General features: G+C 42.4%; 2 protein-coding genes, 1 long non-coding RNA gene and 1 pseudogene across 4 annotated transcripts; 1 reads left to right on the forward strand and 3 right to left on the reverse strand.

The window, feature by feature from the left end:
- Positions 1-61,875: 61,875 nt before the first annotated feature.
- On the reverse strand, positions 61,876-89,929 carry Selenof (selenoprotein F). The gene is made up of 5 exons (XM_021661671.2): positions 89,619-89,929; positions 83,806-83,973; positions 68,361-68,424; positions 64,472-64,521; positions 61,876-62,739 (listed from the first exon to the last, which is right to left on the reverse strand). The coding sequence occupies exons 1-5, from the start codon at positions 89,706-89,708 to the stop codon at positions 62,608-62,610; spliced, it is 504 nt and encodes a 167-aa protein (XP_021517346.1). The 5' UTR covers positions 89,709-89,929; the 3' UTR covers positions 61,876-62,607.
- Positions 89,930-90,191: 262 nt separating this feature from the next.
- Hs2st1 (heparan sulfate 2-O-sulfotransferase 1) lies at positions 90,192-226,722 on the forward strand. 2 transcript variants are annotated; one of them, XM_060392590.1, is made up of 7 exons: positions 90,192-90,649; positions 197,948-198,186; positions 211,375-211,460; positions 218,029-218,167; positions 222,757-222,854; positions 224,037-224,194; positions 224,959-226,722. In XM_060392590.1, exons 1-7 carry the CDS (start codon positions 90,526-90,528, stop codon positions 225,186-225,188), a joined length of 1,074 nt encoding a protein of 357 aa, XP_060248573.1. In that variant the 5' UTR covers positions 90,192-90,525; the 3' UTR covers positions 225,189-226,722. The 2 variants fall into 2 exon arrangements, with proteins under 2 accessions (XP_060248573.1, XP_060248574.1); XM_060392591.1 differs by having other exon boundaries at positions 90,194-90,649; positions 224,962-226,722.
- LOC110560988 (sarcosine dehydrogenase, mitochondrial-like) lies at positions 196,161-197,617 on the reverse strand (annotated as a pseudogene).
- An 18,077-nt stretch (positions 226,723-244,799) lies between the features above and the next one.
- On the reverse strand, positions 244,800-265,978 carry LOC132656870 (uncharacterized). The gene is made up of 4 exons (XR_009594652.1): positions 265,846-265,978; positions 248,488-248,640; positions 248,247-248,359; positions 244,800-244,989 (listed from the first exon to the last, which is right to left on the reverse strand). It is a non-coding gene; the product is annotated as an uncharacterized LOC132656870 (long non-coding RNA).
- Between the last annotated feature and the right edge of the window lie 22,380 nt (positions 265,979-288,358).

The raw sequence follows: 288,358 nt of genomic DNA on the forward strand, positions 1-288,358 counted from the left end.
ACATTCATAAACTGCAAATGCTGATGAGGTTCCCAGGTGAGTACATCAAAGTCCTTTATAATGCGCCTAAAAATTGATAGTGCAGCCGAATAAAAACAGTGCCGCATTCTGGAAGACCCTTTCAACTCCTCCAAACCCTTTCACACTCTTTGAATCTATGCAATGACAATATAGAAGGAAAGATAACATTTTTGTCATTTTTATTCAACGTTTCCCCCAGTTTCATCCATATATATAGCTTATTCTGATTGCTGTCACCTCCATATTATCCGTCTCCCTCCTAACCTTATTACCCTCCCACATAAACACACAGATCTTTTCACATTCAGGTCTTTTGAGCTGTTTTGTCACCCAGTGGATTTAACAGGGCCATCTGTGCGAACACAGGTTTGGAGCTATTAGACCCTGGTGAATTCAGATAGATGAGACTTAATGAACGCTTAACAAACACTCGACAGCACGCCACACACACACTGTTGCAGCTAGGTAGGCGGATGCTGGCCAGCACCTAGGCACGCACCAGCATAAAATGGGCTGCACACAGGTAGGCCAAGGTACACACGCAGGCTGGCACATAGACAGAAGGAAGCACACTCAGACTGGCAAAGGAAAAACATGAGAGTGAAGGCACACCCACCCGACCTTGAGGCCATATTTACACAGAATCGCACAAAGGTAGCACTTTGCCAGGAACGGTTATATAAGGATTACATTGCTGTTTGCTTTTGGGGCCCCAGACATCCGACGTGAGTCACTGCGCACTGACTCATAACCCTACGGTGTCTAGCGTCTGCCATAGCGGCCCATTCCAGATATCCGTATCAGCGCCACACTGTCTAAACTACAGTGTCTTAGACAGCCCTCTCCTCCCTTCAGATGGCGAACAGGGTGATGCTCTCCACACCAGCCCCTGTGCCCTCAGGAGAGGAAGGCCAGTGCGCACGAAGAGCCAGTGGGATCACCCCAAGGGATGATGGGCTCCTTCCGCTAGAGAGCAAGCTTCCTCCGTGGGGCATCTCCTGCTCCCCTGGCAGGACTAAACAAGGATTACACAAATCTCCCTCCCCCTGCCCACTCCCTTGTCCCCCACCTGGCAACCCTCCCCCATCTTCATCCCCACCGACTACTTGTGGGGATGAAAGTACTTTGCCCTGTCTGGTACCTCAACCCCAACCCCAGAACACATGTGCTTTTATGACTATCATTACTATAATTATGCTACTTCCTTAAAAAAAAAAGCCAAAAAACCGTGGGAAAACCCTTCTCAGATGACATGACTCCAGTGAGCTGGAGGAAAGAAAATTTATACTTTTGCTTCTGAACTTTGTGGTACAATTTCCCTGGCCTCTGTTAGTCCCAAAGATGGGAGGAGACAGGCCAGCATCATGGCCAAATTAACTAAAGCAAGCTTCCAGAAGTCAGCCTTGGATGTGAGGAAGACAAGGCTTTTGTAGAGTTCAGGGATAGGTGGCTTCCAAACAGGGGAAATGGGGGGGAGGAGTGTACAGGAGCAGGCATCAAAACAAAGTAATCACAACAGGCAGTCATAATAAGGTAGTCATAGAGGGTCATATAAGCTTTTGAAACAAAGGTAGGCTTGAAGATGGTTTTTAAAAATCTTTTTTTTGAGACAGGGTTTCTCTGTGTAGTCCTGACAGCCCTAGAACTCACTCTGTAGACCAAGCTGGCTTCGAATTCACAGAGATTCACCTGCCTCTGCCTCCCAAGTGCTGAGATTAAAGGTGTGCACCACCACCCCGCGGCCATGAATAACTTTTGAAACAAAGACATGCCTGCCGTTCCTGAAACAGCAGCGCACAACCATTTGTAGGAAGGTTACAGGCACAGCCCAATCCCTGAGAAACAGAGCTTTGACCACAAACAGGAATGGTCCTAGTTTGTTTTTACTACTATCTGGCTTTTAAGCCTAAACTGGAAGCCGCCGGTTCTTCTAGCCTAAACTGGAAGCCAGCTGGTTCTTCACATCCATTAAGGAAAAACATAATTCCAGGCCCCTTCCCGGCAGCCCTTTCTCCAGCATCACCAGTGAGAGGCATAACAAACAGCTCGGCCCCTCCTCTTGTCTCTGCTTTGGAATACACAGAAGTTAAGGCTAGGAAAATGAGAAATGAAAGAAAGCAGTTGGCCTAGGGAGGGAGGGGAGGCTGCCAACCCAAGCAGGCCCAGAGTGATTAGAATTGAGTGCCGGCCAGAGACAGTCTCTAATGGGGGTGGAGGGAGGGGCCAGGACAAAACCAAAACAAAACAGAAGAGCTAAAACAGAAGCCTTTCCGGGTTCTCACCCAAAACCTACTGGTCCGTACTCTGTGGACGCGATGGTGTTTTACACACTAAACTGCAATGCTTTATGACGTCCAGCCCCCGCGCCTCTTTTCCATCCCACAGCCAAGAGAAGCCACCACCACTGTTCTTTGATCGGTGCTTTTTGGTTTTTGTTTCTCTTTTTAAAGTAGATCCAAGAGGAATGGACCCTAAGCTTAACATTTGGTTTAATCCTCCCCTGCTGTGGAAGACACAACAGAGAGATTATATGTAAATCAATAACAATTTTTCTTTTTGTGCTCAAACCATGAATACCAACTAGCTAGGTTTCATGACATCCCAATAAGATAAGTGAGTTTTATGACCCTGTTCCAATTCAATTATGCTTCAGTGTTTTAATTAGCCTAAATGATTTTACTTTTTCTCCACAGAATTTTTTTTTCGCCAGATCCTTACATTTTCATCGAATTGTCTTGTCACAGCTGAGTACAAACAGCAGCAACAGCTGAGCACTGTGGCATGAGGCAGACAAAATGGAGAATTAGATCAGGATAGGACCGACGAGGGTTAACAGGCTAAGCTGGAAGGGTAGGTGAGGGGATCCAGGCCAGGGGGAAGTGGGGAAATCATACAACATAAAAAGGCAACAAACAGGTAAAACATGAGCCCCGGGTAACAGTTACAGCAGCTGAGGACACACTGAATTCAGTCCCCCAAAGGAAATATGTGCAATATGTCCCCACAGAGGCGCGTCCGGGAAAAGGAGTAGCTAAAATCTCCAGGGACAATTCCTAATCCAAGGTAAATGAGAACCACTGGACAAAGGCCCTATGAAACGATTACTCTGGAAACCATCACGGAAGACTGACTGAGTGGCACCAGCGGGCGAAAGCCAGATAGTCCAAGTGGTGGCCCAACATTTGCACTGAGTAGCTTCTTCCTTCTCTCTGCTCTTTCCCTGTTCTTTCACACACTTCGGACCACCGTACAAATAAAGGCATCTTTCATACATCCTTGTCTTGAATGCTGCTTTTGGAGAAACTTAAACTAAGAGATTAAAGTATTGGTTAGGTAACAAAATTCTGAAATCACCACTAGGTGTAGGTTCAGAAGTCAGGCTAAGGACGATACATATAAATCTGCCTAGCCGAACGCCTAACCATCATAGATGCCTAAAAGTTATCATAGTGTATCCATTCTGAGACACACCTGGCCTTTCCTATTGTAACTTTTCTGGAAATAAGAAAAAGTACAGCCAAGTATTCAGACTACTAACTTAAAGTGAACATTGGTAGACTTGTCATTTTGTTTGTGGTTGGAGCCTCATAAGGAGGAGGAGGAAGTGTCTTTATCTTCTGGGGGAAGGAAGTCTCACACAGACGCAACCAACCTGTGCATGACTCCCACCATGACAAAAAGAGAGATGGTGGGGGACCCGAAGTTCTTCCCAATACGTGCGGGGACACCCAGCTCATAAAAGAGACCCTTTTTTCACATGTCCGTAGCATTTGCATTCTAGGCTCAAGACAGAGCTCAGTCAAGCTTTATTCATACAGTGTGTGAGATCCGAACGGGATCTGTCCTGGAAGTAAAACAACTATCGCAAAGACAGAGGGCAGGGGTGAACGGCGTTAGAATTTCTAGAACATGAGCACGCTCTGTCACCTGAGGAGACTGAGCGAGCCCTTCAGTGCACTGCCGGCGTCAGACGTGAGGAGACAGGTAAGCGAGTAAACACTGTCCTGCCATCCTCTTCCTCCATCCTCTTCCTTCACTTCCGGGGGCAGTGGGGAAGGGCTTTAGCAGGGCTCCATACCTTCCTCTTTCCCCTCACGGTCTGGCTCACCCCTGCCATACTTTAAAACGTGCCCATCATCTTGTTTCCCTCCAAAACTTAATCTCTGTACTTTCCAGCTCTTTAGGCTTAGCCCACTCTCCAGCAAGCCAGATGGATGCAGCTGGCATTCAGGGCTGATGATAAGTTACCCCTGTTAAGGACCATTTGTATTGTAAAAGCACTCTCTCTGCCTCGAGCCTGTGAGAACAAGCAGACGCTAAGCATTTGACAGTGAACTCGCAGGCCTACTTTGGGGTATTTTTAAATTCCAAGGGAAACACAGAGGCATCTGTCAGATTGTGTACAAATTACTACTTATTAAGTTATTTGGATTCACCTACTTAATAAACACAACTGTTAGAAATTTCCTTTGGCTTAGAGGAGCCGTGGGGGCGGAAGTAAATATTCTGTGAGCAGAAAGTTTGGAAACTTAAACCTCAAGCCTACACGGAGGGCTGGCTTGTGAAGTGACTTAAAGGCTCTGGGGAAAGAGACTGCAGAACAAAGGACCCCTTCCAGTGTCCCAGATCCAAGCCTGCTGAGTCCATCCTTCCAACAGGTCAAGATCCCTAGCCTTGTCACCGAGCTCCCAGTAGCTTCCTAGGTAATGATTTCAAGACTATCTATTCTGAGGCACTTCCTGATCAAGACCTCAGGGACAGAGAGGTGTGCTCTGGGTCGGGAGACCCTGTGGTAGAACTGAGAACAGCCTGCCTTGTTTCAGGCTTTTCTATGTGGGAAAGAGCAGAAAGCAGCTAGGTCCCAGGTCCGTTTCCTCCTCAGTCATGTTGGTTTTCCCTTCCGGTAGGTTGGTCCATCTTTTCTTCAGTATCTATGGATAGAGAAGTTTAAAAACTATGTATACTAAATTCTTCATTAGAATGTAAGTTCCATTAAAGCGTGACTTCACATGTGCAGTACTGTATAAGCAGCACCTGTAAGAGTATCTGTTATATAATAAGGACACAATAAATATACTGAATAAATTAACATTCCATGGAAGATCTAAGCCCCACTACCCTGCCATACACCGTACGGATCATCTTCTCTTTTATACATCAAGAAATGGTGCTGACTCTGCTCCTTAGAGGAACACAAAACATGGTCATGCAAAGCCATGTCTGTGCACTTTGGCTCAGAGAAGGAAAGGCCGAGTCCATGAGCAAACAAACTCCTGGAGAATCCTACTCCTCAAAGCAACATACCCTGACCACCCAATCCCATCTTCCTGCCTTACTAAATGCCTGGGCTGGAAATGGTTAAGAGCCAAAAGCTCCAGTTCTGGAGGTGAGCACGTAGGAGAGATGCTCCGCCACCCCTGGAAGGTGGCCTGTGGAACCCCACAGCTAATGGCCCTGTAAGCAGATCCAGCCTTTTACAGGTCTCGAAAAACACAGACATGCACAGTTGAGGCTGCAGTCTGAGTACTGTCTGGTACTGATAAGGCGGCCTGGGAACACCCTGTCCTATCCCTGCCCCAAACCAAAGGCTCTTTGAGAGGCGGCCAAGCATGTGAGACCAGCCAAGCACTGCTAAGTGCATTATCTCGTCTAAGTAAAGCATAAGAAGTAAATTAAGGTCCCCATTTTGACCTCAATGACTTCACATTAAGACAAAAAGAAAGAGAGAGAGAGAAAGAGAAAAAGAAAGAGAGAGAGAGAAAGAACAAAAACAACCCCTCTGCTTTTACCTAATGCATGACCACTGCCCTAAAGAGAACTCCCTCCCTTCCCTTCAAATTGTATTTAGCCTTAAAAAAAAAAAAAATCTGGCTGGCTGCTTCTACCATCTCATTCTGTAAAGAGCCTTCTAGTTCATCTTTCCCTGGTCATTTCTAAAGCAATCACTAGAAAAGGGAATGGGATCGCCATAATTAACTTAGACCCATGATCTCTCCCACTCCTAGAAGCTGAGAGTGCAGACTAGGTCTATGAGGAAACACAGGTAACAGAAAAGAAAATTGGGACTCTTTAAGATTAAAAAAAAAAAAATAAGAAGAGGCCCTGGTGTGCAGCCAGTGGTGCCCATGGCAAAATTCTTCATGGCTCTCTCGGACATTCACAGAGATAATAACTGCCTAAATGTCACTATTGTTGGATTGATGTTTCAAATGTCCTCCGGCAGCTGCAATGGTCAAGTGGTTTAAAGAAAATAGAAAGACACCACACAAATAGCTCTTTCCTGAAAGTGCTGCCTTGTCGTTTCTGCATACCATTTGTGTGTGAGTCACACAGATGAGGCGTGCTGGGAACCACCTAAGGACAGGTGGAAATCCATGGAAAGGCCCGCACCAGGGTGAGAATGAGAAGCCGAAAGTGAGGCTTAAGAGGCTGGCAAGGGAATGGGTGTTCCTCCAGCTTCGGGCACTTAAGTGTCGCCACAGAGCGGCACTGGGACTGAGCTTTGAAAACAAGCCCATCAGCAGGACTGGGAAGCATTCAGACCGAGGGGGTGAAAGGAACAAGACACACAAAGAAGACAGAGTGATGGGTGTTACGGAGGGGCGGAGCATTATGCTGGTCTCCTCTTTCTCTGTAACGAGTGATCACAAACTTGGTGGCTTGAAAATTACAAAATGTGCGATAGTTCGGTAGGTCAGAAGTCTGACCTGCACCTCGCTGGGCTAAAACCAAGGACTAGCAGGGCCAGGGCCATTTCTGAAAACTAAAGAGGAAATGATTGCCTCTTCCCATTGGTTTACGTTTGCATCACTGGCATCCTCTCTTCCTTCATCCAAACTGCAAGAGTGGGTTGGATCCTTTTCACGCTGTCATCTCTGGTTCCAGCTCAAAAGATTCAAGTGGCTAGACCAGACCCTGGACAGTCTGGTATGATTTTCCCATCTCAGATCCTTAGCCTTAATATCTGCACAATGCCTCTGCAGTGGAAAGAGATCCTGTTCTCGGGTAGATTAGAGATGGCCATGGGAGTGGGCAGGCAGTACTACCTGCCGGAAAGAAGGCAGACGGCTCACGGTGAGAGGAGTGTGAGGGAGACAGGAGTAAACCCCGAGGTTTGGGACAATTCTAGGTCTAATGATACTGAATAATGGATTTTTTTTTCTGTGTCCTCAGTTCACAGTCACTACCCCCCATAGACCTTTCTCACTAGCCAAGAGCTCCTTCCAAAACTGAGAACAGTGTCTTCCCCTTTCTAGTTTGGTGAGAGTGCTACCATCTCGGTTAGGCTAAGATACATTTTGCTACAACGATCAGTACTCTCCAACTCTCAGATGCTTAAGACAGTTCCTCTCCTGCTCATCCTACATGTTCACCAGAGGCTGGTTAAGGAGCCCTGACCCAAATCCCCTCCCTTGAGAGATCAGACTCGCAGATACTTTAAACCTTTCTGGATTCCACACAGGAGGAATGAGAAATTTAAAAGGTCTCACACCAGACATTACACGCTCCAGCCTAAAAGAGATGCCCATAGTCCACTGGCCCAAGCTCTTCCCATACGCCCACTGGCGCAGAACACCAGGCGGAGAGGCCCACCCGTGACCACAGCAAACAGACAGAAGTGTGTGAGCAGACTGGCAAAAGGCTACTTCAGTTTTGTAGAGTTGTGCGGATCTGCTTCAGTATCTTCTGTGCTGAGCCATGGGGATCTCCTGAGTTTGGCCAATCGGATGTTCCGTGCCTCTCACGCTTGCTTCATACTGTCCTGCTGCTCTCAGCTGACCTTGCTTGCCAGGCCATCATCTCAACTGCTGCCAGGCAACAAAATGTGCTCCAGTGCTTCTAGCACCTGCTTCACTGTGACCCACAGTTAGGAATCCATTTTTCACTCACAACAAATACAAAGGCACGTGTAGAAGCACATGTGCACGTTAACTGAAAACAAAAGTCTATCTCATTTACGTGTCTACTCTCGCTTCGCAGTGATGGTTAGAGCCCAATGAGCTGACTTCATGAACGACTTTGCTCGATGACCAACCGTCCCTAGTACCTAGGAAGACGCAGCACTGGTTTTCTTATACCATCCCTCATCATTTTTCCTTTTGGATTTCTTTTGTTCATCCCTTCATCATTAATCAAAACTTTATTAAGATCTTGTCACCAGAGGCAAGATGTGCCAGAGACTGAAATTACGAAGATGGATAAGACAGGGCCTCTGCCCTTAAAGAGGTTATAGATTGGAAGAGACTGACAGATAAGCGAATAGTTGTCACGGCATGGGAGACATCCTATAATTACAGAATGGAAATAGTTTCGTGAGAATTCAGAAGAAGACCAACATATTCTACGTAGAAACACGGAGAGAAGTTGACATTGAATCCAGATTACTTCCTGGGGTTTCAAAAGCTTTTTTAGCCTCCTCACCACCCATTCGGCTGTCCAGCTTGCCCGCCCTCAGCTTCCAAACAAATGGCACGTTAACTCTTGCCAGGCTTAGACAGGTGCCACGTTAATGCCCTTGACATTCTATCTCTTCTTGTCCCAAGCTGAGGCTGGTAGTCACATGGTCACCTCAACGGGCAGGGCTGGTCCAACCTTCAGCTATTGCACATGCTGTTGACATTGCGCCCAGCAGCCTCCCTCCCCCACCGCCTTCTAGTATTATAAGCCAATCCTATTATTCTTTAATATGAAGCTCAGTCCTATTACGTCAAGAACCTTCCTCGGGTTGTTTCAGCATACATAGCTTATATAGCTTATTCCCTTATGAGGCCTAGAGCAGTGTTCTTCAACTGTTTGGTTTTTTTTTTTTTGTTTTTTTTTTTTTTTTTGCAGACTCTTTAATTTACGTGCACTGTACCAAATTTCTAATGTACATCCAAAAGTGTTCGTTCTCAGTCTAATTTTCGACATATTTCAGAGTCTCTATTGGCTCAGAATGTTTTTTTTAAGTTAGACATATATACTTAGATATTCAATTTATACAGGATAGCAACTTGGCAAATCCATGTTTCATTGAAAGTCAATCATCAAAACCAGACTTATTTTCTGTCAAGAAGTTTGACTTCATTTTTAAATTGAGATGAGCATGAGAATGATCATCCTGGAGGCAATGATGTCACTTTCCAATATAATTCAAGGATGGGTGGATGGGTGGGTGAGTGGGTGAGTCCTCACTCCAACTCACTAAGACTTTACTTTTGGAATGACAAAGGGAAGGTTCCCATCTGTGCTTCCTGCTGGCACTGGTCCAGCCTTGGGAGCAAGGCACCCTGTAATTGCCCCTATGTTTGCTGCCCTGGAGCAATCTACACTAATCAACTTCTAAGGTGGGAGAGAGATAGTTCTTCACCAAAGGGAATTTAAGAGACAGTGGGAAGAATGAGATAACCACTTGCTTGACATCTCAGCTTTAGGAAAAAGGCCAGATGGAACTGACAATCTCTGTTTAATTCCCTTAAATTTAACTAAGGGCTTCATAGAACCCCATTTGTTTCCTCCAAGGGGCCAGCATTCCATTTGTGTTGAAAAGACTGTTGGGGTCCATGGGAACCAGACATCTACCTGCACATGTAGATGGCTGCTGGAACAGTACAGCTTACCAGATCTCTGGTACACATTTCAGTTTTCAGAGATTCCCTCCAGATCATAAACTCAGTTCCTGTCAGTTCCACAGCATAAGGACCTGAGTTTGATCCCCAGACCTCACATGAAACTCTGACATTGGTGGCCCACGCTTCTAATTCCCACGCTGGGGACTCAGGGACAAGGAGGATCCTTGTGGCTCACTAGCCAAGTTGCCTAGTCTAATATGTAACGTTCAGGTCCCAGTAAGAGAATGAGAGATCCTGTCTCAAAAGCACATTCAGGATGGCTGTTATGAGTAACAAAACCCCAAGGCTGATCTCTGGTCTCCATACGCACATGTTTATGTATATGTGTATGTATGTGTATATGTATAAATCGAGACAGAAAGAGAGAGAGAGGATGCACATGCAATGTAAAGAAAAGAATGAATAAACCAACTTCTGTTTCTATCAAAATACACATTTTTAGGGTATAGCTCAGCGGTAGACATTTGACTGGAAATACATGTTTTTAAATGTACTACAGTTATAGTGCAAATATTAACACATCAGCCTATATGAGCATAAATATCATGTTTGTACCCGGAAGGTCTGACATCAGATGACTTGGCACTTTGGCTTTTCTTTTCTTGAGCTTATTATTGTTTAACTTTTGATAGACATCTTAAGATAAATCTTATATGATTCAAAACAAAATAAACCAAAACCATGTGCTTTCTAGCAAAGATACCAGCTTTCATCCAAATTCAGTCTAAAAGGAGAAATAAGGCTTTGCTTATTCTTTGAAAACAAATACGAATGCAAGGAAAAGACTTTAAAACATTTTCTTGTCCAGCCCAGCAGGCTGAGAAAGAGCCAGGTATGAGCTCCACTTCCCTCCTCCTCCATGGCCATCCTCCCCGACCCTCTGTGCCTGTCCCGGAGCCTCTCCCCTCCCATCCCCACTGACAATACACAAAAATTTTGCTATTATTAATGGCTACAGAAAAAGGGCAGATATGTAATTTATACATTTGAGGTGCAGACCAGATTGACTTTCTAACTATTCCTCCTTTATGGCCACGCTCCTACCAACCACTTGCTTCTTCCATTTCCCTTCTGAGGCATCTAGAAAACTCCCGACAGCTAAGGACTCAGGCATGTGGTCTCTCAGGGATCCCTAGCTAGGGAACCATGCCTGACTTCCTGTAGAGGAAACTGATGCCCAGCAGCTTCTATGAGAGCAGCTGCTGAGCCTGATGCCCTCCCTTACCAAGTCACATTCTGTTGCACATTCCTGGGCAATAGTTCAGAAGCTTACTCATCCTGCCACTCACTCCCCCCACCCCTGATCCCAAACAAGACATTAGGAAGGAAACATGAGAGATTGTATTTTAACCTAATTGAACAATGGCCCTTATTTCATCTTGAGTAAGATAAATGGGCTGTCCAACTTCACTTCTCACTTTATCTGTAATGAGGTTTCTCTCTCAACTGTTTACTAAAGTATTAAAAAGCACTTTGCAGGGCCTGCTGGTATATTCCATCAAAGAGAGTCAATAGAACAGATGAAGACATATGAGAAAGGCAGGGAGATAAGGTGCCTTTTACAAAAGTTCAGATTCTAAAGTCATTAGAAAGAGCAACCTCCCCGTGATGAATTCAGAGAGAAAAAACAGACACTCCCCCTCCACCTGTTTTTTCCCCTCTGGCAGGACAACACCTGACAGGCTTTCTCAGGGTCAGTCCAAGTTGGGGAACTAATTGCGGCCATTAACAAGGTAAGCCGCTGCCAGAACTGTGGAGTCCTAATAGCCATTAGTGTCTCCATGGAGCACACACTTCTTTGGACCATTAGCATCTCTGAGTAGAAGCTCTTCTGCGGACTCCTCTCCCACAGTGATGCAATGTGTGTCTGTTCTTGCTCAGGCTCTATGGCTGTTCTTGGGCCACGTTCAGATGTTGGATGCTACAAGAGTGAGCACAGGGCACAGACCTTGCTCCGGATTTTGGCACAGGATGTGCTAAACTTGCACAAGTCACTCACCTTTACTGCAGTCCAATATCGTCCCTTAAAAAGTGGGAAGAAGATAATTTATACTGACAATTATCATAATATAAGCACCCTTCTGTTTAATGGATTGGAATTTTACATATGAATTAGGCATGGATTCTTTTGCACTGTGTTACATAGCAGTGTCTCCCAGGACTAAAACTTTCCATCCTGCAGAGACGCTCCTTATGCAGAAAAGTAAACAACTCAAAATAGCTTCAGGAAGTCCCTGAAATTGACCAGATTCACTAGGCCCCTCCCTACCAAAGTAAGCAATAAGAGCTGAGAGTCTCAGACTGGTGTCAGAGTTTCCAAGAAGTCTCTCAGAGAAGAGCCATGAAGACTCTGAAACCAGTTCAGAAGAAGCAGAAACCAGCTGAGCTGCCTTGAAGAGGTTTAGAGCATAATCAGCTGGTAAGGACACTCTCCAGCCTGTTGAGCTGCCTGCAGACTGTGCAGCGGGCTCCAGACTTCCCAGCTTTTATGAGCTGTCACCCCTCCTGCTGTGGGCTTTGGTGATACAGCTGTCTTCGGGTCATTTCTGCTCCTGTAAGTAACTCCTCACCCATACTTCTATAAGTAACCCCAATAAACTCACGGATTTACCAAGTTGGACTTTGGTGGTATCTGTACTTGGGACTGTCATGGGTTCCCTCTCTGGGGTAAGCACATGTGTTATGTCTTCCCAGGAAAAGTTTTGTCAGACAGTACACTATAGTAGGTACTTAGAAACTGCTGTTGCTAAAGAGCGTTGAATCCTCTCTTGGGCTCCTGAGATAACTGGAAAGCAAGATACAAGCTTGAAATTTCTGTTTCCATCTTAAGTGCCTTCACTTCTATTGCAGGATCTCTGCTGCCTGACTCAGCATAGGCATGTTAATCACACAAGGTGTGTCTGCCTAACCTTATCTCTCCCTCGAGGCTGAAGACACAAAACAGATAAGCCACTGACTGTGGGCAGTCACGTAGGACTCCAGCATGAGCATTGTGGGGCATGGCCGACTTCCTCCCAGGTGAGGTGAATTACTCAAGATGTTGAAGTTGCTGGAGCAAGAGTGGGCAGCTTCCCAGAAGCAGAGCATCTCCCTGAACAATAGGGACTACTGCATAATACCTTGCGGAACCAGAACTGAGACCAGGATCACAGCTTGACCAGGGTGGCTTTCTCATGCACACCCCTTGCCCTTTGCCCCTTGCTCCTTGTCCCTTGCATCTTGCTCTCTCTAAACCTAAAGCTCATGCCAGCATTCCAAAGGTAACTGAGCCCCTTTTCTTCTCAGCATGGCCACAGTGGGTGAGCCTCCTAGCTTGGTTTTCCAGCTTTCCTTGACTCTGTAATTGGTATGTTGAGGTGGGTGGCGAGGCCTGCTGTGTTGGGGCTGCCAGAGCCCAGGCTTTGGTCTGGCAATTCTGGGTACAGCACCACAGCCCTGGTTCTATACAAAGTTTTCATTCAACTGTCTGTGTTTATTCATGGAGTGGAGAGACAAGACCTATCAAATGAAGTGAAAATACAGGTGTGGTCCCATTAGGAAAAGTCAGGACCACTCTGAATATTTCTTCCTGCCTGCTTCCACAGTGTCATACATAAACCTTTCTGTGGCAGATTAGAGCAGTTACCACCTTGTCCTATCATCTGCTTTTCAGTCTGGCCTCTTGGACTGTTAGTGTCTGAAACATGGGGCTGGGTTCTGTTCATTTCTTTGTGTTCTTTCCCTGGTATGTCTCCTGAGATATGGTTGCTATAATGGAACATTAATGTTCAGCAAATTAAATGAGTTAGTAAATAAATACAAAATATATACAATAATCTAGAAAGTAGATGCTATGATAAGAATAGCCCAAGATTAAAGGTCATAATACCAAGGTCCAAACATCTAACCTATTCTATACAGGTCTGACTTTATAGTGAGAACCATCTGTTCACTCACTTTGGGGGTTGGGTTCATGTTGGCAGCATAATGCTCTAGTTTCAAATTGAGTCTGTTATATGGACTAAAATAACCCTACCTAAGAAGCTATTTAACAGCATGCAAATCTAATGAATTATTTTAAGCCTAGATTAAGCTAAGTTGACGCTGATCTGTCAAAACCTGTTTCTGATTGAGACCTCCAATCTTTTTAGTTAGGGTTCCCAGACCTTGTCACCTAAAAACATGATTGTTTTCCTTGTGTCCCTGTGGTGGTTTGAATGAAAATGACTCCCGTAGGCTTATAGGGAATGGCACTATTGGAAGGTATGGCCTTGTTGGAAAAAGTATCACAGTGTGGAGGCAGGGACCTCTGGACGAACAGCTAGTGCTCTGAACTGCTGAGTCATCTCTCCAGCTGGAGAATAAATCTCAGTAATAACCCACTAAATCAGGAACTCCCTGAGGGCTAGAACTGGGCTTGTCTATCTTTGGCTTTATTACCCAAGGAGGACCTTCGAGATGGATCCATCCCACATTTCTCTCACCCTGTTCTTTTTTGTATTTTTTTTTTTTTTTTAAAGAATAGACTGTGTTCTTTTTTTGTTTTGTTTTTTGCTTTTTTGAGACAGGGTTCTCTGTCTAGCTCTGTCTATCCTGGAATTCGATCTGTAGACTAGGCTGGGAACTCATAGAGATCTGCCTGCCTCTGCCTCCCAAACGCTGGGATTAAAGGTGTGTGCCACCACCACCCGGCCTCTCGCCGTATTCTTCAGGAAGTCATTTTACAGCTTTCTAAAGGTGACCAACCAGGCTGCAACTGAGCATGGACTCTGATTTTACAACCTATCTTTTTAGGAATGAGTCATTCCTTACTATCATGTTCCTTTGCTCTCAGGGAAGCATTACTTTTTACTTTTTTTCCTTAGTTTTCATACATCATCTGCTTAATAATCATTCCAGAATGCTGCACTTAAGTCACTTTTCCTGAAGAATCTTGAAAAAAATCTACTCACCCCACATAGGACACCAATGACAGACCAAAGTAATGACTGTCCTCGAGTCTAGTTTGGCAAATCCATGCGTGCACTTGGGGTTATTTATAAGCTCGTGAGTAAGGTGGTATTCACAGAAGCATGGGAAGTTTATGGACAACTCCACTTTCCAAGAGCGCCTACCCCAAACCTCACAGTTATCAACCGCTTACACATCCTAGAGACGGAGAATGGCCTCATGACTTACTGGTGGGCTGCCTAGTACCCTGCTGGTAAGCTGTACTCCACCTAACAAGGAAATGTTAGTGGGCCTAAACCTGTGAGGGTATCAGATATTATGTTGATTATTATCGCAGCTGTTCTGAGTTCAGGACGGAAGCGGTGACGTAAGGCCTTAAGGAAGAGCTCAAGGTCAGTCAGCTTCATCCTGCTCTTACATTCTTTCCAGTCTCCCACATTCTCGGAGTCTTGGACACGGATGTATAATTATTTTTCCTAGTCTCAGCATTTTGACAGCCTATGAGTCTCTACAATAACTTTATCCCTAAGGGAGAAGAAGCCTCCCTGACCAAGGCCAAATGTAGCAATAAGAGATGAGCGTAAACATAAATGTTTAAAAGTCAAATTTGGAGACATATCATATCCATTTGACAAATAACAGCAGTAGCAAAATCGTCCCACCTCCACGGTTTTGTCTTACAGTAATATACATAGACTCTGCCTGTGCAGCTGGCCGTAAATTTGATCAGAGGTCAGCTGGTTGTGTAAGACCTGGGGTCTCACAGCTCAGGAGTTCAAGATCGTGCCCTTCCCAGAAACTCCCCCAGACCAAGACTCGTTGCAAAAGCAAGAGGTTTATTAACCATTGCACAGTGGGGTCACCCCTGCCGGTCAGCAAAGAGTGGCACCGGGAGACAAAGGCCTTTAGGTTTTTAAAAGAAAAATTGCGGGAGATTTGAAGTTGCAGTCTTGGCAATTTAGGATTGGATGAGGAAGCTATAAAGTAAGATAATTGGTTAGTCTTAGGTGCTGAAGCTTGGCTGGCCAGTCCTGCCAAGTGTGGATGCAGCTGCAATTGAAGGTGGGGGGTGGTTAGCTCATCCTTGAAGATTAGGGGCTGCAGACTTTTGGCTGGAGGTCAAAAGCTACTCAGAAGAAGTCTAGGTTTGTTGCTAAGAAACATTATCTCTGGTTCTTCTTTTGCTGAGTGAAGGTCATTGCTTGCTTGCCTTTTTTTTTATATCTGTCCTCATAGATAGGTTCACATTCCTCCATTCTCTGGAAAGGTACTAAGAGGCTTTAGCTTAATCTGGACCTAAAACTCAAAACTATAGGCTTTAGAAGACATATAGGTTACAAAGTTAGCCTAACCCTTTCAGTTGCACCCAGAACAGTAGTGTCACTATTGCACGGGTGGGCACACCTGGAGTGTTGATAGCGTAGTCTGCAGGAGCTATAAGTAAGCAGCACGTTGCTGTCTTCAGCAGCGGGGCTTTACCATCTAGCTCCAACTTGAGTACAATAGTGAAAATAGCCGTTATAATTTACAGAACTTCAGGGGCCTCCTTGGTCAACCAGTTGGCAAGGAGTTAACCTACCCACAGCACTGGGATTTTATTTAATCACCTATGACTTCTGGCCTTTTCCTACATATGAAATGTACCTTCTATGTCTAAACTCTTTGTCTTAGTTAGGGTTACTGTTGCTATGATGAAACACTATGACCAAAAATGGTTTATTTGGATCATATTCCATATCACTGTTCATCATCAGAAAGAGTCAGGACAAGAATTTGAGCAGGACAGGAACCTAGAGGCAGGAGCTGACTGATGCAGAGCCCATGGAGAGTGCTGCTTACTGTCTTGTTTCCCATGGCTTGCTCAGCCTGCTTTCTTATAGAACCAGGACCACCAGCCCAGGGATGGCACTACCCACAATATGCTAGACCCTTCTCTAAAGTGGGAATTTTGTTTTATTTTAAAAAAACAGAAATACTATAAGAATGTGTTTTGGTTTTAATCCCAGGTGGGGCTTTGCAGCAGCTGGCTGTGATTTGCCTCCTGCCCTGGTGGGGTATGATTTTGCCAGCTGCAGATAGATTCTGTGATTGTGTGACATTTGGAATTCTGGGGCATTTTCAGAGAATATATGAATGTGAGGGCCTCAAGAAGTGGGGACGGGTGGGGGGGTCTTGGTCAGTTGTTGGTTGCTGTTGGTCTCAGTTTATTAAGTAGTCATTCTTAAAGAAGAAGAAATTAGATATCCTGCTACCGAAGATCAAACTTGCCCCAAGGAACTTGATGACTCCTAATCACCAGGAAGTAGTCCAAGGATAACACAACCCCTTTCAAACCCCTGACTTTATTCAGGGCTCTCTTTCATCTCTATTATTTTTTGTCTCTTATCTAGTGTTATGGGGTTGAAAGGGGAAAAAAGAACAGGTGTAGAAAAGTGGAAGAAAGAAGACCCCACAAAGCAGCTAATGCCAGTTACACTCCCCGTCAAAAAGCAACTGTCTTACAGCAGGGTCTCACAGAGGCTTCTCAACCGAGGTTCCCTCCTTTCATCTGACTCCAGTTTGTATGTGAGGTTGACATAAGACTAGGCAGCACATTCCTTAACTGATGTTTTCCTATTTACAGGTATGGGCTCTTGGAAGATTTTATCTTGTTAGGCATCATCTGTGCCTTTCTCAAGCACAAAACTCCCAGCATTCATAGCAATGGCTGGCCCTGCGCTCTATCCAGACTCATTTCCCATCACCGATCTCTGATGCCTTTCCAACTATGTAAATCATCGCCATAATGGAACCTCTTATGGGAGATAGACAGGATCTATGAAGACCTGCCACCAAGCGTTCCAAGAAAATGCTAACTGGCTAAGGATTCAGCTAAACAGATACAGATGGAAAGAGCAATTTCCACACAGAATGGGAATATCCCATCAATTGTTGCCTAAAAATAGCAATTTTGGTTCAGCCATGTGGATGGGAATCACCCCATTATTTAACTCTTTAGTCATTCTCTGTTGCTGTTGCACCCCATCCTGGAACACTGCTGCTGTGGCGTGTGCACACAGACACACACACACACACACACACACACACACACGTGCAACTAGCAGGCCTGGTTCCAGCTACACTGTCTAGCCTGAAGCTGAGGGGAGGTACGGTTTTCATAACTATATTTCTGCCTACCACACATTTCTGGCTTCTGGTTTGAAAGGATGTAGGGCAGGACTGTAGCTGACTACTGCTTTTCCATTGGCCACAGCAACTGCTGAAAAGGCCAGGAGTTGAGAGCCATCTCTTCCTTTGTTGCTTGTTCCTTCTTGAGTGGAAATATTTGCTCAGTATCATTGAAAGTATGCAAGTTGATCTTAATTCTAAGGGGCTCATAGATAAAGGTTTGCCTTTAGACTTAGAGGACTTTTGAATAATCTTGGAGTTGTTAAGACTCTTAGAAACAGAATGCAGTATGCATTATGAGAAGACTTGGGAGCTGGGGCTGAGGAAGTGAACTTAGGAGTCAGGTTGATGAAGGTGGACTTGTAAATGGCTACTGTTGTTGCCTTTGCTTTCCTCCCAGACCTTGGAGAAGGTGTTGCTGAACACACCACATGCTCGGGACATGGGACTTGGAAAATTCGAGCTGGCACTGACCCGGAAGCCTCCTCCCGAGGACTCTCACAGTCTCTGAAGGTGCCATGCAAGCTGCCAAGAAACAAATAGCAATCAACAGTCTTTCCCAGCCCTAACGTTTATGAACCACAGTAATAACCAGTGTGGCAGGATAACCACCCCCAGCCACACCAGGGTACAATGGTGGTACTTAAATTTTGGTGACAACAACAGCTGTCTAAAAAGACTTGGGGCCTGCTCGATAGGAGGAAATCCATGCCTATTTCTATAAGCATAATCAACTACCCATGACCGTGAGGTCATGGACCCTAAAGAAGAACCTACTACTGCCACCTTTCAAACCAGTGTAATTCCCAACTTCCTTCTAACTACCAAAGCCAGTAAGTGCAGCTCTCAGCCCTCATCAAAGACACTCCTTTTGCATCAGATGGATACCATCAATACACAACTGGTCAAAATACAGAGAACAACACATACAGTTACCATACAACCTCAGACCCAGAAACAGCCTGGGAAAGGTAGAAGATTGCTGAATCACACAGACTGTGAAACTCACTGCGGTGGACTAATGTATAAGTCAGCACCTTAGCATTTCACCATGCCCAGCACCTCCAAACATCTGGATTAACCGAGAGAACAGATGGTACCACGGACACCAACTGCAAAATTAACTAAAGCGTGGCCATTAGCTCTTCTAAATGTAAGACACCGTGTCTGTAAAGCATCACACTCCTTTTAAAATAATTACTAGGTTCTACAAAGACAGAGAAGGGGCTGTATGAGACATCCCTTGCTAAAAAGAGACCATTCACACTAATATAAAGAATTTTTAAACTAACGAAAAGTAAAATTGGCCACAGAGCTTTTCCACAGTGAGCTCCTGGGTGTTTTCACCAATTTAACAGACACACATCAGAGGGACCCTGTGGGGTACTTCCAACCACCTCCTATGCTCTAAAATTTCAGAAGATACACTTTTGGATTTGCGTTTCTCATCTCAAACTAGTGCCCCCTTCTGCAGAAGACATATTCATGAGGACTTGTGGAAAGCTGGCACCCCAGTGTCACCTACATCAGCAACTGAGTGCTCCCAACCCACTAAACTCAAACCCCTCTGACAGCTATACCTCTCACTATTTTATATTTCTTGAATCCTTTGTATATCTTGATCTTTTGAAATTTGTCTAAAGTATCTGTGATTTGTATTTTTCAATCAAAGCTAATGCTGATCTTGGTTTTACTGAGTTGCACGTGAGGCTGCTGAGTGAGCTGTCTCCTTAACCAGGCTCTCCTATGACTGCTTGCTGCCTCCCACGCTCTTTAAACCAGGCCTCTGTGCCTCAGAAGATTCAGCTTTTTCATGACCCTTGAAAAACAAACAACGAAAACAATAACAACAAAACAACCTCTTTTCTTATTCAATAGAATTTGGATAAAGGAAAATTCCAGACTATCGACTATTAGAACGTTATTTTAAATCTTCCTTTAAAAAAGATGTAATGCTTAGTTTTAATTAGTGTGTGTGTGTGTGTGTGTGCGCGCGCGCGCACACATGTGGATTTGTGTACTCAAGTGCAGTGCCCATGGAGGTCAGAAGAGGGCGTTGGATCCGCTGGAACTGGGCTTACAGGCTGCCCCGTGTGGTGGCTGGAGATGTAACTTGACATTTCTACACCCTAACAATATGCACCCTAACCTGTAAGTCATCTCTTCAGCCCCTGATTTCTCATTTTGGTGGAAATCACCAAATTATGAAGAGATTATTTCATTTTAGATGCAAACTTTTGGAGCCAAAGCTAATACATCTTTTTTTTTCCCTTGAGAAAAAGTCAAGAACACCAACTATATTTAACCAATTAGGTTGTTGTATTCCTGCTGATAAGATAACTATTAAGATGTACATGCTGGCTTAGAGCTAAAAGACTTTGGGAAGCTCTACAGTATCCCCAGACCTCTGCCTACTGAAGTTAACCCTGACTCTCTTAAGCAAAACGCCAAAATTGGGGTTTGGCTTTTTTAATTAAAATTACATAAGAACAATTTCCAGTGAAAATAACATGCACGGTGGGTTTTTGTTGTTGTTGTTGTTTTGTTTTATTCTGTTTTTAATCAAGATTGGTGAAGTGGGGCTGGTGAGGTGCTCAGTGGTTAAAGATGCTTGCCATCAAGCCTGACAACCTAGGTTTGATTCCCGGGACCCACGTGATAGAAGAAGAGAACCAGATCCCACAGGTTATCCTCTGACCCACAAACACATTCCATGGCACGTGCATACCCCCACATAGAATAAATTAACTAACAAGTGTAATTTAAAATTTTGGGTAATTGGCCAAGTGCTAGAGCCAAAAAAGACCTCTCCGATGGTGTATGTATAGATTAGGAATTTTAACACAGACTACATTTGCTAAAAATAATGTTTAAGGCATATCTTAATTTAAAAAGACTTCATATTCAAAAGCAGGACATGTAAAATAGTGTTATTTCAAAAAGATGGAATTTTCGGCCTAAAAGACTATATACCTCAGAAGCCCATGTTTACTGACTAAATGAGCCTTCAGGGTATCCCAAACTACAGCTACCTTGAATTACAAAAATACCAAACACTCTATTTTGCCTGCTCCTCTGGAATCTAGGAGCTGGGGAGATGGCTCAGTCTGTAATTCATTTGGTGTGTGAGTGTGAGGATCTGAGCATGAATCCCCAGATTCAAGGAGTTGGATCCTAGGAGCAGAAGTGCATGTGTGTGGCCCCAGAGCTCCTGTGGTGAGATGGGAAGTGGAGGCAGGAGATTCCCCAAAAGCTTGAGAGCTGGCTGCCCTGGCCTTTGGAGTATAACCCTTAGAGAGAGTATAACCAAAGAGAGAGACCCTGCCTCAAACAAGGTGGAAAGTGAAGGGCGACACCCTCCAGGCTGTCCCCTGACTATCACACCAGTATGGTGGTCCCAATCTATGGACTCTTTCTCACAGGTGTGACATTGTTCCTATCCCAGCCATGAGTAGCATATGGCATAAGAGGAAAAGACAGTTTTGTTGGGAAAGATTTTTAAATGGTACTGTGTTAGTGCTTGTTTTCCTTCATACTGTGACTTTGTTTCTTCAAACTGAAATCTGATGTAATACTAAAACAATAGGCCAAAAGAAATTAATGCTAAGTAAGAGTTAAACTAGCTTAGATATTAAAACAATTTTTTAAAAAACATTACAGATAGTCCCTCCATATGAGGTGATAAGCTATGGAACACACCCGGCCAAAAGAAAATGTAAACTTAAAGTAACAATAAAATATTTCAAATAGTCCAAACATCAAATAAAATATTTCATAGAATACAAAGACAGTAGACATAAGGAGAAAACATGCAATCAGTCTGGCCAAGAAGCCTGTTATCACACATGTGATTTCTTGGTTGGCTAGGGTGCCCTCTTTCCTCATCTTTTACCTTACTTTCCTAGGTCATACTGTGTTCTCCCTCATTTTAAGTATGATGCTCCTATTATATTAATGTTCCTGTTACATGCAGCAGGCAGGAATTAGACCTGGGTCACAAGGGCTAATGATAATGATATGACCCAGGAACTTTTCCTTTCCTGGTACCAGAGAGTAAAACATTTGGACCCTACCTGAACAAATGTAAGGCTGAGACATGAAGATTTACAAGCTAAACTTCCTGAGGAAAGGCTATGCCTGTGTGGAAAATTTCTACAAGGCTGAATGATGGATTAAAACTTCATGATCCTCAAGAGCTGCTTGCATAGGGCTGGTACGATGGCTCCATGGGTAAAGGAGCCTGCCACCACTCTTAAAAGACCAGAGTTCAACCCTTGGGTTCCACATGGTGAAAAAAAAAAAAAGAGAGAACCAATTCTTGCACATTGTCTTCTGACGTATAGGCATGCACCATGGCATATGAGTTCCCACGCAAATGCACATACACAAGATAAATAAAAATTTACTTTAAAAAATTTAAAAGAGTTGTTTGCAGATCCCAAACCAAGTTACCCTAGGTGATTCTAGTTGCCTTCACTGACAATAGTGGCCTTTTCATGTCCAGCCTATCATCCTTTGGCTATTGGGTATAAGACTTGAAATGCATTCATGTGGGGCTAGGCAGAAGGCTCGGTGACTAAAAGCACTTACAGCCTGGTCTACAGTGAGTTCCGGGACAGCCACGACTGTACAGAGAAACCCTGTCTCACTAACCGCTCTCAAGGAGAAACCTGGTTCAGTTCCCATCAGCCACGTGTGGCTCACCACCATCTGTAATTCCAGTTCCAGGGGTGTTGGAGGTCCTATTCTGGCCTGTCTGGGCACCAGGCACGCAGGTGGCACATAAAAAAATACATATATATGAATGTATATGTAAATGGATATGTAGGTTAATACTCATGCACATAAAAATAAACAAATACATCTTAAATAAATTAACAAAATCTATTCTTCTCAGACACTCCCTTCCACAGGTCCATGTCACAAATATTCTTGTCAAACCTGCAAGAGTATTTCCTGTTTCACTGCTATCTACCTGCTTGTGATCACCAGTAGTGATTTGATAAATTCTTTGATTAATGACTTTCTGTATTTTGAAACTAATAAAATACCATGTAACTGCTCTCACGGTGTGTTTTGTAACTAATAAAATATTTTATAACTGTTTGCACAGTGGAACATATCTCCCCCGGTAATCTGAATCTCTGTTCTCAGGCCATGGAATTCACGTTTGGCTCAAGATTGAAGTCTCTCTTCTTCCATTCGAGATGAGGACAGTGCTCTGCTTTAGCAGCGTTGCCTGGGTTGGGGAGAGGTATGCTCCAGCAATGGCCATGCCTCTTGCACTAGGGATTACAAAGCACCAGAAGGAAGCTTTGGGGAGTTGTAATCCTGACTGAGTTAATGCCACATCTTTATTAGACCTTAAAAAAAAAACAAAGACAAAACCAAACAAACAAACAAACAAATACAAAACCCCAGGCTTTATATTTAGCACAGTTTCAGGTTCTCATAAAAATCAAGAATGTCCAAAGATTTCTACAAGCACAAGCATGTGTCTCCCATTAACCATATACCCGCCAGAAAGGCACATTTGTTACTACTCATGAACATGTATCAGACGTGATTCTGGTGTCTAATTCATCACAAGTGTATGCATCAGAACTTCACAAACTGTCCTCTTTCACTGTATGCAGCTCAGGGGCCAGATACAAAGATGTTTTTTAAAAAAGAAAAAGACTCAGGGGTAGTACACCATTTCAAAAGGAGAACAGACCTCACTATGTTTTCAACACCCTGAAGGTGCCTGAAAGCTGGCTCACTGTCCACCCTGGGTAGAGGTCAGCCCTCTGTGTTACATTCCTGGTGTTGACCTCCGTGGCCAGTAACCAGTATTCTAGACATCTGTTTCTACCCTGAGGCTACAGCCAACAGCTGTTAGTAGGTGGAGCCCATCCGGGGCCATCAGCAACTGTTCGAACAGCTGAGGAAGGCTGGAGCAGTGGCCAAAAGTCTGTGAGAGCTGTGGGCCAGAGGGTGGCACACACCTGCCACAGGAAACCTCAACTCTCACTTGGGGGTCAGAAAATGATGGTTTAACCAGGATAATAATGTCTGGTGGTATCTCTGCTCCTCTCCAGTGTACTGACCTCCCAGGCTATAGAGCCTTTGGGAAGCGGGCCATATTGTGTGTCGGTCATTATCTTACGTTATACTTACAGACATGGGCTATTCATCAAGCCCAGGCCTTTGTTCCTCAGAGCCAGGAGAATCTTTGACCCAGGCTTCTGAGCACAGTCAGCCAGGGCTCCCTTGGCTGCAAGCAAGCTCAAAGTGCTCATTAAGTAAGAAGGTTTCTGGCCAGTAGCTGGAATGACATCATGCTTCCTCTGGAATCCAACTAGAGATAAAAATCAGGTCATTCCATTTACAAGGAGACAATGCTCCCTTCCACTGCCTGCTTTCAAGCTTTCTGGTCTTGCAAGGAGATCAGTGACAGGCAGCTATTTGAACATGTACTTTGAGAACATCTTTTAAACCCCTGTCTTAGTTCCCGGACGGCATGCTATGTCATCTCTCTCCGAACAGCTGTGGCAGAAAGCAAGGGTGCTCCCCACTTACCAATCCTGACTTTTCAAACTGTGTGCTTAGCAAGACATGACAGCAGCAGATAGGCCTTATTAGTTAAGACTGAGACAGCCCCTGATGTTCATTAACATAGTACAAGAGGAAGAAAAGAAATGTTCTTTTTCATCTCTTAACACCATTGATCCCAATTTGATGAGAGGGGGAAAAAGATACTAGACTCTTAAGGAGGTCCATTCAAATTTCTTTAAGATGAAACAAAAAATGAACAATTTTCAGAAACTACTGATCTTCAAGTCTGTGCTCTTTTTTCTTTTCTTCCTAAAGTTCTCTACAGGATTCTTTAGGGTTTAACATTATTTGACTTCTGACTACTAATGATCAGAGACCTAGAAATTTTCTGAGTCTATAAAATTTTAGTTTATGTGATGGTATTTGTTCCTGTAAGTGATAATATAATTTAAAAATTATGACTGTGTTTGTCAGGTTTGCATTTCTGTAACAAACAACCTGAGCTGAGCAGCTTTTAAAAGAGTAAAGTTCTGTAGTTTCCTCCCCATGGTTGGTTGGTCCTTTGCATCAGGGACTGTAGAGGGAGCACATATCCACCTATTGTGACTAGGAAGCAAAGGGAAAAAGAGGAAAGGGGTGTTTTAGGGGACATTCCGAGTATCAAAGACCTCAGTGACGGTTAATCTAGTCAGCTTTACTGAATCTGTAATGAACTAAGAGAAACATCTCTGGGTGTGTATGTGGGGCTGTTTTCACAAAGGTTTAACCAAGAGGAGCTGTCTCACCGTCAGCTTGGGCGGCTGCCGTGCCAGATTGAACTAAAGAGAACAGAGCTGAAGGCCAAGGTTTGTCTCTCTCTGCTTCCTGACTGCGGACACATGATCAGCTGCCCCATATTCCTATCACTGGGCCTTCCCTACCAGCCAGACCGTATCCCCTCAAACTGTAAGCCAGGTAAAACTATTCTTCCCTTAAGGCACTGCTCAAAAGGTGTTTGGCCAAAGCAATGAGAAAAAGTACCTACTACAAGCTCCCGCTCCAGCCACCACTTCCCAATAGCCCCTGGTACAGAAGGTAAGCCTTCCATGTACTTTTGGGGGTACATTCAGATCCAAGCCATAGCAATGATGCTATCACTGGTAGAGTATTGACTAGTTTTCCATGTGATTTAATGATCTTACCTCAACATTCCTTTGCCCACAAACTGGATACATTGAGTCAGCTCTGTCATTTCCTAATTCTCTCATAAATGATTTGAATAAGACCTTGGCATGTGCTGTCTATTTATCTATGAACTACAGATAATAGTTTGGACATTGTGTGTTAACATTCCAGCAGCATTTAACCAAACTTGAAATAGCAGATGATCCCCAATTTGAACAGATGGACCAATTATTAGTTTGGTTTCCCTAGAAGTCAATCCTAGGAGAGAGATTTGAGAAGACTGTCGTGTTGTAGAGGTCCAGAGACTCCTGGAAAGCATATAAGAAAGTGGCACGGGAATGAGAGGCAGCCAACACAAGCCTACTGACATTGTAGGTGACTATGGAGTTCAGTTCCACAGCTAAACTGTAAGTATAAAACATGCAGGAAACCAGAATACTTAGATGCTGTATAAAAAGATGACATGACCAAAGGTAAGGCTGAGGGGAAGGTCTTTATTGTAGATATGAAGGAGAGCACAGCCAGAGGCATCCGGAAGAGTCTCGAGCAGGGACAGAGAGCAGTAGACTACACCTGTCCAGCAGACTGAACCAGGCCATGAGGGCAGGGAGGGAGAATTAGAGAGGAAAAGAAGAGAGCACAGACAAAGGGGACCAAGAGAGAGGAGCAAGAGAGGGGGACAAGAGCCAATAAAAGCAGAGGGGGAGAGGCAAAGAAAGTGGGAGCAAAGAGGAACAGGAGGGCACATGGCCACAATGGTAGGGCTATAGAGTGAATGAAAAGCTGGCAGAAGGGAAGCCCACGTGCTGGAGAAGTTGAGAGCATGGGGTGGGGTGAGAAGAGTCCAGAAGACCAGGATGCCAGCAGGGACTCTGTAACAGGTACTTGTGGTGCTGAGAGAGCTGGAAGCCAGCATGCACTTTGGCATGCTAATAGCCTCCACAGTCAGCCATTTGTCCTGACACATACCAATTGTGCAGTCACTCTTTGAGAGCTGCTCCTGGGTGGTTCAAATCTTCCAGCATTTCCTGTCGGGTAAATGCTAGCTCTTCCCAGGGCTAGAGTGCCTTCTAAAACAGCAAGACTAGGTACCGAGGGCTCTTTTGTGGGCAGGGTGTTCAACGTCTATTTAAAACTCAAACAAAACGAAATGTTCCCATTTATTAGGACATGACATCATCCTTAAGGCAGCAGAATGCAACTCGAATGCGCTGACTTCCACATAGAACAGAGATATTTTTCTGTGCAGCAAAATACATAGATTCCAACATTTTCACCAAAGGTTTTCTTCTAAAGTAGTCTCAGATGTACCGAAAGTACAATAAAGTTAGCTTTCTAAAAGAAACCTCTATCTGCTGACTTTAGGAGGTTCCTGCCAGCACACTTGCCATCAGAAACAAGCTTACCAACTACAGGTGCTGGTAAATGGCCTTCTGCAACATGAGTAGAAATTTACGGTCAAATTCCTCAACATCAGGTTTTTCTAATGAAGCAATTATAATTTGTCTTTTATGACATTACAAATATTCCTAAGCTACCACAAGACTGCACAATCTCTCCAATTTATTAAACAGAAAATCTAACTTTCCTGGCTCTTACAAAACCCTACTGTGAGCCTGGGGGAGCTTCCTCAGGGACTCCGATCTTACAGGGTACTCTGAGTCATGTAGGGCCACTCTGGGGATGCAACAGAATGATTCTATGATGTCTTGTGGACACAGAGAATGAGCACAAATACGGGTGGGAAAAGTGTTTGCTTAATGCATTCTCTTCTGTTCTCTCGACACAGATTACTCTAGAGAGTGGCCCTTCACCCTAGAACTAGAATGAGAGTGTTGTGAGTGTTGTTTGCAAGTGTCCAAAGTTCAATGGCATAGATTTTTATGAATTTTTATCCAACACCTCCTGCTCATGTACACACACCACACATACATACCACACACACTACACCCACACACATCACATCACATCACATCACACACACACACAGAAATTCAGTATTCTCCCTTAATTTTCTTTCTTTCGACTCCAGGTATTTCTAAAAGAGAATAATTGCCAATGGGCTGGTGAAACACTACCAGCTACAGGCACCCACACGGCTACCCTGACCCTCCCTTCCCACTGAGCTCCCTCCCACGCAGGCCTTCTCCTGTGGGCAGCTGTCAGCCACCTTCTCCTCTTCTCCAAGTCTCAGACACACTAGAAAATAATGCCTTAAGTTTCTTTCCAGTAAGGAGCAACTAGGAAGTCTGCACCATCCCTCACTCACCCTTCTCCTACCTTCCTTCAATGTGCTCCCCGCCATAACGCTTCTCTTTTCTTGAGTTACCAAGTGAACGTTCCCTGACACATCAAGAGCTGCAAACAGCCGCAAGCAGCCATGGGAGAAAACATCTTCAGCATGTTTCAAAGGGACTGACCTGCAGCTAGAATTTATCGATCTGTCCTCTGTGCTAACACACTCTTCAGCAAAGCAGCAAGAAACACAACAGTTAGTACCTGGGCTAGATACCAGCACATACACACACACACACACACACACACACACACACACACACTCACACCACACACACACTCACACCACACACACACACACACACCAAAAATGTACTATCTGCTCATCTGTCTAGGCTCATCTCTTGCCACTAGCTTCCCTAACATCTCAAAAAATGCCATACTCTGTACCCCTCTTACATGACTTCTCCCTTCCCCACCCATCCCTTCCACCTGATCATTCTCATTCCTCTTCAGAATTTCAACCAGAGGTGATGTCTGGGGCATGTCCTCTGGCTTCCAGCAAGGCAAGATATTTTGCCTCAAAAATCTAATGTTCCCTCTCCTTTGGGTTCTCTAGTGAGCGCATGAGAAATGCTGTTTGGCGGGACTGGGCCTCCTTTCTCACAGTTCAGTCACTACACCCCACCAGAAATCACATGTCTGCTATGGCCGTGTCAAGCTGAGCAGGGACATACCAAGGAGCTCATTGCTCAGGGAGCTAAGTTGCCTCCTTCACCCAGAAGCCTGGCATAAGAAGTTTAAGACAGCCACCTCGCCTCTTGTTCAATGAAGAAACTAGGGATTGTGGTCGTATTCCCCTGGGGGTGGCAGGGCCTAGTTCACAGAGAGCAAAAGAAATCGCAGGCAAGGAGCAAAGGAAGGATTTCTGAGGCTCTCAGGAGTGTTCCAGTTCTCGGTCTTAGCCACAGTCCAACATGTCTATCTCCTTATTTTTCTAAATCTTTTCCCTTAAGGGATCTCAATTATCTTGTTTCTAGTCATCGAAGGCCAGAGGAGGACACTTGTTATCTTACTCTGTCACCACATTCCTTTAGGACAGGGCCCCTCACTGAACCTGGAAAAGGCCAGTGGCCAGCATGCCCCAGTCCACCCTCTTCCATATAGCACCCAGGTTACAGATGCTCACACAGTCAGGCCGCTTTTCTTATATGGGTGCTAAGGATTTGAACTCAGGGCCTCAAGCTTGTGCCATATACATCCTTTCCCAGGGAGCCACCTCCCCAACCCACAATGTTATTATTATTATTATTATTATTATTATTATTATTATTATTATTATTATTTTGTTGTTGCAAAAGCAAGAGGTTTATTAACCATTGCACAATGGGGTCACCCCTGCCGGTCAGCAAAGAGTGGCACTGGGAGACAAAGGCTTTAGGTTTTTAAAAGAAAAAGTGCGGGTAAATTTGAAGTTGCAGTTTTCGCAATTTAGAATTGGATGAGGAAGCTATAAAGTAAGATAATTGGTTAGTCTTAGGTGCTCAAGCTTGGCCAGTCCTGACAAGTGTGGATGCAGCTGCAATTGAAGGTGGGGGGTGGTTAGCTCATCCTTGAAGATTAGGGCTGCGGGCTCTTGGCTGGAGGTCAGAAGCTACTCAGAAGAAGTCTGGGTTGGTTGCTAAGAAACGCTATCTCGAAGACAAGGGTCTGGTCCTTTTTGCTGAGTGAAGGTCATTGCTTGCTCGCTTTTTTTCTATCTGTCCTCACAGATAGGGTCACATTTCCCCATTCTCTGGAAAGGTACTAAGAGGCTTTAGCTTAACCTGAACCTAAAACTCAAAACTATAGGCTTTAAAAGACATACAGGTTACAAAGTTAATCTAACCCTTTCATTTCCATCTTCCCCTTCTTTCATAAAATCTCATGCATTCTGCCCAAAGTTTGGCTATAAGTCTCAGCCTCTGCTTTGATACCTCGATCAGTAGAGCCTTATGCTGAAAGGTCCAGAGGTTCCAGGTAAGACTTGATTCATGACTCAACAATGTCACAAGAGTTCCCGTCTTTTTCCTTTTCACATCTGTCTTTCTCCTAAGGATGGCATTTGTAGAAGCAGGCCTGAAATGTCTGCCAAGAGAATTCCACACTCTTCTTCCTCAGTGGTTTCTAGCAGAATAGAGGGCACATTTCTGCTTTATTAACAAATTCCTGTGGCTCGCTGTGGGTCAATTGCTCTCTCTCTCTTTGTGTGTGTGTGTGTATGGTGTGTCTCTGTGTGATAGAAGTGCTAGGTTTCCTACTGGGTCACGTGGATGAGCTCTTAAAATCATGTGAGGTGTCTATCTCTAAAAGGGGGTTATTGACAAAGAGTCAGAAAAATCTCAGGATTGGAAGAAACTTTGGGAAATGGCTTTGCTTAGGATGTCTCCACCGCCTTGCCTTCCTGTTGTGAGAAGACACAGACCAAAAGCAACGGAGGGGAGGGGAAGGGTTTATCTGGCTTGTCCTTTACAAAAGAAGCCAAGGTAGGAACTTCATAGAACCTGGAGGCAGGAACCGAAGCGGAGACCATGGAGGAATTCTACTTACTGGCTAGTTCCCATGCTCACTTTCAGCTACCTTTCCTATGTGGCCCAGACTCCGCTCTGCTCACAGTGAGCCGGGCCCACTTACATTAACAAAACGTAGCAGTTAAGCAAATGTCCTACAGACAAGCCCACAGCCAATCAAAAGGAGCCAGTTCTTCAACTGAGACTCCCTCTACTCAAGTGTGTCAAATGGGTGACCAGATTCACCCCTAAATAAGACATTTCTTCAGGCAGCTCAGCTTTTTAAAGTACCCAACATCTGACGCTCAATCTCAGCCCGAGCAGGACCTTCCAACGCTTGGTACAAGTTTACTGAGCCAGCACTTCCTCTTCTCCTTAAGAACTCATTTCACTTTGGACACTGCTGTCCTGCTGTCCCTTAGTGGCTCTGAGTAATAGCATTACAGTTTGGAACTAAGATGTCCCCTACAGGCTCATGATTTGAACAGCTGTGTCCTACGTGCTTTTGCTACTCTGGAGGACTGTGTGGGTACAGTCTGGGTGACAGAAGTACGGCACTAAGGATTGGGCTTTGGAAGAGTATAGCCTGGCCTGCAGTCTCTGACATGCTACGCTTCCTGATCTGCACCAGGTAAGTTGTCTTTGCAACAAACTCCTGCTGCCAAGAGCTGAAATCCCTCTGAAACCATGAGCCAAAATAAATCTTCCCCTGTTCTGCTGCTTCTGGCAGGTGCTTTGGTCCCTGTGGTGCACAAATAACCAACTCACAAGGTTTCCTGGGCCTTTCCCTCCTTGCTGCTCAGAAGCCCCTAGGAAGGCAAGATGTCTGGCTCATGGCTGTCTCTCCTGCTTGCTAAGTGAGGTGTGGAGACACATTTACTGTGGCTGGATGAAAGCTGACTTGTTATTAACTAAGTGTTTGTGAATGGACACTGAGGAGTGCCTCTCACAGTGATGGTCATATGTCAGGCTGCAGTAATGGAACATAGACTAGTAACATAAACAGCAAACATTTACTTCTCACGGTTCTACAGGCTGCAAGTCCAAGACCAAGGGACTGCCATAAACATGGTAGGGCCCACTTCTGGCTTGTAGACAGGGCCTGTCCTTGTAGCTTCACACAAGAGGTAGATGATACAAATTCTCATGTCTCTTAATATTGTTATTATTATGTTTTAAAATTATTATTATTATTATTATTATTTACTTTTTGAGCATGGCTGGCCTTAAACTCACAGTCGTACAGCTTCAGCTTCCCAAGTACCATCATGTGTAACTGCCATGTCTCCTCTTCCAAAGAGACGGATCTCAGTCAATGTGATTCCTCCATAAACACACAGTCTATAATACTGTCTAATGCTATCTTGTAACTCATTTCATTATCTACCCAACTTGACAAGCTTTTATGCTTTTATATAACTCCCATGCTTCCTACCAGTCTATCCTATGTCTGAACCCATAGGTGAAGATAACAAATCTTGGAGACTTTCATCTCCAACCTCTGCCTTCTCAATTGACGGTGTAATAGAAATGGCTCTCCAGTCACACAAATAAAGCGTGTGCATGTGTGTAGTGTGTGTGCACATGCATGAAGGTACAATTTAAGAAATAGTTACCACCGGGCCTGATGGCACAAGCCTTTAATCCCAGAACTTCAGAGGCAAAAGCAGGTGGATCTCTGTGAGTTCGACGACGCCAGCCTGGTCTACAAAGTGAGTCCAAGACAGCCAGGGCTACACAGAGAGAAACTCTGTCTGGGGGGTGGGGAGGAGTGGTTACCATGGGTCACACCTGTGGCCTTAAGCTGATGTCTGTCCCTGAGGTAGATATCTGTCTTGGAGGTAGACGTCATTGCTCCCTTTAGCTGGAGTAGAACCAGAGGCTCAGGAGTATTCTCTTGTGCAAGGTGACTCAGCCTAACTGGATAGAAACCATCCTGTCAGACAGACTCAGAACTGTCTGCTTCCAAAGCCAGGCTCCTGACCCTTGCATGTTACCATTGCGCAGGAGGCAGGGACTAGCACATCAGATGCAAGTGTGACAAGAACCAATGCTAAAAGAAAGCTTATCAGACACAAAGGGCTGACAGACAGCATACTGAAGACCAGTTCATGGAGGAAACATTTCTCCCATGCAAAACTGAAGCATGACCTTCTGAATATCAAGCCTTGTGCAAATAGTTTTGTGACACTGGTGACTAATAGAAAATGCATTTACACAGGGAACAGGTAGTCAGTTATTAATCAGAATTTTAATTTTTTTATTTATTACAATTTTTCACTTTGTATCCCAGCTGTAGCCCTCTCCCTCATTCCCTCCCAATCCTGCCCTTCCTCCCTCATTTCCTCCCATGCCCCTTTCCCAGTCCAATGATAGGGGAGGTCCTTCTGCTCTTCCCTCTGACCCTAGCCTATCAGGTCTCATCAGAACTGGCTGCATTGTCTTCCCCTATGGCCTGGTAAGACTGCTTCCACCTCAGGGGGAGATGAGTAGTATTCCATTGTGTAAATGTACCATAATTTTTGTATCCATTCCTCAATTGAGAGACATCTGGGTTGTTTCCAGATTCTGGCTATTACTAATAAAGCTGCTACGAACATGGTTGAGTAAATAAATGTCCTTGTTGTATACTTGAGCATCTTTTGGGTATATGCCTGGGGGTGGTATGGCTGGATCTTGAGGTAGCACTATTCCTAGTTGTCTGAAAAAGTGACAGACTGATTTCCAGAGTGGTTGTACAAGTGTACTCCTCCCACCCAATGGAGGGGGGCTCCCCTTTCTCCATATGCTCTCTGGCATGTGTTGTCACGTGAGTGTTGATCTTAGCCATTCTGATGGGTGTAAGGTGAAATCTCAAAAATCGTTTTGATTTGCATTTCCTTGATGACTAATGATGTTGAACATTTCTTTAAATGTTTCTCTGCCATTTAATATTCCTCTATCAGGAATTCTCTGTTTAGCTCTGTACCCTATTTTTTAATTGGATTACTTGATTTGTTGCTTTTTAACTTCTTGAGCTCTTTATATATTCTGGAATAATCAGAATTTTAAAGAGTTTTTCTGACAGTTCAGAATTGTTTTATAAATTTTAAAGGAATATGTCTCATTTGACCAATTAAAAGGAAACCAGTACTGAAAAAAAAAAAAGAAAAGAAAAAGAAAACCCAAGGTTTTACAATATCCACACAGTTATGAGTAGTAGAAAAACTACTAAAAGTGGAATGATGAAAGGGAAATTATCACTTTAGAAAAGGAAAGATCTAGAAACTAGACTTCTAGAAATAAAATGCTCTTCACCGAAACGAGTCTGGGAAGCATTTTAAATGTCAGGAGTTGGTGTTTGGGAAGCCTCGAAGCCATGCGCACTGCGTTTTGTACTGGACATGGGAATGCTGTTTAACCAGGACTGTGGCTCTGTATTCTCCTCCTCCTCAGCTCTCTTCTTTCTGTATGTGCAATATTCATTACCTCCCACAGGCAATGAGGGCTTCTCACCATTCATATGTACTGTTTCCCAAGACTGTTCCCTCCAAGGTGTGAGCTTTTGAATCCTAGAGCTCCACTGAAACAGACTGATAGCAATGCATCCTGGGTGATAAGGCATCAGATGAAGTCAGCCTAGAAAATGGTCTAACCCAGTCTCTGTCTGCTTAATTTTTTCCCCCAATTTGTTACAAACCTAGAGAAACCTGGAAAGAGGGAATTCAGTCAAGAAACCATCTCCATCAGGGCAGCCTATAGGCATGTCTGCAGGTTATTTTCTTGATTGCTAATTAATGCAGCTGGACCCACTGTGGGTGATACCATACCTGGCAGTGGGCCTGGGCCATATAGCAAGGTGGCTGAGCAAGCCAGAGGAAGCAGGCCAGTAAGCAGCATTCCTCTGTGGTCTCTGCTTTGGCTCCTGTCTCTAGGCTGCCATCCTGAGCTCCTGCCCTGGCCTCCCTGAGTGATGAACCATAACCTATAAGCTGAAGTAAACCCTTCACCTCCAAATTGCTTGCTATTGGCCGTGGTGATTATCGTAAGAACAGCAAACTTGGACAATATCCACCTTCTTGGTCTGTAGCTAAGCTCACCCTGAATAAATACCAATGGTACCAAGAATTTCATTCTGGAAAAAAAAAATCATTTTGTATAGAACAGAAAAACAAAACAACAACAACAATAAAACCTACCTCCAAATATTTGTGTTTCACAGGAATACATCTAGGGTTCAAACACAGTCCTAAACTCAGGGAGGAGCAAAGTGCCACAGGCATTCATTAAGTGTCTTTGTTTCCTCCCGTCAAACACTTACTCATCATGAAAGTGCATTCCCTCAAGTGTTTGAGGAAACGGAAGGGGAGGTGTTACAGTACTGACCACATGAAGGCCATTCAGAGAGCTGGCACACTGGCCTCTAAGTGTACCAAGTTAAATGCTGGAGTGGTTCGCTGGGGCAGATTCCCTCAGATTGGCGGCTTTTATTGTCCTCAACTGGCTATGTCTCTGAATACAGGCCCTGTGCAGTTTTAGGTGAATGTTTTGCAAGATATGATCTATCAATATACCATTACCCTATTAAAAATAGGGCATAGTTTTATGCCTTTTACAGCATGGTTTAGAATGCTTAAAATCTCATTAAGAACACAACATTGTAGAGGGCAGGCCTTGAAGGTCTGGTGTAATCCAAGAGGGGTGTTTGGGTGGCTGTGTTTATGTTCCCTTGGGTGCTGTAGACTAGATCTGTCCATATCACAGTCTCTGAACCTAGTAAAAAACTATATCATACATCAAAATGCAACTAATACTTCATCATAGGCAGTGAGGTTAAAGTTATTTTTATTTCTGGAATATTTTTTCTCTTTTTAAACTGTCCACAATTCTTTTTAAATGAAGAGAGCAAAATATTTAATTTGCAAAAACTGACAAGGAAATTTCTTATTTCAAAAGAAATAAAGCACAGGTTTCTGACACTTATTGGAGAACAAAGAAGCGACAAAGAATTCATCACTTTGGGGCTAATTAGGAATGAGGAGAGAAGAACAAGAGAGAGAAATCTGATCTTTCTGTGTTCGAGGGCCTGCGATTTCATTCCCATCACCCAGAGATGCCTATGTAAATGGACGTGTATTTTCATTCTTACCTGGCCAGCTAGCAAGAACTCCCAGTAAATGCATCAGTACTTACTCTCTGAAATCCTGGAATGAGTTTAATTCCCTTTGGGAGCTCTGGAGCTCTTGTTAGCTGGCCTTGGGCACCAGGTGTTGGGTATCTCTCTTTGGCGTGTGGTATAAACTGCCAGAAACATCCCGTACTTCAGCCCATGTTTGCCTCCTAAATTCTGACTCTCCTTCAGCTGCTGTGTCCAGGAAAAACTGTCTAAATCCTTGTGCTATTTCTAGACTGGTTTCACTCCATCCTTATTTCCCAGCCATGACATGTATCACTTTAAATTTACAGTGAGCTCAGAATCAAGAGTTGACAGGGACATTCCATATTTACCTAGGAGTTATCAAGAATAGTTAGTTGCCCAGCAACTATGGATGAAGCTGGTGGTGCGAAGGTGGACAAAATCAGGCTCAGTAATGGACCTACCTGTAAAGACATATAAAGAGCTTTCCCACCTGAATACATACATACAGGTTCCCTGAATAAAGCGCCCACACTTCTTTTGCTCTGAAAGGACGCTGTTTTGGGAGTCTCTCATACTCTCCCTATGGGCTGAAGACAATGGCTCTTTGTCACTTCTGTAGGGTTATGCTTATTCTGGCTTTGTACTCACTGAGATGGACCCCCTGTATTCAGTGTCATGGATACATTACACCCCTCAAAACTGTGCATAGTGGACAAATCTGTAATCTCAGTTCAGGGGACTGAGGCAGAAGGATTATAGCTTAAGTATATCCTGGATCATACAGTGGATTCAAGGCCAGCCTAGGCTACACAGTAGAATCCTGTATTTTTCTGTTTAATGTAAAATCTTGATTTAACTTTTGAATAGCAATCATATTCTTCAAACGTATTTGGGAGCCAGTGAGACACTGTCTGCACTTACTTGCTGCCTCACTTCTGCCAGATTATTGGCTTTCTAAGTGCTGTGTTTGTCTATGCATTTGTTTTAAGATATAGTCTGGCCGCTTAGTCTAGGCTAGCCTCAAGAACTCATGGTTCTACTGTCTCTACCTTCTGAGCGTTGGGATCACAGGCATGAGCCACCATGCCTGACAAGTATTTTATCGTTTTTAAAGATTTAAAAATTTAAAACCTATGTGCACATGTGTGCCTGTGTGTATATGCCACACATATGTGGGTACTCTTATGGCCCAGGAGAGGGTATTAGATCCCCTGGAGCTGGAGTCACAGGGCACTGTGAGCTGTTCCCTGTGGGTTCTGGAAACCACACTGCAAGTGCTCTTTGTGACCAAGCTACCTTTCCAGGCCCCACTTTTTTTTTTTTTTAATGAGAATAACAAATAAAACCCATGTAAAAGGGTTCCCTCACAAGCTTGCTATAAAAGTTAACCGAAACTAAGTTGATAGAACACAGAACAACATTCATTGTGTGAAATCATCAAACAGTAGCTTACATTATTATTATCATTATGTGTTTGACATTTGGATTCTTGAGGAAGTAAATATACTTCCTTTAGAGGCAGTGAAGGTAGGATAGTGAACCCAGAATAAGGAGAGCAGGGAAATTCCAGGGCTATTGCTCAATTTTCGCCTTGTGAAAAGAAGGCACCTTACTAGACAGGATTCCCACCCAGCAAGACAGGTGGTACGCTCTCCTCAAAGAGCAAATTTAAAAGTGCTTGGTCAGGAGATGACTTGCAGAGGGGAAGTGTCCATCTCCGTGAGACTTCTGCTGGAGAAGAAGAAAGGCTATTTTCTTCTAAAGGCTAAAATCTCTACTGCCAGAGATTTTCGTTGTGGAGAAGAGGCGGGTCATCATGATGTGAAAGCTGTTCACCTCATGGCAACCAGGAATCAAAGGAGATCAGGAAGGAGCTAGGGTTCCCGTATCTCCTTTAAGGACACAGCCCCATAACCTAACTTCCTCCAGCTAAGTCCTCACCTCTTCAGAGTTCTCCCTCCGTATCATGGCCTGGATACAAAGCCTTCAGCATATGGGCTTTGGCGGAACATTTATGCTTCAACCAACATGCAGACAGGACTAAGGGAGTCATCAACAGACATTGAGGCATCAGGGACTTGTGACTGCAAGCAACTGTCACCCACCACCCCTGCCTATGATGGGAAAAGGCAGGGAATGATGTTGTTACAACCCAGTAGTGGCTGGAATCCAGGAAGAGAAGGCAGCCCACAGGAACAGAGAATTCAGGCAACACCCAGAACCCCAGCCTAGTGAGAGGAAGAAGGCAATAGTTTGTGGGGTCTTCTCTTAAAAGAGAGAAACCTTCTCAAAAGAGTCATCTTCCCATTCGAGTCCCAAAGCCAAATCACAACACTGAGCCTCAGCAACAATAGCATAGGTTTGATTAGTAGCAGAAGAAAGAATGGGGAGACCTGGCTCAAAGTCAACTTCTCAGCCCATGAGGTAGAGACAAGATATAGGCAAAGGGCAGGCTAGTGAAGGGGAGGAATATTTATACCCTTTCCTGAAATAAGCAGGTGTTTCCCAGAACACTTTCACGGTCTGGGGCTTCCTGTGATGGTGGCTAATGGGCATGCCACTTAGGATGAAATTAGATAATGATGAATGAAGTCTGAGGTCTTCTGGACGTCATTTGAGCGGCCATTTTGGTTCTGGGTGGTTTCACTGTGTGATTGTGACGAGCACCTACTGACCTCCAGGCATCCTGTTCTCGATGATAAACCCAGTAGGGGTGGGTCAGCAGCCAGGCAGGCTGTGCAGATAGCAGACTGGGTGCTGCTTCTCCCCTCTCCTCCTGACCACCGATTTCCTGCTGGTGTGTTGCGTGCTAAATCTAACCAGAAATGCTCCTGCACGGAAGCCAGCGTACCACACAGGGCAGTGGAGAATGAGAGGGGCAGAGTAACCAGCCCAGGAAATGTACAACCACAAATGTTTCAGAAGCCCTGCCTCTTCAATGGACAGGTCCATCTGGATGGAAGTTGTGTTAGGAAAATGCAGTCATTTGATGATAGCACCCTAATTCCTTTTGGGAAAAAAAGGAATGGATGAAAAGAAGAAGTAAAGAGGAAAGACATGACTGCTCCTAGGTACGGGGGAAGAGAAAGTTTATTGCAGATAAAGGGAGAGCATAACCAGAGGCAGGGACATCTGAGAGGGTATAGACTGAACATGACCTTGAGCAAGCCATGAGAGGAAAGAGAAGTAAAGAGAGAGGGGGGAAGGGAGATGTCAGGAGGGTAAAGGGTAGACTGAAAGGCAAAAGAAATGGGTAACCAAAATGGCTGGATTATATAGTGAGGGGAAGCTGGGGGAAGGACAGCCCAGCCCCTGTGCTTGAGAAGTGTAGGCTAGAGGGTGAGGTATGCCAGGCATATCCTGTAACAAGGAGCAACTGGGAGATGCTGGAGGAACCTGGTGGACAGGTCCACTTTGACATGTTAAATAGGCACCTCAGCCTCGTGTTCCAGGTTTGAGACCTAACAGGGAAGCTGAATTATGGGCAAGAGGCATGCCCAGGTGGGACGTGACTGCTTCCAAGAATTGGAGAAGCAGATTTCAGAGGGCAAGAGCCAGCCAAACACAATGGTGTGCTCCTGTAAATGCAGTTGGGAGGCTGTTCTGGGAGGTTCACTTTGCTTCAAAAGCTTTCCAAAACACAAAAGAAGAAACACCCGCCCCCTCCCCCCGTCCTAGTTAGGGGGTCTATTGCTGCAACAAAACATCATGACCAAAAAGTAAGTTGAGGAGGAAAGGCTTCATTTGGTTATACTTCCACATCTCTGCTCATCACCAAAGGCAGTCAGGACAGGAACTCAAACAGGACAGGATCCTGAAGACAGGAGCTGATGCAGAGGCCATGGAGGGTTGTTGCTTACTGCTTTGCTCTACATGGCTTGCTCAGCCTGCTTTCTTATAGAAGCCAGAACCACCAGCCCAGGCGGGGGGGGGGGGGTCCCAACTCACAACAGGCTGGGTTCTTCCCCATCGATCACTAATTAAGAAAATGCCCAACAGCTGGGTCTTATGGAGGCATTTTCTCAATTGAGGCTCCATCTTCTCTGAGGACCCTAGCTTGTGTCAAGTTGACATAGAACCAAGCACTGCACCCCCAAACTACAAACCAGGCAGATGGCCAATGGAGGACGCAGGCTGAAGGAACTGAGTGCAGCAGAGTCAGAATTCTGGAAGAAGAACATGGAGAGATCTTGGTGATCAGGGTGATGATGAAGCATGGAGTGAAGGCTTGCACGGAAATGGGGCTATCTGGGATACTGGAACGCTCTCCAAGAGCTCTGTGCTCAAGGCCACTGTGTTACAGGTATGCAATGGTATGTTATAATTTTCTTATTCAATCATTCATCCATCCATTCATTCATTCATTCATTCATTCATTCAGTTTGTTCTTATCTGTGCTGAGTACTAAGGACAGAACAAGCAATCAGACTGCAGAGACGTGTCTTGCTGATTGTTGAGTGCTTCATGAGACTGAAAATTAACTGCTAAATAGATTACACTTTATAGAAGTGTCAATAGGATTTCAGGGGAGGGAGATGTCACTCTCTTACAAAACTGAAAAATAGCGAGCTGAATGGAGCTAAGCATTTAATTCAGAGGTTCTTACAGTCCGTAAGAGCCTAGAAGCTTTTACCTACCTGAGACTTCATTCAACGGTATTTTTTGAATCAGTTTGACATCCCACACCAACACAGCAACAGCACACATGGATTTGTATTTCGCATACAAGTGTTTCTCAGAGCAGGATTATTCCAAGAGGAAGCCATACAGCAACAGGTGTTCACAAACTGACAGCAAGTCCAGTGAGGTGTGACAAAACTTTTCCTGGGGAAACACAAAAGCATCTACTCACTCTAGATAGGAAAACCCACCACAGGCCAAATACAGATACCACCGAAGTGCTTCTTGGTGAACCAGTGGGTTTATTGGGTGAGGAGTTACTTACAGGAGCAGAAATGAGCCAAAGACAGCTGTATCACCAAAGCCCATAGCAGGATTGGTGACAGGATTGGTTTTTGAGACAGGTTTTCTCTGTGTAGCCCTGGCTGTCCTGGAACTCACTTTGTAAACCAGGCTGGCCTCAAACTCACAGACGTCCTCTTGCCTCTGCCTCCCCGAGTGCTGGAATTACTGGCATGTGCCACAGTACGGGGAGTGGTTTCTGCTTCTTCCGGTCAGCGGATCTGGTCTCAGAGTCTTTGTAGCTCTCCTCCTCTGAGTGTCTTCTTGTCAGCTCTGTTCCACTAGTTTAGCATATGCTGGCAGGGAGGGACCTGGTGAATCTAGTCGAAGCTATTTTGGGTTGTTTACCTTTTTGCTTAAGGAGCTTCCTTGTAGGATGGACTGTTTCAATTTCGGAGGAAACTGTCATACAATACGTAGAAACTGAGACTTGGAATTTCTCATAGCACTCTTGTGTCTTTGAATCTACTAATGAAAATATCTAGATTTGTATTTTGCAGGTCTGCATTGTAATTGCATTTTCCTGGTAACTTTAATTGCATTTTACAAATATCCTGGTGAAGAAATGATGAGTTGTTAAAAAGAACATTCAGAACTTTGCCCTTCACTATGAGGAGTTTTTTTTTTAAATATATTTATTTATTATTTATACAGTATTCTGCCTGCATGTGTGCCTGTGAACCAGAAGAGGGCACCAGATTGCACTATAGATGATTATGAGCCACCATGTGGTTGCTGGGAATTGAATTCAGAACCTTTAGAAGAACAGCCAGTGTTCTTAACCGCTGAGCCATCTCTTCAGCCCCACTACAAGGAGTCTGAGATGCACCACCTGGAAGATGCTATGGAAATGTGATAGTTCATTGCTCCAAGAGGGCTGCCAAGTCATTCATTCATTCATTCATTCATTCATTCATTCATTCGTGTTGTTGACAGAAGGTCTTACTGTGTAGCTAAGACCAGTCCTCAAACTCATAATCTTTTTTGCCTCAGCCTAAATGACCCCTTTACAAATCAGCTGAAGAGCTTTTGTTTTGTTTTGTTTTGTTTTTTAAAAAGCTCCGTGTAACACCCCAGGTAGTGAGGATACTTCTTCTCTGGTGAGCAGCCTGGCAGTAAGATTTGAGAAGATCCATAAGTGGTTCTGGTGTGACCCTGTATGAGACCAAGGGATACAGGTGCAAAGAGAGTGGGGATGGTGGGCCCTGGATGCATAGAGGTGTCACCAAGACTCCTTTGAATGAACCACCTGACCCCCAATGATAGTTTTTATTGAAACAGTTCTAGATTATTCCAAAGGTTTGGAAAGGCTGGCTGCAGATGGTACGGATAAGAGAGGAGGACCAACAGCTCACCGGCTTTTTCCAGGAGCAGGAAACAGCTCTTGAGACCCCTTCTGGGGTCTACAGAAGTATGTAGCCCTGGCTGTAGCTGGGGGTTCAGGTTAGGAAAGCAGGGTGCAGTAGCAAGCACCCGGGGCCTCTCCACAGGGGCTAGTGAAGCAGAGAGGCTCTGGCCACTGCTGTGTGTGGATGCTTGGCCAGCCAGGTGCCCTGACTCCCCCAGGCAGAAGAAGGAGCACCACTTTGACTTGCATAGAACCGCTGCGACTCCCCAGACAGGGCTTCTGAGGGAGGGGAAGGCTGGCGCTTTGTGCTTGGAGCCCTTTGTGCTGAGCAAACACTTTCATCCTTGCGGCAGCTGCGCTTCCCAGCGCTCCATCCCTTCTTAATGCAGCCTCTGAAAGGGTCCAGCTGCTCCTTTCCATCAGGTCCTGAAAAGCATGTCTTTCATTTGAAAAAAGCACACACGCATTAGGACTGGATGATTTGGGGTGGGGCTGTTCAAAGGTTGATGTTGACATTCGCTGCTAGGAATTGGGGCAAAATAATTATACCTATTAGAGAAAAACGCTAGCGCAGGAGTGTGGAGGCAGGTCAGGAAGCACACTGCTGGAAAAAACGGCAGCAGTTCTTTTTCACTGCAAAGCTCAAAACACTCCATTTTCTTGCCGATGCGCCTGCTAGAGTCTGAGTACTTATTCTCCAGATGAAGATGCACACCCACCTGTAACTCCAGCTCCAGAGGATCTTATGCCCTTTCTGCCTTCCATGGGTTCCTGCTAGCAACTGGTGTACACATATATAAACACTCAAGCACACACACACAATAAAATAAAATAATTTTTAAACATTTAAATGTCTTTGCTCTCATGAAGAGAATCAGTTCTATCACAGGAGGACTGGAAGGGCCTGCTTGACCCGTTCATTATATGAGGAGACCCCTAGAAAGTGCTTCTACAGAGCAGGGAGCCCACATCAGACACAGAATCTGTTGGAGCATTGATCTGACTTTCCAGTTTCTAAATCACAAAATAAACAAATTCCCCGACACACACACACAGCTCTGTAAATGATTATAAATAAGCTCCGAGTGGGGCATGGTGACGTACTCCTGTAATTCCAGTACTCTGGGAGGCAGAGGCAGGTGGACCTCTGTGACTTCTAGGCCAGCCTGGTCTACAGAGCAAATTCAGGCAACCAAGGCTACACAGAGAAACCCTGTCTCAAGGAAACAAACAAACAAACAAACAAACAAAACACAACACAACTCTGGGCTGGGGTGATTGCTTGTTGCTGTGAGGGTCTCAGTTCAGATTCGAGAACCCAAATAAGCCAGGCTCCCTAGTCTGTCTCTGTAGTCCCGGTGTTCTGGTGGGAAGACAGAAAGTGGGGCAGACCATTGCCTTAGGCCCTGGAGCTACAACCCACAATGAACAAGACAGACATGGTCATCTTCTTGAAGTGTAAATTTCCATGGAGGACATACCTTAGGTAATTTATGCAATAGTGTAAGAATGGATATCTTTTTCTTTTCTTAAAAAACAGTATTTCTTTCCTTCTTCTCTTCCCTTTTACCTCTATCCTAACCTTCTGAAAAAGGCATCAGGTGAGGCCAAGCAGAAGAGGCAGTGGTCCAGTAGAACCATGAGCTATGGGAAGGCTAGTGTCCTAGCTAACATCAATTACCAATTTGACACAGCCTAGGGTCAGCTGAGAAGGAACTCTCACCTGAGGCTCTGGGGGACTGCCTGGATTACACAGACTGGCCCGTGGGCACCTCTGTGGACTGTTAGTTGATGTTGGAGAGCCCACTGTTTGAGACACCATTCCCCTGGCAGGTAGCCTTGGGCTGAATTTTAAAAAGCAAGCTGATAGGACCAGGGGATGGCTCCGTGGTTAAGAGCACTGACTGCTCTTCCGGATGACCCAGGGTCAACCCCCAGCACCCACATAGTGGCTCACACCCATCTGTAGCTCCAGTTCCTGGGGATCTGACAACCTCCTCTGACCTCCCAGGGTACCAGGCTTTCAAGTGGCATTCACAGACATACACGCAGACAATCGTTAAAGCGATCCAAAGCCATATCGCTGGAAACACAGTGTGTGTCACCAGAGTCAGTGCGGTGAAACGACCCCATGCCTGCTACATTTTAGCCAGAAATGCACAAAATGGCTAGACAACATCAGACAGGCTGAAGGCATTCTACTGCATGGCCTGCACCACTTGCTTACAATGTTAACATCTAGCTGGAAGTTTAGAATAGACGCAGAAGTCGGGAATGCGGGAGGCCCCGCGACCAGCAGGAGAAGCAGAAGAGCGCGTGACCCTGGCTTGAATCCGACGCTTATGAAAAGCTGCCGATTCCACTGGAAAAACTTAAGCGGGCTTGGCTGGAAGAAGGATTAGAGGAATACTTTGTACCAGTCTTGCAACTTTCCCATAGGAAACTATTTCCAAAGAAATTTTAAGCAGTATGGTTGTCATGGCAACACAGCTTTGTGGGAGCTGCTGGTGAGGCTGCAAAGATGGCGGGCTGCTGCGGGCTGGGAGATGGGTTGGGGATGAGAAACAGGTGGCTTTGGACAAAGCAGCGTGGCTGTGAGATGGGAGGAGGATTCATGGTTTGAGGTTCTCCGACCCAGCCATGTTTGCCTGAGCACCTGACCCTGAAACTTTCCTGTTGGCCACCAGATGCCCCTCAAAGTTCCGGGAAGCTGAAAGGAAGTGCATTTAAAAACTCATCGCTGTGATAGCCGTCTTAACACCATACGGCCAGCAGATGGCAGCAGGCAATTCTAGGAAAGAAGGACCTACTAGCGTTGGGAGGTCTGGGGTTGAGGGGGAGTCCGGGCCTGGCTGGCTCTCGCTGTTGGCTCTCTGTGAATTACAGGCTTCTGCCGGGCAACAGGACCTCCTACAGCCCAACCTCGCTCTCTGGAAATAATGGGGAAGGAGGAGGAGGAGGGCTGAGAGAAAAGTCTTCATTGTGTTTTTAAAGAAAGTTGCTTTTATTTCTTTCAATAATGTAGGAGAGAAAAAAGAGAAGCCATCATTTCACAGAACCTGAATGAAACGCCTCGAGAGTCCTAGAAGTTAATAGAAAGACTTGGATTCACTAGTCGGGCGGGCACGACAAAAGAATAGAAACTCAGTTCACTTGTAAGGTGAAGGCAGAGGTTTGAGAATCAGATGAGCCAATATATGCATTACCGGCTGTAGTAAGTAGTCAAAACAAATAAACAAACAAACAAAAACAAACAAACAAAAACAAACAAACAAACAAAAAAAAAACCCAGACGCAATTGTTGCTCTTTATTGGACACTTATTAAGAGCCAGTAACAACACCTAGCACCAAGCCAGGCATTCTGTGCATGCTGTATCACGCACTCCCTTCCTAGGCTACGTATTTACTATCTCACGTCTAAAATTTCAGGCTTAGAAAATTTAAGTCATTGAAATTAATTTCTTAAGGTGTGTGTTGTTTGCCTACTGGGGACATGGCCACTAGAGCAGGGTTAGAGGTAGCTATGATCTCTCTCTTCCTGAGTTAACTAGCTGTGAATCCAAGGGTTGAGAACAGATTCAGGACTTGGTCTCAGGTTGGTCTGATTCAAAAGCCTTACTTCTGCTGTCTTTAGTAATAATAACAATCACAATAAAGCTGTACTGTTACTCATTGTCTTGTACCCCATTTCCTCAGGGTCAGTTTTTATTAAACCTCTCATTTGTACTTCATTGTTAAAGTAGGAATTAAAAACGCCTAGTTTACAGTTGTTCAGAGAATAGACAAGATGTCTACATTACTACCGTAAGCAGGTCATTGTCATTACCAGGAATGCCTTGGGGTCTGAGCTCACAGGCAAGTCTCATTAACACACCCTGGGAACTGTCCAAGGTTGGAATGTGTCCATCATTCTCTATGTGACCTGGATAGGGCTGGCCCCAACCACACCAGGGCTGGAAAGTTAACTTGGGCTAAGTCACGTGGGTGTAATCTCTCCTCTCTGTGGGTCATCAATTGAAGGATGAGTGTCTCATCCAAGCTGCCAGTTGAGAGTAACTTCCAAGGGCTTTTGAAAGCATTACCAGAAAAGAAATGATCTTTCAACAGAGGCTGTTTGCAAGAAGGACTATCAGAACAGAATGAAGCTGAGAGCAAGGTCATCTGGGAGAAAGACTGTAGTCAATGGATGGGATGAGGATCCTGATGACATCATCTGAAACCTGGAGCCAGGGACTGGCAAGCTCTTACTGGAAAAGGCCAGATCATAAATATATCAGATCTTTCCTGCAAGGACAATGCATTATGGCTTGCGAGCAGCCCTAGACGGTATGTAAAAGAAGATACGTGGCTCTGTGCCACTAAAACTATTTACAAAAGCAGGCGGCAGGGCTGGGAGAGACAGCTCAGGGCCTAAGAGCACTTGCTGCTCTTCCAGAGAACCTGGGTTCCATTCTGAGGACTCACATCAGGAGGTTGATTACCCCAGTTCCAAGGGGTTGTTTCACCTTCTGGCCTCTACCCACATACATATGGCAGACACATATTCATAAATTAAAATAAAAACTAATCTTAAAAAGAAGCAGGCAATGAGCTAATGTTCTCTTTTCTGAGGCTATATGTAAAGCCAGGTACCAGTGGACTCTTCCATTAGGGCAGCCATTGACTTCCTTTCTGGATTAGGCCAGTCTGAGTGAGATTTATATCATAACATTGGAAAGGGCCCTGATACAAACTTCAATCTGATAAAATATGACCTTAATTAATCTGACACGTCAGAGATTACCTAATGGTAGACAAACTAATTGATCACTTCTTTCACCAAGTGGAGACTTTCGGAGCCGCCATTCTTTTTTAAAGTCCATTCTGCTTGTGTTTGAGGTCATGTGGTGCGGCCAAGAAAGTTGAAACTTAACTGCCATTAAATCTCCTTCAGGAGGGGGGGAAAGCACCTGCAGGCAGTCCACCAAGAGACAACAGTAAATCACTGTAGATGGAATGATCCCAGAAGCTGTCATTGGAGAGGTTCTTCTTCATTGATGGGAAAAGGGGCTTGAGGGGGTGTTCCATTCAGGGGGAGGGCGGGATCTGTAGAAGAGATGGGCCCGAATGTTCCCGTCAGTGGAATTTATCACCCTTCTTAAGAAATGACTTTGCTGTATGGAAGATTTCGTGTTTCTTGGATCAAGGCTGCTTGTTCTAGCTCTCTAATTTCCTGCAGTTACTCAGACTTTCCTGGAATTAAGCTGATTTATTTGAGAGCTGAACACCGCAGTTCTCATCTTTAGAGCTCGGTAGAGCTCTTGATGGCAAGTTGCAGATATCCTAAGGAGTGCAATCTTTACGGAGCAACCAGATGTCCTGGGGGTGGCTGAGGACAGACACCAGCATCATCACCTGAAGATGGAAAGAACATCACCAGTGTGGGAAGTAATCAGGTGCTAAGTTACAGGCTACAAACCTGAAATACTGACTTTGTTACAAGATGGGGGCTGATGTGGGTGAGAGGCACTGAGAAAGCCTCCTGAGGAGGAGGAGTAAGGATCTATCAAGTGGAAAGGATCACTGGAACACTGATCTGGCCCTGAGGATGAGCAGGTCATAGCATTAGACAAGTGTTTATAGAGCTCCTTTGTGCTGAGACACTGGGCTGCATGCCACAAACATAGAAGTAGCGGGAACAGATTTGATCCTGCGACACCTATAGTTTAACAGGCGATTCAGGCAACACCAAAAAAGGAGCAAGACTGTATTTATGAGCACAGTTAGAGGGTAGTTGGAGGGAAGTGCAAGCCAATGAGCTGGAAGGAGATGGAAATGGTGATGGGCGAGGCACAGCACCTTAATATCTGGTCCACAGAGGGGATCATGGATGGAAATGGAGTAGAGGCCAGTGAGTAGGGGAGTGTGTCAGGAAAGGTGAGTGCAGGCTTCGTGTTCCAGCCCTAACAACCTTGTTCTCCTCTTTGCCACTGCCCGATGAGAGTCAGGAGTTCTCCTTCTAGATTACATTTTATTTATTTACTGTGGGAGATGGGGATTACCTGTACTGTGGGGTGTGAGGTCAGACAACTACTTAATTTTCTCCCATTCTGTGAGTCGAAGGGACGGAACTTAGGATGTCAGATTCCATGCAAGCAACCTCTACCTCCACACTGTCTCCCTGACCTGAGAGTCAGTAGTTGAACCAAACTGGCCGGGACCTGGCCCCGCTGGCAACACATGATGAGAAAGAATGAGGTCTTGCTAATCTCTGGCTCAAGAGTAGCTCCTTTGGCGCCGGCTTTAGCAACCCCGAGACTGCACTGTAACACTGTTTATCAGTACAGGGATTTTATCAGGGACACACGCACAATGATCGAGACAGACACCTGACACCGACTTCTAGCCTCCACTGCATGCTCTCACACCTGCAGGTGCAACGTCACATGCTTGCACACACACAGACATTTATTCTCACATACACTGAAAGAATGCATTCCCTCATGATTAAAAAAATTGCTCTGAAAAAAACTGCTGAGTGTGCAAGAAAAAGAAGCTTCAGATGTAAGATTTCCTTTCAAATTCTTTTAAGCAAAACTTCACGTAGAAAATTAAACTTCTGTGAGAAAAAAACGTTAAATAATTACGTATTTGTGTTTGCCACCCCCCCCCAATAGTCTCCCAATATCATATAGGATGAACGCAAGTTGCTGCGCTCTAAGGTAAGAGCAACAGTGCATGCCTATAATCCCAACACGCAGGAGGCTGAGACTGGGGAACACAAGTTCAAGGCCAGCCTAGACTAGTGATGAGTTGCTGTCCCAAACAAACAACAGACCCTAGAGCCAAATCAACACCACTAAGCAAACAAACAACCATCCAAAAATCCTAAAATTTCCTGTCATATGAGCTCCAGTGATCCCTTCAAATCCTATACAAATAAAAAGTTTAGTCGTGAGAGTAAACTCAGGGTAGACTGCACATTAGAGAGACCTCCAGGAGGTGTGAGGTGACACACAGAAGCAGAAAAGCGCTCTCTGGAAAAGCTTGATAAGATGTCACTTGGTACCAAGTGGTCTCTATGATGTTAATGAGCAGGTGTGGGGCTCCAGGGAAGCGCTCTTTACAGACTGAAGCTAAATCATTTCTAGCAACCTTCCTAATGAAGGCCCCTGAATGCAAAGCCAGGATCAAGTATCGCTACATTATGATAAGACTGAGTGCACACCACACACCTTTTAAGTGAACCCCAGTCCATGAAAGGGTTAAATGGTCAGGACAACCCTGAAAGTCTTTCAAGTAATGGTTTCTTCATACAAGGAAGGTGTTTTTTTCTCTGCTGAAGTGCCCAGCACATCCTGTTGGTCCACCTGACCTTTGTGTTACCTGCGTGGCGTGGCATTGCTGCCCTTTGATTTCTGATATTTGACGGATAAGACTGCGGACAGTGAGCTAACCTTTGCATCGACGGCAATATCAGTGGACGGGCGGAAGGAGTGGACAGTAAAGGACAGCAGGGGACCGGGGAAATGGAGCTTTCGTAAACAAGACGCTTCAGCACAGAGGTGACAGGTGGCACTGCAAGCTTACACTGAGTGAAAATAAAGGCTTAGAAGTTAGATGGCAGGAAGAAAAGGGAGGCTCTGTGGCACCATTGCAGCAGAAACCAGATTACCATCGGGTCAAGTGATACAAAGGACAGAAACAGGACCAACAGGGTAGTGTTTACATAATTGTGATTCAGCCTGGGAAGCCCTCCCCAGCCCCCAGACAAAGAGCGATCATCCCCAGTCTTTCACATTGCCAGAAAAAAATAAGCTTTTGGTGATGAACTGTAGCTAAGATGTTATCCTGACTCTGGGGCTGATGGGAGGACCAAAGCCCTGGGGAATGTCAGAGGGATGCTAAGCTGAAATCATGTCAATTCTAGAAGCCTTAACATCAAATGGTTGTCCAGTGTCATGAAATCCTGGTTCATCTCTTCTACAGGATAAGAAGCAAAGCCTGGCCTCAGTTTCCCATCTTACAAACCAGCTTTTAAATCATCTTGGCAGAAATGTGTGTGCTTAGTGCTATCTTAATTTGAATGGTATGTGCATGTTTTATGTTCTTTTGAGGAAAAACAAAAAACAAACAAAAAAAAACAGGCATTATTTGGGATGCCCTGGAAATAGTTAAGACTCAAGGGGCAAAATACGTACCACTTTAGCTGTGAATGGGAAACTGAACTGTTGTCAGCTCTCTGCAGGCCACTGAGTCCTTGAAGACTGACTAAGGAAAACAGTGAAGGAGACTTTAGAAGCAGCTACATAAACACTGGTGCAGGTGTTGGGCCATGCAAGAAGCAGAACACTGACAGTGCCAACGAAAAAGTAACCACATTCCACATGTGCAGAATGCGGTTGGCACAAAATGGCTATTACTAACCCATGTGTCCATAAGACAGTGACATGACAAAGAATGATTAGGTGATTTAGCCAACATCATGCAAGTTAGTGAGAGCTCAATGTCAGAATCTAGCTAGTAAGCTCAACCCACCTCTCACTCTGTCCCTACATCTGTTTGAACTGTTTCCTACCACTATTCTAAATCCTGATGCAGGCAGAAGTCAGGCTGTCTGCTTTCAGACGAAGGGCCTCACTGTGTCCGTCACTGGGAGTTGAGGTCTATGTCACCCTCTGTCCAGCTTCAGTTGCTATGACAAAGGCAACTTACAGGGCAGTGGTTCTCAACCTGTGGGTCATGACCTCTGGGAGGGGGAACACAGATGAGATATTTGCATTAGGATTCATAACAATAGCAAAATTATAGCTATGAAGGAGCAATGAAATCATTTTATGTTTTGGGGTCACCACAACATGAGGAACCATGTTAAAGAGTCTCAGCATTAGAACGTTTGAGAACCCTGTTACAGGTTTATTGGGGATGGACCGTTTCAGCGGTTGAGTTCATAACCATCATGGAGGGAGCCTGTCCAGGAGCATGGCAGCAGTCGGGCTCGGTGATGGAGTGGAAGCTGAGAACCTACGTACTGATCCACAGAGGCCCGAGGCAGAGTGAGAGTGAGCCTGGGCCTGGGGTGGGTTCTTAAAACCTCAAAGCCCACTCTGGTGACACACCTTCTCCAACAAGGCTACAAAGTCTAATCCTTCCCAAACAGTTCCATAAAAAAAAAAAAAAAAAAAAAAAGCAGTCAACCATATGAGCCTATAGGGGGCTATTCTTATTCAAACCACCATACCCTCCCACTGTGTGGCTCTGCTCTTGCCAATCCCACTCCATTTCCTCCAGACTCTCTCTTTGTTTGAAGCTCTGCTTCTCTATGACTTTTACCCATGAGCTCTCCCTTACACTTCCGCTTCTTCACTGGCCTCTTAGTTTATAAGTATACTCAGTCTTCTCTCTGGATAAAGCACACCTCCTTTGGCTTCACATCCAATCTAGCTCTTTCCTAGAACTGTTCTGACTTCTCCAAACCACTGTCCCTTCTTCCCTTCACCCAGTATCTTTTCAACTCACTTTCCTACCACTGTTGCAGTGTTGCAGGTTGAATTGTGTGCTGTATTCGTATGTCGAAGTTCTAAATCCCAGTATCTTAGCACATGGCTGCATCTGGAGACAGGGTCTTAAGAGAGAAAGAATGAAGTTAAAATCCAGTCATTGTGGTGAACTGTAATCCAATATGGTCAGTGTGTTGTAAGAAGGTATAATTAAGATACCTTTTTATGCCCAAGGGGAGACTATGTGTTTTATACAGTCTAGAAAACCATCTATGATAGCCAGGCTATCAGTTTATCAAGTCAACAAAAAGAATAAATAACAGATAGTAGATAGAAACAGCAGATAGAGAGCAAAGCATCTTCAAATCTGAAGTTGAGAACATCCAACAAAAATGAGTGGAGCAGCCTGCTGGAAAGAAGCCAAGACCATTAGTCGGGGCTTCCAGTATCCAGCAGAAACTGACTGCCAGAAACTGAGACAGTCTGCTGAGATGGAGGTTCTCCTGGTGGATGAGGTTCCCATGGCTGACCTTCCAGCTTCTTCCCAAAGTAGGCATGTTTACAGATAAAGCACGGTTCTGTAGATTAGAAGTAGCTTGCCTTCTACTTGTTCTCAAGGACATGGTGTTTTTACTCTTGCTTCACTGTTAGTCTCCCTCCCTGTCACAGAATTGTGGGGCACACTCATCCCCAGATGAGGGGTCTTAGGAGAGGAAGAGAGAAAGACAGAGAGACAGAGACAGAAAGAGAGATAGAGACAAACAGACACACAGAGAGACAGAAACAGAGAGAAGCTGTCAGGGCAGGGTTCTTTTATCAGGCACACACCTGGCACTTACCAAGCATGGCAGCAGGTGATGACGTCAGAGGTTGCTAAGCCCCTGAAAGGGCAGGCTAGTGGGATCGCCTGTGCACTAACAGTCTGAAATGAGGGGTAGGGGCAACTCTTCTTTCAGAACTAGTGGCTGGGTGAGCTCAAGCTACACATGGCAATTTACTGGTGTAATGTACCATACTTCACGTAGAGACTTGAAATCACCTACAAGTCAAGAGAAGAGATCTCAGAAGAAACTGAGGCAACTAACTGTGATCTCTGATGCTGTTTCCTGCTGCGAAAATATGAAATTTTGTTATTTAAGATAAAATTTCTCTGATAAGATAATAAAAAGCAATGGAAGGAAGAAGGGGTCTAATTTAGCTTCTTGTTTCAGAGGGCTAGAGCCCACAATGGCAGGGGAGGCATGAGAGCAGGAGCAGGGAGCTGAGTGACCACGAGATGGGGAGTGGGAAGGTGGGGATGAGAGAGAGAGAGAGAGGGACAGACAGAGACAACTATAATCCTAAAGTCCACTCCAGTAACGTATTCCTCCATCAAGGCTGCACTTCCTAAAGGTTTTGTAGCTTCAGATGGAGACTAGGTGTTCAAATACATTTCTCCTTATGGGTTATACACTGGGATCAAATAGAGCCTTCTACAGTCAGTGCACGGGTGGGGGATAACTAAGAGGAAATGAGCAGACATTTTTTATTCAACTCATACCTTCCAGTTGTAATATTGAAAGCGCGTGTGTGACACACACACACACATTTTTCAGGTTCTCTTGTAGCTTAGGCTAGTCTCAAACTTGATATAGTCAGCCAAGGCTATTTAGTCTTGAGCTTCTGGTCCATCTGCCTCTACTTTCCAAGCATTAGGATTACACTTGGGACTTCCCTGCTTATGAAGTGAGCAATTAACACCCACCTTTCTGTGCTCCTTCCTCAGGCCTCTCTAGATCCTTTTGCTTTCTTTATCACTGGCCACTAATTCTTTGCTTTCCCTCTCAGACATGGAGTGTGTTTGGGATCCAGTGCTATAGCTACTTCTATCACTACAATCCTCTTTAGGACGACCTCATTACTCCTTATGGTTTCATTCACTGAGATCAAATAGATGGGGCCTCTAGAATCTGTGTGTGTGTGTGTGTGTGTGTGTGTGTGTGATAGCAAACAAGTAATGCATGAGAACTCCAAAGTAATAAATAATAAATATATAATAAAGAACTCAGTCAGCATGTAAGACAAGATACAGCGTATAATAAAGTTTAACCTTGAAAATGCCTTGGAAGCAGTCCCCCACTCTCCTTGCTAGGGGACCCCCATGAAGACCAAGCTGCCTGTTCTTGGATCACTTCCCCCTAGTGGTCCTTCCTTGCCTGCCCTCAGTGGAAGAGGATGCGCTTGGTCCTGATGAGACTTGCTGTGCTGGGGTGGGGTGATACAGGGGTGAGGCTCTCCTTTTCTGAGAAGCAGGGGAGGGGGAAAAGGGGGAAGAGGGTGAGACCAGAAGGGGAGATTAGAGGGGGCCGTAATCTGGATGTAAAGTGAATAAATAAACATAGTAAAAATATTTGTACACATGTAAATGTTATACACATGAGATTAAAAAGGTTGGCTTTCATTTCATATACATATATATATGAAATAAAAATATATTAAAAAATGCCTTGGAAAAGCACCTACAATTAGACATGGTATGAGATATATATCATGTGAGAACTGATACAATTGATGAGGGGACTTTTCCCTCTTACCGACTTTGGGGGGAGGCATAATTCTACTTTACACTGTTACCCTCCCTTTTGTGCCAAGGGTGCTTGATTGTGTTTGGACAAGTGGATGTATGGATGGGAAGTCTACCATTCCAGGAGTGTGGCAAGGATTCTAACCCTTTCCTTTTCAGACCCTTTTCTGAGCTTCAAACATATACAGCCCATCCCACCTGGACATCTCTCCCCTGTTTTGGCTAAGTTTACTTATTTAGGGTGTATGTATGAGCACCTGCATATATGTATAAGTGTGTGCCACCTGTGTGCCTGGTGCCAGTGGAGGCCAGAGGTGTCCAATTCCCTGGAACTAGAAGTAAAAAGGGTCCTCCAGCAGAGCAGCCAGCATGCTTAACCTCAGCCATTTCTTTAGACCCCACCTCTCCTCTTGAACTCAAGATCAAAGTGGTTGTTTTCAATTTCCCCTTAACTTGTAGTTCTGAGTTCTGTTTCAGCATCTATGGCTTGGTCAAGTCTTCCTTGCACCTGGTCCCGATTCCTCCTCATCCAAAGATCTGGGGTGCAGATGTAGTGGGCATACCTTTAATCGCAGCACTTGGGAGGCAGAGGCAAAGGGAGAGACGGGTGGATCTGTGTAAGTTCAAGCCAGCCTTGTCTACACAGTAAGTTCCAGGACAGCCAGCGCTACCTAGTAAGACCCTACCTGGGGATGGGGGTGGGGTGGGGGTGGGGTATAAGCACTTTGGGGCAAACTGATCTGTGGGCCTAAAATCACTTTGGCTTCCATTGAGTTCTGGGGAAGAAAAGTGAATTTGTTGCCACTGTCTGAAAGACCCCACCCCAGCACAGCAAGTCTCATCAGGACCAAGCGCATCCTCTTCCACTGAGGGCAGGAAGTTTCACATTTAAAACTCCAATGTCTTATTCTCTTTAGAAACTAGTGATCTGGTAACACCGTTATCTATGTCCATACAGCCATGAGCTACGCAGAGAAGCAGCCATCTTCTTTAGCTGGCCCCCACACTGCATGTGCAGCACTGCCAGGGGGGTTCAAGTCCCTTTATCAGCTTCTGTAGCTATTGTAATCACAATACTGTTATGTACTAATACCTTGCCCTAACGTGAAACCATTACTTCCGTCTTGGGCTATTACAATAGTCTTTAACTAGTTTCTCTTCTTATTCCTCTGGAGAGGCACCTATTCTCATGCTCCGCTAAGTAAGCAATCTGGGTACCCTGGCAGCAGAGGTTACCTAAAATAGTACAAAAAAGCCAAACAGTTGCTTAGCAACCTGCACAGTGCAATTGTGTTACTTTGAAGTGATTGCTAATGATGCAGTTACCGGGGCTGGAGGGAAGGCTCAGGCCCGGTAAGAGCACTGGCTGCTTTTCTGAGGACCCAAGTTTGATTCCCAGCACCCCCGTGGTAGCTCCAATCTCAAGGGATCGATGGCCTCTTCTGGCCTGCACAGTCACAGGAGACCAATGGTGCACAGATAGAGGTACACACTGGTAAAACACCCACCTACATGAAAACAAACACAATTCCTGTCCTAACGCAGTCACTGCACTAGCGGCGGGGGGTGGGGGTGGGTGGGAGTAGGGGGGAAGGGACGGAGGGGGCAGAGGGGGCGGGGGGTACGGGAGGGAGGGGAGTCTAGTCTCATGCTCTGTAATTGTAACAACTTTCACTGGGAATTCGAATACACTCTAAATTCTCAGGCTCACTGATCTGTAAGGAGTAAACCTCAAGATTGCTGTGGATTTATTAGTCCTTAGAAAGTTGCTTGCTTAACTGAACTTTCGAAAACTGTGCCATAATAAATATGCCTTGGCTTGGAAAGATGGGCTGTCTTCCGGTAAAGAGTCTCTTAAGGATGTGGCTCATTTCTAGCTTCTTCATTTAAAATGTGGGGGGTGATCTTAATGATGGTGCTGACTCAATAAGACCAACAGCAATGGAGCATCACTCAGGGTAAATGGAAGAAAGAAGGACAGAACAACTCCAAAGAAACCTTTCAGCTCCAACTTAGAGGAGTTTTAAAGGGTTTTCTCTGAGGACATAAGGAGGCAGAGGCCTAACGTTCTCTTGAAAATCAGCATGTGGCAGATACTAGACACGAGGGCAGAGGCATGCCTTGTATGGACGGTTGGAATAAGTATGAGCCTCCAGACCTGCTAACCCTACCTAGTGAGACCCTCTCAAAGGAAAATGAGAATGAAGCAGCAGCAGTAGCAGAAACACTAAAGGGAAATGGGTAAGACACCTCTCTACTGCTGACATCCTCATCTCTCCTCCTGGCTGATTCCTCTCACCACAGCCACGTCATGAGGGAAGCCTGGAGGTGCCACTCGCTTGGCTTATGCTGACAGTCATCTAGTAAAAGCTATTGAGAACGAATCCTCCAGCATGCTCCAATGTGTCTACTTATGAACACAGACGTTACCTTATGTTTTTTCCCAGTTCACAAACAACACTATAGTGTCAGGCAGAATAAAATATTTAGCTCTACTGAAGACACTACTTATCACTTCCTCCTGTTCTAACACAATAACCCTGTCGAAAAAAAATGCATTAATTTGAAAGGGTTATTTTGTTCAGGGCTGGCTTATTACCCAGTAACTTTTCCATGTCTGTTTGCAAATCAACCACAAAACATATTTTATACACTATTGTTTCACTCACAGAAACTTCCGAGCCAATCGACATTATTATTTTCACACACAAAAAATTACTTCTTCTTCCGGAGGTCCTGAGTTCAATTCCCAGCAACCACACGGTGGCTTACAACCATCTATAATGAGATTCGGTGCCCTCTTCTGTCATGCAGATGTATAGGCAAAATAGAGCACTCATATGTAAAATAAATAAAAAAAAATTAAAAAAAAATTACTTCTTAAAAAAAAAACCTGTTGCGTTTCCTTGTAAAGTGTTAAGTGATTGTTTAATTAGCTGTCAGTACACTCCGTATACAGCCAAACACAAACACAACCCCACGTGTTATTCCTAGTGAGGAAAACACAGCCGTGGTAAAGATACCTGGGGTAGCTGGCTCTGAGGAAGAGCCCGAGTCACAGATGGCCAGGCTTGGAACGTAGGTTGTATATGGAACCTCCAATAACAGTTTAGATGTACACTGTTCTTTTCCTTGCAAATCCTCCTGCATGAAGACTAATCAACCACCGGGACGCACAATACTACAGGGGGGAGTCAGTATCCCCTGGAGAAACAGGAACAATGGAACGTATTATGTAAAGTCTATGGACTTTTTTTTTTTTCTTTTCTATTTTAAGGACTTGATTCATGCAGTTGGAGGGGCCAGGAAGTCTGAAAAAGAAAACTCAATCTTGCAGCTGGAGAGATGGCTCAGCACTTGAGTGGACTCACTCATCTTGCCCAGGACCCAGGTAAGGTTCAATGACAGCTCATAACTACCTATAACTCCAGTTCCAGGGCATGCAATGTCTTCTTCTGGATCCCGAACGCACCCTTGGATTCACACATGTCATGCCCTTGCCCACATATATACACAACTTAAAAAAAAATTAAAATGTGACTTTTAAAAATCTTTTTCTAGTTATTTTTAATTTTTACTTTTTTTTTGTTTTTGTTTTTTGAGACAGGGTTTTTCTGTGTAGCCTCGGCTGTCCTGGACTCACTTTGTAGATCAGGCTGGCCTGGAACTCACAGAGATCCACCTGCCTCTGCCTTCCAGAATGCTGTGATTACAGGCATGCACCACCGTGCCCAGTTTTAATCGTTTAAAGAAAATATTTAAAAAACATGCCTTAAAAAAATCTTTACAACTGCAATTCAACACCTGACTACAGTTTGAATATATCTTTCTACATATTTATTTATTTTATGCATATGAATACTCTAAGTGCACATATACCTGCATGCCAGAAGAGGACAACAGACTCCAGTATAGATGGTTGTGAGTCACCATGTGGACGGTAGGAATTGAACCCAGCACCTCTGGAGGAGCAGGCAGTGTTCTTAACTACTGAGCCATCTCTCCAGGCCCCCATTTGGATCTTGAACACCACCACAAGCCCAAGTGTTGAAGGCTTGTGGTGCTCCCAGGAAGTGCTGGGATCTTTAGGTGAGGCCTGGTGGTATAAGCATGCCTGGATGGGAATGTTGAGATTCCTTTCTTTACCTCTCAACCACCACAAGACGAGCAGCGCTCTTTGCTGGGTGTTTCCTGCCATGATATCCTGCTGTGTCATGAGCCCTAAAACCACAGGCAAACATTGTAGATCACAATTTATGAAACCACGAGTCAAAATCTTTCCTCCTAGAGGTTGTCTCAGGTATTTTGTTAAAGTACAGAATGCTAATTATCACATTCCTTGAAGGAGTCCCCGTTCTTTCCCTTGAACCTGGGTAGATGTGGCATTTCTGGGCCCATGCATTGGCAAAGGACAGTGGCCCTCTTAGCATCCTTATTTTTGGAGCCCATTCACCATCCTGGGAGGAAACTCAGGCTGCCTAAGGGAAAGGGACTGACCACCAGTACTGTAAGCCATCTGGGTTAAGGACCTATCTCTGAAAGACCTATCTGCCCTACCTACAGGACAGATAGATGAATACAACAATCATTTTGATTAGGTTTTGGGGTGTTAGTGCTGCAACAGACACATGGCTATAGAGGGTTTGGCTGGGGGCTCAAGTCATTGTTTATAAACTCACATCAGGCAGGAAAAGGTAGGAAGCGTATCAGCCTGGGCTCTAAGTCATTATCTAGATGTTCAAGGCAGAAAGTAATGAACCAGAATACAATTCAGCCAGACTAGATCTCCAGATATGGAGTGGCAGAATGGTTCATGATTTAGATCAGATAAGACTTGGGATCGTCAAAATACTGTCTATATTGGCAGATGTGATGGAGAGTGCATGCTTGTAATCTCAGCATCCCGGAAGCTGGGGTAAGAAGGTGCCACATTTCAGGTCCTCCTGGGATACAGAGTGAAACAAAGCTTTGTGGTTCTGGGAAGAGCTAGATTTGAGATTCATGTTGGTGAGATATTAAATGTCTGCAGTGACTCAGAGGCCACAGCAGGACTTGACCCCAGGAATTCAAGAGCAGCCTGGACAACAAAGGGGGACCCTATGAAAACAGTGGAGGGCCTAAGGAGAGTATGAACAAACCAAATTCTGTTTCACAAAGCCAGTGAATATTCTAAGGGTTGGGCATATACAAATGAACACTGGAAACTCGATTTAACATTTATGCTTGGGTGTGTGTTTTTCCTCAAAGGAGGCTGAGTAGTTTTAGAAAGCGAACTGGAAACAGAAAGAGCGTGCTGTACACCCGAGGGTCCTAACTGAAGAGAGGCTTTCAGTAAGAGCACGGGACAGGCAGCAGTGTGGACCTGCTGCCTGCCCACCACCTTTGCAGTTGAACTTGCTTTTTTTCCTTGTGAGAATTTAGAACACGGCTCAATTCTTAACATGGCATGAACTGCACCACCTTCACCTCCTTTCCAAGGTCATGTCCTATTGGCTTTCCTTCCTGGCTCCCTGGGCCCTGTCAGACCACCTTTTGGGTGTATGGAATGGTAGATGTGGGCTGGGAAGATTGCTCAGTCGGTAAAGTACTTGCAAGCACAAGACCCAAGTTCTAATCCAAGCAGTCTTAAAAAGCAAAGCAAAACAAACAAACAAAAACAACCCAAGACACCTAGGTGTGCTAGTGGCGTGGTTGCAAGTCCAGTGCTAGCGAGGTGGAGACAGGAGGATCCCTGAGACAAGCCAGTCTCTCTAGAGCAGTCAAGGCAAATGAGACTCTGACTCCATAAACAAAAAGTTAGGGGTGGGGGTGGGGCGAGGAGAGGCGACCTCTGGTTTCTACTTGTACACATTTATACGCACACACATATACACAGTCACCCCAAGGTCAGAGTGGTTGTTTACACTGACCAGAGGGCACTTTCCACTCACCTTTTCTTGACAGCTTTTGTTTTATCTTTTAGACTTTAGTTTGTCACATTCTCAAAGATCCCTAACCATATTTGTCTCTTTTGTGCTTTTCTCCCAGTGACTTTCTTTCTTCTTTATTGTAACCATAATTGCATGCTTTGTTTTGAGCTGTTTAAAGGTTGCCTCTGATCAGAGAGTGACTAGTTCTGGTCTCATGACTGAGGCTGGGGAGAAGGAAAATGAGTAAAATAATGGAAAGCAGAGAAGACATATAATACACCATTTAGTGGAGAATGAAGTCCTTAAAGCATCTAATGGCTATGCTCATACAATGAGTATTCCCTTTAAGAGAAGCTGGGTGGTGGTGGTGCACAGGTTTAATCCAACACTCAGGAGGCAGAGGCAGGGGGATCTCTATGAGTTCAAGGCCAGTCCAGTCTACAAAGTAAATTCTAAGATAGCCAGGTCTACAGAGAAAAACTCTTGTCTCCAACGACCCTTCCCTCAAATAAAAGAAATGTCAGGATACGTAAGAATTGCTGCCATTCCTGGTAGGAGTACAAAATGGAAATAAGCCACTTTGGAAAATTTTGACACTTCCTCAACAGGTGAAACCTAAGCAGGGAGGTTGGAGTTATAGCTTGATGTCAGGGGACTTGCCCAGCACATGCAAAACCCCGGATCATATCTTCAAATAATTAACAACAAAGATAAACAGGTAATTCTACTTTCATAAACATAAGGAAACCTAAGGGGGTGGGGGGGGAGGGACAACTGCAATCAGAAAGTAACAGTATGTGAGGAACATGTTCAGATGCTATTTGACTCTAAAGACACGAACAACATTATTGCAGAGTTGAACCCTGATATGACACAGAGAGGGTACATGCGGATGGTGAGGCAGGCATGGGGAATGACTGTTAATGTTAATGGGATTCCCTTCTGCAGGGTTAAAATGTAGAAGCTTCATACCACAGTAATGGTCGCGCAATTCTGAACACATTAAAAAGTCACAGGATTGTGCACTGTAAGTATACTTTATGATGTGAATTCCACTTGAGCAAAACTGTCTAAAAGCATAGCGGATTCCTATGCATTGTCGCATTCAGTTAGTGAACATGGAACCTTTGTTCCCAGGAGAAGTGAGCAATTATGTGCCTACGAGTCTCAGGCCTCATCTCTATCAGCCTATGTGTCCACATGGTATGTGTCTCTGAGAGAGAGAAAGAGAGAACAAGTGAGCACACTCAGCTTTTGATTTTAGAATTGTTTTCTAGCTCCAGCTCTGTTAACAGAAAAAGGCAGTTCTTGATCACAGGTCCTTATTAAAAAAAAAAAAACAAAACAAAAAACTCTGCCAAATTTAGGGATAACGAAACAACTAAAGTTGTCAGTAACAAAAATTTTGACAGGGGAAAAAAGTCACAAATGTTTGTGGATTTGAATAAGCTCAATCAAGCACCAGGAATTGGGTATAAAATGGCACTTTTTAGATCACAATGTATACCCCGTTCTTAGTAATCAGTAGTTTTGTTTCCTTTAAAAAGCTGTTCTTTGATTTCAATTGGCAGAATCCGCTTTGAGTTGGCTGATTAACTTGAAGCTTCCAATTAACATGTGGGACGAAGTAGCCACCCATCAGCCACAGCTCTGAGCTCGCAGCTCTGGAGACTGTGGGTTTGGCTTCTCCGGTCTCTCCTCTCATCACTTGAAGACAACAGACTTTTCAGGCCTCTTTTTAGCAATTTTGCTCCCCCCTCCCCAGTCAAATACTCATTTAACTGGCTCTTCCTGCCCGGAAACCAGTCCAATTTATTTTCTACGTCAATGCCAGAAGTTCTTTTTTGAAGTTCCATTCTTCAATACCTCTATTCTTCTCTCTGTGGTGGCAATGTCTCTGTCCACAACCGGCTTAATCTCCCTCTTGTTCTAAAATAGCAATAACCACTAAGGGACAACGGCACATTCACCAAGACCTGCGCTTTCAAAGCGCTGCCCTTGGCATCACCACAATGATCAAAAGCAGAGAATCTTTGCCAGAATTTTTTATACTGTTATGATGGCTGAATCACACAGGTTTGTACTCAATGCCTTACTGATTTAGGAAGACTTGATTTTAGATGTTACATGACAAAAGACAGCTGATAATTAATAACCAATTTCCACAGTTTACAAAAGAAGCTATGAAGTTCCAAATAGTACAGTCACTTTTGTATTTTGGCTTAAAAAAGAGCTTATATGAAAAAAAAATTCATTGAGAAACATAAAAGGACAAACTAATTTAAAATCAAATGTTTTTATTTATATTTTGGTCCAATAAATGAACATTCTTAAATGGAACTCTTTTGTAAGAATATTTAAAACATAAAAATTTGCCAGTTATCAGATCTACACAAATCCTTAACAAAGGTTTTCTGTGTAATCCTCATTAATGCAAACCTTTATGATTAGCACACTCTTACTGCAGATCTTCAATCTGTTCCATAATAATAAGGCTACAAAAATTTTATGTGGGTACATTCATTACAAACTACAAATACTTCTACTAAAAGAAAGCTGGGCAATACAAAAGATCAGAAGGCTCTGAGGAGCAGGCACGTTGTTGAGGTTCAGTATGTCCTACTTGTTTTGTTGTTTTACATCAATTACTTTCAAAAGAGCACACAGCAAAGGAGGGGGTCTCCTTTATTAACTTCCCCTATTTAAATTCCATTGTTTATAAAAGTGGACCAATTATTACAAACTACTGTTTGCATAATTAACCAGAAGCCTCTTAGAAAGCATTTTACTGGTGATATCAACAAGTGCAGAAGAATAGAACTTTCTAAGAAATGAGCTTGTCAAGCTTGCCAGATCCTTGCATATTATGGGCCATGGTGCTACTTCAACTTCTAATTAGAAGATTAATGATATACGTAAAAGACTGACCAGTGGAAGCATGCAAAGGTAAAGTATTTTCTAGGTGCCGTGATAGTTTATTTGATAAGTAACAAAAGAACAACTAAGCAAGGCTTATACGCGTTTCAACTTCTCGCTCAGAAACTCTTCCACACTGTCTGTGTTCCACTTGAGGATGCTTAGTTCTTCTGCAATGTTCCCGTTGTCGTCCAAAAGCTTTAGTACAGGGTCTGAACCTCGAACGTACTACAAAAGCAGAGACATTATCATCATTGTCTGCACTGAAGACTTTTCACTCTCAGCCAAGAGCAAAATGGCTGAGTTCATCGTGCTAACAATTTAAAAGCTTTTACTTACAACATCACAACCAACAGAAAGTCTTTTCAACAAAGACTCAAATGTGATTTCTCAGACTATAATAATTAAGAAAACTACATGTTACTTCAAAAAGAAAAGCCTGTGTTAGTACAGGGACAATTTAAGCCGATTTAAAGACCATTGTTGGAAGTGTACTTATTCTACACACGGTTCTCTCAGATCCAGTGAACCTAACACTTAACGGCAGTGACAGACAAATGCAAAACAGTTTAGGACAGTAAATTGAACGCACTTATGAAGATCAAATCAGCTTCCAAATTATGTAAAACTACAACTAAAAGTGTAATAGTGAAAAGCTACTACCAGCTACTATGCTTCTGCTGTTAAAGATTTCGTTTTATTTTGTGTGGGGGTATGGGTGAGGACATGCCATGTCTGTGCAGTATCTCTGGGCTATCTCCAGAGGAGGATCCTGAATTCCCGAGCTGCAGTTACAGGTGGGTGACAGTGGCCATGCTGGTGCTGAGAACTGAACTTGGGTCCTCTGTGGGAACAGTAAGCGCTCTGAACTTCTGAGCCACTCTCTAGCCCCTATGTGCTTCGGTTTTAGAGTTTTAACTCTAGCCATGGAGGTAAGTTCTAATATTATTATCTTTTTGATTTTTGTGGTACTAGGCCCTTCCACATGCTAAGCACCTAGCTTATTCCCAATTACTTGTGTGGGTTTAGACTAAAGAGTTAATACTGACAATACTGAGAACAATACCTAAACATTTCTGATTAGGCTACTATACAACCTATTTCTAAAATTTTAAATATTTATTTGAAGTTTGTCTTTGTATAAAACCCCAAATAGGTTAGCTAGACTATAATTCAATTAGGGAATTTTTGAACAAAATTATTAGCAACTCAAAACAATAAGGTGTAAAGAATTAGGACTGCTGAATGCTTAGCACGTGCAAGGCTGGCATAACACTCAAAAAATTAGTTAGTACCCCCTTACAATTACCAGGTAAGACGAGAAAACCCAAAACAGGCACACAAAATTATCTGACAAAACAGAACAAAAACCAAAACCCATCCAACCCCACCCCCCACAAAACATGGCAGAGTTGTTAAGCATAGAGGGGCTTCACTTCAGTCACCAGTCATGCCTCTGAGGCCAGAGATGAGCGCTGACTGTTGGCACAAGTACATGTGGCTCAGCTACTTGAGAACACAGCCAAACAGTCTTAAAGAATCTCGAACTTATGACTGGTTCCAAGTGAAGGCAATATGTTTGCTGAGGCTCACGTTTACATTCATTGTCTTATTAGCTTAAAAAAAAAAGACTTAATTTTAAATATTACATGACAAAAACCATGGGCAAAGATTAATGAACAAGAAGTTGTTAAGTTTAAAACAGTCTGCTATTTCTGTATTTTGGCAAAAGGAAGCTTATGAAAAAGGAAAATGCACCATGAAACAGCATTTTTAAAAGTAGAACAAAACAGTGTTTTTAATTTCAGTCAGTGCACCATGCCACCCAACATAGAGTCTTTTATAGTGAGAAACTTAGAGTGGGAGAATACAGTCTAAGTCTATGGAAACATTTGGCTCTGCTTTTACACAAATCACAAACTACTCTTTAAGTTAAAGGACCCCAGCACCGGCCCCTTACCTTGATCTGTAGACCTCTGAACAGTTTGGGTTTATCACTTCTGACAAAAGCTTAAAAGAGAAAAAGATTCAAATAAGTCACATCTAAATCCAAGCTAGCTATGAAGATTAATCTAGATGTTGAAATAAACCAGGTATGTCCTACTTGAAAACCAAGGAAATTTAAACAGATGATGATGTAGAGGAATCGACATTGATTCAAATTAACCAATACCCCAAATTCCAATGGTAGTTTTGTGGGCTTGACAGAATAATAGCACAGCTCAGCTGCGAATAGCTGAGGCAGTTCAAAAGAAATATGAGAAATCAGTTTAGGAATATGTGACTCTCATCCTACAACAGTTAAGCTGAATCAGAAATTTCAAGAGAAATAGCTAAGGATCTTCACGTGACGAAGGTGCCAAGAGAAGGGGGTGGTGAGTGGTGGGGATGTGTGCACTTGAGGGGTGTGCTTGTGTGGATCATCCAGTGGAAACTGGCAAATACTTAGAAAAACCTGGGAACCTATATCATCTTATATTTAAATATATTAAAGATGGAGGAAAAACTTACATTTGCAAAGATATTTATTGGCTATTTACTGTGTGGCAAAGAGCAAAGGAAAAAGTCTGATACATAAAATGTATTTAGTCCCCTTATTAAATTTATAATCTGATAAAGAAAGACACTAAACAAATAATCCATGAGACCAAAAGGGAGTGACTTGGAATATCATCAAAGTTATAATATAAAGAGCTTAATGAATATGAAATATAAAATTCTTCTCTTTTGCATGATCCTAAAGGAAATGTTTTACAGATGTGTGTACATAAAAATAGGAATTTCAGGGAAGCAGAACACTGTAACAAAATTCAAGAATGAAAAAAAATGACAAAAACTGTAATTTAACACATAATAGAGATCTTACAAATAAAGAAAAAATGCAAATAGATTGAATAAAAATGTGATATGGTCAATAAACACTGTATTAGGCTACCTGACTGTTTAATCCTATATGCATGCCTGCAAAGCATCATCTAACATCCTTGTAGCTATTCAAGCCACTTTCTCAACTACGCAAGAAACCACTATGGAAAATGGACTATTTAAAATCCTTCCTATACAGCAAGCAGAGCTGCCAGTACATTTAATAATTCTACTCATTCAAGTGCCTTTTAATGGACTGGACTGAGCAGACAGGCTGATAAGGAATGCCATGATGAATTACTAATGCCCAGTCCCAGGAAGTTTTCTTTTTTGCTAAACAGAGATCTAGAAGCCTAATTATGAAAGAGGGGAGTATTGTAACAGGCAAATCATGCTTTACAGGCAGCAAAAAAAGTTTTCAACAATTATTTGAGAATATATATATTCACTGTGTTGTACAAATTACATGACAGCATGAATTCTTTAATTCCATGAAAGCTATGACTGTGTTAGAACCCCAAGAAATAAAGATAAAAGTAGCAACAACAACAAAATCATATTAAGTGCTGAGTCAGTCTTAGGAAGACAAACATTGCTTGGTTCCTAGGTTTTGCAGATAATATACAACTGAGTCTTTGTATGAGTCGGAAGTAGAAGGGAAACTGTCTAGGTGAAGCAAGGGAACCAATGGAGGAGTTCAGGGGTGGGGTGGGAGTGTAGTAATGCTCAAAGCATGTTATATACCTGTATGAAAATGTTATGCAGCCCAGTGCTGTGTGCAATGAAAATTTAAAAAAAGCAAAATCATGTTGCCAGATTGAGATTCAATCCCCAGCTCCAAGACAAATAAATGTAAATATTTTCATTCTCTTTGTCTCCCTCACCTTCTCTGATGCCAGGGATCAAACCCAGCAAGACCTCAGGCTAGCACTCTGGATAGCTACTCTACCACTAAGCTATACCTCAGCCCACATGATGTTAAATTAACAGGTAATAAGCACTTCTGAGTTCAGAGAAAGATGTTGAAATGACAAAGATATGCGTAAGAAAAAAAGGAACTAAAGAACTGAAAATTTAAAAATCAACTTGAAGATAATGTCCTTTCTTTAACATAAATAATTTCTCCTTTTTATTTAACTTTTAATTGAGTCTTTGTGAATTTCATATCATGTACCCCAATCCCACTCATCTCCTATCCCTTCTAACCGGCCTTCTTCCCTTATAATCTCCCCCCCAAAACAGAAACAAAAAATATCATAAATATATTAAAGACTCCAAAAGGCCTTTTTCTCTTCTCATGTCAAATAATTTATTACTAAAATCTGACATTTTGAAACAGTGAAAACGGTCCCACAGTTTTGATGAAGAAAGTGAAAAAGTACATTAAAATGCATGCTAGAGGGCTAGGGGCATAGCTCAACAGCACAATGTTGGTGGGGCATGTGCAGGGTCTCGGGCCATCCTTAGCACAGACAAAGGACGTATACCTTTTAGCATACTTTCAGCAAACAAAATGTTTAAGCTTTAGTCAACTAGGAAACTAAATAAGTTTCTCAAGTCCAGTGCTCTTAGTTCTGAACGCAGGAATGTACTTAATCCACCAACATAAATACAGAGCCTAGTCAGTCAGGAGAGAGGGAAATCTCCTGGTGCTATGCAAGTTATAAGCAAAATCCCGACAGTGAGCTTTTATTAAAGGTCGGCATCCTGTGACACTGTTATTTACTGTACCCTCCAGTTTAACTATTGTACATTACAATTATATTTCACACGCTAGGGTTGTTAAATATGGAAGCAGAAAGTGAAACCCAGGAAAAGCATGGAACGACTGCACCCTTTCCAGATGAGTTATTATTATTACTATTATTATTGATTCTGGAAGAAGACATCTAAATATCTTAACTTGTAGAATATAAGGAAAATACTAGTGGCCACCACTTGCCACCTGAGGTCCCACCCAGTCTGCACTTTTAAGGCAGTTTCATGACGGATCTTACAAGGTAACGATGGGCAAGTGAGAAATTCTACATGAATTTAAGCACGAGCAAGCACTCTGCAAGCACAGCACGCAGGAGGCTGCAGCAGGTGAGGAGGCCTGCGCTTGTGGCAAGAATCAAAACAGAACAGTAGAAAGAAAGCTGCCTGTGTTGGCTCATGCTTATGACTCCAGTGCTGCAGCCTCACAAAGAGCCACCCATTCCACTTCATAAACCTGACAACACCCCCCCACCCCAACACCTTTTGTGATTTTGAGACAGGGTCTCACTGTGTAGCTCTGGGTGTAGTAGAACTCATTTTTGTATACAGGCTGGCCTTGAACTCAGTGACCCACCTGGCTCTGCTTCCCAAGTGGTAGGATTAAACGCAAGCACCACCACATGCCCTGTGTGCTCATAAAACTGATTTTCTAGGTAAACATGCAGGATAAACTATAAAAACCTCGTGAAGGATTCCTGGAGATGCGAGGCTCCATCGTGGTTTGATGGCTAATTGCAAGAACATACTTTGACAATTATTTCTTAATTTATTTATCATTAAAATTCTTTGCGATGACACTTGACCCTCTAGTATACCCCTAAATTCTGTAGTAATTAATTCTTTTCCTGCTGGTTTGTCACACTGGATAGGTCTACTCTACCTTAATGCAATGTTCTGTAACTTATGCTAAAAAAAAGTACTAGAATGCGTTACTTGAAGGAATTTTATTTCTATCTGCTAAAAGAAAAGCCATCCTAAAATTTATATCTGACAAGAGTATCTTTTAAAGAATCATTTCATGATGTTTTAAATCTAACTTTCAAATGTTGTGTTTGTTTCTAAAAATAATGTGATCAGCACCAATTCCTATTTAAGCTCCACCCCTGAAAAAAGAATGTCAAAACATTCATACATTATTACAGAGTGTGCTTCTGAAATTCCATATTCCTAGAAATGTTGAGTAAAATTATTCTTGTAAATGACTACTTTAAATGATTGCTACATACCTTGGACTTGAGGGAACCTCCCCAATTTTCATCCACAGACTTCAAGGATAGCTCCTGCATACAGCTGTAAAATGAAAACCAGGAAACTTACAAACTGGAATAGACCTATGGCCCTGAAAATGTGGCTCAGGACAGAGAGCACTTGTCAAGCATTGCAAGGCTCTGGGCTTCATCTCAGGTAGGACTGTGAAGAAGCAGCACATTGTAAACCATAGAGCAGAGCAGGCATATTTGCCAAAAAAATGCCAAAGCCAAAGTCATTCAGTTCTAGGCCAAGGATAGGCCAAGCTAGAATTTAAAGGCCCCAATAATCAATGGTTTCAGTTACCTAGGCCAACAGTAATTCAATTAAAAACAAGGAAATCATGAAATCTGCAGGCAAATGGTGGGAACTAGAAAAGATCATCCTTAGTGAGGTAACCTAGAAGCAGTAAAAAAAAAAAAAAAAAAAAAAAAAAAAAAGGTACATACTCACTTATAATGGGTTATTAGCCATATAATATAGGATAAACATACTAAGATCTATAGTCCTAAAGAAACTAAACAACAAGTAGGACTCTAGGGAAGATGCTTAATCCTCACTCAGAAGGACAAACAGGATAGACATTGGAAGTAGAAGACAAGAAACAGGACAGGAGCCTTCCATAGGGGGCCCGTGAAAGACTCTACCCATCAGGTATGAAGGAGATGCCGAGACTCATAGTCAAAGTTTGGGCAGAGTGCAGGAAACTTTATGGAAGAAGGGGTATGAGCTAGAAAGACCTGTAGGGGACAGGAACTCCACAAGGAGAACAACAGACCTAAAATACCTGGGCCTTAGGGGGTCCTGCAGAGACTGATACTCCAACCAAGAACCACGCATGGAGAGGACCTAGAACCCCTGCTCAGAGGAAGCCCACAGGCTGCTCAGTTTCCAAATGGGTTCCCTAGTAAGGGGTGCAGGGGCTGTTTCTGGCATGAACTCAGTGGCCGGCTCTTTGATCACCTGTCCCTGGGGAGTGCAGCCTTGCCAGGCCACAGAGGAAGGTGATGCAGCCAGCTCTGAGGAGACCTGATAGGCTAAGGTCAGATAGAAGGCGAGAAGGTCCTCCCTTATCAGGGCTAGGGAAGGGGCATAGGAGGAGAAGAGGAAGGGTGGATGGCACTGGGAGGAGCCAAGGGAAGGGGCTACAGCCAGGATACAAAGTGAATAAATTTAATAAACAAATAAATAAATTCAAAAAATATAAATGCAAGATTCCAGAAATGAATGTTTGAAATGAGGTATGTTCTGGCAGCATGCTGAAACAGTACTCCATCCTGCACAGAACATGGAGTTTTCTGGTGTGTCTGTGCTATATAGGTGCTACCTACCCATTAGTCACTTAGTAGCTGTCTAAAACAGACTATCACAAGCATGTGTTCAAATAACTCATGTTCAAGAATAATGTCAGTGGTAATTCATACATGACCATTTCTACACTCAGTGAGTTCCACTAAGACTCTTGGACTGTGTCCTCCATACTTAAGATGAGGTATACAAACTATATACTGAACAGGAGAGGAACACAGCTGTACCTGGACTACACTGAGGCGGTGAGGGAGTGTGACAATGATTTTTTTTAACTTTCTATTGATTCTTTGTGAGTTTCACATCATGCACCCCAGTCCCACTCATCTCCTCACCCCCTCGTATTTGCCCTCTGTCCTTGCATCCTCCCCCATAAAAGAGAATAGAAAACACACAAACAAAACAAAGCACAGAAAACGTCTCGTTGTGGAAGCTGTAGTTTGTCACAGTGTGTCCCAAGCATATCCCTCCCTGTATACATCTTCACTTCATTGCAGTGAGTCATTGGTCTGGTTTGAGATCTCTGGTTTTTGTGACAATGAATTTTAATAAGATGCTTTAGAATGCTCTTTAAATGTCTTTAGATTGCTTTTAATTATATGACTAATGGCTTAGAATTAAAAGTCCAACACTGAGTGAATTTTAGACATTTGATTTATGTGCATCAGTCTGAGTGTCCATCTCATATATGCAGGTGGCCACAGAGACATCCGATTCCCAGGAGCTGGGTTCACAGCATGTTGTGAGCAGTGAGTGTTCTTCTCTCTCCTGCTCTCCACCCTTGGCATCTTTGAAAATTATTATAGAAAGCACCGTGTTTTGTTACAAAAACTAGTAACAAATCTTATTGTAAGAGTAATGCAATTTTTTGATGAAATTCAATGGAAGCAGATTCAGTGGGAGAGGTTGCTTTTGTAAGCTGCATATTTCTTTACAGTAACACTCATCATAAAAGGCGAATACAGATCAATGCTGTGAGCTGAGGGAGACACATCCAAAGGTAGAGGTCACTTTTTTGAAGCAGTCAAAGCTTAACCATTATTTCCTTTTCTAAGATTTATTTTACATGCAAAAATATCTAGTTTTATGTCAAGTTGACGTAAGCTAGTCATTTTGGAAGGAAAGCCTTATTTGAGGAAATGTTCCCATGAGATGTCCCATCGATAAGCCTGTGGTGCATTTTCTTGACTGATGATTGATGTGGGAAGGCCAGTTCACTATGGGCAGTGCCATTCTTGAATTGGAGGTTTGGGATACTATAGGAAGGCAGGCTGAGCAAGCCACCAGAAGCAAGCTTGTAAGCATCAATTCCTGCCTGTGGGTTCCTGTCTGCACTTTCTGCAATGATGGACTGTGGTGTGACAGTACAAGAGAAACAAATCCTTTCCTTTCTAAGCTGCTTTTGGTTATAGTATTTTATCACAACAATAGAAACTCTAGGACAGCTGACATGTGTGTACATAAACCATGTAAGTGCCTGGTGTACTTAGAGGTCAGAAGAGGGCATCAGATTCCCCACCTTGACTATTCTTTTCAAAGGCATATTCTTAGAAATATGGAGGCCCTAAGAGAAGGACAGCAAACTTAAGAACATAACAGATCCATTATTTCTCCTTAGTTTGTAGATTTATTTTTTATGATCTAAGAATCAAACATGGATTTTTACCTTTAATGCTCTGAACTAGCATTTACTTTTTTAAAAAAAAATCGTGTAGACCAATGCTTATTTAAAATATTTCATAAAATACAGAAAAGTAGAAAGCAGAAATATGATAATCATCTTTGTATGATACAACAAAAGATAATTAGCATTTTTATGATTCTGGGCCATATTAAAATGTTCCTATGTTTTGGGTTATCACAGGCCCTTGAGAGCCTTTGTGTAAACTGTTCGTGAATTCTGAAACCACTGATGGATTTTAAATCAAGAATGCAGAGGATCTCTATAGTTCTTCCAAACAATAAAAACATTAAAGGTTAAGCAGATCTAATTTTATAAGATGCATTTAAAACCAAACAAACAAGACTTGCTTATTGCTAGTTAGAAATAGAGGCTATATTACCAACAAACTAGTAAGGAGACAGTAAGGAAATGAACCCCAAAGCCACAAGGAAACAGCACTCTATCCTGTCTGCATGGCTGTAAACAAAAAGCAGAAAACAAGTAGTGGTGAAGACTGGAGCAATGTGCACAGGTGCTAGGGAAAGCATTAACTGTGGTTTTCAAAAAAATTAAGAACATTATCACCATGACTCAAGACTTTACTTCTTCTAGGTATTTAATCAAAGGTGAAAGTAGAGATGTAATGGTTTATTGATTACAGGAGTTCAATTTACAAGAACCAAATGGTGGAGGCGACTTAAGTGCCCATGATCAGGGCTTTCAAAAGAGACTCTAATAATACATGTGGCAACAACCTTGAAAACATCTTTTGGAGGCAAGCACAAAAGAAAAAGACCAAATGAACTAAAGAACACTGAAATTCTGAGACACAGGGCTGAATGGAAACTAAAGGCTAGTGGTGGGGGTGTTACTGTGTAACAGGTATGGGGGTCTGAGTGTGGGGAGATGAGAAAGTTTGGGGAGAAAGGAGGTTCCCCAGAAATACATACAATATTGTGTCAGTTTAGAAAATAAGCTAATTAACAAATGTGGTGGTGAGGAGAGGAAGAGTGGGAAGAAGATTTTCCAAAGTCAGAAGTATGGCCGGAAAAGAAGTAACTTGAGAAAATGAGACTATGGTCACCCTGTTTCCTGAGCTCAAATCTGTAGAGATGTTAGTACACATGATTTGGAGTTGAAAATCTAAGTAGTTTTTCAGTGAAACCAACTACGTCTCAGCAATAAGCTAAAATATTTTAGAAATGTTATATCATTCTCCATATCATATGCAATAAAAAAAGAAAATTTTTTTGGCTTCTAAATATCTAAAATACATAGCCTACTTTCCACTAAGTTGAAGAACTGAAAGCAGTAAAGAGAAGACTGATTCAAATCTCCAGTTGCCTCAAAAATTGAACCTGCAGCCAGTCTCCAGCAGCCAGAGCTCGCCATGTTTCACTGTCCCCTTCCCAATAGTAAACAGCACTCCTATCTGTTTATAAACGGAAATCAATGCATCTGAAATCATAATAATAAAAAGAAAAGAAGAACCCCAAATCTGACTGTATCTCATCCTCTCATTCTCACTGGTGACTTCCATGTGGCTGTATCTACTGTAGAAAAGGTATTTTGCATGCTCTCACTATGTCAGTCAACTGGGCTTAAAGATCTTACTCAGCTCTTTAGCAGCTGAGATTCCTTGGCATTTATCTGTGTCAGGCTAATACCAACATTAAGAGACCTGCCAAGTCCCTTTTTCTTCTAGTCTGTATTTGTAGGTTCTGTTTTCTTTTTACTAGTGACCACCCTGAGTTCAGATACTATGTTTTAGCACAGTTATATGAGTCCAATTTCCTCTAGTTTTTACTCTTCTAGGGGTTTGTATTGGCATCCCTAGAGCCCATTCCAAGAAGAAACACTTAGCATATAAATAAATGCAAACATAGGTAGAGTCTAGGAAAGACAGTAGTTCTCAACCTGTAGGTGGAGGTCATATATCAAATATCCTGCATATCCAGGTATTTACAAGACAATTCAAAACAGTAGGGAAGTTAGTTAGGAAGTAGCAATGAAAATACTTTTTTAATGGCTGGCAGTGACCACAACATATTAAACTATATTTAAGAATTGCAGCTGGTGTACATGCCTTTAATCCCAGCAGAGGCAGGGGGATCACTGTGAGTTCAAGGGCAGTTTGGTCTACAAGGAGTTAGGAGGGTTGAGAACCATTGCTCTAAGGGCTTATGACAGAATGTTTTAATGGTATACTTAGAGAGCTTATACTAATTTATGAAGCTCTCAGAGACTATTTTCCCTATTAAAGGCAAGTGAAAACAAGTATTTTCAAATAAACAGCTACAAAATAAACTTCAGAACTTTGTTGAACATATACATGTATATATTTACTAGTTAGCTGTGTGATTTTAGACAGGATGTCTGCTTAGGGCTCAACGATAAAACAGGAAATTACTAGTGTGATACTGACTTATGATGAGGATATTACAGAAATTAATTTGCTTTAAGTAATTTGTTTTTAGACGAACTCTCAGTACACAGTCCTGGCTGGCTTAGAACTTGCTCTGTAGACCAGGCGGGTTGAAGCTTAGACTCCCTGTCTCTGTGCGCCTTCTGGCTGTAACTTACAGCTCTGGAAGAGTGGTTTCATAAGTAACAAGTTAACCGATGCAAGTGGCCACTATTATGAAGTATCTATCTGTGCCACTCCTTAGTACTGTGCTATGCACGAGGTGGTTACACTGAATCTGAATTGTTGCCAAGCATTATTCATATTTACAAACTCCTTTGGGGAAGAATGCTTTTATGTTACACTTAGAATCATCTGCTGAAGATACTACTTTGTTTCCTTTGAAGAAAGCAGTTTCTGTAGGGGCTTTGGATGCTAGAAAATTAAAGCTACTTTAAGCAGTATGAAATTTCTTTAGTGATTACAATGCCATGCAGTGAGCTCAGCCTCCTCTTCAGCCTTCTATGTTTTACACTGTAGCAGCATTGTGTCTCTTGATAGGTTAGCATTTAAACCTGCTGTAATTGGCCAGGGTATATTGTTATAAATTTAAAAGAATTGCTTTGATGCATGTTTTTCCAAATTAATAAAAATTGTCATTTATTTAAAACCTTTTAAAAAGAATTTCTATTACTTTAAAAAAATGTGCACTGGTGTTTTGCCTACATGTATATCTGTGTGAAGGTACCAGATCCCCGGGAACTGGAGTTACAGATAGGTATGAGCTGCTATGTGGGTGCTGGGAATTAAACCTGGACAGTGCTCTTAAATGCTGAGCTATTTTTCCAGTCATTTAAGAATACATTTAAACCTTGGACTTCAGATTTAAAGATAAGATGCCTACTCACTGAGCTATACAGGCTTCCTTATTTAAAAGCTTTTGAGTAGATATTAGCTAATGTAAAAACAGGTTATATATTTTTCAAAACCACCAAATTAAAGTGAGTCCTACTCTGTGGTAAACAGAAAAATGAAGATTTGGTAATAGTAATGGAATTATATTACCTGTTCCTGTTAACTGAAGGTTCAACAGGGATCTTGAGAAGGTGATTTGGCCTTTCATGTTTAAATTACTCATTTTTTTACAGAAGCTCTGTGTGGCAGGATTTAATGTCAGTATTTTCTAGATGACTGACCTTAAATAGCCTTGTGGCTTAAAACTTCGGTCTCACTAGTCAAACTGGGATGAATTGGGATCTGGCAACTAAATGCCCTGGAACTTGGGCTCTAATTTGTTTTGGTTTATTTGTTAAACAGAGATTAAAGTGTATTATAGGCTTCTTCTGAGGATTAAACCAACAGTGTAGAAAAAATATATAAGACATAACCCGTGTAAACACTCAGGTGAGAGTGTCTGTAATGACAACAAAACTGAAAATCCTAGGATAAATGTGGTACTGAAGTCACAATCAGTGTGCAGAAAACAAACACACACACAAAAACCTACCATAAAAAGAAGGAAAGAAGGGGATAAATTTCAAATGTATTTAACATATGTTAGTATTACTCTCTACTGTCTCTGGTATGCTTGGGAAGCATGTAAATCTCAAGGCAGAATATGTGCATACCTGGTGAGCAGAAATTAGTCCAAAGCGCAGTGCAGCAGAAGGAACAGGGCATTCAACTACATAGACATATTTACTGTGCACAATATTAAAGCACAGTGCAATAAAAATAACAAAAAGATGAACATTTATAATTGCTTTTCTATCATCTGCAAAAATATTAAAGTGAAAAATAAAGCTCTTTATCACATACCTGAGTGGTTGAGCTATGTTATAGATCAAGCAACATGTAGGCATTAGGGTGCTGGATGGAAGGATTCACTAGAGTTGTGAACCACAGCAAGATCTCCCAGGCCCACACAGAAGGAATCTCACCTCAAGTGTGAGGCCTTCTTTCATAAAAGTGAGTAGATAAGCAAGTAACACACTGCTAAACAGAGCTCTGCCAAACTGTCCTTGAGCCTGGGGATTTCTACCAGTAAGAGACGTGTTTATGCAAAGATCTGGGTTTGATCCTCAGTACAGCGAAGCGAAAGGAGGCAAAAGGAAAGGGGAAAGAGAGAAGAAAACAAAAGAGAAAAGGACAAAACACAAAACGAAACAAACCACTCCCCCAAAGCCTCAAACTAAGAAGGAATCCAAATTTTTCTTAAATCACTAAAATCTGTTACCAAGTTGATAAGAAAAATTAGACATTGTGGTCAGTTTGATTTTTTTTTTTGTAAACCAATTATTTTTGTATTGTGATCATATACCTAGATTTATGTTTTTGCTCAAATGTCATTTGTAACTTAAAAAAAAATTAGTTTTTACCTGGTTTGCCATTTGAAAGTGTTTAAAAACAGTGTTTTATTTTAAATTGACTTCTACTTCAGTTTTCAAAATATGTTTGTCCTATAAAAATTAAGCTTTGTGCTGAGGATATAGCTCATTGGTAGGCTTGCCTAGTGAGCTTGGCATGCATTTGAGTTCCAGTTTTGTGGAGCATGTCTTTAGTCCCAGCACTTGAAGGCAGAGGCAGGCAGATTTCCAAGATCACAGCCAGCCTGTTCCAGGACAGCCAAAGCTACACATTTCATCCCTTTCCCCCAAAAAAATCAGAAAAGCACAGGGCTGGAAAGGAAGGTCAGAGTATCTGACACCTCTCTGAGCTCTTCTGACACTTGCACACATCTGATACACCCCTGCAGAGACACATAAAGATAAACCTTTAAAAAGCAATACTGACTCCTACTGCAATGGCTTGGGAAAGTTTTCCAGCAGCACCACCCCAGAACCCTCAAAATCTTTCATATAAGATCAAAGCGGCCAAAGGTGCAAACTTAGACTACACTCTCTACCATTAGATCAGCAACTGGCAGGACTGCGAGCACTCAGCTCCAGCTTCGGTCTGACGCCGTCTACGCAACACATCCTGTTCCACACTGTAGGAGGCACTGCGACCTGCGTTCACACAGGAGCACTAAGGGAACCTGAAATGGTAAACATACGGTGCTGCTCCTCAAAGGAGTAACTGTTTATTATCCTCTCGGAAGGCTGGGAGCGGAAAAAGCTAATGGCCTGGTGACTCTCTGATTTACCAATTATAGCTTTTAGAATAACAATTAAGATGAGAGGCAGGTGTAAGCCTAAAGAAGTAAAGATGCAAAAACTGGGGATCCAAAACTATTTTAAAGAATGAAGAAATAGAAAAACATGTTTTAAAAACTCACAAAACTCTCGGGGAGGCAGAGGCAGGCAGATCTCTGTAAAGTTCGAGTTCAGCCTGGTCTACACAGTAAGTCCAGGACAGCTAAGGCTACACAGAGAAACCCTGTCTTGAAAAACCAAAACAAAACACCCTACAAAGCCTCAGGGTAGGCTATCAAGGAAAAGCACACACTCCACAATAGCACTGAGTGCAAGAAGCTGGAGTGGCTGCTAAAGCACTGAATTGGGAATGAAGATGACAGGGCACAGAAGCAGAAAGAATTGAAAATCGATGAAAAAAAAGATTTAATTTTATAAATCTTAGAAAAGAGGAGTTCAGAATAATAATAATAATCCACTTAATGTGTGTTTATCATCAGAAAAATTCAAGAAAAAATGTAAAAATTATTATACTATTAGTTGTTGTTTGTTTTATTTTTGAGGTAGGGTTTCTCTATTAGTCTGGGCTGTCCTGGAACTCTCTCTGTAGACCAGGCTGGTCTTGAACTTATAAAGATCGACCAGCCTCTGACTCCCAAGCGTCACCACCACCTGGCTAAAAACTATTTTTAATCAAATTATTTAATAAAGAATAAAATGAAAAGAAAACACCAGATTATTTTTTATCTGATGCTTATGTTCACTTTCAAAACAGTCTTGGCTGGAGTGGTTGTGCCTGTCTGTAATTCTGAAGTGGTGAAACTGGGAGCTTCAAGACAGCATGAGCCAGAGTGAGACCCCTCAACAAATCAAAACACTATCAATTAAAGCTGATGTTGGGCAAACTGTGCTAAATAATTAACACTTTTTTTTTTTTGAGGTTAAAAAGCCTGCTAGCTCAGCAAGGTAACTTTATTTTCTGAACTATACATAAAACACATATTTAAAAGCCTGATTCTACAACTAAACGCTAGCTCTATAGAAATCTTTCATTCTACTTAGCTAGTCTACCTTTCTCTTAAGCTCCTCCAAACCCATGAGGGCTCCTTGTTCTCTTTCCTAGAATTGTGTTTTATCTGTGTCCTGACAGCTTGCTTCTCCATTGTTCCTGGAAGCCCAGAGAGAAAACCCATCTCTGTTAACCCACAAGCCAAAAGAGAGAGAGCAACATCTGTTTTTGATACATCCTTAAAAATACAATGTAGAAATGAGAGATTTGTAGTTGTGGCTAATACTTATTACCAAAGGTTTGCTACTGTGTAACTGCCACCGGAGAAATGTTTGCTTTTTTAAAGCTTTTATTATTTTCAGAGTATGAAAATTAAAAAAAAAACATTATTAAACATATCAATCAATTGTAAGGTAAGACTCTGTTGTACTATTAACTTCTAAGTATGTTTAAAGGCAGGGTACCACTATATAGTTAAAGCTGGCCTCAAACTCAGTCCTCCTGTCTCAGACTCCCAAGTGCTGGAAGTAAGGCCTGTGCTACTACACATAAATATATTATGTCTTAAAATAATTGAAAGAAAACGCATTGTGTTCAAATTTGTTCATAGTAAAAATGGTCTCATCCAAGTACAAAGACTGTGAGACTGTTCTAAAGGTTGGGGATTTAGAAATATAGATCTAACTAAGCCTAAAGATCTCAAATTACTGGCAAAATAATCAGAATTAACAAGTCTACACATTTGGCAAACACTCTGAGGGGTGGTGATTGCCGCAACTAGTCTGACTTGGAGATGGTGACAAGAGTGGACAAGAAGGGAGATGAGCTAAATCCTTTTAAAAGACAGCTCTAGAAAAAGTGGTTTACTGTAGAAGCAGGGAACAAAAACTTACTCGTGGGACTTCTTAATTACTATTTTATCCTGCTCTCTTCAGTATCTGAAAAAAGTCTTACTTCTATTCCTGGTTGGCCTCAAACTCAAAGCAATCCTCCTGACTCAGCCTCCTGAGCACTACAATTACAGCTGTGCACCATGGTATCTTACCTCTGTTCTTTACCTGAGACAGCTCCATCTTTTGCTTTCAATACACTGTTAAACATAGCCACCACAACAAGCTAACACTTCTTTCACTTACTTTACAACCTTAGCTAATACCTCTGAGTAAGTGGGGCTGGAGACATGGCTCAGTGGGTAAAAGCACAGCTGTTTTACCATAAGATTCAAGGCTCGATTTCCAGCAGCCCCATGATGGGTAACAACAGACCCTAATTTCAGTTCCATGGGATCTGATACCTTCTTTTGGCCTCCTCAGGTCATATACGTGGTACACAGACATACAAAAACTTAGTAAGTCTTTACCTAAATAGCTCAGTGACACAAATTACAGAAGAATTAGCTGTTTCTAGTAGAAGGAGTAGTAGGTGCCAAACTCAGGAATGGATAGTTGTGGTGCTTTCCTGTGTCAAGGAAAGTTACTAGTGAAAATAAAACCAACAGACCTAACATGTAAAGGGGAAGATAAAAGAGAGCAAGTGGACATGATGTCTAGCTGACATCCCACATCCTCCACACCCTGGTTACTGCTCAGCTATAAAAGTTGTGACTAAAAATCCTCAGTCCTTTCTTACTAGGCAGGAAACACTATTGGGCAAGGAGGTTCAAATAAAACCTCAGTGCTAAAAGCACCTATCAGTGGGAAGGGCATATTTTCAATACCTTTCCTTTCACTTTAAGAGTCTTTAATAAAGCCCAGGTCATTTGTAGTGCTAAGTGAATACTAATTGCTCAAAACACCACTGACATTCAAGTGATTTTTCTTTTAGTAATGTACATTTTTTCTTTAACCTACAAATTTGTATGCTTTCCCCTGTTAGGTTAATATGAACACTTTAAAAATCATTCTTAGGTACATAGTTGTAAGCTTTTAAAGCTATTTAAAACAGTGCTGAAACAGCTTTTAACAAAATACTCATTCTAAGTAATATTTGAGAAAATTAGTAAGTCTTTTATAACCAGAGTGCATTGGGGCAGACCAACTAGAAAGAAAAATGTAGTCACTGCTTATTAAAATAAATTTCGCAGGGTTTCAAGGTATTAAATGCTTTCATGATTTTTTTAAACAAAAATTTTGACCATTACTGAAAACAGATGGCCTCATCTTTGGATAGATCTATAATACATGGAGGTGGAAGAACCAAAAGCAACATTTTAAACTATATTATAAAAGACTGGAACAGCTAGACATGTGCACATCATTCTAACATTAGGCAGAAAAAGGAGGATCCCTGAGCTCAAGGCAGCTTGACCTACACATGGTGTATGACGGTTAATACAGGTTACGGTCCTGTCAGCTTAGCAGGATCTAGAGTCACTAGGGAGCGGTCTCTTGGGACTGTCTTGATTAGTTTTGTCAAGTGAGAAGATCCGTTCTACAAGTGGACAGCAGCATACCATGGACTGGAGTGGAGCCCTGGACAGAATGAAGAGAGTAGGCTGAGCATTAAGATTTATTGTTCTCTTCCTCCTGACTGTGGACAGTGTGATCAGCTACTTCACACTGTTGCCTTAACTCCTCTACCATATCTGCGATGGAACTGTGAGCCAGCACAAGACCTTTCTTTCTGATAGTCTACCACTGCAACAGGAAAAATAATATAGGTATTTTAAGCCAGATCCCACCTCAAAACAAACAAGAACTACAAAACAAAACAAAACAAAACTCAAAAACCTGTAAATTAACTATCTTCTAATGGAGTTAATTTTATATGATAATTTAACTTTTATTAAATGTGTATACTGGTTGGTTTTGTGTGTCAACTTGACTAACTTAACAAGTTAGTCATCAAAGGACCTTCAGTTGAGGAAATGTCTCTATGAGATCCAGGTGAAAGGATGGATTTTCACAATTAGTGATTAGTGGGGGAGGGCTTACACCATTGTTGGTCATGACACCCTGGGCTGGTGGTCCTGGGTGCTCTAAGAAAGCAGGCGGAGCAAGCTATGGGAAGCAAGCCAGTAAGCAGCACCCCTTCCTTGCCTCTGCATCAGCTCCTGGCTCCAGGTTCCAGCCTTGTTTGAGTTCCTGTCCTGACTTTCTCCAACGATGGACTATGATCTGAAAGTGCAAGCCAAATAAACCCTTTCCTTCCCTTTCTATTACTGTGGTGTTTCATCACAGTAGTAGAAACCCTAAGACAATGCGTTCTGAATTGAAGGACTTAAACACTAAGTACAGGCCTGAGTCAAAAGAGACAGAGGAGCATTTATTATACACAGTGAGTCTCCTGCTGGAGCACTCTCTGCTCTCTCCTGTACTGTAGACTGAGTCTAACAGGCTTGCTCCACAAACCACTTTCATATCTCCAGTAATACTTCTAAGTACTTTTTTTTTCTGGTTTGCTTCCACTAGGCCTATAAAAACTGTTCCTTCTAATAAAATGTAACTGATAAGAAAAAAATAAAATTCAAAAAAAGTCAAAACAAACCAACCAACCAACCAACCAACCAAAAAACTGTTCCTTCATTTTGCATGGAAGGTGTTATAAAATGCCAAATGGGAAATAGATCTTAGAGATTAGGGCTGGCAGCAGTGAAGCACTAGACTCAGTACAAAAGGTTATTAGGCCTCAGATTCACTTATGCTTGGCTATATGAAACACAATTTATAGGCATAAAGTTATTGTGTAATTCAAATGCTGACTTCCGTAAACTGCCCCCCCATATCTGGTTGCAGTCCTTGATCTGAGATTCTCCTGTCTCAATGTTGTGTAAATACTGCTCTGCAATTATCCCTTATGCCAATAAAGCAGCTTAAACAGAGCAGGGAAGAGAATAGGGCTGGACTTCCTACCAGCCAGGGCAGGAGGAGCTAGAGGAAGAAGTAAGGGATACAGCCAACAGGAGAGGTCCAGGTGACATCAGGAGAGGAGCCAGATCAGGGAAAGCTAGTAAGTGGTAATATCTCTGGGATGTACACTGGGAAGAAGCCATATTAGCTTAGAATAGAGTAATAACTGCTCAGTTATTGTGTTGTTAAGATTATTATAGGAATGTAATAGAGTCTCAATTATTTTAATGCTAGTCAACATAAGAAACAGAGGAACAAACAGTTTAACAACAATTAGCTAATATTAACTGGCAGACTGCTTGCTTCTGTTATTGCTAAGCTGTAACAGTTGAAAACAGTCTAGATATAACACGAGGCTCAACTAATAAAAACTCAATAGTAATATAATTAAGTTTAGAGGCATATGATCCAAATTTGGTGTCACAAAAACTGTATTAAAAAAACGGGGTGTTTTAAAGGTGCACTGACAAATATAGCAATTGGTAGAAACAGCTCTTATATGAGCTGCTTATATTTTAGAATTATTTTATATCAAGGAAAGGACAGAATCTCTCAATTTACCCTTAGTTACAAAGGGGGCCTGTGGGATAAATATTGTTAATTGCAATCATTCCTTCTTATCCTGTTTTCTAAGTTTGGGATATTAGTGAATAATCTTTTGTGGTTGAATAATGCAGTCATGGAATGATGAAGAGATGACTCATCCAGCTTCCTTCAGCAATTTGTCCCATGGGAATATGTCACTATAGAGGCAGAGGGGAGTCATAGCAAACCAGCTAAATCCGGTCTTAAACCTCTTTAAATCAAATCAAGCTTTTGAAACTTGCTGCTTTGATTTTTACATATACAAGGACTACCTTAAATGTATGGGAATCTAAATACAATACACTGTGGGTTTATGCCAACCAAGAAAGTAAAAAGCACACTGGACTTGGTAAGCTCATTTGAGACCTTGGTAACTTGGTTACTGAACTGAGGAATCAAGTGTTAAACCTGGCTACCATCAATATGTATTCTAAAACGTGTTGCTTTTTCTTCTAAAACTATAAATATGTACTTGATGTTTGAAATAAACTTTATCTAGTCACGAGAAAGCATTACTATTTGAAAGTTCTACAAATAGTTACACTTCAAACAATTCAGCACAGACAAGTGAAAGAGGAAGAAAAGGGAACTGAACAAAGTAACGGGACTGTTTTTTTGAAATCCCACTAGGTCACTTTTAATGCCATCCTCTTGTTGTTGGTGGTGATGATTAGAGACAACCCTGTACATACTAGGTGAGCGCTGTCAGTGAGCGACACCTCAGCCCCTCTTTCATGTTTTATTGGATAATACAAGTACTTCAGACAGAGGTACTTCATAAAGTAGAAGAAAAATCTAAGGGTGTTATTGAAAAAAAAAATGATTGAGCAAGTTCAAGCTCAGTGGCTCAGCACCAAGGAGGCAAGAGGGATGTGAGTTTGAGTCCATCTTGGGCTACGTGAATCATGGCAAGATCTACAGTGAGACCCTGTTTCCAAACAGCCAACCCACCCTCCCATCTGAGTACTTATCTGTCAAAAGAATAGATTTTATTGGGCACAGATCCTTACCCTTGACTTCTCAGCTAGGAAGGGTAAGGCTACAGGAGATACGGGTATGTAAATTGACAGTTCTATTAACCACATTTGTGCCCAATATTATGCACCATCTACCTTCTCAGACTTCTTTGCACAATTGGCTTATTATTACAAATAACCCCAAATGTAGTTAATCGATCTTTGCCTGAATTTGGCCAGATGCCAAGGAAGACTAGCTCATTATGGGACACAGGTGTGCTACTATGTACAGTGACTCTGTGGCATGTCCTGCTTTCCTCTCCACAGTTGAATGGATCTTGGCATGTTATATAAACTCACTCTTCCTTTGATCTAGTAGACCTGGCAAGCAACTAACTGAGTTTTACTAAAATTTATAAAGCCAGAGACTCCTGCTTAGACTGATTAAGCAATCTGTATTTCACTTATCTCAACTAAGGCAGGTAAAAAAAAAAAGGTAAGAGCAGAAAACAGTACCTTTTTGGTTTCAAACTGTGCTTCTTCCTGACAGCACCCTCTACAGTCGGGGTCCAGCTGAAGCAGGCTGAACTGTCCAAGAAGATCACAAGAGCTACAGAGCAAGTTGCTGGAGAAACCCAACTCTCTGCATGCCTCTGAGGAAAGCTCTGCCCCGAAAGCAGACACCTGAAAATGAAAGCATGGAATACAACAGTTCCACATTTACACAAAACCTCCTAAAAAGAGGAATCAGGCTGTCAACACAGAACGTAAGGAGCCTAGGTGCTGTTACATTTTATCTGGAGACAAATTCTTAAGTACTTTTGAACCCTATAGTTTTATATATTTGGTTTATTGTTGTTGATTTGCTTTTTGAGACAGTCATCAGTCCAAGCTGACCCTGAACTAGCTAAATGCTGAAGATGACCTGTCTACTTAAGTGCTGGGCTTAGCAGCATGTGTCACAACACGGAACCTGACAGCTTTTATTTTAGTGAAAATGAGGATCAACCAAAAAGTACAAAATATAACTTTAATGATAAGCATATCACACATCTTTTATTAACATCCAGTAGCTTATTAAAACAAACTTTTTTATAAGGAAAAAATTATTTCACTTTAAGGTCTCCATACCTATTCATATGGATCAATGAAGAAAGCTTTAACTTATCTGCAAACACATCTCCTCCAGGAAGGTACGAAAAGGGATGGAACCAAGGAAGACAAAGGAGACGCCCAGAAACCAAACTTTTGGTTTTAGGTATCAGCTCTACCACTTACCAGTTGTGTAACCACTGTGGGAAGCTAGCCTCCTTAAGCTTTAATTTCTACACGGGTACAGCAGTGGAATAAAAGCGCAGGCAAAACCAATTACTTTAGGCATTCAAGGGTTGAGTTTAATCCTGAGCACCACAAACAGGACTTTCAACTAAATTGTTTGAAGATTCATTTTTATGTATATGCGTCTCTGCCTGCGTGTAAGGACAGACGCTAATTCTCTGGGGCTAGAATTAGATGGTTGTGAGCTGCCAGATTTGGATGCTCAGAACCACACATAGGTCCTCAGGAAGAGCAGCACTTGGTCTTAATCACTGTTGTTTTGAATGAGAAATGTCCCCTATAAGGCTTGGGTATGTGAAATTTGCCTCGTTAGTGGCAATGTTTAGGGGTGGGGTGGTACAGCCTTGTTGGAATGTCACTGTGGTTCCATGAGGTCACAGCCTAGTCCTAATTCCAAGTCTGATCTCTCAGCTTCTTGCTCTGGCAGCCTGCTGCCATGCTGTCCCTGTCATTATGGACCCATAATTCTAAATATAGTTCTGTAAATTGCTTTGGTTATAGGATTTTATCACAATGACAGAAAAGTAAGTACGCCAACTACTGAGCCATCTCTCCAGTCCCCTCTTTACTTTTTTGAGACAGGCTCTCATTCTGTTGCCTAGGCTGGTCCTGAACTCAGTCTGTAGCCCAGGCAGGCTTTACACTTGCCATCCTACTGAGTGGCTGGGTTTACAGGCCTGGTCAATGCACTTAGGTGTTGTTCCTTTTTTTTTGGAGATTGTAATTTTATCCAGGACATCAAATACCATTTTACTTAACACTCCCTTTCCCTGAGTTTAGGCTTCCAAAGCCAACAGTTCACTTGATTTTCATTAGATGCTACACATTTAAAGTCGCTCTGATGAAATCTACTTTTGTTTCTGTACACGTAGCATTCCAAATGCACACAGCATGTGAGGTAAATGGCATTACTTCCCTGATCAACTGGTTTGCCAGGCCAGAGCCCTCTAGGCTCTTAACTTTTTCACAGCTATTTAACAGTTTCACAGTTTTGTTCTCTGAAGAGCTCTTAAATCTCTGACAGTCTTTAAGAGATCTTTATTACATTAATTATGTGTACTGCACGTGAGTGTGTGCACAAGTACGGGTGCCTGTGGAGGCTATAGCAGCTGAGGTCACTGCTGGCCGTTCCAGTCAGATTCAGGTGCTGGGAGCTGAGCTGGGGTCTTCTGCTGGGGTGGCACAGCTCTTAACTGCTGAGCCCTCTACCCCTCTAGCTTTGAAGACTTTTCCTGCCTCTGTAGCTTTTGTATCAGTCAGTTCTACCTCTCCTCACTCTTTGGCTTCCCCACTTTCCAGCTATGAATCCCTGTGCTCCTGATGTGTAAATATGGTCCTCAACTGCTGCTCATATTTTTCCCTATGTCTAAAATGCTTTCCTCATTTTTACCTTGTTAATTCTATTTATTTCCAAGAACCTAATCAGTGCCAATCTTCTAGGAAACCTTTTAACTTATTTTTAGCCATTGCACTTTTCTTCTCTGAGAAATGTAAAAGAGAACTACTCAAGAACACGGACATAAAAATTAGGGTTTCTGAATTGCTAACAACATGTGAGTGATTCAGGTGAGAGGCTTTAAGTTGTTCTATTTCCAGCCCTACACTAGCGTTTGTTTATTAAACAAATGATCTGGTAAAAACCACAGCCTCCAATAGGGGAAGTGTCAGACTGATTGTATCTGGTCGGTCTAGAACGAGGAGGGGTCTGCAAGCTTCTATGGGCCAGAAGGCAATTATGCTTTGTTAGCAAAATGGTTTCTTTTACAAATACTCAACTCAGTCACTGCGACACAAAAGCAATCACAGACAATGCAGAAATGAATGTTCCAATAAATGTCAGGGTTGGCTGAAACTGGCATACCGGCTCTAGTCCGTCAGCTTTCTCTCAATTGGCAAGATTAAAATCCTCTGACATTGCTAGTATGTCACCACAGAATGCTGACCATCTCACGGGCCGTTATCAGTAATATTCTAATCTGCAACATCTATAATAGCGTACCTCTATAATAGAGAATGTACCTAATCTTCACTACTGACCAACTATCCCAACTAAGTGGGAGGGACCTATGAGTTTAGTGGTGAGTTTTCTGTCGCTGATTCTAGTTCAGCTAAAAGACAGCGCAACTTCCCATCAGTTCAGTAAACTGTAAGACCTGTTTCACAGGGTAACTTGAAATCAGGAACAGCAACATGGCGGACTGGAGACAGCTGCATCCACATGTTCTTACACTGTGGTTGGCAGTCCTCCAATGTCTGTGTTTGCCTGTGTGCATTTGTGCTGTCTGTCTGCTTATACCCTCTACCCCCAAACATCAACTTTGGAACTTGGTCACCATGCTGCAAAGATGCCTAAATTAGAGACACAGCATGGACAGAACCACACAGAGAGCAACTGAGGCCCCAGCTGACATCATCAACAACTGCATGTTGCATCAACAATATGCAAGTCAACAGCCTGTAGATTCAGACTCCAGCCTTCAACTGGGATATGAGGGACCATGGGACAGAAGAGCCCCTGCTGTGTCAGTCTGAAAACTGATAACCCATCAAATCTGAAAGCAAAATAAACTGTTTACACCACTAGATTTAGAGGAATTCATTTTGTAGCCAGCAACTAAAACATGATAATAGCAAACTCACTCTCAAAACTGCAAACTGCTTAAGAACTTGCAGAAACGAGCTAGGGACATGGCTCAGGAGGTAACGTACTTGCTAAACAAGCTTGACACCTGAGTCTGGATTGTCAGGGTCCATCTAAAAAGCTAGGGGCTGGCATGTACATCTGTAATCCCAGCAATGGATGGAGAGTGCAAAGCCAGGTGGATCCCAGGACCTCCGTGGGGTCTAGATGAAAGGAAGAGGAGCTCCAGACTGAGCGAGAAAACCTTTTTAAAAACAGTGAAGAAATGATAGAAGGCTCTCAACAGACATTGGCTTTTGGCCTCTACACATATCCAAGTGCTTGGAGGAGTGCACCAACACACACACACATGCACACACACATACTGTCCTTTCATCAATTTTCACTCTCAGAAAACTTGTAGGTTTCTCTTGTAATTCTTAACAAATTTCAAATCAGATGGGATTAGAGAGAATGAATTTCAACATAATGAACACCAGAAGCATTGTCATTGCTGGAAGCTCTTACAGACCACCATACAGTTTTTTTTTTTTAAAGGTTTTTTTTTCTTTTGGTTTTCAAGACAAGGTTTCTCTGTGTAGCCCTGGCTGACTTGGACTCACTTTGTAGACCAGGCTAGCCTCCAACTCAGAGATCCGCTGCCTGCCTCTGCCTCCTGTGTGCTGGAAATAAAGGCCAGCACCACCACACCTGGCAATTTTAAAGGTTTTAATGAGTAATTCTATCCAAGGAGTGAAAGTACAGAGAATTTAATAGAACACATTTTTGGCTTGAGCAATTAGGAAGCTGATATTGGCAATTTTCATTTATATTCTCAATAAGTAAAGAGGGAATTCAAAGAAAAACTTGGAGGCTGTTACTTCCAAGTAGAAAGGTCTTTTGGTATCGAACTAGTTTTCAGGTATATTTAGGAAGTAAAAATTAGTAAGGCTTGGTAATTGTCAGTATGAGAGGTACACAAACGAAGGAAGGAGTCAAAAATGACATCTGAATTTTGAGTTAAATTTGGTGGGTAGCCATCATGGCATGTAACTAGCCATAGACTCTTCCTGGCATGAACATTCTTTCCAATGCAATTCTGTCACTCCTCGTGCACGGCTGTGGAGTTGATTTATTTACCTACCTGTGGCTTGGTCGTGAGACTTATGTTGACAGGTATAATGTGATGGGGTTTGGATCAGTTTAGACAGTGGGAGGAGCTTGCTTTCTACTTCTAACCTGTCTCCCAGAAGGGATATGTGATTTCCATGGCAAGGTCTTAAGAACCTTTTGCTCCTTTGGAGTGCTGTCCTGAGATCGCTGTGAAAAATAAGTTAGTCTAGTCTACTGGGAGCTGAGAGGTTATAACCAGAACTAAGTGGTCCCTGTTAATGGCACTGATTATGAATTACGGCAGTTTTGGATTTTTAGTTAATTTAACTGACGAGTTCAAATCATTGCATACGTGATGGAACTGCTCCACCAACCTAAAGGATGGTTAAATTGTTTAAAACATGCTTTTTTGGGGGTGGGGTGGGGGGGAGCAGGTATTTATTTATAAAACCATTGTCTATTGAAATTTAGAAGGTCTGAGGCGCTACTCCTTTATAACCTTTGATAATGGTAGCAAATGCAAATGCAAACAAACCCAGTTATCTCTAGAGCACAGAAAGTTTGGAGGGACGTTCCCCTAGGTGATTTCCGAGGTACCTGACGCCTCAGTAACAATCCTGTATTGCAAAGTAAGACGCCAAGAGTCCACCTTTTGTACAATGTAACAAAAGCAGAGATGATGTTTGCAAAATACTAGATGTACGAAAAGCAGAGTATTTAGAGAGGGACGGTTTAAAAACTTTCCAAAATCTTGGACAAATCACTTAAATACATGAAGTACAAAGCATGTAAATATATGGGGGGAGGACTTCCATAGAGGAGTTTACCAAAGTACAGCTGTTTCATAAATAGCTGAATAAGTCAAAACTAGGTTTTCGCTTTTCAGAGATTCTGAACCCATGCATCCTTGTCAACGAAGTAAAACGCTTGTCTGGACCAAACCAAGACGACGTCCCTTTAAGGTTTGCGAGTCCTGTGGTAGTTTCATTCATTTCTGTCTCACCAAAAGAAACCTCCCTCCTTTCTAAGCATTTATGCACCCACTGCGTTCTTGAAAACTCGATTTTAGCTGCCTGAAGTGAGGAGACCGTCGCCTCTAGAGCTCCGGCTGCAATTCTGCCACGTTTCATTGCGGATGGACGCGGCCGCTAAGGAAGCCCGTCCCGAGGGCGGCTCCCCTGCGTGGCCGCGGGCTCGACCTTCCTCATCCGAGCCCTCCGACCGGCCCCCAGGCAGCCCCAGAGGCGTCCACACTCACCGCTTGAAGCGCAGTCGCCAGCAGCAAGCGCAGCCCCAGAGCGGGCCGCAGCCACCCGCCCGGCTGGGCCGCCATCCCTGCGGTCCCCATCAATCTTCAGGTGTTTGAGGACCCCTGTGCGGGGGACGTCCGCTGCACTGCCTGATGCGACACCCGCCGCAGGAGGCCACCCCTACAGGTCTATTATCCTTCAGAGACCAGCATTAGTTAGGCGACCATAGGGGCGTGAAAGTGACCGATTATTAGACAGTCATTAGGTTCTTTTAGAGATTCAAGTCAGGCATTTTCCTAAACCGTCCGCGCCTGGGCTTCTCATTCGGGACATTACGTCGGATAGCCCCCTCTCCGCATCTACCCAATCGAGTACCGCCTTGTTTGAGGCCTGTGACAAGGAACCCAACCGTAAATCCAACCAAAAGGGCGCTAAGCGGCCGCTCTCCGGACCAATGAGCCGCACCGTAAGGGAGGAGGGGGCGGAGCCTCTGGTTGCCCGGCAGCGTGCGTCAAGGCGTGCGCGTGGCGGCCGAGGGGGAGGGCAGGGGGGCGGGGCGAGGGCGGCGCAGCCGCAGCCGCATCGCTGCCGGAGGAGCGCGCGGGCGCGAGCGAGCGACCGAGGGAGGGAAGGGAGGAAGCGAGGGAAGAGGGCGTGCGGCCGCGGGGTCCCGAAGCCAGGCAGCGGCGGCAGGAGGGCGCCAGGGCCGTCGAGTGGGCTCAGGAGGGGCGTGCACCGGGCGGCCGGCGCTGGCTCCCGCGGGCGGGAGACCGGAGAGGAGGAGGAGGAGGGGGTCGCCGCGGCGCGGCAGTCCGCGCAGCTCCCGGGTCGGGGTCTCCTCCCGGCGCCTCGGTCGCCCTCGGGGCCCCGCTCCCCGCCCCCCGCGGTATGTCTTGATCGCGAGCAGCGGGTTTCATGGGGCTCCTCAGGATTATGATGCCGCCCAAGTTGCAGCTGCTGGCGGTGGTGGCCTTCGCGGTGGCGATGCTCTTCTTGGAGAACCAGATCCAGAAGCTGGAGGAGTCCCGGGCGAAGCTAGGTGAGGCAGCCGAGCGGTGCGCCGGGGTCGGGCTGGCGGCTGGGCATTGCCGGGCGGAGCAAGTGGGAGCCCGCGGGGCGGTGGGAGGCTTGGCTCGGAGAGTCCCGGGGCTGCGCCCCAGGCACGTCCACTCCCGCCGCCGGGGAGGGAAGCCGCCCGCGCGAGGTCTCCGGCCAGAGGGCTGCCCCGTCGGCCCTCCTCGGAGAGAGGACCGAAGTCTGCGCGGGGCTGGCGCTGCCGGAGGACGCTCATCCTCTCGTCTCCTCCGAGCCGTTCTGGAGAGCCCCAGTCGTGTGCGGCGAGGGGGGCTGGAATTTGAATTAGGGTTACCAGGGCACGGCATGGTTTGTGGATGGTGGCCGTGGGGCGGGCCATCGAGGGAGGTGGGCAGAAGTGGAAGGGGACGCCGGGAATGCTGCGGGGTGAAAGCAGCTCACGGTAGTGAGTGGCGTGCCTGAGCTTGAGGGTCAGCGAGGGACGTTAGAAGTGACAGCCCAGGTAGGCTGGCCCTGCGGGACAGCGGAGCAGGTGAGGAGCTCTGATTGCACCGAAACGAGGAGGTCTTTATGAGTGCCACTCTGCTGGTTGGTTTGGGCTTGAGAGTGGGGTCGTAAACGTAGGTTGATTGCCTGTGCAAGAGGGGAACGTTGAAGGCTCGACATTGCAGGAAAATGAAAAGAGTGGGGAAAGCTAGCTATATGGGTATCTTAAAGCGTTTCTGTCAGTGTGGAATGGCCAAGGGTGCTTGAAATACTAAGTTGGAGTGTGAAGTTGTGCAACAGCAGACGAAAGCGCGGAGAGTCGGTATTTGGAAGTGCTCTGGAAACAGGGAGACTTAATGACGACACGTTTTGAGTTAGAAATGTACATGGCCCTTAAAAATCAGCTCAAAGGATGTAACTTGAATATGGGAAGCGGCTTTTGTGTACACTTTGACCTAGCCAGTTTCTTAAACATGACTTAAAGTTACCTTGAGGAACAGGTAACTGTTGCAGTGGATTAATTTTTAAGAAAAGAAGTACCAGAAAATAATTTAAATTTTATATGTAGTAGCTATTTCTGAGTTTTGGTAAATTTTACAGAAGCCTTGAACACGTTGTAAAGAATGATGTTATCAAAGAATGTTGAATATATTTGATTGATGTACAGCTAAATGTGACATAGGAGCCAATTGTACTTTCAGCCCTCATTTCTAGAGTGAAATATGAAGAACTGTTGAGTTTATTGACTGGATTTTAGAAAGGCTTTGTATGCTACAAACTTACGTGTCTACAGCAATTACAGTCGGAGTCTGGCCTCATTCATGATCCAGGTTTACAGGAAAAAAGTGACTCATAATACGTTAAATGAAATAATAATAAGTTAGTTAAAATAAGAATTTGTGTTTATTGTTGACTTTTTCCTCCTTGTCTAACATTTTTTTTTCCTACAGTGTTTGAAAGTTGTTTCTATACACCACCTGAACAATTTTAAAAGTTATGGGGGTTGCGGGGGGGGGGTGGTGGCTGGAGAGATGGCTCAGAGGTTAAGAGCACTGGCTGCTCTTCCAGAGGTCTCTAGTTCAATTCCCAGCAACCACATGGTGGCTCACAACCATCTATAATGAGATCTAGTGCCCTCTTCTGGCCTGCAGGTGTACATGGAGGCAGAACACAGCACACATAGTAGATAAATGGATAGATAGATAGATAGATAGATAGATAGATAGATAGCCTGCAGGTGTACATGGAGGCAAAACACAGCACACATCATAGATAGATAGATAGATAGATAGATAGATAGATAGATCTTTAAAAAAAGTTACCCGAAGATGTAGAATGCCATAGAATAATGTGCTTCCTCATGATTTTCATTCATTTCAGAAAAAATATCCTCTGCCAGAAATATGTGCATCAAATTAAATATTCTATAAAGGAAGTAGCAAATATGTACAAGAATAAGTAATTTTGAGAAATAACCCAGGGGTGACCATGGTGGGCCAGGTCTGTAGTTCCAGGACTCTCAAAACTGACACCAGAGGAAGGTGAGTTCAAGACCAGTATCTGCTACTACATGGCACTATCCCGCCTTTATTAAAAACAACCAAAATCGTAAGAAAGAAGGAAGAAGAAAAAGTAGCTCTCAAATGTAACAACACCCAGAGATGTAGACGTGACAGAGAAAGCGTGTAACTTTATGTCAGCCCATTAATCTTCTGACTAGAGTTTTTTCTAAATAGTTTATTTTTAAAAGACATAGGTATCTATGCTGTGTGGCCCAGGATGGACCAGAACTTGTGGCCTCAAGTGTTCTTCCGTCCTCAGCCTTGAGAGAAACTGTAAATGCCCTCCACCTTGCCACCTCCTCACTCCCACTCTTGAAAAATCAGTCTTGCTTAAAAGGCAGTGCTGAAAGAGACACTGCCCATTATTCTGACAGCGTAGGAAAGACAGATTAAAGGGTCAAGCTGTCATTAGACAAGTTTCACCTGTGATATTCTTATTTAATCTTCTAAGAATACCAGAAATAACTTTTTCAGTTACAGAATAATCCTTAAACTATATAATTTGCCCGAGACTGTATCAGTAGTAAGTGGCAGAGTCAGAATTGGAACTCAGGTATGTCTGATTTTTAATTGACAACTCCTGTAATTACACCAAGCAGTTTGAGACTTCAGCTGGCATTATACTACAGTTGAGCTGCTTGAATAGCATTTATAAATTGTATTATCAATGTATATATTGCTGAGAATGAATATTCTGAGAAAACTCAATTTTGACACAAAGGAATTGGCTTAATGTCTTGCCCTTTGTTTATATCCATGTAATGAACATAATTATATTACTCAACGAAATGGACCAAAATAGCTTGTTCCTACTATTGAAAAAGAAAACCTTTGGTTGTTTTCTGTAATTTTAAAATTGCAACATTAAAAGCACTTTTTACTTTGGCACTGGAAGGCTATTGAACATTTTACCCTTAAAAATAGTTTTTATTGTTTATTTTTTTCTATTATAGAATATTCCAAACAGAAGGAATGTCTGTTAATGACTGTAAAGTGACTTAAAGTCAACAGTATCCTGATAGGGAGATCTCCAATAAAGCAGTAGGTGTATTCAAAAATAACATCTATTCACTCCCTCTTGGGAAATTATTTAAATAGGAATTCCTGAACCTCCCATTATTATAGTTTTCTACTTTATAGGTTATTTTTTTCCTTAAAGCAAATATTTCTACAGCTTACTGATAAATATTATGCTTACAGCTTGCTTTTTCATTTAATATTATAAACCTTTTCCATGTTCTATTTGACATGCTCTGACTTATTCTAATAGCTGTCTAATATTTCAAATTATGCATGAATCCTAAGTTACTATGTGAGTAATAGGTAGTCATTGTGTCTCTACAACCTCCCGCACTTTTATGGCTTGTTATTTATTTTCTTGTTATTTTAAACCGTGTTGGAAGCATGTTTATGTGTCTCTAACTCTTTACCCTTTGATGTCATTTTTTATTAGGAGAATGTCTGGGTCAAAAAGATGTATGTTATTTGTTACAGTTTTTACCCTACAGGTTCTGGTAACCCATTTTTCCAGAACACACAAGCAGTGGAAATGCTCAGGTTTTATTTTTGCCACTCTGGGCTATGAAATGATATGTAATTAAATGATATATATAATTTTTACTTAAAATATTTACATTGTTTATTGCTTTGTAATTGTTTTTTTTTTAATTTGGGTAATTTATTACTTTTTAGTTATTTGGGTTTTTAAATGTTAACATAAATAATCTGTTCTTTATATCTGCTTTTTTTTTCTAAGTCTGCATTTGTCTCTCAGCTGTGGTATATCTTGTTTATATAGAAAGGTTAAATTTTATACAAATCTTATCAATTTAGGCAACTCGTTTTCATGTTAAGACTTTTCTCAACCAAAATAGTATATATGCTCTATACTTGAGTAGAATAATTTATAGTTTTTATTTTGCATTTGTCATTTAAACCATATATTTATGCACAGAGATTTATTGTTATCTTTTGATGAATAACCATTTATGGCAAATATTAATAAAGAATCTGTCTTTTCTTATGTGAATCCTGTTATTCGTATAACAGGATTTTGTTCTGTGTAAAGTTTTTGTTCTTTTAGTTCAGTTGGTTTTGTATTTCAGTCTTTTTCAGTAACCTAAAATTATTTAGACTCCAGGAACATATACATACATACACATCAGATGTTTGAATTTCCTAAAACTGTATGTAGCTTTCATTAGATTTATAAGAGGTGATGTGATTCCCTACTCTGGTATAAAAAGAAATCACAAATATTTAAGACCGTTTGAGCAACCCTCATCAGAACTTTAGAAGATCGTATGCTTCCAGGTCAGACTCTTGGTTACTGCTCTGTTGCTGCACATTAACACACATGCACTGTGGGTCACTTTCCAAGTGCAGGCACACTGAAAACTTAAGATCAGTGTCAGGCTATTGCTTAAGGTACATAGGAAACAGCAATGAACTGTGTGTTGAGATTTGGGTTCCATTGTTTACAGTTACCTCTGTAAACATTCCAAGTCTGAAAATAGTCTGGCATTTGAAACACTGTGGTTCAGGGTTTGTGTTTCAACCTGTAGATATTTCATGGTGAATAAGGTCAGTGTATTCTTTATAATAATGTTGACAACATTTGTCTCATTGTTTACATTTACAAGATAAGTACCTTAGTTATGAAGAACTTTTCTCTGGGAAGTTAGGCTTGGAAACTTTATTCTAAAAAAAAAAAAAAGGCAAACCTAATTTTCTGGCAAGATGGGTATGTTCAGGATGGTATGGTTGTAGATTGTAAACTTAATTTTCTAATGAAAATGTGAAAGGTTAGGGAGTTGAAGTGAAAATTGTCTTAGCAATAATTCAGAGCTGTAGGTATTAAAATTTGCTGTTTATGAAAAGTAAAGCTAGGACTCTCAAGAGCATGCCTGTTGCTTTTGTTGGCCGATAGAGCGCTATAATGAAAGCTGCTTTTCCTACAGAATTATGTGCTTAATGGTCTAATTTCCTATAGAGCCTAAGCATTTTAAATAGCGTATGTCAACCACAGGCTTATGAAACCACTGTGAGTTTATGAGTGTGTTAGGATGCAGTCTTTTAAATGAAAAATGTAGTTCTATATAGATTGTGCTGTGGTCTCTGTTGGTGAAATTGTTAACCAGTGTTTTCTCAAAACTCTACTGAAGAACTAATTCCAGATCAGGGCTAGGACTGTTCTTTGGAATTTGGTAGTTTTTGGAAAATGCTTGAAACCACACACAGATGAAGAGCAGCAGCTATGGTGGAGAGGGCTTTGGGTTGATGGGGGAACAGAACACTTTAGAAATGCTGGTTGACACATCACCGCATCTTGACAAGGATGTCGGTGATGTAGAGTCATCATTTGAAGCAGCTGATCTCATGATAATTCCAGGATGTGTGTCTCTCATCCCATTAAGCTTTCTAATCGTTCAAATATTCAAACTCTGTTCTCTAGAAAGAGCACTTGAGAAGCGTGCACGTATAGAAGAATTTGAGAGGGTTCACAATAACCTCATTATTTGCTGTTTTCTCCCCATTCACGAGTACCTGCACATAATGGCCTCTTTCTGCCTGCTTAACCACATGTCAGGTGCTCCCATTGGGCCACTGTGTATCTGACCCTGTCCTCTTCTGTCAGGACATGTTTCTAGAAGCTTTCTGTCATTCTGTCATAATTATTACCCCCTCACACACAGTCACACATCCTGCTGGATTCTTTGTGAACATATTTCTCTCCAAGCCCAAAAGAAAGAAACCACCTGCTAAGCTTTGTCTGTTAACCTACTCCCTTTTGCAAAAGGAACTCTTTTAACTTCAACAGTCACCGTGCATCTGCTGAATACTGTTGTCATTTGTGGTCTTCATCTTAGTGCATCAGCAGAGTTGGATGCAGCTAATCGCTTCTTTCCTCACAGGTGATGTTTACTGGGATCCAAGATACCGCACTGTTAGTTTTGTGTGTTATTCCTCCATTTCTCTTTCTGGTGGTAGAGATTCCCCTTTCTTCCTAAGCACTTAATTTTGAGAGCTTTAAAAAAAAAAATCTCTCAGCTGGTGATTTATATGTTAAAAACTTGTAAATACAGTAGTAGTTCTAGCTCAGGCCATTTTCTAAACATTAGACTTATATTCAGCTGCAGTGACAATTTGGTGGAAGGGGGGTTAACCGACTTTTCAAATTCATTATCTTCAGAACAGATCATATGATCTCTGTGTTCCTGTCTCACCCAAGCCAGTTTCTTTCCTTCTCATTTTGATAACCACTCCAAGTTTCTAAGGCTTCCTGTGACCATTTCTTTTATGCTGCATCTAATATATTTAATGAACGTCTTATTAGCTTCACTTTAAAATATTTGTAGACTGTGTCTGTTATTTACCAACTTTACTATCCTCACTCTTTAAAGATACTGTTGTCTCTGTTTTGCTGTATTTTCACTAGTTTCTGCTTTTACAGTTGATTTCTCTGGCTCAGTGCAACATGAATAAATGTGTTAAATGTTTGCTTTTTTGAGGCAGGGACTCGTGTAGCCCAGGCCAGCATCAAACTGTTCATATAGCCAAATACAACAATAGCTGTCCCCTGCAGAGTGTGCCCCAGAGCAGACATTTGTACAGTACTAGGAATCAAATAATCAAAGCTAGGGCTTCCTGCGATCAAGGCAGGGTACCAACTAAGTATATTCCCAGCCCGAAATCTGAGTTAAATCTTGTCATATGGAACAGAAGGTACTCATAGAACATACATCTCATAAGAGGTTAATGTCTAAGGTGTTTAAGGAACTCAACTCAGTAGTAAGAAATAATGTGATGTAAATGATCTGAAATGACATTTCTCAAAAGAAATTATCAATTCTTAGATATGCAAGAAAACTCAGTATTATTAATTATAAATTGCTAGGGAAATATGAAATGGGATGTTATCCACATTCTTTAGAAAGGCTGTTACTGAAAGTTGGAAAAATGTGGAGACAGGGAAACCCTTTATACATGTGAAAGGAATGTAAATTAGTATAGTCAGTATAAGAAAATGGGATGGAGGTTCATCAAAAAAAGAATTGCCTCATAATCCAGTAGTTCTACTAACTGGTTCTAGGTCCCTAGAAAATGAAATTAGTATGTCAAAATGATTTCTGCATCTCCTGTTTATAGCAGAACTATTTACAGCAGCTGAAACATGCAGTCAACTTTAGGGTCCATGATTGAATGCTACTTAGCCATGAAAAGAAAGGGAGCCTGGGATTTGCTCCTGCACACAGGAAGAAGTTATGTTAGTGGGATAAGGCAAGCACAGAAAGCAAGCACTGTATGATCTTATGGATGTGTGGAACCTAAGAAAGTTGAACCCAAGAAAAGCAGAGGGTGGACTGGTGGTTACCAGAGACTGGATTAGAGGGTAAGGGTTGGGGCATATATTTAAGGAACACAAAGATTTACATCAGTTGGAAGAGTAAGTTCAGAATTCTATTTAGAATGTGGTAACTGTATCAGTTACTTTTCCTGTTGCTGTGTTAAAAGCAACATGAGAGAAAAGTTTTGTGTTGGCTCACAGTCTCAGGTGCTGTCAGTTCACCATGGCAGGTAGTCATGGTGGTAGGAGCCGAAGACAGCTGCTCATATATCCACAGCCAGGAAAGTCATTAACACCAGTGCTCAGCTTGCTTTCTCCCTGTTATTCTGTCTACAACCCCTCAAGCAATAATAGTATCACAGTTACGAATCTGATTTAGATAATCCCTCATAGGCAGCTCAGAAACTAGCATTATCTAGACGATCCCTCACAGGTAGAGGCTACTCTAATCTGGATGATCCCTATCTGCATGTCTAGAAGCTTGTCTCCTGGGTGATTCTAGATCTTGTCAAACAGACAGTGTCAACCATTCCAGTGACTGGAGAGATTAACAGCGGATGATGGTCTTCTTACAAATTTGTTAACAAACCAAGTATGTCATAACAGAAAATAAGTTTATGAAGTATGCCCTATAAAATTTAATAATTTTACAGTGCAGGTATTTTCAGAACACATATATATATATATATATACCTATAACTATATCTATAACTATATATACATAGTTGCATTTATCAATTAAAAATATACTTTAGGCCTGGTATGTTAGTGCATATTTGTAGTCCCGTTTACTCAGGATGCACCTGGATGATAGCTTAAGATGAGTTTAAAGCCAGCATGGGCAAATTAGCCACACTGAATCACAATATATAAACTAGAGTATATTTTCAAAAGAAAAATGATAAACTTTATTGGTGTTCCAAGTGAGTGTAAAAAGGCTTATTCTGTTGTAAGGTGGCCTGTGCTGGACATGCCTGGGCTCTGATGCTGTTCCAGGCCTCTTCATCATGTTGTTTTCTTTCTGCTTAATTTGTCCTGTCAGATTTTGAATTCTTTTGTGCTTATTGTGGATTACTGTCTCTCCTTTCAGTTCATTGTTTCTTGAATTGTTTTGAGGTACCGTGATGAGGTGTGTAAATGCTTAAGGATCGTGATGTATGAGAACCCCACCCCCACCCTGAGACAAGTGTATGTGTTGGGACTCAAGTCCTAGAGCAACAGCATGGGGAGATAGTCTCCTCCTGCTGGCTGGCTCCTGGATTTTGAGCTTCCTAGGCTTCACAAGTTTGTGGAAGTAAAATTCCCTTTAGCGATTACTCAGTCTCGGGTGTTTTGTTATAGCGATATAAAATGGTCTGAGTCAGATGACTGCTTTGTGTGATGTTACTGTGGCTGCTTTTCTTTTGATGGGTATCAGTGTACTGTGTGTTTCCTTTCCTTGTTAGTGGAGGCCAGAGAATGATGTGGGATGTCTGTGTCATTTGCTTCTCCACATGTTTTCCTTCTTTGGGTATGTTTGAGTATGTGGTATGTGAGCCTGTGTGTGTTCATATTTGCATGTGTGCTGGTGCACATTTGTGTACAGGAGCATCTGCAGGTTGGGTGCATGCTCACGTGGGTGTCCTGGGTTAATGTCAGGAATCTGCCCTTCTGTGGTTCAGTGCTTCTTTTGAGGCAGGTTCTCTCAGTCAGACCTAGAGCTCACAGATCCAGCCAGTTTCACCAGCTTACACCAAAGATAGCCCATCTTTTCACTCTTGAAAGCTGGAATTTTATAGGTGGGCTCCCGAGTCTACTATTCAGGTTTTCCATGGGTTCTGGTGATCTGAATGTTAGTTGTCTTGCTTGATCCATTTCCCTGTGCCTCCACCTTAGTTTTGGAGATAGGCTTAGTCAGGGTTACCTAGAGGAACAGAACTGATAAAATGAAATATATGTATGTATGAATAGTGTGTATTATATGTGTATATAAAATACATTATTACATATAATACACACATGTGTATTAAAAAGAGGATTTATGAAATTGGCTTACAAGCTGTGGTCCTACTAGTGCAACAATAGCTGTCTTCTGATGGAAAGGACAAGAATCCAATAGTTGTTCAGTTCGCAAGGCTGCATGTCTCAGCTGGTCCTCAGTATGTGTTGGATACTGATACCAGTGAAGGAATGCCTCAGTGGCTGGATAGATGAACTTGCCAGCAGTGTGAGGGCAAGCATGAGGTAGAAGCTTCCTTCATAGCCTTTTATGTGGGCTGCCACCAGAAGGTGTAGCCCAGATTTAGGATGGGTCTTCCTACCACAAACCATCTAATCAAGAAAAACTCTTCAGAGTTGTGCCCAGCTGCTTGGGTTTAGTTGATTCCAGATGTGGTCAAGTTGACAACCAAGAGTATACATCACAGGGTATCTCATTGAACTTGTAGGTTAGTGTTTCTGCTACCCTGTCTACCCAGTGAGCCCTGGGGATCTGCCTGTCTTCCTTCCCAGTGCTGGGCATTGCAGATGTCTGTGTCTACACCCAGCTTTTATGTCGGTACTGGGATTCAAACTCAGGTCTTCATACTCTCTCACTAACCACTTTACTCATTAAGACATCTCCGTTACTAAAGATTTCTTGTAAGCAGCATATTGTTGAATCTTACATCCAATCTTACAATCTCCTTTTTAAGTGGAATGTTTAAAGCATTTACTTTTGACATAATTCTTGATGTCATTGCCTTTAAATCTCTGAATTGCCTTTGGTTTCTCTGTTCTATCTGTTCTTTTACTTTTTCTGCTTTTAGAGTGAAAGTAGCTCTTTTTTTTTCCTTTGTTTTTTTTTTCTTTCTCCATTTTTCTCATTGGATGAGACACTTGCATGGCTTTGTGCACATGAATGTAGTTTCTTTATGAATTGTGGTACATGTACCATAAATTTAATTACAGTTGTTATATATCCATTGTTTTAAGTAGCCAATAATTTTTAAAGAAAATACAAACATCCTTTAAGACTTTTATGCTTTACTTGTGTATTTACCATTCTCGATGTTTCTGATTCTTTTGTGTTCATGCAGATTTACATTTTTTTTAATCCTGTAAGATTTCTATGTCATTACTTACACCAAAAAAAAATATATCTGAATTCTTTTCATTTTTATATGTCTGTAAAAGCATTTATTTGTTTATATGTTTGAAATATTTTTGCTGAGTATAGAAGTCAACATTAGTATTTTTGTCAAGCTTTGAAGATTTGGTTCCATGGTCTCTGCTGTGATTTGTATTTTGTTCCACTGTATGTGATACATCTCTTTCTCTTGTTGGTGGCTTGTATGGTTTTTCAACTAGATTTTAAGTGATTTGCTTCTACTTGCCCTTGCTGTTGCTTCCTGTGGCTCAGGTATGAAATGTTTTCCCACAGTGGTGTGTTGAGGGTGTGCACCCAGTGTTGTTTTTAGAGGGGTGGCTTCCGGGGAGGGCTTAGATTATGTGTATCACACAAGTGGATTGAATCCACTGATGGTTTCAAATTTGATGGAGTTATCGGGAGGTGGTGAGAAGTAGGATGTCAGGCTCTTTGGAGGGAGTGAACACTGTGGGGTCCGGGTAAGTGTGTGCCTTGAAGGATTGACCTTGTTACCTGGCTCTTCTTTCTATCTCTCTGCTCCATGGCCACTGGCATCCACAGCCTTGCTCTCATGTGCCTGCCTGCACCTTGATGTGTTTCAGCCCAGGCCCAGAAGGAATGGAGTCTGCCACCCATGGGATTAAACCTCTTGAACCCTGAGCCAAAGTAATCCTTTCTTCTTTTGGTTTGTTTTTCTCAGATATGTTTTTACAGTGATGCAAAGTTGATTAAAACCCTTGGGGTTTATTGAACTTTTTTGGATCTGTGGATTTATAGTTGTTGTTATGTTTGCATATTTGGGCTATTATTCTCTTCTGTGTTCTTTCCCCTCTCCTTCAGAAACTCATATGCATATTAGGTTGCATGGACTTGTCGAGGGCTCAGTGATGTCTGCTCATTTCCCCAGACTTCTTAATATATGTTCCTTTAAATAGCTTTGGCATTGTCTTCAATTCAGTAATCCCCATTTCTGCACTGTATAATCAGCCTTTAATCCTAGCCAGCGCATTTCTCTCCCAACAAATTCTAGAAGTTCAATTTGGATGTTTATAAGTTATTTTCTGTTTGCATCCTTAAGATGTGCTCGCTTTCTATAATTCTTTTGATATTCTTGTTTATTAAAGCCTGCCTTCCCTGTTGTATCTGAGTAATTTTTACTGATTTGCATTTCTGTTTATTATGGCCAAGAATTTCTTAGCGCTATACAAATTATCCAGGTGGTTTTTAACAGGGAGCCAGGTGTTGTAAATTGTGTTCTGTTACATATTGCATATTTCCATATTTCTGTAAATATTCTTAAGCTGCATTGTGGGACACGCTCAAATTACCTAGAAACAGTTTGATTCTTTTGAGGTTGCTTTTGATTTTCTCGAGGGGAATTCCTGTAGCCTTTAGTCTACAGCTGATTCTGCTCTGAGCAAAGGCAGTATTTTTGTCGTTTCCTTGAGATGCTCAACATTAATGTCCTGTGTATTGTGTGGGTTTCCAATGTAGCCTGCAGGAGCCCTGGGTAAGGCAATACACCTGTGTCTTGAGTGCTGCTGTAGTTTCTTCTCAGCCATAACTCTTGGGCCTTGTGCTCATTCTGCAACTCTGTCTTAAGTATTCCTACTAGGAAATTCACTGTCACCATTTCCCTGAATTCCCAACTCTAGCTTACCCCTCCCTCTTTCCTCTTCCTCCTCCTTCTTTTTCTTTAACTTTTTACTTCTTCTTTAACCTGAAAATTCACTTTCATAGGAGTGATTTGCCATAAAACATTTCATACTTTCTAACCAGATGGCAGAATAAAAGAGGTTTTCCTTGTGTTCCTGTAGCAGGAAGGGGTGGGACCATTGGAATCTGGGAAGATGGAAGACTGGGGTAGGAGGTCACTTTGGTTCAGAAGTTAGAGTCTCCTTGTGAGCTGGCACTGTCAGCAAGATGCTGTAGATGTGCTAAGTGGAGTCTGTTTGCTGAGAGGAGCCACTCCTAGAGTGTCGTTAGGTCAGGCTCAGAAAGCTTCAGTACAGACAGATGGAAGGAAGGTGTTGTCCCCTCTCCCTTTTGTTTTGTCATTGGGTTTCTCATAAACAGCTGCAGCCCTCCCTGCCTGATGAAGCAGACCAGTGGGCTAGTTCTACTGGACTCCTGCTGGGTTCCTTGATTACAGCCCCTGAGTTTAAGTCTCCCTTCTGTACTATGGCCTGGAAACTCTTTTCAGACTCCATAGATCCACCTCATTTCCTTTTTCTCAGAGATCACCCTGCATCTGATTTCCTGTTAAATATCTAATGTCTGAAAACATTGCACACATTATCCACTCTTTTCAAGTTAGAGAGCCCTGTTATGCTGTCTTGGTGTGAGGTGAGAGCTGGATACATCTTGATGTAAGCCCAGATTGCCTTAGGACAAAATAGTGAAGTAGGGTAATCTATGTTACAGTTTACAACTAAAGCTAATACTGTAAACTCAAGGAAAGAATCATGCTTTGGTCTTCTCTGTCTTCATAATCTAAGCCTGGTGTTGAGGTCAGGCCCTTTGTAAATTGCTGATTCAAAGGCAGAGGCAAGACTTACTCATAGCTCGACTTCACTTCCCATGGGACTGTCAACTGACCATGAATTAGTTCATATAAGTTCTATCAGTTTTGCTCTGATCTCAGGAACCAGCCACCTGGACTCCTTAGGCAGAGCTGAGTCCAAGATGTAGGCTTTCAGACTGACCTAAGAAGCACTTGGGTTAGGGAGAGGCTCTGCTTTTCCGTGATGTATGTGTGTTCTTGCAGGGTGTGTATGGGACTGTTTTCTTCAGAGATTTATTTTCTATGTTTCTTTGGTAATACTAGGTGTTACCAAATACTAGGTATTGGTAGGCTAGATCATAGGGGATGGTGGTTCTAACTATAGTCAAGGTACAACTGTATAATGACAATTATAGCAAATATGTTACAGTTATAGAAAACACATTAAGGTTATCTTAAGGAAAATATTACGATAGTTCTCAGATGCTCAACTTTGTGCCTGATTCTAGGCAAAGCTAGTTAGATTGTATCAAATGTGATTATGATACAATGTCAAGGACAGTGCATTTTAACTGGTATTGTTGTATGCTCTGTTGGAACGTGGAGTTTGAGGCTATAAATTGGTTTGGTATTTTGTAGCGGTTTTAAGATTGCATTTGTAGGGAAAGTTTAGTCTACTTTTCTAAATCCCAGTACAGTTTAGAATGGGTCCATTCAGATTGTCTGGTTTTCCCCCAAGTTTGTGACATAGCTAAAAATAGGGTAAGCACCAAGATGACTTTAGAGACTGATCAGATGTCTGTTGGGAAAGGGGACTTCTGTTGGGAAACACTTTGGATTGTGGTTCAATGTGTTTGCCACCTCAGGCTAAGTTGGCACATCTCTAAGCATAAATTGTTTGAGGAGGGGTAATGAGTGATTCAGAAGTTTTAAAATCTGGTATGTATTTTCATTATTTTGAAGGAAAACACTATGAAAAATGGCTGATCAGTCTAGTATTTTTGTGCTATAAAGATTAATAGGTTTTTGCATCAGAGTCCCCATGGCTCGCTTTTAGATCATGAGTTCTGTGATAAGTGCTCTTGTATTTTCAAAACAGTTCATGGTGTAGTGTTCCTTTTAGTTAATAGTAACCTTAAATTTGTTTAAAAGATCTAGCTATGTAGTATACACATATCAAAAATCTTACTGACTTACGAATTTTATTCAGTATCCGATAAAGCCTAAATTCTGCTCTGTTTTCATCCTAAGAGCTTAGTGAATGATTACAGCTCTCTGTTGTTCCTTTGGGTTCTAAGGTATGATGCAAAATATTTATTTTTGAAATATTCAGTGATGAGAAATGTTGGCATGAGATTTGGAGCTTTGAGTAAAATTGAATTATTGGCTTAAAATATAAATCGTAGAGCCTGTTGTGATAGCATGCCTGAAATTCACACACTAGGATGCTGAGCCAAGAGGACAGTGAGTCCAGGCTTGAGCTACACAGCAAGACCCTACCTAAGTAAAGTAAAGAAAATGGGGGAAGCCCTTCCTCAGCCTTTCGCGTAGCGTACTGTAGTTTTGTAGTCAGTTTTGACACCAAGATTCTTGATCAAATGATGCATACTTGTGGATATTCTGTGTTCGGATATTAGAAGCTGCCTCCAGTTGCCAGCATTTTAAACTGCAGTACAGTTTTAATGCTTTTTAATGAAACATACTCAAGTCTTTCATAAAATGTGAGATGTTCATAGTGTACTCTATATCCTTGGCAGAACACCAAGTTAAGCTAATCGTTTCTTCCATAGAAGAGCTAATTAGAAAGACTGGCTTGACATGATCTTAGGTGTGTTTTAATAGCTTGTTCATTTTATTAAATTGGCTCGAATAAAAACCACTCACCATTGCACTCAAGGACATAAATTCTTTTGCTCATATTTTGAAGGTTGAAACAAATAGAAAAGGCAAACAGACTTGTGTGGTGATATTTAGTGTCCTGGAATAGGTTTCCTCGCATGGAAAATGAGCGGTGTGTGTGACCTTTGCCGCTGATGCTGGCAGTTGGTTGTGAGAATGTCGGTCAAATTTAGTAATCATCCTGTCTGGGATGACTGATAGGTTGGATGAGGTGCTATGCCCTTTTCTTTTGTCCACCGTTGGAACTTTGTGATTAATTAAGCCAGTGACTAGTTACTATCTGGTCTTCCTCATGACTATTCCTACTTCCCTTTGGTCTCTTTCTTCCTCATGACTCTTCACTCTCTAACACCTGCCTCGTTTTTCTCGAGTGGTTGTTTTTCGTCTTCTCTACTGTGACCTTTGAAGCTTTACTGTAATACAATAATGCAGTGCGTCACTGTCATACACTAGGTGGTGTGGTGGTTCTCACTACACATAAGCATTACTCCTCGGGGCTTGTGAAGATCAGACAGTGAAGGTGAAGATGTTTGAAACTGTGAAATAGTATAGTTATGAATTAGTATCAGTAGTTACATCAGTGAGCTGGCTCAGTGTCTAAGGGCACTGCTTGAGGGCTAAGGACCGAGGACCTGTGTTTGATCATGAAGCCATGGTGGGAGGAGAGAGCTACCTTCCTCAGCTGTCCTCTATCTCTGAATGCCTCAAGGAGCACATGTTCTCTTTCCTCCTCAGTAGATAAATAAATGTAAAATGCAATCATAATAACCGTCATTACTTTCTCTTTGCTGTTGGTGTCTCCATGGTTCAATATAACTTATAGTTTACCTTCCTTACTACTGTAGACTCTCCCAGGGCCCCAACCATAGGGCTGTGTAACTCTTTTAAATGTTCAGAGAAAGAAATGGTGCAGTGTGACTGCCTGATTCCACAGTCATTAGCTGGTTCTTTTCTAAGGGAAAAGTACTCACACTGGTAATTTGTATATTGTTTTTTCCTAATGATAGTAATATATTTTCATTTATATTATAGAAAACCTTTAAGACATATTACTGAATTCTTATCACTGTTTCCTTCTAATCCATGCCAACTTGACAGTTTCAGGATAGATTTTTCTAAATTACAAATTAAGTGGTGACAGGGGAATTGTTAGGTGTATATATATGTATAGTGCTTGATTCCTTGGCTTTTTCATTTTTTAAAGCATTAATGATAGCTAGATTAGTGGAAGAAGGAAGAAAGCCAGCCAATTTTCCCTCTTTGGCAAGGCACTCTGACTGAGTTTCTCTAGTTTGCTGTCAGTTTCCTGGTGATTCACCGTCACAGTCTCATATAGAGGCAAATGTGCAGGTGTATTCTGTGCCTTAGGTTTAGGGAGTTCAACATTTTCACACAAATACAGCTTGTACCATTATGTTTATTGCCAAAATTATGAGAGTAAATATAGAAAACACTAAATGCTTAAAATCTTACAGCTTTAAAAATTAGCAACTCAGAGGAGGGGCTCATAAGTCCCTAACCCCTTGCCGAGGAACAGTTGACAGTTGATGGTTCCTGGGGGAGGTGGCCATTTTTTTAAGGGTGTGGCCTGGGCCCAATTACGCACTAGTGAGTGGTCTCCCACCTAGGAGTATAGGGGCACAGCTTGGAGTCAGTAGGGTGTGTGTGTGTGTGTGTGTGTGTGTGTGTGGTCTGTGTTTGTGTATGAGAGAGAGACAAAATTAGGACGAGGTGGGAGGAGAATGTGACCCAAATATAGCCATATATTAAATACTCAAAAAGTGACGTAAGCACTATAATAAATTATTAAGTCAGGTGAACAGTCATTTTGCCAACCTAAAGTCAGAAAATTTGGGAGATTGGCTGGCCATAGTTGGGCATGCTTTAGCATCAGCTGTTATGGAGGTTGGGGCAGGAATATTAGTTTTAAGAGTTCATGGCTAGCTGGAGAACATAGCATGACCCTGTGTCTCCATGGAAAAAAGAAGGAAGGAGGGAGCAATTGGGAAGATTAGAGTGGTAGAGACTGTGAGAGATAAACTGTGATTGCCTCAATAATTTTGTTGCTACTTTTCCAGTCAGTATAGCGTGATTCTTAGGTACAAGTCACCCTTAATGAATATTTAATGTATAGTTGCAGGACATAGTTTTATGAGTAGAACATTGTTTGATTTGCATGTGATATTTTATGGTTATTGTCTTGTATAATTTTCCTACTTAGAAGTAAAAACTCTTTGCAAAAGATGCTTGGTTTGTTCCATGTATTTGAATTTTAGCTATATTTTAAGACTTTTGGTGCTACTGGGAATTAAACCCCCTGAGCTGTACATGCCAGCCCAATATTATATTTATTATATTATATTAATAATAATAATTATTATTAGTGACTTTACCAGTCTAGAATTGAGGATGACAGGATCTAAAAACAACATGACCCTTTTATATTTTACCGTCCTTCCTCTGTTCTTTGTGTGTGCAGTTGTGTGTCAGTGTTTTGCTCGAATGTGTGAACATGGACCACATGCATGCCTGGTGCCCACTGAGGTCAGGAGAGGGGGTAGGATGTGGTGGAACTGGAGTTATGGACGGTTGTGAGCTAGGTGGTGCTTGGAACCCAACTTGGCCCTCTGCAAGAGCAGCAAGAGCTTTCAATGACTGAGCCGCATTTCCAGCTCCTTTTCCCCTGTCTCTATGTGAAATCTAGTACTTTCTGGTGGAAACTGTATCTTAATTTTCATTTTTGTTCTGAAAACGTTAGCATCTGTTAGTCTGGGCTTTGGGCAACTACCTTTTCTCTAGAACAAAAAGACCCTATAATTTTCCAAGAGATCTCTCTAAAGTTTATGCATGTTGAGGGAGGGTAGCTTACTTTTTTTGCCTCTTCTATTTAAACAGTGTTGTAAGAAACCATTCTTCCTTGTTCTCCTAAGTTAAATTAATTTGAAAACTTAGACCTTCCTGTATAACCATGTATGTATGATTTTGTGTTCTTACATGAATTAACAATCTCTGAAAGGCCAAAAGTTGAGTATTTGTTCCGTGTTCCATTCAGCAAGGTGGTTGTGGTAGCACTGGAATTGGCAGAAATGTGAGAGGCAGAGCTGAGAAGTCTTGCAGACTTAGTGAGATCAGAGTGTCACAGCATATTGAATAATGCTTTTTAAAAAGTCACCAGACACTTAGTGGGAGAAATAATATTTTTGTCTCTGTAAAGAATATTCTCTGAGGTACTTAAGAGACACTAAATAAGAATAGGTTAAAGTTGTGTGTAATGTAGGGGACATAGCAAGTTTTAAGAATTCCTTTTAATTATCCTAATGCTGCCACCCTTTAATAACAGTTCCTCATGTTGTGGTGACCCCCAACCATAAAATTACTTCATTGCTACTTAATAACTGTAATTTGCTATTGTTGTAAATTATAATGTAAATTTCTGATACTTCTGTGAAAGGGTTGTTCAGCCCCCAAAGGGGTAATGACCCACAGGTTGAGAATCAAAGACTTACATGGTGTTGAATATAATTTGGAAAGATCATCCATCTAATCATCAGGATAAGTGAGGATATTGTAGCAGTAATGACTGTGATGTCTCTATTTTTGCTGTAATGTTGAAAACAGTCATTGTCAATGTAGAATCCATCCATGGAGAATAATCTGTGTAATAATTATTGAGTACCTTTTCATAGAGACCATGTTATTACTTAGAAAAAATTATGGTGTAGGTAATCTTTTATAGTACATTTACTTTCTGATTGAGATTAAAGCAATAGTTCATTGAAGTGTTGCTTAATTTTTTTTTAATTTTAGGAAACTCTTTAAATAGTTCATAATTTATTTATGTAGCCATAATTGCTAAGAAAAATATGGTTTAAACTGGCTATTCTAAGACATAGTTTTCAAGTACTTAAAATACGAGTTGCTAAATTAATACTAAAGGTTAAAAATTGCTGACACATAACTAAGAGATTTTCAGATTGCTGTTGGTTTTTAACTATTCCTCAGGTCATCCATACTGTACTAAACACAATTTTTATATATTTATTTATTTGAGACAGTGTCTCACTATGTAGTCATGGCTGGCCTGGAACTCTCTGTAGCTCAGAGATCTTCCTGAGGTTGTGTGCCACTGCACCCAGCAACAATTTTCAATGGCTGAAGAAGTGTGCAGTCACCATCAGACCACTCGCAAGCCTAGTGTGTTTCTCACATACACGGGTATGGCCAGTGGCAGTGGAAAGGGAGGATTTATTTTAGCTCATGTTTTCAGATTTCACTCGTTAGTCCTTGGCTGCTTATTTTGGGGCTGTGGGTGATAGTGGAGTGTGTGGATTAGAAGGCTCTTCCCCTCAAAGTGAGTAGGAAGCAGAGGAAGAGGAAGGAATGGGGCCCAGGAATACCTTTCAGAGGAATGAGGGCAGCAACCACCTTCTTTGTGGAGACACCTGCTCCTAAGATTTCCAGTAGGAAGGTAGTGCTACTAGATGCTATTAGAGGGTCAGCACAGGAACCGGGGAAGGACAGTTTTGTGTAGGTCGTAGCACCTGGTTGGGAAAGGTTTCTGAGGAAAGCGATGCCAAAAGTCCAGAGCTTTCATTTTAGGGTAGGGATCATGACTCATACTGAGATGATGATTTCAGATTTAACAAGTGGTGTCACCTGCCTGTCCTCTTCCCATATTAGTGTTACTGATAGAGTGTAAGTAGGAGAGCCACTAACGCACATAAAGTCAGGCACAGCTCTTCCCAAGTCAGGCCGGACAAGCAAGGAGACAGACGAATATACCACCTACAAGTCCGTGCACAAACTGACCTCTACAGAAGCTTCTGAACACAGTTCTGAGTGAAGGGGCATGTTTATAATGTGCTCCTAAAGTAACAAAACAAAAAGGTAACTGATACTACTGCTGAGGTCTTGTAGCACATTCCTCTGTCAGCCCTTCTCTGTTGGCCCTCCCTCCCTCTTCTCCCTTTATCTCCTGCCTTTGTCTTCTTGGTCCTGTTTTTGTCGTCGTGTTTGTTGTTAATTTTCAGCAAGATGCTTTGCTAATAGATACTATATTTTAATAGTTTTGTAGTCATTTTCATTGATTTGGACGGCGGTGGGGGGGTGTTGTTGGTTTTTTTTGAGGCAGGTTTTTTCTATGTAGCCTTGGCTGTCCTGAATTTGCTTTGTAGACCAGGCAGGCCTTGACTCACAGAGATTCACCTGCCTCTGTCTTCCCGAGTGCTGGGATTACAGGAATGACCCACCATGCCCGGCTCATGGAGTTTTTAATACTATAATTACATTTGCTAATACTGTTGTTTCGTTTTTCAGTATCATGTCATATTGCTTTGGTTGCATTACTGAATTGCATTATTGAACATAATCGGTTTTGGGCTTTATCTTTAACAGGAATAATAGCTACTGTGTATATATTTGCAGATTTCTCTAGTATCTACTGTAGTTAGTTAATATATAATGAGTGCTTTTACCATGTTTTATAAATTGTATTGTTATGTCATTGCATTAATTTTTATAATCTTCTGAGGCATCAGCATTATCTCTGTTTATAGATGAGTAAATTGGATTAGACTAATTAATTTGGTTACACAGTGTCACATGGTAAGGAAGTAGTTCACACCCCAGTTTGTGTTTGCTTACAGTGTAACCTGCACTGACATATACACTTGCATAGGTGTGCATGTGTAGAGACCAGAGGACCATCTTGTTGCCCATTGGGCACCATCGTTTGTTTGGGGTTTTGTTTGTTTAAGATTAGGTCTTTTACTGGCTTGGAACTTGCCAGTTAGGCTAGACGGTCTGGCCAGGGATTTTCCTGTCTCATTTCCCCAGTGTTCATATTATAAGAATGGGCCACCATACCTGGCTTCCTCTTTCTTCTTCAGCCACATGGGTTTTGGGGATTAACTCAGGTCCAGTCCAGTCCTACCTGCTTCCTCTAGCCCATACCCACACTTTTATTCATTTTGTGTTTACCCGCTCTTTCATGCTAGTTAGATGGATTGTGTCTCGGGCAGACTAAGCCTGCCCTCTCCCTTCTGATCTTTTCTTCCTGTCTTCCTCCTCCCTCCTCCCTCTTTCCTTGCTTCACTTGTTGAACTTTGAATCCTCCTGCCTCAGCTTCCTTTGTAGCTTGTATGACAAGGCTGTGTGCTTTACCTGTCCTGCTCTTACTTTAGTAACAGATCAGATAAAACCTAAAACCCACATGTATTTGTGCTTTTGGAGATTAGCCTCAAAATAAGTATTTTCAAAATGATTGTATTTTTGTTACTGACAAGATGTGTAGTCAGTTGTATCTGTGCTCACCTGTCAGTGAGTAAAATGTACAGTAGCCATCCCACAGCATCTAACAGCCCTCCTTAACCTCTTTGCTTGCAGACCTGCCACTGATCTGTTAATGGGCTCTTGGCACTCTGCAGCCCTCTGCATAAGGACACAAATTCATGGTGTTTCTCCTGATGGGGCCTCACTGGGAGAACAGCAGGTGTGCGCTGTCAGGTGCCTTGTGTATGTGGAGATACCCGCATCCCCAGTGGGGGCTCAGTCCAGAGCTTGAGTGAGTGAGCGTATGTTCTTACCTAAGTCACCTCTTGAAGCTTTGAGAGAGAGCATGCAGAGACTCTTCTGTGAGGACCAAGAACTTTGCAGACTCCATTAATCCAATGTTGTCTTTTCTGTTTTTTGTTTTTTTTTTTAATGATGGGTTTCTTTTCTAGTGATTAAAATGCCAATCACTTTCAATTAAATTAAGTTGCTATGAATAATTCTTCATGCCCCTCCCATTTTCTTCCCAATTAATTATTTATCCCGTCTCTCTTTTGGCAGCGTTATTACTTTGCTTTCTTTGGGAAGGCAGAACTCCCTGCATGGCTTTTGTGATTGCCCTGTTATAAAAACAGTGGGATAAATGTTCACATGCTCTAACTTTTCTTTTTGGGGGCCTGTGATGGGTAGGATTAGTGAAAAAAATAAATAAGCCAGTGAATGTTGGCTAACGTTCAGATGTTTATTCTTTTGTTCACATGCTGGTAACTTTTTACAAGTAAGTTTTTCACACGGTCTCTTTGAAAACTAAAGGATTTGAGATAAAGTGTGAATAATTGATTAGCCTTCACCCCACAGAAGTGCAGGATGCATTAATTAGTTGTTAGAAAGCCCAGGAAACAGCACACTGGGAATGCAGACTACTGTCTGATAACCAGTTTTGAAAATCAACTGGGAGAGAAGTCTTTTTAAAGGAGATGGGATCCAAGTTTATGTTACAGCTTTTTATTCTGAATCTAGGTTTGTGCTTGAACATATGTAAAACTTAATCATTTAAAAAAATATAGTTGTGAAGTATTTATGCAAATGAATTCAGTTTAAATTTTTTGACATATAAAATGTGTAGGAGGGCTCATTGAAGGTTTGCCTTAACTTTTTTATAGGGATAAACCATTTTCATCATTATCATTTGGACTTTTAAAAATACTGATGAACATAAAGTTTTATAACATAAAATACTTGTCTTCCCAATCTGAAACAAGAAATCATGCTTACATATTTTTTCAAGTATTAGAGGTATTTGTAATTTTCTCTCAAGGTTTTTTTTTTTTATTTTGGAGATAATATTTTTTCATGTTGCCCAAGCTAGCCTTGTCCAATTCACAGTCCCCTAGCCTCAGCCTCCTGAGGCTAGGATTACAGGTGGGCCACTGTGACCAGAAAATTACATTTTCTAGACGTTGGCTTTGAAAATTCCCCAGAGAGGCCGAGTGGGGACGGTGCATGTCCTCAACCCCAGCACTTGTGAGGCAGAGGCAGGCGGATCTCTGCGTTTAAGGCCAGCCAGGGCTACACAGAGAGACTGAAAACACGCACACACACACACACACACACACTACACAGAGAAACTGAAAACAGAGAGAGAGGAGAGAGAGAGAGGAAAACCCACAGAGATGATATTCTTTGTTTTGTTTTTGTTGCTGTTAGTTTTTTGTTTTTGTTTATGTGATGACATTTGGAGTTGTATAAAAGACTCATCTTACTTCAGGGTAAATTTAAACCAGTTGCAGATTGGTACAATAGTGGGAAGAGATTTTATATTATTCTCGAATTCTTGATGCTTATTGCTCTTTTCTGATCAGTTTACTGTGAGGTTATTTCTGTGGTGGGAAAGTTGATTTGTTTGAATTAAATTGTATAAGGGTAACTGTCTTAGTTAGGGTTTCTATTGTTGTAGTGAAACACCATGACCCACAAGCAAGTTGGGGAGGGAAGGGTTTACTCGGCTTATTCTTTCATATTGCTGTTCATTATTGAAGGAAGTCAGGACAGGAACTCGAGTAGAGCAGGAACCTGGAGGCAGGAGCTGATGCAGAGGATATGGAGGGATGCTATTTACTGGCTTACTTCACATGGCTTGCTCAGGCTGCTTTCTTATAGAACCCAGGACCACCAGCTGAGGGGTGTCACCACCCACAATGGGCTGGGTCCTCCCCATTGATCACTAATTGAAAAAATGCTTTACAGCAGGATCTCATGATGGTGTTTCTTCAAGTGAGGCTCCTTCTTCTCTGATGACTCCAGCTTGTGTCAAGTTGACACACAAAATCAGCTAGTGCAGACACTTAGAGAAAAGTTACTGTTTGTTGTTCCCCACAAAGTGTGGGGTTACTTTTCTTTTCCTATTCCTTACCATTGATTTATTTGTGTATTCGTTTTAGAATACTGAATCAAGTTTATACTGTTAGTATCTTAGAGTTGTTTCTCAATCTGGGTTATACATTATGTCCCATCAAAACATTTAGAAAAGGCTGGTTCCTGAGTCCCTACTCTGTAAAAGTTGAGTCAGTTGGAGTGTGGCCTAGTTCTCACCTCAAGTGTTCATGTGTAAGTCTTATTGAGAGTGTTCAGGAGACTCATATGGGACCTACTACTCCCTGCTCATCCACTTTAGCTTCTTTTTATTAGTTCTTAAGTCTATCCTTATTTTTTTAATGTTTTTGTGATAAAATACCCTTACAAAAACTACTTAAGTGGTCACAGTTCCAGACCACAGTTTATAATATGGGGTATTCAAGGCAGCAGGAAGTCAAGCATCTAGTCAAAGCACACTAACAGGAAAGAGCAGAGAGCATTGACTGAATGCTCATTCTTCCCTTACTTTCCTTCTCGTACAATTCAGGCTCCTCTACTCAGGGAATAGTTGTTGAGTGAAGACATACCCACAGGTCATCCTAATCTAGGCCGTCTCCCATTGAGATCCCCTTCTCAGGTGCTTCTGTATGTTGTCAGGTTTACAATTTAAATGAGGCATCATAAAGTTCTTGATACAGACGACCATCTATGCCTTCAAGTTATAGATGAGGGTGTGTGTGTGTGAGCGTGTATGTCCATGCATGCTGCCCACATGCACTTGTATGATCTTTGCCTCCCGTGTTGTTCTACTGCTGGCATTACAGCTTTGAGGAATTGTGGGGATTTGATCTCAGCTCCTCATGTTTGTGTGGCAAGTGCTTTACTCATCGTTATCTACACAGCCTCTTCAAGTTTTAGTCTGTGACTTTTGGGAGCCAACAGGATGGTTCAGTGGGTAAAGGAACTTATTGCACAAGCCTCATGACCCGAGTTCTAGCCCTGAACTCTACGTAAAGGTGGAGGAGAGAACCTACCTTGTGAAGTTGACCTCTGACTTGTGCATACACACTGGCATGCACACACACGTGTGTGACCACCCACTCACAATAATACACAGATACAAGTTAAAATGAACTTTTTAGTGCTACATTATTTTGAAGATTTTTACCCCATTTGACTCAAAGATTAAACAATAAAAATTGCAATGATTAACCTACATTTAATACTGAGCTATCATTTTTTTCCCCAAATATAAGGAGAAATAACGAGGTAGGTAAAACAAGACCGTTTTTTTTTCAGCTCAGGAGATATTTTTAGAAGATGAATAAAATCCAGCTCTCTTGTTTCCTCCATGCAGCTGTTCTTCATGTTTGTTTTAAATCTCTACCATATTCTTTGCAATACTTTTCCTCTCACATTCTCATGAATAAAATTTTGAAGTTGCATGTGCATATGCTATTAACATAGTCATCATCCTGATAATTACTGTTTAGGTGATTTCATGTTGTTTTCAAATTCACTGGGCTGTAGTCAAAGTCCTGTTAGGTTTAACAGGTACTCAGTCTTCTGCTCAGAATAATTGATGCCAGTTGGAGAGACTCTGATGTTTACCTTATCTCGTGTTTATATGCATAACAATAAAGGCCAAACTCTCGGGTAACTTGGGAAAATAATGATTTCATAATACACCGTGAAGTAGTGGAGCTATTTCCAAAGAACCTAACTAAAGGCGCATGGTCCTGACACTTCAGTGTGCTGTAGGCTGAAAAAAGACATGATGGACAATTTTAGAGCAATCAGTTTATAATTTCTGATTAAGGGAGATGTCACTGGTCATTTTTGGTGCTTGCCTGATTTTAGAAGTCCTGAAAATTAATTAAATAGTGTGATGATAATGCTCTCTGTAATACACTTTGTACAAAACTACTCAGGTTTACTTTTCTATGAAATATATAATATGCTCAAAATATTTCTTCTCCTTTGGCTAAATTTTTCGGTTAGCCATGGAGTTTTTACTTAGAAGGGCGGAGTTTGGGTTGAGGGGTGACTTATATGATTTTCTCCTCAATTATGTAGTTACCATAAGCTTGTATACCTGCCTCATGGCTTTATTAAAGTGTTTCTCCACTTAGGAAATACCCTGATAATCAACATTGACCCTGTGCCTTCTCTTTCTTTCATAGTGGCCGTTGTGTTTATCTCTTTCAGAAGAAACATTTTCTCCCAAATCAGTCTCTTTAGTAATGAGTCAAAATTAGTGTGAACAATTTGAGTGGGAAATTTCATGAGCAGAAACTTAAGACCGTATTTAGAGGTTTAAGTAGTTGATTAACACTTTTTCATCTGGGCATTTTTTCTTTTGTATTTGAATGTTGAGTCCTGATTATTTGAAGACTTTTCTGTTAAAATTTGTAAATGTTTGCAGTCCTAGAATATGGGGACACAGGATGGATTGATTCTGCTGTGTAAAAGTCTGCTAATGTGTGTTGTAATGTGATTATGGCTTGTGGACAGGAACCTTGGGTGGACAGATTTCAGTGCTGGCAGTCACGATGGACACTGCCAGTACTGTTTACCCCAGCCAGCTCTTTCATCTGCGGCAAATAATCTGTCAGATCAAACACCAGTCCCTGTAAGTTTTAAGTAAAGAATGGAGTTCATTCTGGCTGTAATTTACAATGTACAATTTAAATAGGGTTATTGATTAGATTATCTTAATTCTTTATCCTGTTCTCTTTGGTTCACATTAAAAAGGGCTGAAATAATACCGAAGGGCATAAAAGATGGCATAAGCATTTTTAGAATCCTACCATATAAGAAATTACTTTAGAAATATTTTTTTTCTTGTTTTAAAGAAGAATCAACTTTGAGAGAGCCTGTTTTTCTTTTTTTTAATGTTTTTTTAAATTTTTTTAATATTAGTCACAGTTTATTAACTTTGTTTCCCAGCTGTATCCCGCTCCCTCATTCCTTCCCAATCCCACCCTCCCTCCCTCATCTCTTCCTTGCACCTTTCCAAGTCCACTGATAGGGGAGGAGGTCCCTTTCATCTGACCCTGGTTTATCAGGTATCTTCAGGACTGGAGTCTGCTTTTCTTGAATGCTGTTTAACTCTGTGGAGTTGAAAATAGATCCATGTGCTAGGGTGGAGGATGGGAGCCCTTAGTGCTAGCTTTGTTCCCCTTCCCCCTAAGAATAAGTAAGCTTTTCTTTATAAGATAAAGTTAGTGTTGTAGTTTATTTAAAACATCAGGAACACTGTAACTCTACTCTTTCTGCTTCTAAACTAGCATCCTGTGTGAGCTCTCCTTTAGTCAGTGATTTCCTGATGTTTCCATATCTTTTGCTGGGGGTGGGTGGTCAACACATATTGTAGCATGCAGAGCCCCCGCAGTTCTGGCCCAGCACAACTCCCCCACTCCTCCCAAAAGGAAAATATCTCAGCCCTCAGCCCTCAGCCCTGAAAACTAAGGTTCATCTTTGATTCTTGTTTCTACTTTGTATATTTACTTACTAAACTTTTGGATTCACCCCTCCTTTTTTTTTTCCTCCAAGATTTACTTTAAAATTTGTATCTTAACTAGTGGGTGATTTATATAACAAGAATGAGATACAGGAAGTCTTGTTCCTTTTAAAAATAATGTTGACCTTTAAGGTCTAAAATTAAATGTGAAAATGTACGATTAAAGGCTTACTGAAGGGCTACTAATAATAAAATTTGAATATAAAGTACTAATTTTAGAGTAGTGAAAAGATGGCCAAAAGATTCAGAGTAAGACATTTATAATTCATGTCTAGTGAGGAATTGTGTTATTTATTCACTTACATATTACTGAATACTTACATTTTGAATGCCTCAGTCTGAGCTTTGCGTCTATTTATCTATTTATTTTAAAGATGAGTTTGCTCTTTATTCTAGACTGATCTAGAATTCACTGTGTATCCTGAGCTAGCTTCAGACTAATTCCATGCCAAGAATGATCTTGAACTTCTGATCCTCCTGCGTCTGTCTCCAGAGTGCTGGGATTACAGAAATGTGCTACTACCACCCTGCTTTAGAATAGGAAACTTTTGAGCTATGACTTTGAGGATAGGATGGCCAGTAAAGTTTGAGTAGATTAATCAGAAAACGTTAAGTGCTAGGATGAATTTGTTTCATTTAGCAGCGAAAGTGAAACATTAGGGAAAAAGGTAGTTTATTCTAAATAGTGTTTTGCTATCTAATAAACATCTCTTTCTTTCCTGGGTCCATGTTTTCCTTCAGTCGTTTAATGGTCACAACTTGAATGGCTTTATGCTCAGGATGGGCAGATACCAAGTTGCTCTGTGTGTTCTCCCCTTTACCCTTTCACTCTCTTCTTTTTTAACTCTCCAGCCCCCTTTGCTGTCCCTAATATTCCCTTTTCTATTTTCAGGTCACCTTTTTTTTTTCCCCTTCTACTTATTTTTTCCAATATGGTATCTTCTAGTTCATACATTTTCATCACACACATTACTACATTATATGCAGATGATAAGATTGCATTATCACATCTGAGTAATAGTCCATTGGCTACATGCGTGTCATACATTTTAGTCTTGCTTATTGATGGGCACATGGGCTGACTCCTATTGCCAATAGTGCTACAGTAAGTATTCTATACAGCCATCTCTGCTGATGTATATAATCTGTGCTGCTATGTATAATACCCAGGAGTGGAGACTGCTTTCCAAATGGAGCTATACTAATTTATAATTTATATTTCCAGCAACAGTGTGCAAATTCTTAGTATTCACTCATTCTTAATAGCATTGTTATTACCTAGTTGATAAATTTTCTTCCTTCCTTCTTTCCTTCCTTCTTTCCTTCCTCCCTTTTCTTCCTCCCTTCCTTCCTCCCTTCCTTCCTTCTCTCCCAGCCCCCTTCAAGTCAGGGTTTCTCTGTATAGTCCTGACTGTCCTGGAATTTGCTCTGTAGATAACGCTGGTCTCGAACCTAGATATCTGCCTCCCAAGCTCTGGATTAAAGACATGCACCACCACCAGCTGGCTAGATAGTTTTTCTTCATATTCACTCTAGGGCCAGTGAGATGGCTCAGTAGGTAAAGGAATCAGCCACCAAGCCTACTAACCTGAGGTCAATCCCCAGGATTCACATGCTGAAAGAGATAACCAACTCTTGCAAGTTGTTCTCTGATTGCCATATGCATCTTGTGGTGTATACCCACACACATACCTGTGCACACGTACCTACCACCCCCTACACACACATAAAGGCAGTAAAAACTTAAAGAGCTAATGATACCCATTCTAGCTGGGAGGAGATAACTCAATACAGTTTTCATTTGCATTTCCCTGATATTTGAAGTGTTTGGAATTTATTTCATGTATTTTCAACTATTTATACTCTTGAGGTCCATGTGTTTGGTTGTGGTTTTGTTTTGGTTTTTTTTTTTTTTTTTTTTTTTGGTATTTTTCTTGTCACACATTTTGAGTTCTGTATATGTTCTGGATGTTAAGCATCTGTCTGATGAATAGTAACAACTTTGTTCTATTCTGCAGGCTGTCTCACTTTGCTAATGGGGCACTTATGTTTGAGATAAGATCTCACTATAAACCTCAGGCTAGCTTGGAATGTGCTGTATAACTAGGCTATCCTCCAGTTGATGACGCTCCTAATGAGCCTCCCAGGTACTGGGACTGTAGATGCGAGCGAGACACTGTACCCAACTAGAACTTAACTCTTGGTGAGGCCAGGGTTCCAGCACACACCAGCCAAGTCTTTGCCTTTGAGCCATACCCCCAGCTAACTGTTCTTCTTGATAGCAAAGATAATGGCTCAAAGCCTGTGAATGCTATGGTGAGCCTTCCAAATAACGGCAACAGGCAATCACAGTTCCTGAATCTGAATACAGTCACAAATCATGAAAGATAATATTTTTAATACTAAGTCTTTTTTTTTTTTTTTTGACATAGGTCCTAATGTAGCCCAAGCTGGCCTGGATCCATATCTTTGTCTTTATCCTTACGAACTCAGAGAATCATGAAGCAATGCTTATGTTTACCGGACATTGTTGTCTTTGCCCTGCCTTCATTATAAGTTTAGCTTCTAGCTAAAGTTTCTTTCTTTGGCGTATTTCTGGTAGTCAAGCTGCTGCATTCTATTTTCTCCAAAGCCAGTGCTTATTGTTTTTATAGCTCTTTAAAATGTCCTTGTGAGCTTGTGTAGTGTGCTTCTCTTTGGAGTACCACTAGCAAGCAGCAGAGATCTCAGAAGAGCCAGTGTTTGAAGTGCCTTTGAAGGCAAATGGAATCTGAGAAAGGATTTTAGGAATGGGTAGGAATTTGACAGGAAAAATTAAAGTAGAGAGCATGGCATGATGAAAGGTCTGAAAATGGAGGCGCACGGTGTGTTCTTTGTCAGAGAGGTGATGTGATGTAGTAGAAGTGCAGACTCTTGTCACACTGTCCTAGGGGTGCCATCGGAAAGAGAGGAGGAAAGGATCTGGAAAGTTACTGTAGGTTACACGTCCTATAGCATGGCAGAAAGGCTTGCTACATGTCCAACTTCATTAGGCCTTTCATGCAAAAAAGTCTCATTTAAATTTTACAAGTAATAGTTTTATATGCAGATAGTCTCTGAAGACTCTGTTTTGGGACACAAGGAACCAACAAGTTACATTTGAATTCACATCTCTTTAAAAGTAGGCTGCCATCCTGGGTACCTCTGTCTAATTAGTATTGATTTCATGACCTCGGGACTTTATAGAAAAACCGTAAACAGTCTGAAGCTTGTCCTTGTAATAGTACTAGATTGTTGTGTAATCGAAGAACCGTGGTTATTAGTTTGTCAGACTTGAGAAGAACCTCAACCATGCATTCATTATTATGGTAACATAAATTAGAAGCTGAAAAAAGAACACTGCCTTTGTTTTGAAATCTGAGGCTCTGTATGTGCTGACCAAGTGCTGTAATTCCCAACCTCTGAGAATCTTAAAAACAAAGGTCAGGTGCTGGTGGAGTTGGGTGGCAGATTCCTTGTAACTGCAAGACCCAGGTTTGGTGGCGAGGACCAGTGTTTGTTTTGGGTTTTGTTGTTTTAATTAAAGTCTGCATATCAAATGTTGAGAGCTATACGTATTGAGCAACAGAACTTTACACATTGATAATGTGAAGTAAAAAGAGCTTTGGATTTGACTTGTAATAACTGTCTAGTGAAGTCTTGTGAGCCCAAGACCAAGTGTGATCAAATGCTGCGCTGAACTAGATAGACCAAGACTTCACTAGTCAGTTTATCTATTAGAACTAGGCTGGAACAAACCAAGCTATTGCTTCCAGTGTTTGTATTAATTACATCAGTAGTATACATGTCTCTTACTGGTTAGGAGGCTGGCTTGCTTAAGCTCTGGTCATAGTTAGCTGAGCTAGAGCAAATCTCTTGAGATTCTTTTGCAAAATGCACATGCCAGCCTCTCATTGAAAACCACTTAGTTAAAGTGGCAATCAAATGAAGAGTGTCTTTTAATCAGTAAGCACAGGCCCTGTGGTTAGAACAGCATGCAGAGCATCCTTGCATTGTTGCAACAATGTGAAGAATGTGGTGCCTGACAGCCCAGTGATACATCACAGGTGCCTCTTCCAGCGTTCACTGCAGACCACTTTTGATTCAATTACCATGCATCCTTAAAATCTGCTACTAAAAGTTAAGCTTATGAAAGCATAGTTCTTATATGCTTAGTTTTATAGATATAATTTCCCTTTTCAAGAACTGTGAAGGGCCTGAAATATTTTTGCAAGCTGATGTACTTTACTTCCCTTTTTAAGAGTTGTGGTAGGGAGACCCAAAATCAGCATTTTTGTACTGGTTTTCTGAGTTCTAGCCAGGGTGACAGAAAGTAGGATGACACTGTACTTGTAACACCCATTTTCAGGAAGAACTCTGAGTTTAGGGAGCGTGCATCTGGGCTCTGCAGAGATACTATTTGTAATTTCCAATGTCATTGCTGTCTTACCACCCTGACAAGACAGTCTAGCTTACAGGGCATGTAAAAATATAAGACCAGTAGGTGCTTATTTCCCAGGAAGCATCTTATTATTGCAAATAAACTAAGTAATCCGTTTTTCTCCTAGTCTAAATGAAATAGTACAAGGAAATATTTTTTACTTCATTCTTTTTTTTTTTTTTTTTAAGGCAGGGCCTCCTTTCTTAGTCAGGCCAACTTGGAACTCATTTAGCTCCAGCTGGCCTCCAATGCACAGCCGTCTTCCTGCATTATCCCTCAAGTGGTGTATTTTAAAAAGTTCTTAAATAAGATGTCAAGAGCTGAGCCTGGTGGTGCAGGCCAGTAACCTGAGCTGCGTGGGGGAGCCTAAGACAGGGGGATTGCAAGTTCCAGGCCAGCCTGTGCAACCATGTAAGACCCTGCCTCAGTTAGATTAGCCACGGCTGACGCTACAGCTCAGTGGCAGAGCCCTGCCCTGTGGTTCAGTCCCCAGTAACCCTCTGCCTTAAGTGTTCTATGTACTCATTGTTTTAAGCTTTATTTTATTTTCTATATATAAGTGTTTTGCTGGCATTATTTGTCTTTGTACCATGCGAGTGCCTGATGTCAGCAGAAGTCAGAAGAGGGTAGACGAGAGTTACTGATGCCATGTGGTTGCAGGGAACGAAACCACGGTCCTTTGGGAATAGCACTCTGGACTCTGACCTATTTAGTCATCTCTCCAGGCTCGCTGGGTACACTTTCTTGTTCATTCCAGAAAAAAATCTGTTTGCAACAGGTAACATGGGAGTTAATGATATTTTCTTCTCCTGGAACTTGCTCTGCAGACCAGGTTAGTCTCAAATCAGTGGCGAGCACTCCTTTATAGTTCTGACATTACAGGTTGGTGCTCTAAGCCTCGCTAACTCGTTTAGTTTTGATAGATTGTTCTGCTGACTGAATTGTCTTTTTGTATATCCAGGACCTCGGATTTAGCCAGACCACTTATCCCTTGCTTGCTATCAAGGTCCAGATATTATGTACTGTTTATATAGATAGGAAAGATTGTGTGTTCCTTTATTCCAAGGTATTATGTCCTAGGTCCTTTAACTTTTTTAAGTGTTGGAAGAGGATTTCATCAATATTATAACAAGTGGGACTTTTAACATAAAGTATGAGACAAAGTAAAGAACTGACAATGAAACATTTTCTGTAGAAGTATTTTAGATATTGTAAAGCAAACATAAAATATCAATTAAATTGAATTATCTATTTGCAGAGCCAGGTATAGTGAACCTCTTATGTAACAAAAGAATATAAGCAGTTTTCACAGCATGAATGGTGCAGTGATTATATAAGAAAAGGCCACACTTTAAAAGGGTGCTTATTGGTATTAAAGCAATGTTAAGACACTGAAAAGTAAGTTTCAGAAAGTTCAAACAAAAAAATTTGTAAAAAGAGACAGGAAATGTGACAGAGCATTAACAGTTGGAGGCAGTATTGTTCCGACTGAGACTACTTGATCCCGGGCATTTACATGAAGGATCTGTTTCATCGTGCCTCTTCACCCAAGTTCTATTTTAGGTTTGTAAATTTTCAAGATAAAAAGTTCAGGGAAAGAGCAGCTTTCACTTTGTCTTCTGAGCAGAAGTTCCTGGAGGTGTGCCCTTCTTTTTCACCGGTGGATCTGTATGAGTTTCTACAGCTTTCAAAGGAGAAGCGGTTTTGAGTTGAGCATCCTGACACTGGTCTGAGCAGCAGATGATGCTGTGAGTTGGTTCTACTGTCTGGTGGGAAGACAGGAGAAGGCGTAGAGTGAGACATCTGAGTGACACCATCTCTTTTGTTTGTGTTTCAGTATGTATTTGTTAGACTTTATGATTGTAGACTGCCTGGGCTTGTTCCTTTAAAGCAGTTGGAATGCATGTGAGTGAATGTGCACACTCTTTGACAGTTCTTCCCTGACACACAGGCTTTCAGTGCTGCCACAGGCTGGTCCAGCACTCAGACAACTCAGGGCTTGCCTGTTCCTGCCTTTGTAACTTTCCACAGACTACCTAGATTATTTAGATTTCTGTTAAGGCTCTTGACTTGGGATTTTTCAGACAAAACATTTCTTTGAAAGTAGTTTTCCATGCCTATTATGAACACATTGTTAATAGGCTCACCAGACTTAATGCTGTATAACTCAATTACTTATAAACATATTATTACCTCAGAGATACATTCCAAGACCCAGTGAATGCCTCAAGTGATAGCTCATGTTTTACACTATGTGATGTAATACTTTTTCCAATAAATAGGCACTTACTGTGTACTGAGCCATCTCTTGGAATTTAAGGTGATGACATCAAAACTAGCACAGATTTCTTCTTACTTCTTTACAGTTCCATAGATTTGTAATTCCTACAGATTTAAGCAATCTTAGTTCATGTTTTCCTTTCCTTATTAAGTAAGAACTTTTCCTGTTTCACTGAAAGAAAGCCCTTTCAATGTTTTCATTTGCAATTCTCAATCTTCAGTTTATTACCGCCAGGTTTGATAAATATAATAGGATTACAGAGGCTTATGTACCCCTGTGACATTATAACTAAGACACAAGTAACTAAGACAGCCACTGAGTCACTCAGAACACAGGCAGCGCACACAGTGTGGACACCACTAGGTAAAAAGGTGAAATACCCTCTCCTGGACAGAGCTAGCTGCTGAGGTGTCACTCTGAACAGTTTCGGTTTAAACCAAATGAATGACATGAAGATTTTTTCTATGTAAGATTTCTTCTTGGTGGTTGACCTAGGTGACTGAACCCACAGGAAGTGAAACTGTGAGAGGGATTGCGGTGTTCCATACACAGCTCCTTAAACTTGGTTACACCTCCACACAGCAGGTGCTGTCACTGCCTGTGACATGAAAGCTATGGCAGCAGGAGAGTGTTTCCGAACACATGGTAGCCAAGAGTTGATCACAGTGGGTTGAGAGAAGAATCTGATGTGTTTCTGACAGCATACACCTGTGTTGTTCATATGACTTCACTGCAGCCTTGGTTCTGAGCACACTGTATGTGCTCTCTCTACTCATGCCGGTTCACCATATGGTGCCAACGAATGCTGCCTCAGACACCAGGTCTCAGACCCAGGGCTATTATACATTACAAAATGCAGTATGTTTTCTGGACATGAGCTGTTTACTCTTACAGAAATGAAAGCTTTGATTACAGAAAAGAAAAAGCTAGTGTTTTCTTTTGTCATTTTCAGCATGTAAGTATCAAATTAGTATATCATTAGGTTGAATTGTGCTTGTGTAAGCATTAAATTGCAGTTTGTATTCTTGACTTTTAAAAAATAAATCATTAAATAAAATCTGGCTTGGGATTGTGACTTCTAAAATAGTCCTAAACATACTTCTGCAGTTTTGTCCTACATATTTATGTGACGTGGTGTTCTCAACAGTGAGACTTAGAAAATCAAAACAGTGATCCACTGGGAAAATATTAAGATCTGACAGCATTAGGTGTTACCCAGGTTTAATCCTTGTTGCAGAAATAAACACATCCATCTCATTAGAATGCAAGTTTGCTTTTATGTATAAAAATTGAAAAATTATATATTTATCAAATAATTGTTTTTAAATTTTTAATGATTTGTTATCTGTAGATGTTTGATTTCATGACCTGTTTTATATATCCAGGTTATATGCAAGTCTCTCAAGCAAACTGGAGTTTAAGAAGCCCTGTGAGCTGGACATGGTGGCACATGCCATTAGTGCCAGCACTCAGGGAGGCAGAGGCAGGCAGACCTCAGTGAGTTCGAGGCTAGCCTCGTCCACAGAGCAAGTAAACTCTGTCTCAAAAAGCAAAACAAAAACAAGCCTTATTAAGGAGTCCCTTTGTCTAAGAAGTTGATGACAATAATTTTCCACTAAAGCAAAATTCCAGGCTATAAGTTATTCTTACATATATTGCAAGGTTTTCTCTACTTTTTGTTGTTGTTTTGTTTTGTTTTTCTTCAGTATCTCAGTGGAGAAAAGAATATGATCAGGTTAAGATAAGTGTTAAATGATAAAGCAATGGAGTTAGGACTAGAAAGGCTAAGTCATTTACAAGTTGAATATTTTTATTTTTAAGTTGAATTATAATTTGTCTTAGGGAAATGCACATATTTTAAGTGTACAGCTTGAATTTAGTTTTGAATTTCCGTCTGTATGAAACTAAAAGTAAACCAGTTCTTGGAGGGACTTGGGTCTTCTCAATGTGGACTTCTACGTGGGGCCATGAGTGAGATAGTTGGCTTCACAGCACAGCATCTGAAGAGAAAGTAGAGGTGCTGCTGCAAGGTGCTAAAGATATAGGGGCGCTATAATATGCTTCCAGTAAGAAACCTGGAGAATGTCAAGAAATTCTCAGTATTCTTCTGTGGTAAAACAGTTCTCTTTCCATGCATGTGTTTATGTATCTATCCTATTATAGCTAACAGTTATGGACACCCGGCCACAAGTAGGTTCTTTGAATGTATTTCTTGTTTAAAATATTGGGTGGACTTGTGTATATGTAGTGATCAGAAGACAATTTGAGGTGCTGGTTTGCTCATATCATAAGGGTCACAGATCCAACTCACGTTGGGGATCAAACTCTGAATTTTCAATCTTGGCAGCAATGGCTTTATCCATTCCATCTCTGACCCCTGAATGTATTTCTTGATAATATCTGGTCAAGTAAAGGCCTCAAGTAACAGTTGGGGTTATTTACTAGGGTGGATCCATTGCTTAAGAAATATACAAATGGTAATAATTGACTCCTTGTTTAAAAGTTTAAGACTTACTGATTTCTGTTTTGTTTTTAGTGCCTTGAATTGAACTCAGGTTTCCCACCCTTCCTTCCAGTTCCAGTCCTTATAATGCTAGCCTAAGGCTGCACTGCATCTCTATTCCACAGCCTCAGCCTCTCAGGCATGCTAACTTCGCTCTTACTGAGCTGCATCTGTCTATTTCCCTCTTCCCATCTTCCTAAATTTTGGTTTTATTTGGTGGATAGATAAAGAAGGTCTCACTTTATAGCTGAAGTCTAAGCTGACCTGAAACTCTCAGCAATCCTTCTGCCCCAACCTCAGAACTGGGATTACAGGAGTGAGTACACCATACTTGGCAAGCTTGTCCCACACTCTGAGGAAAGTGGGCCAGTAGAGAACCTAGGTTAATCCAGTTTTTCCTAGGGGGCAATTTTTCTGATTTAATGGCTGAAAAGGAATCAGGTAAGTCCTTAAACTCTTCATAACATACTAAGGCCTTTGTGCTTTGAGCTGCAAAGTTTAAAACAAATGTTTCCATTTGACCATGTTGGCTATAGAAGACTAACGGTAATGAAAATCTCGTTTGGAATTAGGTGGAGCTAGAGGGATCCTGTGGGGGAGGGTGAGAAAGGACTGCAGGAGCTAGAGGGGTCAGGGACTCCAAAAGAGAATGGCCCACAGAGTCAACTAACCAGGGCTCACAGTGGCTTACAGAAACTCAACTGATGATATCAGGAAGCCTGTATGGGTCTGACTTAGGTCCTCTGCATATGTTATGGTTGTCTTCTTGTAGACTCCTAACAGCAGGAGCAGGAGTTTTCTCTGACTCTTTTGCCTGCTTGTGGGACCCTTTACGTCCTGTTGGGTTGCTTTATCCAGTATTAATATACGGTGATGTTCCTAGTCTTACTGAAACTTGATGTGCCATGTTTGGTTGTTATCCGTGGGAGGCCTGTCCTTTTCTGAAAGGAAGAATGGATCTGGGGAAAAGGGGAGGAGGTAGTGCTGGGAGCCCGTGCTGCAAGGAGAGGAGGAAGGAGAAACTGAAGTCAGGATGGAATAATGTATAGGAGAAGGAAAAAAAATTCCAGGAGATAAAAAAACGAACAGAAAGAAAGAAGGAAGGAAGCAAAAAGAAAGGGAAGAAAGAAATAAAACCTGGTTTGAGTAATGTGAACCCACACAGAAAGAAGTTGAAAGTAAAACATACACATTCCCTTTCAGATTATCTTTTGTTGTTCTGCTACTTTGATCCTGTGTTCCTTAGAAAAAGCCATGTAAGTGCTGCTGGTCTTTTGATGCAGTTAGATTCTGAAAAGCCCTTTGTAAGTAAGTAAAGCATCTACCCAACATGCCTAGCCTACTAGGTCCTACAGCAAGGGCACCCTGTAGAGTATGAGTTGTTTACACCTGTGGATCAAGCTGGTTGGGAGCTGCCTGTCACCTTCACTGAGTTGTACTGTGTAGTTGCTATTCAAAATTTGAAGTATGTTTTTTACTGGATGTACCATTGTAATTCTTAGAAATAGTGAATCAGCCATTCTAAGTTAGAGAGCAACCGTATTTGGTGAGAAAGAATTATTTTTTGTTTGTTTGTTTGTTTCTTTTTATAGGCTGTTACCAAAAGGACTCAAATACAGAAAAACAACCTTTATACTCTGGTGCTACTGCATTTTATCATAAAATATTTTGTTCTTGGAGAGGTTTTCTCACTTGAACTTTGGGTAACATTTTCTTGCTAGTTACCTACACAGATCGGTGTAATTAAAGAATTTGATGAAGTATCAGGATTCTATGAAATAGAACCTCTTTCCTGTCCTTGAATCTTTGGCCTAAGAATACATTGCATTTGACATCAGATACTGAAATCATTCACAACTTTGCCGTTTGAAATTCCACATGAGGATTCTGTGAAGGGCAGTGGTGCACTGAGGTGCAGTGAAAGCTTGCTGGGCATGCAACAGCCAGGCAAGCCCAGGATCTATACCCAGTTGTAGATGTTTTGAATGTAAACATGATATGTAAACAGGTTTTTGTTAAAATTCCCAGTTGGGGATTTTAGTTTGTCTCATGTGGAGCGTGGTCTTTGCCAGCTGGGATTAGTTGAATTCTAAGGACCTTGAGGGCTGTAAATATGACAGCCCAGGGGAAGAAGGAGCAGCTACTTGGAGGATGCTTGCTGCAAGTTCATCCTGCTGCTGTATGTGCTGTTTGCTGATTACCTGAACATCTGGATTTCTGGACAACTGATTGGTATTGCTCCCAAAAGAATCCTATGACCCCACCCAGCAGGAACCAGCAAAGAGGATTCCGCCACCTGTCCCTACTAACCTTCTTTCCTTCCTACCTGGTATTGGGAGGTTGGAAGGGAGGTAGAAGTGTTTGTTTAGGAACCCTAAATAAAGTAGGTATGATTTAAAGAAAAAAAAAAATCAAGATTAACAGTATCCAGAAGAGCACACACAGCCAGCAATGACAGTGTACAAGAATGTCAGATCTCCGTGGCTGATTGGTTACAGTTGGGCTGACAAGGCCGTGGAGGCCTGCTGCATATCTGAGATCTCAGATGACTGCTAACTGACTTCCGAGGTTGTGAATCTCTTCTAGTTTTTTTTCCTCAGCTCTGGGGAAAACTGACACAACAGAAAAGGGTGATTTTTTTTTTTTTTTTTTAAATCAAAAAGTACAGCCTGGTGTTATAGCACGTGTTTGTTACCTAGCACAAGGAAGGCTGAGATATAAGGATGGGAAATTTGAGGCCAACTTGTAAGGCCCTATCTCCCAAAGGTTGGAAGGAAGGAATAATGTAGGTGTGCTCAACAAGCTTTAAGACTAAAGGTATTTCAGAGTATTTTTTATAAGTGTTCTCTCATACACACATACATGCAGACACATTTATAGTTCACTAGACTAGTTTAACTAGTTTAACTGGATGCACTAGACTAACTATAGAACTACAACTAGGGAGTTTGCTTTGTTTTCCTGGGTGGTCTGGGGCAGTATTAGTATTAGTGGTGGCAGTAGAAATACTGTCTAAATTATACAAAGAATGTGAGTACTTCACGTGCATAAAGCTGTTTTGTGATAGTCAGGTAGATTAGCACAGGTATCCTTGGACCAGTGGACTCCATTGAACATCACATCTTTGCCTCACTCTTGTAAAGTACTTAATGATTAGAAAATTCTGAGTTATATTTTAAAGATGTATTTTTAATTTTTAATTATGTGTGTGTGTTTGTGTGTAGCTCTGTGTACATGAGTACATGTGCCCTTGGAGAATAGAGGTGTTGGATCCCCAAGAAGCTGGAAGTCCATACAGTTGACAGTTGAGGACTCTGGGAATGGATCTCAGATCTTCTGGAAGAGCAGCAAATTCTCTTAGCCCCTGAGCGGTCTCCTCGGTCCCATATTTTAATTGATTCTCTTAATCAGCCTTATTTAAAAAAGAATTGTATCTATCTTTCAATAAGGTGAATAAGTAAGGAAGTTAGGAAGAATAGAAAAGAAGTGCAGTGAAAGTAAGCAGATTTACAGATAGTATTAACATCACTGATCTTGTCTTAACATTCAGGCTTTAAAGAGTAAAAGGCAGGGAGAGGCTTCTGTTCCCCCTCTCCTTTCCCCATGCTGTTACAGATTGCAGATAAATGCCCAGATTATAGCTGTCACTCCCCCACACATCCAGCATCCTCTGGAAGATTAGGGTCTGTTTGCATTCCTAACACCATTAAGTTCCATAGTCTGATTTACAAATGAGAACTGTCCTTTACTGTGTATCACTCTTATGCCAACGCTGCTTCTTTGTGTTGTACCATTGTAAAGCCTTTGACTACAGGTTTCCTGATGTTATTTCACTTTTCACTGTGTAATTTCAAATTTGTCTACAGACTCTCAGGGTTTCTGTTGCAGCTGGGATTGTTACTGAAGGTTGTTTCAGGAATTGTGCCGCCTTGTCTTCTTTTGTAGGTACCTTCTGACAGATAGTGGCTCTGATCTTGGACTCTTACCCACTAAGTGAGCCGCCCACACCAGGCACTTCCCTGACATTTGCTGGCTACCTCTGCTTGCTGGCCCCGTTCCACTTGGTTTCTTACAGGTCATTCATTACTTCTCTCTCAAGGCATTTCTAGAATATTTGAGTCTCCGTGGGCTTTTCCCTGAGAACAATACCTACTGTAGATTACCTTATGTTCATTTATATATTTGCATATTTAGCTTTCCAGAAGAGCTACCTGCTGCCCTCTTCTGGCTTCACATTAGAGGTTGCCCTTAAGCAATTTTTAATTTTTAATCTCTAGAATTTTATCAGTGTCTTGGAAAGACCAATGATTTCTCAATCCTGGCTTCCTTTCGAGAATGATTTAGATGGATTTTTCTTTTAAACTCCCAGTACAAGATTTTCTGCTTTTGGAGATTCTTATTTAATTAAAAGTGGGGGGAGGAGCTGTTTATTGGTATGTTAAAAAACAAACAATTCACTTGGGTGTTAAAGGCCTCCAGCCTGTGATTAAATCTGACAGAAGATGGGCCTAAAGGACTGGTACAACTTAGCGGTAGTACTCACAATATAGAGTATCAGGGATAAAAACTTAAGATGAGGAATACAGGACTTTACCTTCTGCAGGAAACAAAACAAAAAGCCAGTATAATTTAGGCCAAAAGAAAAAGGCCTGCATAATGTCTTCCAACTTGAGCCTGTGCTGGTTTGGTAATTCTATCCAGTGAAACCCACTGGAATTTCAACAGTATTTATAGCAGTCAGGACTAAGGGAAGTAAGTTGACGCTAATTTTATGGAATCTTAACCCTCTATGATTTGCTGTTAAAAAGCACCAATGCTAACATCTTCCGTATTGGTTTGTGACTGGAGTTTGGGAGCAAAGGACGCAGGGACAGCAGCTCAGCCACTGTCCCTACTACACCGGCCGAAGAGATGAGCACTGCTGAAATGGAGAGAATGGAGGTTTAACATGCTGGGAGGAAGAACAAATAAAGTGGTCCAGTGCCCCCAATCGAATCTTTGGGTACCAACATGATCTTTAGGTTTCAGAAGAAAGTAATTTTGGAGCATATGTGCATAATTAAGCAGTTGTGGCTAGACTATGGGCGGGGTCATTATTAGTTTTGGTTCTGCAGGATGGCCCAAAGAACTCCTTACAACTTTCTGTCATTTTGGAAGGATCAGTGTTGAGCCTACAAGGTGCTTGCTTCTGTTCCATTGTCCTTAGGGATATTTGCCTCCATGTTGGAGGGCCTGTCCTTTGAGGATATGGTATTCTTGGAATCCAAGCTGATTGTCTTGTGTCTGCACTTCAGCCTTGAGAGGGGATGAGATGGGTTGGTAGACACTCCTTGAGCATTTCTCCTGACTGCAGAGTTAAGCACGAGTCTGGTCCAGAGTAAGGAGACACACACAAACAAGAGGAAGAGGGCAGGCTTCATCTTGCATTTTTTAACAGTCACCTTGGGGGCTCAAGTGGGAAGTCAGTGTTTTAAAACAAGAAACACTAATGCATAATACATGACTATAAAACAAACAAAAAACCAGTGTGGGTGTTTGAGAGTGCATGCACGCATGTATGTTTTTTTAAAAGTTCTGGATATGAGATATTGGTGCTTATATGTTGTGAGTTTTTTTTTTTTTTCATCTTTGGTTTCCCTTTTTGTGTGTGGGGGGTCTTTTGAGACAGGGTTTCTCTGTGTAGCCTTGGCCGTCCTGCAACTCACTCTGTAGACCAGGCCGGCCTTGATCTCTTATCTGTGTGCCTCTGGCTCCTGAGTTCTGGGATTAAAGGCTTGTACCACCACCGCCTGGTTGAATTATTTATTTTAATTCTCCAATCTTTGGTACATATATAATTCTTCTAATCTCGTCTGTGTCTGTAGACTTTTCAAATGCTTTTGATTTGCTGTTTGTTTTAAAATAGGTAAATTCACAGTCTGCATTATAAAGCTTAAGGTGTTGGCAGCCATTTGGTCAGGGTCGATGATGCAGCATGCTGTAGAGCGCTGCAGAACATGAATAGGGGCCTGGGTTTCATTTCAGCACCACAGACATCAAGAGCCATGTATTAGGAAATTTAATTTCAACCTTATTGAACTCATTCCACTCTCTTTAATTTACATAAAGGATATCAAGCAGTTATCCAGTTGAATAATTTATAAATTAATGTTTTTAAACTGAAGGAATATAATAAGTATATTTTCTTAAACTCTTTCTACTAATTGCATTTAAGGTTGTTCCAAATGTGTGATACTTAGAAATACATGTTTTCCTTAGGGAGCAATTCCTCCTCCTCTCTGATTTTAAGCCATCTTTCTACTAGTCTTCCTCCTTATCAGATAATTTATTAAATTCTGTTAATACAAACCTCCCTCCTCCCTCTTAGCCTGTCTTACTCTTACTCTGGAGGAAAGCAAACAGTGGAAAAGCTTTTTTCTTTCTTTTTTTTTTTTAAGATTTATTTATTTATTATGTATACAATGTTCTGTCTGCATGTGTGCCTGCAGGCCAGAAGAGGGCGCCAAATCTCATCATAGATGGTTGTGAGTCACCATGTGGTTGCAGGGAATTGAAATCCTGACCTCTGAAAGAAAAACCAGTGCTCTTAACTTCTGAGCCATCTCTCCAGCCCTGCATCAGCTTTTTCTGATGCAAATAGGGATGTGTGAGACAACGTTGGGCCTTGGAGTAACTGGGTTTATCGACATCTTCCTTTCCTTTGTCTCCCTTAAGAGTTCTGGATAGTGAACCCACACCTTGTATGTGCTTCCACTGAACTAGTCCTCAGCCCATGGAAGACAGCATTGCGTTTCACACTGCCTCTAGTATAATTTGATTCCTGAACTACTCTCAAATGTATATTAGGAGCTCATTGTTTATATCTTATACATGATTTCAGTACTTGCTTTCCATTCCCCGAAATGATTATTTTTTTCTTTTTTTTTTTCTTTTTTAGTTTTTCTTCAGTAGCTCTCTTCAGATGTGTCTAATTGACTGTATTGCTCATCAAATTAAAAAAAAATTAAAACAGGGTCTCACTGTGTAGCTCTGGCTGTCTTGTAACTCACTGTGTAGACCAGGCCCTGCCTCTGCTTCCCAAGTGCTAGTAATCCTTGCACTATGCACTATGCCTGGCCCATTTCAATCTTGTGTTTAGTCATTTTATGTTTTTCTGTTGTGATCTTTGATTGTTCTTTCTCATATGCTTCTATTTTTTATTTTGATCTTTTATTTCTCTTTCAAATGTTTTCAATCTTTGAAAACTTTTGCTCATAGTAAGCATGCTTATGTAATTGCTGTGTCTCTTCTGTCACTAGGCATGGTGTTATGTGAATGCTGTGCTTTTTCCATCACTATGCATGGTATTAGTTGTTCAAATATATTTGAAAAGTTAAAGCTGACATGAAGGACTGTCTTGTAGAGTTGTATTCTCCAGGGATAAGGAACTGTATGAGAAATGCCAGGGTAGTGTCCTTATGGAATGTGGTGAAGAAAATAAGCTGCTTTTCTCATCTACCAGCTAAAAACTCTTAGTTTTCCAATATAGTTACAAACTTTCTCTGTATTTTTATGTTGATATTTACAAGCCAACCTGTTGTTATAGATAGAGCACAAAGGCACTGACCTTTAATAACTTACCCATATGTGCTATAGCTAACCAATACTAGGCAGACCACCTTGGGTGGCTTTTTGCTTTCTGAGGTCCTTAGATGTTCTATGGAACATCCAAGTATAGAGTGGTGCACTCAGACAGTGGCTACCTCCTAACCTTCTTTAAAACCTATTTTTAATTTACCCTGATGTGTATAAAGTCATTGGGTAGGTTTTTGGAACCTCAATTAGGAAAACTTTTAAGAAACAAAATTTCTGAAGAAAGCATCTTGCTTTCTTCCAAAGAAAAACATCCTGTGAAGCTTTCTTCTCTGCTTTCCCAAGATGCCTTGTCTGAAGTGTGGAGGGCTGCTGGGTGGCTCAGCTTTCTCAGGGAGGACCAGAGATCCTTCTCATTTAAATGTTGGACTAACCTAGTGATTTCTAAGGGCTAGACTTTTGTAGTAATATATGTTTATTATAAACACATATTTATATTAGTATTTCTGAGATTTTATAATTATTTGAAGCAGAGTAGTTAAGAATTATAAAAAAAAGCTTGACAAATTATTTGTTTAATTGGCTTTTTTAATTTAATAGGTAATAATCAGATTAAAGTTATTTACTGACAGTTCTTTTAATTAAAAGTGCTTTAAATCATAGGTAAAAAGACAGTTTCAACATTTCCTAACAGCATGATTAAATCTTGTTTAGTTTATTCTTTCTATCAGTACACATTTTATAATTAATGTCTTAATTCAAATAAACATGATTAAACCAGTTTTCTGTGTCAGCAATTTAATGATACTGAGAAGAGCTAGGAAGAAATACAGGTTGGTTGTGAATCAAAGTGCTAAATGAACCTGTCCATACAAACAAAGAATTTTAAGCCTGCTTTTTTTGTCTACAGGGAGTGGCATTAACCTGTCTGTTATTTGTGGAGAAAAAAGAAAATTACACAAGTAAATTAAGAAATGGCACAAACACAAATTTAGAAGCCTTTGCAGTATTCATAAAAACTCCTTTATGCACTAGAATAATTTTTAGATTAATCATTTTGATATTTATACACTTAATAGATGCCAGTTAGCACTACTAACTTTTTTTTTCTTCAGAAGAGCTCCCCTAAATCACCTAATGCTAGAGCAGTTGATTGATGCGAGGTGTGGAGACTCAAATAAGCAGGACCAATGAGATCTCCTCACCCATTACTTTATTACCTAATTTTTCAAGTTCATTCGGTCAGAAGTATTTATTAATGGACAGTTGTATATAATAATAATAATAGTGAAGATTGACATTATTCTAGTTACAGTAGGGAACAGGGGCAGGAAACAGGGCTAAATACCTCCTCTTTAGAAATCAGCTAAATAGCTGCATGATGTGGGTATAGTGCCAACCAAGAAGTAAGTGTCACAGATAAGGAATGGTAAATTCTTTAGAACTCAGTTCACATAAAAATCTTTATGCATAAAAGACTTTTAAGAAGTTAAAAATTAAGTGTTGGTGAGATGTGGTCAACTTTTCTGGAAAAACCTGGAAGGGTCTGAGAATAACTTAGAGAAATGAAGAAAGCCATCTGAACCACCATGTTAATATGGGTTGAGTCAGGAGCGCGGTTTTATAATGGGGTCAGCTTAGGTCATGTGTCTACCCGTAGACTTAACTAAAGCATGGCTGTAAAGGTGCAGGGTTTCAATACATGGGTTTTTACGCTTTCAGTCTTAGAGTAGAGGAATGAGCATTTCATAGAACATTTTGCTCCAGCCTGCCAAAATAGCAAAAATTATTCATGTAGAGTTTTGTGGTGGGGTTGGTTTAAATGTGTTCATTATTGCAAAATTATGAATTGTGTGAGAGTCAGAAAAATATTCCAGGACCACCATTCCCTTTCTAAAGAAGAACCAATAGTAGTTCTTACCTTCTTCCAAAATGTAGATGAGGAAGAGCTTCTTTCAAATGCATTCTACTAAGTTAGACTCACTTATTGCCAGGCGAGGACACGGGCACATGTAAAAAGGCCAGAATGTTAGAAAATCTTGGTCAAGTGCTTACCAAGAAAGGCTTTTTAAATCAACAGTACAGAAAGAACCACTAATAATCAACAATAAGAGGCAGGCATAGTGGCGTGTGCCTGTTTACCAGCACTCAGAAGTCTGAGGTAGGAAAATCAAGACTTTAAATACAACTGAGTTGTACAAGGAAACTAACATACAAACAAAAGCCTTAATGATAAGATAACAAGTCGCATAGAAAAACAGGCAAACAGTATGAGTAACCAATTCACCAAAGACATCATACAGATGGCAGATAGGTATACGATAAGATGTCTAACACATGTCATTGGAGATGATGAAATTAAAGCCAGTGAAAATCCACTCTGCACACATGTAATGGCTAAACCTCCTAATGCTGACTGGGACATGAAGCAGTAGGTATTCTTCATTGCTTTTGTGAACTAAAGTCAGTATCTAGACACTGTCACATTGCTGTCCACATTATGGACTGGACAGCCTGTAGTCATCGCTGATGAAACTGTAGAATAGTGTTCAGCAGTGAAAATGAAACTGTAATTTATAGCAACATGGACAGAACTTGAAACTGCTAAATGAGAAAAGCCAGACTCAGAAAGATGGTACTATGTTCACATGCAGAATCAGAAAGGGTGATTTTATAAAAGTTGAGGTTAGCATGGTACTTCGAAGCTGGGGAACGTGTATTAATGTTCTTGCTACTGTGACAGAATACTTGACCAGAAGCAGATTAGAGAAGGAAGCTCTTTTTCTCCAAGTTCATTTCATTATGCAAATAATGTGAAAATGAGAAAAACCCAGACTCTGCATCTGAGCCAGAGCAGACAGCACTTGGATTTCTGTGCTGTGCTGCTTTGCTGTGATAGCATCTGAAGGCCTGACTTTAAATCCTAAACCCGCATCCTGTAGCTCTTTGCACTGAGCCTCAGATTACCATGCAAGTTATACATAAGGAAACTCAAGAAATCTCTAGTCTGTAAAGACAGTGCATTGTTGGCTGCCTGGCTCTGAGTGGGACCTGCTTGGGATGTTAATTTAGAGGACCTTTTTGAGATTACGAAGATACCCTGTGTTAAGTCTGAAGAAATTGCTCAGTGAGTAAAGCCCATGTAAGTTCCAGGTGAATGCAGGAGCCTGCTGAATCCCAGCATGTGGAGACCCCATCCCCAGAGCAACATTTGCCAGACCAACAAACTAACCCAGTACAAGGAGAGACCATGCCTTCATGGATAAGGTGGAGAGTCAGTCCTCCACATGCATGTACACATGTGTCCATGTGCCCACACACTTTCAAAGAGACACACGTACCTCTCATACATACACAGGAAAAAAGTACTGTATTTTAACTATTTTGTCAAACTTGCCATATTATACACTTATCATATATACATTATACTTCTGTGTGGGTTGATTTTAAAGCCAGTGTTCTTGTCGTTGAGTCTTGTTTTCCATCTAAGTTTCCAAAATGTGATACTTGGAATTGAGTAGCTGGGGATTAGAGTTAAGAGCCATACTGTTGGCTTGCTTGCACATTTATTTTATGTAAGTCCTGTGCTTATGCTTAATTCATTTTCTTCTGAGTTTCTAAGGACTTTGGAGGAGAAGTGACATTCACTTGTGTATTTTAAAATCATCTTGCTTTCCATGTGATTTGACAGTCACATTATTTGGAATGGAGATCAGTGTTTTCAAGTTTCAGTTTGTCTTTATTTCTTAAGGCTGTTCCTATCTTGATGTAGACAAAGAAGTACTGTTTTATAATTTGTGGTCTTCAAAACACTAATTGGCCACATACAAAAAGGCATCTTATTTTTTCCCCTATGATACAAAGTTGGTTGCTCTCTCTTGCCTTAGAAAGATCAAAGGCTAAAGGCAGAAAGTAAAACATTGGCATGCTGTTTGGGAAGTAATATGTTTAAACAGAAATTCTAAACCTGAATGGGACATGATGGCACATGCTAATGAGGTTTTCACAGGAGCTCAAGGGCATCCTGGTCTTTGCAGCATGGCTCTCAAACAGAAATAATAATAATAACAACAACAATAATAAATCTGAATCATGGATAAGCTGGTAAATTAGATTCTTTAACGCCAAGGGCAGAGCTTTTGATGCACAGTAGTTTTTATATAATAAAACTTTATGATCTCAAGATAGAAATTTATCATAAGTTTTAAGTGTATATGCTTTAACCTAAATCTGAAGGAGTTTCTAGTTAAGGGATTGTTTATTCTATGGTTGTTCCAAATACTATGCCATTGTTTTAGATTTATGTATTTGGCCTGGATATTTGTATATGCTCCACATACATGTTTGATGCCCATGGAGGTCTGAAGAGGGCATTGAATCAGCTGGAACTGGACTTAGAGTTGTGAACCATTTTGTGGATGGTGGGAACTGAACCCAGTTCTTCTGCAAGAGCAACAGTTGCTTTTAACCAGGCGCCACTTTTCTAGCCCCTTATGTTACGTGTGTGTGTGTGTTTGTGTTTTAAAGCATTTCTGGCCTGGTCATGTTAGCAAACTCCTGCAAGTTCAGAACTCTGGAACTTGAAGCAGGTGGACCTCAAATTCTAGGCCAGCCAGGCTATCTAGCAAGTTTAAGGTGCCTGGGTTAAATAGTGAGACATAAATAAGGAAGAAAAGATAGGAGGAAGGAATTTCAGATAGAAAAACTGTATAATTTTTTTCTTAGGATGTATTACTGTGAGATTAACTCCTTTTAGGGGAGTACAAGGACTGTTAACTGAAGCTCACTGTGCTTATACTGGTTCCTCTTCAGACTGTAAATTGGAGGGCTTAGAGAGGTCTAATGATTCCTAGTTTTGCTTAAAAGTAAAGACTTAAAATGCCTTGATGAAAGTATCTTGGGGATTTTTTTGGTCTGAATTCCTTGACCAAACTCACACGCCTAATTGGTGAGGTGTCTGGGTCTCTGTAGCTGAGACCATTGCCTGTTGCACATCTGAAGTGTTTGGAGCTCATGTTTTACACAGCTGGTGCTGTAGACCTTGGTGATAGATTTTGATTGGGAACTTGTCAGTCATTGTAGCAGCTGCTTTAGACCACATTTATCTAAGTAGAAGAACGCGATCTGTTCAGAATTTTTAAAGTTGTTGCCATGGCAAAGTGACTTGCTATCTCATCTTATCTTTGCCATTGAAGTGATGTGTTTGGCTCTTGTTCCCAGGAGGGAGAGTGGACTGTTTTGTTGGAAAGCTTTTCTTAGGACCATGCTGAGTGCTTCCTTAGTGAGATGGAAGCTGGACTAAAGTTTTTGTTGACCTCTTATGTTCAGCTAGGTGGTCTTAGACATGATAAACCAGGAACATTTTTAAAGAAGAAAAGTATGAGGCTAATCGAACAGTACTTTTAACAAGCCAAACTAATAACATATCCAAATTACATGCTCTGAAAAGAACCTTAGTTTAGTCCACTATTTCTACAGTATGAGGCTACATGTGAATGGTCCTGTTTTTATAAAGTTGTGTATTTGTGTTTTTTAAAGAAAGTAACATGCTTAGTTTCTCTTGCTGCTCTTTTTTTTTAAAGATTTATTTATTTATTACTTATACAGTACTCTTCCTGCATGTAGGCCTACACACCAGAAAAGCGCTCCAGATCTCTTTACAGATGGTTATGAGCCACCATGTGGTTGCTGGGAATTGAATTCAGGACCTTTGGAAGAACAGCCAGTGTTCTTAACCTCTGAGCCATCTCTCCAGCCCCTCTTTTCTTTTCTTTTTTTTTTTCATTCTCTTGAAAATTGTGTGGTAATAATGTGATATTCCTTCCTTGTTTTTCTGTCTTTCTCAAGAGAGGTTCTGTTTGTGTATCCCATGCTGACCTAAAAATTCCCAGTACCTTTTGTCTTGGCCTTCAGTGTTGGGATTATAGGCATGTAACCCCTGCTAGGTCTAAGTAATTTTTAAAACCATTTAATTCATTTTTATTTATGTGTGTTTATTGATTTTGCTTGTTTGTGTGTGGGTGCATGTGTGTGTGTGTGTTATATGCACACACACAATATGTACCTATGGAGGCCAGAGGGGAGTTGGATCCCTTGAGCTGGATTTACAGGTTGTTGTATGCCATCTGATTTAGGTGCTGGGAACCAAACTGGAAAGGACTTATGCAAGAATGTCATGTGCTCTTGACTACTGAGCCAGCTCTTAGAAGACTCATAATTAAGGCGGAAACTAGTCCCAAACTAAAATCTACTCTTTCCTTACTTGATTTTGTCATTAGACATGTATAACTACAGATGACTCATCTTACTTCTGTAAATGGCAATCAGTTGACTTATTTATGCTTTAATTTGAGAGGACTCTGGTGGAAAATGGCTATCACTGTTTGCCTCACATTGACTTGGCAGAGCTAAGACATAGTACAGATTTATAGTGTCATAGACCAGAATGATGCAGACATTGTGGTGACATTTACTGAGACAGAATTCTGAATCCTTGAGCAAAAGCAAAAGAATTCCTTTTGCAAAAGAAGTCTTTTTCGTAAGGATTCTGACTTGAGGTTTCAACAGCCCTGCCATTAAGAAAGCTTTTAACCCCAGTCCCTTTCCAAGGCAATACTATAACCCTTATCAAGCAAGTCTTTCTAGCCTTCCAATTGTTTGGTAATGTTTTTATGGCTGCTTATTTTTCTGGTCAAATACTGTTCCCCTGAGCTACACCCTAACACCTCAGCAACTCTTCTCTGTGTTGAATGATGCAGAAGTGCAGAGAGGTGGAAAACATAAGAAATTGAAACAGAACTGAGAAAGTGCAGGACATTGATTTTTGTAGCTCTATAGCTAAAAGCCAATAAAAACATCGTAGAGAACTAAAAATAGTAGAGGTTTAGAGAATTTTAAGAGTTTACCAGTTCTTATAGTCTAGGCTTCTTTGGCTCACTTAAATATCAGAGAGTGCTCCTAGGTGGACCATACTGTAGGATGTCTGTTCTATCTACTGTATGATTCAGCAGCACTCCCAACAGGTTGTTCCTCCAAAGGAATAAAATCATGACTACCATAGCTGATACGTGGAGTCAGCCAAAGTGTCCATCAGCTGATGACTAGATTTTTAAAACATGGCATATAACACGGTGGAATATTATTCAACCATAAAAATGAAATCCTACGGTTGTGCCTAGGTGAATGAATCGGCAAGACATTATATTAAATTAAGTAAGCCGTACACTGAACAACAAATACCATATAATAGCAGTCATTTGTGGACACTATAAACTTGGTTCATATATGGAGAATAGAAGTCACTCCAGAGAGAGTGGGTGGCGGGAAGGGGCTAGAGAAGGAGCTTAAACAGATAGGAGGCATTGGTTCTGGATGGGCAGTCCCCAGCAGCCCTGGACACAGTTCAAACGCAGAAGAGTACAAACCTTTCGAGCATGTGGGGGTGATGAGGGAGAGGAATCTGTTAATTGTCCTAATATGATTATCATTCATGTGTCAAGATTCTCTTGTTGTACTTCATAAACATAAAGTTGCATCAGCTAAAAGTAAGTACAGAATCATAAATTTGTCTTTACTGGACAAATTTACTGCAGAAGAGGAGGAACAGGCATTATCCTTTTGCCTTTTTAGCTCTAAATTCCTGTTTGGACATGGCATTGTTGAGATCTGTTCTCTTCTATCAGCCTTCCAGCGTTTGTGGTCATGAATCAGTTCTGCTGCATTTAAATAGACTAACTACAATAGATATATTGTAGTTAAATTAAATGTTGAATAAATCTGTGGCTGTGTAATTTCACATGTTGCAGGATATTTAATCGTTTGAGAATATTCCATAGAAACTACATAATTACAGATGCATTTCAATACAGAATAGTTTTAACTAATAGTTTTAAGTAGTAGTTTTAACTAATAGTAACTAATAGTGATAGTGACTAGTACTTATGAACTATAGCTGTTTATCTCATTTCTGTTTTGCCTAAGAGATGAAATGTTTTCTTGGAAAATACTTAAAAATTTGTTTGTACTTAAAAAATTTTAACCATATTTACTTTTTAAAAATTGTGGTAAAAGATGCATAACAAAATTTACTATTTTTAATTACTTTTTACGGCAATGGTTATTGGTTTTAGTAAAGAAAAGAAAATATCTTTTAGTCCTTGGTTCCTGGTTCCTTCATACTACATTCATTTATGTTGTAATTCATACTCTTGGGATGTCTGAATAGAGTAAATCATTTCCCATGCAGTCTTAAAGAATTTACTGGCTACAGCTCTGTTCTCGTACTCATCTCTCTAATGTGTTTGCATAGTAACACAGTAATAGTTTATAAATTGCTTTCCGTCTAGGTAGTGAAGTCATTCCGGTATTTCATGCTAATGATACAGAGTGGGTTTTTTTTTTTGGCATATATTGATTGTATGTGTACTGTGTCATGTAAAGACATTTTCATATAAGTATATAATATACCCCCCTCATATAATCCTCTCTTCCCTTTGTCTCCTTTCACCCTCCATTTAATTCTCTTTATTCTCTCAGTTTGGCTTCTACTTTTATGTCATATATGCATACTTGATTTTCTGTGTCTTTATCTTGTCTCGGATTCATAGATGAGAGACAACATGCAATATTTGTCTTTCTAAGACTGACTGTATTCTTACTGTGGTAATCTCCATTTGCATCCATTTTCTTGCAAACAGCATTATTTCATTGTTCTTTATGGCTGAATACAATCTCTCTCTCTCTCTCTCTCTCTGTGTGTGTACTACATTTTCTTTATCGATTTCTTTGCTAACTTTGTCCATTCCTAGGTTGGTTCTATAACTTGGCTATGGTTGATGTTATTGCAGTAAACACTGACTGGTGTGTATTTCTGTGATAAACTAACTTAAAGTCCTTTGGGTAAATACCCAAGGTGGTATAGCTGGGTCATATGGGTAGATTTACTTTTAGAATTTTTTTTTAAGAAATCCATATTGATTTCCATATAGCTGGATTAATTTATATTTTCACCAGGAGTGTATAAGGTTTCACCTTTGCTCCACTTATGTCTCCAGTGCTTGTTATTTGTTATCTTTATGACTAGCCATTCTGACTAGAGTGAGGTGGACTCTCAACATAGTTTTACTTTGCATTTTGCTGATAGCTAGAACATTTTTTTCACATTTATTGGTCATTTGTACTTCATCTTTTGAGAACCTATATTTAACAGGTTTAAGCGTTTCTCTGACATAAAGTACTTTGACCTAGCAACGATCTCCTGTATCCTCAGGAGATTTCTTTGTACCATACAAGAACTCTGTACCTATTGAACAATAACTCCCTATTTTTACTCCTCCAGCTCTTGGTAAATACTTATATTCCATGTCCCTGTGGATCTAACATTTCCTGGTATCATATGGAGTAGAATCATGCAGCATATGCCCTTTTCACTTGGCAGACTGTTTTTAAGGTTCATTCATGATCTGGTGTGTATCAGAATTTTGATGTTTTTTTTTTTGGGGGGGGGGAATTTGAGACAGCATTTCACTTGGTAGTCTAGGATATCCTTGGAACTCATGTCATCCTCCCAAGTGTTGGCACTGCAGATGTAAGCCACCATGCCTGGTGGAATTTTATCATTTTAATGCTGAGCACTGTTGGATTGTGGGTTCATACTACATTTGGTTGCTTTTGATCCAACAGCCAGCATTTTTAACCCTGTAAAATAGATAGATGTTCTAGACAGCCTCAGAAGTCATTTCACTGTTCATACATCTCTTAAACATGGGATTAGATGATTATTAAGAATGTAAGATGATTGCCGGGATGAATATCTTTGTAGAATTAAGCCAATAGCTGTATGTTGACCTGGTGGCCTGCTTTACAATACGCCAGTCTTTGGAGTTCATCTTGCCCCAGCATTCTTTAGGAGGAGACTTCTCCAGTCATTCATTCCCTAGCACAGTTAAGAGAGCCTGAAGGGAGGCGTCTCAGGGTCTACATGTGCAAGCATTCAATAAAAGCAAGGGAAATGAGGTGCGTGGTATATTCAGCCTAATCCTGTTTTCTTCGTGGATTTAAGTAGCTGTCCATGAGCTACATGCTTAGAAAAGATAGGTTATACTGTGCCACTTCTTACAGGAGTAGTTTTTCTACTTGAATAAAACTATTTCTAAGTGTCTTGTAATAATTTACAAGAGATTAAAAGGGAAACCTTCCTAGTTTCCTAAATATTGGCATCCTGTCATCTTTTTTACAGTTTAATATTGATATTCATTGATTGCACGTTAAAGGCATGGAAGCTTTTGGAGGGTGCTGCGGTGCTTATTGACGATAGAGATAGGGATAGAGATAAAGTTCCAAGATGTCCAAAGCCCTTGGTATCGTCTCACTAAACGTAACATCTCCCCGTTGCTTGCTGTTTGCGCCTCCTTACTTCCCTCTACCTCAGCTCACACCAGGTACAGTTTGGTTCTGTGACAACTATAGGGAAGAAAGCAGCCACATGGAAGAAGGAACTGACACCTGCTTCTGTGTTCTTGTTTGTTCACTTATTTGTCTTAAAGAAAGCATGACTCACTCTTGCTTTATGACAATCACTAAGTTTAGGAGCTCCATCTGCCGTGTTAAAATGATCCTTACTGTTTTTAATGCAGTAATTTATAAAGCATGATTAAGTCACACAATATATCTGGTGTGGGAAAGGGGGATGGGACCTGGGGAAGGGATAGAGTGAGTAGGCCATGAGGGCAGAGAAGATAGAAGGTAGAGAGGGAGTGAAAGGGGTGCCAGAGGGAGAAGAGAGAGATGAAGAGAGCTGGGGTGGCAGGTAGATCCTTTTATCCCCACAAATACCTGGCATACCTGGTGGTGGCATCAAACAATGACGGAAGACATTGCTGGGGCCCTGAAGGCAGTCCCGCTGAATTGCCTGTATGCTAACAGTAATGAGTTTGACTTCATTCTTTTCAGAAAATTTAAAAAGCCATTTCCAAGATGCTTGGATCTTGTTTGTTGTTTTGAAAACCAGCCCTAATTTCCCAGAATAAAGGATTATTTTCTCTGGTATGTTTAGGCCATGTATCTGATTAGTTATGTCAGTTCAGCTCTGGTTCTGCAAGGGCATCTGGAGAAGTTGGTTTTGGTGTGCTGTCACTCTGGAACAGCTGTTTTCCCAGAGGGGATTGCTTCTGTTCCACCATGCTGCCTCATCATCATAGGTGATTGCCTTCGACTGGGAGGTGATCTATCCTGCCAGGCCTGCTGTTGCTTGGGAGTAGTTTGGTCCCTTGTCATAAAGATATTTACTGATCAATCTTGTCATTTCTGCAGTCCAAGGGAACTGCGGAAGAGAGTGACTTTGTAGGAAAAATGTTTTAAAAAATGGAAATGGGACTTGGTGTAGGCACACTGTCCTCCAGCTGATTGTAGACATAGGAGACATGCTCTTGGCAATCAGCTCTTGCTCGTGTGTTTCTGGGCTGCTTTCTCCTATGACCTGGAGGGTGTGTACTTCTTACCTTCAGCCAGATGCCATACTGAGTTGAAGTCTTGACTATCTTGTTTTAAATTTCCATACTATTGGAGCACATTGAATTCCCTTGGCTTTATTGTGCTTACTACTGTTAATCTTTTAATAAGTAAGCAGTACATGTAAGAGATATTATTAACTCTCATTCTACTGCAGTGATTATTTTTATTCCTTCACGCAATTTCAGATGCTTAAAACAATGTCAAGACCTTCTGTATATACTGTAAATAATCTGGAGGAAAGAATGCATATTCCTGAAGTCTTTGCTTTTCAAGAATTGGAAATGTTGGGGTGATCCGTTGTCTTAATAAATCTATTAAGATTCTTGATTCTAAACAAAATTTCCATTGAATGTCACTTTAGTATAATCTTTACTCTCCAGATAAATGATTAGTAATATAGGTAGGTCACCAGAATGTCAGATGTGTGTTCATGCTAGAGGATCTGCTTTGAGTTTTATTTCTACAGCTACATTGTACATACACTCTACAGTTAAATCTTTCTGCTTAGCAGAATGGGGTCACTTCTCAGTTTCTGCACACAGTGATGCACAGACAGTGCAATTCATTACTGGAGAATAAGAATGTTGCTTATTTATTCACTACAAATTGTCCAGAAATAAGATAGAGCAGGTGAACTACATTTCAGGAGTTTTTTTTTAAGTACATGATTAGATGCAGATACCTTTTTAAATTTCTTTGCTTACTTTAGAATAAACTATATCTACTCATTTTATAGACAGATTAAATAGACCGTGGTTCATTTGAAGACTGCCAGTCTAAATTGTAGATTTTTAAAAACAGAAATTCTTAATGGTGTGTTATCAGCTGAATTCATACTGTTTCGGGGATTAAGAATGAAGGATGTTGGGGGGAAATTCTCAACCTTATGACTCGTAAGCAATTCTGATGAAAGGTTTGACATTTCATCATGTCATGGACATGGTTACAGGAAATGCTTGTCTCTTACTCTATCTCAGTTCCTTCCTTCAGGTTCCCACTTGTTTTTGCCAATTATATATTTTATAGTTGAGGGAACACTTTGCTTTATCTTGTTTATTTGCTTAAGCTGTTTGCCCTGTAAGCAATGCTATCTGTGTAAGCCAAAGAATTAATGATCGGAAACAGGTTTTGTTCCAAATCTCCCTGAAGTACCACATGTACCAAATAATTAAGCCTTCAATGCTGAGAGCTATTTATTTCACAGAGTATTCAGAAAAGGAAAGAGCACCAACTGTTCTTCTCTTCTTCAGCGCTGCTTTCAAAACAGGGTAATATTGACCTCAGTATTAGTTTCTTTGTGAATGTGGCTGGCACTGACTATTTTTTTTCAGAAAGTGTGGCACCATGCCCATTGTGCACCATGAGTAAGGGGAGAGAAAACACTAGTGGACTGGTGAAACAGCAAAATCTTTTATTACCCCACCACATAAGCAGAGTACGTGATCTGTCAGGGCCACAAGACAAGGACTTGGGAACCTTGTTTCTTCTGGCAGCCCTGAGCAGGAGTGGAAGCAGGGTTTATAAACAGAGAAACTCCAAGCACCTGGGCCAACTTTCCAGTTATAATTTTCACCAATCAGAACTTGGAGATCAGAGACTTCTCCCAGTGGTCTATCATTGTCAACTGAAATACAATGTAAGTGTTTTTGCCGAACCAGTCAAATTCATTTGTTCTTTCCATTGTTATGAACAGTCATAATGTTTTGGGGAACTATTACTGCTTAGAGAGGTGTTTGGTCAGCTTAGGTAAACTGGAGCCAAAATGGCGGTACTTAAGACAACTTCCTTTTATCTGCTCCCAACAAAAGTTTGGACCTCAGTTTGTCTTCACCAAGTAGCTATCAAGGCTTCTTTAAGATGTCACAATGGGTATCATGCAGGAAGAATTTCAACATTAATAGTTCTTCTTGCTATGCTTCGAGTCCATAAAAACAATCTTTTTATCTTTCCAGAAACATTTTTTTAAGCAGAACTTTGATTCATTCTACAGAGCAGATATTGCTCACATTTTATTCCAAGTGTGCCTATTTGTGTTGCTCTATTCTTTGCCCTTCTCTTTTGAGGCCTTGCTTGTCTTTTTCCCTGGGATATATCCACATTACCCCCTCTCTGCTGATACTTAAAAGATTGTTCTCAGGAACCCTCTGGAGCTGCTGTGAGCTGAGTATATGATCACTGAGGTGAGCACACACAACCACTCCCTTCCTAGCCTTGCCACTTCCACATGGGCCTTTTTGATTCTGTAGCGTCTGGGTTACTCTTTATTATCCAGATTGCCAGAAAGAGAGTCACTGCCCATGCTGCTCCAAATAAAGGATGCGGGTTTCTGTCCGCCCAGCTTCACTTGCAGTGGAGGTCAGACTTCGAGACTGAAAACTTTCTTTAACATCATTTCGTTTCATTTTTTTTCTCTCTGTCTGTGCACACATGCATGCCATAGTATACATGTGGAGGTCAGAGAACAGGTCCCTCTTCTACCGTGTGGGTCCAGCATATCAAACTTAACTGTTCGGCTTGAAGGCAAGCAGCTTCACCTGCTGAGACTGCTTGCCAGCTAGAAGATTGAGTACTTTCTGTTTAAGGTCATGTGAAACAGATAGAACTAACATTTTATAAAAGGCTTTTCTAAATCTTTTGAGGACTGAGATTTGATATGGTGATTTGAATGAAAATGGCCTAGACACTCAAAGGGGGTGTCATTAAAGGGGGTGTGGCATTGTTGGAGGAAGTGTGTCTATGTGCTTTTTAGAGAACTCTTATGTGTCTGCCAGAACATACATTATAAAGGTTTTATTATCCTTATTTTTAGTTAATTTTAATTTTGATTAGAACGTACCTTCATATAGAATATAGATACAGTTTTATCATTAAAATGAATGCTTATTCTTTATAACCCATTAGATTTTATGTAAATGATGTCACTGTATCATTTGGACATATTTTAAAGATTAATTTATTTCATGTGTATGGGTGTTTTAAGCCTGCTTATCTGAATGTACATGTGTGTTCCTGGTCCCAACAGAGTTGAAAAGAGGATGTTGGATTCCCTGACACTGAAGTGAAGGATGTTTGTGAGCCACCATGTAGGTTCTGGGAAAAAACAAATCCTCTGGGAGAGCAACAAGTGCTTTTAAGTGCTGAGCATCTCTCTAGTCCAATGCATTGACTCTTAACAGTATTAAAAATATTGTATTGATACTTAACACTGAATAAATGTGGTTTTCTAAAAAGGGTGCTTTGAAAGTCCCTTCCATTTCTTTGAGAATTTGTATCATTACACATCATTACACATTTACATAAATTCACATTTACCAAATTATACCAACAGGGAAAACTTAATTGAATCATTTTACAATCATATAATCTATTCAGTATGATTGCATTTGCTCATGATGCAGTTTGGTAAACTGGTGATTGTTGAGATGAATGGTAATGTTTCACAGATAATGTAGTTTTCTGTATTTCAGGTTTTAATGTTCTTCAGTTAGTATATGTATGTGGTGTATAGCTTCCTGTCTAGTGAATTGCTGTGGAGGACTGTATGTCTGCAGTGTTTTCTGGGATGTGCAAGAGCTCCATCTTCCAGGATGATGCTTGGAGTACCCATAGGAAGGGGCTCAGGTCAAGAAGACGCTCCTATGCAGGGGAGGGCGCTAGAGGATCACCACTGATCAGGTATGTGACCATTTACTGAGGAAGAGAAGGCCACCCCCAGGTGTAACTAGCAAGGTTTATACAGCCCTCCTGGGGACTGCCTAGAGCTCAGCTCTGTGACAGTGGTGGAAGAGGTGGAGGCTGAGGTGTGAGACAGTGTCTAAATTACTGCTCCACTGCAGTGAATAGACTCCAGGACCAAGCACAGTCTTAAAGAAAGCATGGAACTGGGGTCTTACGTACAGTGCAGAGGGTTAGATGGTAATGGTCATCATGGCAGGAAGCAGACAGGCATGGCACTGGCACAGTAGCTGAGAGTGGTACATCCTAATCCACTGGCGGCAGGCAGAGAGAGACACCAGGCCCTGGCGTAGGCTTTTGACACCTCAAAGCCCACCCCCAGTGACACATCTGCTTCCTAACTTTTCCTAAACAGTTTACCAGCTGGGGTCTAAGCCTCATTCTCATTCAAAACCAGGAGACATCAAGAGCCAAAACTTGGTATTTAGATACCAGGAAGCTGCTTGAGCAGGACAGGCCACACCCTTATCTTTCCTCTCACTGCTGTAACTGACCAAACATTACAGAACAGTTTCAGTTATTTTTTAATCTGTGTATTTATTATAGTGCTAAAGATCAACCCAGGGACATGCATGTGTTGGACAAGCACTGTGTCATGGAGCTAAACCCCGCTGGAACTGTTTGAATAATGCCGCATTGTTGACAGAGAATTACATTATCTCTTTAGTCTCTGGTGGATCTTGTTCTAGGGTTCATTCTGTTTACATGAGCCACTATGCAGAAACTCAGACTAGCCAGCAGTTCTCATGTGTTTGGGGAATAAGGTGGGAGCAAAGAGCACGGTTGTGTGACACCAGCTTTGGAAGTGGCTTCCTGTGATCTGATGCCAGAACTGGGTCTCAGCAGGAGCTGGGCATTTGGTCAGTCTGGGAGTCTCTCAGCCCCTTGATCTACACCTGCCAGGGAAAGAAGCTGCTTTACTGAGAAAAAAGGAAAAGCCGTTTATCCTCCTGGTAGTCATTAGTGCGGTGTGGGTACTACAATGAAGGGGGAAAATGAGCAAGGGAGTGATTTTCAGAACCCAGAGATGCCATTTGGCAGCAAATTGCAGACTGCATATTCCTCTCAACCTTGATCTCAAGCTGCTATTACTTAGTACCTGAAGATGCTGACTGGAAGCCAGCTGCCTCTGAAATTCCCAGGTAGACATGGCATAAGTGCCCGCCGAGACTCCAAGATACAGATTCTGCACTTAGTGGCAGACGTTATCCAGGAGTGTCTGTGACAGCTGTTGTTCATCTAAAGGGATTCCTAGTCTAATGATCTAAGAGCTTTAAGTAGGGACAGCAGAGCAGTATGCAGTCAGCTTGCTCAGATGAACTGGCCACACACTGATGACCATCCCTAGTACTGAAAACTGGAAAGAGAAATTCTCACTATGTCTTTCTCTTTCATTTCCTCAACCACCCAAGTGTCTGGTATGTCATTCAGTAGATTATAAACATCAATGAATGAACTGGCACATTGATTTGCGATTTCACTCTAGATTGTTCTTAACACTCAGGAGCCCAAAAAGGGAAAGCACTAGAGACATCGGGCCTGCCCAAAGAGGAAAATTGTTTATCCCTGACTGAGCTAATGCTGAGTCATACCTGCCTGATGATTCCCTCACTTAGAAGGATTAACAAAAAGGTGAGAAAATATATGTAAAATATATGAAAATATATCCTTGCCAGCGGAGTATGTGGCCTCCCTTGGCACTACCAATCTTGCAGTTGAAGCCAGTTCAAGAAGTTTGGTATCAGACTCGCTGAATGTTTGAGATCTGATGGTGTGTGTATTTTGTGCTATGAGATGATGGACAGCCTATTTTTGGCTTCATCTGTCCTGAAGTTTGGGGTCAGGTGGAGTTAGTGAGATCCCCTCCACCCCAACAAGAGCAGTCGTTCCCAGGGACTCTTTGATGCCTGGCTCCCCTACTCTTGGTAAACAACAGCCAGGTCTCTTAATGTTCATTTCTTTCTGTGGGATGTACAGGCCACAGGAGAGGACAGATTGACAAGTAACCAACCCTATTGCTAGGGTATTGACACTAGAGAGGCATCCCCCAACCCCCTGATACACATACCCTCATGGAGATTTTCTCATGGCCTCAACAAATTAACAATTAAAGGGGACATCCATTTACCATATTAGAGACTGAACCCGTGAGGCCCCTTAGGAACTAACAGGAAGAAGTTGTAGGACATGTAAAAGTGTTAAAGAGCAGAGAATCAGACATGCCCCTTGTTAAACCAAAAGGCGTGGTGGTCTGAGTCTGGATGGTGCAAGGAACTGTGTCTCAGGGGTGCTTATGAGAGGATGCAGTGGTGAGGTGGGGCACATCCTGCTCTCTGACCTCCCCAGCATTAGGGAGACTGAAGCTATGAAATAGTCACCTCCAGCCTTCCCACTCCTTTCCTGGATGAAGTGCAGAAAGACTGACATTTTAATTTTTCTATTATGGAGACAGCATGAGGAGCTGCTAGAAAAGGTTCAGGTTTGTCTAAGGAGAGAAAATTAGATGAAAGGCTTTGGAGAGACGTAGTGCTTATGGCAATGTCAAGTTTATAATATTGCAGATTTAGTATATTTTCAAATATCTATTGGAATAACTAAATATGTCAATAACCATGCTAGATAAATCCTAGAGGAAATAATAGACATGAATGCCGGCTTGCTTCCTGTTTTGTTGGAGCTTAACAGTGTATTTGGGGATAGTAAATAAGGACACAAGTCAAGCCGTCGAGAAGCGGCGCCGTGAGAGAGTAGCAGAAGTGATGCAGCCTGCTGGGAGCGGTGTGCAGGGCAGGTCTGAAAAGGTGACCATCAGGATGATGAGAAGACACTGCAGATGCTAAGCTGAGTTACATCAACATCTGCTTTTTCCCAAAAACCAATGAAATATACACAAGAAAATATTCTTTTAGTGCTTCGAACACAAACATGGCAACAATAGCCACTGTGCACACAAAAGAAACCTGAAAGAGACTGAAAAGAGGAACCCCCATTTTAAACTATATTCCTTTTTATATAAAATTTTCAGAAATTTTCTACATGTGCTGCCTTTACATCATTTCCACCTATCCCTTTCTTCAACTCCTGTGCCTCCTCATCTCTGTTATTGTTTTGTGTGTGTGTGTTCTTGTGCACATGTATTCGTGCACATGTATGTGTGTGAATTCTGAGTTTGTATGTGTATGTGTTTAAGGCTGACTGCTTGGAATTGTATAACTTATGGGGGCCCATCTCTCTACCCCTTCCCATTTAGCTTGTAGCTCTTTATCTAGAAGTAGGGTGTAGTGATAATTTTGGATTTTTGTTGTCTTTAAAAAAAACAGAAATATTATAATATGTTTTGTTTTAATCCCAGGTGTGGGGATATGGGGCTGCTTCACAGCAGCTGACTATGTTTTGTCTCGTGTTCTACCAGAGGCGTGATTTTGCCAGCTGCAGATAATTTCTATGATTGTGTGACGTTTGGAATTCTGGGGGATTTTTCAGAGGGTTTATAAAGCTAGGGCCCTGAGAGAATTGATAGTTTGTTGGTTGGCTGTTGGTTACAGTTTGTTAAGAAAGTGGGTTAGTAGATTCTCCACTAGGGCTCTTGACTTTACGAGCCTTGGGTAATATTACCAGTCAAGCTCATATTGAGCTTGCCTTAAGTGAGATTAGTTGCTTACCCCCAAGATAAAAGTACCTCTGATGTACCTTTCTGGGGGAGGGCTGCTCATTGTTGTGGTCCATAGGCTTTACAGCTGAGTAGGACTGTTAGTTGCTTTCCCTCCTGGCCAGCTTGCATAGCACCTTCAGATACTATGCGAGCTAGTAAGAGGGATGGCTTTAATGCTGAGCTGCACAGAAAGAAAATGGGAGGAGAATTTAAGAAGAAATAACAGAAATGTGGCCACAGACTGCCTTCCACATGTAATTGCTTTACAGGCCAGAGATCATCCCATCTGTGAATCCCTAAAACAAATTTAAGGTGATCCTTAAAACAGATGTAAGCCTCAGCAAGTAAGTCATGGTATCCTGGACCACCATGCACCTTTTCAAGCACATCTTTCCCCAAGTAGTCCAAGAATAAAAAGATGTATGATGAAGTAGACAAGTGATCAGGAACCTGCAAAAATAGGTAGCGAAATCAACTCCACAGTTGTCAGGTCATGATTATTAGGCATGGGTTTAAGACAGGCACATTAAGGAATTGTGACACCCCAAAACAGCTGCAAAGGCAGTCATCAAAAGTAAAAGGTTTAGAACCACACATACAAATGGAAACCATAACAACTAAAACTGAATAAGCCTTCTGGCTCTGCCTGTGTTGAGTGCATAACAAATGAATATTCCTACTTAAATACCATAAAAGCTGGCCCTTATTTATAAAATAGTTTTGTGAAAGGCTTGGAGAACCGGAGATAGGCTGCACTTGAGGGGCTTGGCTTTTGGAGAATGAGAAGCTTCTAAAGTGATTTCCCTGTTTATTCATTTGACTTTCTGTTTGAGAGGTTTGAAAATTCTCAGTGCTGGGTGGAGCCTAAGCAAAAAATAATTTTATGTAGCTCAGAACTCTAGGAACCAAAGCTTTGTGCTGGAGGGAAAACAACTGTAGGATTTGAGTATTTTCACATAGTATCTACGCACATTCTTCCCCAAGTATGGTAGACCTCCAAGCCCAGAGCAAATTCCAGCAGCTTGGGGGATACACATTTTTGATGATTGAGTATTTGAAAAATGTTTGTTACATTTTTATTTTGCTTGGGAAGGGGCCTTGGAAGCATATGCATGGAAGTCAAAGGACAACTTGGAGAACTTCTCTCCTTCCATCATGTGCTCCCCAGGGGTTGGATTCAGATCACCAGGCTTGGTGCAGATGCCCTTACCCACTGGACCTTCTTATCTGCCCTTGATGACAAGGTACTTTGTCAAGTCTGCAGCAAGTAACTAATACAGAATTCAAGTCCATAGCTGGTAGTAAGTAGGATGGAGAGATGGCTCAGTGGTTAAGAGCACTTTTTGCTCTTGCAGAGGACCTGGGTTCAGTTTCTAACACCTATATGGTAGCTCACAAACTACCCGTTAACTTCAGTTCCATGGGATCTGATGCTTTCTTCTGGCCTCTGCAGATATCAGGCATATACATAGTGTACATACAGATAAGCAGGCAGCACACTTAGGCATATAAAATAAAAGAAAATAAATTTTTAAAAAGAACCGAGGGTGAAAACAAACAACCTAGTAGATGGCACACCGCCCTTAACAGTGCAACAAACAAACAACAAACAAACAAAAAACCAACCAAAACCAACACACACATACATTTCAAAAACTTACATCTCCAGCATATATTCACCTGTATATAATTATTTTCTTCCTAAGGGCTAAAGTTGAAAGAGAACCTCTACAAGAAATACAGTAATAATCCAGGGACTAGATCTTTTATAAATACATGGAAGAGTTAGGGTGTTACCTGAACACCAGTCATGTTTAAAGTGTTAGAGATTATGCAAGCGAATACATCCTGCATCTATTACCAGAATGAAGCAGAGCATGGTTCTTATTGACTTTTCAGTAATTGTGCTGTTCTGTGCAGGAGGCTAACATCTCTTAGAAGTGGGAAATACATTGGTTTACATATAGCTCTTACATATAGCTCATAGCTGTGTTTTTTATCTTGCTCAGGGTTTCCATTGTGTATGCTTTTATATGCATCTGGCTTTTAAGTGGTTAGGGAAATCTGATGTAAGTACTAAAGTGTCTACAGGATCGACCAGCACTTAATGCATGGCCAGATGCATTTAGCATCCCCGGGAACATCCAGTAGCTGGGGAGCGTGCTTTATACAGGTCACTGAATATTCTTCAGAGCTGAGAGTCACTCTTAAAGTACTTCTCAGCTTGCTTGTCTAAGTCAGTAAGTACACTGCACTGGAGAATGGCTAGGCAATCAACAAAGCAAAGCTGACGAGTTGCTGTGGTGTCGCATGTCTGTTTTTCTTGCTGTGTTAGTAGTTTTGCCAAGAAAGCATAAGTTACCCTTTTGTGAGAATTATTAATTCTGGATTCTTTTTTAATGAGGTGGATGTTACTCACTTTATTCTTGCATTTCTGTTCCCATTCACATATCCAGTGTCGCCTTTTAAAAACCAGTGTCCCTTGGGACCAGCAAGAGGGCTCAGTGGATAAAAACGCTTGTTGCACAAACACGACAACCTCAATTCCGACCCTGGAACCTTTGGTGGGAGGAGAGAGAGCGCCACCCAAAAGCTATTCTGACCTGTACACATGCCATGGTACATGTGTGTCCTCTCAAACACCCCTCTTTCTCTCTCTCTCTCTCTCTTTTTCTCTCTCTCTCTCTCTCACACACACACGCACACACACACACACACACACACAGAGATACACGCACACACAAATTAGATATGTTTCAAAAACGTATCTTTAAGCCAGACTTTAACTTTTCTCCGTGTTTATAACATCTGTTGAGTGTTCGTTGAAATTCACAGAAACTAGTATTTTGTTACTTTACCAAAACACAGGTTAGTATCCAGGTCAGTGTATAGAGATTCTCAGGCAGCTCTGGACTGGCATTCTCTGACTGTCATCCAGAGAAGTATTAGAGAGACAGACTCTTGGGCCTCACTTGAGGCCTATTCACACCTGCATTTCAGTAAGCTAAAGTGATTCATGTACACATTGAAGTCTGAGAAGCATCGATCTGAACCCAACAGCCTCGTCCCTAGTGCTTGTTCCTCTAGCCTTGTGCATTAGGAAGTGTGCAGCAGTGGTCACAGGCGGAATCATGTTCAAGCTTCCAGGGAATATCTCAGGGCTCGTGTGACCACACTTGGAAGATAGTATTACTAACTTTCCTCCTGATGGTTCTGCCATGTTACCATTTATATCCTCATCTTGTCTTACCTAATGTAGTTTTATATCTTCAGCTCTCAGAGATTTGCTGTGTATTTCTGCAAATCTTAATACTGAGCTCATATGCAGACCTAATATCTCTATTTGGGCTTTTACAATGATAATACTCATCATGCCAAAAATAAAACAGAACGTTGTATATCAAACTCTGTCCTCTCCCCGCTCCTTCTTTGTAATCATTGTGTCTTCTCTATTAGGCCTAGTGAAATCTCATTCTCCAAGAGTCTTCTAAACACTTTTCCTCTATTCCTCTACAGTCATTTCATCCTCCTTTCCTTTATTATAGTCTTCTTTTACATCTTTTATATGAGATGGCAGCAGAATTCATGTTTCTAGTGCAACTCTTTCCACTATTTCTATTTCTAGTAATGCTTTCTGGGACTAAAATTTGTGGTTGGAATGCATTTTAAAAAAGTAAAATGTTATCTTAATTCACTAAGTTGAAAATAGTTATGCCATGGGCTGGAGAGATGGCTCAGTGGTTAAGAGCACTGGTTGGTCTTTTAGAGGACTGGGGTTCAATTCCCAGGACCCTCATAGCAGCTCACAACTGTAACAGTTCAGGGAATCCGGCATCCTCACACAAACATACGTGCAAGCAAACACTAGTGCACATAAAGTAAAAAATAGTTTATAAAAAAGAAAATAGTTATGATAATAAGCATACCATCTAATAGTTTGGTTAGAATATTAGGTTTAATGCTTCTGTGTTTTACAATTAATTTAATCATCATAAGTAATAATTAGCCTTTGACATACCTTAGCTCATTAGGAAACAAAAGTTCAGTGAAAACAGCCACTGTGGACCTGTTCTACAAAGTAGCCAGTCTCTTCACTTTGAAGTGCAGACAAAACAGTTGAATTGGGTCTGACAGCATAACATCAAATGAATAGTGCTCATTGATTTATCATTATTACCTTCTTGAGGCAGAGTCTTGCTGTGTAGCTCAAGCTGGAACTCATTGTGTAGCCCAGGCTGCCCCCAGCCTATAATTGCCTGTTTTACTCTTTTGAATTATAGGCATGAGCTACTGTGCCTGTAGCTCATCTGTAGGTTATTATTTCATGACATGCATTAGATTATACAAGTTTAAGCCTAACAAAAATTTTTTTTTGACCTGAGGAATATAACAGATCATATCGTCTGCATTGTAGAGGGATAGAAATTTGTGCAGCAGCTAAATGTTCTTTTTGTTTCTGCCAAGTTGTATGCAGAGCATACCTTTCAGCTTTTGATTTTTTGTTTAGAAACTTGAAGATCAGAAGCGTCCAAACTGGGACAGGATAAGGGTGCTAGCTGCCAAACTTGATTTTGTGAGTTCAATTCCTGAGCCCTGCATGGGTAAAGGAGAGAACTTTCTTCTGCATTCTCTAGCTGTCCCTGACCTCTATGTGGGGTCTCACACACATACAAACACACAGACGCATGTGCGCACATGCACACACACAAAGTAACACAGAATTTCTAAGTATCCAAATTATTTTTGTGTCTAGCTTGGAATGAGAGGTGAGGACTAGGGTTAAATGGCATTTAGCATCAGAGTAGGTGAAGTAGCTTTTACATAACAGAGTTTATTCCATAAAACAATCCAAAATGTTACAGTGTATGTGGTAGCTTGCTATACTAGATTGATGATGACATGTAGAATTGTGTACTTTAAAAGCTAAAGGAGCTTGCCAAGTTTGACTTGGTGCATTTTCTACTGTCTTTTTCATTAAAAGGCATGGCAAACATTTCGCCTTTCATGGCTCTGTGCACTGCAGCTCTATGGTATGGGGGGTGGATAATGGTGATAGCACAGTGGAAATGTACCATTTTACCATGGTGAAAGTACTACCCTCTTTGCTGTGGTAACTACACAACAATTTTAACAAATTTACTGGCAGTTTCTGTTGAAGAGTAGCCATTTAAAGATACTCAAAATACCAGTCACTCAGGATCTGAATTACCAAATTACCATTACTGGCTCCACCATTAGTTTCTAGGGCTTTCCCTTTGTTTAGCATGTACAGGAGTTTCAACATTTATTCAAAGAGCTGTAGCCCTGATAATCCTACTGTACTCTCTGAAAAGGTGAAATTATTTGTGAAAAGTGAAAGCAAAAATACTTCAAAATGACTTCATGCTGACGTAATTGCGGAGGTAGTGACAAGTGTTATCTGCAAACACTTTGAGCTTTACTGTGTCTCCAACTGCCCATTCATCTCTGGGCTAAGCTTTTTTAGTGTCATAACAATCAACCCTTTGAGAAGTCCACTTGAGAGATTGTTTACCTTGTCCTTGAACTAATGGGGGCTCTCTGCAAGGAAACTAAATTTAGTATACCTTCTAATGTTTACTTTGAAATGTTACAAGTTAATGAAGAGAAAGTACCTCCTGTACTGTAGAATTTGAAATGAGAAAACGCAAAACATAAATAATGTGCATTAATAAGATGTGGGGGAAGAAGGCTACTGTCCAGTTCCTGTTACTATGCTTGTAGAGCATTTGTTTCTAAGTCTCATGGTAGGTGATCTTGGTAACTGTGATTAAATTCTGAAATGTTAAAATTTGTACATCTCACAAAATCTCTCTCAAATGTTTCTACACAAAATTCTTATTTTTCCTCTTCCTTTTAGAAAATGATAATCATTTCTTTTTTCCTACCAGGTAGCTTGTTTAGTATACTTGTTTGGCCACTAACAGGGATCATGTCTCTCCAGTAAGCTTTGTTCTTTGTACTAATATCTTTGCTATGAATCTTGAATTCAGAAGGATTTTTTTTTTTTTTTTTAATGTATGAAATCTTTTGCCTGCTGAGAGGCAGAATTGTTTTTTGTGCATGTTGATGTCTTAGTTAAGGTTTCTTTTGCTGAATAAAACACCATGGCCAAAAGCAATTTGAGGAAGAAAGGATTTACTTTAACTTTTATCTGTCAGGTCACACACTCCCATTACTGAGGGAAATCAGAGCGGGAGCTGACACAGCGGCCATAGAGGAGTGCTGCTCACTGGCTTGCTTAACCTGTCTTCTGTAGCTCTCAGAACCATCATCCAGGGGTGACACCTTTTACAGTGGGCTGGTCCCTCCCACATCAATCAACAATCAAGAAAATGCCCATAGGCTTTTACATAACAGAGTTCATGTTCCATAAAATAATCCAAAACATTACAGTGTATGTGGTAGTTTGCATTTTCTGCATTGAGGTTTCCGCCTCTCAGATGTGTTGAGTTGTCAGGAAACTAGCCAGCACAGTTGGTTTTGTCTTGATAGCTCAAGAAATTCTAGAAGACCCAGTCTTGTGGATCACCTGCTTCTGTAAATTTTTTGAATGTAAATATTTTGAATCTTAAAATAGGTTAATCCTGATGCCTTTTCAAAATTATAGTCATATTCATTACATACAAACATTAATTTGTGGTAGTGCTACTTCTATACATACTTACACTATGCTGGGAGTGTACTCCATAGCCCTGACTTTCCCCTTTTCTCTATGTTCTATTTCAGGTTCATTCATTCTCTCTCCAGCGTGTGTGGGCATGCACACAACTTTACATACACACACTCTCCCTCCCTCTCTCTCTAAAATATACAATTCTTCACCTTTATATGTCTAGTAAGTTATGTTTAACATATCTCTAATTCATGTACTTCTCAGAAAATTACAGTATTTTATTGTTTGTGACTAAGTAAGATTTTGTTGTGTATACATGCCACACTTTTAAAATCCTCTTTTGACAGGCTTCTGGGCTGATTCTTGGCTATTGTGAATATCACAATAAACAAGGCTACACAGGGCTGTAGTGATTTGAAAAGGGTCTACAGTCAAAGACAAAAGTTGTTGATATCAAATCCAAGGATAAATAGATGTCAGTGATTACACCTTTGATAAAATACTGACATTATAAACAATGACTTTATAGCAGTGGTGGGTTCAGTAGAGGTTAAATGAATATAATTTTCTAGCATCTGTTGGTTAATTGGCGAAGACCATGGGCAAGGAGGAGTTTAGGAAGATGTGTAGAAACTGAGGGGAGAATCTTAAAAACCCAGGAGCAGTTGTCCAGAAGCCTTAATGATGAAGTTCTCTTTTTACTGTGATTGCATGATTCTAAAATGCACATGTCTAATAACAATCATCCATTATAAACTATTGTTTCTCGATGCTGTTGTGACCTGCTTAAGAGATCCTCTTGCAGAGGTAAGCTGGGATGGTCTGGAAGGTAGTGTAAAACCTTACAAGTTGGTTCTTGTTCTTCACCCACTCTACTGCAGCTTAGTGTGTTTGGACTGATGCTTCTTCATTGATGTAGCCCTGTACTGGGATGCTTTGGGATAAGTGTAATGTTGGAAAAAGATACATTCTACTAGTGGTTTGGAGAGCAGTGGTGATTACTTTCTTAACATTCTGTCTCTCTACATTTTTAATGTTAAAAATAATTCTAGTGCACACTTAATTAAATGAAGAGAAAGATGTATATTTAGAGCCTTAATTGTTTTGTATAAAAATCAAATAGGACTTAATGCTATTTAAATGTTAGGTACAAGGCATTATTCCTGTTAAATTCTATTAGGAAGACATAGTTGTATATGAATATATTAATGAAGTTCCTCAAACACAACTGGCAAGTGCTGCTGTAATAGGCTATTTAATATCCCAGTGAAGTCTAGAGAAATGTTCATTGCTTGAGTTTTTCTGTTTTGTAATGTTTTCCCTTATGTTAAAATGCATTACTGATGCCTAGGAAGAATAGTGAACTAAAACAACAACAACAAAAAACTTTAACATTAGCATGGCCTACTTAGCCTTTCATATTTTTTTTTTCTTTTTTCTGCCAAGAAGCTCAGAAGCAAACATTTGGTTGTCCTCTGAGCTATACAAGTTGCTGAGCTTGCTTGCTGTCCACAGCACAAGCCAAGTATATTCAGGAAAGGCATCAAGGTAAATAGTGCACGGAGCATTTAGTAGTTTAGGGGCGTGGTTTGCGTATAGAGGCTGTGCATGCAGAATAACTGATGGGCCTGCTATTTATTAAAGGGAGCAAAAGGCAATTCTACACACAGGTGATTACAACAAAGTGGCTAGACATTTTAGCAGCATGTCTCTGAATCACTCGTCCACTCCATCTGAAGTCAAGTGAAAATTCTTAATGAAATGAACCAGGTTTTGTATTGACTTATTTATTATATATGAAACTATTGTGATTATTCCAACTAAAGTTTGAGTCACTTTAGTTAATTCTCAGTGGTAAAAATTGTGATAAAAAATTAATCTTTGAGTGTTTGATAATTTAAGATATTTGCTTAATCTTTTTTAGCGATAACTTTTATTCACTTCTGAGTTAAAGACAACTCATTATTAACATTCTATTTATAACTTTTCTCATCTTTGTACTATGGTTGCTAGTAATTTTTGTCTACAATATGGTTTGAGTAAAACATCAATCTTATAGAAGAGAAGGCATTTTACCTAGTTTTTAAAAATGTATTATCATTTTTTTATGGGTATGAGTGTTTTGCCTACATACATATCTGTGCACTGCCAGTGCGTCTGGTACATGTGGAGGCCAAAAGAAGGTATTGGATCCCCTTGAACTTGAGTTAAAGATGATTGTGAGCCCATGATGTGAGTGCCAGGAACTGAACTTGGGTTTTCTGCAAGAACAAGCAGTGTTCTTACCCTCTGAGCTGTTTGTCTATCCCCCACAACTGGTTTTTAAAGTAGAGGTGATGATGTATGGAACGAGGGAAGAGTTGAACGCCTTTTTTGGCAATAACAATAGCTTATTGGTTGAGATCTGTATAAGTTACAACTGAATAACCTTGTGATTCTTTTCCACAGTCTTATGTCACAAAGAAACTGATAAAGTCATGTAGAAATTTCGATTCATCGATAGGTTAGATATGACTTCTAGGTGCCAAAAAAAAAAAAGTTATATTCTAGAATACCCTTTTGTATGCATACTCCCCGGCGCAAACCAAATAAGATCCTGAGAAGTATATGTATTTGTATATGTGTGCATTTTCTATCTACCTTTATTATTTTTTCTAAGACAGTGCCTCACTTTGTGACCTTGGCTAGCTTTCAACTTGTTATCCTTGCTGACTTGTGCCTTAGCTACCCTAAATGCTGGGTACAGGTGTGTGCCATTGTGTCTGGCTTCTACCTTTACACACACACTTCATGACACTTAGGTTCTAGCCAGGTTTTGGTGTGTGTGTATGTGTGTTTTCCTACTGCAAAATGCATAGCACTTCTTATATCTCCAATGAGACATAGCCTCACAGTTAAGTTTTTCTTACTAAGTTTACTCAGTGGTCATGGTCGTGTAGTATTTAAACTGTATTTTTTAGAGTGACATATAGTTTTAATCATTTATGCACAATACTATTGCATTGTTTTCTCGATCCTCATATCTATCTCAGTTGAACCATGCATTGAATTCTCTCTTGTTTTCTGTGTGGTTCTTCATATCCATTAAAAGAGACTATGAACATTCTCAACTGTTATCTTTGCTTTCAATGGAATACAATGGTATAAATAATTTCTATCTTCTAACCTTATTTACAAAATTAAAGAAAAAAAATCTACACTTTAAATTGTAACGTAACAGCTAAAAATGTGTTAAGATTTCTGAACTTAAGAAAAGCGAAACCAGATAATAATAGAGCATTACTTAAGTCAGGAATTTTAGATTCCTGATGACGATGTAAGTAGAATGGTGTCTGGGTTAGATATCACAGAAACCAAGTCCAGCCTGCCTGAATTCTTCCCTAAACATGTGTGTTGACGGAATCAAATAAGACAGTTCCAACAACTGTTATGCAGAATTCTGCCTTATTAATTTTCTTTTCACGACTCATGATCTTAAAACAAAATAATGTATGACATATTAAAAGCCATATCCTATCAGTTAATAGCTCATATTGGGAATTTCATAATTACAGTGTGTCTGGCATTTCAACAGAAATGAAGGGTGATTGTTTATGCTATGTTTTGACCAAACGTGCACTGTAATATTCTGAAATAGAATTGCTGGCGAAGTCACTTTTGAAACCTTTGTTTAGTTCATCTACTCCAGTGTCACTGTCTGGAGGCTTCATTCGGATCTTAAGTGGACTTGTCAGCAGCAAGGAGCCTTTAGTAAAGTGTGTGAGTGTCTTACATCCTTAAGAGTGAGGGGGCCAGAGCTGAGTAGTAGAGCTACATGTGCACAAGGTCCTGGGCGCTGTCTCAGGTATCACGTAGTAGTCACGGTTGTGTGTCAGGTAGGTGAACCTATTAGGAAGCAATGCAGGTAGAATTTAATCTTTGGGCATAATGACTTTATATTCTATTTTATAGCTTAATAAGGCTGGACAAGTCCTATTATAGAAAATGCCCTTTTCAGCTAACGTGTAAAAACTTTAAACCTGGGAAAGAATTGTCTTGCTCCCTAAATATCACTGCTGTCCCCGATGGGCATCATGGGTACCCATCCTCATCCCTGTCAAGCATTCAGTACAGCAGGTGTGCTCCTTGGGAAGTAGTCAGAAGAAAGGTCAGCGGACTCAAATTAGCTGCAGTCTCAGACATGGGAATGCGAGATTCAGTGTCCTCATCATTCTTCTAGACTACTGTTCCATAGTCAGCACACAGCATCACAGAGATGCACTTTATTTTCAACAGGTGCCATGGATATATACACATAAAGCATTTTTGATGTCTGCTTTATTTGTAATACCAATCTTTTTCTATCACTATAGTAATAGCAGACAACTCAAATTTTAGTGTTGTTTTTTCATATTGTATATACAGTACTCTGTAGATCTGCTGTCATCTCTTTTATGCCTTCTATACTGTGAGAACAAGCTGATAGAAAAACTATGATGGCAGTCTTACAGTTTATGTTTGGAAGTAACACGCAGTGTATCTGCTGGTAAAAGCAGGGTAAGTGAAAGTAAGACGTTTCCTCTTTCCATAGGAATTGACCCAGTAGAGCAAATGTTCAGATGTTAACACAGCTTACACATGGTAATGAACATTTCCATCTCCCATCGCACCCTCCACTGCACCTGCCTTTCCTGTTTGTGCTGGAGAAATAGGTTGGGTTTTTCATTTGTTTGTTGTTTTTTATGTGACTTGGTTTTCTTGTTAATTACTGTTGATTTAGAACGGGAAATAGGAAGGAACATTAAAGTCAGTAATTCCATTCATACACATACTGGTATCCTGTTGTAGTTACTACAAAAATGGGTTGATAGAAAATTTTTTAAAAGTCTCTTTTTTTATAGAGTGACTTTATGATGATTTAGGAAAGAGAAATTTTGGAAAGCACAGTGTTTATATCTCATGATCAGTATGTCATAAGCACACTAAAACTAGGCCTCTGTTAGGGTTTCTATTGCTGTGTTAAAATACCAGGACCAAAAGCAATGTGGGGAGGAAAAGGTTTATTTCAGCTTTACAGATTTGGAACAATCCATCACTGAGGGAAGTCAGGGCAGGAATTCAAGCAGGGTTTTCTCATCCTCAGTGACTCTAGCTTGTGCCAGGTTGGCAAAGGACCAGCCAATGTGCTCTGGTGTTGTGTCCATTGGCTGTGAATCCGGAATGTGTTGAAATGCGACTTTACCTCCTCTGTCCTAGGCACATTCTTGCTTTATAAGCTTGCACCAGTCTTCCTGCCTCTGCTTCTCAAGAGTTGATATTACAAGCATGAACTACCATACTGTGCATAAAATTAAAAGCTTTTGAAGATGTCTTATTTACTTAAAATGCAGTGAAAACATAAAAATATAGCAGACATAAACATTTTTTTTTTTACTTTGGTAAAGGAATATACAGTGTACATATTATTTTTCTCCTGTGTATTTGGTTTGCTTTTTTTTTTATGTTGTTCTTCACAAGTTGATCTACTTTCTGTAGTTAATATTGTAGAAATGTTGAGCTACTGTGAACTGAGTTCACGGTATTGTGTGCGTATAGAACCCTTATCTTCTCCCTCTTCCTGATTGATGTGGGGTGTATTTATATTATATTAATTAAGCATTTGTTCTTACTATTTGTAAAAAGATGGTACTCTAATTTCAGTGGGTGCATATATGAGCCATGCAGACTTAATGACTAACTGCTTAGAATCCAAACCACTATTCCTTAGAAATTATTGAGGATAACTATAGACATATTTTTTCCAATTGAATTTTTTAAATTAATTACAGTTTATTCACTTTGAATCCCACTTGTAGCTTCCTCCCTCCTTCTCTCCCAAGCCCACCTTCCCTCCCAAACCCACCTTCCCTCTCTCTGCCCCAACAATATCCCTTAGCGAGTCCACTGATATGAGAGTTCTTCTGATCCCAGTCTATCAAGTTTCATCAGGAGTGGCTGCATTGTCTTCCTCTGTGCCCTGGTAAGGCTGCACCCCCGCTAAGGGGGAGGTGATCAAAGAGCAGGCCAATCAGTTCATGTCAGAGACAGACCCTGTTCCCATTACTTGGGAACTCACTTGGACATCTAACTACCATGGGCTACATCTGTGCAAGGGTTCTAGGTTATCTCCATGAATGATCTTTGGTTGGGGTATCAGTCTCAGAAAAGACTCCTGTGCCAGATTTTTTGGTTCTATTGCTCTCCTTGTGGAGCTCCTGTCCTTTCCAGGTCTTACTATTTCCCACTTCTTTCATAAAATTCCCTGCACTCTGCCCAAAGTTTGCCTATAGACCTCAGCATCTGCTTTGATGCCCTGCAGGGTAGAGACTTTCAGAGGCCTTCTGTGGTAGGCTCCTGTCCTGTTCCCTGATTTCTCCCTCTTCTAATGTCCATCTTCTTTGTCTTTCTGAATGAGGATTGAACATCTTACCCAGAGTCCTTCTTGATTAGTTTCTGAAGGTATACAGATTTTAGTATGTTTATTCTTTATTATATGTCTAATATCCACTTATGAGTGAGTATACACCCTGTGTGTCTTTCTGTTTCTGGGATACCTCACTCAGGATGATCTTTTCCATTTCCCACCATTTGCCTGCAAATTTCATGATTTCCTTGTTTTTAATTGCTGAGTAGTATTCCATTGTGTAAATGTACCACAATTTCTGTATCCATTCCTCAACTGAGAGACATCTGGGTTCTTTCCAACTTCTGACTATTACAAATAAAGCTGCTATAAACATGGTTGAGCAAATGTCCTTTTTGTATACTTGAGCATCTTTTGGATATATGCCTAGGAGTGGTATAGCTGGATCATGAGGTACCACTATTCCTAATTGTCTGAGAAAGCGCCAGTTAGATTTCCAAAGTGGTTGTACAAGTTTACATTCCCACCAACAGTGGAGGAGGGTTCTCCTTTCTCCACAACCACTCCAGCATGTGTTGTCACTTGAGTTTTTGATCTTAGCCATTCTGATGCATGTAAGGAGAAATCTCAGGGTTGTTTTGATTTGCTTTTCCCTGATGAGGAAGGACTTTGAGCATTTCTTTAAGTGTTTCTCTGCCATTTGATATTCCTCTATTAAAAACTGTTTAGCTCTGTACCCCATTTTTTTTATTGGGTTACTTGATTTGTTGCTGTTTAACTTCTTAAGTTCTTTATATATTCTGGATATACGAAAATCCATCAATGTGGTCCACCATATAAACAAACTGAAAGAAAAAAACCACACGATAATCTACTTAGATGCTGAAAAAGCATTTGATAAAATCCAATACCCATTCATGTTTAAAGTCTTGGAGAGGTCAGGGATACAAGGCACATACCTAAACATAGTAAAGGAAATATACAGCAAGCCTATAGCTAACATCAAACTCAATGGAGAGAAATTTAAATCAATCCCACTGAAATCAGGAACAAGGCAAAGCTGCCCACTCTCTCCATATCTCTTCAACATAGTTCTGGAAGTCCTTGCTAGAGCAATAAGACAATTGAAGGAGATCAAGGGGATACAAATTGGAAAGGAAGAAGTCAAGGCATCACTATTTGCAGATGATAGGATAGTATACAGGAGTGACCCCAAAAATTCTACCAGGGAACTCCCACAGCTGATAAACACCTTCAGCAATGTGGCTGGATACAAAATTAACTAAAAAAAAAAAAAAAATCAGCAGCTCTCCTGTATACAAAAGACAAAAGGCATGAGAAGGAAATTAGGGAAACGACATCCTTTACAGTAGCCACAAAGGACATAAAGTAACTTGGTGTGGCCCTAACCAACCAAGTCAAAGACTTGTATGAAAAAAAAAATTCCAGTCTCTGAAGAAAGAAATCGAACAAGATATCAGAAGATGGAACGATCTTTCATGCTCATGGATTGGCAAGATTAACATAGAAAACATGGCCATCTTACCAAAAACAATCTACAGATTCAATACAATTCCCATCAAATTACCAACACAATTCTTTACAGACCTTGAAAGAAAAATTCTCAAGTTCATATGGAATAACAAGAAACCCAGAATTGCTAAAACAATTCTCTACAATAAAAGATCTTCTGGAGGTATCTCCATCCCTGATGTCAAGCTGTACTATAAAGTAAAAACTACATGGTACTGGCATAGAAACTGACTGGTGGATCAATGGAATCGAATAGAAGACCCTGCAATAAACTCACACACTTATGGATACCTGATTTTTGACAAAGATACCAAAACCATACAATGGAAAAAAGATAGCATCTTCAACAAATGGTGCTGGTCTAACTGGATGTCTACATGTAGAAAAATGCAAATAGATCCATACTTATAACCCTGCACAAAACTAAAGTCCAAGTGGATCAAAGGCCTCAGTATAAAAACAGACACACTAAACCTGTTAGAAGAAAAAGTGGGGAAGAGCCTAGAACTCATTGGCACAGGAGACAACTTCCTGAACAGAACACCAACAGCACAGGTTCTAAAATCAACAATCAATAATTGGGACTTCATGAAAATGAAAAGTTTCTATAAAGCAAAGGACACTGTTGTCAGAACAAAACAACAGCCTACAGATTGGGAAAGGATCTTCACCAACCCTATAGACACATTTTTAAAGTACACTTTATACTGCATCTCAGTATATTTAGGGGTCTGCTTTACTTATGAATTGTGGATTTTAGCTCCAGCACTAGAATAGTTCTCTGTATTTTCTGGATCATGTTCCCTTGTCTAGTTTGGATATCCTGAGCTTATTTTTAATTTGTAGGATTATTTTTCAATTTTATGTGGTCTACCTTTATTTGGTTTAAAAGCAATTGGCTGTTTTTGGAAGGTAGACTCTTTCAAAAGTGTTTTATATAAAACTTCATTCATTGAACATATGCTTCTTGTGATGTTTTGGTTCATAGATTGTTCCTACCTTTGAAAAGTTGGGTCTCCTGAGAGTTTCAGATACTAACCACACACCGAAAGTGTTACAATGGAAGTTTGTGGTGGTTTTATATATTATTAATCCAGGTTCCATTTCAGCTATAAACTTTTAGAATTTGACGACATTATTTATCACCTCACACCTCAGCATGCACTGCTCAAAACTACCTCATTAAAAGTGTGGCAGCTTAGGTCTGAGACAGTGGTACCACATACCAGTCCATTTGTCTCCATATTGTAAAGGAAAGTACTTCTCTCTGCACAGATGAATGCGATTGTTGTGTTCAAACTGCCTTGCTCGCTTGTCCATCTCTCATTGAGACAGAAAATCCTACTCATTCTTCTTGTCTTTCAGGCAGTTTCCTCAGCTTAGAAGGAAAAAAAGGTCTGAAAATAATTGGAGTATGTTGACAACGAAGTTGGAAACATCAGGGAACAGGGACTGTCTCTGATACAAACTCAGTGGTAGCTCTATGATCACCTCCCCCTGGGTGGGTGCAGCCTTACCAGGCCACAGAGGAAGACAGTGCATCCAGTCCTGATGAGACCTGTTAGGCTAGGGTCAGAGGGAAGGGGAAGAGGACAGTGGATTAGGGGAAGGGCATGGGAGGAGAAGAGGGAGGAAGGATGGGGTTGGGAGGGGGCTACAGTTGGGATACAAATGAATAAATTGTAATTAATAAAAAAATAAAAATTTTTAAAACTCCATGTTTTATAAAGTATATAATTATTAGGCATTTTTGTTGGTATTTCAGTTAAAATGACACAAACACCTTTCACATGTTTTGATTGAATAATAAATGCTGGTTCTGTTCCAGGGTTGTTGACACAGACTTGTTTGCCTGATGCACTCGGTCTTCTTGCTGTAACTGAAGTCCTCCATTCCAGCCTGATTTGAATCATTGCAGAACAGCATCAGTTAATCCAAACTACTTGTGAAAATCAGTTTATTCAGTTTGGTATAGTAAATGTGCAAAGAACAACTTGCAGAGAAAAGGAAGTGTACATCACAATAATATATTAACAGCAAGACAAAGGTGAAGAGAAGCACCGAAGTGTATATACTACGTAAAACAGTCATTGTAGATACCTTTCAGACAACACAAAAGATGTCTAGAATTGTATAAATGGATTTTTCATTAAGTATTATAAGCTGTAATTTTAACTATGCTACCTAGAATTATAAGTATGTCATTAGTAAATAGTTGCTATCTAATGACTTTAGAGATTGTAGATTCTAGAATTTGAAATTACGGATTGATATGAGATGGTCTAAAGAATGACAGAATGATAAACTTTCCTTGTTTGATCCTCTTCTGTATCCGGTATTCTCTTAACTAGTTTTTGTGGGAAGTTTGGTATGGAAAATGCATTCATATTTTATATAAGATAATTAAATATTAGATAAATTTAATGCCAGTTCAACTAGAACATAATTGACTGGTAAGCTGTACATTACTTATTGTGCAAGAAACAGGAAACTGTATAAAAACTTTGTATGATACCAAGATGGTTAATATTATTGGCTTCAAAATAATAGAGTTTAAAGGTTACATTTGAAATTAGGAGAATGTAAGACTGAGCAGTGGTGATGTACTCCTTTAATCTTAGCACTTGGGAGGCAGCACAGGTGGATCTCTTTGAGTTTGAGGCCAGGACAGCCAAGGCTTCACAGAGAAACCCTGTCTCAAAAACAAAACAACAAAACAAGAGAGAGAGAAATTAGTAGTATATAAAAAAGTTTATCATAGAATTTTATTTTCTAATTTATTGTATTTGTGTGGGTGTGTGCACATGTACAAATATGTGTCATGGCTTGCATGTGGAGCTCAGAGAACAACTTTTTGGCACTTTGTGCTCTCCTTTCACTCTGGATTATGGGGGTCAAACTCAGGTCCCCGGGCTTGTACTGCCTTTTCATGTTGCATCAGCTTGATAGCCCTAATTGCATTTCTTCATAAGCTACTTCTGGCTTTCTAACTTACAATGCATGTTTGTATGCATCATCCCATCTAAGAAATAAGTCCTAGTGCCCTGCACCACCCATACTGACAGCTCTTTTATAGGCTGTTTGTCTTTTCCAAGCCTAATCCATAGGTATCTCCCCAACACAGATCATACTAACTTTATATGTTTCTTGCTCTCTAAGCATAAGATCTGCCTCTGCACCAGTTTTAAGTACTTAGAGTTATATGCTGTAAAGATATAGAAATTTCTAACTTTGCATGACTGTTGAAAGATCATTAATATCTAATATTGATTTATATTTTAGTAAAGCAGCAGTTACTCCCTAATCAGCTATAAACACAGACAACCACACAAAGAAAGTAGGATTTATTTAATTGTCCCAGAACACAATGCTGCCTAATAATTATTCCATCCTAAACTTCCAAGCTAGTATATAACTTCCTCCCATTCAGATTTCCTATATTATACTTGCTTTTTAATCATATCCTATGTCTGGTTCATTTCTCATGATGTTTTTTGGTCCTTTCTTCATGGAGCCATCCTCACTTCCTCTTCTTTCTACTTTCCTACATCCACTGACCTAGAATGCCCCACTGTGTTCTCTGTATTGCTCAGCATTAGCTGCTTGGCTTTTATTGGCAATACATAGAACAAATGGTGGCATGTTTATACAAACTTGAGACAGGAGATACTTAGAATAAACATAACAATGCAATGTCTGGACTGGAACCAGATAGTGAGGTAGAGAATCAGCATTTGAATGAACAAGGGTAAACTATATACAGGCTACAAGAACATTATGCCAACACGTGACTGAAACACTGTCCTCGATGACTATAATAACTCGCTATTTACTCCTTCCGCCTGCCTCTGGCACCCCCAACTCTACACCCTCTGTCTAAGAGCTGAGATATCTATTTTAGATTTTCCGTGTAATTGGGATTATGCTGCATTTATCTTTCTCTCTGTGTTGTATTTAGTGTAATGGTATCCAATTCTATCCATGTTATCTCAAATGACAGGTATCTTAGTATTATTCTGTATGGTAGATCACATTTTCTTTATCCATTTGTCAGTTGGTGAACATTTTAAAGGCTTCAGTGTTTTGGCTATTATGAGTGCTGCTGTAATGAACTTGGAAGTACAGATAACTTTTTTCTAAGCCATATGGGAAATATATGTGTCATTTTTTTCAAAGAACCTCCATACTGGTTTTTATTTTATTTTATTTTATTTTTCACAATTTATTCATTATATATATCCTGATTGAAGCCTCCTCCCTCCCTCCCTCTTTTCCCATCCCCTTCCCCTAGTCCACTGAAAGGGGCAGTTCTCCACTATTGCCATCTGCACATAGCTTGTTAAGTCTCATCTGGACTGCCTGGATCTTCTTCCTCCATGGCATGGCGAGGTGAGTGATCAAAGAACAGTCAACCAAGTTCATAATAGAATCAGCCCCTACTCCCCTCACTCGAGGATCCACTATGTTCATAGCAGCTTTATTCGTAAAAATCTGGAAACAACCCAGATGTCCCTCAACAGAGGAATGGATACAGAAATTTTGGTACATCTAAACATGCACTACTACTCAGCTATTAAAAACAAGGAAAATCATGAAATTTGCAGGCAAATGGATGGAACTGGAAGAGATCATCCTGAGTGAGGTAACCCATAAAGACAGGCTTGGTATACACTCACTTATAAGCGGATATTAGCTGTATAATATAGGATAGTTATCTACAGACCTAAAGGAGCTAAACACTAGGGAGGACCCTAGGGAGGATGCTTAAATCTCCTCCATACTATTTTTTTTATAGTGGTGTAAAGTGAAGTTTTTATTTTATCACAACAATCCTTGGCCTTTTGCTTACCTAGAATACCATTGCATCTTATTTTGACTTGGTAATTCTAATAAAGTTGTTTTACTGCATATACTGATGTTCAGACTCGTGTTTCTGGTCGGGAAGGATCAAGATCTATCCACTGTTTCACTCTTAGGGATTTTATACTGACACTGCAAACAGTGAGCATTAACAAAGTACCTATTCTGAGTCAGGCTCCAGACCAAAAAAGACAAGTAGACGTGTGGTGTCTATAAGGACCACTGTGGTTATATAAATAGCCAGTACAGGTACTATGCCTTCTTTTACCCTCTAAATGGGACACATTGTTACTTAAATTCCTAGAGAAAGGATGTCTTCCAAGAGATGTAAAAGAGCTCTTTTTTTTGGAGTGCCAGTTTATAAATAATGACATGGAGACTTTTTATTAATTATAGAAACTTGCCTTTGCTTCAGCTTGTTCCCCAACTAATTCTTAAATTAACCTGTTTATATTAACATATATTTTGCCACATGACTCGTTGCTTCTCAGTCTCTGTCCCACCATTGTTTCTTCCACAGTGTCTAGCTGACACCTCTTCCCTTGACTGACTGATTCTTTCCTAGAGTTTTTATCTCTGCCCAGAAGTCTCACCTTCCCTTCCTGCCTTTGCTGTAGGCCTGTCAGCTCTTTATTAAACCAGGAGGAAGGTGTTGTAGGGGGTGTTTACAAAATATGATGCATCCACGGGGTAACAATAGAGAGTCAGTCTGTACTCAGCTCCCTGCTGGTATAGCAGTCAACATTTGAATAATGTGAAGACAGTCTTTACACGGTGCCCAAAAAATCACCCCAATAGAGATGGGTCTAAAGCTTAGAAGGAAATCATGTATTTGTGTTTAACAAAAAAAATGGAAGAAATCTACCAAGGGTAAGGAAACAGGAACAAGAAAGTGAGAATAGTATGCATGTAAGATTACAAAAAGATGCATTTGGAGGCAGAGGCAGGTGGATCTCTTGAGTTTGAGGCCAAGTTCTAAGACAATCACGGCTACACAGAGAAACCCTGTCTCAAACAATAACAGAGATTTTTTTTTCTTTTTTTCTTTTTTTTTTTGGCGAAGGGAAGGAGTTTAGGCTTTGTCCTACGTCTTTGGTAGTTTATGGTGGGAGTTTGGGTTTGGTTTATTTTAAAATAGGATAAAGAAAAAATATGAAACAGCTGCTTTTTTAGTTCAAAGGAATCTTGGTCACTTTTATATAGAATGGCTAACATTTACTGTTTTTTGGTGAACCCAATGGAAAAGTCATATCAAAGATGAAAAAACTGTCACTGTGATTAAGCTAAGAATTGCTATCAAAATAGAAGCAGGAATTAGGAGAAGTTTATAAAGTACCTTATATAGACACTGGAAGTTGGAACCATTGGAGAATCATAGATATGCAAACAGCAAAGTGACAAGCAGAGCTCCTAAGACTTCTGAGATAGAAGCTTTAGAAAAACATCAGTTTCAATTGTTTGCTTCAATTTTTTTGTAAACCTTCAAAACAAAAGAAAGCAGAGAATGAAGTAAACTCTGAATTAACATTTGAACTAAGATGAATTGACCTACATTTCACTAGCTGCAGAAGCATTTATTTTATTGTATGTTGCCATGCCTGGCTCTGCTCACACCCCAAAAAATGCCTAGCAGTTTTTAACTCCCACACTAGCACAGCAGAGATAGCTGATAAGGCCAATTGCAGAAAGATTCCCCAGTAGTACAAAAAAAATTTTGAAACGTTTGCTACTCATTTCTAACTTAAAGACTGTTTTACTGTTAAAGTTTCATTTAACTAACTTTCACTCTTCCTAGAAAGCTGCCATTGAAAACCATGATACTGGGCTGGAGAGATGGCTCAGAGGTTGAGAGCACTGGCTGCTCTTCCAGAGGTCCTGAGTTCAGTTCCCAGCAACCACATGGTGGCTCACAACCATCTATAGTGATATCTGGTGCCCTCTTCTGGCATTCAGGGACACATGAAGGCAGGACACTGTAGACATAATAAATAAATAAATCTTAAAAAAAAAAAAAAAGAAAACCATGATACTACATAATGACAAAGAACCAGAAACACTTATTTTTCTCCTCTGCTGTAACCAGCTGTGCCATATTGAACAAAGTCCTAAACGTTTCCATGGTACACTTCCTCATCGATGAAGTAAGGGTGAAAACAATGCCCACCTTCTAAGGATGTTCAGGCTTTACAGAAAAAGTTTAGGGTAATCCTAGTGGTAGCCAAGTGAAACTAAAAAATGAACTGCTGTTTGCAAAGCCATGTTAGGATGTAGAAATAGTGGCATTTCTTCTGTTAGTTACTTTTCTGCTGCCATAATAAAATGCCACAACCAAAAGCATCTTAAGGAAGAAAGAGTTTATTTTAGCCTGTGATTCCTAAGGAATAGAGTCAGTAATAGTGGGGAAGGCATGGTGAGGCAGGACATGGTAGCAAGAAGCTAGGTAATTACATTTCATCTATGCCCAGGAAGCAGGGAGTCAGGCTAGGCTGTGAACCCTCAAGCCCCCCCTCAGTGGCATACTCCCTCCAGCGAGGCTTTACCTCTTTGAGGTTCTGTCACTTCCTCACAACAGTATTGCCAAGTGGGGACTAGTATTCAAATAACATCAGCCAGCCCTTGGGGGATATTTCTCATTCAAACCACTACACTTTTAAAACTTGTTTAGGCTTCCTTAGATTTGTTGCAAAAAATATACTATTAATAAACACAAAATTTTTCTGAACACACAGTAGATCCTGAGTCACCTTCATATGAAATCAGATTTCATTATCCATTTCATTATCCTTTCCTTCAGTCATCATTCACTTTTTGTCAAAAATTTGGCCCCAGCATTCTTAATCCTTAAAAGGCTTGATTGTAGAACCATATTATTTCTTTTCATTCTTCAATTTCTCATCAATAATAGAATTACAGCATTGCATATTGCTTCTTATGTAACAGGATTAGCATAGTCTAAATCTTAATAATATACTGAGTACCCTCTCCGGGTGAGTAGACAAGAGTTCTCTTTGTCCAGTAGGACTGCTGTCCAAAACCAGAGGTAGTTTGTTAAAATGTTAGATTCAGGGTGAAGATGTGTGCCTTGAGAAACTGGTGCTCTCGTGATTCTTCTTTTTCTGTGGTTTGGGAGGAAAGCATTCCTAGAAGGGAACTGTAGTAGCTGAGGAGGGCTAACCTGAACTCTGACTGAGTCACTTAAATCTGCACAGTAACGTGATCACCAGGGTGTGCCTTCTGTGTGCAGGCTTTCAGTCATAACTACTTGATTCCTCCCACCACGGTATTCTCTCTGAGGTTAGAGGCTGCCAGTAATGCTTCTCAGTGTTACGCATTTTCCCCTTAAGTTTGTTTAGGCTTATTTCCCCATCAGTGTTTCACCTTTTAGTTTCCCCTTGAATCTACATGCAGACTTCTTTGTTGCTGCCAGCATTCATTTTGTGAAATGACTGCTCAGAACATCTATATAGCATGCCTTTATTCAACAGTGCGTTTCTTAGCTATTTTTTCATGGGATTTTTTTTAGAAGGACACTTGAAAGAAATGAGCAGTACATCTAGTTTAAGTCATTGGAAGCATAATATTTAAACCTTTTGAAGACATTGTTTAATTTTATATATAATTGCACATATGAAAAAGTTCTGAGCTTTCTTTGGGGAACTCCATACTGACATTAAGGGTATATCTTCTCAATTTTGGTTATAAAGATACTTGAATGTCTATAAAAATTGATTTTTTTTTCCTTTTGCCTTGGGCTCTTGCAAGCTTCACGCTTAATAGCAAATATGTTGACTTTTAAGATAGTTACATTCTTTTTCCCAGTTCACTTTTCTTTTTTATTACTCTCATTGCAAATATTTTTTAGAAATAAGCTCTTTGGAAAGAAAGGGCAGTGGAAAAGCTCTGAGTATCTAAAAGGAGAGGAGGCAGAGACTCTAGTTGAGGAGCAGCCTAGGCATGGAGTAAGGATTTCTCCTCTGAGAACAAAAGCATACTGGAGCTGTGATCAAGAGGACATGAGAATAAGTTACATCTATATATCTGATTCTCTCAAACCTGGATGAGGAACAAAACTGAAAATGACATTACTAAAATCAGCCTCATACAGTAAATTTTTGGTATGCATTGAACTTTGGGGTTCTGTTTTCTCTTAAACTGCTAATGTAGTAAATTATACCAGAGGCTTTCCAATGAGTAAATCATTCCTATGGTAAACACCAATGCTAGGGTAAACTTTTCTTCATTTTGGCTTCTTATTAACATTTAATTTAATTTGCTAATATTTTACCAAATATTTGTACACTGTATTCAGTGAGATATATCTGCATTTATGTATCTTTCATTGTACTGTATGAATCTAGGTATTGATGTTGAAATATGGTATTATTCTGCTTAAAATAACCCCTTCTTATATGGTTTGTTTCTTTCAAAGCTAGGTGTGGTGAGTTCCACGTGTTAAATTGTCTGGATTGCCATTTTGGAGAAGAAATTGTTGTTCTGGCTGGCAGATTTGAACATCAGAATTATTTTTCAGTGGATTGTTTTTTTCATAGCTTTCTTTCTTTGAAGGGGATTGACATACAGAATATTTTCCTAGGAATGTGGTCATTTTGTATAATTTATTATATTTAAGATGTCTTCAGAGTCTGGAATTTAAGGGAGGTTGGCCTGGAGATGGCAAATTGCTCTTCAGCGTGGAAGGAAGTTTGATCTCTAGGCCAAAACTATCAAATTAAGAGCGTGAGGCACCAAGAAGAAAATTTGTCGGAAGTGCAGAAGGTCTCTCTGCTTAGTTAGGCCACTGTCAGTTTTCCGTTGCACTGTTGTGAGGGTTGCGTCAGCATGCGCAACAAGTGTGGGAGCGGAAATGAGGAGCTGGGTAGCTCTCATGACTCCAGAAGAGCAGCCGTGTTAAAGGTGTTGATGACCAATCTGTGCAGTAGCTAGAGGTAAGAAATGTACTAGCACCTGTCTCGCTGTTGTGAACGATTCCCAGACAGGAGCAACTTAGGAGAAAGTGGAGCCATTTGACTCAGCGTGCTGTTGGAGGGTGTTCTGGCAGTGGCTTGCTGCTCAAAGCAGGAAGAGGAGTGCTGAGCTGAGCTTCCTCCTCGCTTCTCTTTCCACCCCATCCCAGGACCCGGCAGGATGGGTACCTCCACTCACAGCACAACAGACCGTAGGCATCCTCTGTGGCACACCTATACATGCCCAGAGTCGGGCTGAGAGACCAAAAAAATAAGGTAGCAGCGATTGTTAACACTATGTAGAGTAGGCGCGGTATAGCAGTAAGTTCCCTGAGGGGAGAGCTACCTGGCAAACTGCGTTCTTTCCCCACCCACTAGAGATACAGTTGCTAGGAAACTGGGCCCTCCCCCTAGGGAGAGACACCTGGTCATCAATGTTCTGGGAACCTTCCTATAGCCAATCGATTCAAAATGTAACACCTTGACCAATAGATGCTTGCCAGGCAGGAATTGCCCCTGCCTTGGGCATGCTGGGATGGACCAGAATCTATAAATCACCCCACTAACCTGGGCGCGGGGCGCTCAGCTCCCACTGCTTCGGCGGTGGGGCTGTGTAGGCCCAAGCTGCAGCTTGTAATTTACAATAAAGAGACCCTCATGTGTTTTGCAACAGAGTCGATTCCTGGAGATCTTTTGGGGACTCGCGAACTGGGTATAACAGGGCCTGCAATGGGAAAACCACCACAGGGAGCGTGGCTTCCTGCTTTTGTGACAACTGTGTTCATTCACCTGGTTTAAAATAAGTTTCAGAGGGGAACAAGACTGCAGGCAGAATCTTTAACCTTAGGGTATTTAATCAACAAAGGTGCCTTAAATATGATTTCCTTTATCGTAAAGTCAGGGAAACAAAGGCCCAAGCATAATTTTAGCCAAGGTTTTCCCATACTTGATTAAAGTGTTTATTTTCAATCTCTCAAGATGAAGTGGTTAGGTTTTCATAATTGTAGCTGAGTCTGCCACTCATCAGTTCATCACCTGTCATCTTACTAATCTTTCATTTTCCGCTTTAGGAAATAGAAATGTCGTTTCTTTACAACAGAAGTTTTATCAATTGAGGATTCTAGAATAGTGTCACTGAAGGAGTGAGGAAGAGACCTTCCTTCCTGCTTTGAGGGTGCCTCTGCCTCTCAGTAGTTAGCAGCACTCATCCTACATTAGCTTCCTCTGCACCCAGCGTTCCCCTCTCCAGACAGCAGGCCATTTTGTAGCAGAATGCCTCTACTCCCAGGACATCTAACAAAGGTATCTGGCTCCTACAGTGCTTCTGGATGGTTTTACGATGAAGTAGAGTGGTTCTTTGCACAGCTTTCATTATACCATAGAAAATAGGTTTCTAGGAAATTTTGCTAGCACAGGACCACAGCAACTCTGGTGTCATCCAAAAAGTTCTATGTTACCTTCTGGGGAGGTGTGAAGGCATCTTTGCTTACTCTAGATAGGGAACCAGTGACAAACTAAAGGATCCCACCAAAGCTCAGCTTGATGAGTTTTATTGATGTTACATAGAAGAATATGTAAGGGGTTGTTTTTAGAAGCATAAATTACTCAACGATAGCTTACATCATCAAAGCCCACCCCATCATGGGTGACAGCTCATGAAAGCTAGAAACCTAGAGAGTGGTATACAATTTTCAGGCTGCTGAACAGGATGGTGAGTGTCTCTTACAGGCAGTCCAGTCTGAGCCTCTTCCTGATACATCTTCTTGTAGACAGCTTGCTGCTCCTAGGCAGCTCAGCTTGTTTGAAACCTTGTCTTAGAGTAACTTAACTGTCAGTAGTCCTTACTGTCTTTGTTTGCTTGGGAGGGATGGGCCTAGTGAGTCTCTTCAGTTTCAGAGACTGCCTGAAGCCTTTTGAGTTTATCACCTGAGCTTAAAGAGCCTCCCTGCAGGGTGGGATCAGCATCCTTCCTTCCAGTTTCCAGATCTTATTGGAGGACCCTGGAGAAAACTGCTGCACAGCACTGTAGTAGTCTGGACCTTAGCCTGTGGGAGCTCTTTTAGTCCAGGGGGATGTGGCTGCTTATTCCCACTGTGTCTTTATTGTTTTTCAGAGTTCTTCTTTTTCAATAGCTAGTCTCTTTGTTACTTCAATGATCTGTCCAACTTAGAATTCTTTATCTGTTTAAATTGATGTATTGTGGTTCACAAACTATATGGAATTAGGCATATAAATCACCAATTGAGATTTTCTCTGAACAAGTGGGAGGTGGAGGAATATGTGCTTAGCATGTGTGAGGCCCTGGACGCTGGTTCCAGAACCAAAACTACAGATGTTTGGCACTTAACAGTGTGTGTCACAGAATACTAGTTTGATGAGTATTGCTTTTCAAAAGTAAGCGTAGAGCCTATGATTTTAAATGTGTGCATGAAGGATGTAATTTCGAATCATTAAAAAGGCCTCTGCTGGTATTTTATGGAACATGTTGCAAGTGTCCCTCCATTACCTTGAGTGTGTGACATGCATGAAGCCCTGGCTTCTATCTGTGTCGTGCCTGCCATAGATGCCTTCATATCACCTGCTGTCTCAGCTCTGCTCTGTCATGTCATGACTCGCCTTGGGAAGCTCCATTTTAATATTTTCTTTTCCTAACAAAAGCTGCAGCACATTAAAATGGAGGCATTTATATTCTGTGTCATATTACCATTGCTTTAGCTTACTAGATAGTATTGTGTTTCTAGTTGGTTGCAAGTGTTGATTTTTCCTTTTTCAGTTTGCAAAACTGTGTGACAGAAAATCTGTAGCTAAATATCACTTTATGATTTCCATCTGTTCTAGGACAATGGTGTTTATGGCATAGTCCAGATTGCAGTGTCATAGAAATATCCTATTATAGCAGATAGAATTTAAAATGATCATTGTGTGTTCTAATGAGAAAACATTTTTAAACAAGTGCTTCGCTTAATTTCAGAGTAGAAAAATTGTATACTCAACTTGATGACAGCATCTGTTCTTCAGAGTGTTTGTGCTGTCAACAGTGAGAACTTGCCTGACTTTAATAGAAACCCATCAGTTTGCTGTTCGTGTGGGAACTGATAATGGATATGTGGTAGACACAGAGAGAGTATTGTTAAAGTCTATGGGTATATCCTTAAGTTTTTGTTAGTGTAGACATGACCTTCCATTCTTTCTGGAGGAAGTAGGACTGGAGATGTTATTTTGGCTTATGACTATATAATTTTAACAAATTTCGTTGTGACAGAAGGTTCACATGTGCCAAATAAAAGGAGTTCCCATTATCACAAAGCACTCTGGTCATGTCTAATCTCATTGGCTCAAAACTGAAGGAAAGGGGGATGGGGCGGTGAAGACAAAAATCATTCTCCATAGAATGCTGTGTTGGGAGGTTGGGGTTCCTCTGTTACCGGTGTAAAGCATCTCACTCTTGTGTCAGCGTAGATGCTGTTATCTCTGTGGGAGGTAGGACAGTGGGGGGGGGAGGCACCTGCCACCAGCACCAAGCCTGAAACTCAGGTTTCCCTGGACCTACATGGAGGAGACAAACAGCTCCCAAAAGCCATCCCTTATCTATGTGTGTGCATACAAAATAAATATGTAAATTTTAAAGAAAGAGGAAAGGGATGCCCTGCTTGTTGTAGGGTGTCCAAGATCACACTGATTAGAAGCTAGGCTGTCATGCAGTGAGACAATCTATGGGAATGGTGGGACGAGCTGATGGACACAGGCGTCATACTATTCCTGTGAGGGATTAGAAGAGGAAAGCAGTGGATTGTTGCTGAGCATTTGTTTGTGCTTGAGTTCCAGGTCTCTGGCATAGTCATTGGGTCTTCTACTCCTGAGCTATAACCCCAAAGCCCAATAGATTGTCTTAGTTTGAGGAAATAATTGGCTGATTAGAATAAGTGGGAAATATAGATACTTGTTTTTAATTTTTCTTTGGATTTATTTCTGTGTATGAGTGTTTTGTCTGCATATATGTCTTGCCCTACGTGCCTGTCTCGTACCTGTGGCCGTGAGAAGAGGGTGTCCAGTTCCCTGGCCCTGGAGTAACAGATGGTTGTGAGCTGCTTTGTGGGTGCTGGAAACTGAACTCAAGTCCGCTGCAAGAACAGGTGTTCTTGACACTGAGCCATGTCTCTACACAAGTGTTTTTAAAGATAACTTTCCTTACATAAAAACTTACATTTAAAGTGTATGTCGATCCTTTATCTCTCATACTGTGAATTTTAGAGTTACCAACACAGTTTCTGTGATTAGAGAAAACAGGTATTCTCATTGTTTTAAGAGAGTATAGTTTCATGGAAATTGAGACTTCATTTTTGCTGTCATAAATTTACCATTTGAACAAAATTTCAAGTGTGGGGCTTAGTTTGTTGAAGTCAGAGCAGAGTGGACTTACAGAGAGTGAGCTATATTTGTGACTCAGAAGGTACTGTCTTTAAAAAGTAGAGCAAAAAGGGGCTGTATTCTTTTGGGCCAGCAGGTTACAGCTGTGGTTAGGAACAGGGTGTGCTTTTTTTCTTGTGACACTTAAAGTGTACAGGAGGATGCTTATGGTTCTGTGATGGTGATTGTATCCATGAATGCTTAGTGCAATGCTTACTTGACTATAGTTTAAATTTTTACATTTCTTAATTTTTTAACATTTAAGTTGTACAGAAGTTCAAGGAAAAACGCACTGACCAGACAAATTAATATGTACAGACTGGGATTGCGTTTTTGAGCTGCACCTTTTTCCAATAAAATAAAAAATAGAGTATTAGATAAATTTTGCTCTTAGTTAGACTGGGTGGATCAACATTGAAGCATTTTTGTTTTAACCTTGTGTAAGTAATCTTACCCCAGTCCTATGCCTAGCTGTGTTGTGTGATCAGAAGCATGAAGTGGTGTGAGTAAACAGGAGTGGGCAGGTCTTTTACAGATTTTCACATATCACTCAGTTGAGAAATAGTCACGACCTAATCCAAGTCCCCATCATCTTTTTTTATTGTTTATTATTATTAGTTACATTTTATTAACTCTGTATCCCAGCTGTATCCCGCTCCCTTATTCCCTCCCAATCCTACCCTTCCTCCCTCAGCTTCTCCCTGCCCCTTTCCAAGTCCACTGATTGGGGGGACCTCCTCCCCTTTCGTCTGACCCTGTTTTATCAGGTATCTTCATGGCTGGCTGCGAAGTCCTCCTCTGTGGCCTAGCAGGACTGCTCCTCCCTTGGGGGGTGGGGAGTCAAAGAGCCTGCCATTGAGTTCCTGTCAGAGATAGTCCCTGTTCCCCTTACTATGAGAAGCCAATTGGTTATTGAGCTACCACGAGCTTCGTCCGAGTAAAGGTTCTAGGTTATATCCATACATAGTCCTTGGTTGGAGAAACAGTTTCAGAAAAAACCCCTGTGCCCAGATATATTTGGTCCTTGTGGGGCTCCTATCCTTTCCCTGTCATACTAACTCCCCTTCTGCCGAAGTTTTGGTTATGAGTCTTAGTATCTGTTTTGAAACGCTGCTTGGTAGGGTCTTTCAGATGCCTTCTGCGGTAGACTCCCGTCATAAGTCCAATGCACATCTCATTTGTCTTTCTAAATGAGGATTGATCATCTTACCTCATGTCTGCTTTCTTGTTTATCTCCTTTAGGTGTATAGACTTCATTGTGTTTATCATATCTTGTAGGTCTATATAAGCGAGTATATACCATGTTTGTCTTTCTCCTTCTGGGATACTTCATTCAGAATGATCTTTTCTAGATCCCACCATTTGCCTGCAAATTTCATGATTTCCTCATTTTTGATTGCTGAGTAGTATTCCATTGTGTAAAAATACCACAATTTCTGTATCCATTCCTCCGTTGATGGACATCTGGGTTGTTTCCAGGTTCTGGCTATTATGAATAAAGCTGCTACAAACATGGTTGAGCAAATGTCCTGTTGTGTACTTGAGCAAATTTTGGGTATATACCTAGCAGTGGTATAGCTGGGTCTTGAGGAAGCGTTATTCCTAATTGTCTGAGTAAGCGCCAGATTGACTTCCAAAGTGGTTGTACCAGTTTATATTCCCACCAGCAGTGGAGGAGGGTTCCCCTTTCTCCACAGCCTCTCTAGCATGTGTTGTCACTTGAGTTTTTCATCTTGGCCATTCTCATGGGTGTAAGGTGAAATCTCAGGGTCATTTTGATTTGCATTTCCCTAATGGCTAATGAGGTTGAGCATTTCTTTCAGTGTTTGTCTGCCATTCGATATTCCTCTATCGAGAATTCTCCATTTAGCTCTGTTCCCCATTTTTTAATTGGATTACTTGGTTTGTTGCTTTTCAGCTTCTTTAGTTCTTTTTATATTCTGGATATCAGCCCTCTGTCATCTTTTACCATCATCTTTTACTATAGTGCGCCCCTCCCTGTTTTTCACTCTCATTTTTTTGCTTCACTTGCCACACACTAGCCATTTGTTTCTTTAAAACACATATTAGATGATGCTTCAAACTGTTCTGCTTTAAAATATGTGTTCTAGTTGGCTTTTTTTAGAGTCTTGTTGAATGGAAATACTTTAACCTTAAGTATTCTGTTTAACACATTCAGTATATTAGAAAATTAAAGAAAACATTACTATGTGAATCATGAGAATTTGTCTGGAAGCTCTTGCCACACAGCCACAGCTTTTAACAGTAAATGAAAATAATCATGGTTTTGTTTTTCATTGTTATGTGTATTATTCACCATTAATACCCACCCCTAGTCTGTGTGTTTGAATTTCTGCAGATGAGCTCTATATTATTTTACAGTTATGTTTAAATTTTGTTTTAATTTTAAACATGCTTATACTTTTTTTATCAGGGTCACCCAGTGCTTTGAGTAGTGCTGAAAGCACATCCCTAGAAATTGATAACTTGGCGAAATTTATCTATGAGGACCAAAATACTGAAAATGTCACAGAAAAAAAAATGCTTTTTAAAGCTTCTTAAATTTTTATTTTTTAAGGTGTGTGTGTGTGTGTGTGTGTGTGTGTGTGTGTGTGTGTTATGAACTTGAATATAGCGGAGCCAGTAGAGGCCAGAAAAGGATATTGGTCCCTGGAACTGGAGTTACTGGTTTTGTGCTGCCATGTAAGTTCTGGGAGCCGAAGCAGGGTCCTCAAGCAGTAAGTGCTCATAATTAAGGAACTATGTCTCCAGTCCTCAGAAAGTGCTAGTGACCAAGGCAACATTCTGACAAAAATGTGGCTTCAACTTCATTTGCTCTCATGCCTGTTTTACCTATACTTTATTCTTTTTCCTGTGGGAAAATTAGTGTTCTACACCAATTGATCATCTAAGATCTTGAGGAACAACTCTTTAATAAGGTGGAATACTGAACATAAGAAAGTGCCAGTTTGGGATGGGATAGGTTTAGAGGATGGTATTAGAAATAGTAAGTAGAGGTTTCTTCAGAAGAAGAAGCTGGAGCTCCAGGCAGTAAAGAAATATTCAGACATATGCAGCTGGGTAAAGACAAGTGGGGTGGCTTCAATGAGGATGGTCCCTACAGCTCATGTATTTGAATGTTTGGTTTCCAGTTGGTAGAACTGATTGGGAAGGACCAGGAAGTGTGTTCTGGTTGGAGGAAGTGTGTCACTGGGCATGGGCTTTGGGGTTCCAAAAGCCCTTCTTAGTTTCATCTTCTCTGCTTTGGGCTGTGGATTAGATTAAGTCCTCAGGTGCTGCTTCAGCGCCATGTTTCCTGCCATGATGTTAATGGGCTAACCCTCTGAAACACTAAGCAAGCCCCTATTAAATGCTTTCTTTTTATGTTTCCTTGGCGACAGTGTTTCTTCACAGCAATAGAAAAGTGATTACGACAACAAGGCTTAAGGGTAATGATCTTAAAAGTAGAATTGTGCTTGGCTACCCCTACTTTTTGTTTTATTTCCAAGAGAAAACTATTTCAGTAAAAAATGAAAGGAAATTAGTTCAGTTTTCCTTGCAGGTATATAAGAAGCAGGGTAACCCAGCAGTTACAAGTACTGGTGTCAGTTTTTTCCAGCTGTTTTTTTTGGCCAACGTTTAAAGTTTGCAGAAAGAACTAGAAAGCCACAGCATCCTTTTTGTGACCAGGATGTACTGGCTAACTGATAATCTTTGAGTTAGGTGAGAAAAACATAAACGTTATTTGGTTTCTATGTTTTCAGAATCTTTTCAGATTGGAAAAAGCAACATATTTCCATTTGATATTAATTTGCTAATAAAATAATAAAATAATCTCCCTTAGTCAGCTTATCCCAATGAAGTTAATAGAAGGTCCTAGAAACAAATAATTCTTAAACTTTGAGTTGGGCTCTGTTGAGTGGCATGACAGTTCCACACGGCCCGCACATCCCACTCAGATGTGAACCGTGCGCATTACTCACCCTTTGTAACAGCTCATCTCCATATCATCCAGCTGCCTGGTACTGACATGCTTGTGTCCAAGGAACCTTTTTTTACCTAATAGCTTTCAAAACCATGAAAGAAGTGATTTGGGAAATTGTTATAATTGTATTAACCAATAAATGTTATCCTACAAATGGTTGAGAATACCAGACTCATAAGAAAGTGTCTGCCCTCACAGAGTAACATTAAAAGTGTGTTCTAAGCCCTTTTGTACTTGAAGATAATAGTATGTCTTAGAATTCTGTGATGACAAGCGTCTCTATTATGTATGTGTACTTTTATTTGTTCCAGGTAAAATTGGGCTTCAGTGTTAAAATGTTAATTTAACTAAAAGCCTATTTTAAACTTTCTACCTTAAAAACTTATTTGGGGTCAGCTTTCTCTCCTTACACATTTGGGACCTTATTTTGTCTTCATATGGTACATATGGGTTATTATATGACATTATCACAAAGCAAGTGTCTTTACATGATTCTAGATTGGCTGTGGTCTTCACTCTTGGGTTAATGTCCAAAGTCCTCTGGCTGTGTCTTAGCCCTGGCTTTCCTGACAGTTAACTACTTCAGGTTCTGTATTCAGTGATTTACGTTGTTTCCATCCTCCTCGCTGCTCTCTGGTGTTTGTTATTTTAATATTATCTTCCTGTGTTTAAAGTCTGGGCTGCCCTTAGACTTGCTTAGACTTAGGCTTGCCTCAGACTCGAAATTCTTGTGCTTCTATGTCCCAGTGACAGGGTTCCGTAATGCTCCTTTTTAACCACTTTTGACAAAACTGTTATTGGTGTAGAGAAGACGGACCTGATGACACACAACAAAACAGAAACAGCCTGAAGTGTACATGTGAAAGGCCCGTGTACCTAAAAGTCAGAGCCCATAAATATTCTGGATTAACAGCTGGTTCTGTTTGTCCATCTGTGATTACTGTCCTATTTAAAGAATGGTTTTCTTCCTTTCATCTTGCTCATTCCCAGCTTCCTTTCTAATCTGTTTTGTTTGTCATACCCCATTTTATAATCACAATGGTCCTCTATAATGAAAAGTAATAATGATGAGTGTCATTGTTTAAATGTTCTAATAAATACTAGGAACTGGGTTTATTACATATTTAAGAATTATTACAGATATGTTCAGAATGTAAATAGAATTCTAAAATGAATCCCTATATATTTCTCACAAGCTGTGACAATCATCAACTCATGCTTGGTCCTATTTCACCTCTATCTTTACTTGTTTGTGGCATAATCAGGCTTCATACCATTTTGTTTGTAACTGTTTCTCAAGGGAAGAAAAATAGCAAATTTAATTCAAGAATCCTGTTGAATGTTTACAGGCACATTGTAATGGGGTGTCTTTGTAGGCAGGGAGTTTTCTTTTGGAGTGCAAACACCTCACCTAGTAACTGTTTTACTAAGGTTCTGTGTAGCATCTTCCCTGAGGACTAGCCTTGATGGTACCAGAAAGTGCCAAGGGAGCACTTGACAAATTTTATTTTTCTTTTTTATTTCTGTGGTCTGGGGCCGCCAAGCTGATTATTATAAATGGGTCTCTCGGATTATGTAGTGAAGAAAATAAATTAACAGTAGATCAATAACTTTATTGAACAAGCTATATTAATTGTTTTTGTTATAAGGTAAATTTGGGGCTAGAGAGGTGGCACAGGGGTTAAGAGCACTTGCTGCCCATGTGTAGGACCCAGGTTTGGTTCTCAGCACCCACATCTTGCTGCACAACATCCATAAGCATGCATGTGGTACACATACATACACATAGGCAAAACATTTGTGTATTTAAAAGAAGTACAGCTAAAACAAAGTTTTAATTGGGAACATTTTGCAATGACTACAACTCTTGAGTCATAAATATATTAACCAGTGTGACTATTCAAGGAACCACATTGAAAACTATTACTGTAGTGTGTCAGCCTGGCATAGCAGGTTTCTTAGAAATCAGAATCATATTGAAGTAATATCAGCGTTTAACAATTTTTCATCTCAACCTGTTGAGAACCTGATATATTATTTAGTAAGTGTGTGTGTATTAAGTTTTTCCCTTTAGTAGACTTAATATAGGATCAAAGAGTGAATGGATCAGAAGCTATACAGGAGCTAAATGTGTCCTTGTGAGCTAAGTCACATTCTCGTATCATTTATGTTAAAAAGACCTACAGGGTCATTTCCTTTTGCATATGCATGAAATGATTGATCTCTGAGCAGGTATGGTGGTGATTGTATATTGTAGAGGATACAGACAGACAGATGGGGCCAAACAATGGGGAAACTTCATTGTATACACGTGTAAAGCTACCTAAGACTCTAAGCACTAGGGAAAGTAGGGCCAATCTGAAAGGTAGAGGAAGACACTGTTTAAAAAATACTTGTAAAACAATTCACTGAAAAAAAAATTCACTGTAAATAAAGAAAATTGAGCCCCCCCCCCAAAAAAAAAATCAAAAACCCATGCCCAAGCTAACTAAACAGCAAAGAAGAAATCGGAGTGAAAATATTACTTCTAAAGACTAGGCCTAACTAGAACAGCAAATACTTTTGTGTACTTGAAAAATAAGTCAGTTAAACACTATATTTACTCTCCGTGTCACTTCCTCTTCTGTTGATATGATAAAACACCATGACTCAACGCAACTTGTGGAAGAAAGGTTTAATTTAGCTTGTAGGCCCAGGGGATAAAAGTCCACACTGGGAGGCATGGCAGCGTGGCCTCCAGCTGTGGCAACTGCTCAGCCCCTAACCTCATACTTTAACTCCCATACTTGTGGATTGCCTTCCATAAATTTAATTCATTTCTTTCTTTCATTTAAAATTATTTTCTTACAGCATTATATAAATGAATCATTTATTGACATATCTTGTAGTCTCTTTCTTTTTACTAGCATGTATGAATCTTTTACTCATAAGTTGTGTGTGAGTGTGCATGATGTAGAGGCCAGAGGACAGCTTGTAGAACATGGTTCTGGTTCTCTCAGACTCAACGTGGGTTCCAGGGATCAGGCTCAGGTCGTCAGGCTTAAGCAACTTTACCCATGAGTCATCTCTCACCTGCCTGGACGTTTTACTTCTAACATATAAATATCAAGTTTAGTACTTACAAATGAGATTTAAAAGTTTGAGTAATTTTCATCAAATGATTTTATTTGGGGGTGGGTGGGTGGTGTTGAGACAGGGTTTCTCTGTGTAGACCTGGCTGTCCTAGACTTTGTAGACCAGGCTGGCCTCAAACGCACAGAGGCTGCCTCTGCCTCCCGATTGCTGGGATTATCTACCCACCCAAGATTATGAAATTAGGACTACATTAAATATAAAACAGGGACTGGACAAACAGCTCAGCAGTTAAGAGCACCTACTGCTCAATCAAAGAACCAGAGTTCAGTTTCAAGCACCATCAGGCAGCCCACACACCCTTGTGACTCCAGTTCTAGATCTGATAGATAACGTCTGTCCTCTACGGGCACCTGCACACATGTGCACATAAACTTAGGCAGGCACATTCTCAGACACATAAAATGCACAGAAATAACAGTAAGGTAGCTTCCCAAGGTAGAGCTTAGTATTAAAAGGCAGTTGATACCATGGCTGCTCAACTGCCTGAGTAGCCTTGTTCTTAGATTTAGCTTAGCGCAGACTCTAAGCTAGTGGGAATATCTCTTAGATACAGGAAAAGAGAAAATGGCATCCTACAGCTGACAAGTACTCCCTAGAAACATTGATTCTTGTATATTCTTAGCCCATCATTCCGTCATCTCCTGCGAGTTGGATATGCCAGTTCTTTGGCCATGAGTGAGTAATTGGTGAAGTGAGAGGGCAGGAGTCTGCAAGAGTCACTTAGGTGACCTCGATGGAGGCATCTGGAGAACCTCTGCTCTGGAATATAGTACATTTCAAACTGTAGTGAAATGTCGAGCTTTCAACAGGCTAACTAATTTTGAAACAGCTGTGGCATTAAGTTTTAGATAATGAGCCCAAACCCAGCTGGAATTGAGTCCTAGTTACTCCTTATTCTTGTTATTTATTATAGTGAATGGAATACCAGGTGCAGCTGTTGCACTGTGAAAGTAATTCAGCTTTGTAGACAGTCCTGCCGTTCTTTCTTGATTTTTAAAAATGCTGTAAATCTTCCAGTTATACTTATACTTAATGGCAATTTGTACTTACACTAAAAATTGATGAAAGTCTCTGAATCTTTTTGCCAGTTTAATACCAAAATTAATATTTTAGCTGGATTAGAAAGCTTAAATTTAATGGAATCCCTACTTTTGTATCTTTCCGCCAATGTTTGCAGTGTAAAAACTTTTAAGTGTCTTCCTAGCATGATTTATTTTGTGCTTCTAACAGCCTCATTTTTACATGCAAGTGGAGTGGCTTACCTGGTGAGCTTCACGCTAGTTATGTGCAATGTGTAGTAGTGAGGGTTTCTGTGCCTTCAAAGAACATCCCAAAGCAGGAGTCCTGAGTCATGGGACACACCTACGTGTTGTGCATACTCCTCTACCATCCTCTACTAAAGATGGCTGTTTAGTAGTAAAAACTCCTGCAGTCATCATGAATAATTGTGCTTGTTACTGTATGTAGACTTGTATTTGTTGTATTTCAGATACAGAACAGTAGTGATAAGGGAGGTACAGGTCTTCGGCCCAAAAGCTGTCAGTCTCAAAACCTTCCTTTGACATCAGCTATGCTGTGACTTTTACCTTGTCTGTCTTTAGGTCAGATGTATTCTGAGATGTATATATCATTCCTTGGCTTTCTGAGACTTGCTTTGTTGAAAACCCTTAATCCAGCCCATCCTCCGTTAACCCCTCCTCATCCTGAGAATATGTGTGGGGTCTGATTTACATTAAGAAGCTCTTTTCTTTGTCTTAAGCACAGATTTTTGCATAGGACCTTCTCCATTAACGTGCCTTTCTAGTGGACTGTCTAGAAATTAGCTGTCTCCTGTGTGCCTTCAGTGATGAAAGAGCAGAACTCCCTCTGCTCCTGAGCATCTGCTTAGGCACCTGTTTTTTCACGGGCTTCCATCTCTAATCAGGCATTATCATCCCTGCTGCTGCCCGAAAGGAAAGGTAGCCGTGCCACAGCTCTGCGTTGCCAGCAATGGCGCTGTGCTTTCTGAAGAAACGGTCCTGTTTCTGGACCCTTTTGGACTCAGTATCTATCACATCGAACCTGGTTTGTGTGCCCCTGTGAAGACCCTGTATCTATACACTAACTCTGCATTCCCCCTTATGGTGGGTGCTGACTATCAGGAGCGTTGTTGTGAGTTCCAGCCAGCCTAGGCTACAGGTGTGAGATCCTGTTTCAAAAAAAATAAAAAAAGTGAGAAACAAAACATCTTCCCGGCATGACGTTTACAGCATTGTTCCAGCTATGGCAACTGCTCAGCCCCTAACCTCATACCCACATTGCACTTGCTCCTTCCCCCGTGTCTAGGCTTTCTGAGAGACACTTTGAGAGCTTTGCTCAAGCTGTTCCTTGTGCCTGGTCTAAACCTTCAACCCCTTTCAGCCCTGTATTTGTCCTCCTCAGGAAGGATTTCCTTTTCTCCGCTCTCCTTAGAATCCTTGTGTAGCCCTTTCTATTTTTATACCTTTTGTCATGTGTTGGATACACTTTATCAGAGACAGTATCTTAATGTGTTACCTGGGCTGACCTCAGACTCAAGGAGCTCAAGAGATGCTCCCTGCCTCAGCCTCCCTAGGTCTGGAATTACAGGTTCATGCTTTTATTATAAACACTCCATCAGACTTCCCAAGAATAGGTCTGTCTCCAAAATCTGAAACAATACTTAGCTGTTAATAAGCCAGGTGTGGTGGTTTATGCCTGTAATCCCAGATGGAGGCAGGTGGATCTCTGAAGACCAGGCCAGACTGATCTACAAAGCCAGTCCAGAACAGCTAAGGCTACACAGAGGAACCCTTTCTCAAAAAGCTAAAACTAATAACAACAACAACAACAATAATGATGATGATAAGTTAATAAACCTGGTGCAAAAAATGCCTTGAATATAAATGGTCACCATGTTCTCATTTCTTGAAGTTGCAGAGTATTATATCTGCTCAGTTTCTTGAATTCTTAGAGTAACTATGAGATCAATCTTCTTCAACATACAGATTTATTTTATGAGGTAAAATTTGAGTTTAAGAAAAGGATTTAACATAGATGCAAGCATGGGTATTGGGAACATGAAGGGAGGCATGAAGTGTGGCTTCTCAAGCTACATTGTCCCAAGAACCACTTGCCTTCCTTCCACCGCATGAATTGTGGTTTCCTTGGGTGGTTTACTTACCTACTCCCTTCTCACGAGCTGCTTTTACTTCTGGTTGTGTTTTGTTTTGCTTTGCTTTGTGGAATTTAGTGTTTATATACTCCAGAGAGTCCTGTTGTCAGTTCTGTTGTAGAGTCTTTTCTGTTTTCATCCATTGGTCCTCACTCCGTGCCGGTATCAACAGGGACTAACAGCTTGACCCCAACTTCAACCTCCTGAAAAGCTGCCTTTACTGACTACCAAAAGACCTTCTGTTGAGCCAGTCTGTCTAGGACACTACTGCAGACATGGGGGCTTCCTAATAGTTCTCTTTGTTCAGCATGGTAGTCTTGTTCTAGGTGTACTCTGAAATGTCACAAATCTCTGTGCCAACGGATACAAACATTCCTTTTTGTGATTTAAGAAAGTAATTACTACAGTTTAATGGGAATGTGGGTTTCAGAGTCCAGTGAAGACCAGAGTTCTGGCGACTTTGTACTTACTCTTCTTGGATCCAGCTTTACACAATATTATATATGTACAGAATTTTTTTAAAATTACAATGAATTTGTGTTCACTTAAACATGTTCCTGGTCCATAGAAGAGCCTCAATATAAGCATAGTAATTTTTTTTCAGCTGCTTCCCATTACTGTTCTTACATAATTCTGAAATAATTATAATAATGTGATTTATTTATTAGCTGACACCCATGCTTATGCCTTTCCCCATTGTCATTGCCACAGTTATCCTCTCAAGGCTCAATTTACGCAACGTGTTTTCCAGAGCACCCTCTCTCTCCATTGTTGGATTTGGAAGTATTTTGTTTTCATAAGATTTGTTGCAGTGACATTCATTCAGTCTGTACAAGGTAGTATCTAAAATAGGAACATGTAAGATGTTCCTAAAATTAAAAAATAAATAATAATAATTTGAGATACAATGCTTCTTAAAGCTTGTAATAAAAAAGCAGGCACATCTGTGATCTCAGCACTCAAGGAGGCAAAGGCAGGGGGATCGCTGTGAGTTTAAGGCCAGTCTGGTCTACAGGACAGCCAAGGCTACACAGAGAAAACCTGTCTCCAAAAACCAGAGAGTGAGAGCAAGGGAGGGAGGGAGGGAGGGAGGAAGGAAGGAAGGAAGGAAGGAAGGAAGGAAGGAAGGAAGGAAGGAAAGAGACAATATCTGGACTGGACGATGTTACGCTTCAAAGTATTCACTCATTGAAATGAGGAAGAGAAGTGACTGAAGTTAGTGCTTGACTTTTTACAATATTTTACATTTTAAAAATAGGCATAATTACTAACTGGTAAAGAGTCACGGAAGGGTCTGGAAGACTTTTTCCACAAACACAGTCCTCCTGTTATCCATGTAGTAATCCACCACCCACGAGAGAAACACTGACTTACTTCCTAAATGCTCATGATTGGTACTTAGAATATCGTACAGTTAGTGGCTTACTAAAGTGGTAGGAATTTAAGAATTATGTTGCTTTGGCTTTGATTTTTTAACATTAATATTTTTTGAAATAATGATACACTAGCAAGAAGTTTCAAAGATGATGCAGCATGTTTTGCTTTTTAGTTCCTAGAAAACAGGTGAGGACTGGCCATCTGTTTCATTACAATAACAACAAAATGCAAATTCCAGAATAAAAACCTTTTCTGTAAGCACTTGAACAGTTTTTACAGTGTGCTGTGTCCTGCAGTATTTGTCAAATTGTGCAGTGAGAAAAATACTGAATTTCAGCCAATATCGTGTGGAGCACAGACTCTGGGGTCAGGTTGACCTGGAGCTGTGTTCTTACATCAGTAATCATCCAGTGGTCACATCCTTGACATCTGACTAAATGGAGATAATAATGGGCTTCTTGGAGTTCCTTCAAGATTAAAATGTGAGGTAGGTATAGTACGGAGGTGGACACTGAGAAATAGGCAGATCACAAACTCAGGATCAGCCGCCTGATAGTCCTATCTCAAAAAAGAAGAATAAACTCATTTTTATAAATGTTACGCACTTTTATTCATAGTTTTGTTTTTGGTATTATTAAGATGAGCTAATATCTTAAGATACCTGTATTTTGTAGTTTTCTTGTTTTTGATATGTTTTTAAGTGAAATTCACGTTAATTAGCCACTTTAGAGAGAGTAGTCCACTAGCATCTATCATGTTCAGTGTTACAAGCACTGTTGACCATTATCATCCCTCTGACAGAATGCTATAACATTCACTGAAAGAGTTCCCCGTTCCTCCCCACCCTGTGGCGGCCACCAGTCTGCGTTCTGGTTTTCTGAGGACTTTGCTGAGATCTATCTATTGTTCGTCCTCCCTCCCTCCCTCCCTCCCTCCCTCCCTCTCTTTCTTTCTCTCTCTTTATTTCTCCCCCACCCCACTTTTTTTTGTTTTTTTGAGACAGGGTTTCGTGGCATAGCCTTAGCTGTCCTGGTGCTCACTCTGTAGACCAGACTGGCCTCAAACTCACAGAGATCCTCCTGCTTCTGCCTCCCAAGTGCTGGGATTAAAAGCATGTGCCACCACTGTCAACCACTGTGATTTTTTTTTTCTATCTTGCTTTTTTTTTTTTTAATTATTTTGAGATGCATGCTTTTTTTTTTTTTTTTTTTTTTTTTTAAGGAGGAATAGTATGTTCTATATACATACCATATCTTAATCATCTGTTAATGGATCTCTGAACCATTTTCATCTTTTGGCTATAGAGAAAAGTGCTGTTATAGATAAATACATGTCTTCATTTCCTTGGAATATCTACCTGGAGATGGAATTGCTAAGTCATATTCTGTTATTTAAAAACTTTGAGAACTAACAAAATGTTTTCCATTGTAAAATAGTCATATCAGCAATGTTCTGAGGGTCCTGGTTCCTCTGCTTTCTCGTAAACACTGTTAATAATAACTGTCCTAGTGAACACAAAGTGGCACTTCATTGTACTTTTCTTTTTAAAGATTTATTTATTTATTGTGTATACAGTACTCTACCTGCATGTACGCCTGCATGTCAGAAGAGGGCACCAGATCTCATTATAGGTGGTCATGAACCACCATGTGGTTGCTGGAAATTGAACACAGGACCTCTGGAAGAGCAGCCAGCTCCTACCCTCTGAGCCATCTCTCCAGCCCTTTCACTGTGCTTTTGATCTATATTGCCATGACTGTCTTCTTGCTCCTCTGTTACCATCACAGCACTGTTAGAGTACAGCCCAGGCCTCCCGGCTTCCCTTGTTCCTGTGTTCCTGCCTCTGTTTCCCTCTTCACCATCCTGCTGTGAGCCCATTCACGAGGGTTTCACGTCAGTTACTATACTTCTAAAATTTCCATTGGGACTAGTTGTATGTTTACTAGTTGGTGAGGTACTCCTGGTGTTTTCCTGTTTTGTACTTGAACTGTTTGTTTATTTATTCTGTAGCCTGCTGCTTTATTGAGTTAACTACACACCCTCGATACTCACGGTGACCTTGAGAGGATTGGGGTGGGCTGGAGACCACTCTGTGGTCCGTGAGCAGGAGGAACATAGTGGTCCATCCAGTCCTGGTTAACAGGACCAGATGGAGGCTTAATGTGGGGAAGTCTGTGTTTCACCTATACCCTGGGTCTCGGGGACCCAAGGATGTTTGTTCAGTGCAGGAGTCGACAGGCAGTGTGGAAAGTGTGGCAGTTTCCAATGGCCTGATCAGCTCTAGCCTCCACCCAGCCACCCATCAATAGATTCCCTTCACTCGCTTGTTGTCAGGGTTGAAGGGAGACTTCAGATGAACCTGGGCAGCATAGGTGACCTCCATTCGCTCCAAGGCATACTCTCCACTCTTCACAAAGTCTAGAAAGACCGGACCACCACTGGGGTCTCAGATGTAACCATAGGCAATTGTCTTGTTTACGGTGAACCCAAAGTCAGCCCTCTGGACATGGCCCACCACTTGGCTGTTTCTCCAGATAGCTTCCAAGCCAAACATAGGCACCCCCTCTTCTACAGTGAGGCATACAGGGTGTCAATGGAGGCCTGTGGCTCCCTGCTTCCCCAGAGCCTCACAGCCTAGGAAGGGCACTGAGGGCTTGAGCTTACAGGTGAAGGCTAATCCTGCCTCCAGGGGGCTGTCATCAGGCCTCAGGTCTGCATGCCAGTGTCAATAGCCTTTCTCCATGCTCAAGGAGTCAATGGCACGGTAGCCTGCATTGACAAGGCCATGCTTGGCACCCGCAGCCGTCACAGCCCAGTAGACTGGTAAACAGGATGCACGGGGCACATGCAGCACCCAGCCTAACTCCCTGACAGAGGATAACCAGATGGCCCAGACCAAGTGCCCAGAAGCTCTCACCAGCTGGTGGGTGGAGAAGGGGAAGGTCTCATTGCTCAGGTCAGCATCAAGCACATCCTGGAGAATGGCCCGGCTGGCTGGGCCCTGGATGCTGAGCATGCCCAGATCTTCAGAACTATCCATAAGCTGGTACCAGAACTCCTGGTCTTGCAGCACGGTGGTTATGTGGGACTAGTTTGTTGGGCCACAGCCCCACCCACAGCCAGGTAGTAGCCATCCCCTTCAAAGGCAGGGGCCAGGCGGCTAAAGGTCACTCTCAGTGCCTCCCCAATGGTTCAGTGTACACGTTATATACTGTTGAGCCTGGGGGGTCAGTTGACATCTGCTGAGAAGAGCCAGTCAGCGGCCTACCTGGTGTCTACCCCCAGCAAGTAGAACTTCTCAAAGTAAGACATGTTGAACATGGCAGCAGCACCTCTGCAGTCCAGACATTCCTTCTGGACCATGTGAAGGTGCGGTGGGCAGCCAAAAGTGTACTCACCTAGCAGCCCTCTGTAGGCATAGTCCTGTGTACCTGGTTTCCGTAGGCTCCACAGTAGTCTTAGTTACAGAAAAGAGACCAGCTCCCACTCTCCGTTCCTCTTCCTCCCTTCTTGTGGCCTGAAGGTGAATGCCCCCACCCCAGGCCCATATGTTTGAGCGCTTGGTTCTCATCTGGTGGTGCTGTCTAGGGAGTGTGGGATGTTTCGGAGGTAGAGCCTTTTTGAAGTAAATGGGTCTTGAACTATTCTTTTGTTCTTGTTTTGCACCTTTTTATCCTGCAGAAGTAATTCTGAAGGTTTGATCCTTTAACAGCCATTCTTCCTCGGCTGTTGGAAAAGAAAAGTGTGCTCTGAGCTCATGCGGTAATAGAATCAACTAGATTATCCTCTTGAGAACTCTGCCTGCCTATGTTCCTTGGTTCTTTGTTTTCATTTTCTGCCTTTTATGTTTTTCTCTTGCCTTATGATAATTAGAAGTTAGATGTTCATAATTTTGTAGTGCTAGCACGAACTTAGCTCATTCAGAATGGCTATGCAAAGTGTATAAATGTTCATTGGGATCTATAGACTTCAGGTGGTGGTTGATTTTGGTGTATGATATTTTTTTGTTTGTAAGGCTTTTTATAAAAAGTTTGTAAAAAGTTTTTTTAAAAGATAAAGAACTTAGTTCAGCTTTCCTTTCCTTTGCAGAAAGGGCAATTGCAAGACATGAAGTACGAGAAATTGAGCAGCGACATACAATGGACGGCCCTCGGCAGGATGCAGCTTTGGATGAAGAAGAGGATATCGTCATCATTTATAATAGAGTTCCCAAAACTGCGAGCACCTCGTTCACCAATATCGCCTATGACTTGTGTGCAAAGAATAGATACCATGTTCTTCATATCAACACTACCAAAAATAACCCAGTAATGTCATTGCAAGATCAGGTAATTACCACATAGGGAATACACAAATGCTTTCTGAGAGTTCCTCAAATTTGGTATTGCAAAGGATGAAGTGTTTTAAAGGGATGTGTGCACAGTTACCAATGAATTGTATGTGGGTTTGGTGGGGAGGGCAACCAATTTTTTTTCCAGATTTATAGTTTTTCTAATACTTAACACATTTTCTTGCATATATAGTCAGTCTATAGTCAAAAATTTATGAGGTGAGTGAATTGAAAAAAGAGCTAGAAGTTTTGATATTCTTCAGTATGAAATCTCTTTTTTTGTTGTTTGTTTGTTTTGAGACAAGGTTTCCCTGTGTAGTCCTGGCTATCTGGAGTTTGCTACGTAGAGTAGGCTAGCCTTGAGCTCACAGAGATCTTCATCTTGCCCAGTTTAGAATTGTTTTTTAAAACGTGACAAGATTCCTGCAGCAGAAAGTTATGGTTTGAGCTCATATCGAGGAGGGATTGACTCAATACCTGCACACATTCTCTACTGCCCTCCTGAATTTCTTCTTCAGGCTCAAGTAATGTTAGCCACAGACCAGCCTCCTGGAGAACAAATAGTGGCTGATGTCTTTAGCAAAATCTTACTTTCTAATTGTCTCATTGAATTCTAGATGAACAAATGGATAGACAACTTCATGTAATAGTATTTTAAAATATTGGATATTGTCAGATGAAATCTATTTCTTCCAAAAGTAGCTTACATTTTCCATTTACCCGCAATGTTAGCTATAATTGTAAGTTCACATTGTTAATATTGATGACAAAGGGTATTTGGCGATTGTAAAAAGAAACTGAAATCCTAAGTAGCCCCAGATGCCATATTGCAGGAGCTCCAATTAGAAGCTGTCTGTTGCAGTCATGCTGCAGCTAGGTCTTCAGCTGCTTGGAAGCGGTCGACCATAGTTTGTTGTGAACTTGACCATTTTTTCATCACTAAACCTATCTATAACTGTTACACTAAGCAGGGAATAGAGTGATGCATTCTTGCCCGAGAGCTGTTCTTGAAGGTTAACGGTAGATGGCATATCATCTAGCCATCTGCTTTTTGACTGTCTGTTGAATCATTTATTATTTTTTATAGGACAAAAAATAAATGTCTTGTCAGCCAAATAAAATAATTCTGTAAATGAGAGGAAACAGGCTTTTTAAAACTGTTAGTAATTAAAAAAAAAAAAACACAGTTTACCTCAAGGCCAGCATACCAAGTGTTACTTTTGCACACTGTGTGGTGGGTTTGTATAGGTGCCTTGCAGAACATACCTTGATTTAAAGGAACGTGTCTTGATCCTCATGGAATAACTTCAGATTTCCTCAGCAGTATTTTTTTTTTTAAATGTTAACTTGTTTGTTCAATTTTTGCTTATTTTGTGTCCAATCTTCCAAAGTTTTCTGGCAGCTACAAGGTGTCTGGCAATGACATCCATGCTTTTTCCTTAGTGAAATGATAAGTGTGGAGACGCTCACCACACATGACATTTATCAGCCCTGTGTAGCTGCACTTCCCAGTTGCACGTGGATGGGATGCCGCTTGTTTTCCCTTCAGCGCCTTGGCATTTATACATAGGATGAGCACAGCTGAGAAGAGATTGCCGCTCTAAAGCAGCCGCACTATGTGGTGAGCAGCACCGAGAGCGTCTTTTGTAGAGCACGCTAAGCATTCAATGACAGATGCCAAATGTCAGCTGGTAGTGCAAAACCTGCTCCTAATCAGCAGTGACTTAGACAGGCAGCCTCTGATACAGCATGTGTAAAGTTGACTGATCTCATGCACAGAAGCCATCTTCTTTAAAAAAAAAAAAAAAGCCACATTGTGGCTCCCTGTCCTTAGCATGACTGAGGGCTTTTACTCCAACCCAAGACGCATCATCTGAATGTAAATTTAAAACTGCTATGATTTTAAGAAGATCTCCATCTTCCATGCTATCCTTTTACTGTCATATTCTGTTGTACTACTTTATGACTTTCAGCTGGTTAGGAATCTGAATGGTTGTCCTGTAAGCAGATAGCTTCACATTGGTGTCACATTAGTGACTTGAGTAAATATGCTGCTGGGGGAGCCCATGTGTAAAGCCCAGTCGACTCATAGAAAAGCTGGGCTGTAATAGGAGACCCTGGTCCATTTGGATCCTCGTGCATCCGTGTCAGCAGCTTGGCCCAGCCCAGCACTGTACATCTTGGATACGCTGCTAAACTACTTACACGCTCACTTACCTTTATTAAAGCTTAGAAGCAAAGCCCAAAACATTTTTAGTCTCAGAGCTGTTTAGCAAGATGACAGCAGTGCTTCTCAGGCATCCTTGGAAAGTTGTCAGCTTTGTTCTCAAATGTCTCAGTCACCTTACTGAATATGTGATATATACAAAGGTTGTGCCACATTCTTTGGAAGAAATACCAGTGAAATAAAGTCCAATGCATGTTTTTCAAAGAGCTTTTTATAATTTACTTAGGAGTCTAAAACATAGAGTAGAAACTGAGTAGTTAAAACATCAGCGTATGATAATATCACCAAAATGTTTTATGTTACGTACCTTGAAGAAAGCACACTTATATCATAGGCCGTCCTGTAGAACAGCCCTCCTTATCTTCTCTAAAGTTCCAGTGTTGTGACAGCTAACCAGGACATAGGGCCATGGTGGAAGCTCAGAGTGCAGGAGACTAAGAAAGCAAAGGTGTTGTGTTATCGTAATTGGACATTTGGTTTAAAATGAGAAGGTCCTTGGTCATAAACAGTGCATGGTACAGCATTTAAGAATGAAGTGTGTGGTTTCCGCCTTCCACCTTCCCGATGGTGAGTGCTCTCTGTCATGAACAATTCCACATTTGGCTAAGGCTGAGGATCTGGCTTGCTTCCATGTATGTGGACCTATCTGCATTGCCCCCGTGGCACGCCTGGGTTGGCTACCCAGAGGCTATTTAAGCTGTGGGCTGGCTTTCCCCGGGGTCCGAGGATTGTTCAATGTTCCTGAATAAACTGCATTGAAAAAAAAAAAAAAAAAAAGAAATACTCTGATCGAGGTTGTAAAGTATAGTGTCTCAGGACTGATGGCTTCTTTTTGGGGGTGGTGCCAGCAAGGATGAACTCAGTTTTCAAAAGGGACTTGGCACTGAGAATCTGATCATGTTCCAATGATTCCATGAAAAATACATATTTCAATTGATGTATTTTAATGGAAAAAATTTTTAGTGTACACATGGGAAGGAATTTGAACCTATGAGCAATGGAAAATGAGTGTAATGTATATTATATGAAATTCCCACAAAATTAATAAAAATAATATGTTGACAACTTTAAAAAAAAAAAAAAAAAAAAAAGAATGAAGTGTGGATGTGTTCCATTGTCAGATACTTGAGAACAATGAATATGTCTGAACATATAAAGAGAGACCATGTGTTGACAGTAAAGAGTCCAGGTGAGCAGTTCATGGGTGCTGGCACCATACCATTTCTACTTCTAAAGTGTAGAGTGTGTTCATTTGGAGGCAGGACCTTGCTTGTGCAGCACAAGATAGACTCATATATGCAGGGATGCTCTGCCCCAGCCTCCTGTCTGGAAGGAAGCAGCTGGGACAGAGGAAGAAGAAAGGCTTTCAAGGAGATTAACAGAACATAAAGCACAAGAAACTAAGAGGTTAAAATGAAGTGGCCTTTGTTAGAGTTAGGTTTTTGAGGTGGCTTTTAATTTATATAACTATAAGGAATTGGTGAGGGCTAAAGAGGTGGCTCAGTGGTTAAGAGCACTGACTGCTCTTCCAGAGGCCCAAGTTTGATTCCCACAATCACATGGTGCATCTAAGCCATATGTAACTCCAGTGCCAAGGGACCCAAGTCCCTCTTCTTGCTTCTGTGGGCACCAAACACAGACACACATGCAGACAAAACACTCATACACAAAAAATAAAATAAAATAAAATCGGTTAGAAATAAAGAATTGGTGCAGGAAACAGCTCTTCTAGTTAAAAACAGCTTTATATCATAGAACCATCTTGTGACTGTGCCCAGTAGCTATAATTGGCAGCATGCTGTGTGGTCTTTCTTAAATCCATTCTGCTTTCATATTTTTAAGTTGATTATACGTGACCCATCTTGGTTTAAACATTGAAAGCATCTAGCTCTAAAGGACAACATAGTAATATATCTCTATTATGTGTGTATGTGTTTCTTTAACCTCCTCTCAAGCTGACTTGTGCTCATTATTATTAGAGCCTGTAGTTTGCTATGTGCTGCAGATACTTCTCAGAGCAACACACTAGCTAGCATTCACAGCCTGTTCTGTGTAAGCTAATCATTGGTTAAAATGTGGGTTCTTAACTGTAAAGAATCAAAATGTAGTGTGATGTTCTGCATTTTTAGAAAGCTGCTTCCATTTGATGTTGCAGTTCTGGAAAAGCGATTTAGAACACAGTTTAGTAGCACTATACAAAGACACATTGCGATCTTTCCAGGAAGTTTTATTTATCTTTACATTCATGTTTCTACTTTCACTGCAGCATCCAAATTTCTTATCCCAGCCAATAGACCCATTCTAATTCAGCTCTTATCTTTTACATCAACATCTTATCCAGTGATATTCTAGCTTTTTGGGTCATAGACTGTGCCAAGCCTTTCTCACTTCAAGCCACCTGCTCTTACCTCCTAGTAGAATGTATCTCCCGCTAGTTGTCTTCATGCTCTTCATTTAGCTCCATATTAAATGACAGGCTCTTGGACCTTGACTAGCCATCCTGTGTACCCCTTCCAAGATATTGGAATCATATCACTCCAAGTACTAATCAATTTATGCACTTATCTTACATAGTAGTTTGGTTTATTTCTGTAATACAAAACCATTGAGGGAAGGCATCTTGTTTTTTCAATGTATCCCTCATGCCTTGTGCCTCGAATAGTGACCAAGATGTGGAAGATGCTTGATACAGCTTTTGTTGAATGATGCGTATGTCAGTGAATGAACCAGCCTAGATTTTGATAGTAGTCCTTTCCTGACCTCAGCCCCATGGTTACAGCTACAAGCAGAGAAAACTCTCCGATTGATGGCAGTTTGATTTTCTACCTCCCAAAGTTGAACAGCTCAGGTCTGGTGCCCTGTATTGCACCTGAACCCCATACTTTTTTATTTATACACTACTTTTCCCATTAGTATAGAAAACCTTCTCTCTGGTTTAGACTCAAAAATATGCCTGTGGCTATACAAGAAATGTTTAATTGAAGTAAGTTTATCAGTAGGTGTTGGTGTATAATAATTGCATAAGCTAATAGTAGTCTCCATCTCAAGAGATAATTACGAAGCTGGAAGTAGGCCAAGGAGTTCCGGGATACTCCTGCTCCTTCAGATAGTGGAAACGTGTTCTTTTGTGATCACAGAGATCAGAATGTGGAGTAGAACCTATTGAGAATGGAGGCCTACCTGCTGTTCCTGCGACGGCGCCTTCTCAGCTTTTTCCTTTAGTATTGGTGCAGGTCTGATTTAACAAGCAAATAAATCATGTACCACCACCTACGCTGCTTGTTTTTTCCCCAAAGGTATATTGTGATTACTTGCTAGCCTGGCTCTGCTTGAGTTATAAAACCTGACAGAAGCCATAGTTTAGAATCTGCTCCAGGCTAGCCATAAAAGCATTATTTTCATGTACTGTATCTAACTACTTTCTGAACCATTCTTCTTGATAGCATGCTTCAATCAGAGAGTGGAAACTATTTGAATTCTCTCTTCTACCTCTGCTAGTGTCCAATGCTTTCAGCCTCTTAAATGTCATTTGATGCTGTCGAGTTTTACTGCCCTTCACCTGGTATGTAAGGAATAATCTGTAAAGTGCACTGGTTGGCTCACCCAGTCCCTGTGGGCAAAAGCATGAGGTACAGGAGTGAGAAGGTGGAAAATGATGTATGGGGAACTTGTAGGGCTAGAGCCAAGGCAGCCTGCCATTACAGCAGTGAAAGCCACTGAGCCACAGCAGCCATCCTCCATCACAGCAGCCTACACTTGTGGCAGAGCAGAGAGATCAAAGTGGCGGCCAGACTTAATGCCCCAGAAGCCAAAGACCCAAGGAGTGGGGAGGCCCACCAAGCTGAGGTAACCTGCCACCCCAAGCCATCTGACCACCTGCCGCAACAGCAGCTGTGGCGATCCCAAGTCTAGCCTGTTCCAGCCCCCAAGGTGTGGGGTGAGCCTTCTTAGGCGCCCCAAGCCGTCCTGATCCCCTGCACCCCAAGCCATGTTGACCCGCTACCATGGGAGCTGTCCATGGTGACAACAACCATTCCTGCTTCAGTCACAGTGGACTCTTGTAAATTCTAGACACTTTATATACTTTATAATCCCTCAAGGTGGAAAAGTAGCCAGGCCTCTCTCTCTCTGAGAAAGCTAAAGCAGCCCAGCTCCTCTGCCCAGACCTCTCTAACTATCATCTCCAGCCCCTCAGTGTAGGACTCATCCCAGATTATGAAAATTTGAGGTGAAAAGTCTAGACAAAAACCCACCAATCCTTGAGCTTCCCACTAAAACTCACCAGTCACTGAGGAAGAAAACCGACCAATCTCTGAACAGGATTGGTTCCCAAGCTCAGGACTTGAAATTGTACCAATCCACACTCTGTAAATCCCTGCCCTAGAAAGCTCCACCTCCTAAGAAATCCTATACGAAGGCTGTGTCTACCCAGTTCCCTATTGCCTTCTCCCAGGAGCAGAGGCAGCCGCTCCTAGATTTGTCCCTCCTCTCTTTTTTAAGAGATTCACAGTCTGCTGTGACTCACTTGTCAGAAGAAGAGAAGAAAGAAGAAATGGAGGAGTGGCGCTTAGGCTCTTAGGCTCCTCAGCTCACCAGGGGTTGGGGCAACCCTTCCCTGGGACCTGCAATATCTCTGCTGAGGGGTCCTCTTCTCAGAGCTGGGTGGTTCCTGTGTTCCCTGTCTCAGGATACCATTGGGACACTCTCCCACCTCAGAGCTGGGATACCTTCCCAGCCTGTGGAGGTGTGAGTTTCCTGGACACCTTCCCACCCAATCAGGAAGGCAGGCAGCAACAACAAGCAAAAACAGCAACAGAACTGACTGGACCAGGTTGGTGGGGGGGAAGTGGAGGTGGAAACATTGGAGAGCTAGAGGGTAGCTATTAAACATGGCTAAAAGGGAAATGGCTCAATTGATACTATAAAAAGGAAACCTTCAGAACTGCCATTTTCTAAAGGATTGCTTATAGTATCTCCATGGAGAACAGCTTTGAAGAAGTGTGTATGGAAGTTCTGTATGTAAGTGGACTGTGACATGCCCCAGCTGCTTTCCAGAGGACAGAGTGTGAAGTGTGCTTACCCTGCTGACATCATTCCTTTGCCTGTCACTTCCTTCTGTCCTGTGGAGGGACAGGGAAACCTTAGCTCCTTTTGTTTTTGCAGATTAGAAAAAACAGCGGCTTTATTAATGAGACCGTGACCTGCCACTTACATGGTGTTCACCTGAAAGACACACATGCACGTGTCTTTATCATTATAACTTGTCTTTTAATGGCTCCAGAGGCTTGTGTGTCAGAGGTGTGGGCCTAGGGAGGCATGTTATGGAGGTGGGAGAAACTCAAAACGTAGGGCCAGGTGGGAGCGAGCCGTCATGTGGGTGAGGTGATCCTCTGAGAATTCTAGAGCCTGGCTCCTTTCCTTTCTTCCTCTCTGCTCCTGGGGACAGGGACAGCCCTTGTGCTCTGCCGTGTTCTCTTCATGGTGTGCTGCTTCACTTCAGACCTAAAACAACAGGACTGATTGTAAACTAAATCTCCAAAGTTAGAAGACAAAATAAACTTCTCTCTTATAAAGTGACTAAGTTATCTGTTAAGGAGTAAAAAGCCAGCCAGCACAAGCTGTATAAAAAAGAGATCTGATGTGTTTGGAAGAACTCAACAGTGACAGTGTGGGGTATTTTAAAGCAGTTATAATCCACCTGAAACTGCCTCAACTAGTCTGTAAAATTTATGTAGCTTAGAGTCCTACACAGGTATTTGTACTTGGGTCTCTTGGCTTTACTCTTCAGTGCTCAACAACCCATCATTACTGAAAACAGTAAAATAAGTGAATCTTTCCGATCACCATTGAAGTCTCTGCCTGTGGGACTGAGCGGGTAGTGATCATAGTGGGTTGGAAGCTGAGTTATGATGGAAGGGAATCAAGAGCACTTTGAGATTTTAGAGGTAGAAAATTATTTCCTTGAGTGCTGGGAATCAAACCTAGGGCATCATCTATGGTAGGCAAGCACTTTGTGGTAGTTGGAATAGGTTTAGCCCCGGTTGACTCATGTGTTTGAATGTTGGCTTTTACATAGGGAGTGCACTATTAGGAGCTGGGGCCTTGTTAGAGGAAGTGTGTTGCTTTGGAGGCGGGCTTTGAGGTCAGGTATGCTCAAGCTATGCCCAGTGTGGCACACAGTCCTGCTGCCTTCCATCAGGATGTAGAACTTCAGCTCCCTTTTTAGCACCTTGTCCGCCTGCACGCTGCCGTGCTTCCCACCATGATGATAATGGATTAAACCTCTGAAACTGTAAGCCAGCCCCAGTTGAATGTTTTCTTTATAGGAGTTGTGGTCACAGCAGTGAAACCCAAGCTAAAACACACTCTTTATTTATCAGTGATCTATATTCCCAGTCCAGTGGTGAATCTTTGAATTTCTGAGAGAGTACCATAGTAATTAGCAAAATCTGAATATTTTAGTACCCAGGTTACACTGGTGTTGTTTTGATTTTTCCAGTGCTGCTATTGTACCCAGGGCTTTGCATGTGCTCCAAAGGGATCTGTGGCTAAGCAATACCTTGAGTCTTCAAGAGATTATGTTTGTTCTGTTTTCTTTCAAGTCCTTCTTGTTTGTTCTTCTGTTGAAGCTGTATAAGTAGGAAAGGCTGGGGATAGGGCTGGTACAAGAACAGAAAGGTTGCCTAGTGTCTACAAGACTGATCCAGTATCCTTCCCAAAACACAATACACACACACACACACACACACACACACACCCAGTTGCATAGGCAGATAGTTAAGTAATCTTAGGTAGTGTGGTTCTCAGTGTCTTTATAAAAGTAAAGGCTACAGGATTTTCTTGGTCTCTTCCACCTCTGTCTGAAATTCTGATTCTATTAATAAATTCAAGATTGGTTATAGCATAGCATTCATTCCTTTTCTTCTGTTCTTTGCCTCTTAAAACTATTCCTTACTCCAACTGGAAGTACTTAAATTTGAAACGCTTCTAGTGTGCTTCAGCTATTGCTGGAGATGTGGGAGGGAAGGTGAGTGACAGTAGCCAGGATTCACTTTTTCGGCCCCCCTCTGTTTTATACACTGTAGTAGCTTATACATTTATCAAAAACCCTGCTGGATTTCAGTGTATTTTTCTGAAACAGTATGGGGATAACCTTGCCCAAGAGTTTCTGTAGCCCTGAGGCCTTCATTCTAAGTGCCACAAAATAAGCCTCTTGTTAATAAAGTTAGGAGCTGGCTCCTAAGCCCACACCTTCTGAAACTACTTTATTGTAGTCTAGAGGTGAGCAGTAACACTTATTGAAGGCTTATCAGAAATGCAGAATTCCAGGTACTAACTACTTCAGACCTGCTGCATCAGAATCTGTCTCAACAGGAATTCTAGGTGGTTCATTTTGCACTTTCAAGTTTGAGAGGCCTAGCAGCAGCCTAACCCAGGCTCCTGGGCTTCGCCTCATGGAGAGAACACAGGTCGGATGTGTCATTCATCCACAGGTGCTTCAGGTTCATATTGACCATCCTTACTTAGGCGTGTTGGGCAGAAAAGAGAGGATGCTTGGAGTGTATGTCTGACTCCTATTTCCCTGAGTCCCTCATCACATTCTACTTCATATTTGTATGCTCTGGTCCTCTCTGACATTTGCTTTCTGCAGCAGCATTTCCTTAGAATTTCATGCAGCACCTTTTTCATTCCTGTCCTAAACCACCACATCCACATTACATCCTCAACTCTGGGTGTGCCTTAAGCTCTGAAAATCACCACGTCTTTTCCTTCTCCTTCCCTCACCCCCATGTGTGTATGGATGTTCTGCTGGCTTATATGTCTATGCACCATGTGCCTGCTGAGGCCAGAGAAGGGTGTCAGATCCCTGGAACTGGGAATCCAGGTGGTTGTGAGCTGCCATGTGATTGCTAAGAATCCAAACAGGTTCCTCTGGAAGAGCAGCCAGTGCTCTTAATCACTGAGCATCTCTCCAGCTCCTCTTTATTTCTGGTAGAAATACTGTAACTGACTTTCATAGGACACAACATAATTAACTCTAACAAGAACATTTTATGTAACCGTGCAGTTGTCTTTACTGATTCAGGTTTTATATTATCTAATACTTTTTGCCATTTTATATTTTTAATATAAAGAATGAATAGAAAAGAACACAAGACCCTCATACACATATATGTATGTATGTAGCTCTTAGTGTTATACTGTCATTTACATCAGTGTATCAGTTAATAATGTGTCCCTTTAAAACTGTCCCAGGACTTGTTTTTCCTCAGTGGACACCCTCTGATGTGTGACCTCAAACATCCTTTCCCTAATGCACGAGCAGGCCTTCTGTAGAAAGCAGTTGTCCTCAGTCAGTCCCCAAGGTCAGTGCTGTAACTTAGATCCATGTAACTTTGATCTAAACTGGAAGTTTAGATTCTATTTCCTGGACTGATGGTCTGCTTGCCTTCCCTCCTTGTAGAATAGGGAACTTGCCATCCCTGTGTGTGTATCTGGTCTCCAGAAGAGAGTCCTGACCACTGTTGCTGTCTATTGTACAGATTTCATTTCCTTTGAGGAACTGTGTAGCTGATGGCACTCAAACTCTTTAAGTTGACCAGTTTTTCTCAATTCTCAATTTCGTAAAAATCATTAATGTATACATACAGAATTCTCCTTGTTAATTTTTTGTATACTTCCAAGTCCAGTAAATTAAGAAGTATTTTGTGCCTTGAGAGTTGTCTGAGCAGCTAAGGGTGCATACTACTCTTGCACTGGACCTCAGTTCAGTTCGTAGGATCCAACAGTCTAACCCCAGCTCCAAGAGAGCTGACCCTTTTAATGAACTCTGTGGACACCTGCAGACATACTCACAGTACATAAACCCACACACCAACACATATACATACATACATAACTTTTAAAATTAAAAGAAAACTTTAGGTATTTGGATATTTTAAATGTTTTATTTGAACAAGCTTATATGTCCACTCTTTAAAATCTTATAATCATCTTGATAGTTATATTAATTTGTTGAAGCATAAATAAAAATGAATGTCTTTTTTTTAAATGATTGCTTTTTTAATAATATGTCAGAGAAGAAAACATTTAATGTATAGAATGAGATGAGTGTAGTGGAACACAACTATATCCCCAGTCTTTGGGAAGTGAGAGCAGGAGGATCACGAACTTGAAGTCATCCTTGAATATGTGATGCTTGAGTCTAGCCAGGGTTTTATGAGATCCTGTTTTAAATATATACATATATTTTTTTATTCATACACACACACTTCCAAGAATTCCTTACATTGGATTGCCCCTTCCTGGGTTCAGTGTGTGTCACTGATAGGGAGTGTAGTTGTCTGTATGCTAGCTAGTTTTAGGTCAACTTGATGTTGGCTCATCTGGGAAGCAATCTTAAGAACATACCTCAGTAGGATTGGCCTTCAGGGAAGTCTGTGGGGCATTTTTTTGACTGAAATATGCAAGCCTGCCCCTTTGCTGGCAGCCCCGCCCTTGGGCAGGTGATCCAGGGGTGCATAAGAAAACAAATGTGCAAGTCAAGAGGAACAAGCCAGTTAGCAGCACTCTTCTGTGGCCTCTGCATCCGCTCCTGCCTTGTTTCTGACGTTTCTTGATAATGGACTGTAACAGTGAAATAAACCCCTCTCTCCCTTAGTTGCTTATGGTCATGGTGTTTTAGCACAGCAATAGAAAGCCTAATTAAAACAGCAGGGTCCTCTAGAGGAGCAGAATTGGTAGAATACCCATTCTACATTTATATACATACATACATACATATATATATATATATGTGTGTGTGTGTGTGCTAAATGTGTGTATATGTATGTATAGTAAAAGGGATCGGGTTGGAGTGGATCAGTTTTTAAGAATTACTTGCTCCTCTTCAGGTTTGGTTCGCAGCACGTGCCTTGAACAGGTCATATCACCTATCTCGATGCCTGAGATCCAGCACCTTCTTAGAGCTTCTGCATGTATATGCATAGAAACACACAGATACATGCACACACATCCATTAAGATAAAAAACCTTATAAAGGAGAGCAAGTATTAGACTGTCTTATACGAGGTGGTCTGGGTAGTCCAACAATGGTATCTTCCTGGAGCTGCTGAGAGTCCACAAGGCTGGGTACATCAGGAGTCTCAGCCTGAGTCTGAAGGAGGATTCCTGGAAAGCAATTCATCTCCAGTCCAAGTTCAAAGGCTGAAGAATCCGGTTCTAAGGAGGCAGCATCAGTGAGGTGCAGGGGAGCAAGGCAAATCCCCAGGCTGCCTCCTGCCTGGCTTCCACCCGAGGATGCTGCCTGCATCCTGTGGGGATGGTCCTGCTGCAGAGAAGCTCATCAAGAAAATCCCTTTCAGCTGTGCGGAGGCTTGTCTCTTAGCCGACTCTAATTTATCGAGGTTGGCAACCGTGCTTTACCTTCATGGGGGTGAAATGCACACAGCCCGCACCCTCCCACCCCCTGGTGCACACACACTTTGCTGCACTTGAGTGTGGTAAAGGAGTCTGTACAGATTGCACTAACTGCCCGCACTTCAGACCAGTCTTCCAGCTCTGTAGTTGTCAAAATGCCAGGGCTGGATCCTGTTCCAGAGTGGGGGTGTTTTGTTGTTGACGGTTACTGCTTTCATTCATTCATTCATTCATTCATTCATTCATTCATTACAACTTACTCACTCTGAATCCCAGCTGTAGCCCTCTCTCTCGCCCCCTCCCAGTACCACCCTCCCTCCCTCTTTTCCTCCTATACCCCTTCCTAGTCCACTGATAGGTTAGGCGAGGATCTCCTCCTCCTCCATCTATCAGGTCTCATGAGGACTGGCTGCACTGTCTTCCTCTGCGGCCTGGCAAGGTTGCACCCCCTAGGGGGCGGTGATCAAAGAGCCAGCCACTGAGTTCATGTTACTGTTTTCTTTACAGTGCCAGTGAGGTAATGAGTGTGTCCTCTTTTAGGTACGCTTTGTAAAGAATATAACCACCTGGAACGAGATGAAGCCAGGCTTCTACCATGGACACATTTCTTATTTGGATTTTTCAAAGTAAGTAGCATCCAAAATAATGTACTAAAGAATACTTTGTATGTCATGAGCCTATAAGAAAATGAGTTCCTTAAAAAGTAGTGGAATATACCGCGCCACTCTTAGGCCTGTAATTTAAATATTCCTCCCAGTGCTTTACTGCCCTCTAGTGTTCAGAAATTGAATGACAGGAATTCATGTTCTGTTCTGTTAGGGACTATATGACAGTTTCTCCCATAACTGGAGTACTCCATGAGTGCTCAGGTGTTAAGGTAATCAGGCAGACCATGGCTCACCAGGTCACTGACTGAGAAAACAAAGAAACTCTCACTCAGTTTTTGGTACCCTAATGTGCTTTTCCTTCAATTTTCTTTTACATTTGAATGTCATGGTAATTTTGTCTTAATTCTCTTAAAGAAAAGTTTGAATGACTATAGAGTACAGTGTTCAAGCATTCTGTGGCCCCCTCAAGAGTCCTTGCATCATTAAGAAGTAAGCAGAAAATTGGTCAAAAGGAGGAGTCTAAACCTAGGATCAGTTTGAACGTTCTCAGTGGAACACATGGTGCCATTACAGTAAAGGTCGAGTCCAAGTGCTCTGCTAATAACCCTGCTGACTTCGGGGGCATCCAGAAATGTGGTCTGACTGCGGCACGCTCCTCTTGGTGTTGATATGCGCATCAGCTGTCAACATGAAAAGGCATTCCGTGTAAACTTTACGCTGAAAGTGCTCTCGCTCAATCTAACTTTTTAAGCTTGAAAGAGAAAAAGAGCAAAAAGGTGTATCATGGGATAAGATAACAGGAAATCTTAACTTCTCTGGAAATCATGTAATGAAAGAATTGTCCAGTTATTACATACATAAAGTGATACGTTCCTGAATCCCCTCATAATCCCTAAGATCTTCCAGTAAAATTGCGATTTTCAAGTTAAATGTACACTCTTCTATAAATAGTTCATATTGCAATATTGAAAGCATTTTATGGGCAGCTTTAAAATAAACTAGAAATTCTCTCTGCAGAGGCACTGAACCTGTTCGTAAACTTTTACTCACGTGCATCTTTTCCCTGAGGGCTGCGTTATGTTTTCATGACTGTTTGTTACCCTTTCACCTAAATGATTATTTTTTTTTTCTCGGCATGGTCTGGTTTCTAATACTGTAGGTTTTCATTATTAAATTGTATATTGACTGCTTTTGCTTTGGGCACAGTCTTGTATGGAGAGCAATGCTCTGGTGTTTGCCGAGGTACTTGGACCTGAAATGGATAAATCTGTTTTTAAAGATAATCTTGTTAAAAACTGACAGCAGCACTGGGTTTGAATATTTTCACAGTGGCTCATTTTATTGAAAATAAGTAATGTGAAATTTTTAATAGACTAATTTTAAACAAATAGCTAAGCATAATTAAACTGATGCATTTTAATGTATTCAGTCAAGAAAATTGTAGCTGTGACTATTCCTTAGCTTGATGGTCATAGACTCCATGACTAAGGAAGAAAGAAACATCATTTACCAATTTTAAAGTACTTTATTCTTCAAAACATACTAATTAATTAATTAGTTAATTATTATTTATACAATGTTCTGTCTGCATGTGTTCCTGCAGGCCAGAAGAGGGCGCCAGATCTCATTATAGATGGCTATGAGCCACCATGTAGTTGCAGGGAATTGAACTCTGGACCTTTGGAGAACAACCAGTTCTTAACCTCTGGGCCATTTCTCCAGCCCTTCAAAACATATTATTGAGCTGAGAATGTGGCGTATATCTGTAATTTTATTTACCAAGGAAGCTGGTACAGGAAGATTATATGTTTGAAGCCAGCCCAGACAACTTAGTGCCATCCTGTCTCACATTTTAAAATGAGGGTCTAGGAAGATGGCTCCAGACGTAAAACTGCTTGCATCACAATTGTGAGGACCCAAGAACCCATGTAGAAACCAGGCATGTAGCTCAAGCATCTGCAATCCCAGGGCTCCTATAGGGAGGAGGCCAGAGACAGCAGAATGCCTGGAAGCTCACCAGCCAGCTAGCCTGCTGGCAGCAGCAGTAAAACCTCTTCTCAAAGGAGGTGGAAAGGAGGACTGACACACAAGGTTGTCCTCTGACCCCCACACTATGATAGATGTACCCCTGTGTTCACACACACAGCACATATACAAAACACATACTTTTTAATGTAAAAACAAATAATGTTCTTTAGATGCAGCTCTGTAGTAGAATAGTCACTAGTTAGGACAGAAGTCCTGGGTTTTCTTAGTCCCTGTTACCATCCATCCCCATATACACACACACACACACACACACACACACACACACACACAGACTGTGGGGGGAGAACACTGTCTGCTCCTCCAGAGAACCTGGCTTCAGTTCCCAGCACCCACATGGTGGTTCATGACCATTTGTAACTGAAGTTCCAAGGAGTCAATGCACAGATGTGGTACAGACATTTATACAGGCAAAACACCTTCCACATAAAATAAATAAGGTCTCCAAGAAGGACAGAGGATCAAGAACAAGCTCCTCTGCACTTGGCTGGAATAGTCCTCTGCTTGGTGGAGTTCGTTAAATTACTTGCCATTAGAGGAAAGGTAGTAAATTCATGGGGTGGGGGGGAAGGCGGGCTGTGTTTAATTTTCCAGTTTAGTTAACATACAACATAAGAATATGGGGAAATGACAAATGAAAGACCCTTTCTATTTGGACTCACTTCTAAGAAGTGCACATTATGTTTAAAACATCTCAGTCAAGTCCTGGCTTTGTATTTTTTCTACAGTTTTAGAAATATCTTTTTACCTAGTAAAAATGTCTTTTTACCTAGTAGTTTTGATTATCTGTTCTGCTTTGCATCCTTTGTTTTAACCCCATCTGAGTTTTTTAAAAGCCTTTTACCTAGCTCTGCTTCTTCTGTAAGTGTTCAGTTGCTGGTTTTTTTTTCTTAATGATGAACAGTTTTCAGAGTGTTTATGGCAAATTAATGTCATTGATTTTAATATTGTCTATTTTTAAATTATATAGGTTGGGCATTTTCAAGATGCCAGGATAAATATCAAATTGAATAAGTTGCAGTCCTTGACTAATGAGTTTATTGAAACCCCCTTTCTAATGAGTTTATGCTCTGCTGAAAATTGAAAGTATTCATGTGAATGTCCCATATAAACTTAAGTTCTTTGTTTATCAGGAGCATCTATTGGAGTAGTCATCCTAACAGATAACTGTCCTTGATACCACATTATCATCAGTGAGATCAACAGATGCCAACAGATTACTCACTTTTTTTGAAACTGAGCAAAGGCAGTCTGCCACTAGTCTGAACCATTTATGGCTAAGAGTCACACATAAATATGTACATCACAAGATACAACTAATCCTAGCCAAACTTAAGCAGATTTAGTGGCTGACGGGATGGCTCAGGTGTTAAGGCACCTGTCAGCAAGCCTGACAAGTGGAGTTTCATTCCCAAGACCCACATGAGAGGAGGGAAGCTTTTCTTGCAAGCGAACACACACACAACAACTTTTTAACAAGATTGGTGCTTAGATCTACTATGTTGCAGAAGTCTCAAAATACAGTTTTCCCAGAGGTTGTCCGCGCTCTTACAGCCCCATCATCTCCTCACAGACGTCTCACATAGCCCTTGTTTTTTGAGCAGCTCTTGGTTATTCCATCCAGGCCCTGCGAGTGTCGTTGGAAAGACACGATCCTAGTGTTTGTTCCTTTAGTGAACCACATATCTGACATATCTTTTAGCAGGCATGCTGGTGAGTAGAGAGATATGTGTGTTAGAAATAAACATACCCCTCTTTCCAGGAGGATCCTTCTCACCAGTCAGTAGTTTACGGATGTCTACCTTCCCCTCCTAGGTCTTTCAGGAATAGCTCCTGACTAGCCAGGATTAAAGGAAGAGCCTCTAAGCCGTGGAATTTGTTTAACTCCCCATCTAAGCTAAGTGATAGCAGAAGTTAAACCAGCAAACCTTGTTAGCCTGTCTCTTACACAGCTGCACTGTGACCCATATGCCCATTTTCTGTGCTGCTCCCTTGCCTCCAGCCCTGTATGCCTGTATAACCCTCCTGCAACTACAAGTAATAGTTCATTCCTGTTCACAGATTATCTCATTAAAGTCCTGTTTCGTACATAACGAATGCCACCCAGAGAGAGTGTTCACAGACGTTGTCCATGTGTCAGGCAAAGTCTGTAATGTACCGTGTCCTCTTTGCTGCCTCCTGGACCATGTGTCCAGGACCAAGGAGACAAGGAAGAGCACAGACATTCTAGAGAGTTCTGGAGAGCAGTGAGGGCCTGGGTCACAGCAAGGCCGCAGCCAATGGAGAGTACAGGGGTTTCCAGGAAAGGCGGTCTAAACGCCATTGTGCCGTGTTCCCTCCTTGCAGCCTCTATTACGTGACTGTCTCTCTAAGCTGAAGTGGCTCCTATGTATTCCCAGTGCCTCCCTGCTGAGTGTTCTCCCACAGAACAGTGTAAGTGCTTAGTTCCCAGTCCGTCCACGCTAGCTAATTAATAGCCGACACCTGTGTGCTTAGTGGGGCGCTCAACACTTGTGAGAAAGGCCCAGACAAAGGGAAAACAGCTGCAGCCTCTTTGTAGCCTCCACTGGTCCTCATGTCATGGTACTTGCTGTGTGTCTGCAACATTGCTGTTTGCTCTTTAATTGTTGCTGGTTTCTGGATGCTCAGAAGACTCCGTGCAGCTGGGGGCGAGCATTAGCAAGACACACTCAGAGTTGATTTTACCTGAGACCAAAAGCTCATGGGCACTGCAGGTGTCTGATGAAGGCAGACAGTGCTGCATGCAGTGGTCATCAGGGCCACACAAGTGTGTCACAGCCCTCATTCTGAATCAGTAGCCAGTCACCTCTGAAAAGATGAGTTATTGCACTTCTCTGCTGAACCCCTCCAGCGGCCCACCATGTGACTCATAAAAATGAATGCTTAGCGTCATCTGCAGGGCCCTCATGCTCACACTCCCCAAGCCTCCCAATGCCTCTGCTGTCTTTCCATTACTCTCCCTGAGGCTGGGGCCATGTTATTATTTCTCCAAACAGCTGGCCCTAGAAACTTCAAGACCTTCATCCTTTGAGGTTCTCTCTTCCCAGAATGCTTTTCCTCACAGGTCTGTATGTGTCCTTTTCATATGTAACATCAGTGATGGCTTGGTGGAGAGCGGTTTTGAACTGTGTTCTCTGTCACATCCCTGTCGAGGCCCTGGCTTTCGCTGAAGTACTGTTCTCAGCGTTTGCCATCTGAGCTCACTAATACATACTGTTCTTTGCCACCAGTAAAATGTCAGCTCCAGAAAACAAGGTCTCTTCTTTCTTTGTTCTGCTCTCCCCCCACCTGCTGTATTTGCACAGTCTAGTTACTCCCTGCTGTGCTTTTGGTACAATGGGGAGGTGGAATATTAACAAGTATATTAACAAGTAGTAGGATGAGTAGGGTGGTGGACGTGGGAAGGCAGGCCTGGCCATAGTGGGAAGTGCGGCTTCTGCTTTGAGGAGAACTGAAGAAAACAGTAACTAAGGCGGCACCCAGAATGTAAGAAGCACCAATGTGAGATAACCAACAGGGATATCGGGGATAGGGTTGTCACCATTGTTGTTTTTGAGGTACTGGGGATGCAGCCTAGGACCCTGAACATGCTAGTCAGGCTAATCCCAAAATCCCAGAAGTTTAGGTTTGATTTGGGCTGTTAATGAGGATTATTTCTGGTTTCTGAAGAGCAGGCGATCTCACATGGTGTTTGGGAAAACCAGCCGAGAACTAGTATGTGAGGTAAAGCAGAACTAGAGGCTGACACAGAAACCCGCTAGCATATTGCATCATGTGTTGGTAAAGAATATCTGGGTGCTGCAGAGGTCAGTTCCCTTTCATGGGGTTTGTTAATGGTTGTGTAAGAACGCTGGGCAGACGCCCTGGGAATCTGGGTGTAGTGCATGCCGCTTCAGGCCTGGGGCACCTGTCAGCTTCGACAGATTACGTGGTGGGAGGACCGCCATGGTAGGCCTGTACAGGTCAGGTCCAGCAATGGGGTCCTGTAGGGTGCCACTCATGAGTTCTAAAGGCTGCGTGGGGTTAAACGTGTCACAGTGTGCCCGTTGATGGGGCGGGACACGTGTCAGCGTCTGAGTGCCGCACAAGGGCCCTGGGTGAGGTAATAGATCGGCTGGCTGGGATCCGGTCTCAGGGCCTCCCTGTGCACTCTTGTAAGCATCAGCTGTGTGGCTGCTTAAACTCCTCAGTAAACAGCCAGTGAGGCAGAGGGGGTGGACAAGGCCTGCCAGACCACACCTGCAGAACCTTTCCTGCCTCCAGCCCCTCAGGACAGACTGCCTCCTTACTCCTTGAGGCTGTAGGTAGTGATTCTCCATTGTGCTTGAGTTATTTCTTGTTTGCTTATTGAGTCCTAACTATGAAATATTTTCCAGTCTTCACATACTCAGTTTTATTTTAATTAATTCAGTTTATTACTTCCACATACCACCAGTACTTCAGACTTCTGCATCTAGTTTCAAGGCATGCCTGAACTAATGAAAATGCTGACCTCATAGCTGGAATTCTGCTGTTTCAGATTCGGTGTGAAGAAGAAGCCAATTTATATTAACGTCATCAGGGACCCTATCGAGAGGCTAGTTTCCTACTATTACTTTCTGAGGTTTGGAGATGATTACAGACCAGGATTGAGGAGACGGAAACAAGGAGACAAAAAGGTAATGTGCTTGCTCTTACCCGTAAGCGCACTCCTTGCTCAGTGTTGACGTGTGGAAGTCGCCCAGTGCGGTACAGAAGCAATGGTGAGTAGCACAGCTGCTGGCCCAGAAAACGGGTACTTCCGTAGCCAGATGTGTGCATTGTACACATATTAAAGTGTTCCGAAGTTTTGGGTCTGGGCAGCTGGCACGCGTGACAACCAGTGCACACATTTTTTTCTGAGTCCAGTGTTATTCATCGATACATGAAAATAAAGGACCCAGGTCTAGAGAGGTGGCTCAGTGGGAAGATCTTTCTGCCCTTGTGGAGGACCCCAATTTGGTTCCCAGAACCTATGCTGCATAGCTCACCACTGTGTGTAATGTCAGCTCTCCTGAGCAGCCCTCCTGAGCTCAGCACAGAATGGAGGACTCCCTTTCTCAGTTGGTGTGGACACGTTGCCTCTCCACAGCAATAGAAATTCTAACTAAGATAGCTATTAAGTACTCTGTTATTTATTTTTCCAGTAGAACATCAAGGGGATGATAGTTATAAGAAGAGCAAATGTCTATATATTATAACAAAAATCCAAAGAAAACTGGGTTTGATTTTAAAAGAGTAAATGAAATGAACAGTGAAGACTGTGCTTTAGATTTTCTCCATGGGGAGACCCTTGAGGACCTCAGAGAAAGAGGTTTAAGTGGAATCCAGCTGGTTAGAGGGTAATTGAGAAGTGAAGTGGAAACTGAAGTAAGATGCTCCTAAGATAGAAGTCTGGTGTTGAAAGGAACTTAGATGGCAGATACCTGGTCATATTCCTGCACCTGAAGAACAAAAGGTGAAGGGTGCAAGAACCTGGAGTGGGACAAGGAACCTCGGGATGGTGCGTGATCTCAAGAAGGGGTTAAAATGGCGTTCAGAGAAGGAGGGAATGCCTCTGTAGGATGGGAGCAGAAATGGTGCACCATAAATTCATTTAGAAATTCTATTGCAATTAACACCAGAAATACATGTGTGCAACCATATTTTTTTTTATTCATAGATTGTTGTGTTGTTGCTATTTTGCCCAACATCTTCCTCCCTAGTGGCCCTTTTGGGATTAAGCTGACAGGTAAGGAACATTTGCCCAAAAAGATTAGAAGGAGCTATAAAGAAGGTGTCTTAGTTAGGGTTTCTGTCGCTGTGATAAAAGACTGACCAAAAGCAACTTGGAGAAGAAGGTTCATCTTACAGTTGGCAGTCCATTATCCTGGAAAGTTAGGACAGGATCGAGGCAGGGCAGGAACTGAAGCAGAGGCCATGGAGAGGTACTGTGTACTGGCTTGTTCCTCATGGCTTACTCAGCCTGCTTTCTGATAAAAGCCAGGACTTCCAGCCCAGGGCTGCACCGTCTGTAGTGAAGTGCACTCTCCCACAGCAATCATCAGCCAGGAAAATGTACCATACCACAGACTTGCTCACAGGCCATCCAGGAGAGCATTTTCTCGGTTGAGGTTCCCTCTACCCAAAAGACTCTAGCTTATGTCAAATTGACACAGAACTAGCCAGCACAGAGGATAAAACCCAACCTATTATTCCACATTTGGTGGGTCAATTACATCAGATGCTATAAAGCAGCTAAAACAAACAATTCAGGTAAAATTCTCAAATAGAAGCGTTGTGTGGGATGTGTTTGTGTCTAGTTTTGTTTGTTTGTTTGTTTGTTTGTTTTGAGACAGGGTCTTACTATGTAGCCTCACTACGTACTAGCCTGAAACTCACAGAGATCCACTTGCCTCTGCCTCCTTAGTGCTGGGATTAAAGGTGTGTGTCACTACACCCAGCTGACTTTTTAAAAATTTATTATTGTTTTGCTTGTTTTTGTTTTGTTTTGATGTTTTGGCAGGGTCCTCTGTAGCTAAGGCTAGCATCAGACTCAGCTGTGTAGCCCTAAGGATGAACTTGAACTTCCAGCCTCCAGCCTCCCAAATGCTTGGGTTACATGCATGCATTTAGCACTCCTGGCAAGATGTAGACTCTGGAGGTCACTTTGGGGCTCACTGTCCCCCAAATGTCCAGTGCCCTCATATGTTGCTGCTCTACTGTTCTTCAGGAGGATTTCAGTGGCTTGTTGAATTCAAGCCACTATCTCATCAAGTTTGTAGTCCATTGGGAAAAAGGAAGAGAGAGCAAGTAGTTTCCTTATAAGCAAGTGACCCAGAAGTTGCCCACGTTTATTCTGCCTCAGTCCAGTGACTGTATGGCCAATGACTGTATGGCCACTCAGAATCCCTGCAAGAGAGACTCACAGTCTGACCTATAGAACATTTGGTTTGGGAGGCAGCTTTAGTCTGCCTGAGTCAGGTCGCAGATTTAAAACTACTGCCTAAAAACAGATTTGAAGATCTAAATTTTCTTTGCCTGAAGGACTAAAATACTTGAAGAACACAGGAACCAGGAGTTTGCTAATTAAAGAATTGAGTTAAAATAGCCATCCGGTATGATTATTCAGTTTTAATTTAAATAGTATGCATGAAATCCCCAGAGTTGTCTGCATGTAGTCTGCATCGTCTAACATAGTAATTTTATGGAAAATGTTAATATTGCAGTCTCCTAACAGGCTACTTTCTTATACTTAAGCCAACCTTTGTATTGTCTTTGACTGTCTCACACACACAACCATGTGCACACATGGGATAGTAGTGGAGATGGTGAGTTTCTGTAGTAACGTACTCATCTTCTGTCCTGTTCTGACCGGTAGAAGCATGAAGAAGCAGAGTCTTTGTACTGAGCTACAGGGATCGTGACATGAGCGAGGGCCTGTTAGAGACAGGCATGGAATCAGAAACTTTCTGACCCGGTACTCTTCATTCCTTGAACTATAGTATTTCATGAAAATTGGGCTATAATAGCAATAAGCGGAGACATAACATTTATTGCTTGCTTGCTTTTCTTTTTTTTTCTTTTTAAAGCCACTTCTTAAAGGTTGGCTTCAGGCAGAAAATCTAAATCAGACAGTTACTGTAACAAAATGCCCTGACAAAAGCAACTTGAGAGAGAAAGGTTACTTGCTTCATAGTTCCAAGGGAGTCGGGCAGGCAGGAACTTGAAGCAGCTACTTGCGTTGTTTGTCCAGCTGACTGCAGAGAACAGTTAACTCATGCATCCATGTTTTCAGCTCACTTTCTCTCTGTTCAATACATACTTCTTCTTTTCCCCCTTTCCTTTCCTCCCTCCAGACCCTCCCGTGTACCTGCCCCTCCCCTTCAGTACAGTCCTCAGGTCCTCTTACCTCAGTTGAACAACCAAGATCATCCCCGTGAGCATAGCCACAGACCAAAACCAATTTAAACACACCTCACGCCCAACACTTGGGAGGCAGAAACAGGCAGAGCTCTGTGAATTCAAGGACTCTCTGGTCTACATAGTGAGATTCTGTCTTTAAAGAAAAAAGCAAAATAAACAATCAAAACCCTCATCCTCACACAGAGCATCTAGGGAAATGCCTAAATGACATGATGGCAAAGGGCAGCACTACACTTACGTAAAGAGAATTCAAGGAAACAGAGTAGCTACCTCATCTGTGCAATGAAAAGAGACCTTGTCTCCAAGTTCACCAGCGATGCTGAATCAAAGTCTTTGCAGCAGCAACATTTAACATACCAGTTCTGTCCATGCGGTGTGTTCGAAATGGTATGCACGTAGCATGATCTTCTCAAGCTCTATCCATAGCTGAGGAGCAAGAACATGATATAAAAAGTACATGAAGCCTGTTATGGAGATGCAGGTGAGGGTGCCCCTTCCTGAGAGCTGGCTATTAGCAAGGCAGTGTGTATGCTCAAAAGAGGGTAAGTAAATGACTTTCAGCCAGAGGCGGAACTGGAAGGCTGGCCCTCATGGAACCTTGATTGGTAGAATCAATGTACCGAGGAAGAACATTCTAGCAAAGATACAGAGATTTAGGGTGCCATAATACATAGAAGAACCTGTGGAACAGACTGATGTGGTGAGGATAGATGCTATGGCAAAAGTAAGCAGACAAGTGTGTTAAGCACAGCAGGCAAGGCAGTGAGTGGGGCCTCGTTGGTCTTTCTCAGGACATCGGAAAGGACACTGCAACAGGATGGGTGCATGGATGGTTGGGAGCCACCATGTGGGTGCTGGGAAGTGAGTGTGCAGGTTCTGTGCAAGAGCAAGTACTATTAACCACTGAGCCAGCTCTCCAGCCCTCACTTACCTTATCCCGCCTACTTGCACCTATGTACTTCCTAACTTGTTAAAGTTTTGGGAGCTGGAGAGGAGTCAATGGGTAAAACACTTTCATACAAGTGTGAGGACGTGAGTTCAGCTCCCTAGAACACATGTAAAGCTGGACACAGTAGTGCACACCTGTGCTCAGTGACCTGTGGTGAGCTGGCGACTGAAGACAAGGAATTCCGCCATCTTGTGGCCAGGTGGCCTGACATCCTCAGCAGTGAATAAAAGTCCCCATAAGGCAAGGACTGACAGCCAGGGCTGCTCTGACCTTCGTGCACACACCATGGTACGTGCACACAAGCACTTACAAGCACACATACATACAGAGAGAAAAGCCTCTTTTAACTTGATCATGCTCTTGTCTTCACTGCAGACCTTTGATGAATGCGTGGCGGAAGGCGGCTCCGACTGTGCCCCAGAGAAGCTCTGGCTGCAGATCCCCTTCTTCTGTGGCCACAGCTCCGAATGCTGGTAGGGAAGTAAACTGAGCTTAGGTGGTCATCTTCCGTATGTCCGTTCTCACAGCTCATGAGCAGGGGTGTGGTAGGCAGGACTAGATAGAGAATTTCAGTCTGCACTACACATAATGTGTAAATATCTAGATCTGCTTTCATTTAAATGTTCTGGAAAGATTCATTGTATACATGCCCTCACAGTGGGTTTAATCAAATGCAGTTATTATTGTTGGTTTTGGGATTTATATTTTTGGGCCTTTTTTGTTTTGGAGGTTTTGTTGTTGTTTGTTTGTTTGGGGGGAGTGTTGGATTTTTTTGTTTGTTGTGTTGTTGTTTTGAGATAGAATCTCTTTTAGCCCAGGCTGCCCTGGAACTCTTGATTCTCTTGTCTCTACCTCCCAAGTGTCCAGATAACAGGTATATAGTATCACAGCCAGTTTTTTGGTTTGTGGTTTTGACTTTGTTCTAATAGTTGAGAAAGGGCTTGTGAGGTGGCTCAGCTGTTAAAAGCTACCCTCACAACCAAAAATGTAATAGTAGAGAAAACAAAGGGAAGTCACCACTGCCGGGATCACGTTGGCACTTAAAATGCAGAGCAAGAGCTAAGCATAAAGAATGTTGGTGCTAATTAGATCCCAGAAGTCTAGTGTATTTGGGATGAAACCTGTGAACAGCATTAGCTGACACTATAAACAAAAGATTTTTAGTAGAGCCTTTTCTTACCTATTTTCTGTTTCTCGGGATTTTAGGAAACACTAAAAGCTTATGGGAAAAAAAGAAAAAAATGTTTAGAAATAAACACTAAGCACAAAGTAGCTCTACTTTACCAAGGGGGCAATCAGAATGAACAGAGTTATAAAACATTGAACTCACACGAAGTCAAAAAGAGAACATATGACACAGACGTGTGTATTTAAAACTGTCCTTCAAGTTTGCTCATCTCGAGAACCCTTTAGTAGAGCCTATGGAACTGCTGGGAGCGGAAGCTGGAAGTGAAGTAAAGGAAGGTAGACACCGGCACACCTCCCAGAGATGCCGCTGTAGGCGTGTTAATGATGACACTGTGGCTGTGGTGCGAGCGTGCAGGTCCGCACATATGCGTGCCTACCTGTTTCCTCCATAACGCGGAGCAGCAGAAGCATGAAAACACTCAGCAGGTTTCACAACAGAGTTTTTGATTCCTTTTCTGTGTTTTCAGGAATGTGGGGAGCAGATGGGCCATGGATCAAGCTAAGTACAACCTAATTAATGAGTACTTCCTGGTGGGGGTTACTGAAGAGCTCGAAGACTTCATCATGTTACTGGAGGCAGCTTTGCCCCGGTTTTTCAGGGGTGCTACAGACCTCTACCGAACAGGTATGTGCATGATAGATTTCTTTCTAAAACTGTCCCTAACTTTTGCTTGTTTGTTTGTGAGTTGAGTCTGTAACAAGCTGGACTAGAGTTCTAGAGCGGGCGGGAGGGCTGCACACATGAGCTGCTGTGCTGCTGTAGTTTGTCTACAAGTGTGCTTGCAGACCCTGTGCTCAGTCACATACTGATGGATTTTATTTCTAGCTGCTGGATAGCATGCCATCTGCCCTCAGTTCTCCGTGACTGTAGCAAATGTGGGAGGGGGAATTAGAGTTAAGTTTGGTGATAGGTTTTATCACATTTTTTTAAGTAAACAAAGGCCAGCAAGGTGTCTCAACAAGGTGAAAGCACTTCCTGGGTGAGCCTAATGACCCAAGTTAGATGTTCCGATCCCTAGAGCCTGTGATGGAAGAGGACCGACTCCAGGAAGTTGTCCTCATATACACTGATTTTTTTGTTGTTTTTGTCGTTAAAAAAATAAGTGAACAAGCCTTAGAGTGGTGTGAGAGTGACAACCTCCACTTACTGAGTGTTGGTCCTTGTGTGCACTGTGGGGGCGTTTCATTGCCTCGTTCAAGGATCCTTTCTATCGGAGTGTGCCCCTGGCGAGGTTGGCTTCCTGGTCTGCTGGAGTGTATAGTATTTTAAGGCAGGCTGATGCTTGCCCTTCAGTGTGTCATGTTAACATAGCCATCTCCCCAAGTCCAGAGGCATGTCTCTGTGTGCTCTGTCCGAATTATTTACGTTTCTTGTTTTTCCATTGTAAGTAGGAAAGAAATCTCACCTTAGGAAGACCACAGAGAAGAAACTGCCCACAAAGCAAACCATCGCGAAGCTGCAGCAGTCTGACATTTGGAAAATGGAGAACGAGTTCTATGAGTTTGCACTGGAACAGTTCCAGTTCACCAGAGCCCATGCCGTCCGTGAGAAAGATGGAGACCTCTACATCCTGGCCCAGAACTTTTTCTATGAAAAGATCTATCCTAAGTCGAACTGAGCGCAGCCGTGGCCAGAGCCTTCCAAACCCGAACTTGACTCTGGCGTATTCCGTGCTCCCAGCTTCCACCTGCTGCTGTGTGTGCGAGCCTGGTCGCTGACCTGCACTGGGGAGCAGACATGAATGTCAAGAAACATCCTGGCTGGGATGTCGGCCTTATAAGGAGTGCTTACGTTTCAGGCATTTTTCTCTTTGTTTTCATTTTCACGATAGTTATTATCTCCTCCTGGTTGCAGTGTGGGGGACCTGGCATTGCCTACAATACACACATGCAAACACACATGCAAGTTAGCCAGAAGGCTGAATTCCACTTCAGAAGAGGTTCTGATTCTCTTGCTTTCAATAAGCATTTCTTTACCTCTTCTTGAATGAAGATGAACCCATTTGCCACTCCCCTTCTGGAAGTTTGTGTGCACAGCTGTGCTGGATAGTGCTAAGAAGTGTTTGACAGTTTTTGTTTTTGCGAATCATGTTTAAGAAAGGCTATTGCAGTGTTTGATCATGTTTTCTCAGAACTATTTCTGCTACAGTTAGGTTTGCCCATATTTATATAGGCTTTTATTTTATTTTATGATCGTTAGTATTAAAAAAAATCAACTTAAAACCATTAATAATATTGTAAAAAGATAAAGGAGTTAAAGCAGTATTCCTGATTCCTATCTCCCCAGTATCTAATATTGGGGTGATACTTATAAGAATGTTGACAACATTATCTGAGGCTTTCTTAAGGATTTCCACACATTATCCAAAAAAAAAGTTTAGTATTTGTTTCTCCATGGCTTATCTGTAACCCTGTCCACTGAAATATCAGTGATTCCATATGGCGACTCCCATCTGTGAGCTGTGATATGGGTAGGATTTTCCTACTTCTGTACTTTTACCTGTAGACTATTTTTACTATGGTGCTTTATAATGTGTTTTAAAGCATTGCATTTACAAAAGAAAAAAATGAAAAGGCTGTAAATATTGCATATTTTATGTATTTGGACCAAAAAGTTACAAGTAAGTAGACAAAAGTGGTTTTGCACCAATTTTATTATGTCAAGTAAAGTCATCAGACCTACTATTCTTGTATTTGTCATTTAAATTACTGTTATGATGTCACGGAAACGAACTAACGTAGCCTTTCAATTTTGATAGAAAACATTACTCACCCTGAGGCAATAGTGATAATGGAAAAAATACTGGACAGAGTCTAAGGGTTTGACTGCTGGTTCCAGCTCTGTACCTTCCTGCTGTGTGATGTTAGGCAAGTCACTTACCCTGTTTGCCTCAATTTCCACATCTTGAGATTAGGATACTAATACCCGCGGGACCTACCTCACAGGGCTGTTGTGAGGACTAAGTAAGATGGCGTGGATGAGAGCACTTTGAAACTGTCAAGTGGTGTTTAAATATAAGGTGTTGTGATAGAGGTCTCTCTAACATAGTTTCATACTGCCCATCCTTTTAACAACAAAAAGGGAAAATCCACTTTTAAGCTTTATAAGAAAAAAAACCCTTTACCTTGATATAAATTTGTGTTTGATAAATATCTTCTCAGTGTTTTATCTTCCGTGTTTTAGCAACTATTGAAATGTGAAACACTTGTGAACTCTAGCAACTTGGGTTCTTCTTTAGTTGATGAGGAGTGGGAAAATCTTCTGCAAACTTGAAGATGTTCTTGTCTTTATTTGACCTTTGTCATTCAAAAATGGTGGCTATTTTACACCTATGCTTGTTAAAATATGTTTTCTAGAGTTCAATTCCTCTATTAATTCTTCACCTCCTTCTTCAGATTCAGAATTCATATTCTTCTCAGACATACTTTTCTAAAGGAGTAATTACTTGTATGTTTAGTTTAAATAATTTCTAAATAGGACCTCGTCAAACAAAGCATTTTTAACAGAAGGCTTTGAAGTTTATTTATTGTATAATAAAGGGAGAAAAAAAAAACACTGCATATCAGAAACACTTACAGAGACTAAAGGAATGATCACCCTGTATCACCCTGCCCTGCCAATCGGAAAATATTAAGAGAACATGGCCACATTTTTCCCTCTCCCCCCACTTTCCAATGAAAGCTAACAAGTTGTTTTCTTGCCCAGGGCCAAAGAGCTACTTCCAAACAGGTTATTCTTGGGAGTCCATGATAAAATCTTTTAGGTGATTAGGGTAGCTCTTAGTACACTAACTGGGGCGTTCTATAAACTGTTCTCTTAAAAGACCTGAGTAAATAACATTAGATCTCTGTGACAGCCATTCTTATTGTTGCAAAGAAGCTGTCACAGACAATGTAAAAAACAAACGACTGTGGTTATAGCATAGTAAAACCCTTATTTATAAAACAGTGGACAAGATAGATATGGACCATGAGCTGCAAGCCCCTGCACTGAGAGATGGTCACAGAGAAGCCATGTCTGTGTCTGAACCAAGTTCCCCAAAGAGTTCGTGTACCTCCCACATCTCCCAGATTACGATCCCGAGAACCGCTTTCTGGCTCAGTCTCTCCCACAGATTATTCCATTTTATGTACATCGCTTCCAGGTGACCACGCTTTCCTAGTTTACCAGTTCAAAATTGGGACATTTTTTTTTTATCACTTCTGGGGGTGAATATGTTCAAAGTGTCCTTTCTGGAGACTGAGAAAAGGGTAGATTTGCTTCTGTTTGATTCAGTAGGAGTCCTGGTAGTCTGAGTCCTGAGAGCATATGACTTTACAATGAAATCAGTAGACCCACTGAGATAGTGTGTGTTTTTTAAACATGGCAAAGGTTTTTTTGTTTTGTTTGCCTCTGTGCTTTTTCAGTAATCTAACCATAGGGAGATTGTTTTTATATGATAGCAAAGCAAATTAACCACTTTGAATTTTGAAGATAATGTATATGTGTATATGTATCTATCTATATATGTTTATTTCCTACAAAAGAAGAGGTAGCTTTGTGTTCAACTTGTACCAACTGTTTTCTTATTGCTGTGAAATGGCAACTGTTGATAAGCCACTGTGTTTTAAAATGTCCTGGGGAGGATATATTTTGATTTTACCAGGCTTTAATCTGTGAAGTGTCACTTAAATACGTCTGATAGCAACACTTGAGGTACCGCATGGGAGCTGCTTCTGTGTCCCGCAGTACAGCCACACAGTCTCATGTCCTGCTGTTTCTGGACTCCTGGCGACTGGATTTAAACTACCAAAACCCACAAAACTGAAAGTTACTGACTTCTTAAATGACTAGCTTTCCTTTCTATTCTGAAAATTCAGCTAACCCCTATAATTTAAACCCTATTGATCTCCCTCATTATATGTCCTGTTGGAAATTCCTAAAATTGTCTGCTCCATCAGGGAATTTACCAGAGTATTTTGATGTTGTATTTGCATAGATAGATAAAAAATAGTTTGTAGATGACAATTCTCTCTTTTTTAATAAAATGAAATTTTCAAAAAAATCTAAAAGCACTAGAGAACTTAACTAACGCCCAGTTCCCTAATACATAGCTGGTGTTCTGTTTCACATTGAACTTCTGCTCAGAGGCTCTGTATGTAAATCGTTTTCAGACATAGCTCTGGTCCCAGGAGCCTTTATTATGGGACTGTGGTACCTCCACCTTCTGTGAAACTTGTCTCTTAGCTTGAATGCTTCTGCTTCGTGATGCATCAGTGCCCTTGCCCTTGCTGGGTCTTCGCGTGCTTGTACCCTGGGCAGAGTTGCTGTGTGCGAGGCAGAGTGCTCTGTGGCAGTCTCCTGAGAGAAGAGCCCATTCCAAAAGTGCTTCTACCTTGCCTCCTCAGGAATGTAGCTTCCTGAGCAGGAATTTGAGGAGTAAGGTGATCATTTGGTCAGATTCATCCTACACTTTAAGGTCATGTGGTTTGGGAACCTTTGTAACGCTAGTTATGAAATGAACCCTGATGGTTATGACCTGTTAAAAATGAATTCTAGTGTTCATATGACGAGGCTGCTGCAGCCTGCCAAGAGAGAGATGTGAGCATCTCTAAGTCAGTGTCCAGCGTGGTTTAGAGAAAAAGACATGGTAAATTGGGACCTTAGCTAAACAGCGCCTGTCCACCCCAGTATTTTGGAAAATGTTTCTCCAGCTCCCTCCTTCCCATTCCTCTGACCCCTTCCCACTGTCTCCCCCCCCCCCTTACCCTGCCCTCTCTACCTGCCAGGATAATTTATGCTAGACTCTCCAACCTGAAACCATTTTGTCACATCTCTTGGAGAGATACTCTTCCCTTTCCTGCAGTGCTCTTGCAGCCTTCTGCTGTTGAAGTGTTTCAGTCTGCTACCTGGAGCAGAAGCTATCGGCTCAACAGTGTGGGGAGTGGGGATGTGGCATGGTGTCCTGGCTTAATATTTTCTTCTGGGTTGATGCTAAGGGACAATTTCTAAAGTGGCCTTGTGTTCATTGTCATCTGAGATCTCAGATAACTGTCACCAGAAAGTCCTACGTCGTCACCCATCTGCAAAGTCTTATTAATTTGTGACAAGTTTTTATGCATATTGACCTCTGTTGCCCTTGTATTTATTAGTCATTGGTGTTGACATTTCAGATTGGAGATGTATAAGATATTTATAAATAAACAGCTAACACAAGGAAAAGTGAAATAGGGACAAGGCTGTTGGGGTAAGAGGAGGTGGGGTCATGAAAAGGTTAGCCCTTGTGGAACTCTGTCCTTAGGACATGACGTGGCTGACACATCTTGAAAACAGCAGCAGTGCTACCATATGAGACCCTCACAAGTTCAGCATTTTGCTTGTTTTAAGATTTATTAATTTTAGCCAGGCATATAACCTCTGAGTATAGGCAGAGAGGGAGGCAGAGGCAGGTGGATCTCTGAGTTCAAGACCAGCCTGGTCAACAAAGTGAGTCCAGGACAGCCAAGGCTACACAGAGAAACCATATCTCAAAAAAACCAAAATCATCATCATCATCTCTTGAGTTCAAAGCCATCCTGGTCTACAGAGTAAGTTCCAGAATTACACAGTGAGACCCTGTCTTGAAAAAAAAACAAAACCAAGAAATAAAATATATCAATTTATCTGTTGTGGTGGTGCACGTCTTTAATTCCATTTAATTTCAGAACTTGGGAACCAGAGACAGATGGAGCTCTGAATTCAAGGCCACCCTGGTTGACAGTTTCTGAACAGCCAGTGCTACATAGTGAGACTTGTTTTATTTTATGTATGAGTGTATGTATGTGCACCCTATGCACACCTGATACCCACCAAGATCGGAAGAGGGTATCAGAGCCCCTGGAACTGGTGTTCTGGGTTGTTGTAAGCCACCGTGCAAGTGCTGGGAACCAAACCAGTGTCCTCTGCAAGAGCAAGCCAAGCCAACTCTCCATTCCTGATTCTTTGTCTTTAAATTAAAAAATAAGATGCCTTTGGTTTCTTTGGTGGGTATGTGTGTGTGTGTGATGCCGGGGGTGGGGGGGTGGGGGGTGGAACTTGGGTCTCCTGCAAGAGCAGCAAGTGAGTTAACCCTTCAGTGATCTCTCCAGTCCCAGGATCACACTTTGAACATAACTCCTTAGAAAGAATGAGAGGGTAATTAGAGCCTCACCTGAGAGTCTAGCTTCTTCTTGCCTATCTCTCCATCCCAGCTCTGTGTGGGAGATGATAGGATGCTTGGTAGGTCATTTAACTGGAGGGGGCACCCCACCTGGCCAGCCTTAGAGAGGTCACCCATATTGTGGCTGGACTTTTAGCTGGTACCACTGTTGGTCTCTCAGGTCCCTGTGGGTAAGCTGAATAAGCTTGCTGGTTCACCAAGCCCTTTCAGATTTAGAATTTCAGCCACAAAGTAATGAAAACAATAAGAAACATGGGTCAGTACACTCAGTTCTGATCTCGCCAGTGAGCTGTATTCTCACCTAGGCACCAAGTCAACTGGAAATACATATCTAATTAATGTTAAAATCTGGTCCTTAGAATCCTTATAGAGCCAATATGCACATGAGCTCAGTACCTAATGGTTCAAGTGTTGATCCTACAAACAGGAGTTGATGTATTTCATGTAGCATCCCTAGGATCTGAAGTGTTTGTGGCAATAACAGTCAATTTGTATATATTGTGTTGAATCTGATAATGTCCTCTTGATAATGTAGCTAGATTGGGCCATAGGAAATGTAGAGTATTTTCAGACTTTTAGGTGTTCTGTATTGTTCTATTTTTAAGCTTCTGTTAATACTGACTAGTATTCTGTTAATACTGAAAGAACAATATATATTTGTAGATAAACAACCTCTACAGTAATTTCATTTGAAGTTGGCCAAGCCTTCAGAAAATGGCCAAGAGGGGATAAGTAGCATAGTATTCAAACAAGAGGAACCAAAGTCTTATTTTTTTTCTTCTTTTAAAGTAATTTACAATTCTCTAGAGGGTTAGTAAATTGGGTTTCTTGACAGTGTGGTAGTCTGACCAGATTGTGGAGCCTATCAACGGTGAGGCTTGGGCTTTGGATCCATCCTGGGCCTGTTTAGAGGCGGCTGTGGATATTAAACTCTCTTGTACACATTCAGTTTCTGTCATTATTTCATGTGGGGGACTCTGAAGAACACCACTGACAGGAACAGTTTAAAAGCCCCGTTATATTTTGCTTCTACCACACAGATGGCTCTGTGCATGGTCACTGCAACACAGATGCAAACCCAGATGGAATTAGATGCCCTCTGTGCTGCAGTCAAGACAGTCTGTAATGTTTGAGGTGCATCTTCTGAGCGGACAAGATGAGATTAGATTGGTTTCTCTGGGAGCCAGCACTATTCATTTTGCAAGAAAGTTCTATTGGAGGCCTGAGGACTGCCAGAAGCAAAGTGGAAACAGCCCAGCTTTCTCCTCTTATCAAGATCCACAGCTGGTTCCACACTGAGCAGTGGAGTAGACCATAGTAAAAGGATCTGAATAATGAGTTGGATCAGAAACCAAGAAGGAGGTCTCTGCCACCCACAATTACAATATGAACTTGATGTGTTATAACTTTATTTCCGTTCTTTGTTGTATGACAAAGGCTGGCATCCCCAACATCGAGTGAATAGCTATTTTTAGTTATCAGTGGGATTTTGTCGTTTTTTTTTTAATAACCCAACTATGTGCTGAGCACTGCAGTACTGACTCTGAACCATACCCCTTAATGTGTAGAATAACCATGTTTACTCCAGTATGACAGTCTAGAACTTTACAACCTCACAGAACACTTTCATATCCTTGCAATCTGTTCTCATGGAGAGGGAATTCCACTGGCCTCATTCTACAGCTGCTTGCAGGCAGGAGGTGGGTTTTGACCTGTTCAGCCCTTTCAGAGTTGTCAAGGGCTTTAATCCTGGCCAAATCAGCATCTCTAGGGAACTCATGCCCAGGGCTCCCTAAAAGCCAGTCAGGTGGTTCTGACCCAGGCTGAAGTCCAAGAACTACTGGTTCAGAGCAGCAATTCAAGTGTGAAAACTACCAAGTTTAACCTAGCTGGTAGATAACTAAAGCTGCTCATGGCAACACTAATGAGCTAAGACTTGAACTCAGATCTGTCTGGTTCACATATAATCTGTTTACAACACAGAGCTGCTGTATAGGCTACAGTCTGTTTTCCCTGTTTCATTCTTGGTACTTGCTTCCTAAAACACTAGTTGAGGAAGATGAAGAGAGCAAAAAAGTAGAAGAAAAATGTCTATGTTCTTCTGGAGTGATACTAAGTTCTGCCCTTTATTACGAGTTGGGATAGACCCTAGACAGTTTCTAGAATGTCTGTGGAAGGCCAGGTAGATAGCTGAGGACCCAAACTGACCATACACTGTAAGCACATCACATCATTTCTCCCCAGTGGTGGATGGGTTAGGGCTGGTGTTCCTTGGTTGGACATAGTATTTGACTCTGAAGGATTTCATGTCCTGGCCTTGGCAATGTTCCTAGAACTCTGAGCTGACATAGCACGGGATCCACAGCTGCTTGGAAATGCTTGGTGGTGTCCTCACTGATAGTAATTTTCAGCCTGTGGTCACAGTGGCGTCTTCACAGCTACATGGGTTACACAAAAGTACTTGCTTGGTTCTCACAAATTTTATCTGCCTTTGCTTTTTGTTTGTTTTGTTTTTGTTTTTGTTTTTTTTTTTTTGTTGTTGTTGTTGTTGTAAATGAAAGCCCACAACCCGAGGCTTAGTCCATAGCTCAAGGATCTGGCAAGTAACTCAGAACTCCCCACTGCCCCATCACACTCCCTTTCCCATGTTCTCAGGAGAGACCAGAGAGGCAGGGCCCCTCAGGGGCAGTGTGCCTCCTGAGCACATCCTTGAAGGAGAAAGGCCATTTGACCATGTGTAGACCAAGGCTTCCTGCCAAGCCCACTTTCTTCACATGCTGGGACTATACCAGGTGCCATGCCTTTAACATCTCACTTCGCGCTTCTCATCTTCTGAAGAAGATACAGCCGGCCACCACATTTGGGAGCTGAGGACAACGGGGATAGCACGAGGTTGGACGCTTTCTCGGTCGCATTGCTGGGAAGAGGTAGAGGCAGGTTTCAAACCCAGGTTCTAACCACACATGGATAACTCTTCACCACTGTGCCATGCAGACTCTGACAGCTATGAGGAACAGAGGGCATGCTTCATTTTCAACGTCTTCCCACAGACTTTTTGGCCTCAACCCCATAGGGCTTGGCAACGGAAGTAGGACCTGGTGCACTTGTACGGGTTCCAGCTGAGGATGTAGCTCAGTGGTGTCCCCCAACAGGAAGAAATGAGTAGAATGTGGGTCATTGTGTTTTCTTGTCACCTTTCCAGTCTGCCTTTCTAACTTCACACACCCTCAGGTGAGTATATGATAGCATGATTCTTGCTGCTGTCTGATACTGAGATTTGGGGCTGGGAAATGGTTCTGTGCTGTAGACTACCTAGGGGTGAGGGGGCCCAGGGTCGAGTCCGAGCCCTGGGGTCAGTTTATGAGTTCTGTGTGTGCTCCGGTTTTATCAGGATCAGTCTTTGCACGGCAGTCATGACGGCAGGAGGATGCCCAGGCTGCTCTCAGGACTCTGAGGTGCTGAGACCCTCCACCCAGCTTTAGTGTGGGCACCCAGCCGAGTGCTCGTGGTCTGGAGGCCCTCCTCTGTCATTATCATTGCCTCACTCTCCTGTGTGGCTTACTGCTCATGTGCCCAAGGGTCTTTCAAAGACAAGTCCCAAGAGATGCACACCACGTAAGAAGAGAAGGACTTATCTGTGCTGGAATCAGGCATCTGCCTTTGGGGAGACCAAACACCCCAGAGCAGGGGAGAGTAGCCAGTGAGTAGGAAGGACGCCTGCCCCAGCTGCGATTTCCCAGCTTCTCTCTGGCTAACAGATCTGATCTGAGTCATGCAGAGCCTCCCATTTAGTCACTGAGGCCTCTGGAGTCCGGGTGGCCAAGGCTTCCTGCCAAGCCCACTTCTGCTAATAGCAGTGCTATTATAGTGGCTTTTGTATTAATTTTCTTTTCTTCCAGGAGCCCCAAGGTCTTTAACAAATGCAAGAATGATGCTGTGGACCCAAAATTAGAAACTGAAGGAAAGTAGACCCCTCATTCCTAGTCTACTCTCTCAATGGCTTGGCCTACTTGCTTTCAAGGATGGGTCTTTAAAGGTTTATAATCCTGGGTGGTGACTGGGGTGGATTAAAGGAGACCAGAGGCTTTCCTGTTGCTTCATGCCCCCCTTTCAGCTTTTAGCATCTCTTTGCGTGACTTTATAGCTGAGCATCTTTGCCGCTCCATCTGGATGAACTAAAGACTGAATCTGAGAAGTCATGTTCAACATGTGTGGCTGAGGATGTACACACAGGCAAGAGGAAGATGCCTGTGTCTTCTCTGTCACTCTCTGCCTCATTCTCTCAAGGTAGAGCCTCCGGAGCAAGGTTACTGACCAGCAAACACCAGCGGCCCTTCTGTTTCTAGCTTCTCCAAGTACAGAGGTTACAGGCATGCATGTCACACACAGCTTCTTGGTTTATTTTAACATGGCTTCTGGAGGTTTAAGCCCAGGTCCCACACAGCAAACACTTTCTAAGCCATCACACACACACACACACACACACACACACACACACACACACACTAATTTTATGTAATTTTGTTTATGACATATAACTTGCAGTGTATTTTTGTCATGGTCACACCTCATTACCCTTTCTTGTCTTCCTCTGACTTGCTGATTCTATGCCTCTTCCCAACTCATCCCTGCTTCTACTTCCATGACTATTTTGTGTGCCCTGTGAACAGTCAACATCCCAGCACTTTAGCAGGATATGAGTCTCAGAAGTAATAGATACTCATTGCAAAAAAAGAAGCTTCTCTGACCAAAGCTGACAGTAGCACTCATCTGTGGTCATAAACTCGGATATCTGGAAGGCAGTTTGATGAGCACACCACCAGCCTGCTCGTGTGGAGGTCTAGCAGATGCTAGCCCAGCTTTTTGTCAACGTGGCTCACAACAGACAAGAACGGCAGATGCCTTGAAGGACAGTGTCAGTCTAAAAGGCATGCGTGACTGGACCCCACACTTTCTTCTACCTCTGTGAGGATCTCAGGAGTGATTCAAACCACCTCCCTTTCTTCTGTGCCCATCTGTGCAGGTCCAGAAAAAGAAGGTGCTAGAGGTAGGCTTGGCCATGGCCTACCATTCTGCCATGCCATTCAGTGCCAGGATAGGGTGAGTGTGTCAAAGTCAGTGATACAGCTTCCAGCTATGTTTCCAGAAGAGCCCACACGGCTTTGTTTTCTTTCTGTGGGGGGAGAGTGTGCCATTTACATACAAGTTGAGCATGCCCAATTGGAAGACCTGAGCTTGAAAATGTTTCATCACTGAAAATATATTTGAGTATGCCTGCAATGTGACACGTTCTAAATTCTACAGTAGTGCCTTACATGTCACAGGTATTGAAAGAGACAGATTCGAATCGTCATTTCTTCTGTCACTCACCTGCCGTGTCACTTTTGTTTACTTGTCCTACAAAAAAATCAAGCCCAAGCCCTACTTGACCTTATGTACAGACTGAATGATGTCACATCTATAGTATTTTTTATAGAATTGTGTGAGCTGAAGGACTGAAAACTATTGGTGTCTCCTAGTGTGTCCTCTACAAGGGTGTCCAACCTTTTGATACTGTGACATGCTGTCATCACCTACAAAGCTCATGCTCAAGAACCACACAATCAGTGTGGCATGGTAGTGCATGCCTTTAACCCCAGCTCTTGAGAGACAGAAGCAGGTAGATCTCTGTTACAGGCCAGCCTTGGCTGCATAGTGAGGTAGTGAGATCCCATCTCAAAACAAGCAAACAAACAGAACCACACAATCCAACCACACACAAAACAAAACAAAAACACATAAAAAATGTACACTTTCTCTTAGTTTTGTTTTTTATTGTATTTTTGAGACAAGGTCTCTTTTGTTTTTTTTTTTAATTTATTTATTTATTATGTATACAGTGTTCTGCCTGCATGTACACTTGCACACCAGAAGAGATCACCAGATTTCATTATAAATGGTTGTGAGCTACTATGTGGTTGCTGGGAATTGACCTCAGGACCTTTGGAAGAACAGTCAGGGCTTTATTACCTCTGAGCCATCTCTCCAGCCCTAGTTTTGATTTTTAAACATTCTGTCTTTTGAGATAGGGTATATCTATGTAGCTCTGGCTGTCCTGGAACTTGCTATGTAGGGCAGTCTGGCCTCAAACTCACAGATATCAGCCTAGCTCAGCCTAGGATTAAAGGCATATACCACCGTGCCTGGCCAAAAAGCTTAACAATGTTTAAGTAAGCTTATGACTGTGTGTTGGGTCTCATTTATAGTGGCCTGTGGCTCCGGGCTCTACACACCTGCTGGATCTTGTCTCCCTGCCTTTCTCACTCGTGACCAGCTTGGCAATGGGCCAGTTCTGGCCATATTGTCAAGTTTCTCATCTAACCTCAACACGGGCTATGTGTATAGGTGGCCATTCCCCAAACACATACAGCGTAGAAGCACTGCATGTCGTGGTTCCTCAGTTTCTCTGTCATCTGGACAGTAATCTCCAAAGCAAACAAAAAAGAACATTCTGAGCTTTGAAGAGAGCTCCTAGGGCAGAACCTACTGTTAATTGGAAAATAAATAGCTCTCCCTTAAGCTGCCTCCTCCTTTCAGGGACCCCCCTGCGAGGTGAACTAGGAGACAGTTATGCCTCCTTTGAGGATAATAGTGACTGTCCCTAACGCTTTGGGGGAGATAAATGAGACAATACACCTTAAAGTGTTTTAAGTCCCCCCCCCAGTAAGGTACCCTTGAAATCCAGGATCCAGGTGTGCTTTGCTTTGACTTGTGAATTTGGAGACGTCATGAAAACCTGAAACTACCAAACAGGCAAATTAAGGGGTGAAAATTAGCATCACAAGCAGCCTCTTGGCTTGACAAAAAGATTCACAGCAGGATCCCTTTAAATAGCCAGCTCCCCTGGTGCATTTAAAATATGACTCAATTTACAAAGATTTTGATTTACATATACCCAGTCAGGAACAGTCTATTACAGAAGGAGCACATATGCTTTCTATAATAAAGATCGATAACGGTGGGATTTAAAAAATACAAAATAATTATTCTCATCATCTCAGTCATGCAGTTAACACTTCCAGTGCCAGGAAGTGGCTCTGAAAACTACAGCTGTTGCTGGGGGGGAGGGCTGTTGGGAGGGGATCCTGAGTGGCAGAGTGGTGAAGGGAAACTGCTGTGATGTCACCTGGTTGAAACAAACACCTGAGTCAAGGTTGCTTCTAAAGGCAACATTATGTGCTGCTCCTGATTGGGCTAAAGAATCTCCAGGTTCATCAAAGATGAAAAATCAGTACGCAGGGCTGGAGGGGGGCTCCGATGTCTGTATAAAATGCCTTATATAGAAAAGAGACAAAATCCAACGGCTACAAAAGGCAAGAGAAACGAGTGAGTTTATTGTCCCACTTCTGTGTCTGGGAGCCATTGAGGGTGTGTACGTGTGTATGTGTGTGTGACCACATACGCATAGCAAGCGGTGCTTGCTTGGTTGGTTTGCGGTGAGTGTGCTGGTCAGAGTCACTGTGTCCCCAAAATGTGCTCTTAACACCTAATCTCTAAAATCTGCAAACATGCTGTTACTGGTTGAGGACAAATGAAGACAGTGGATAGGATTAAATTTCTTTAGTAGCTGGCCCTAAAACATGGTGACTGGATCGCAGATTATCCAGATGGGTCTGGCTCACACAGTATAACAACAAGAATCGTGAAAAGGGGAGAACTGGGGTGATGTTTCATTCTGCCGCAGAAGAACCTGAATTTGATCTGCAGGATGCCCCCAAAATGAATCGCTGTGAAGGCAGAGACAGTCGGATCCCTGGGGCTCACTGATCAGCCAGTGTGTCCATGGGTGGAGCCCCAGGCAATGAGAGCTCCTGTCTCAGGGGAGGTGAATGGAATTTCTAAGGATGACACTGAAGACTGTCAACATGCATGTGCATGCACATATATGCTTAAAAAAGGAAAGGGAAAAAAAGTGGTGCCAGGTGATGCCATGTGTGTTATAATATATAAGGAATTACGTGCCATGCAACAGATCAAGGGAAAGGGAGAGGAGAGAGAGAGAGAGAATGGAGGTAGACACCCATCTGGTACATGTGATGACATAGATGTTGTCAGGACCCTAAAGGCCCCTGAGGGGCTGGCAAGTGAATTGCCGGCACACCAACAATATGGACATTGGCTGTGTTATGTTTTGGATAGAGATTTTCCAAGAGTTGATTTGCTCCCAAGTGGTTGGCACTACTTTAGGAGTTTAAGAAGCTGGACCTAGGGCCTGGGTGTGGTGACACACTCCTTTAATCCCAACACTTCAGAGGCAGAAACAGGCAGATCTCTGTAGGTAGGTTCAAAGCTGGCCTGATCTACATAGTTATCTAGGACATCAGGGGCTACATCAGGAGGAAGAAGGAGGAAGGGGAAATGGAACAAAATGGTGGTGTACCTTGCTGGAAGGGCTGGGGGAGGTAAGTTACCAGGAAGCAGACTTCCCCCCAACCCGCCCCCATTCCGTGCCTTTCGTACCGAGAAGTGCCTGCAGGACTGTGGTCCCTCAAACTCCTTTAATTGCTTCTTCTCAAGTATTTAGTCATAGAGATGAGAAATGATGGAAGGGAAACACGAGCCAAGGAGTTTGAGCAGTCCCTAGAAGCTAGAAAAGAACATCAAAACAACCTCCCCTGGGCTTCCAGGAAGAAACACAGCCCTAATTCGATTAGATTTTGGCCCATTGAGACCTGTTTTGGTCTTCTGACCTCAGACTCTGCAAGATGATAGATGTGGATAGTTATATCATTAAATTTATAATAATTTTTATGGCGAGCATAGAAAAGAAATATGGGGAAGCGGGCTTTTATTGTTTCCCTTCACGTTCATGCTTGCTGGGACCTGTAAAAAGGCCTCTGGAAGCCAGACATGCCTGTAATCGCAGCACTGGGGAGGCAAAGACAGGTGGGCATCTGTGAGTTTAAGGCCAGCCTGGTCTACCTAGTGAATTCCAAACCATCAGGGAGACACAGGGAGGCCCTGTCTCAAAAGTGTTATTTCTGAATCTGGACAGGATTTCACAAATGCTTCAGGCCCCGTGAACCTACCCAATCCTAACCCCAAGACAAGATGCAGTATGTAAAGGCATTGTGGACTGGCCCTTGAGCCTTCTTCTGAACCACATAATCTAGGAAAGACCTAGATTCTCCTGCAATGCCTCTCCTCTTCCAGGAAACGTTCAGATTGCCGGAAGGCCCTCGGAGTCAATGCCCCCCATATAAGGTACCCCAAGTTCCTCTCTGCAGTGTCTGGATGCTCCTAATGCCTCAGCAGCTTCCTTCCCTCTCTGCTTCTCACCAGCCAACTGTTTCAGAACTGCAGTCTCTCAGCCTGCCCCTCTGTTTAGAACCAGTCAAGGGCCAAAAACATCAACTATCTCTTAAAGGCTAGGTTGGAAAGTGAAGTGGATAAAACTATGGTTCCTGCCCTTTGCCCTCTAAGTTGACTGGACCCTGCTACATCTCTGCCACTGGCCACATGGAATAGCACACAGAAGGGAAGCAAGGTGCGGGGGGAGGGGGAAGGGACAAGGAGCATCTGAAATCAGGGGAGCGCTCCATTGTCTGTCACCGAAGTTCTGTTCCAGGCCAGCCAGTACAGTTATCGTGAGTATCTTACTGACTGACTACTCCGAACTTCAACTGCATCTTTAGAATATGGATAAAGGTAATAGTATCTACCTCCCAGGGTTGTCCTAAGGACCAGTGGAGCTGCTCCAGTAAGTCTCTTACATATTTACCACATCAATAAAAAGGGAGAGCCGCTCCTATTATTTCTGTTTTTTTTTTGTTGTTGTTGTTATAAACACCAGTAAGATGGACCCTTGTTATGCTTTCAGCTGAATCCTTAATGAGACGAAAATTAAATTTTGGCCGCTTGCCCCATGACTGGCCAATTAAGATGTAAGGCAAGGTCTTGAGACAAAGAATGCAGCAGTAGTCAAGAAGCCAGCTTCAGAAGAAGAGGTGGGGCGGGCTGGAGCTGGCTCCTCGGGCTAAGAGCAGGAACTGGCGGGGTGCGGTGGCTCCTTGCCTTAATCCCAGCCTTGGGGAGCCAGAATCAGGTAGGTCTCTGTGAGGTTGAGAACAGCCCGCCCTGTGGCATACTCCCCTCTCTGGGCAGTATAAACAAGGGCACAGGGAGGCCACCAAACTGACTGATTCATGGGTGGGAAGAAGGCTTTTATTACAGATAATGAGAGAGAGAATATAGCCAGAGGCTTTCGGGAATGTCCAAAGCAGCTATGGCTACCTCTCTGGGCAGAGCGGGACAGACTTGCAAGGGCCAGGGCTATCTCTCCCAGGAGCAGAGGGAAGAGTGGAAGCAAAACCTTCTGGGTACAGAGGAACAAAAAACAAAAAACAACAACAACAAAAAAACCAAAACAAAACATGAGCTGCGGGGTGTTGGAGCAGCCTGGTAGGGCCCTGAGGGGGAGCTTGGAAGTTAAAATTGGCTTTGGTATACACCATAGGAATGCCTCAACAGGAAGCCAGATGCCTCATCCACCCAGAGGAAGGAAGATAGGGAAGTGGCTCTTCTTAGCAGAAAGAGCTTGCCAGCTTCCTGAGGAATGATGAAAGTATCCATCAGCAATCCTTGTGCTTTTCCTGCCAGCCTCCAGCCTGAACTGAGCCAAGGCTGTCATCTTGGATGTGGTCAGCAGACCTGTCCTTCTGGGGTGCTTCCTGTTTTCCTTCAGACCTAACGTGCAGGACAGTGGATGCTCTTACAGAACTGAGTGGGTGGTCCAGAAAGAGTCTGTGTGTCTGGGAGCCTGACGGATGTGGTGGTTGAGTAAAGAGCGCAGAGGGAGGGGCATGGGCGGCTGGGCTGAGGAGGGAGAGGCTCCCCAGGCAATGTTCCTCCAGGAAAAGCTACGGTCAAGTGGGGGCAACCACTGTACTCATCCCTACCCAGGGCTTATTGTTGTATGTGTTGTTCTGATGTGTTTGTAAAGCGTGTATTAATTCTCAAAACCATCTGGGTTTGGATAATAAAGTATCGACTCTGCCTCTGTGGTGACCAAAAGGCAACTGTGTTGCCTGGCTGAATATGCTGACCTAAAGCTCATTTCCCATCCTTTCTCCCTCTCTCCCCTCCCACATTCACTCCAACTGAGCTTTGGAGAGTGAGGGAAGGAGAGGAATAGAAATGTGGGCCCTGGTGTAGGGTACAGGAAAGCTCAGCACCCTCCACTGCTGCTCCATCTTTTGTCACTGAAGTTCCTGTCTGAAGCACGCCTTAGCTGGAGGAAGGAGAAACAAGTTGGCGCGTTGGTTAACATGACGCAAACTAGAGTCGTAAGAAGTCAGTGGAGAGAAATGCAAGAATAGACTCAGTCCCACCTCAAACAGCAAGAAGATGCTGATTTAAGGATTAGGAAAAGAGAGAACAGGGTGGTGGTGGTACAAGCCTTTAGTCCCAGCACTCAGAAGGCAGCGGCAAGCATATCAGTTTGAGGCCAGTCTGGTCCACAGAGTAAGTTTCAGGATAGTCAGGACCATACAGAGAAACAGGTCTCAAAACAAAACAAATGAAAAAAAGAAAGGAGAGAGAGAGGAGAGAGAGAGAGAGAGAGAGAGAGATATCAAATCAAATCAAAACAAACAAAAAACAGGAAAACAGGGCATAGTTCAGGGTACAAAGTACTTTCATAGCCAGAGGAAGGGAAACAGGACAGGGAGGTGATACAGTCGGCAGATTCATCGTCGCCTGGGCAACGTGAGGGAGGAAGGATTTATTTTGCCTCATGACTTCAGAAATTGCAGACCATCATCCTCCGCTCCTTTGATCCTGGGTCCCTGATGAGACAGAAGATCACAGCGGTGGGAGGGAGTGGAGAGGAAGCAGGTCAGACAGAGAGGAGCTGGGGACAAGAAACAGCCTCTAAGGACACACAGTGATCTACCTCTTTCCACCAGGCCCTTCCAGAGTTCCCAGGACTTTGCAGAATAACACCATTGTGCAGACACTAGGTATCTAACACACAAGCTCAGGGCACATCCCATATTCAAACTGTAACATCTTACCAAGGATGGAGGGCCATGGTGGCACAGGTCTTTAGTCCCAGCACTTGGGAGGCAAAGGCAAAGGCAAAGGCAAAGGCAAAGGCAAAGGCAAAGGCAAAGGCAAAGGCAAAGGCAAAGGCAAAGGCAGGTAAGTTCAAGGCCAGCCTGGTCTACAAAGAGAGTTCCAGAACAGCCAGAGCCGTTACACAGAGAGACCCTGTCTTAAAAAACAAACAACAACAAAATCCTACTAAGGACAACTCCAAACAAGCAGCCCCAAGAAGATGAAAGGCAAGATTAAAGTAAAAAATCAGAAACTTCCCTGCCTGATTCTTCCCCCTGTCTTAATAAATGAAGTGACAGAGATTACCCGAATGATGATTATTCCCATCCTCATGGTTTCAAGGCTTTGTAACAAAAGTCACAATTACACAAAAATGCTTGTGAGCTCCTAGCATTACTGCATTATCCCCACCCCCACCTTCCTCACGAAGCCCCTTTGGATCAGTCTCCTGTTTAATGAGTGTGGGGATAGGGAAAACATCTGGCAGGATGACACGAACTGTTTCACAGTCCAGTTTCAGATCTTCCATAACCCTGATGGCATGGCGTTTTGGACCCCTGAAGCTGGAGAGCAGGTCCTGTCGCAAGCAACCTGCTAAGTGTGGTGCCATGAGGGAAGCATGGCAGGCCGCAATGGGAAAAACAAGAAATTAAAATAGATAGTGACCCCGAGAAAAACTAACAAGAGACATTGTCAGGAAAATTCAGAGAGCTTTTGAATACTTCAGGGCTGGAGAGAGGCTTGAGGCAGCTAAGAGCTTGCCATATAAACATGAGAGCCTGAGGTTAGCTCTTCAAGACCTGTGTAAAACCTGGGCAATGTGGCTTGTGTCTGTAACCCCAGGTTTAGAAGGCCATAGACAGGTGGATTCCTGGCATCCAGGTTCAGTGAGAGAACCTGTCTAAAAAAAAAAAAAAAAGTCAAACAAAAGGGTTAGACAGATGGCTGGGAGGTTAAGAGCACTTGTTTTTGCAAAAGGTCAGGGTCCTGGGGACAAGACCCTTACGGGGGCTCACAACCACCCGTAACTCTGGTTCTAGAGGATTTGATTGTTCTCTTCTGAGCTCTGTGGGCTCCTGGCATGCATGTGGTACACACACACACACGCGCGCACACACACACACTCACTCACACACACTTGCGCGCGCGCGCACACACACACACACACACACACACATATAGAGGCAAAATACTCATATACATTTTAAAAACTAGATGGGGTTAGAGAGATGGCTCAGGAGTTAAGAGCACTGATTGCTCTTCTAAAGGTCCTGAGTTCGGTTCCCAGCAACCACATGGTGGCTCACAATCATCCATAATGAAATCTGGTGTCCTCTTCTGTCATGCAGGTCTATATGCAGACAGAACTCTGTATACATAATAAATAAATAAATAAATAAATAAATAAATGAATCTTTTTTTAAAAACTAGAAAAATAAAATAGAGAGTCACTGAGGAAGACACCTGAAGTTGACGTTTAGTCTCCTCTTACACATGTACATGCGCATATGAACACATATACCTAACATACTATACATGCAAAATTAGTTGAAGGAAAAAATTAAAATACCCTATTTATATTGTTGGCTGTAAAGGCAAAGATTGTAATGCTGTTATGCAATCACTTGATTACAACTTTCCAGAGAGGCCTGAGTAGTGGTGCACTTGGGAGGCAGAGGCAGGTGAATCTCTGTGAGTTCGAGGCCAGCTTGGTTTAAAAAGCGAGTCAAGAACAGCCACAGCTCTGTTACACAGAGAAACCCTGTCTAAAGAAACAAAACAAACGAGAGGAAACAAAAAACAAAGCAAATGGTGTTTATTTTTTTTTTTGTTCAAACTAAGAATTAATGAATGTTTATAATTATAATTTAAGTTACATTAAGTATAAAGCTTGAAAAGCTCAATTTTTCTGATTTTTGCCTCATAGTTTTCAAGTTTAACCCTCTTCTTCTCATATTCAGTATAAAATGGAGCCTTTCCAATACTTTCCTATTAAGGGGCCTGTCCTCGAGGTAAATGATGAAGACCTTTAGCGGGAACACCAGGGTCTATGCATACGGACATCCAGCTAGCTTCACCAAGGTCAGGCCCAGGGCGGGGCACTTACCATCCGTCTGCTTCATGGGAGAGTCACTGACGGGGATCTCTAGAACAAAGAGAACGTCTGCTTCCAGACAAGTTTTCCTCCCCTGCATTTTTCATTGCCATTATTTGCATCTCTTTGCTTGGAAAGCCAACAGGGCCCTGTCATAGCGAAACACTAGGCACTTGTCTTTCCTGCTGCCGGCAGTTGCCTGGCCCCCTCACCCTTTGTTCTGTACAAAAAGGTCTGACAACCAGATGCCAAATCGACAGGGGTGGGTGGGGGTGTGGGGGCTCTGGTGAGAGAGCACTGTGATTCTAAGGGGGGCTGAGGCCTGTCCTGCCTGTGCACATGCCTCTGTGAGGAGCTTTCTTTGGGGTCCTCTTTTCTTCTCTAGGGCAGGACGGAGAGGGGTTGGTTGCTCATGTGTCTCTGGACCGACTCCACTGTCATCATAAGTCTTTTGTAGGTGTACACTGTCCTACGCTCCCTATTCTGGTAATCATCCTTTTGCTCCTTTGCTTCACATGCGTCCATACCCTTTCTCCCTCAAACATCAGCCCACTCCTGATGACCTCGTCTAGGTTTTGTTTGATTATTTGTTTCTCCCTGGTGCTAGAGTGATGTGGAGAAAGCTCTTTGCTTCAGAGCATAGTCTAAAAGACAAGCCATATCTAAGCAACATTGTGACCTCCAGGACCTCTGGAGAAGGCAAGGATTGCAGAGGGTGGCCAAGAATGCAAGGGACCTTGCGTGTTATCCTAAGTGGTGGGTGTACTGTCTAGTTCTCTTTTATCTTGGCCCCTGATGATCTTACTCCTAGGTATTATATTTAACCCTTGGGGATGTTCTTCATTTTGTGTGGCTTAGTGTCACAGGTGAGGAAGGAGAGAAAGAAAAAAAGAAAGGAAGGAAGGGAGGGAGGGAGGGAGGAAGGGAGGGAGGTAAGATTGAAGAAGGAGGGGGCATGGCTTGTGGGCCAGGCCATCCTACACTAGCCTTCCATGTCTACCAGGGCTCTTCAACCTGTTGGCATTGCAACCATGGCATTGCCATTTTCAATGTGGCTGACTCTATAGCTATCTTTCGATGTATGTGGCCTACGGGCACTGTTTGGACACACCTTACTGTCTAGTCTCATCCTTGTTTACTGGTCCCACTGTCAAACACAGTTGACACTTTGTTCATTACATCTGGGCATCTTTAAGGACCTGGAGGCCACCCACACTTCTCCAGTACTGTGGGGATTCTGGGACTGTTTCAGGCTCCAGATGTGGAGTCAGTAAATGGATTCTTGCTTCTGTCCATATGGCATTTGAAGAAGGACAGAAGGGGCCTTTAATCTCTTTGGAGGCTTTTCTTTTCTTTTCTTTTCTTTTCTTTTCTTTTCTTTTCTTTTCTTTTCTTTTCTTTTCTTTTCTTTTCTTTTCTTTTCCTTGAAACAGGGTTTCTCTGTGTAGCCTTGGCTATCCTGGACTCACTTCGTAGACCAGGCTGGCCTCAAACTCACAGCAATCTGCCTGTCTCTGCCTCCCTAAGTGCTGGGATTACAGGCATGCACCACTGTGCCTGGCTGGAGGCTTTCTTCAAGAGACACTATCCACGGGACATCACCAAGAAGTATCCATGTCTGCTGTCTCTTGCTTCTGTCTGAGTATCTGATGCCACCTCAGGGTGAAATCACAGAATCTGCTACATCTTTAATAGCATCCCTCTCCTTCCCCCTTTTGAAACAAGGTCCCATCTTGAGTTCCGGGATTACAGATGAGTGCCATCCCACCTGACTAATAGAATTATATCCCTCTGTGTGTGTGTGTGTGTGTGTGTGTGTGTGTGTGTGTGTAAACCAGAGGTCAACGGTCAATGTTGGGTGTTGTCCTCAGTTGCTCTCTCCCTCTCTCCTCCTCCTCCTTTTCCTACCCCTATCTTCCTTCTTGAGACAAGGTCTCATGTAGGCCAGACTTGCTCAAAATTTGCCTGGTAGCTATGGGTGACCTAGAACTCCTGATCCTCCTATACCCACTCCCTTGGTGCCTCGACTACAGATGTGCTCGCCTACCCAGTGTACAGGCTAGCAGGGGTCCAACGCAGGACTTGAGGAATCCTTGGCAAGCCCTCTACCATTGAGCTCCATCCCCAGCCCTCCATCTTCAGTTTTGATCCAGAGCCTCTCGCTGAATCTGGAGCCCACTGATTCAGCTGGACTGGCTGGCCAAGGAGTTCCAGGGACCCTTCTGTCTCCTCCTGCGTACTGCTGGGGTTACAGATGTGTGCCACCAGGCCCTCCTTTTTATGTGCGTGCTTGTGTGTGAGTCACCTGCCCAGCCCAGCACTCTACCTTTGAATCTCAAAAATAAATGGGGGAATGAATCTTGGGTGCTTCGGTTCCTTTTAGACCTCCTTCCTTTGGGATGGAAATACCTCATAGCTCTCTGGGGCAACCTTGTGTTGTGTGGAGAGATAACAGTGATTGTATCACTGAAAGCACCCCCCCACACACACACCCACACACCCACAAGTGCAAGATGCTGCCTTCCCTGCCCACAAAGAGAGACCCCTGCTGGGAAAAGCAGAGTCTGCATCCCATTCGGTTTGAGTTCAAGCGTCTCTCCGCTCAGGTAGACGCCTGAGCTTTTTGTGAATACGGAACCTTCCTGTGAACATTTATCTGGAAAGGAATCACTGCTTGTTGTGAGCAGTTAAGTTTATCCAACATCCAAATCTCTTAAAACCCGCGTACTTAAATATTTGTGGTCCTGTGGGATGTGACCGGCATCGTCAGGGATGGCAGAGTTGAAGGCATTCTGGGTCATTCTGCTTTCTTTAAATCTCCTCCAAACACTTTAGGTTTGGCAAAATGAGCCTTGTGTCTGCCAAGCCCCTGTGCCTGCAATTTGTAAACCTCTGTGTATTTTCAGGGAAATGTAGCCCATATGTTTCTGATTGATTTACACTTAACTCATCTCAACGTTGCTTTGCTGGTGTTATTTGATGTCCAAAGTGCCTCAGAGCCTGTTTACATCTGTCTAAACAGCTCCCCGCCCCAACCCGAGACTCAGGAAGATCTGTTTTGCCAAGAATAAACTAAGTTGAACCACCCTGCTGCCCCTCCCGCCTATACCCCCCACATTTGGAACAGACTCTGGTGGATTCTGAAATAAAGATCTGAAGAAGCTGCGTACTTTCCCTAAGAGGAAAGGGAGCTCAGGGCAGCCCTGCCGGGCAGTACCACCACTCACACCAACCCCCAGGGCTCCAGGTTTCTAGCCTAACCTTTCCCTCTCAGGCCCGTTCTCAGCTGGGACTGGCCAGTGACCTACCTCCCACAGGACTCTGTCACTCAGGAAAATGGAAGAGATTTTCTGCAATGAACAAAGGGATCCGATTCTCCGGTTCCCTTGCCAGATTGGTGGTAACATCTTGTCAAGCAAGACTGTGGTTTTCAAACAAAACAAAAGCAATCTTCAGTGAGCGCTCCACACCGCCGAGCCCTAATTTTAGGTAGTTTGCATTTGCCTTGCAAATGAGCCCCCAAATTACTAAGCCACAAGCCAGTCCTACCCAGTGCCAGAAGGACTGAGTACACGCAGAAGGACGTGAGTGCGCTGCTCCTCATTGTGGAAGTGGGCGGTCAGAGGGTTTGAATTCAGATGGTGTCTGTAGCTCTGAAAACACAACAGGATGGGGACAGACTCACTGCATCTCTGTCACATGCTGTAGAGAGAAAAGGAGAGCTCATTTGGAGGTGGGCACTGAGGCGTGTGAAAGTCATCCTTGTATTTGTGACAAAGAACTAAATGATGTGACTTCTCAGTGCTTAATTTTGTTTCTGATGTTAATATCACGGTGTGGGGGGCAGTCTGACACACATCTATTGCTTTTTAGAGCCCAAAAGGTACTGAGAAACAATGTCCTGGGCAGAGGGAATGTTGAAGCACTCAGTGGGGGAGGAGAGTAGAGTGGTCCCTGATGCATCCCAGCAAAAGGGGATAAGGTTACAAGATAGCCAGGGTTCCCTATCACAGGGTTAAGAATTTCTGTTTCTGTATTTAATTCGTATCTATTCTCATTAAATTTAAAAAGACCTTTTAATTTATTTATCTAATTTCTGTATGTGTTTGTGTGTGTCTCTGTGTGTATGCATGCATGCTTGCACTTCACGGCATGCCTCTGGAGGTCAGAGGTCAGAGGTCAAATTTCAGGAGGTGGGTCTTTTTTTTCTCTGCCATGTTGGTCCTGGGGGTTGAATTTAAATTATCAGGCTTGGTGGCAAGCACCATTACTCCAGGAGTCATCTTGCTAGCCACAGAACAATCTTAATCTGTATTAATTAGTAGTTTGGTTTTGATTATTTTCTGGCAGACTGAGGGAGAGAACTGTGTTTACTCTGTGGATCCCTCCAGCGGCCTGGAGGTGTCAGACTTAGTGGGCACTGGGCATCCAGGGCAATGAATGTGAGAAGTGGCTGACTGGCCCACTCTTGGCATGTGGATGAGCTCCTCAGGAACCCTCAGCCGAACATGGAAGCAGCATGTTCTCACCTTGGCTTCTCGGTATATGTCCATTATTTGAGCATTAGGGGAGAGCCTTGAAGCCTGGGGGCCTGGAGCCACTGGCATCTTTGTTAGCTCTTGCTATGGCCCACAGCTACACTAGCAAGACTCACTAGTGGCCTGGGCATGGGTGATCTGACACAAAGATACCCTGAGTTGACCAGAACCAGGGGACAGATAGGCTACTTTTCTAAACCCCGTGAGACAACGGCCATTCTGGCAGCCAGAGTGACTAGTGTGGTACCCAGGCTGTGTAACATCATTTGCCCCAACTGTGCTCTGAGCACGTATTAGTGCGAGGCTATCAGCCTGCCCTGAGCCCAAGCACATGACTGTCAGTGTGAGCTGAGCTATCATTCGCCACTTCAAATCTCCTTGGGGCTCAGAGGAGAAACTTCTCACCTTACAGCGGCTCCCAAGGTCCTATTTTGTTTTTCCCTTTTCAGCTTTAAGTTGTGATTTTTTTTTTTTTTTTTGGTTTTTGTTTTTGAATTGTGGCGAAATGCACATTTTATACAGTGCAGCATATTAGACATCTTCATGTGTGGATTCAGTTGCATTGAGTACAATGCTACTGTTGACTGGTGCCCACCATCTCCAGCATGGCTCTCCTCGCAAACTCATGGCTACCAGAAACCTGCTCCCACTGAGTGTCACCTTCCCCCAGTGTCTGCCTGACCCCTCCTCCACAGCCACCACTGTACTGCCTGGCCCTGCCTTTCTGTCTCTGAATTTGACTATTCTGGATGCCTCACGTAGGTGGAATTAGTCTGTGTTTGTCAGTTAGCTTATTTTACGGCCCTGCCATGTTTTTTATCTTAGGGCCACCGAGTTCCCTGACGAATCAGATGTTTCCCTCCACCACATTTTTCTCTTGAAACCGCAGCTAGGAAACAAAACTTAATCTGTGCCTTATCCAAAACAAACATGGGTGGCGGCAGTTATTGCTGCTGCCTTGCTCTGCGTTCGCTAGCTGTTTAAGGCCTGGCATTTTCTTTTTAAACAGTGATTTCTCATACAGTTCTTTATAACGAAACCTTTCTGTATAGTATTTCCAAACCTTTGTAATAAAGAAACAATTACAATCACTAGGGGATTGGCCCTAGTGCTTGGGAAAGTGTTCCTCAAAGCCAGTGGCTTGCTTACTCCTGTTTGGTTCATCATGGCCATTGGACCTCACTGTTGCTGGCTCAGGTAGCAGACACTTTCGCTGCTGGTCTCTTCTTCTAGATGCTTCTCTCCACTAGGAAGTCACTGTCTTAGTTAGGGCTACTATTGCTGTGAAGAGACACCAGGACCAAGGCAAGAACTAGTTCTAGTTCCAAGAAATAGTTACAGAAGATTAGTTATAGAAGTTATACAGCTTTTGTAGGGTGAGTCCATGATCTTCGTGTCAGGGAGCATGACAGCAGGCATGACGCTGAAGCAGGAACTGAAAGGTTACCTCCTGATTCACAAGTTGAAGGCAGAGAGAGAAAGCACGGGACAGAGAGAGACAGACAGACAGAGAGAAATAGAGACAGACAGACAGACAGACAGACAGACAGACAGACACACACACACACACACACACACACACACACACGGCAGCAGAGAGGGGGAACTGGCCTATAACGGGTTTTTGAAACCTCAAAGCTCAACCCCAGTGAACACCTCCTCCAACACAGCCACACTCTGAATCCTTCTCAAAACAGTTCACCAACCAGAGAGCAAGCATTCAAGTACATGAGCCTAGGGGGTCATTCTCATTCCAACCTCCGGTGTCTCTGCTCAGACCGTAACGTGGAGGCCCAGGTTTTCCTATCTCATGTGTACTGATCTAAACTAGGAAGTCTCTAAAACCATCTAGGGCTGTGTAGGTCCTTCCGGGATGCCACCCACTTAACACCTTCCCCCACAGCGGCTCTTCATCTGGGTGCGGGGAAACAGACTCTGTGGGGACACACTGGGGTTGAGGACAGAGTTGTAGGTGGGAGGAATGGCTCCAGTGAGAAAGGGCCCAAATATTTTTTAATTTAAAGTTAATGCTAGCAAGCCAGAAGCCCAGTTGTTTTTCTTGGAGTGATTCCTCCACACAGGGGGGTTTGATGGTGGCTTCAGGCCCCGAGGAGTCATGCCTTTGGCCTATACTCCACTGGTTCAGCCTCAGAACCCTGAGCCAGTGGTGGCGGGACCTGCAGCAGGCCTTTCTGGGGCTTCTCCTCCTAATGCCCCCTCCCGCCTCTCTAACTCCTCTGTTCTACTCAGTCTTCAGTCAAGGAGGACAGGGCCATGGGGGCTATACAGGTTGCAGTCAGAAGACCCCAAAACTGGCCTGTGGTGTCACTAGCAGCGTGCAGGCTGCTTCACCTGTCTGTCTCCATCTCCCCCCTCCTCACACTGCTAATACCCTTCTTTCAGAGCCGGACAGACTCTGTGAGGTGAGGATAGCCACACATTTAATGATCTGCAACTACGCTGATTAAGACAGAGATCAACTGATTATTATCCACTGAGAATGTTGGTGGTATCCCGTTCTTCTACACCAACTCTGTGTTTCTCTCAAAAAAAAAAAATTCCATAAATTAGTTCGCGCTGAAGGATCCTAAAACGTGGTCAGAACCTGAAAGCAGGCTTTGAGAACTGGCTGCACAGGGGCGCCACACGGGAACTTTGCCATTTCTTTTTGATCGCTTTGGTGTTTTTGAGACAGGGCCATCCTATGTGATTCAGGCTGGCCTTGACTTTCTGATCCTCCTGCCTCAATCCCCTTTGTTCCAGGATTGCAGGCATGTGCCCCACCAGGCCCTGCTTGAGAGACATTCCAAGTGGAGGCTCAAGGTAGCTTTCCTAGTGGTTTGGCATCGCTCATGGTGAGTGTTTGGGTGAGCCCTGGTCTAGACATCTCTCTGCCATAGGCAAGAAGGTCTGTTCTGGTCTTTCAGGGAGGTGTCAACGCATCTGTGTTTACAGACTTCAGCCAGGACTCCACCCAACTATGGAGCCCTCCTCCCTAGGTCTGATTTCCATTTATTGCTGTGTGCTTCCCTCTGCAAAGACTGTAAGTGGCTTGTGATTACCCCCAGCAGCTTCTGGGTCTCCTCCATCTCTGGTTCCTATCGCCTACCTCTTGGAGAGGTGGGGTCGCCATCTGTTTCTTCTTGCTATTCTTTGAGGCTCGTGTTTTCTGCAACTCTGACTCCGGCTCTTCATTCCTTCCCTACACTTTCTCCCGTCTGGAGTCTGGGTTTATTTTTCTTCCTGCCTAACTACTTCTAATATACTAAGTCAATAAACAGATTCTCTGTGGTTACATATGGCAAACAGCTGAGATTTACAGTCGAGAGTAAAATTTCCTCATTTGGGAAAAAAAAAAAAACCCATCATTTCACAGATTTTAAAAGTGGTCATTCTGATCTCCAGGGCAAATAAGAGTGTTTTATAACCTTTCACAAAAGCTTATGCCTTGATTAAATTTTTATTATGAATTATTAATTAAACCAAGGAAATGCAGAGGCCCAAACCTTTGCTTAAATTTGCTCCAGATTGAGACACAAACCAAAGGCGGCAAGAAACCCTGAAGGGGAGGTTTAATGATGAGCAACACATATAAAGCTATTCCAGCACTTTCATCTGCCAAGAGGCTCCAAACCAGCCATGTAAATGAACCCACGTGCCCAGCCAGAATGGAGCTGGAAACAGGCCTGAAAGAAACAGGATCTTCCCAGCCGCTGCTCTCCTCCTGGCCTACATGTCTTCATTCTATGGAGTGCTGGGCCTTCAGATATTCAGGCTGGGTTCTGTGTGAGAGTTCCCTGGAGACGCTTTAGCTTTTCTCTCTTAGCGAAGCTGTTACAAGGCAGGGAATAGGAAGCAGGAGAAAAGAAAATCAGCCCGGCATCTTGGAAGCTGAGCCACAGGCCACATAAAGTCAGCTACTGTTCTCTGGTCAACTGATTGATTCAACCGGGCTTTTCCAATATGGTTTTATTGACTGCCAGGAGGCAAGTGCAGAAACCCAGCTTCTACAGCCATTCCTTCCTTGAAGAAAGGACACCTCCAGCCTTGCTTGGGGGTCAATAGTACATATAGGGATGAAGAGGAAGACAGATCTGTACTCTCTCAATAAAGGCATGTTTTTTCTTTCTTTCTTTTTTGTTTGTTTTCCTTTTATTTTATTTTATTTTATTTTATTTTTTTTGAGACAGGGTTTCTATGTGCAACAGCCCTGGCTGTCCTGGAACTCTCTCTGTAGACTAGACTGACCTCAAACTCACAAAGATTCACCTGCCTCTTTCTCCTGAGTATGGGGATTAAATGTGTGCACCACCAAGCCCGGCTCAAGGGCATCTTTTTTCTCGGAGAGAACTAACTAACTCCTAAAAGTTGTCCCTCTGACCACCCCCACTCATTACACACACAAACACACACACACACACACACACACACACAAATAGACGGGCAGACAAATTAATAGAATTAAAGAGCTGTTAGTAACTAAGGGAAGCAATTAAGTCAAGCATTCCAACACAATAGTTGCAAGTACTGTCTGTAGACTTTCTCCGTGGGACCCACCCACTTGGAAGTGGGCAGGCTTTCCTAAGGACCGCATGGAGATGAGTGTTCTAGTTTGTACCTTAAGTATTCTTCAAAGGTCCAGGTGTTAAAGGCATGGTTGCTGCTCGGAGTTATTGGGAGGTGGTGGGAACTTTAAGAGACCAGGCCTCGTGAGAGGCCTTTAATGGCCTGTGTCCTCAAAAGGGTACTTATGGAAGCCCTGACTCTTCCTCTCTCTTTTTCACTTGCTTGCAGTATTGCTCCATCACACACTCCCACTTCTTTGGTGAGTTTTATGTCAACTTGACATAAGCTGGAGTCATGAAAGGAGGGACCTCAATTGAGAAAATGCCTCCATAAGATCCAGCTGTAGAACATTTTCTTTATTAGTGATTGCTGGGGGAGTGCCCCGCTCACTGTGGGTGGTGCCATCCCTGGGCTGGCGGTCCTGAGTTCTATAAGAAGGTAGGCTGGGCAAGCCCTGATGAGTAAGCCAGTAAGCAGCACCCCTCCATGGCCTCTGCGGTAGCACTTGCTTCCAGGTTTCTGCTTAGTTGTGGTTTCTGCCTTGGCTTCCCTCAATGGACTGTGACTCTGGATGTGTAAGCAAAATAGCCCCTTTCCCTTAGAAGTTGCTTTTGGTCTTGGTGTTTCAGTAACCCTAATTAGACTACCCACAATCATGTGCTACCATAAGCCCAGAGGGCCAATCAAACATGGACTCAAAACTCTCAAACTACTAGTCAAAACAGTTTTCTTCTTAGAAGTTGATGATCTTAGGTATTTGTCACAATAATAGAGAGCTAATTGACTCAATGAGTCTTGAGAAATGATCAAGTGGGGTTGGGATGTGGGGAGTGTGAGGCCATTGAAGGCACATGGATAGCATGACTGAGGAAAGAGAGAATGAAGAGGATGTCCATCCAAAGAGAAGGAAGAACTTCCCAAGCAGGGCAAAGAGGCTCATGCCTTTGACCGTAGCACTTGGGAGGTAGAGGCTGGTGGATCTCTGTGATTTCAAGAACAGCCTGGTCTACCTCTGAAGTTCCAGGTCATCTAGGGCTGAGACGCTGTCTAAAAATATAAAAAATAAAAAGAAAGGAAGAAAAAGGAAGGAGAAGAAAGGGAGGGAGCTTTCTGAGATGTGACCAGCTCTTGCATGAGTGCTAGCTTCTCGCTTCCCCACCTCCTCTGGCCTCTTTGGTTTCAATAGGAACACAGGAGTAAGAGATGTGTGCTGCATGTCTTTTATGACATTAAAAAATGAGCTTCAAAACGGGGTAAAGTGGCTCATGCCTTAATCCTAGTACTTGGGAGGCAAAGGAAGGAAAATTAGAAGCTCAAAATCAGCCTTGTTTATATAGTGAGTTTGAGGCCAGGCCAGCCTGGGCTACATACAACCCTGTTTTGTTGTGCTGTTTTTAAGAAAAGGAGGGATGGCCATCTAACCCTTTGGCTCAGGACCTGGTGCCTACACTTTTGAGCAAGCTTCTCACTGGGCTGTGCCCAGCAGGAAGCTGACTTCCATGACCTCAGAGGACAAGAGGGTAAAGAACTTTCCACCTGCTCCAGGAAGCAGACACCACCCCCAGCCCCCTTCCCCCATTATCTTTAGGCGTTCCCTAGCTGTGCCTGAGAGAGATACCTCACGGAGACCGGCATTTGTTTGGAGCTTTTCTATGTTGACGTCGGGGCTTGCGGCAGATTGGCAACACCGCTCGTGTGTGTGTGTGTGTGTGTGAGTGTGTGTGACATCACATAAAAGAGCTGTAAGAACCCTGTAAAGATAAGAGCAATGGTAGAAAGAATGAGGGGTGCCGTTTCCTTTTTAATATCTGCCATGAATCACAGCCCAAAAGGAAGACAGAAAACAGACATGGGCGTAGGGTGAGGAACAGGACTGCTGTGGGGGTTGGGCTCACATCCTGGCCATGGTATTGCCAGAGGCTGAGTAGAGTGAGAAGTAGGAGACAGTAGGGCTGCCCCAAAGGGTGGGGTTGGGGGCTAGCCTTGGCTGGCAGAATTTTGTAACTGATTACATATACCGTGTAAATCTGTCAGCACTGGTACCCACTCAGTTTGCCAGCACCTAATTAATACCTACTGTGAGTCCAGAAGAGCTTGGAGCTTGGAGGAGTGATGACTATCCCCCACCCCCCAATAAAGAGATTGCTTCAACCCTAGAGGACTCCTTCCAGGAAAGTCCTTCGTTTCCTTCTTCTCCTCTGCCCAAAGTGAAAACAAGGGCAGAGATTCCTGGTCGGAGCTTCTTGAGGTGGAAAGGTCTCTCTGGAGAACCTGCTCTATTCACTCTTGCACTTTGGGAATTCTTCCTGTGGGGATGTAGCTGAGCTGCAAAGTTCTACTGAATGGTTTTTTAAAGATAGATGGTGTCAGGCCGGGGTTTGGAGTAGTTTAGACTGTAACTCCCGGTTGCCAACCTGCTGAACCAATAGCTTTGCTAATGGGAACAATTGCTCCCAGGTTGGAGGGTGAGGCAGTATGCAGCTGAGGCAGGGGATTGCTCAATATTTCAACCTCAGTGTTCTTGTTTGCTGAAAACTTCTACTGTCCTCCATGAATACATCTGAAAGCAGAGGAGTTTGCTGGTGGACACTGGGAGAAAGGAGGGAGGGGACCAACCATGGCGTCTTTACTTCTGCTTATCTTTATAACAGTGGTGCCAAGGCACCAGAAACCAGGATTTCCACATCCTACACTGAGCTACGTCTCAAGCCTGGCTCTGGTTCTTGGTGACAGGGGCAGATAGGTGTTCCATGAACCCAGGGGCCGTACTCAGTGGTCCCCTCAGTAGGACTGGGTTTTCGTAAGGTTAAGGGTCATGTGTATGCCTTAGCCAGCCTTGTAATGGGAAGCGATATGAGGATGTGGAGATGTAGCTAGGGGGTGAGAGGGGTGTGTAAGGAGGGACAGGAATGAAAGAAAAGGAGATGGCTACCGGTGATCCCTCCGGCCTCTTGTGAGACATGTAAGTGCCCTGCTGGTTCAATTGAGCGCTACACGGTATGCCCAGAAGGTCTCAGATATTGTTTAACTCAACCCACTGTGGTGTTGAGGCAACAAGTCAGACAAGAAAGTGTTGGGGAACCTTGGCTTTGGGGTCCAGTTTCACATTTCCTCACTTTATTTACTGAACTGTCTGGTGCTTTGGGCAGGCTACCTGTAAGGTCAGTAGGGAGAGAGAGTATAGGCAAACAAGGCCCACTGTGACCCCCTTTGCTTGCTGCCCCCCACTTCCTTCTTTCGGGGTTGGCAGTTGCTGGACATGACCCTTGAAGGGAGATCAACTGCCTCAGATAGGACAGCTTTATCTCTGCGGTTACTGCAAGTGTGCCTCCATCCACGTCTGTCCAGATCCGAACCAGCAGCCAGATAAACTGCTGTGTTTATCAAGTCTAAACCATTGTCAGAATGCAATTAGCCTGGGAGGCCAGCAGCTCCAGATAAGCAATGCCTGCAGCTGGATTTTTCTGAGGACCCAGTGCTGTTGCTGGGGACGCCATCATATCATCCCTCCCTAACACGCTCTGAGTCTCCTTTCCCCCTGCCCTAAATTTTAGAAGGGTTTTGATGTCCTAACACATTTGTTTCGGTGTTCTTTGCCAACAGTGGGAAATAAAACCCAATGGCTTTTATAGGTGGATAAATCCTTTTAAAAGGCCCTTTTGTTATCACTGTGGGGTTTGTGGGCACTAAAACTGAGTTTTAAGGGACCGATGAAACCCTACAGTAACAGTTTGCTATTTCTGGAAGGGACCCCTTCCTGGTATAGATGGAGAATCACAGCACAGAGGGCCTGGGACTTGTCAGAGGAACTTGTTTGTGAACTTCGGGCAGATGCGGGTTGGAAGCTTGGTGTGGCCACTGACCTGGGCTTGCCCTTGGATAAACTCCTGGAGCCACCGCTTCCTCATCTGTCCAGGGAAATCCACAATCTGGATCTCACAGCGCTGCTGGGAGAGAGAAACACTGTTTCCCTTGGTCAAGGTCACACAGATAACCAAGCAGGGCCAAAGCCAGAACTCTGGAGTCACATCCTGGCCCCCAGGTTTCCATTCTTTCCCCTTCAGAGGCTTTTCCTCATCTCCATTTACCATCAACTAAAACTAGACTCTCCTTGTCCCTCTTGAACTTCAGCAATACCTCACTTGCTGAACCTCCAGATGGTCTGAGCTCAGTTTTGCTCAGGGGCCCATGTTTATACGATGACAGCATCTATATTTTTTCTGGATGGATTAATAATCGACTTTGCCATTGTATTGAGGAAAAACCAGACATCACCTCATGGTCTCAGAAAGGGAGCGTCATTTTTCCCATTCCTTCTGGCAAATGTGCTACTTAGATTTAGTGGCAGCAAGAGAGGTCTACGTGAGCTTTTGCCCAGCTGAAGGGTGTCACTGGTCCACAGCCAGGAAATACCCAATTTCCTAACCGATCCTACCTCATGGCATTCAAGATTGGGGTTCTGACTGAAGTCCCAGGACTGGACTCAGCCTGAGTTTGAAGCCTTTGCCTGGGTGTCCTCTGAGCCATGGACACTAGGTGGCACCACAGGAACATGGCTAGGATGCGAGTGGTCCTGGGAAATCTTTTGGCTTTCCACCAGCTGCCTCAACCATATCCCTTTATCCCATGGCTTCTGTCTTGGGACATCCAGGTGGTGCACAGCCCAGTGAGGGGCATCTGTCCTTGCTTCTGCAGCCCAGCGTTAGAAGCACCTAAGGCTAAGCCCTCATGTCCTCCATTACTCCTCCACCTGCTGGGGTCGCTCCCTGCCCCGTTACTAATTACATGTTTGCTTTGAGTGGCATCAGCAGGAGGCTGTCAGGGCCCACAGATCCCCCAACCCCACCCCAAAGGGCTCCTGAGTTTGCTAGCCTGCCTGCCTGGGACCGTAAGGGGTATGGGGTGACAGCAGCCGAGCTGTCACCAGCTTCAGGCACTGTCCCTCCTCTTCCTCATGTCTGTGCAGCCCTTGGAGTCGGGCTGGAGCTTCTCAACTTTCTGTTCCCATCATTCCTCTGTGCTGGGAGCTGCAGATTCTCTGTTAGCTCTCAACCCAACAGGTGGTCTCTGCAGCTCACCTGCTGTCTTTGATCCTTCCTGTCTCCCACACCCTATCCTTTGCCCCATTCAGGCAGCCTTTTGGACTCCTTGGTCCACAGACCAGAGTCCCCGCCCTCTATTACAGAGCTCCTACTCTCCTGCATCCGTCCTCTACCCTCCACCATTGCAGCCTTGACCCCTACCACACTGAGCCCCACTGGGTCACATTGGATCACCACTGAGTTCCTTTGCCAGGGTACCTCCCCGAAGAGTGCTAATGTAAGACACACTGGAATGGGATGTCCCCCAGCCTACACCATCCTGCCTTTTGCTTGGTACTCTGAAGAACTGGACATGAATCCTGGAGTGACTGGTCCTTTCCTGCCCCCTATAAGCTGAAAGCACATGGAGACACACACACCTGTTGGGCTGTTGGATTGGTGGCAACTTGACTTCACAACAGTCTTTTTTTCCCCCTCCCTAGAAACTCTTTTGGAATACTGTGACATCTATGCCTAGGGCAGGGCTGGGTGTTGCTGTTGGCTGGAACCACAGGCCCAGAGAAAAAATTCCGGCACGTGCTTTGACCATGAGAGCAAAGGCTTGATGGCGGAATATAAAGGGTTGAGGTTGGCAGAAGAGAAAGAGAGAGAGAAGAGGACAGGTTCCAAGATCAGGGCTTCCACGTGGCTGCCTCTGGCCTCTCCATCACACTCTCTGCTGCAGCAAAGTCAAAGATGGCAGGCAGATAAGGTGCTTCATGTCTTCAGCTCAGTTTCCCATCACTACCTACATCATAAGAGGTACGATCTGAACTAAAGCACTGTGGGGGCAAATGAAATGGGCTCAGTAAACAGTACCAGTTACTGCCAAACCCAAGCCCTTGGCCCAGCCTGTTACCAAAATGACCTTGTGGGAACAAAAAGGCCACGTTTTATGTACCTTTCCTCCTCAGGATGCAGGGAGAACATCCCAGAGCTCTTGAAGAGGGTGTGGCCATGCATAGGAGATAAAACATGTGACACTGAGCACCATGGCTTCCTTATTCCTTTTGTGGCGGAGTTTTATCTAGACCCTTCTGGAATGTTCTGGAATACTAGACGCTTTTGTACAGTAATACCACGGGGCCTGCTCTTGATTTAAGAATTTAAATATTAGGACTGGAACGTAGCTGAGTGGTATACAGTAGGCCTAGCAGATGCAGGGCCCTGGGTTTGATCTTCGGCACTGTCAAAAGGGGTATCACCTTCAGATGCTACAGGTTGCTCAGGAGGCCTCGCTAGCTAGTCCACAGATGAAGCCAGTGGACTTGGCTGGGTTTCCACTGAGATCCCTCCAGAGACATGCAAACCCTTCTTCAGTTTGGGACTGTGAACACCACTGTGGCTGTGAGAGCTGCCTGCCTCAGGTGGACAGAGACGGCTTACAGCTCCTTTCTCTAAGTTCCCGTCCTCTGGTACTTCGGACATTTGTTAATACTATGAATGAGACTAAGGTAGCAAGCCATCCCTAAGTGTGAAAGCTGTAGATTATTAATGTTTTAAGCAGCATTATTAAAACTAGCTTGATTATTTTGAGAAGGTGGTCCAATTAGAAGTTATATACTCCTTCCAACGTATGTGTTTATACATAGTGCTTCAGATAAAATACATATTTATAAGTGTGCACATGATGTGTTTGTGTGTGTGTGTGTGCATGCGTGCTTAGCAATTTAATTACCTGGGCTAAATTGCTAGAAGAGATGCCCAGAATGTGAGCCCCCTTTTCTGGGGCTAGATTCAGAGCAGAGGCCACCCCAGAAGGGGATGGTGTTGGTGCCTGCTGGATGACTTCCTTCCACAATGGAAGTCCCAACTGCACAGGGCTCTGGCCCAGAATCTTGCCACAATCTGATTCTGACCTCTGCTGTGCGTGTTGGGGAATGGGGCAAACATCCTTGCCATTGCTCTGGAGAGATACTGACTTGAGGCTTTTGTTTCCAGAGCCGGTTGTCTAGCCTTCCTAATGAGCAAATATGTTCTCTTTAAGGAAACAAACAAACAAAGCAGAAACACCAATTCATCTGGATTTTCTTCATTTGTTTTAAATACAAACAAACAAAAGGAGGGTGGTTATTTCTGCACCAACTCTTTCCAATGCAAGTTGCCTCACTGCTTGGGGTGTTTGGATGGTGCCTGTCACCATAGGACCCACAGGGCCAGTTCCAACTGTTACTCAGTAAGGCTTTTTTCTCTCCAAAATTCCCAGTGTTCCTTTAAGGCCCATTTAGCTGCGGGTTTTGTTTATTCTCCCGGCAATCAGCATTTAAAATAAGACAAACAAGCATTTTTTCCTGAGCTGTGAATCCCTGCCGGCTAGCCTCCACCTGCACACCTGAAGCCAACGTGTCCAATTGAATTTCTCAGTAACCTAGAGCCCCTTCAGAGACCTGCCCCCTCCGTCTATCAGGCTGGGAATAGGGAACTTGAGCGGCATAAATGCAATTTTAAGAATTGCTAATGACGCTAGAAATCTGCAATGCAATTAGCGTCACTGGATTTGGCACTCCTCCGAAGGCACAAACCTCCCTGTCATACTGCAATGTCAAGTGGGCCCACGTGCGCCCAGCCCAGCGCTGGCTATGTTGGCAGCCCCTACACACCAAGGAGGGGTTGGTTTGGGTTCCCCTTTTCTTGTGTAGCTGGTGACATCTTTGTATCTTTTCTGGGGGGTGGGAGGTTAGATGGAGGGATGGATTGTAACCTTGTATTCAATCTTCCAGTAGAGTCACTCTGTTAATTAGGAAATTGGGCTCTACTTTGTGAGCTCGTTTTGTTCCCTAGGATTTTGGTTCACCCTTGATTTCTGTTCTGGATCAGTAATTTTGGCAGAGTTCATTGTTATCTCTGTAGTTATGGGGACCCTCCTACCACTATTACCCTTTATAGGATCTCTCTTTCTCTCTCTCTTCTTCCCTCCCTCTATCCCTCCCTCCGATTTCCTCGCTTTATTCATGTTCCACAGGTGAGAAGAGTAGAAAGTGGCTCATGAAGAGAGGCAGAAGTACAGGCAATTGGGGTGGGGTATGAGTGTAAATTATTAGACTAAAAATGAACCCTTACTTTTTCCTAGGAAAATTATTTTTGCTTTCTGGAAAAATAACACAGGCCAAGCATGCAAATCCTGTTAGCTGCCTAAAAGGCTGCCAAATGCCACAGATGATCTTGGTGGCTCTGTTCGATTCAGCAAAGGTTTCTACTCCGGGGATCTTCTTTCAAATACAGAGGCCCAAATCAGAAGCTCGTAGAGGGGAGCTGTTCTTCCAAGATTCCAGATGTGTCTGTGAGACAACACGTTATGGGGCAAATTGATTTCACCCTTGGGAAACCGGAGATTTTTCAAAGTTATGTCTGCAAAGCCAGCTAATGCAATTCCCCATTAGTACATTAAAGTGTGTCCTTATTAATTCAAACATAAAGGCAACAAAATAAGCTGTTAAATTTAAAATATAATACATATATAATGAGGAGAATGTGTGAAAGCCTTATTCAAATGAAAATACAGGAGTGTTTGAACTACTGAGGTATCTTTTGTATTGAATTATGAGCATATGTAATAGATTTAATTATTAATTTCCCCATTGTTCTATGCATACAGACAGGGTTCAAGGCACAGTCATTCTCCGGCTTTCATAGATCTAATTTGTATAATTATTGCCTGAATAAAGAATTGCTCCAATTCCTAGCTCTCTTTCTTTCTTCCCCCTTCTAAATACTGTTTCAATGCTGCATTCCAAAAGGCGAGCACCTGCCACTTCTTCAAAGTCAGCTGATCATTTGGAATGATGGACGGCATGGCCGCCGATGACGTCTCCTTTCAAGTCTCTTTGTCTAAGTGAATTATCGTGCGTCCTTTTAATTTTATTGAACAAATTACATTTGTCAAGGTCTATCTTTGTAAATAAATGATAACTAGAGACACATGGATGCGTATTTCTGCTGTTCAAGGGCTCTTGTTCCATTTCTGGAAGCCAGATGAACATGGAACAAAGGAGAAACTTTCCTCTAAAAGCAATTATCTTTCTGCATTCCCATCAGTATAATTATATTGCAGGGAATTTTAAGGAGCTGTCGAAGTAGAATTGAATGCTTAAAACTGTGTTTGCTGAATTGCTATGCAAAAGTTGAACAGGCTGTACGGCATCAGACAGAATAGAAGCTCTGTCCTGGCCACGTTTCCCCAAGTTCGGAGTGTGCCTCAAGGATGGAGGCAGCGTGGGGTGACCTCGGCCATGTTTAGGGGTCCTGTGTTTCTTGAACAGAATCTGTAATGACATTTCTGAATCCCGAGGGCTGTTGGCAAGGTGACTGGGAATGTAGACAATAAAACCACCCACTTCCAGTCTATTTGGAAGGCTTCTGATTTGCTGATTTCTCTCTGCCCGGAAGAGAAACCTACCAGCTTATTAAGCAATCCCTGAATGGGGTGGAATAACGAAAGGGCTGTTTGTGAGTGGTGCTGGCAGCACGCACTTTAGCCCCTAAAGCAAACCAGCAGCTGACTTGGAGAGGTATTGAACGTGGTTTGTGCGGCTGCTCTGTCAATAAGGCATGTCAGCAAGGGCCGTTTCTTCATCATTGGCTTCCCCACAATTTAGTGAACTGTAGCTAAGGAGTAAATTGTGCTATCTCATCACTGATGGCTCAGAAGTAGTATAGTGTGTCTGCACGCGTGTGTTCGTGTGTGTGTGTATGTGTGTACATGTGTACTTAAGTATCTTTCCTTAGGACGGGGTCTCTTGCTGGCTTGGAACTTGCAGGTTGGCTAGGCCAGTAAACCCCAACAATCTGTCTCTACTTTTCCACCACCAGAGTTACAATCACTCTCGCCAATTTTTAAAGATCCACCAACTGGACATTTTCGGATCAAGATGGGCATTGGTGAGAGGTGATGAGAGAAAACTCCAGAACTGTGGCTGGTCTGGTGTGGTCAGCTTTGAACTACTGTAATGGATGGAATAACACTCTAAGCTAGAGATCCTCAAAAACAGAAATCCAGAAGCTATAGTGACCTTGTACCTTCATAGAGAAATGGACAAAAGGGTAAGTCAAAAGCCTGCACACGTGGTGGCACAAGCTGGTAAAGGGGTCAGGTCTATCCTGCTCTCTCATGGGCCCAAGAATGGCATTTAATCAGATGCTCTTTTACAGCCAAGGACCAGTGGCAGATAATATTTACTCTTTTACATTCTGTCTCTGTCTTTTTCTTTGTAGATGGCAGAGATTAAGACACCTAACAATCTCTATCATGTTTTTTTGTTTGTTTGAGAAGGAGTCTCAACAACGTGGCCACAAGTGGCCTGGAACCCATTATGTAGACACCTAAAATCTACCTGCCTCTGCCTTCAAGTTAGAAGAATGTGTCACCGTGCCTGGCATCACCTTGCTTTCTGAGACAGAGTCCCTTATTGAGAACTTTGGTTCGCTTTTGAGGCTAAGTTGGTAGGTCAGTAAGACCTAAGTATCCTTCTGCCTCTGTTTTCCTAGTACTGAGATTATGAGTGTTTGCCTCCATGGGTTTTCAGACTCAGATCATGTTTTTGTATCAAACACTTGCAGACTGAGCTGTTTCTATCTCCATCTAGCTCCCTTCATCTCCTTTTTAATAGATTAGATTTTTATCAACAAGGCACTCCTGACTAGAGGGAGAGAAATAAACTGTGATGCTGAGTTATTATCGATTTGACATAATCTAGGATGTCCTGACAGACAGGTTTCTGGGCATACTTCATGGCTTTAAGTGAGGTGGGAAGATTTGCCCACTGTGGGTAGCACCATTCCCCAGGCTGGGGCTCTTAGACTGTACAAAATGGAGAAAGTGAACTGAGCACCAGCATTGTGTCTCTCTGCTTCTTGTCTGTGGGTGCTTCCCTGACTGGGGACTGGGACATGGGACTGTGAACCAAGAAAAAGCCCATCTTTCCTTTGCATTTGTCAGGGTAATTTATCACAGTGACAGCAAAAGAAACTAAGCCAGTACTCTACATGTGTGTAATTAGAAAACTCAAACCCTAGACACTTCACCTCCACCTGGGTAGACAGAGTTCTGTTTAGTTCATTGAAAAAGAACATTCGATCTGCTTTAAGGATCATTGTATGTCTCAGGGCAGGAGACTCCATGCGTCCGATGAAGGATGGATTTCAAGGTGTTAAATTACTGCTGAGCCATCAGCAGTGGCTCAGGTGACTGAACGATATGGGTCAAAGACACTCTGCCCGCTGACATTTTGGCCCTTCCCAGTGTTTTGCACCACAGAAGACCATCAGGAGTACATGTGTCAGATGGTGTTAGCATGAACCACTTTGCTCCCTGGAGTGCTACCCCAAGGAAGACTGACAGGTGGCTCTGGGCGATAGAATGTGAGCTTTCAGGGGAGGACAGTGCTGAAGGGAGTTGGGAGACTGGAATCTTTTCAAAGGCTTTCCCTCATAGGAAATGACAGAATCACACCACCAAAGACCACCCACTTAGACAAGGGAAAGCCAGGTTTTGTCGAAGGCTGCTTCCTGGTCCTGAAGATATCCTGTAGCCTACCATGTGTGAGAGAGTCTTACAGAGTGTGTGTTGAAGGCCTACAAGCCAGCAGGGGAGCGTGCTACAAGCCTACACGTGCTAGGAGGTCTGGACCTGGTCACTGGCTAGGGTAGCTAGGAAGGGGCGGGAAGAGTGGGGGCTGGAGGATTGGCCTCAAAGGCTGGGAATCAGGAAGCCCGATGAAACTCACCAGGCATCTTAGAATGCAAAGGCCATCGTGGTACTAGCTGGAGGTTCCTGGTCCTTTCATTATTCTCCTGGGCCTGACAGGGCTTTGTTGTGGGTTTGCTCCGTGTGGCGTGACTCTTCCTAATGGCGCTTCTTTCCTGGCCTGTGGCATCGTTGTTGTGTTGTTGAAAAGTCCCTCTCCATAGTAACAGAGCTTCCACGGAGTTAACACCTCAACCCATTAAGCTTAAGTGCTTTTCAAAACATTTTATTATTGGCTGAGTGTTTGTGAAGCAGCTTACCTTGGACTCCGACCGCTTCAAGAGGTTTGTGCCTGTCTTGTGTTCTGCAGGAGCCACACCACGAGCCCGGCACATTCCAGCACCCTTCCCTCTCCTCTCTCTCCCGTGTGCGGAGGCCATGAGGAATTCTGAATTTAGTTTTTATATTGTTACTTGGCTTATTGAAAGAGGGATGCCCTTGCTTTTAAAATGCAGTTTTTTTTTTTTTTTTAAATTGTGTTTTGTGGGGCTGGAGAGATGGCTCAGTGGTTAAGAACGCTCGCTGCTCTTGCAAAGGACCTGAGATGCATTCCCAGCACTCCCCACGCAAACACCTGTAACTCCAGCTCCAGGGGATCTGACATTCTCTTCTGGCCTTTGCAGGCATCAATGCACATATGTACACACATTTACATGATTTTTTTTTAATCTTAAAAAATTGACCCTTTACGCGGATGGAATATGCTTGCTTGGGTCAGATGATGATGAGCACACGAGAACCGAAGGGTGGTGCTCTATCAAGTAGCAATACATTGGGTTGTCCCAGTCTGCATTCTTTCTGGTCCCTTGCAGATACCAGCTTCTCTAACTTTTGTTGGTAGACAGGCATATGTATTCATGCCTCAGTCACAAAGTGACAGCTTGGCTGTCCCCAGGAATAAACGTCATTAAATTAATATCGTGCTAAAATTACTTAAATAGGCATGGCAGTGTTTTACTGAAGAGCCTTGACTTACAAGCAAATTAGACTTATTTGTGAGGCATTTTTTTTTCGGGGACCTGCTTTGTGTTGTGTGCATGGGTGACTGTTAAACATCAAAGGATCTTGTTGTATGACAGATACAATGGAAGAGTCACTGACTACAGTAGAGCCATGGCAGGCTTCTTTTTTTTTTTTTTTTTTTTTTTTCCTGCATGCAGCATATAATCTGCAATGTGGAAATGATGCATTTAACCAACAGGATAGAGAGCTTAAGCAAATACTAGAATAACGAACCATGATAGCAAACTACTGGGCACCCTCATAACAGGTAAGATAAGTGCCATTCATGCAGGGATTTTGATTTCAGCCCCTTGAAAAGGAATGCTAACATAGTGACAGCAGCTAATCCTGAAATGGGTACATCGTGGTAAGGAGGCTAATGAATAATTTTTAGATCAATCTGTGGCTAACTGGAGTGGCTTCAGGTCACCTTACTGTTTTGGGTTGTGGCTGGAAAAGCCACTGTGGTGAAATAGAGTCTAGAGTAAGAGGTACAAAGCTCACCCTATTCTTTGCTTTAATTCCATTGCTATGAGACATCAGCCACCTTTTCCTGAAGAAAGAAGCTTCCATCTTCAGGGAGATGCCTCACTCCTCAGTGGCGTGGTGGTTTCTCCTGCTTCCTGACATGTCTGTGTAGGCTTAGCATGTAGAAGCCTGGAAGAGTCTAGTGCACCGCATTCTTTGACAGCTGAGGGACTTGGCCGCAGCCAGGTCCAGGGCAGAAGAGCAGGCATCTGGGCTTCTCTTTGAAGACCTAACAACAAAATAGAGGGTGGCTGCCATAGGGAGAGGAGGGAGGGTTTGCCTTAGTGTGGCGTGTCCTTGGCTGGTGTGTGATGAGCAGGAGTCTACCAGGAGGTGCCGGTAGAGCCCTGCTCCAGTACAGCCCAAGACGAGATGCCAGGCTGCAGGTGTGGCTGTCAAACTCGAGCGCAGGATTAGTGGTGAGAGCTGGTGGCAGTGGGCATTTGTATCATGCAAATCAGACTGTCTTTTGGGAGTCCTCACTCGTCCTCAGTGTGGCCCTGACTAAGCAAGACAAAACATTCCAACAATAGATTCACAGGAGGTTGCTTGCCATGGAGAACCATTGCAGCTATTTTGAACACCTCCTTCAAGCCATCAACTGCTTCTCTGTGTTACTGTCAAATGTTTTCCTATGATCTCTGGGTCACACATGTGCTTGCAGTTTCAGGTCTTGTGTCTTTTGTGTTCTCACAAGTGATTATGGCAGCGGGACTCTGTCTCTCTGTCTCTATGTCTCTGTCCTCCTGCCTCTCTCTCTCTGTGTATGTGGGTGGGGGGTACATGCATGTCATGGTATGTGTGGAGGCCAGGAGTTGATCCTTTCCTTTTCTCACATAGGTTCGTGGGATGTGGTTAATGTCATTAGTTTTGGTGACAAGCCCCCGTACTCACTGAGCTAGCTCACTGGCTTCAGTAGCTGCAGACTTTTAGCTAACACCAGGAACTTCTTCATCAGACCCTTCTAAGGTAGGTGCTATGATTATTCTACTTCACAGATGGAAACAGAGGTACCAGTGATAAGCAGTGCAAGATGGCACTTGGGCGTGTGGTGCAACAGGACTGAAAGCCAGTTTAGGGTGTGTGCTGTCATCAGTGGGCTCCTGGTGTCATTTGCTTTTTTTGTGTGTGTTCATTTTTGGTTTTGTTTCTGTTTTGTTCAAGACAGAGTTCTGCTTGCCTCTGCCTTCTGAGTACTGGGTTTAAAAGCGTGTGCCACTACATCCCACTTACATGTCATTTGTTCTTGCAAGACATGGGATTACAAACCCAAGTGATGAGCAAAGGGCCCAAAGGTTGTCCACTGAATGTCCTTTCAGTGACAGAGAATGAGCGAACAATCCCTGCTCTCATCTGTGCAGTCCAAGGCGCTGCATCACTTATTTGTTTTCACTCCTGTGTAGCTGCATCTGAACATTCTTGACTGTTCACCACCTAATAGGGCATCATACTGGAGAGGAGATTGAAATAGACCAGGTTCTCAGCCTCACAGGATTACCAGTCATTTTGGAAACTCAAGAAGTTGGACAAGAATGTGTAGCAGAGGCCATATAGATGGAAGTGTGGGCTAGCAGTAGCTGGTGTTGATTAGACCTTTTAGTAGGAATTGGTTTCAGGAATTGTTTCTCAAACTACCATATACAGATTCAGAAGTCCTTCATTCATTCAAATCGCCCATTCATTAACTCAGAAGCAGTTACTAGGCACCTTCCTTGCTTCAAATATGTTGGTTCTTAAGTACTCTTATTAATGGGCATCGAGGCAGTTGCTTGTGAGACAGCTCAGTGGTTAGAGAACTTGTTTTCACCTAGGATCTGAGTTTGGTTCCCAGGATCCAGAAGGTGGCACAACACATAACTCTAGCTCCAGGGGATCTTACACCCTTTTATGGTCTCCTCAGGCATGGGGCATGCATGTGGTGCACATACATACATGCAGCCAAACACTCATACTCATTAAAACACACACACACACACACACACACACACACTAAAAGGCCTGAAGAAGCAAGATTTTGCTCCTTGTCTTCAAGTTGCTACACATTTAAAGTAAGGAAAGCAAGCCAGCATGTTGTCTTGGCTTGCATACATGGCCGTCATATCATAGAAAGAAGAGTGTAGCCTTCCATAGGGAGGAGTTCCATTGCTGGATTGCAGTATGACCTTGAACTTCTCCAAAGCTGGAATGGTGCTCCTGAAGCTTCATTCTGCAGATGAAGAAGCCGAAGCTTACAATGTTGTCACTAGCTAGAGAAATATTTTTGAAACCACCAAATTCTGTGATTCCCTTCCAATCTCTAAGACTTGTCAATCTTTACTTGTAAATGATTGTTGAATTTTTCAATATTTAACCAGAGCATATGTTAGGGACTTTGGCAAGCTTCAGGTTTGAGAACAGCATATCATGATGGCTCCCTAGAGCCAGCAAGGGAGCTTCAAAGGAAGAGCAGAAAGCTACACTGGAAATGGGAGGTGAGTGCTCTTGGCATGGGGTGGGTGAGTGGTGTCCTTCTCTGTTGGCCAGGTCTGGATCTCAGCTGAGGTCCTGGAGTCTGTCTCCTGGAGACAGAGAACAGGGGGTTCTGTTTCTCTCAGGAGCAGCTAAAGTACCTTAGGTTGAGGCCCAAGTGTGCTAAGCCAGGGTGTGAGAACCATTTTCCACAGAGTGTTACAGTTTAGTTCTTTTAGCATGAGGACGCTGGTGGCAAAGGAAACATGGGCGGTCCAAAGCCTATAGAGATGCCAAAGTCTTACAGCTGCCCTGCTGAGCTTGGCAGAGGTGTGGGCCAATGCCCATGCCTGGTCAGTTTGCAGCCAAGACACAGGCCTGGTGAGGCCCAGACCTGGTGAAACGTGACCTGGCAGAGGATAAATGATGAATCTCAGACAGTCTTGAAGTGAGAAGGCTCAGACCTGTGTACCTTTATTCATGTGAAATCAAGGGCAATATAAACCCTGGGCAGAGGGAGGGATTTTGAGGGTGAATGTGTTTGATTCACTGGGGTCAGGGAGTCAGGGATACTTAAATGGTCCTATCACAGAAGGAGAATGTAGTAATTATCCTATGGGGGTGGGTATGGAAGGGTGGCGATGTGGGGATCTGGGGGTGTGTGGTGTGTGTGGGTGTTGTAAAAATCTTCAAGTACAGTTGAAGGTCACTGCTGGACTAAGATCCTTAGCAAGGTAGGCCATTTCTAGGAATTCCTAGATGCTTGTTGGAGCAGTTTCCTTATCAGGAAAGGGCTTGGCCTATAATCTGCCCTGAGGGCTATCTGACCTTCCTACAAGACTTGGAATCACCAGATTAGGGGAGACTTCAGAGCCCCACTGAGAAAAAGGAGTCTATCATCGTAGACCGAGGGCAAATGGTTGGCTATCCAGCAAGCGTAGATGGGGACTTCCTGAGTGAGAGTGGTCGGCAGTGAAGCAGGGCTGTAAGAAATAGAAGAAGCATTCAGGAGGGTGGGAGGCAGAGGAGGCAAGAACAGAAAGAGTGATTTCTTAGGTGTAAACATTTTTTTTTTTTAACTCATCTACCATTCATTTTCCAGAATAAGGACACTGTGTTAGACTTCTGTATGTCTAACACATACAGAAGTGCTTGGTCACTTTGGATAAAGAGATGAAAAGTATCTACTATTAAGCTCAGGAAACCATGATAGAAGATAAACCTCTAAACATTTTTCATCAGAATTTCTCTAACACATTAACTTTTTAACGTGTTTGCCTACTGTGCCTGCACACATGTAACTACACCGTGTGCGTGCCTGGTGCCTGTGGAGACCAGAAGAAGGAGTCAGATCTCATGGAACTAGAGTTACAGACATCTTGAAGATGTCATGTGTGTGCTGGGAACTGAACCTGGGTGTTTCACGAGGGCAGCCAGGGCTCTTAAATGCTGAGCCATCCCTCTAGCCCCAAGATGAATTCTTACGAACACTTGACCCTTGTTTATTGTTATTTTTACTATTTATTGTTATTTTATGCCGTGAATTAAACCCAGGGCTCACCCATGATAAACATGTTTTTCACTGCTGACCTACAAGCCCCATCTTCACAAACCAGCTTTTAACATTCATTGGAAGTTTTTATTTCTTCAACAAGAAGCCTTCTCTCATTTAACGGTCCTTTTTGTATGCTAGACTTGAGGGACAAGAATTCTGAGAGCAGAGTCATTGTTAATAGTAAGGATATCCTGAGTACCACTGGGGATGGATATGGGAAAGATAAAAAAAATCGGGGAAGAGAGAGAAAGAAAACAGCAGATATGGAAGAGGGGAGGAGAGAATAGGGGAGGGGAGAGAAGGAGAGGGGAGAGGGAGGAGAGAAGAGATATTTGTCACCTGTTTCTTTGGGCTAGACGCTCCCCTGGTTGAGGAGCCACCCTGATGTCATTAAAGTCTTAACAGGATTTTTGCTTATTTGTTTTGTTTGATACAGGGTCTTTCTATACAGCCCTGGCTATTCTGGAGCTCACTGTGTAGACCAGACAGGTCTCAAACTCAGAGAGATCCACCTGCCTCCACCTCCTGAGTGCTGGGATTAAAGATGTGTGACACTAACCGAGCGTTGATCTTGCCAAAAGCTCTAATTCCAAGCATGCTCACGAGCAGCTGCCCAGAGGATTCCAGATGCTTTCTTTCTTTGGAGCATCAAATTGGCTGCAACCATCAGGGAGAAAGGCAGGCAGAGGGCCCAACTGAGACACTTCAGAGACAAAGATATGGTAAAGTGGGCACCTTACATCCTCAATACACCCCCTCACGAGTGCAATGGGGCCATTTCCTCAGCTGCCCCAGCATTGTGGTGTTGGTAGATGACTAGCTTATACAAGGTGTCTATTATGATAAAAAATACTTGGCTTGGGTCTGAGGCTTGGGTCTGAGGCATGGGTGTTTTTACTTCGCTGTGTGTCTTCTTCCTAACCTGGTAATGAAGGGCGTATGGTGACAACACTCTGAAGCTGCGTATAGTTCTGTTTGTGATTGTCATCTACCAGCATCTAGCTGCTGGCCTTGTCTAGATTCTGCATGAGTAATCAGTCTATGACTTGGTGAGTCCATGTATATACAACTGACGGTTGAGACTGGGTGATAAGGATTCTTACACAGCTTCCTGGTTTGAGGAGTTAAGATGTTCATGGACAGTTTCCTTGGGTGGGAAGGAGTGATTTTCTCTCCTAAGGGATTGGTTATCTATTTAATCACCTGGACCCCCACTTCTATTCAGTCACCCAGATACCCACCTTCTGCTTTGGTGTTGCTTAAGATCTTCTTCCATGGATGCTAAGCATCATTCCTCTTCAGGCCCCCTGCTGGCCTCAGTTTCCTAAGCCTGACCTCCTGTTTGCCTGGATCCAGCAGTCATACATGCTGTCTCAGTCTTCAGGGTCCTTCTCATTCTCTCCCGCTTTCCGGGGTCTTCGTTCTTCCCACTCAAGGGGACACCATTTGGGGACAGATTGTTTTCTGCTGAAAATGTCTTTGGAGATGTTCTAGCCAGAGGCCTGTCTATGGCCCCAAAACTTCCTAAGTGTACTTTTGATGTCCCAGGCACCCCACACACTGTGGCTGCTGTTCTTCCCCATCTCCCTGGATGCTTTCTTTGAAGATCCTACAATCACATATTATATTATTCTGAAAATATAGTTGCTTCTTACCCTCTGGGAAGAGACCTCTGAGTCTTGATAGACTCATTTACCTCTGGGCATTTGGCTCTCTGTGATGCTTGATTCATTTTTTTCTATGCTACCCTTTCTACTGGACCCAATAACTTCCTAGTTTAGGGTGTAGCCTGTGTGTGCATATTTGTGTGTGTGCATGTTGGTGTGTTGTGTGTGTTAGTGTGGCATGTCGGTGTGTTGTGTGTGTATATTTGTGTGTGCCTCCCTGTGTGTATGCATGTTTTGTGTGTGTGCGCACGTGCGTGTGCGAGCATGCACTATCTCTGTATGTGTCTTCATAAGATAGCTCTTTCCTGTGCCCACCTGTGCCCAAGGGTCAGTCATAAGTGTCAAGGCCCTCTGAGGAAACTCACTTTGGTCTTAGGCACAACTGTCCAGCAACTTCTCCATCTTCTGGTCTTCAGTCCTTGCTGCCTTTGATTTCCGCTGCACTTCAGGGCTTCTGAGTCCCCATTTGGGCCTCCAGTGGTCCAGTTGTCACCTAGCGCCCTGGGCGGATCTGCTTCCTGCAGTCCTCAGGCTGGGAGCTTTGAGGCCAAGACGCAGTTAGAAAGCCAGTCTCCCCCAATCACAATGGACCCATTCTCTCTTTGGCGGTTCGGAATCTTCGGAATTGCACCCTCTCCCTTGCAGCCCTGTGAGAAGAAGCCAAATGTCCATTCTTGACGTGTGACGACTGAGGCTCACTGCACTGCTGTTATCTCAGCGGGAGAGCAATTTGCAACCATTTAAAACCCTTTCACTCCTCCCTTCCCCTCTGTGTGTGTGCTTCTACACACACCAGTCCATATCTATTAGTGCAGATGGTGACAAACTAACGCCCCATTGAAAGGCTTCAGAGCAGAGTGGGAAATGGATTTTTGGCCTCGTTTCTGGCCTTATAAACAAGAAAGCTTGAATGATTTTAGGTTCCCGGTTCTTGCCTCAAAAGAGCACAGTTTGCTTCTTCCAAACACAAGAGGTTGTAAATTGGTAATTCATCTCAACCAAAGGCCACATGATGAGCAATTGTAGAAGTATTTCTTTTTCTTGTTGTGCAAAAGAGGAACCAGACATCTGAGTTCTGAATCCAGCTGGAATTCGCCTTTCACCATTTGCAGCCCAAAGGCACCGTCTTGGCCAGCCCTGGGTTCTGTAGCTCCTCCTGCCTTTTCTCCTGCAGGGGCCTCACAAGGTAGGTAGCGTCTGCATTGCTGTGAGCTTGCTTTTTTTTTTTTTTCTTTTTTTCTCTTGCTTTTTTTTTTTTTTTGAGAAAAAAAATAGTCTGCTCTAATCAAAACACTTTACTATCTTCCTTATTGTCAGCTAATCCTGCCTGAACTCATTAAATAACTGTGTGGGTTATTTGCTGTCAGTGAAATTATCAAAGGCATTTTTCAGTTGGGGCACGCGCAAAGCATACGCTTCTGTGCCAACTAAAACGATACTGAGGAAATGTCACCGTCAGTCTTGACCAGATGACCCTGCCCATGTCAGACTACCTCTCAATTTCAGCACGGGGGTCATCCTGTGGATTCTTACAGTACGTCGCTGCTCACCACTCACAGGAAAATGATGTGACCTATTAGAAAACGCATTGTACTCATTGCAGTTAATGAGATGTGAAGAGCCCTGTAATGTGATTTGCTGGGCCATATGCTGTAAAGGGACACTGCTGATTCCAGCCCTCCGTATTTAATTTGAGCGGTATGCAATACCTTCTTCATATAGCTACTTATATAATAAAAATTAACTTGGGATATAAAAAAAATACACCACTGTGGGGTTTATGACTTGGTGTGGTTCAGTTTCATGTCTTGCATGGAAACATCTGTAAGTAATGTGTGCGGGTCTAATTTTAAATCCCGCCAAATATTTTCCATTTAACATTCGGTTTAACTGACAAACTTGCAGAGGTAACAGATCCACCCATACAGTGTTCCCAAAACCATAGACCTAGTTTTGTTGTTGTTTTAAAAGAAAATGACTGTAGTTCAAAATTTGTCTTTTACACATCAGTGCTTACCAAATGAACCTCTTGAAGATCCTACTGCAGATAATCTGTTGCCCCTAAAAGTAGTTACCTTGGTTTTGATTTTTGCTTCAGTTTCCGGTGCGGAACCGTCTGAAGACTGGAGCGTTGGCTGTAGGAGGCGCTGCTGATGGGGGAAAAAGCTATGGTTAGTGGACAGCTCTGCAGGAATGGGCAGACCACGCCCCTTGAGGGCGTCCCGTCACCCACACTGTATTTCCTTACTACTAAAAGTTCTCAGTAATTCTTAGAGGGGCCAGGCCCTCTGCTCTCTCCACGGATCTGAGCTATAAAACCGGTGGAAAGCAGCCCCTCCTTTGTCTGCTCGTAGGGTTACCCAATAAAACAGTGAGGGCCCAAAATGTGAATTTCAGATAAACCACAAATACTTTTTAGTACAAATGCATCCCAGGCAGCATTTGGGACATACTTATATTAAAACGTGAGTGTGGCAAGATCTGGAATCCATGCTCATCCTGTATTCAGTTGCTAAATCAGGCCAGCCCTTCCACACCCGGCTTTGCTGAGTGCGTCCTCTGGTTGGCCCGAACCGGCGGGTGGGTGGGCAGTAGCCATTAAGGGCTCCTTGGGGATGGGGTGGTCCCCGGGAGCTCCGCTAGGCAGTTAATAAAAGCCCTCCTCCCCGGGGGCTCGAGGAATGCTGACTCAGCACCCAGGCAACTGGGATGCAGGACCCCAGAAACATAATTAAACTGTTTCCACGGCTGACTCGAAAATAAAAGTGTCTGTGTGGGGTGGGGAGGGAAACTTGAGGGGGAAGTTGAACAACAAGGTGTGGCGTGAAACCTCAGGGAAACTGTCGGTTTTGCTTCAAGGGAATTGAATTGTGAAACTTGCAAGTTGCGAAATTTCACTCGGCTGATGCCTGTGAGAACCGAAGTTTGTTTTAATTGTCAATTAAAGCTGGGTTCTAAAGAGCCCGAGGGCGGTGCTGGCCCGAAGAGAAGGCGGCGTGGGCCGGATGGATGACAGTGCTGGCCACTGGGGGTCAGGATAAGCTCGCAGAGTGGCCCTTCAACCGGCTGCACTCTGCCCCGGGAGGCAGGGCCTGCGGGCCAGGGCCTTGCAGGCCCAGCTGTGAAGGGTGCGCCCTCGAACCTTCCAGGTTGCAGGAAGGTCAGGTCCTAAATGGCCTTCACCACGGTGCAGTCGGCTGTGTGCAGATGACCGCGTCCCGAAAACAAAAGAAGTGTGGCCTTGCTGAAGATTTTATGTAACAGAAAACGATTCATTTGCATTCACAAGGAGTCTTCAGACAAAAACAGCCAAGCCCTGAATGTTTTGCCTTATAACTTGTTTCTTAGATGGAGGGAGGGATAGAGAAAAGGAGCGAGAGGGGAGGGAGAGACAGACAGAGACATACACAGAGAGATACAGAGACAGGAAGAAGAGATAGCGAGATATCCCCCTCCACAGACAGAGAGACCGAGAGAGACAGAGACAGAGATTAAAGAAGATCGTTGCCCCCTCTCAAGCATCCCACCGAAGTTTAGATGTTTGTGAACTGCTGTTGCCTTCAGATCAAGGTTGCTTTCTTGTTAACCCGAGGATGAGGCCTCAGAAGACGATTCCTCCACCGAGGGATTAAACGCAGAAGGACAGTTACGGAATGCGAGGTCTCTAGAGGCTTGAGATCAAGGAGTTGAAAATGTTTGTAAGGAAAAAAAAATTCCTCAGTGGTTTGGTTGCTTTATGGAGACACTTTAAAAGAGAATCAAAATTGCCCTTATTTAAGAGCTTTGGAGATCCCAAATATAAGCCTCTTTTCTATGGCCAAGAAGGCCACTTACTCATTTGGTGTGCCTTTAATGCTTAAAGGAAATGCTGGGGTTCCTACTTGGGTCCCCAAACAGAACTATTACAATAAACTTTATAATTTTTTGCAAAGTCCATTTTTTTTTTCCTTAGCGCCTCAGATTTCTGTTCTATTTGGGGATGCTATATTGAAGAGAGACTGAACTGCTTTCTCAGAAACGGCATGAGAGACAGGCATGGAGTCTTTCAAGTGGCTCCCAGGGCTTGGGTGGCGGGGCTTCTCGGATTGAGGGTGGTGTCAGAAGGTCCTTTGATGACGGTCACTTGGTTGAGAGATGGTCCACCATGAACATTTCAATCACTCATTCAGCGGTCTTTACTGAGGACTCTGCATCTTTGCAGGGCTGGTTACCGGGGAAGCACAGTTTCCGAAAACAGAATCTAATGGGGAAGCAGAGGACAGGAAGGGACATGGTAAGCTGTCCCTGTCGCGTGGCCGGACACAGTGTTCTTGAGAGTGAGGAAATCATTCTTTTCTTTCTGGAAGGGGGAGAAGCCACAAGTTTATTTAATCTTTTCTAGGCAACTTTATTTTTATTGCATTTTTAATTTCCTCTCTTGCATTACCGTGACCCCTTTCCCTGGCTTCCCACGCCTGGTGCTTAATTACTTATCATTAGCAATGTACACGGGGGCCTTGCTGCATATTTATAAATGTGATCATTAGTACACGGGAAGACAAAGACTTCTTTAAGGCTGTCATTAGTTATTCTGTTTTCATGGAAATGTTCATTAGGAGAAACTACCCACCTGGTTAAATAATTATAATTAAGAATTGGTAATCTCCTCTGCATTTTTAACTTGATCTTCCGTCTGTTTGCATGAGGCTAAACAAGCCTTATTTGGCTAGTATTCTATCATCTTTCATTTCTCAGGGGTTGTCAACAAATACAGACTCCTTGTTTTAGACTGTGGGTGCTGACTGATTTACAGCAATGGTGGGCATAACTCCGGGAGCCCGGTGGTTCAGCCTCTGAGCCTGCAAACCAGCCGTGGAATGGTGAGTCACGCGATGCTTTGGTTGCTTTCATTCCCTGGACTTTTGTTCAAGTCTGTCCTTAAACTTCTCGACCAGAGAGGTGCCAGGCTGGGAAGCCACAGGCCATGGCTCCACTGTGTGCCAAGTAAGACGAGCAGCAGTTGGATGGCGTGGGTGCCAGTCTTTGTGCTGTTGGTTAGGCGTGCCCACAGCAGCCTTGTGGCTGTGTCCTTGCCGGCACCCAAGCAAATACAGTATAGCCCTTGAGTTGGTAGCAAACGGTCCATGAGGCCTATTCACAGACTAGGAGACAGAAACACAGTCAAGGAAGAATGGCTGCGCTGCCACCCACTCCCTTCTGCCCGGACCCAGCTGAAACAAACTGTTACCCTGGGCCGATGAGAATTTGCCAGCGATAAACCACAGTTGTGGGAAACGCTGGGTCAGGGATATAAATATCATCTGTAAACAATTAGGCAGCGCTGCTCATTCAGGGCCATTTTGAGAAGCTAAGGAAGTCTGCCATCAGTTATCTCTCCAATTACCATAAAAATATATTAGCCATTCATTCATTTATTAATGATTCATCAGTTAACCACACATAATGAGCAAATAATTAGCAGTGCTGTACGCTTGCCAAAATTGAAAAAGTGTTGGCATTTTAAAGATGAAAGGTTGCATTTATGCAAAAGTCTGGCGATGATAAAGTTAATGTGGGAGATCATTATAAAAGTGGCTGTCCTGCATTGCGGGCTGAGGTACCACAAAACTTGCCTAATTGAAGTGAAATTAACATTCTCCCCGAGTCTGCTTGTTGCCACACACAAACTGCTGGCTTTCTCCTGGAGATCTCCCTTCAGTAAGGTACACCACACAATACAAGTTAATAAAATGCCAGACAGCTAGACTGTGGGCTTTGTTTGCTTGGTTCAGGGCCTCGTGGAAAACAATAAATTGCATTCATGTCAGCCGAGGCCCATCCCTTTGCTAATTACTGTTTGGTGCTGAAATGACTTCTGTGAAATTGGGAGCGTGAGGAAACGGAGAGCCTTACAAGGGGGGCTTTTCAGAGTTTTGCAGTAAATGTGAGATAGGCCTCAGGCACACAGATGTTAAAACACTGAATTCCCCCACAGATTACACTAATGGAAACCCTGTCAGGGTAAGTCAAATCCGGGTCTGTGGTCAAAATCTAATTAAGGTTTCTGTACTTAAAAAGAATATGAATGCCTTGGGGTGGCGATGAATGCGTAAGAAACTCACTTGTTTGTAAAATTGTTAGCATGAATAGTGAGTACCAGGGGGCTGTTACCTGCGATGTAACACCTGCTTTCTGACTCTGCTTTGCTGCATGCATGGAAGAGTTGTTCTGGAGGTCAGCAAAACCCCTCTCTGGCCACAGCGGCCTCTGCCTTAGGGGTCCGAGACAAGGCAAGATTTGAGGTCACGGTGAAAAGGGATCCTTACAAGTTGCCCTGGAATCCTGGAGGATGCCTTTCCCTGCCACATGAAAACCACCCCAGATGATCCTACCCAACTGCCTGGCGCCACTGAGGAAATAGTTGTTGGGGAGGGTGTGGGGCTGGCCAAATCTTCCCTATTGGGGAAACAAAGGGCCAGCCGCTTGCTGCTCGCCCTCCAGCCTGGCCCGCCAGCCTCCCGGAACAGCTGCGGCAGGCAGGCATAGCCCTGCTTCTAATAGAGGAAATGAATTTATAATGCTCCCATCTCTTCATTTTCACCAAGCACAAATTTCCCCTTAAATACTTAAAAACAACACCCAGAGCTGGATACACCTTAAATTTCCAATAGATGAAATCTTAATCCAGCCTGTTGCCGAGTCTGAGTTGTTATTAAAGAAATAAATTTGAAACAGCAAGTGGTTTGAGAATTTTTGAATTTAATTATTTAAATCTACTTAGGGTAACTCTTGTGTGCTATTTCAGTTTCCCATGGAGAACATGAATTCTGGGAAAGGTGTCCCATGCAGGGCCTTGGAAATATTAACTTTCGTGTACAGCTGTGGCGGTGGCGGATGGGCTCTGGTGCCCTCCTGCGAGAAAAGTAAAAGGCAAATACTCTGAGACGTTTTTTTCCCTTGTGACATTCAGTCAGGGAGCACGGGTCGTATTTTTCAAAGAGGGAAACCAAGTCCTCTTTTCAACTTCCGTCAGCTTCAGATTCACGGTTTAAACGTCATTCACTTGAAGCTCAGAGAGCAGGTGTGCATGTAGCCACGCACGGAACCACATTCGGGACCAAAAGGGAAAGAGAAGTTACTGCTGCCACAGTTGAAATGGCCAGCAACTTATTTAGTGCAGTCTCTGGCTTGGCAACTGTCCAGGGCCTGATTCCTTTTTGACATTTGTGAAAATGGATTGTCTGTTGTAAGAGACAAGTTTGGGCCTGAGTTCCCTGGGCCTTTTTGGTGTCATTGCCATCCTGGGGCTTGCCTTAGTTCTGACAGCAAAGGAGCCTTTCCACATGCTAGGAACCTAGCTTTTTAATGGTGTCCATACTGGGTGTGTGCAGGATGTGTGTCTGTGTGAGTGTGCACGGAGAAGGTTGGGTAACTGGGAGACACGGATTTGTGGCACTCTTCCTTCCAGTTCCCTGGGAGTTTGCCATGAAGTCTGAGAGGTTTGGGAGCCCTGTCTCAGAGGGTTTGATGATCACACACCTGCATACTCGCTGGAGTGTACACCCACACAATGAGACCCTGGGGCTTGAGTCAGAGAAACAGCGAACATCCAATTTATTTCTCTTTCATTCTGACTATTTGATATTGTAGCAGTCAGGACCTTGGAACTGCCAAACAGAACTTTCCCACACCCAACCCAGACTAGCAGGAGGATATTGAGTTGGAGTGATTTCTAGATCCTGAATTCTATTCTTATTATTCCTGCTCAATATAAAAATCTTCATGGAAGCCAAAAGTCTTTAAGGAAAAGGCAGGGCTTAGTGTGGGGCCCAGCCACAGCCTTGCTTCCAATAAATGCAAAGCGCTGTGGAAATTGCATAATTCAGAGGGTTCAGACGAGTGAGTGTTTTATCATTCAAAGGAGCAGACAAGAAGTTAGATTAGGGGTTTCTCCAGGAAGTGAGGCCCTTAGCCAGGCTCAAAGGTAACATCAGCAATGACAGTAGCAAAGACTTACAGTTGATCTGGAGGGCTTAATTCTTTTTAAAAGTCTACATACATTTACAAGATGGCTCCTTTTCTTGTAGATGCACTAGGACTTTGGGGAGGAAAAGTCATGGCTTCTGCTGTTGGGAGGTTTTCCATTAAGCTGAGAAAGTAGGCTCCCCAAAAGTATGAATCAAAGTATGAGTCAAATTCTGCATCATTGTGATGCCCAGCGTGTAGGAACCAGTAAATGTTCGGTGAGTGAGTGGGTCTGTTGAGAGGGGAGTGTCATGCCTCCCGTCCACGGAGTTGTTATGGGAGATAATCATTAACATTTACAATGTGCTACACAAGTACAAATTATTAGGTGTCACAGTAATTAACAAAGGTCCCAAGCAGGCAGTTACACTGCTTTTTTTTTAATGAAGTTAGTGACATTTATATTCTTTTGTTAGGCAGATGGTAGAATATCGCACCTGTTGGAAAAGTAGGCACTTTGGGAAGGGGCATTAATTTGGGACTATTTATACTAAAGAAAACACACCGACTTCTTAGTAAGTAGATGCGTGGTGCTCCCCCAAGGAGTAATCCAGCCGAACGCTCCAGCAGCGCTTCAGAAATGAAAAGATCACCATTTCTTTTTCTTTCTTTTTCTCATTTTTTTTTTCCTTCCCAAGACATGGTATCTCTGTGCAGCCATGGCTGTCCTGGACTCACTTTGTAGACCAGGCTGGCTTCAAAATCACAGCAGCCGGTCTGCCTTTGCCTCCCTGAGTGCTGGGAAGGCGTGTGCCACCACAACCGGCTTATGTATTGTTTATACAGTGTTCTGCCTGCACGTGTGCGTGCCGGTCAGAGGAGGGCACCAGATCGAATTATAGATGAGTTGAGAGCCACTATGTGGTTGCTGGGAATTGAACTCAGGACCTTTGGAAGAACAACCAGTTCTCTTAACCTCTAAACCGTCTCTTCAGACCCTGATTACCATTTCTTAATATCCTGCTTTCTCTGTTTCTGTGCTCTCTGGACTACTGGTTTTAAAATTTTTTACATTTAAAAATTGTGTGTGTGTGTGTGTGTGTATGTGTGAGATAGCTCACATGTGGAGGTGAAAGTACAGTTTGCTGGAGGTGGGCCTTTCCCTCTATTATGTGGGTTCTGAGGACTGAACTCAGGCTGCCAGGCTTGGCTGCAAGCACCCTCACACACTAAGCCATTTCGCTGTCCCTCTTTCTGTTTGTTGGTTTGTTTGTGTCTTACTTGGAGATAGGGTCTCAGTGTGTTACCCTGTCTAGCTTGAAACTTAGTTTTAAGAGCAACCTGGCTTAGAATATACAGTGGGTTCTTTTGCTTCCTCCTCCCTGGTGATGGGATTATAGGCATAAACTACAACACATACCTTTCTGGATTGGCTTTTAATCTCCAATTTGTGCTCTGCCTTTTCTCTCCTCTCATTTTCCTCTGCTCTGTCCTTTTCTTCTTCTTCTCTTATCCTTCACTCTCCTCCCCTTTCCCCCTTTTCCTGTCAAATTTCCACTTCTCAGAAAGCACCTCCAGCAACGTCAGGGCTTAGCTCAGCTGACACGTGCTGTGGCTCCTGGATGGATCTCTGCGCTTCCAGCTCTGGAGAGGAGCTCTGTGCTGACCAGGCTGACAGGCTCATGGCCCTGCAAATGCCGTGCTGAACTAGGGCCTTTGCTCCTGTTACTCTCTCGTGGAGAAGACTTCTACTCCAACACCTTCCCAAACTCCCTGTGTTTATTGAGCCTCCCCTCTTTGAAACCCTTCTTTGCTTCCTTGATTTTCACTGTGTCTAAGCTCCTAATGCCCACAATTTAGCAACTCTTTCATTGTACTCTATAATTTAGTCTTAGCTTCCCATATAAGCCCTAAGCTTCTTATAGCTAAAAGAGGCTACAGTGCTTATTATGTACAATGCTCTGTATTAAGGTGCATTGCATTATTATTCCATTTAATCTCCATGACAACCCTATGAGGTGGGCTTCCCCCCCCCTTCCATTTCCATTTTACAGATAAGGAAGCTCAGGCCCTGAGAACATGCCTGATTCACTCAAGGTCACACAGCAACCAAAAGCCAGGACTGGCTTCAACAGGACCTCCTGTTTTGTACCATCCTAACCCCACTCTGGGAACAAAGGGCTTGTTCCTCAGTGGCTGTGTGCGCCTCTGGCTGGCAGCCTCATCTGTGAGCCTTCTCCGCTAACTGTCTTCTGCTGAACTAGGTAGGCCTCTTCACTCAATGTCACACCTCCTTTGCTGAGACAGCACATCTCCATAAAGCACTGTTGCTGGGGTATGAAGATCTGTCCCCTGACCACAGCTTGGAGCACCTTCTAAGTGCAAACCAGCTTCAGAGCCCTTGGTGAGGTCAGCTGAGGCTTTTGCTCTGATTCTAGCAGCGCTCAACTTCTCCCTCAGTCCCGCAGGTTTCCTTCTTGTTTTCCTTTCTACGAATAGTGGTCCCAAAGAGAACTCACTAATAAGTCTCTTGTACACAAATATCTGATTCAAAGTCTGCTGCTTCTCAGGGAAGCCGACCTAAACAGTCAGCATAGGGACAAAGTGATGTGAAGAGGGAATCTGAAGCTGGGTGCCTGCTGGCCATGGATAATGAGGACCCCATCTATGGAGGTTCGTGGAATGGAGCCAAAGCAATGCCAAGCTGGAATAGTATGCTAAGAGATAGTCAGAACAATGGTGCTAGATGGCTATTACTGGGGGCACATAAATACTTTTGAAAAGGAGATAATTAATTTAGCAATTAGTATGAAAACCTGAAGGCCTTACTGATTACATATAAAGCAAGCTGGATCCTTTATAATTAGGAGGCAGAAATTCATCTTAAGATTGACAGGGTTCCAGAGGACTTTGAATGCTCAGCCCAGGAGAGTGTACTATTTTTGCCAGGCCAGGTTCTAAGGGAGAAAGAACAAGCCCATATATATATATATATATGTACATAGACCATATATATATGTATATAGGTACATGTGTATATAGAATGGCAGTATCTGAGTATGTCTACAAGTCTCCGCCCCCTTTGGGCCTGTAGAAGTTGGCCAGGCCTCTCTGTTAGCTGCTATGTTATGCTGCTTTTACCTGAAGAAAGTGCAGAAACCTCTGCCCCAGCTGCAGGTAGAGGCCCAGTCTGCAGTGTGTCAGTCAAACAGAGGTTGCTACTCTTAGTGGCTCATGTGTCTTGTTTCTCAGGCTATCTGGCTATTTGGTACTAAATTAGCATTTCCACTTCTAGTCTCTCAGGTTAGGCTGTCGGGTGGCATTTATCATCTCCCCATAGCCTTCTCATGTTATCTGAGGACTATTAACCACTGCACATTTCTTTTTTCTGGGGGAGGGGTAATTTATTTACCTTTGTTTTATGTGCATTTGTGTTTCCCCTGCACGTATGTCTATGAGAATGTCAGATCTTGGAGGTACAGACAATTGTGAGCTGCCATGTGGGTGCTGGGATTTGAACCCTGGTCCTACTGAAAGAGTAGTCAGTGCCTTTAAATCACTGAGCCATCTCTCCAGCCACCCATGTGGTAGGTTTTTGTCTTTGGTATGGGAAATATGAAAATGATTAAGAGAAATAAGATATTTCCTCTTGCTTTCACAATTTGGTGGTAGGATGAAAGAAAGAAAGAAAGAAAGAAAGAGAGAGAGAAAGAAAGAAAGAGAGAAAGAAGCTTAGCTAGACTGTTACTAAACACAACAGTAAATGTGGTGATTGAGAGGTCATAAGAGTGCTGTGGTTGGGAGAAAGATAGCAGAGGAGAGCTTGTAGGACTCAATGGCTGAACTCCCCTTGTAGGTAATAAACAGGAGCTCTGGATGGAGGGCTATTCCCAGGAGAGCAGAGGTTTGGGTGCTGAATCTCACAGGCGCATGTTGTTGTGGCAGAGGTCAAGGCAAGGGCAGGGTCACAAGTTTTATGCTACGGATGGCACATTTGGCAGGGATGAGGTTGTCTTGTGTTCTCTTCTTTCCTGCTTGCAGCTGTGGCTCCTCTTTCTTCGTTGTATGAAAGCTGAGTCTCCTCACCCACAGATGCCACTTTCACAGAGCCATTCCGGAAGCTTGGTGTAGCATGGAGGATGACACACTTGTACTGACCTAAAACTTCAGTTATGGCAGGTACCAAGTGAAGCTGGTGTCTGAACACAGATCTTTGTGGTTACGACCCCCTGCCCGTGGGTTCTTCTAGATGGCTGGTAATGCCTAGCTGGCATTTTATATACTGTTGAAAATCGACTATTTCCTCCAATTTATTTATGATAGTAATACCTAAAGACTTGGTAGAGGAAATTGACAGTTTATCATCTAGCCAGAGCTCCAGAACACCAGCATTTTGATACAGTCACCCAGAAGGCCCTGCACACTGAGGGTGCATGGGAAGGCCTCATTGGCTGAGATCAGGTCACTGTGTTAGTTAAGCTCATGGATGGCAATTCTAAAGGCGGATAACTTACACAAGACTATCATATAACCAGAGCACAAAAATCAAGATTAAAGAAAGCACTGAATCCTAAGGTCATCATGGTTTGGGTCCTCCTCCTCTTCTTCCTCCTCCTCCTCACAACAAGCCGGTGATCAAGTTTAGACTAAATTCTAAGTACAATTCAACATTGTATGTAGATGAACTCAAATATGAGATAGAGGCCACCTTTGTCTACTTAACAACCATAAATAATGCACAGCTGTAAGTCATAATAGTTTAGAATGGATCTACTGTGATGGAAACCACGCTTGTTTATAGAAATGGGCTATTACTGATTCTTTCTGATGACAGCTGGATCATGGCCTAGCCCTTGGTTTTCCTTCATGCCCCATCTGGTCCCCATGGAGATTGCTTTAACATAGTTCAAGATACCAGCCTGCCTACTGCATAAAGGGACTCTTGAGAGATGCTCTGCTCCTGAAAACTGACCTTGAAACTATGCATCACAATTGAGAGATATAGGCTATCCTTTAGAAGGGAGAGAAACAACTTTTTTTTTTTTTTAATTTTTTTTTAATGGCAATGGCCATGTAAGACAGCCAGGAAAAAGCATTCTTCAAGTGTACCCTGGAACAGTCTTTATGTGAGTAGCCTTACTGAGCAGAACACCTGGGGTGGCCTGCATGTGGGAAAAGCTTTAAAAGGTGTTCGCTTTAATCTGTTAAAACCACGGTGAAATTTAGTTCAGATGTTATATGGATCTGGGTGGAAATGGTCAGATTTCCACTTAAATGGACCAACTGGGAACGGATAATCCTCTAGAGATTGCTAGCTTTCTAGCCTTGCCTCCTCCTCACCCACCCAGCCGCTTCTCTCTTCCATCCTCTCTCCCCAAAGCTGCCTTTAATCTCTAATAAGGTGGATTCTTCAAGTGCTGTAAGACTTCCATTAAAGCTCAGTGGTTCCCACAGAGATCCGTGTGATTGTCCTGCACAGAAGGGGTCAAAGCCCAGATGTCAATTGGCAGAGGTTCCTGAGCTGGGCTGAGAGACTCACCGAAGAGGGATGTGAGTGGCCCCCGGCTCCCCAAAGATGCCGAGCACCCCTTCTTGGTAGTCACGATAACTGTGGGGACTTGGATGGACTTCTTTCCAAATCTGAGATGCCAGTTCCATCAGCGTTTGAGTCACAGAGAGGAGGTGGGGATGTGAGGCTTGTGGGACCCAGCTCTGTCACCCTGTCGCTTGAGGAAGTGAGTTTCCTTACTGGAAGCATGGGGAATGAAGCAATGATCTCTGAATTTCCTTCCTACTACAAAATTGTATGAAGGAGAATCACACAGGGCCACCTTGGATGGTTATATAGCTACTGTATGTTTTCTTTAAACAGAGTCTCAAATCCATCCAATATGAAGCAGATTAGTAACGGGAACCAGAAACTCTGCAGAGGCCACCCTCAGATTCAGGGAGTTTACTGCTGCTCCCTGGATGTTTGCGTTTATTTCTTCTGACTCCTGACTTCCTAAGGAAGTAACATGAATCCAAGTAGAGGGAGACATTTTCTCCTTCATCTCTCCTTCCCAAACAATCTAGCTTAGTTCATCATCTTGTGTTGACATTACTTATGAATGCTAATTAACTCATAAATGCTAATTAATAACTCCATGTGTTTCAATTTACTGGAAAACATAGGCATCCAGGTCCAGTGTAGACCTGGTCTCTAACTCAGTGGGTTTCTCCTTCCCTGAGCTAAGTGCACGGAAGGGGTGACCCTACTCACCATGAAAATTAAACAATATGCATTGGAGCTGGAATTAAATTCTCACTAAAGTATCATCCTCTTCCATAAGAAAATAAACCACAGCTAAAAACATCTGTGTTAGTCATTGTTCTCCAGAGAAGCCAAATCCATAGTAATAAGTGTAGATATACAGAAAGAGATATTGGCTCATAGGATTGTGGGAGCCCAGAAGCTGGTGTCTGTAAGACAGAGAACGGGAAGCCTGTGAGGTATTTCTGTTCAATGCATCAAGGCCTGAGAACCAGGGAGCTGGAGATGTTGGCTCCAGACAGAGCGTGAAGAAGGTGTGCGGACCAGGAGCTGATGACTCGGGCAGCAGAAGGGGACTATGCAAGTTCAACCATACAAAGCCAACTCACTCTTCTGACAGCTCCCCCGTCTAATCAGGCACTTGGTGGATTGGATGGGGCTTAGCAAGGGTGATCTCAGCCGCCTATCAATTCAAATACTGATCCTTTTCAGAAATAGCTTCACAGGGCCACAAAGAATTAATGGCTTACCATTAGCATCCCTTAGACAAGCTGACACATAAAACCGATCATCACATGAGCAAACAGTATGATGGGATTGGACTCCCCATCTTGGGACAAGGTTGAAGCACAGAGGTGGGCAGAGAACCTGCTTTAGCCTGACCTTGGTGTACACTAAAGTGTTGTCTCCTTGTCACAGAGTGGTTTGGGGCCTCAAAAGTGTGGAAAGGAAAGCTTGGCCAGGCTGGACCTGCAGAAAGCCGGTGGGGCCCTGAGGCATATAAGACACCAGTGCCTTGGCTGTCTTACAGGTAGAACTGAACTGATGGCCTACTCCAGTAGGCGGTCAGCTGTATGAAGGCTGGAGGGCATCCTAGCCAGAGCCAGACCCTCCCCGAAACGGGGTTGATTCAAGCTTAAACCTGTTGCCGTTCTTGGGAAGCCCTGCCTTTTCACGTGACTTGTGATTACTGAGGTTCAAATGCTTTCAGCATGTGAGATAAGTATTGGTCTTGAGTCTAATGATCACATTACTTGGGATTTGTCACACCTTGTTTTAGTGTGGGATTCCCCCACTACAAGGATAGAGTTATTGA

Source organism: Meriones unguiculatus, chromosome 10, assembly GCF_030254825.1.
Source record: "Meriones unguiculatus strain TT.TT164.6M chromosome 10, Bangor_MerUng_6.1, whole genome shotgun sequence".
Lineage (NCBI taxonomy): Eukaryota > Metazoa > Chordata > Mammalia > Rodentia > Muridae > Meriones > Meriones unguiculatus.

Bases quoted from the DNA above. Each gene is read 5' to 3' on its own strand.
- Hs2st1 (XM_060392590.1), top strand. From the start codon at position 90,526: ATGGGGCTCCTCAGGATTATGATGCCGCCCAAGTTGCAGCTGCTGGCG. The intron at 211,461-218,028 runs GTAAGTAGCATC...CTGCTGTTTCAG, and splicing joins TCTTATTTGGATTTTTCAAA to ATTCGGTGTGAAGAAGAAGC. The intron at 222,855-224,036 runs GTAGGGAAGTAA...CTGTGTTTTCAG, and splicing joins GGCCACAGCTCCGAATGCTG to GAATGTGGGGAGCAGATGGG.